Source organism: Lacerta agilis, chromosome 11 (genome assembly GCF_009819535.1).
Source record: "Lacerta agilis isolate rLacAgi1 chromosome 11, rLacAgi1.pri, whole genome shotgun sequence".
In the NCBI taxonomy this organism is placed as follows: Eukaryota; Metazoa; Chordata; class Lepidosauria; order Squamata; family Lacertidae; genus Lacerta; species Lacerta agilis.
In genome coordinates this window covers 45889942-46113751 of record NC_046322.1, presented here as the reverse complement: position 1 = coordinate 46113751, position 223810 = coordinate 45889942, and the positions used below count along the sequence as shown (strand labels likewise).

Sequence of the window (223810 nt, the reverse complement as noted above, 5' to 3'; positions counted from 1 at the left end):
GAGAAACTGACTGTGCATACAGTACCATGGTCAGTTCCCTGGTTAGAAACATATGTGCCCTAAAGGATATTACTTCTTTATTGAGGTGCTAATTATTCTTTCATGAAGCAATATTTTAAAGTGATACAAAAGTTAGCGTTTCAACTAGATGATTAAGACTGAAATACTGAAGCCTAACAGCCATAGCTCAATTTCATTTACATTTCCACAGCTGCAAACAATGAAGCTGCCTTTTACTGAGGGTACTATAGCCATATTGCCTACTCTAGCTAGCAGTGCTCCAAGGTCCCAGGTCAAGGGTTTTCCCCAGTCTGCTGCCCAAAATCATTTTAAGATACTAGAGGTGAAATCTGCCAACCATTGGCATGCAAAGTATATGTTCCATAACTGGCTATGAAACATGTGCTCTATATCCTCAGGCAATGTAGGTCCATAGGTCTCAAGTGCAAGCTGGATTTCGAAGGGGCAGAGGAACCAGAGACCAAATTGCAAACATGCGCTGGATTATGGAGAAAGCTAGAGAGTTCCAGAAAAACATCTACTTCTGCTTCATTGACTACGCAAAAGCATTTGACTGTGTCGACCACAGCAAACTATGGAAAGTTCTTAAAGAAATGGGAGTGCCTGATCACCTCATCCGTCTCCTGAGAAATCTGTATGTGGGACAAGAAGCTACAGTTAGAACTGGATATGGAATAACTGATTGGTTCAAAATTGGGAAAGGAGTACGACAAGGCTGTATATTGTCTCCCTGCTTATTTAACTTATATGCAGAATTCATCATGCGAAAGGCTGGGCTGGATGAATCCCAAACCGGAATTAAGATTGCCGGAAAAAATATCAACAACCTCAGATATGCTGATGATACAACCTTGATGGCAGAAAGTGAGGAGGAATTGAAGAACCTTTTAATGAGGGTGAAAGAGGAAAGTGCAAAATATGGTCTGAAGCTCAACATCAAAAAAACTAAGATCATGGCCACTGGTCCCATCACCTCCTGGCAAATAGAAGGGGAAGAAATGGAGGCAGTGAGAGATTTCACTTTCTTGGGTTCCATGATCACTGCAGATGGTGACAGCAGTCACGAAATTAGAAGACGCCTGCTTCTTGGGAGAAAAGCAATGACAAACCTAGACAGCATCTTAAAAAGCAAAGACATCACCTTGCCAACAAAGGTCCGTATAGTTAAAGCTATGGTTTTCCCAGTAGTAATGTACGGAAGTGAGAGCTGGACCATCAAGAAGGCTGATCGCCGAAGAATTGATGCTTTTGAATTATGGTGCTGGAGGAGACTCTTGAGAGTCCCATGGACTGCAAGAAGATCAAACCTATCCATTCTCAAAGAAATCAGCCCTGAGTACTCACTAGAAGGACAGATCCTGAAGTTGAGACTCCAGTACTTTGGCCACCTCATGAGAAGAGAAGAATCCCTAGAAAAAACCCTGATGTTGGGAAAGATGGAGGGCACAAGGAGAAGGGGACGACAGAGGATGAGATGGTTGGACAGTGTTCTTGAAGCTACTAACATGAGTTTGGCCAAACTGCGAGAGGCAGTGAAGGATAGGCGTGCCTGGCGTGCTCTGGTCCATGGGGTCACGAAGAGTCGGACACGACTGAACGACTGAACAACAACAGGTCTCAAGTATCCCTCACTATTAGAAGTATGTTGAATGTAGTTCAGCTTATGAAACTGTCCCATCTTACTTATTTCACTGGTTTTGCAAAGTCCTCATTTCTTACTAGTCATTTAAGCAGTTGTTTTCCTTACTGAATTCTTCTTCAAGTGGAAGGTCACTATTCACATTTTTTAGCTTGGACTACAAGGCATTGTTGTTGTGCAAACCATGTAAGAGAAAATGAGTTGGATCTTGTGTGTTTTTGTTGTTCAGTCATTCAGTTGTGTCCGATTCTTCGTGACCCCATGGACCAGAGCACACCAGGCACGCCTATCTTTCACTGCCTCCCGCAGTTTGGCCAAACTCATGCTAGTCGCTTCTAGAACACTGTCCAACCATCTCATCCTACCTTCCACAAATTGACTCCTTCCATTTGCAGAAGGAACTGAGGTCCAGCGGAGACTAGAGGAAGGGCAGAAGCTGACTTTGCTGCATACCATCTCCCACACTGTTTTGGAAGGCCTCCCCACCCTTCTTTTCATGGAGCGCAGGGAGCTGCAGTGGGAAGGAGAAATGGGCAAAATGGTCATTCTTTCAGGGGAACGTAAAGTCTAATCTCACGTTATCCAGAGTGAGAGCATAGGCAGCCATTTTCTCTATGCATCATCCTCTTTTTGGGTGGAGTGGCAGGGAAAACTGGGCCCACTGAGGGGAAGAAACACAGGATTCTGCCTTATACCATTTCAAGTCATTGCTCCATCTGGCTTACTATTGTCTATGTCTTGAGTCAACAGAAGTGTAGTGTCCAAATCAAGGGAAATAACAGTACTACTCTATTCTGCCTTGGTCAAACCACACCTTGAGTACTGTGTCCGTATCTGGGCAACACAATTTCAGAAGGATATTGATAAGCTGCAATGTGTGCAGAGGAAGGCGACCAAGGTGAACAAGGGTCTGGGAACCAAGCCTTCTGAGGAATGGTTGAAAGAACTGGGTATGTTTAGCCTGGAAAAGAGAAGAGAGGAGATATGATATCTATCTTCAAATATTTCAAGGACTGTCACATGGAAGAGGGAACAAGCCTGTTTTTGTCTCCTATGGAGGGTGGAACTCGAACCAATGTCTTCAAATTACAAGAAAGGAGATTCTGACTAAGCATCAGGGAAAAACTTTCTGGTCTCCCTTGGGAGGTTGTTGACTCTCCATCTTTGGAAGTTTATAAGCAGAAGTTGGGTGGCCATCTGTAATGAATGCTTCAGCTGAGATCCCTGCATTGCAGGGGGTTGGACCAGATGACCCTTGGGATCCCTTGCAACTCTAGAGTTCTATGATCCTATGAGTCTCCAATGTGACCCCCGTGGGCACCATGATGCCATCAGACACTTCCATGGTGTCATCCATTACTTCTAAGTGTGCAAGCCATGTGATCCACACTACTTCCCAGGTCACAATCTGAGCCTTCTGTTGAGGGATCTTCATGCCCATCAGGAAAAAGCTGGACATCCTTTTTTGTAACACGATTACGTCATCCCCTAGCTCCAAAAAGGTGTGAACTGTGAACTCCTGCCTTCATGCAACCCAATCCACTGGCTGTGCCAAGCAACCTACTAATCAAAGCTAACTTACCAACAAAGTTACAAAATCAATTTGTTTGTTTTCTTCTTTTCATGTATGAATTGCTCCTTTTGAAACATCTCAAGGTGATTTAACAGTAAGTATACGATGCTTAGGTTTTAGGGTAAATGGGATGTCCTGGGGGGGTGGGGGAGGAGTGTCAAGTAGGTTTCATTTATGTAAGCTATCTTGTACAGAAAACTGGAAACCAGGAGGTTTACTTCTTCTTACTGAACAATTGTGTAGAATAGTGCTGATAGAACACTCCTTTCAAGTAGAAGGTCCAGAAACCTAATTGTTGTTTTTAAATGGCTGAAATAAATACTGTAAAAGTGCATCAAGGAATAGCCTAGCCCCCTATATCCCCATTCGCTCCCCATTGTCACAGCAGTTTTGAAAACACAAAATGCTATATGGTGTGCAATCCACAATGGGCCACATCCAACAGCAACACTCCTGCAAATATTTTTCAATGAAATGGTCTTATAAGGAGCTGGCAAAGGTGAAGCACCCCCCTCCTGTTCTGTTCTCACCACTGTTTTGAGTCTCATTTCCTAATTAATGACAGTATAATTTATTCCTCATGTTATTAAAAGACAACACTTTTGAAGAAAATGACAATGTTTACCTTCCCTGGGAACACTGGTTGCTTAAGACATAAACACATTGCCAGGATGTTTATAAAGTAACTGCCAATTAGAACTTTGAATTAAAAAAGGTTTACCAGCCTGAATCTACAGATTCAGATTGGATGAAAAATATGAAATGAAGTAGTTTGCACTTCATCTCTTGCTTCAGTCTTATTTTATGGCTCTCTCTTCTCACAACAGTTGTGAATATAGACGGGATTTACAATAGTACTAAGCTTTCCTACCAAGAGACACATATAAAACTGTCATTGGGCAGCTCATGCTGTCTGAAGTTAGTGGATGTTGACAAAGAACATTGCTAAGACTTAGAAGGCACTGAATTTTCTTCCAACTCAGAGTGAGACAAGACTTGGGCCTGGGGGAAGGGAGTTATTGGCGAGTTTATTTAACTGTTCACTATAACCTCCTTGTCTCGACAAGCATCCAGGACTGGCAATCTTAAGAATGACTTTTTTCTCACTTGTCAACTTGATGGAAGGAAAGACCTTAAAAGAAGAGCTCTCTAAAAAGCTAATTTGCTAGAAGCCTGTGCATGTAATGGGTCCGATGTAATGATTAGAATGCTAATGTTTAAAAAAGCTTGAACATTTTGGAACGCAGTGGAATATGGACTTTATCAAGCTGATGTTTTAATGAGGAGAAAAATGCCACCAGTTGTCTTGCCAAGCCAAAATCTTTCTGCTTCTAAGAATACCATTGACATGTCCCTAGATACAATCAAAGAAACATCTGCACTGCTTCCAGGCTGCTATTGCTGCTGCTAGAAACCAGGGACGTATTCAGACATATGCAAAAATGGACTTTGGAGTAAATCATCAGCAGATAGATGTTTTAAAACTTGTATCTGAATCCCCAAAGCTTTAAGTTTTGAAGGGGGAAGAAGACATCTAAGACGTAACAGAACATTGACATTAATTCATCTAAGCAGATTTGGTAATATAGGTATGATTTCCTAACATTAAAACATCTCTGCAAAACCTTTAATTTGTTATAATTCATTGCTATATTTTGATATAATTCCTTGACTGAGAGGAAGAGACTTGAGAATTACAACCACATGAAGTCTAGCATGCTTTTAAATATATTTTGTCTTCAAGTAAAGCATGCTAGAACTCAAGTAGTTGTAGCCTATAAATCCCTTCCTCTCTAGCAATCGTAATGAAGCCAATGCACATAATTACAAAGTAAGTTGTTTATGGACTGAAACTGAAGCTTCATTCACTTCAAGCTGTATTAAATGTAGCTTTATATCTACGTGAAAGAGTAAAGCAAAAGGGAAGCTACATCATCTACTGTACCTCCTGAGTTCTTCATTGCACAGAAGATGTAAGCCAGTTGTAAATATCCTGTTTCTTACTGTATTTTAGTGCTTCATTTTAAAGCAACACAGGAACAAGTAACAGTAGTATAAAACATGGCTTGTAACAGTGCATAAAGAGTAAACATTTACAATGTTGGAAGGAATGTCGTACAGTAAATATAGACAAACCACAGTGTTTGGACATTAAAGGTTATTTGAATGGTGTGTCAAACATATGTAATCTTTAGAGCAGGGAGCCAGGTTTTTGTGCTCAGATTCAGGGCAATGGGAAGCACAGGTATTTGTGGCACATTTACAGTATTTTGTGGTTATTCTACTAACCAGTGATTTTGAGAAATTTACTACCTGATACACTTTGTGGGTTCTATCCAACGAAGTTGACCAGTTAGTGCAAAGACTTCTGTGTGCAACATATTGCAGATATTAATACTGTGCAGTTTGAAACAACTGGATGTATAAAAACTGACTCCTTTAGGAAACAAAGCAGCCCAATGAAGAGTGAGCCTGATCAGTGGTCACAGAATATAGAGTACTGGTGTGGCTGGATAGTGGTAGAAGGGGAATGAAATGGAGCAATCTGAAATAGGGCATATTTGGCTGGAATGCTAAACCGGAACAATAACATTTTGTTGTACGTCCCACTTTTGAATCCATCATTTGAACCTTTTAAAAAGAATGACTAAGTGAAACTTGGTCAATTTGTCCATTACAACATATTTAAAGTTTGCTTTTGCCTTTGCCTTCAAAGAACTTACTTACCATAAACTCCCTTACCCCCATGCACCAATTTGATTGTGATGATCTAAAATTCCTGGCAATGTTGCCTCTTCATAACATAAACGTAATCTTGCAATCCCCCCCCCCCCTAAGTGCATGTGTGGAGTTAGTGACATCAAATGGGTTTTGCCATCTTTACAGCCCCCCTTTTATGATTTATAAATTAATCTTATTCCAAAGATACTTTAACTATCAGCACTTACACTCTGCCAAAGTAAATTTAAAACAGATTCTACCATATTATATTTTAAAATAAAAAGGCAACTAAGGGGTTGCACCACTCATCTCATTTTTCAGGCCAAGGGAGCTGGCGTTTGTCCACAGACAGATTTCCGGGTCACGTGGCCAGCATGACTGAACTGCTTCTGGCGCAATGGGACACCATGATGGAAGCCAGAGTGCATGGAAACACCATTTACCTTCCCGCCACAGCGGTACCTATTTATCTATTTGCACTGGTGTGTTTTTGAACTGCTAGGTTGGCAGAAGCCAGGATGGCACAACAGGAGCTCACCCCGTTACAGGGATTCGAACCACCAACCTTCTGATCAGCAAGCCTCAGAGGCTCAGTGGTTTGGATGCGGTTGGCACTGCGGTCCTCCTTCCACTGAACTTCCCTAGAACACGCTGTCACTCCAAAGTTGCTCCATCTCAAGATGCCAGAACAGCCTTTGTTGACCTGCCACTTTCCAGATGTTTCGGACCACAACTCCCAACAGCCCCAACCTACAGCACCAAACCCCTGGAAGGCACCAGGCTGGTGAAGGCTGAACTATAGAGACTGAACACTATCTATCCCAGGTGCGCACCTTTGGCTTGTGCAGGGTTTCCCAAAACTTGGGTCACTGGCTGTTGTTTGGGGACTACAATTCCCAACACCCCAGTGACCCCTGGTCCTGCTAGCTAGGGATGATGGGAGTTGTAGTCCAAAAATACAAGTGCAGACCCAAATCCTGCTTTGAGGCGGAAAAGTTCAAAAGGACCAGACTTTTTCCAACTGTGCCACAGGACATGGGCGCAGCCAGGATTTGAGTTAGAGGCTGCATGCCTTCTGTTAGGGGATTGGGGGGGGGGCAGAACCTGTTTGCTATGTCTTTTGTGATTTTTATTTATGGGGGAGGTGGCAGCATGCCCCAGGAGCAGGGCTGGATTTAGGTTTGACGAGGCCCAAAGCTACTGAAGGTAATGCGGCCCTTTATATGTCCAGCTGTCCTTTGTCAACAACAAATTGTTGCTGTTTTCGGTGTTGAATATATGCTATATGGTAATTTATGGACCTAATAGATATCTAAAGCCATTTGCACATGTCGCCATGCAACCAATCCATGCAGAATGTAGGCACCCTATATATAGAAATGAGCAAACCAGTGATATTTTAGGGAACAGGCTAGCAGACTTACATCATAGGAGCCTACACAACACAAAACACTGTTGCTGTATGTAGATTTTTTTATCTTATATTTTGGAAATGTACTTCAAGTTGTTTTTCCCCCTTAAAATTTTTGCCCCCCCAACAGAGTGGGCCGCTAAGCTATAACTTGTTTAGCTTATACGTAAATCCGGCGCTGCCCATGAACAGTGATTTGAAGAACCAAGCGGCAGTGTGCCCAAACCCTTTTTTGTTTTATTTTGTTTTTGCAAAGTTCTGGGGAATTATTTTTTACCATTCGTGATTCATCTCTGGGGCCTGAAGAGGCGCAGGAGGAGGCCTACAGTTACCTCAGACGACACACCCAAACAAACAACGGGCCTTCAGGGCTGCAGCGCGTAGCGGAGGCCGCCTTCCCTTGTTGAGGCAGCTTCCCTCCCTGACAGAAAGCCCAACGAACTCGGGCCGTTTCCGAGTACGGAGCGGGCCGCTCAGCTCAGCTCCGCTTCCTCAGCCCTGAAACTACGCGTCTCCGGCTCGCCCCGCCTCCTGCCACGGTGTCCGTTATTGGGGTGGGGGGCTGCGGGGCCTACAGAGCCGAGACGCGCAGGCGCCGGGAGGGGGCAGCGCGCCTGGCTCTCAAGGCCGACCGCGGTTTTCAGTTTCGGCCGCTGAGGCGAAGAGGAGATGGGCCACCGCGGCGCCCTTTCTCCCTGGCTGGTCGCGGCCGCGTGCCTCCTCCTGCTGGCGTTCCTCTGGGGGGCCGAGGGCTTCAAGAAGAGAGGACCCGCCGTGACCGCCAAGGTGACTATGGCAGGGTGTCGTTCCCTCGCCGAGGGGGTCGTCCTCCTCCTGCCACCCCTCTCCCTTTCCCCCCAACCACACTTTCCTTGGCTTGAGGGTCAACGTCTTTCCACGCTGGCCTCCTCAGGGTTTCCCAAACTTTTCTCCCCAGCTGTTTTCTTTTTTTTTACTACAACTCCCGTCATCCCTTACCGCTGGTCTTGCTAGCTAGGCATGATGGGAGTTGTAGTCCAAAAAAAAACAGCTGGAGAGCCAAAGGGTTGCTGTGGCGCAAGGAGCCCTGCCAGAAAAATGCTGGCCACCACCTAGGCATGTAGGTGTGCTTGTAATAATGCCAGGGAATTGCTTTTCCTCTTCATTTTCTGGGTGCGTACTTGATGAATAACCAAGTTTTTTTTGGGGGGGGGTGGAGGTGAGTGAGGACGTATTGAATTTATATGCCCACAGGTCTCAGGACAGCTCACAGGATAAAATCAGATGCTCCCATGCTGGGTGAAATTTGTATTTTACATGCTTAATAGTTACTTCATATCGTATGAGAGCCACAGGCTGGACATGAGCCTATGACCATTCAGTAAACTTGCATCTTATGCGTGTTTAACTTGTGCACATTCAGCATTCAGGCCCATGTAATTTAGGTAACCACCCACCCACAGTAGACCGCTTTCCAAGGTGAATCTCTTGTTCCCTACACTTAATAATAATAATAATATTTACTTACTTACTTACTTACTTACTTACTTACTCATTCATTCATTCATTCATGCATACATACATACATACATACCCCACCCATCTGGCTGGGTTTCTCCAGCCACTCGGGGCGGCTTTCAACAAAATATTAAAATACAATAGTCTGTTAAACATTAAAAGCTTCCCTAAACAGGGCTGTCTTCAGATGTCTTCTAAAAGTCTGGTAGTTGTTTTTCTCTTTGACATCTTTGTTTAATCCACAGTGTGGCCGATATACAGTATTCTTCTTCAGTAGACTTTTGCTTGTACAACTCTTAAGGTAGAGCTAGGCATCAAAAAGAAACGGGGAGCTGTTGTAGCATTTTAATATTGAGATGGGATGTGGACTTTGTGGCCCTCCAGATGTTGCTGGATGGCAGCTCTGATCCACCCTGACTTGGCCTTGCTGGCTAGGGCTGAAGTGAGTTGGAGACCAACCACATCTGAATGGCCGCAGGTTCCTCATCCCTCTTCTATTGGATGCAACAGCTCTGTGATTTCCTCATTGCTGCTACTGATACCCAGTGAGGTGAGGTGGTGAAATGCACAGAGCAACTGTGTATTGTTGGTATAAGGACTTCAACTTGTGCAATGGGGATTCTTCCAATCCCCTCCATACCCTTCGCATCTCCAAAATTGTCGTGGGGTGGTGATATCGGGAGTGTCCCCAGAACAGCTTGCAGAGGGCAGAAATGGTGGGGGATCATGGTGAGGTTTTTGTTTTTTTGTTTTTTTAAGAAAATTCTGTAGATGTACCCGGTACATCTCTTGTAAGGCAGGGATGTGTACTTTAGGCAACTGGAATATGCGTTGGATTTTGTAGAAAAGTCCAGCTGCTCCTCGGTTAGAGAGCAAAAGAGAGCAAAAGCCAAGTGCATTCTAGCATTTGACAATCTACAGACCTTGGTGAGGGCTTTAATTCCTTCATAGAAGTAGTCATTACAAGATATGGCGAGTTTCAGCAGACATCCCGATCAGCACCAATTGATGAGGAACCCAGATTTTTGCTTTTAAATGTTTGTTTAAGAGGAAAGCAAGGAAAGATTAATGTGTATTTTTATGCTTTCTTCTAATATAACTTAATGTGTATGCCTGTTCGGCAGCATATGCAATCAATTTGGCAGTATTCAACCATCTGTGGTAGTGAGCTCAGGGGCCCCTACCTCTGACCCCCATTTTTGAAAGATGTTTTTCTCCTGAAAGCTGGATCATCTCACTGCTTTGCCACCTCTCCCTTGTGTTCTGTTTTCCTGACATGTTCTATTCTTGAAGAAGTGCATTAGAGAACAGGTACTATGACATCAGCCTAGTATAAATTGTGCCTTAAAAGCTGTAAAAGATTGACATTCTGGTATCAATTAACACAGATAATTCATCTCAATTTAATATTCCTCTGTGTTTTGCTTCCAAGGCAATAGTCATTGAAGCTTGAATCCAGATCTGTGCATCATTTTATAAGTAATAATAAAACATCCTTAGAAATGGATAAAATGGATTTGATAAATGGGTGGAGAACTTGTAGCCCTCCAGATGTTGGCATACAACTCCCATTACTTCTGACCATTGACTGTACTGACAATGAGCTGATGGGAATTGGAGTCCAGCAGTATCTGGAGAATCACAGGTTTCCATCCCTGGATGAGGCAAAAGGAAGAATTTGAGAACGAGTTGAATAGACCTCATGGGACACTCACAATACTCTTGAAACTGGTTGCTTCCCCCTCCCCTTTCATAATGAATGGCTGTCTCATTAAAATTTCTTTAATAATAGGATCAATAACACAGTGGGGGTCAGATAAACAGGAAAGAGAAGGAGATATGAAGACAACTGAACACAATAAAATGAATACAGTAAAACAATCTCTTTTGAACAGGCACTTAGGTCTTCTTCTTTTTACCTGTGTTGGGTTGGTTGAAAGGGCTTTAGGGCTAAACTTGGTATGATGCTAAATGCATCACTTGCTATTGTGTCTTTAATTTTTCCACCATTGCTAAAAGCAGTGCAAAATTCAGTAACTTGAAGAGCTTCTGCAGCCTATTGATAACACAAAAGAATACCCGGATTTTATTTATTTATTTTTAAATCTCATTGGTATTGTGTGTTTTCTTAAGCTTTTATCCCCTTCTGAAATATGACTCTTTATGCATTCTGTACGTTAAGTGAAAAATCACGTCCACCTGACCTAATATCACAATCACTCCCACTAATTGCAAACTGAGATGGTTGAGTGTTGAATCAACACTGGGACACTGGGAAGAGCTCAAAAAGGATTGACCATGCTCCAAATCCACAAAATGTTGAATGCTGGATGATAAAAAGATAAAACCATGGAGGGAGGAATGGCCTAATTGAGCTCCTTATAGCTTATCACAAAACTGGAAACCTGAATAGGGATATACTGCAACTCTTTGTTTAAGGTCCTACTTGTACACTTGTATTTCTGAATTCTCAATTCCATCTGACATTTCCTTTCACTTACCTCCTATGAGATTTGAATATCTCCATAACCAGCTGAATAAAATAAGTTTTCTGGATATAGCTTGACATTTCATACCTTAGCTGATGTTTCTTCTATATCCAGAGAAGGTTGAAAGGATTATATGGAAGAAAGCATCTGGCTTATATGTATAAATTGGGCCTTCTCTTCCTATTTGTCAGAATTGGTGCCACCAATGTAACAGGTTGCATTCTATTTGTTGAACTTTTAGAGGGAGATAAAGCTCCCAGGAATTGCCTGTCTGATAGTACTGTAGCTTTTTAAATGCAATATTGAAAATACCGAAAATGAAGAATTAATATGCAGAAATGTATTTTTTAAAAATGCTATGTACATTGTTCAATTGATTATACTAAGACCTTCGATCCAGCAGAGGCTCACGTGATCAGAATGGGGATCAGCATGGGAGGGGGACCAGAGGGCTATGGGGGCAAGGTGGAATTGGCAAAAAGTCCCTCCCCACTTCCCCTTCCATGCCCGAGAGCCTCCACTGCATCACAGGTCCTTGTGTGCACAGGCAGAACTCCTCCCATGAATGGAAGGGCACCTTTGGGTCCTACCAGACTTATTTGTTGCATTAATGATATTCTGTGGTTTTCAATGATTGCTTTTATTTTTTGGAAATTTGTAGGTATTCTTCGATATACAGATAGGCGGCAAAGATGCTGGCAGAATTGTAATTGGATTGTTTGGAAAAGTAGTACCAAAGACGGTGGAAAACTTTGTTAAACTAGCAACTGGAGAAGTAAGAACTTTAAAAAATGTTTTGTACATGCATTTTAGTGAAAAGACAAATGCATCGTGTTCTCTCTCTCTCTCTCTGTTGGGATCAGCAAGCCCAAGAGGCTCAGTGGTTAGACCACAGCGTGACCCATGTCCTTTACCTTTAACTTTTTGTTGTGTGACACATCCTCAATATAATAAATAATAAAATTAATAAATTTATTATTTATACTGTAGGGCAGGGGGTTATTGTTTTGGTTTGTTACGATGGTGTGTATTTTTGTGATTTTATATTGTAAACCACCCTGTGATCCTTGGATGAAGGGTGGTGTAGAAATTTAATAAGTAATAAAATAATAATAATTAATTGACACAGCCCCATCCGCCATCTCTTTTATCTCAAAAGTTCAGAGTGGCAGGCATCTTGTTGTTAATCTTTATTTGATCAATTGTTTATTTCATTATAGTGTATAGTATTTTGCTGAACTGAAATCGTGCCATTTTGAATTTTGTCTCGTAGAAAGGTTTTGGCTATAAAGGAAGCAAATTTCATCGTGTAATCAAAGATTTCATGATTCAAGGAGGTGACTTCACAGCTGGAGACGGCACTGGGGGTAAAGTTGCTTTCTTTTAAAATGAATTTTATACATAAATATAAAAGATAAAGAACTATGTTCTCCAACTGATGCCAATGACAAAGTCCAGGAATGATGTACAACAATCAAACAAATATAAAATATAAAATAGTTAATAATTTTCTCAAATTTAGAAAAACCAAAATAGGTACACCTTTGGCCAAACCAACTGCTGTTTACATAGTGAGTTCCATGTCACTGACTGATCAATAAACAACCTTCATGTGGCATATGTAAATAGATAATTTTATTGTGATATAAGCATGGTTAAGGTTAATTTACAGAAGAAAACACAATTGATCTGGGATTTAATATGAGAAAAAAATTCTATCTTGATGCAGCTTCAAAGAAGCAGTTCTCTTTTTCCTTCCCAAAACCATTTCCCCTGTAAATAGATAAGTTCAGCATTGGTACTTGGAATTAGGTCCCACTGTGTTCAATTCTCACCACACTTGAGTGGGAATAAATCCAATTGACTAGGTCTTACTGCTACTTACTGCAGATCTACAATCATTGCCTTAATGGTGTTGAATTTGAATGTAAAAATACAAAGTGAGGCAGAGAACTGTCATATTCTGATTCAGCAAATAAAGCTTTCAGAACACATTTAAAGACTAATTTAGTACAAGAAACAAGGATTAATTTCATTTGTCCTTTTCTTGCAGAGGTGACTTAAATGTAGAAGCAGGCATCTGCATACACATCTCCTGTTCAGATCTTGAAATGAGTGTCAAGTTGGGCAAGGGATCTTTTTGTGTGCTGTTGGATGGAACGAGAAATTAAGACACATTACACGTATATGTTTATTAAGAACTTGCATGACTAGCAATGTCAGGACAACTTGTACAGAAAATATAGGGATAGAATATACTACTTTACACTGTCCAAACTGAAAGCCACACTTTTTTTTGGCCAGAATCTTCTCTTCTTCACTACTATTTAAGGTAAAACCTTAAATAGTAAATATCTGTAAAGTACTCATTTTTTTGTGCCTGCTAATTATTGAACTAAGACAGATCCGTAAATGAATCATCGCTGCACTGTAGATATTAGATGACTAACTACTGTGGAGAAACTGCCACTGATATGGGATGTCAGTATAAGCAAGGGGCAAAGCATGCTTTATTTGGCTCCCTCCCCCCTTTTCATGTCTGAAGTGTCTGGGGAATTTTGGGCAGTTCAAGAATCTGCTGTAAAACCGCCTGCAGTTGTCTGTTGCACTGGTTTCCAGCACTTTTCCGAACCCGGTACTCAAGTGGATGTATGTAGTGCAGGAGAAGTTCTGGTAACGCTGGCCCAAGACATTTTGCCACTCAAGGCAAAGGAAAAAATGGTGCCTCATTCATTTACATGTACAAAAGCAAACTAAACTGCTAGTTGACCCTTATTCAACATTTGTGAGTCCTATGATGCATCTATGGACAGCAGCCTAGCATAGGGGGTGCAAGTTAGACAGTGTTTACTTCCCACCCCAGCTGTTGCTTCCTGGAGCAGCTGCCTTCCTCTGCCTAATGTTAGGGCCAGGCCTTGCTTCTGTCGGCTTTACCACTGCAAGTTACCTGTTTGGCAAGTATGGTGAATCCATTCCTGTTCTTTCCCATCTTATACATGATCAGCTATGCATCAGCTTGCAGATGCATATTCTTGGATCTTGGCCAGGGTGGTATTATATCACCTTAGGGAACAGCACCCTCCGCCCCTTGGAAAACCACTTTTATGGAAATGTCTAGAAAGGTATCATCAAAGAGATGCAAGCTGATTTCTCCTATTGCTATAGTACACAAGTTGCAGATTCAGTGAACTTTTTTAATTCGTTAGTGCTGGGGAAGGGGGAGGGTGCATTAACACCGTCAGTGCCTAATTACATTGCATGCTGGGATTGCTCTTACTGTTGCAGTTAGCATGATTCCGGGTAGCTGATTCAGCAGACTATCTAGAAAGTTCCATTTAGGTGCATTGGTGAGGTTGAGACAGTTGAAGGTGTTCTGGAGATTCAGGTATTGGCCTATATCTTAAACCCTTTTAGAAAAAAAGTCTTAAACAAAATATTGTTTCTTCTGAACCTGATGTCTTGTTTCCCAGGAAAGAGCATCTATGGAGAGACGTTTCCTGATGAAAACTTTAAACTGAAGCATTATGGTATTGGATGGGTCAGTATGGCTAATGCTGGCCCAGATACCAATGGTTCCCAGTTCTTCATTTCTGTGACAAGGCCTGGCTGGCTAGATGGAAAGCATGTAGTGTTTGGGAAAGTCATTGATGGAATGGTAGGTAAAAAAGAACTATACTAGCTTTGTTCATTAGTTGGTAGCAGTGGGTATAGCAGAGAGTGCCTAACCTGTGGCCTGTGGGACACACCCTCTCCCACAATAGGTTTTTTGTGCCCCCATTTATAATTATTATTTTTAAAATAAACATTTTTTAAAAATGATTGCTCCCATAGGTCCCCCACTGTGATGCCAAAAGGATTTTTTTTTGTGGCCCTGCAAGGACTCGTAAAACCAGTCCATTTGAAATGTTTCTAATTGACCGCTCCCATCGGTACCCTGTAGTGACTGTGTTGCCACAACATTTTTATGAGGTTCCCCAAAAACGTGTCCTTTAAATTTTTTTTAAATGGCCAGGCTCACTTTGACATGTGTCCTCCAGAGATTTAATCATGGGTCTATGTGACCCCTGGCCGGTTAGCCATCTGTGGGGTATGGATTACTGTTTGTTTTAAAAGCTTATCTAGAATTGTCTACATGAGTTCTGGTGTAGCCTCTGCTTTATAGGCCCTTAGCAATTATCTGACTATTCTTAATTATGATATATGTGTACACATCACTAAAATGGGGAATGATAATAATAATAATAATAATAATAATAATAATAATAATAATAATATCACCACCACCATCGATTTATTCAGTGATTTCCCCCCCTAAAAATAAGTTTAGGGGTACTCTCATTTTGACTCAAGAAAATCATCATGCTATAGTTCAAATCAGGTAAAAGAAATACAGTAAATGGAAAAAAGTACAAAGATTCACAAAATGTTTAGGGGTATGCATACCCCTGCATTCTCCCCCAGAAAAAAGCACTGGATTTATTAATCACCTTGTACACAACTGTCTCCAGGTGGTGCGCAGCAAGAACAATTAAAAACAAATTAAAAACAGCAAATACATTTGAAACAAAATTAAAATATTAATGCACACCAGGCAGCTGGCTACTGGTATTCATGTTTTGGTAATCTTCAGGACAGACTGCTGTAATTTGCTCTATGTGGAGCTGCCTTGTGAAGGACTGTTCAGAAGCTGAAACTGGTTCAAAACAGAGTTGCCGGGTTATTGGCTGCGGTCAGTTGCTGCAAACATCTTGCTGGTGTTTCACTGGCTGTGATCTGGCACAATTTAAAGTGCTAGTGCTTCCCTTTAAAGCCCTAGGAAGCACAGGGCTTGCATAGCAAAAGGAACACTTGCCCCCTTTTCAGCTTGCCTGTGCGTTGATGGAATTTTCGGGTTCCCCCTCTGTGGTGGCCTAGGTAGTGGAACTGCCTGGAAGCCCACATTATCTTTTTAGCACCTGGTGAAGGTGTTTCTGTTTCCAGCTTTTAAAGTTTAAATAATTGCTTTTAGATGCTGCTCCGGTTTATTATTGATTTTATTTTTTTTAAATGTAAAACTGAAAGCGTTGACATGTGGGACATAAATGCTTAAAACAGTTTCTAGGGGATGAGGCACAAATGCAGTGCCTGCAGGCTCATGGTGCCCACAGAGGTCTCCCCCAGTGCCAACAAGGGTTATATTTCCTGCCTTGCCTGAAATAAAGCCTGAAATATGGCTTTCTACTGTAGCCAATAGAAGGCTTTTTTCAAGCCTAATTGTGGTGTGTGGGGCACTTTGTGGGGTAGTGTCTACAACTATCTCCAGCTGTGACTTCCCATTTCAGAAACATCCCCATGCCACAATTAGGTTTCAAAGCAGCCTACTATTTTCTATCAGAAGCACAGAAGCAGACTGATTGTGACCTTAGTGGGGAGATACAGAGCAAAAAAATATATATATAAGCAGGAGTTAAGAGAAATCCCACAAAATGTAAACTCAGCAGTACATATCACATCTACAGTATGTTGTGTTTGACATCAGAGGTCAGTTTTTTCTTCTTCTTTTAGTTAGTGGTGCACGCCATAGAACTTCAGCCGGTAGATGACGACGACCGCCCTCTTCAAGACTGTGTGATTGTTAACAGTGGAAAAATAGACGTAAAAGAACCATTTGTGGTTGAAGTAGATGACTGGAGAAGTTGACGGCAACGTGAGCAAAGGAACTGCAGCAGCTTCTCCTCTGGCTAAACGCAGGCAGGGGTATCTGAAGATTATTTTGCAAGAGAACATGGTAACCTCACAGGTAGCATTGAAATATCTAGGTGCTAAATCCAGACAATTACTTGATTGCCTTTCCAGGAAGTAGTTTTATTGGGGGGGGGGATTAGGAATGTATTGACTTAAGTGGTTGAAGGCAGTAATTTTCCTGCTCTTTGATTATTCATATGCTACTTTTATTAACAGCTCGCCCTCATTCTTTGGTCATGCGAGTGTTCCACCTTATGGACAGATCTTCTTATAGGGTTTTATAAAATATCTCATCCTGCAAATACTAAAGCATTTAGTAGTTTGTGGTGAATGGAAAACACATTCCTTCAGCCTGCTGCTCTAAAACATGTTCTCTGCTTTAAGCACCTGACACAGTTCTCTCTTTTCATATAAAGAATATTTGGGACTCTTCTTTCCATTCCTTTTTATAACAGGGGTTTCCTGCATAAATGATGGACATGTGCAGGTCCTACGGCATGTATGATGAATTTTAAATTTGTTCAAATTCAATATATGCAGAATGTGAGTGTATTACTGTTGCAAATAAGTATATACCCACTGTTGTGTATTGATATTTTATACACACATTAAACTTCTGTTAAAAAGCTATTCTTGTTTTTTGAACATATTGCCCTGTTTGCCACGCATCAGTATAAAGATGTAAAAGTATTTTCATTTGCTGCATTTGTATGTACTGTAATGTTAAACCTTGATTAGCTACTTTGGGGATGAAGTAGAAGGGGTCTTGAGAAAAATGCTGGGCTTGTGTGGTGCTCCCCTTGCTCTGCAGAGCATTCGGACTCCTGATGCAGGGTTACTTTCACTTTCAAAGACGTGGTTTAGTATTAGTTATGAATCAGATAGTTTAAAATCTGGTTTGGTATACACTCTGGGGCATAATCCATGGTTTGAGGCTGTCCTGTTTAGAAACTGACCACAAGCTGTGATTCCTTCATAACTAACACAACCACCAGACTAATAGAACAGCAAGCATTGACAAAAGAATTCAACTGAGTAGGTTGCTATGAACAAACACTAGAATTAGACCGGAAATAGATGCACGTCAAACGCTAACGTATGCAATGTAATGCCAATGTTTTATTTTGGGTTCTGACATCTTGTGAAACATATGCATATGGTTCACTTAGACAATTGACTTCTGAGTATTTATTAGCTGATTATTTTTACCCATCATGTTCTGTCTGCTTCCTGTTACATAATGGTACAAGTTAATTAACATGGGAAAGTTATGCTCACCAAACAGAGTGTATTGGCTGGAAGCACAAGGTTTGTTGCCAGGGTCCTGAAGTAAATTTAAGTCATACTTAAGATAATATAGATATGATATAATCACATCTGAAATACTGATAATGATAAGCTAGGATTGCATTTCAAGTTTTGGCAGTAATTTTCTTAACATTTTTTTTGGTCTTGCCTTTGTTATAAGTTGCCCTATGTACCCACTGCCAGCAGTGGATACTACACTGAGACAAAAGGCTTAGTGTAGTAATTTATTATTTAAAAAAATCAATACATGATGAAAATTGTTAGTGTAATGTCAGCTTTTTAAACATTTGGAGTTGGGTAGACAGATTCAACAGTAGCGTTTTCTCCATTCATAATTTTTTAAGCAGCAATATTAGTGATACACTAAATTAATTTTAAAAGGGGAAATGTTCCATCATTGAATATCATCTCCACTGTGACCACATTCTGTTGTCTTACGAGTTTTACTAAAAATGTGTAGTTCCAGGAAGAGGACGAGTTTATTTCAGTTACTATCCATCCAAACCCATTTTCTACCTGGGCTGTAGATGAGGATAAAACAATCCGCGGAGAACACCTTCAATAACTACGTTTGGAAAGTCATCTGGAAAAAAAGGAAGGAAGAAAAACTGCTTTCTTACATATGTCAATACAATATAAATGTTTTTGTAGAACTTAACAAGGCAAGGCCCAGTGTAATTTAGGATATTGCATCACCACCATGTTTATCCATGCTCAGGATTGTGCTATTAGTAATGCTGTTTCAGCACTAAACCCACTTTAGTGTAGCACTGGGCATTGCCTGAATGCACTGCCAGATTTGTAGCTTATTGATTTAAAGGGATGTTCTAATACTTAATGCTGCTAGGCTCCAGCTCTTTATCTGAATCTTTTCTCACAAGGAAGATGGATTACACTGGCAATTCAATTTCTAACAAAATCTCAATACACTTGAAGGAATTTCAAGATTTCTACTGGGAATACTTCACAGCAGTTTTTCCATTGTAGTTTACAGCACTGTTTAGTCCAAGTTGACTGGAAGAGGCTGATGCCATCACATAAGCATCCTTAAAGCATCTAGTCATTGTAAAGGGACAGATTCTTGCAATAAGTTCCAAAGGAATAGTATTCCTAAAAACAAAGGATGCTAATCATCATAATAAGATAAGCTAACGTTAGGAGACTTGCAGAGAAGAAATGCATAGATGTGATTAAAGCACATTTATTCTACAAGTCCATAGCATTTTCTCCAGTTTACTCTAAGCAGACACAAACAAAGCATTGTGAAGAAACTAAATACAGTAAGACTTAAGTAAGTTATTTAACAAATGCTGATCCATTATTACAGTACAGGGGTTTTGACTGCTGTAAATGTTCAACATAAGCCAAACTTTTGTGGTGTTGTTGTTGTTGTTGTTGTTGTTGTACTACCCTTCATCTGTAGATCTCAGGGCAGTTCACAACATAAAATTACAATACTATTCATCAGTTTTTAAAATCAGCTCTTGAATTTCACAAACACTTGTCTGACCTGCAGAACTAGGGGCTGCCCCCTGCTTGCCAGCCCCCTTGCCATTAATCCCCACATTAACCGCTTAGAATTTATTCCCACACCATGAAACTGCTAAGATCACTTTTGAAACTGTTTCTGAAGCCTTTTCTTCTATTTGACAGCCCTGCTTTGCATTCGTTTTCACCTTCACTGCCATGTCCATACTTCCTCCTCTTGTGCAAACCCGCTGCACATAAACCACTTTCTGGGTACCGTAACTTCCTGCATTTTCCTTCTCCCATACATTGCACCTCTCCTACTCCTTTCATGTCCTTGCTTCCATCTTCACTCCCATTTCCATGCCTCCTATGCCTTCCCTTTTGGCACCCCCCTTTACACTTTCACACATTTTCCTACACCCCTCCTTACTTTTCTCAACCCTTGCAGACAGATCACCCCCATTTCCACTCCTTCCCCCACTCTTGCCTAATTCTGCAGCCCCCTTTGGGCACACACCCCATGGTGATATATGTTACTGCATATTTAAGATGACTACAGTTTTAAGAGCAAGCCTGTTAGCTTGTTCAGTTAGAGAAGGTAAAGTTCAGTGGTCAGATGTTGTATATAGATGGGTGTTTGCTTGTTAAAAAAGTATCTGTTCTAAATTACTACATTGAATCTGGAACTTCAGACAACACTTGGTTCCAGGAGTGAAATGCATTGTGTGAAGGTACTCTGGAATATTTGAGGGCTCCAAATCCTTTATCTCTCTCACACGAAGCAGCTGAGGAATGGGAGAGAGAGAAGCTTGAGTACAGCAAGAAGGGAGAAATGCTGAAAGGGAAAAAGTGGCTGTTTTAAATGACAGAGGTTTGAGTAAAACGGATGGAGAGACACTGAGAGGAAAGTGGTGGTTATAAACAAGAGCAGAAATCTGAGTAAAGGTGGTATGATGGAACACTTAAAAAGCACACCAATTTTAAGAAGGAGAAACAGCACAGATGGGCACAAAAGAAACTAACATCTAAAAGCTAACACAACTGACCTCCAAACTCTATTCCCGCTGCACTCACAGCTTGTTTTAAACTCTGACTCCCCCCACACCAAACCTGCCATCGTCTAAAAATGTCACGTTCTCAGTTTCCTCCATCTCTGCTTTACTCAAACATTGGCATTTTTTAAACCACCACTTTTCCTCTTTCAGTGTCTTTCCCGTCTCAATCCCATGTCAGGGGCACTGCTGTTGTGCCTTCACTTTTGCTCCTCTACTCTAACCTCACTGTTTACAAATCCAAGATTGTGATACGGTACTGCAAATCTAGTGGGGGCTATGTGGCAACATTCTTACATTATTATCAAACAGAAAGAAAACTGCTTAAGCTTATGAGTACCGAGGCCGCACCCAGCAGCAGTGCTCTGCACACCTACATTGCTACAGTGGTACCTCGTGTTACAGATGCTTCAGGTTACACACTCCACTAACCCAGAAATAGTACCTCGGGTTAAGAACTTTGCTTCAGGATGAGAACAGAAATCGTGCGGTGGCGGCGCAGTGGCAGCAGGAGGCCCCATTAGCTAAAGTGGTATCTCAGGTTAAGAACAGTTTCAGGTTAAGAACGGACCTCCAGAATGAATTAAGTTCTTAACCCGAGGTACCACTGTACTTTGAAGAGCTGTGGAGTAAGAACATAGGGACACCCCACTTTTCATTGACTATGGGGATTGGGGTATGTGGGTGAGGATTCAGACTCCCAGCTAACGAAGCTGGTAGGTAATTTGCATAACCATGTTAGCAGCACTGACCATTGGACCACCCTTGGGTTAGCAACAAAAACACAAGAGTTATCCATCACAGTTGAAGTGTAACATAGATTGAACCATTTTAAGAGTTAGCAAAACATTTGGGCTGTGTATAAATAGAGAAGCAAAACTGGAAGCAATTAGTTACAAAAGGCTGCTTCTGTGAAGAATTAGACATACGTTGACACTGACCTTTTCCAATACAGGATAGATGTACTTGATTTCTCCCAAGGAAAATTATGTTCTACTTCATACAATCTCACAAATTAGCTTCATCACAATGTGATACTAACGAGAAGTTGCTAAGAATTTCAGAGGATATAATCCAACCAACATCCTGCCTCACTAATATTGTCCCTGCCAAACAAAACCAGTGAATAACTATTGCAATTATATATATTTTTGCTTCATATATTAATTGCTCTTGGGTTGTTTGTGCTGATTCTATGCAGTCAGGATATAACGATATCGGATGCAGAAGTTCAGACAGTGGAACTGTTGGTATCTTTTCATTTTACAAAAAGCAAGAGCGACTGACTTGAACTTCCCCTCTCTCCCATGGTAGACCTCTTTTATTCCCATGCTGCAGCCCTGAACCAAGCTGTCTGCAAGCCCCTGCTCTCCAAAGCTGCTATTAGCCACAGAGAAGAAACTGCAAGGGGCTTAAGCCTCCACAAATAATAGCAGCTTTTGGAAGTGAAGTGACTAGGGATCAGTGTGAGCCTAAAGCAGAGGTGGAGAACATATGGTCCTCCAGATGTTGTTTGACGCCAACACCCTTCAACCCCAACAAGGCCAATGGCCAGGAATGATGGGAGCTGTGGTCCAATAATAACTGGGTGGCAATAGAATTCACATCCTTATAGAATACCCCCTTCTTCCAGATCATACTGTGATCCAGCTCAGGCTCAGCTGCATGTGATTTTTAATTTTTTTTTAATTCAAAGACTTCAGAATTTCCAGTCACAGAACTCTTTCATCAATTCCGAGCACAATTCAAAGTGTTGGCGCTGACCTTTAAAGCCCTAAACGGCTTTGGCCCTGCATATCTGAAGGAGTGTCTCCACCCGCATCGTTCAGCCCGGACACAGAGATCCACTCCGAGGGCCTTCTGGCGGTTCCCTCACTGTGAGAAGTGAGGTTACAGGGAACGAGGCAGAGGGCCTTCTCAGTAGTGGCACCTGCCCTCTGGAACACCTTCCCATCAGATGTCAAGGAAATAAACAACAATCTAACTTTTAGAAGACATCTGAAGGCAGCCCTGTTTAGGAAAGTTTTTAATGTTTGATGTCTTACTGTGTTTTAATTTGTTGGAACCCAGTCAGATGGATGCCATATATTACTACTACTACTACTACTACTACTACTACTACTACTACTTATTATTATTATTATTATTATTATTATTATTATTATTATTATTATTATATCATGCGTAGTTTGAGTCTACACATAATTAAGTCAGTCCAGCTACACTTCACATCCTTTGAACTAAGTAAGGCTTCCCTTCTGATGTTTTGGACTAGAAAGGTCTTGTACTCTGAAACATTTGGAAGGTATCAGGTTGGGAAATACTAATTCTTGGCATGATACCTACTGAAATATTATCATCTATTAAACATCACCTAACACATTAGAACACAGCAGTGCCTGGCGTGCTCTGGTCCATGGGGTCACGGAGATTCGGACACGACTAAATGACTAAACAACAACAACAACAACAACACATATTTCAAAATTGATGCAGGATATAACCTAGGATTAAGATGTTAGCATTTTAAAAATTAAATTCTCTCCTTTTCAGTTGCTAAGGGTGTTGTTTCTCTTTTCACAAAAGCCTTGGTTCCCAGCTATGATTTTAAATAGCTTTAAAACTGATATATTGCAAATTTATTAGAACTGGGGCTCAGCATGTATTAATAAGAATGTGGTTTGTGTGGTATAGGGTCAGATCAGTAAAGAGCTGTTAACAGATGACAGCTTTGATTACCATTGGCTGCAGGCAAGACATATGGATCCCTTAGGAACAACAGCACAGGCTGGTGGGACAGTTTGCTAGAAAGGTCAAGAACAGGAATGTCAGCATCAAGGGACAGTAAACTGAATGCACTACAAACTAGCTTTGATAAAGTGAGCTGATATACAGAGCTGGTTAGGTAGAATCTTTGCTTATACAAACCAATTTTATTGTAAAAGAAAAAAAAACATATTCAAGGAATAAAGCTCATTATAGATTAGGTCACATTTTACTCAATACTAAGCATATTTATTCAGAAGCAAATCAAACAGAGTTCAATGGGACTCACTCCCTAGCAATCGAACCTAGTAATCCTGTCCTAAAAAACACACATGCTGGAATGATCCAATTCTAAAGTGAGGAGTTGAATACTGTAGATGTCAACAACTCACAATGTCTTTTTATTTTTAACACTTAAGCATTAATTTGTTTTACCTGCTAGACTGCCTTTGAGTATTTGGTCAGTCTGAAATTGCATAATCACCTTGGACCAGTTAAAAGTTTTATTAATGCAAGAAACAGCAGATAACATGGTTTTTAAAACATGCTCAATTATTCTATTGATCTCACATTTTAAAATAGGAACAATATATTTCTCAATTGGAAACTGAAGTGGCAACAGCTTACCTTGATTCTTCAGATTCTATTTCTTCAAAAGAGCTGAAATATAATACATACAAAATAGGTTACGCCGGACACACCTGAAACTCCCAAGCATTACATTCTTAAGAAAAGATCCTCATTAAACAAAAGCAAAAGTAATAAACAAGGTAAATTAATTTTTTCTAGTCGGCTTGCATGCAACCAAGTTATACCCAGAGTAGAACCATTTAAAATAATGGTCCTATGTTGGTCAAACCCATTCATTTCAATGAATCTTCTTTGAGGGTACAAAGCAGTGCCATTATAATGTTAATGGTCTTTTATGCTATCTTAACAATAAAGCTCCCCGGCAGCTGGTTGTCCAAAATTCATTCCTTATTTTGTTGCATCCTGCTGCAGAGATCATGCACTCTGACTTGTGCAGTGGTCCCATTTTAAACAGCACATTACTCCTTCCACTTAAAACCTATTTTAATCAGGAGAGCTACATACTCGGGGGAAAACTCCTGTGCCTAGGACAAAACACTATTTGGGGTAATCCAAACTCTGATGTTAAGAGCTTCTTATTCTCTTCTATTAAGTCAAATGCTCTGCCGCAGGCAAGACAATAAACAAATACAAGTTTCACTTGTTTCCATGCTTCATCTATGAAACAGCCACTGGAATGCTGATTTTTTTTTAATCAAATGCAAGTGCAACCATAATATGAAACTCATTTTGTAAATTAGCAGTGACTATTTTCAGACAGTGGAGTTGTACCAGAGTGTAGAACTACTTCTACAGTGGGGACTTGTACGCTGTATTTTGAGATTTCTAAGAAAAAGCCTTACCCACAGCTTTCTGCTTTTGGGAGAGAAGGAAAATGACGGATGCTGAGGAAGTCAAGGAAAATTTTGGGAAGCTCTTCATTTTCTAAAATAATACTCTGTAATAAAGAAAATTCCGATCAAGATAATGCATACATTAAATAGAATCTTTCTATTACTTTCATAGAAATAAATATTGTTTTCTTCCTCCTTTGAAATGACACCTCCAAGAGCTACAGCCACTCGATTTCTAGGATCTCATCCATCATGGTAGCAGAGGAGAGGAAGTCTTCTGAGTGTCTGGAGGTCTAGCTGATTTCATTAATGAAAGATTTAGAGCATGTTAACAAGCTAAGGCAAGTGTTTGGTTTGACAGATCAGCTTACAATGCACTGGTTCATCAGTACAGTACAATGATCGTGACCTGGCAAAAGTTTTGTAATGGGGGGACACTGAGTGTGTGACACTCAAAAGTACTGGAGGAGAAATGCTTATTTTTTTTACCACAAACAACAATTCACTGAAGGAAGGATCTATAATTTATTAGAAAACTGTTAATTTTCAATAGATTTAATACAAAATAGGAAGCTTTTATTGGAGTACCCATCTATTAAAGTGTCCTACTATGAAAACGATACACAGTTCAGAGTCAGGAATCCTAATGATATAATCAGAAGTTAGTCTCTCCTTCCAATGTAAAACAAGCCATGGGGTGCCAACTTAAATAAAATATGGGGGGGCAGGTAAGCCACATCTAACCAATCACATGATGCGGTCCATGCATACCATTTGAATGGCAATGCCCATAAATTTAGGGGAAGGGGGCTGGTCCTCTCAAATATTTTATTTTATTTTATTAATCTAAGAAGCTGGCTCCTATGACAAGCCAAGAGAAAGGAGAAATAAATTGTAGTGGATTGAGGGCTAGATTTTGATCAGATAGACCTGAGTTCAAATCCTGATTGGTGAAGAAGCACACAAGGTGATCCCTTTTAGGGCTTTGGAGATAAAATGGAAAACTTCCGATAGTTTGTTGGAAGAAAGATAGTATAATACGCCTACTACTACCACCAACAGCATCCTAAATGCTTTAAAGCATCCATCACCCTAGAAGATGAGTTTCTTGTGTATTCTAGATAAGATTACACACAAACGCCTACACAATGAAAAGCATATTTCCACAGGAGAAAAGACCCAATCCTTGAAAGCATGCATGCATGCATAAATAAATAAATAAATAAATACCCAGTTAATCCCATTTATCCAAAGTAATGAAAAGGAAATCAGATTTTTTAAATAAAAAAAATCATATTAAAAAATGCTTCACAAAGGCATTGTCTAATATACTTAATGCGACTGCTCACAGAACGCAGAAGTGTCATCAGATCATTTGTTCCAACCCCACAGCAAATGAGCTTCTAACATCTGTTAATTTCTCCTGGCATTATTTAGTTCACAGTGAGCCACAATGGAAGAGGAGAAAGGTAAATCCAAGCTAAAATCCACACTACTGTAGTTTGATTTATGACCTCAGCCATCTCCTTTAAGCCCAGGATATTTCTACTATTCCAGGAGGAACAGATAATATCGAGCATGTGAGCATTTATTACATCAAGATGGCGGTAAGCGAAGGACATGGAAGCTATAGATGAGCATTCTTCAGGAACTCTACAATGGTTCACCACTTGACTGCCAACTGGACACTAAAGACACATGTCATAAAATAGAACCACCACTATGGGGACAATCTGGGGCTTTTAGCCACATGGAAGTCTGTCAGCAACCAACCACTGTGAAGGAGGCAGACAACACAGAAGTAGATCTCCATGGTTACATCAGTTTTTTTTTACAGATAAGACATAAACCTTGGAATTCTGGCAGGTGAGAAGCCTTCCAGTTCTTCTTTAAATGAGAATTCTGCATTAAATGTGTCTTTCATTTGCATTTTGTAAAATCAGCACTCTGCTGCTACAAAATTCATCTTGCTCAGCATGGGAGGAGAGGTGAAGGGAGATGCAAGTCAAAGGGTATGTGAACTGCATAACAATAAACGTTATCACAAAGAAAACAAACTGTTAATAGTCACTGATCTAGATACCAAGAGAAAGTATTGAGAAAGCTTTGCAGGCAACAAAATCCAATTTTTAATGCAGGCAAGTAAAGCTTAGTCTAGTTTAGACTCAGCCTACAGTATACTTTAATGGCCTACAGCAGCATTTCAAGCCAGTTGTGCTGCAGATGTTTTAGACTGTCAGTGTGGCCAGGGATGATGGGAGTTGTAGCTCCAGGTTGGGAAAACTGCTGTATGCCATTTAAGTCTGCTGGAACCCATGTGCGATACAAAGTTGATCCCATTGCTTTCTATAGACTCTAGACAAAGGTTCATCTTAACTATGGTTTAGGACGGGGAGCCAGTCTGAAGCCAGAGGTTAATTAGCTGAAATCAGAGATTAGTTGAAAACCAGGGCTGGTGCAAGATGTTGCAAAACTTGAGATTAGCTCAGCCTCTTCCTACCCTCTTCCTCCTCCCTCTCCCACCACTAGTTGTAAGGGAATCGTTTATACCTGAAAGAGCATCTCCACCCCCATCGTTCAGCCCGGACACTGAGGTCCAGCTCCGAGGGCCTTCTGGCGGTCCCCTCACTGCAAGAAGTGAGGTTACAGGCAGTGGCGTAGTGAGGGGTGGTGTAGGGGGCAGGGCGCCCCAGGTTCCAGAGGAGGGGGGTGACACTTGGGCCGGCCCCACCCCGCCGGCGGGCCCTGAGCAACCCACAGAGCGAGGCTGCCCTGCCCCTGGCCCGTCCAGGGCCCGCCCGCCAGCACCGCTATGGGCGGCTCATGGGCTGCCGCTCCCGTGGCAACTGTGAGAGCCGCCGATCGCTCAGCGGCTCACAAGGTCACTGCGGGATCGGCGACGGCCCGGCGACGGAGTGAGCCTGCGCCGGATTTGGCGCAGGCTCACTTCGTCCTAACGTTGCTTCGTGATGTCACGATGCAACGTCAGGACGCCCCACCCCCTGGGGGTGCCTCCGGTCACCACCCCGGGTAGCGAGGCTTCCTTCATGCCTGGTTACAGGGAAGCAGGCAGAAGGCCTTCTCGGTAGTGGCGCCTGCCCTGTGGAACGCCCTCTCATCAGATGTCAAGGAAATAAACAACTATCTGACTTTTAGAAGACATCTGAAGGCAGTCCTGTTTAGGGAAGTTTTTAGTGTTTGATGCTTTATCGTGTCTGTAATATTTTATTGGGAGCCGCCCAGAGTGGGAGGGGGCAGGAGTGAAGCAGCGGCAGTGGGCAAGCAGGAAGGAATGGCAGCAGTGAACAGGAGCAGTGGCCAACACTGCAGGTGGAAAATGGAAAGATGGGGCACAATCTACCACCCCTCCCTATCTGCCACCTGAACCACAGGGCTCATGATAGGGCCAGTCCAGTGGAAAGGGAAACAAACGTAGCTTTTCTTATGGCTCTGCTGAAAAAGAAGAGGAGTGAGCTCACAAACACAATACTTGCTTATAGTTTTGTGTTATGTGAATGAGATTTCCCCATAAATTCCAAATGGAGAAATCTGACATAATGCCAGGTGGTTAACCAGAATCTTAAACCAGGAACAAATAATAATTTAGGATGCTTTAGAAAGAGACTTCTTGCGTTTTCACCCTGCCCTCTGCCCAGTATGGACTCAAATATGGACAGTGCTTTCTGCCAGTGGTGCTTCTGGCCTGTCAGCTATAGCATAGGGCAGTGATGGCGAACCTTTTTGAGCCCGAGTGCCCAAACTGCAGCGGAAAACCAACTTTTTTATTTCAAAGTGCCAACACTGCAATTAAACCTGAATATCGAGGTTTTTAGTTAGAAAAAACTCCTACAGTTGTCCAGACATCTGCAATCTTAAAAGTAAAACACAATAACAAAGTTTTCAATGTTACAGTTTTTTATTTAAAAAAACATAAACTCTACATGTGCATGTATTTTAGACAAAGGGATACTCAACTTGTAATAATGATTATATGCCAGAACAACACCTGAAGGCTGACGTGTGGGGCTGGTATATACCAGGTTTCCCTGCCCCTCTGAGCCACTGGGAGTCAGGGAATCATTCACTCCAAGAATAGTATTGAAAATAGCAAATACAATCCTTCAAGGTGGTGGTGGTTTTTTTTTGGGGGGGGGGTTAATGCTCTCAAGCCACACTATTCTTTTAGAATCAAATTCTCTGCTTTCGGATGACTAAGCTCTGAATACAGCCTTGGGTGTATGTAACTTCTGTTTTAGATGCAAAAGTCAGAAGAGTTTTCAAAGGAAAAAAATCACTTGAAGCTTAAAAATAAAATGCCATGTTAATGACAGTATATTAAAACACACTTTTTTTAAAGCACCCTAGGTTCTTTAGGCTGCAATCCTTACCTGGGAGCAAGTCCCACTGATGTTAATGGGGCTTACTTTTGAGTAGAGCTGTATTGGCTTTCCCTGTTACTGTTGTTTTTAACACTTGCTTCCTTCTCCCTTGCCATTAAAGAAGAGAACAAGATCTCGGCAGTAGTGCCTAAGATTAATCGCACAAGTCAGGGGAAAGGGAGACCCACACAATACATTGGGGGGGGGGGCTTGCCTGCATGGGCTTCCTTTGCTTTTATTTTGAAATGGGGCCTGAGCCCAAACAGTGGCTGGAAATCCCTTTTCCTTGAACTGCAGCCACCCTTCTCTCTACCGAACAACCCCTCCTCAGCCATTAAAACAGACATATAGATGTTCTGTAGAGCGATCCCAGCACAATCACTGTTTTTTAAGGAACAACACGATTCTCAACACGATTCTCCTTTATGGGGTCTCCGTTTGCGCCATTCTTTGTGCAAAGCTCTCAGCAGCAGCTCCATACCCAAACAAGACCAAAATAGGGCGTTTGGGGAGAGAAAAAGAAATGTATGGCCATTGCATTAAAGGCATTTATTCTGTCGATTGCTCCTGCTCCCCCCCCCCCCCGGAGAAAACCTTAATCCTTGTCTCCCCTCAGGCTGTCAGCAAGGAATCAAGGAATCCCCGGGTTTTGGCTGTGAAAGGGAGCGCCCTGCACGCTTCTTGCAGGAGCCCTTGCCGGCTAGCCTCCCTCCTGATCCCTGTGCAAAAGCCGCTACGGTGAGGGGGTGGGGTGGAAGGAGAGTTTAGAAAGCGGCAGGCAAAAGCGACAAGTGGGCAGGCAGCTTCTTCCCAGGAGAGAAGCCAAGGAAACGCTCTTGCGGGGCCGGTCGGGGGCTTCTGGAGAGCGGAGCGCAGCAGCCGCCGGGCACAGTGTGTCCCGGGGCACAGCAGGTGAGGCTGGGGATGCCAAGCGCTCCCGTGGGCGAGACTAGTCCTCCTCCTCCTCCTCGCTTCAAGCACCGCTGCTGGGAAACCTCGTCGCTGCCGTTACCTCGTCCTCGTCGCTCGCATCGAATCCGCAGCAGCAGCCAGCAGCAGCAGCAGCCAAACACCACTGGGACAGGCGCCAAGGAGGGAAACTGCTGCTGTCTGCTGCTGCGCCTGCGCTGGCAGAAACGAGGCAGGATGCATGAGCACAGCAGCAGTGCCCTCAGCCTCCGGAGGGCGGGCCGCCGGCCAGCTGGAGAAGTGGACGGGCGCAGGCGGGCCACGGGCGCGGCACGGTGCAGCGCAGCGGCGCCCCCCACCATTTCCCCGCCCCTGGCGTGCCGGCAGAGAGAGCTCTGCGTGCCAGCTGTGGCACGCGTGCCACGGGTTCGCCATCACTGGCATAGGGTTTGGCAAGGAAATCTGGTGCATTCTTATTCCATTCCAAAGAATGATGTGTCTGTTTAGTTGAAGAAGAAGAAGAAGAAGAGGAAGAATTTGGATTTGGTACCCTGCTTTATCACTACCGGAAGGAGTCTCAAAGCGGCTAACATTCTCCTTTCCCTTCCTCCCCCACAACAAACACTCTGTGAGGTGAGTGGGGCTGAGAGACTTCAAAGAAGTATGACTAGCCCAAGGTCACCCAGCAGATGCATGTGGAGGAGCAGGGAAGCGAACCCGGTTCACCAGATTATGAGTCTACCGCTCTTAACCACTATACCACATTGCTGGGGAGGGGAAGTCCGTGCTGCATGGGCTTCCCCACTCTGATAAGCTTAGTGTGGCAGATTTATCCAACATGATGGCTTCTTTTTGGCACACTAGTGTAGAAACTACTGCAATGAGCCCTGTCCACCTGATGTTCTGAACTGCTTTTCCTGCCGCATGCAGTGTCTGAAATTGTATCCCCAAAATAACATCTAAATTCCACTTTCTGTAGTCGGAGTAAAGGGGTAAAATAACCCAGATAAAGTTTCGTGACATAGAAACGTTTCTTACATTACCTGGGGTACAGCTATAAAGTGATCCTAGGAGATCAAATTGTAGTTGAGCTGAAAATTTAAGTGCTATGTTTTCACCATCCATTTTAAAAGAGTGTACTAATCATTGCCACATTTCACTAACCATTTTGAAGGATATTTAAGAAGTTCTCTTCTAGAAATGTTTACCAGAAGTGGTTGGGGTTTTTTCTTTGTGTATTATGTAACAAAACCCCTAAAACGCCAGTTCTTCTACCTTCTCAGCCTCATAAAAAAAGCATTCTCCCAGAGGATGTTATTGGCTAGTTGCTCATGTTCTCTCGGTGACATCCCCAATTCTTAATTGTCAGTTATCTTCTCTCCTCTGGTAAGTAAAATATAGTCACAAAATTGCACAGGGACTTGTTCTGCCTTAACCTTAGGTAGATGCCATCACGCAGTAGAAAACAGTGCTAAAATATCACAGGATAATGCTTTCCAGGATGGGAGACATATAAACAGCATAATGATTTCCCATGAGTTTCCTTTTTAAAAAATTGTCACTAAAGCCAGCATAAATGGTGACACATCTTCACAGAGGACACTTTGAAATCGAACCCTGGCATTCTAGTTAGGTCCAGACCTACTCATCAGCCAATTATAACAGTAACTGAACAGCTTGCTAGAAACTTGGACAAGACCATTTCGCTAACCTTCCGAGAGCGCACTGGAGGACTGCATTGTTTTCAAAGATTGATTCTTCGCCCCCCTTTAACACACAAAACAGCTCTAAAAATTCAGGACAATCCCCACCCCGCAAACCAACAATCATCCAATCTAGTAGTTCTTCAAGACCACAACCATCTTCTGGCCAGAAGACACAGCATGGTATACGGTAAGAGGCTGTGTTCCTGTAGGTTTAAATCCTTTGTGCGAGATTTCAGTCTGAAATGCCCTATTGTTAGGGTGAAAAAGTTCATGACAGTTTTTCCTCTCTTCACAGGGAGAGATGCTTTGCAATATCTAATTCAGTGGTGCAGCTAAAAATGGGGGAAGCAAAAAAAAATTAAAATCAATAAATCCTAGCTACAGTAAGTAGACTGGAGCATCTGCCTCCACTGGGACTTAAACCCACGGTCTTTATAGAACACTTTGTAGTATATATTCCTCTGTTTGCCTTGTCTCCAACAGTTGCTTAAAGAGCACTAACAATGATAAAAAGTTGGCAAAAGAACATTATATACTGGTGGGGGACGGGGGGGGGGAAACTAAGAAGGTTCCCAAGTAGGTTCCAATGTTTTTTTTTTTTTTAAAGGAATAGAAAACCTATCTTCTTAATTCATATCTTATTCCCCCTCTACAACATTGTTACAGTAATGCAAAGTATGTGTTCAAAAACAGCATTAAAGGATGCTGTTAGGAGTCAACAGTAGTCACATTCAAACCTGCAAAGGTCACAATTTAGGAAGTGAGCCAGAATGCCCATGGGTTAATGAAATGCTTCCCAGCCAAAAAATGAATATAACAGATAAAAAACTACTACATTTAAATGCCAATGGTCAAATTGAATGGCACATGGAAAACCATGCAGAGTGAAGCTGAAAAGTTCAATTAGGATGTGCATGTTTCTCTGTGTCTTCTTCTCTTGGACCCGTTCAGCGGCTTGGATAGGAGAAAGCTTGTAAGAGAAAGGTCATGTGCTTCATTTATGATATGATCAGTCAATACACCAATCATATTTCTCATCTTACAGAAGTTAGCATGAGTCCAGCTTCTAACACAATGGGTTGCATCCAATGGTTGTGCAAGGAAACTGCAACCAGACTTCATTTATTATTTCCATTTATAGACCACTTTACGGTCCCAAAGATCATGAAGCTGTTTACATACACAAGGGCAATAAAACCATATCAAATGATTGTCAGGGACTGGCTGGATGAGGAAGAGTGGTGGAAGCAACCCACCCAAGAGCCCCTGTGGGACGGCACAGAAGAAGATGTCTTAGATCCTGGAGCCTGGTAGTGGGACACCAGCCACACCTCATAGGAGGTGACAAGCTGAGAGGTACTAGAAGCAGGTAGCTTGAGGGATCACGGAGAGGCAGAAGCAGGCAGGTGGCCCAGCACAGGCCAGGGTGTTGAGGTTACCAGTTTGGATGCAGGTACCAACAGAGATGACGGAGGGGAGCCAGAAACCGCAGCTCTCCCACAGATTCACTCTGACGGCTTCTCTGCAGATGGCTCTCTGGTCCCACTTACTACTAGAACATGAAAAATGTTACATGATGCCGATCAACAAGCCAGGCACAGAGGGAGGCCCCTGGGGCTCACCACAGCAGACGATGATCGCAGAGGGAGGGGCCCTGACTCAGAAGGCTAGAGAGCGCATGAGGGGCCGCATGCCAGTTCAAACAACTGCTTCGTTAGAGAAGTTTGCCTTTATGAGCATCCTTGTATTTTTTCTTTCCTTAATAAAGAAACCAACTGCAAGCGAGCCTTGCGTTCTCTCTTTCCCGGACCTGTGATTAACCTACTCTGCCCGTCAGCACCATGGCACTGATTCACGTAACAAAATACATAAGGAATTACACACACACACACACACACACACACACACACACACACTAGAGAAACTCACCTAGAGTATGGAGAAGGAATATTGAATCAACCAATGTGCAATCTATGTTAGAATTTAGATGGTTCCTGACTATAAGTCTGCTTTCAAATTACTTTTCTTTGGTTTGTGAAGATACTCCTTTTCACTTATGCCAAAGGAGCAAGAAGTGTAGCAAGCCACTTTGGATCTTTTATGAGATTTCAATTGATATACATTGTTTTATAGACTCCCCCCCCCCACCCACTGTATTACCACCTTGGGACCAGTTGGACAAGGGTGGGTTAGAAATTCCATAAATATTTATTTATGTTAAGTGTCACAAAAGGCAGATCTTGTATAATAATAATAATAATAATAATAATAATAATAATAATAATATTTATACCCTGCCCATCTGCCCATCTGGCTGGGTTTTCTCAGCCACTCCGGGCAGCTTCCAACAAAATATTAAAAATACAATAAAACATCAAACATTGAAAACTTCCCTAAAAAGGGCTGCCTTCAGATGTCTTCTAAAAGTCAGATAGTTGTCAGATAGCTTTCAAGTTCCACCTATGGACAGAGCCCCTTGTCTGAAGTCATTTTAAATTTCAGGATGAGTCCCCTCCCTTTTCGGAATGTTGTCTTGCAGTTGGATATGCATAATTCTGCTGACTGAAGAAACCTGGACATCCAACCAAAGCAAACAACTTGGGGTTGCCATTGTGTATTCGGCAGGAATACCTGCATTGTGCCATTTCCCCATGCTCTCACCTGATTCAATTTCCCCTGAGAATTCCACATATGCACTAACTTCTCATGTCACAGAGAAAATGAAGCTCCTCGACTATTTTAGAAGGGATGTCACAGCTTCAGCTAGGAGAATGTGTGTCCTTTAACATCTTCTGTAGTTGCTACGTGCTATGAAGCTCTTTAGTGATCCTTTGCAAGCACACCCACTTCTGCCTCCAGAGTCCTCAATAAACATTCCCAATGTCTTGTATTATGTCAAGAAGTGAAATACACCAAGCATTCTGAACAGTTTGTCAAACACAGAACTTCCATCTGCTTATATTGTACATTTTGCAAGGGTCAAATTAATGTCACGTTGATGTAGTTTTGCCAGCACTCCGCAGCTATTTGGAGAGATCTTTTCATTGTTTCTGCAATATCCTCTAGCGATCGCAGGGTTGACTTACAGGAAATATGTGATTTGCTGTTGGAGAAGCTGATTCCTCAAAACTTAGCATATTCCAACCCACCCTCAATGTCTTAAATGCATGGGGTGCCATTTCATTACTGATAAAAACACTCCTGTAGCAACAATAGTCCCTTAATTTGTCTTCAATGATAAGATAATTCCCAGTTTCAGAACTGATGTGCAGAATTCCAGTTGAGTACAGTGGAATTCCTTTTATGGTGCCGACCATATGAAATCGTATGATTCTGATTTGGGATTGGCTCTAAACGGCCTCAGTCCTGTTTACATGAAGGAGCGTCTCCAACCCCATCATTCAGCCTGGACACTGAGATCCAGGGCTGAGGGCCTTCTGGCGGTTCCCTCATTCGAGAAGTGAGGTTGCAGGGAACCAGGCACAGGGCCTTCTTGGTGGTGGTGGCGCCTGCCCTGTAGAATGCCTTCCCATCAGATGTCAAGGCAATAAGCAACTATCTTACTTTTAAAAGACATCTGAAGGCAGCCCTGTTTAGGGAAGTTTTTAATGTTTAATGCTATACAGTATTGTGTTTTTAAAATTCAGTTGGGAGCCGCCCAGAGTGGCTGGGGAAATCCAGCCAGATGGGTGGGGTATAAATAATAATAATAACAATTATTATTATTAATAATAATATTTTAAGATGCAGGGAGGGGATTTCTGTCAGGCAGTAGCAGTTTTAGCATGTATGTTGAACTGCACTAGCCCTTTCTGGGAGAGTTTGGAGAAGGTAAGTGCCAACAAAGTAAGTCAGATTGGACAGTCTGGAATCCTGAACACTATTCTCAAGAAATACCATTTTTTTCCATTCATGTAGTGTGTAATTACTAGCCTCGGAAATTTTGAGGTTTGGGGGGGAATCAACACAAGAGCCAGCCCTATTGTGAAGCTAAGTGAAACAAGAAGCTTAGGCATGGGATTTGACATTCCCCTCTTTTGTATATTTACTCCATTTCCCCCTGCTCCCACCAGTATATTAGGCTACAATGTATTATTTCCTTTTGTAAAATGAGTGCAGTTTTCTTCCCTTTTGCACCACACATGCAAAGGAGGGGGGTGGGGTGGGGTGGGGTGGGAATCAACACCACACCAAAACCCACCAGCAATGAGCATGCCTAGTTACGTGCTGCTCTGTAACTATAGGAGCAAATCAATAGCAGCTGAATGCCATCTGCTTCGGGCAGCAGAACAGCACCAAAAGTGTGAGCAATGCATCTTCCCTTATTGAAAGGTTATTTTATGCAAGTAAACAATTCATCGTCTTCTTGCACGCTTGATGCTCATTTACCACTCTTGATCAATAAAATATGCAAAACAACAAAAAAATTGAATCCTAAGAGTAGTTCTGATGCCAGTGTGATAGCTAATCAATATTCAGGTCTCCACTCTTACGAAGGCGAGTGGAGGGAACACTTGCCTTTATACAATATCCACAAATTTAAGGAAGTGCCTTTTGCTGTTTCTAAAAACAACCTCGCTTAGAAAACCAAAGCTTCTATTTATGCTAAACAGAGGGATTGATAATGAGGACCCACTGTTCCAACCGCACATTTCCCTGAATACAATAAAGTTTCAGGTAGATACAGTTTTTCTACTAAAAACCAAGCTGTGATGGGATTTTCCTTTACAATGCACTCTTCCAGTCAGACCACAAGCTGCCTTATTGCATTAGGCCTCCTGGCAATTGAGTCAAGTAAAATTATTTCTTGTCCCAGCAATGAAAACTATACTGCTTGATAGAGGTCTTGGAATAAAACTGCTTCCTCAAGTAAAGCTAGGGTTGATAGAACTTGTTTTCAAAGCAACCTTTCCTTGTCATACTCCAACACAGCTAGTATTATGTTCTCATGCTAAACTAAACTCCGTTAAGCATGAGCACCAGAAACCTAAATAAGTCTGCTTGGGGAGAAGTTCCCATTGATTTCAATGGCATTCAATTACAGTAAAGTGAGTTTATATCACGAAACAAATTATATTCATTATTATATTACGAAACAAAACAAAAAAGTTCAACCATCTACTAGAAGATATATGATCAATTTATAACGCGTGCTCCTAGATTTCCAATATTTCTTCGGACTTGCAGCACATATTTAAATATATACAAATGCCTACTGGGAAATGATATTAATTTAAGTATGCAGTACAGTAAATAAAAATCCCCTCGTGCTTTTACCAGTAATTATGTACCAATCTAAAAATGGCTAATTAACATAAATAAACATAAATCGCTTGTCAGACTAGGGCTTTTGCAGCGCTAACACTGATCAGCATTTGCATTTGTGTTCATTGCGTCTAAAGAGATTGTCCAAGTCTAGTCACAGCAAACTTCACAAAGGAGAATGTGTAACATGAGGCCGAACAATAAAAGGTCCACGTGATGTTCAGAGACAAAACTTATTGGAGTTAATGGCAGTTGTGTAGGTTGTTATTTTTTTGGGGGGGGGGTGTTGAATTCTATGATAGTAATACAAACCACACTTAGGAGGGTAAATTAACTTGTATAAAATCAAGGTGAACAGAGTTAATCATACTCTTTTTTCTTTATGGCTCAATGCACATTGCCCTACTTTTTAAACCCCTCAAACAAGCCTTCAACGAGGCTTTTGCACACCTGGTCTTGAAAATCCAATTCAGTCCAAAATAATATATAATATTTATACCTATAAATGTGCTGCTTGTGCACCATGTCTTCTGATGAAATCTACTTACTAGGAAACAGACTTCTTGAAATCTTTACTTTATTTACAGGAAATGTTGGTTAATAATCAGTTGCAATACTTCCACATGAATGTAGCCATTTGGGAACTACTCGTGCCTTACAAATGGCAGCATCCCGCTTTCATTTGATCGCATAAAACATGAACCTTAATCTAATGCTTTTTTTTTAAACTACAGGCCACCTCGTTTTAAATAGACTCAAGCGCAAGCTTCAGTTTAACCATACGATTTTGATCAAATGAATAATATAGAACATGGTCATGGAGAAGTGCGGTAGTAGCTTTGAGTCAATGATCCAACTAGCAGCAAGAGTATAATTTAAAGGCAGAAATTTCCAGTGCATGCACCGTTAGCCACAGTGAACCTGTTACTACTCTAAAGGGAATTGTTTGCCTCTTATTAGATTTTCTACAGCACAGCCATAAGTGATAAATGTACTGCTGTACTCACTGTCAAGTTAATCAATGCTGCCAAAGTTTTGTTGACCTAACAGTAATCCATAAAGTGAGCGGCATTTTCTCTATCCATATGACATCTCAGTCCACAGTGGGATAGGAATCCTACAGCAGCCTTGTAAAAAGAAAATCAGACTGAAATAAGGAAGGAGGGAGGGAAAAAAGAAAAGAAATGAGGACACTTTCAAAATTCTGCTGTTAAAGAAACAGGATTCTTTGCCTGCTCGAGGAAAAGAAACTCAGAAATAAGACTCAGTTTGAGGGTTTGAATGCTAGCAAATTGATAACTTCACAGATTATAGAACCTGGGTCTCTTCTTCTTCTTCTTCTTCTTCTTCTTCTTCTTCTTCTTCTTCTTCTTCTTTTTGTTTTGTTGGCTTTCTTGTGAAAGCTCCAGGCATCTCCAGCAGAATAGCTGTGCATGAAGTATTTTTGTCTAACAGTTCAGTGTTCCAGCTCAAACACCGGACAGTGAGCAAAAATAAGAAAGCTTGACTTCTGTTGTTACAGACTGGAGTAATTCAGTCCATGTGAAAGGAACGAACACTTCAAACACCAGACACAGAAAACTCCCCCACCGCCACCCCCACCTTGGTCATCAAACAGGAAACATCTAACAATGGAGAAGCCTTCGCCATAAAGAATTGCTGCTCTGCCTTCACTAGCAATTATAGCCATATGAAATATGAATTGCAATTGATTTTTCTCCTAGGGGTCACTTGGCTCCATGTTTTATGCGCTCTAGGCATTTATTTGGGTGGCAAACATGACACGTTTTTATAGAAGGAACTGAGCAATGTAATCCTTGCTCAATCAAAGGTGCTTCATTGTAGTGCCTGTTCCCTGACACTTGTCCCTCCCTAACTCACGTGTGTGGTACTTCTTAATAAAGGCAGGGAAAATGAAATTGGCAATTTAAAAGGCCAACACAAGGCAGACATTCAACACTTACTAACCCCTTTCTGCACTGATGACAAATAGTAGAAGCCTGACAACTGCATATTACAGAGACTTGCAGCTTTATTCTGACATCATTCCAGTCTTCATTATATAGCTGGCTGTGTGCGCTCAACAAAAGAAATGAAAGGAAACTGTGTATTTATATGCTTCATAAAATTGGTTGAGGAATTAACGATTAATTGAGTCAACCTCTTACATTAAAACTAGTTTCGCATACTGAATATTTTCTGCCTACAGATAAAAAGCAGTTGAAAAGTTGAAAACTAGACAGATTATACAGTCTTTTGCTCTTGCTCCATGGTTGGTATATGCTAAGCATACATGTGATCTGGAAACTTTCTTTTCCTATTTCACTGGAGTTGAAATTAGAAGGCCAATACTAGTTTTGTTCAGTAATTATGATTTATTGTTCTTCAATGTAACATTCATCTGGTTGCTAGCATGAGCAGTATTGAGGGATAATGAGCTCAGTCCAACAGCACCCGAAGGGCACCACTTTCTCTATCCCTCTGCCAAACCACAGTTTTGAGTTTTCAAACATGAAGCAGCAAACAGTGGTTTAGAACTGCTTGTCTGATTCCTTTTTCCATTATCTAAGCACTCAGCTCCATAAATTCACTCTGGTGTAGCAGATTCTGGAGGCATAGTGGATGGCCTAATCTCATCTTATGCCAAACCATAGTTAGCATAAACCATGGATTGCCAGTTCAAACCATGGTTTCTGATTAACTAGCTAACTGAAAACCATGGTCTGTTAATTCAGACATAATGATAAATCATATTTAAGCTTCCTTCACCATGGCTTTTAATGATTTGAGCTGAACTACTGTATCATGGCATAAAACTGAACAGGACATATTCATATCCCAAGACGGGAATACTTCAAAATCAATAGAATCTCACAGTTGATAATAACTATCACCACTATAATAACTATTACAACTATTACTGTTGTAAGCAGAAACTCAACAAATTCTGTTGAAAAGCAGGACAAATAGATACAGTTCAAAGCTAAGACTTTTAAGTAACCCAAGCCTTACTGTTTTATAAAGGCAAACAAAGGTGGGGGGAGAATCAGTTTCTTTTTTAAACCCAGCTACTAGTTTTTGGAGTTGTCTAATTTTAAGCATTTGTATGTCTATGAGTTTAACTCCTTGAACAGAATGCTTCACTAGCTAATTTGTATGATGTATGCTTCTAAAAACACAAAGAAAAATGCATGTAAAATCGGCAATAATATACTTTTTCTTTGTAGTACTTCACTGTACTATGTTGTCATTTGTTACCAGAAAATCTTGTAATCACGTTTTTTGTTTTGTTTTTTTCAAATTGCAGCTCAGAGTTCACTTGTTACTTTGGGAATATATAAATTAAGCATCCTGTTAATTTATTTGCTCCAAATGCCACGAAGCTACATCACTGGACAGTTTGTCCATAGTACATGGCTATCTGTAACACTCCATCATTCTAACTGCCGTTGATTACCTCAGATGTGGTCTAGCTTCCCACAGGCTGAATCCAAGTTCGTTGTTTCAGAACAGAACTTTGTTGGAAAGTCAGTTGGTGTTTTCACATTGTGCCTTTGAGCTGAAATAGGATGAGGAGTAACCACTAGATTCCAACAGTTTAACACCAGGCATGATAAAAACAGCCTCCTGTAGAACCATAATGTGTCAATATTGAGATTTCAATAAGCTTTTCACTTATTTAGAAAGCTGTGAAGCCACTGCTACTCAACTCACACTAGAAAAGAAATGTGAGATCACTGATTTGATTCAAGGCTCTGGACTTCATTCTCAGATTAGTTAGATGCTTTCTGTTGGCACTTATCTGCTGCATCATGTGCATGGAATTTGATCTCAAAGTCAGGACAGGAGATGAAATAATCGAGTAATATTTTTTCTGCCTTGGTATATCCAAGCTAGTTCACCTTCAACAATTGCACAAAGGGCTCTTTTAGTCTAGCGATATGATTTCAGCAATAGCCAGTCAGATGTTGCTGGCTGGGCACTCGAAAACAGAATGTAAAAGAGACAACCTCCCTCAGTTACTTTCCCCCAGCTTACGCTATGTAGATATCATGAGCATGGATGCTTTATTTAGGTATTACGGCCGATACTTATTCATGGACCTGTTCTGTACTCTATAGGTAAACGTAAAGGTACCCCTGACTGTTAGGTCCAGTCGCGGACGACTCTGGGGTTGCGCCGCTCATCTCGCTCTACAGGCCGAGGGAGCCGGCGTTTGTTCGCAGACAGCTTCCGGGTCATGTGGCCAGCATGACTAAGCCGCTTCTGGCGAACCAGAGCAGCGCATGGAAACACCTTCTGATCGGCAAGCCCTAGGCTCTGTGGTTTAGACCACAGCGCCACCCGCGCCCCTTACTGTACTCTATAATTCCATCCAATTAAACACACACATAAAAACACATCGTAATATATATGGTACCCAAAATAAATATTAGAGCTACATTGAATGCCCACACGTAACAGAGACGGAGAACCTGTAGCCCTCCAGATGTTGTTGGACTACAACTCCCCATCAGCCCTTGCCAGTATAGTCAGTGAATAAGAATGATAGGATTCATAGTCATAGGAGCCAACTCCTAGGGGCTGAGGGGTCCCTTCAACCCCCCCAATAAAATATTTGAGGGGGCCTCCCCCAAAGTCAATGAGCATTGCCATTCAAATGGGGTGTGTGCACCACACCTTGTGATCGATTATGTAGGGTGGAGCTGACCTCCTCCCCAAAAAATATTTTATACAAGTTGGTACCCCTGTTTGTAGTACAAAGACATCTGGAGTGCAACGAGTTCCCCAACCCTGACATATAATATACTAAAATCAGTGTGGCTCCCTATGCATATTGAAAAAGAAAGGGTGTGTGTGAGAGATGACCGTTAGTGATCTCTTGTCCGAGACATTCTTTTCAATTTTCTGTCAGCTTATCTAAATAACTCCTGTGATGTGTATGGTAAGGAGGACAACCTCCCCTAACCTGATGCCCTTCAGATGTTTTGAACTACAATTCCCATCAAGCGCATGGCCAGCATGGCCAATGGTCAGGGATGATAAGAATTGTCGTTCCAAACACCTGGAGGGCAGCAGGTGGGAAGAGGCTGTCCTATATTATCAAATCAAGCAGATAAAGGTTGAAATCCTCAAACTACCTCTGCTGTAATACTGCCACTGAAGACTGTTACTAAGTGGTCTGAGGATGGTCAACAAAGAGGTTTGCCTAGAGCTCGTGCAAAACACACACTGGAGAAGCAGAAAATTGAACCCAGGTCTCTCGAGTGTTTTGCTGACTAGGGTAATGAGATGGCAAGGGCTAAAATGCTTCTAATCCAAGAAATAATTTATTTTATGTCAAATTTGTAGGCATTGACAGCATTGGCTTTGTCTGACTTTTCTACTAAGCCTTGAATTAATTGCTCTCAATTAATCTGTTCCAGTCTTTGATAGCTTATTTATCAGACAGGGAAAGATAGATTTAATGGTGCTTGCTTGAAACAGATTCTTTAATTGGAAACACCAGAGTGTTTAGCTCACTTTGTGTTCTAGCAATTAAGGACAATTTGGAGAAGTGTTCCCCCCCCCCCACTACTATTGTCTCGTTGATTAGATTTCCAAAGCAGCAGACAAAACAAATGACAATACTACCTAGCAATATTGGTTCAAATAAAAGCCCAACAGCCAAATTACTTACTATGAGAAATGTGAGCCATCCCCATCAATTCCAGCATTGTCTTACATTTATTTCATTTTATCTTTGCCGCCTGTGCAAAGCAAGGGCTACATTCCTTGCAAAATGCATGTCTACCCCGTTCTTTTCCACAATTATGTGTCCCTCCAAATAAGCCAAATCAACAGGAGAAATTATTTTTCTTGATTAAGGGCCCACATTTCTCCTGGGATGAAACAAAAGGAACAATTAATCTTTCCTTATTTGTTCTCAGAAGGACCTGCATTCTTTATGTGTACAATAGCAAGGTACCTGTGGGCAGCCAGTCGGCAGCAATTAGGCTTGAGCTGAAAATGAATGGACTCTAGTCAGAGAGCCTAATCTGCTGAGAGTTTCTACTAGAGGGCAAGGTTATGCTGGGAAAATTCCCCTGTTGTGGAAATACTGTTAAAAATTACCTCTTGACTTCAGCATAATTAACAAGGCCTGGGAATTTATATGAACTAAGTAATTGGAAAGAATTAGCAAGAGATATATACATTAATCTTCAACAGTTACAAGGTGTTTAATGAAATTAAAGCGCCGGGTCTACTTCATGCTTGTTTTAGTTTATGCAAACTTTAGGAGTTTCACCTGTAGATGAAGAACCAGGTGCAAGGCAAAAGAGGCATTGGGGATTGGGCATGTAAAAGAGAAAGAAAAAGGGCAATGCTCTTTTTCCTGTTGCTATACTCCTGTCAAGAATAGGACCTGGGTGCATCAACACCCAGAACATAGTTTCAACAAGTGTGAAAGGGTTGGTCACAGCTTGGGACTGCGGATTCATAAATTAACAAATCTATGGTATACCTAGATCATTCTTAGAGAGCAAATGAGATTCACATAAACTTTCAGCAGACACTGGTCAGTCAAGAATGAGAAAACCCATGTCACATAAGACTTATCAAGGGAATCATTTTATTTTAAATTAGAACGACATTGCTTCTGCTTTTGAAATCTTAGGGCTTATTTCCCATCAAGTAGCTGTTTTACACTACTAAAATGTAAAGCTCATCATTCTCCAGCCCTAAGTGCTAACCGAATAAAACTTCTTATCTGGATCTGTTTCCAAACAGAAACCGCTTGGGTGTCCTGAGTGGACAACTTCTGCTAGGAAAAACACCGAAGGCATTTAACTGATGCTTTCCCTGGATATCTGAGCAGCTTTTGATTTCATCGGTGAAGTGAAATTGTTGATGGGGGCATCATTCTGCAGTGGTTTCATTTTCACTAGGCTGGTAGGTTGGAGACGGTGATGGGAAATAAAATAATTAATAATAATAATAATTTATTTATACCCCACCCATCTGGCTGGATTTCCCCAGCCACTCTGGGCGGCTTCCAACAGAACATTAAAATGCAATAATCTATTAAACATTAAAAGCCTCCCTAAGCAGGGCTGCCTTCAGATATCTTCTAAAAGTCTGGTAGTTGTTTTTCTCTTTGACATCTGGTGGGAGGGCGTTCCACAGGGCGGGTGCCACTATCGAGAAGGCCCTCTGCCTGGTTCCCTGTAACTTGGCTTCTCGTAGTGAGGGAACAAATTTCACACTGTGAAACTTGTTCTACAGTATTGCAGAGCTTCTGTTTTGTTTTCAGTGCTACTTAATATCTACATGAAACTGCTGGCATGTCATGGATTTGAACGAGTGATGCTATCACAATGGTACCAGAACCGTTCCCTTTATGTAAGAACCAGGTGTAGCAATGGAAGTGACAAACTGATGTTTCAGTTAGAACCACCACCACCATGAAACAATCTCACTCTTAAAGAGCAAATTCATAGCTTGGAGATGTTGTTCAGATCCAATGCTTTGGCGCAGCACCAGTTTCAGCAATGGCTATAGCTAGGGCCCCTTCCTGGACAAAGATAACCTTGACAGTATTCATGCCAATCTCCATGCTTTGGTAATATCACTCCTTCTAATGCTGGAATCAGTTTGAGCACGCTGGCAGCTCTGTAGCCAAAACAAAACCAGTAAGAAACAAGAGGGACGTAAGTGCATGTTCAGGTGAATCATATAGGGTTGAGGGAGGGGAGTGAACCTAAAACAACCCAATGAGGGCTGAGCATGCTCAGTAGTCACAGACCTTTGGCGAGCAGTCAAAAAAGCAAACTGGGGGGTGGGGTCTAAAACACAGGGGATGAATACTTGGCTGGAGAGACTGAATGCAAGAAGTTAAGAAGCCAACTGGCAAAACCAATACTTTTCTCCCACACTTCCCCGCTGTTTAGAATTTTTTCTTCATTTCCTCACTTCTCACTACCATGAACCTCTTTACCCAGACTTTGCTAGGCTTGGTGATGTATGGGAAACTGAAGGGTAGACAGCTGGCAGGCAGAAAGAAAGAAAGAAGAAGCTGGCTGAGAGAGAAGACAAGGTGGCATGTGGAAGTTGAGCTGTTATCTCTGTGCAATCTCTTCCTACATTGTCCTTTTTCAATCCTTCCTTTCCCTTCCTTCACTCAGTGGTTGCCGCAGAGAGAGATTGAGTAAAAAGCGATACAAGAAGAGACACACATAAAAAGTACAGAGAAGCCATCTCATTGTCAGATAGGACATTTCCTGTTTCATACATAGAATCTATTTTTAAATGTCCCCAGGGACTGACAGGAGAGCTGTCCATAGAAATCAATTGGGAAATCCAAAATTTAAATGTAGCTGTAACCCAACTCTCTCTCTCTCAAAAAAAGAGAATGTCTCCTGCTTTTTCTATGTCTTATTTATAACCCGCCCCCTAAATAAAAGGTAAAGGTAAAGGGACCCCTGACCATTAGGTCCAGTCGTGGCCGACTCTAGGGTTGTGGCACTCATCTCGCATTACTGGCCGAGGGAACCAGTGTACAGCTTCTGGGTCACGTGGCCAGCATGACTAAGCCGCTTCTGGTGAACCAGAGCAGCACATGGAAACAGCGTTTACCTTCCCGACGGAGCGGTACCTATTTATCTACTTGCACTTTGACGTGCTTTCAAACTGCTAGGTGGGCAAGAGCAGGGACAGAGCAACGGGAGCTCACCCTGTCGTGGGGATTCGAACTGGCCACCTTCTGATCAGCAAGCCCTAGGCTCTGTGGTTTAACCCACAGCGCCACCCGCATCCTACCCCCCCAAAGAGCCATGCAGTACTGCAGATTCCAAGGGGCATTTAATTGCCTCCTTAGTGCAAGTACATGTATCTATTCTATTTTGTTCCCACAAGCTCAGGAAACACACATTCCCTCAAAAGCTACTCCAGATGTTTTGGAGAGGGGCGGGGTCCTCTGGAAGAGAATGGGAGGTAACATTAGGGCTACAGAAGGAGAATTGGTGGGAAATCCACTTTTCTGCTTCTTCTAGCAGGGAGCTTCTATTCTGTTTTAGTCCTTTCCACTCGAGAATGGGCCCTTCCATTTCCAGAAGGACAAGTCTGCATCTAGCTGAGAACTTAGATATATCAGAAGGCTTTAGAAATATTGCATTAAAATGTTACAATAGTTTCTTAAAAAGTATATAGCAGTATGGGCTACAAATTGGACAATGCATGGAAATATCTGCAATCTGATAAACAGATTAAACTATGGATTAAAAAAAACCTGCAAGCAAAGGCTTGCCCCAGACTCTAAAATGTCTGTGCTGTGAGACAAATAACAATTATTGGTGTTTTCTATAATTAGTACAAGAGATTCTCCCATCTCTAGAAGACATAAAGTTAAATATACCAAATGCACTGGGACAGGGGAATAAACACTGGTAAAAACTTTTAATGATGCATTCTGTATCAAATACCAAAGAAATGTGCGCTCTCTCTACAGAATCTAAAAACAGTTGGTAGCAACAATGATGGATTTAAGTTATTAACAGATCAAAAAAAGATGGATGGTGTTCTGCTTTTCTTAATCTACATCATCATCTAGATCTATTTAAAGATATGTGGTGCACTAACAAACTTAGTTAAGGTTTCGATAAAATCAGTAGCATAATCTGCCCCGTTACATTGAGTCTGCATTGATCAATAAAATCACTTGTACTAGGAAAGTACTGTTAAACACTGACAATCCTAGCCATTAATATTATTTAACACACTGTTCACAATCTTTAATGAGGATAAAGAACATTTTGTCTCTTTACACTTATCATACTGCCCTTTCTAGAGATCCTTATAAACACAGCACAACAGTGATTATTCAAAACTAATCGGGGTTTCAAAGGACGAAGGATACTGAATAATTCCTTGTAGGTTTTCTGTTTGATTAATAGATGTTTTCAGTGGTTTGCTTTTAAAATAGATAAAAATGAAGTTAAATAAAATTTGCATTCATGCTTCCCAGGATGGATGTCCATTCATTTCTACCCCTCAAGAAATCTAGCTTCACAGTTCATGCACATTTACCTACTAATGTGATGAAACCACAAATTAAAATGCTTTTTACTACCACATGTTGTTTAGTCGTTTAGTCGTGTCCGACTCTTCGTGACCCCATGCACCAGAGAAACGTTTTACTACCACATATGGAGTGTAAAAACAAGGCAATTCTACCAGAAACAAAATCAGAAATCCAAACAGAAAGAAGTAGCAAGTCTTAACAAAAAATGAATTAATAAATAAATATAAAATTATGATTTCGAACAGATATTCCTAGATCCTGGATGCGGTGACATACCATGTTTAGCGAGTGCTATTGCTATTTGTTTACAAAGGACCCCTGACAGTTAAGTCCAGTCGCGAACAACTCTGGGGTTACAGCGCTCATCTTGCTTTACAGGCCAAGGGAGCCAGTGTTTGTCCGCTCTGCAGGCAGTTTTTCTGAGTCATGTAGCTAGCAAGACTAAGCCGCTTCTGGTTCAACGGAACATTGAAGCCAGAGCAGCGCATGGAAATGCCATTTACCTTCCTGCTGGAGTGCTACCTATTTATCTACTTGCCCTTTTTGGCATGCTTTTGAACTGCTAGGTTGGCAGGAGCTGGGACCGAGCAACGGGAGCTCACCCCGTCGCAGGGATTCGAACTGCCGACCTGATTGTACATGTTAAAAAACACAAAAATCATGGGGAGTTGGTTGATGGCAACTGAAGGAAAGGGCTGCCCCAACAGTTGATTACAACTACTTCTCTTAAACTTGCTAGAACTTAAAAGAGCTCTTTCTACTAAAGTGGATGAACAATATCTAGACAAATAAGAGGAAACACATGTCGGATCTCCTAAGCTTTGACAGTGACTGATGGGGTAACATTTCCCCCCATCAGCACAGGTATGGAGACTGGAAGGACTGTATCACCTGTCCTTATTTTTTGATAAACAAGTGGATGTAGTAACTAGGAGTTCTTTTTTATCAATTATTTTTATTGCATTTTTCTGTGCCATTTTTCTAAGAGCGGAGATCTACATATACACTGATATACTATTTTGCAACCTTTACACTTGTCTACTATAAACGCATTCCGTGGGGCTGCCCTTGACACTAACTTGGACGCTTCAGCTAATGCAAAAAGCTGCTGCACATCTTCTCAAGGATACTGGAAGGCACAATGAGACACAGCCTTGGGCGTTTGGCTCAGGGATGCCTATTTGCTAACTGCTATTCTTGGATTGAATGGGAATGTGGATGGCAAGCTAAGACAAGTTCTTTCACTAGCAGCTTTTTCAATGCTTCTGATGCATTTCATTGGCAATCTCCATATCCAGGTTATCTTCATATGTAAAATAACAGATATTTGACATTTCTTAATAATTATGGTAATCAAACTTCAAGTACATATAATGACATTTACTCATATTCTTCTCTTCCTATAATGCAATGTCTTTTTGTTTTGTAGCTGTGTGATTTGTGCTCATACTGTATTGTGATTTGTGCTCATACTGTATTGTGATGGCCACCAGCTATATACAATAAAATTTATTGAACTTGAACTCCCACTGTTTATTTTAGATTGTTAGAAGCTACTTGAGAACAGAGATTTGCCTATAGAACTCTACAATGAACGGTATTAACACCAATTATTTTTTATTCTAATATGGTTATACTTGAAAATGAAGACTGTTGATCATCAGTGTAGGTGAAACATGATTGAAACATGTTTAATCTTAACTGTGACAAGTTTTCAGGTGCTTCTTTGAAAGACTGTGGACCTAAGATCCATACAAGTAGCAAGCAGACCATTAGTATAAATAATACTTCAAAACGTAGTAGGAGAAATTTATAATCTGCATCTCTTTATTTACTTCTTAAAACTTAAAAATCTGTTTAGATTACAGAGCTTTAAACTCAGTTTGCACAGCATTAACTGCACCAATGAATTATTTCCCTGGGTGCAGCTATATTTTTGACATTTAATTCTTTCTTGCCTAAGTTAAGTAGGTCAATCAAGTCATACAAAGTTATTGTTGCAATACATACCAACAGGCACACTTTATTTTTTTTATTTTTTATTTATTCTATATGAGGAAGATGACTGAGAAGATATTGGAAGCCATCGTATTTTCTTCAAATCCAAAGACAACAGCTTTGACCAATAACATTCCTTCTGCGTAGACCACAGAAATCCTAAGTGTGTGCTCATTATGCCAATTAGTATCTAGAAGCTTAGTAGAGGCAAACTGTTTACTCCTACAGCAGACACTTTTTATTCCAAGCTAGTACTGTTTTATCACAGCCTGTGATAGCTACACCTTATCTTAACCAAGACAGAAACCATTAGCAATGAGATTCTTCTGCTGAAAGAATTGAGATATGATCTATTATGCCAGTACTCAGAATATCAACAGACTATACAACAAGCATTCAGAGAAACAAAACAACATGTTCACTTCACTATAGAACTACTGTGTTTCCTAGAACCCAAATTCCTAGAAGCCTGGCAACATGATAAAAGAATTTCATACATTTAAAAAGTTCCAATATACAAGTCATTTATATGCGACACAACTGCTTTGTAATTTATCTTGCATTGCCATCCTATAGGTGCTGCATTGCTAAATATTTCATGTTCAAGACACTATATACTTAGGGCTGAATCATATAAATTTTTCTATCAGCATAGTACTGCTTTAGGTCAATGGTGGTTTTTTGTTTTTTTACTGCTCAGACTATCACAACACGCTTTACACTATGGCTACAACACAGATATGAATGCATGAGCAGCAGAGAGAACTATTCTAATTGTTAAAGATTCATTACTATATAGTCTCACTTCATTACCACAAAAGTTAGTCAAATAACTGGTATTAGATTCATTTTCTCTCATTATATGGGTATATTGTTGGATACCAACAAAATGAGACCAGTTTTTAGTGCCATAAATGCATTTGCATACTTTATTCTAAGACAGGGGTGCCCAAACTTTTTTCAAAGAGGGCCAGATTTGATGAAGTGAACATGTGTGAGGGCCGACCAAAGTTGTTGAGCTTTTTTAGGGTTTAACTCCAAGCACATATACTGCCACAGGGGCCGGATTAAATGGACTGGCGGGCCAGATTAGGCCCCCCGAAATGGACTTTGGACATGCCTGTTCTAAGAGATATGTAATTTGATGAATATTTGACATGTATTTTGTGTGTTCAGAGTAAAGCAGTTACAGGTAGGTAGCCATGTTGGTCTGCCATAGTCAAAACAATATATAAAATCAAAAAATTATTCCCGTAGCACCTTAGAGATGAACTAAGTTTGTTCTTGGTATGAGCTTTCGTGTGCATGCACACTTCTTCAGATACCACACTTCTTCAGATACACTTCTTCAGAGTAAAGCAGAACCTTGTGAAGAGGTTCTATCTCTAACTTAACGTGACAAACCGTTAATTTTTTTTATGTCAAATGTAAGTGACAATCTTCAGAAATACTGTGTTATTGAAGGAGAGATTATTATAGTTCTTGCCTGCACTTCACTAGTAGATCTACGGGGGCTGAGGGGAGCAGTGTTACAACTTGTAAAAATACGATACAATTGAAGAAGAAGAGGAGGAGGAGGAGGAGGAGGAGGAGGAGGAGGAGGAGGAATAGTAATAGTTTGGATTTGATATCCTGCTTTATTACTACCCGAAGGAGTCTCAAAGCGGCTAACATTCTCCTTTCCCTTCCTCCCCCACAACAAACACTCTGTGAGGTGAGTGGGACTGAGAGACTTCAGAGAAGTGTGACTAGCCCAAGGTCACCCAGCAGCTGCATGTGGAGGAGCGGAGACGCGAACCCGGTTCACCAGATTACGAGTCTACCGCTTTTAACCACTACACCACACTGGCAACAATTATCAACAACCCCATCCATAAATCCAAAACAATAATCCAGGGAGGAACACTGGAGTTAAATTTTATCCTTCTGTTTAAGATTTTTCATATATACAGTATCTATCAGCCTGGTGAACAGCTGCAGAGAAGTTTTTTTTATTGTTTGTCTTCGCTGTAAGAATGATAATTTGCTGGTCTTGGTTGCAGTGTTATAAAAATGAACAGGCTACTGATGCAGAAAAGTAAAAGAAAAGTAAAATAACTTCAGATTTTTATTAACTAGTAAAAGGGATGACACAATTGGCTGAGATTAATTCAGTCTAAACCAGTAACCTGACTCACATTTAACACGAAAATCATGGCTAACTGAGAATGTTTGAGTGTGGCGGTACTCAAAGGGAAAACGGTGGTTGATTCACTGCTCCCCTGGTTGTCCTGCTGCCATGCTGCCTGGAGCTAAACCATGGTTTAGCTTACCATTACATATGAACTCGTGCTCATGATATGTCTGGAACCAGACAAACCACAAGCTGTAGCCAAGGTTTGGCTTGCCGTGGTTTACCTGGGGGACACAAACCACAAACCCAGGTTGGGGCATAATGCTAAGCAAATCCGTAGTTTAGCTTGGACACCACAACCAGGGTAGTGGTGAAGTTAACGGTGGTTTTTACTAGAGATACCCGCACATTAATGAGTTCTTGCCTAGCCATGATTTGGCTTAGCATTACATGAGAGCTGAGCCAATATGTAAATGATTTCCTGAGCAAAATGGTGAGGATGGTATATATGTTCTCCCATTCCATATATTCTTACAACACCTATTATTACTGTTTATTGTATTTATATCTTACTTTTCTTCCAAGGAGCTCAAGGCTCTCCCATACATGTATTTTAACTTCTCACCAGCAAGCTAGTTTAGTGTGAAAGATTGTGCCTGGAACCAGGTTACCCAGTGAGCTTGAGATTGAGCCAGAGTCTCCTCAGTCCCAGTCTGGCACTCTAATCATTACACTATGCTGGTTCTCGACTGCCCATCTTTGAATCAATTTGATTTGCATCGCAGAACTTTACCAAGCTCAAATATAGTGCAACAGCATTACAACTATATCCCAGATATAGAAGCAGTTAGCCACTATAAGACTAGTTTATAAATGACTTAAACAAATAAATATAGAAGAGATAAAATGGTTGCTAGAATACACAAGTTTGAAATAGCAAGTTGTTCACTGTGGCTGGGGAAACCCAGCCTGATGGACAGGGTATTATTAATTATTATTATTATTATTATTATTATTAATATTATTACTGGTGCTGTGGTTTAAACTACTGAGCCTCTTGGGCTTGCCGATCAGGAGGTTGGCAGTTCGAATCCCCGTGATGAGGTAAGCTCCCATTGCTCTGCCTCAGATCCTGCCAACCTAGCAGTTCGAAAGCACGCCAGTGCAAGTAGATAAATAAGTACTGCTGCAGCGGGACGGTAAATGATGTTTCCGTGCACTCTGGTTTCCATCATGATGTTTCGTTGCGCCAGAAGCGGTTTAGTCATGGTGGCCACATGACCCGGAAAGCTTTCTGTGGACAAACGCTGGTTCCCTTGGCCTGAAAGTGATATGAGCGTCGCAACCCCATAGTCACCTTTGACTGGACTTAACCGTCCAGGGATTCTTTACCTTTACCTTTACACCTTATTACTATGATTCTTCACTGTGTCAATATTCTGAAACAATGGATGAGCACTGATGGATTTCAGTGGGTCTGCTCAAACCATGACTAAGTTTGGATCCAACCCATAGTTTAAGGAAATAGGCAATGTTATAAGCAGCTCACCTGCAAATAAGCTTCCAAGCCTTGCCGACGCTGTTCCAGAACTTTGGGCACCCAGTTCCTTACATGCTTCGAAGGGATTTCTGGTGTTCTTATGCATTTCTTAAGCTACAAATATGAACAGACAAATACATTTCTCCCCAATAAAGTCCCTTTAGACATTAAAAGGAAAGCAATCAAAGAGAAGAGAAAACAGGGAATACAAAACTAGAAAGAAACAGGAAGGGGTTGGGGTTGGGGAGACAGAAAGACAGCAAAATGAATTTTGTTATCAAAAACCTGAACAGTCTACAAATAAACTGACTTTATTCCATTACAAATGTTATTGTATACAAGCTGGTGAAGTGAATTTGAAATAAATACTATTAACAGGCAACATGCTGGGCAATTTCTTAAAGCAAGAACTAAGCATTCTGTTATGTCAGCTAAATATTACTACGTGAACTGGCCAATCTACACACCTAATAAAATCTAAAGAATTTAGTTTAACACAGATTTTAGCTGCACTCTTGTGTATAAACAAACCTTTAAAACAGTATCACTTGCTCAAAATACAATTGACTTTAGTCCCTTTCCAGGATTAGGCATTTAGAAAACAACAAATAAGCCGTATAATACTGAACCACCCATATTTCACAGATATTTGAAGAAACAGAAAGCAAGGAACCAAGGGAATTCAATTGAAATCACAACGAAAAACACAACAGAAAAATGAAGTTCAGTAAATCTTAACTTGGATGTATATTGTGCTATATTAGTGACCTATTCCAGGCACCAGAAAATGGTTCCAATGGAATAAGTGTAACTGTACTTTCCTTGTGGTAGCTAAATTTATAGGATTGCATACATAGCTGTTTTTTTTAATTCTGTCTTCCTTCCAGCCCCCAAACCATCTTTTAAATTTGGAGGACTTTAAGAAGTGGTTGGGTAGGTAAAGTTGCTTGACAAGGACATACAAAACATGGGCTTGCACTATTATTTGAATATGCATTAACTGTCTTCTACTAACACATTCCATCAGTGCAAGGATTTTTGCTTGCACATCAATACTTTTTCTCCCCTCCCCCCACGCCCTCCCCAAATCTGCTCCAGGTGGTTGGGAAAACTCCTAGGCCATTATTTAGGGAGCCAACAAAGGTGGGGGAGAATGTTCTGTTGAATGAACAGAAATACTTGTGCTGATGAAACAATGGTCTTAGCACTGTGCTGGATTCCACGCAATGGATTGGAAGTCTTCCTTTGTAGGAATGGCACAAGCCACGCCTGTATAGGAAGAAAGGAAGAATCAGGGCTGCACTCTCCAGCGTGCTCCCAGTTCTTCATCTGAAATTGAGTCACCTGACGTTCTGTGACATCAGGTGATTTACCAAAATGAATTGTCAAGGATGGGAGAGCTCCGCATCTGGTCTGCTAGTTAGCCACCCTGTTTAATTTGTTGTGCTTATCTTCCATTGTGTTGCTTTTACGATATGCATATGGATTTTCTTTATGTTGCTTGCCACCCTTTGCATTATTTTATGATGGAAGGCCAGGATACATATGTCTTAAACAACTGCTGGGAGACATCAGTGTGGCCTTTATCAAGTCACCCTCTCTTATCCTTAGGTCTCTCTCCTGTGTAGTAACAACCACAACTCAGAACTGCTATAAAGATGAGCCAGAGAAATATTTGTAAAGCTGAATGAATGATTAACAAGGTTCCAAGCAGAAGCCCCTCTACAATTCAAAAGAGATATAGAGAAAGTGAAAAGCACTTAGAGTGGATTTCCTATATTTGATACAAAGCGACATAGGTATTCTCTCACCTCTAAATGAATGTGATGGATGTGTGTGCGGAACTGCAAAGACAGAAACTCAAAATTGACTCTGACGTGCACACCCAAAGGAGTTGAGAAATTTACATTTCATCTTTGAGCCGGAGGAGATGTCACCCTATTGAAAGCTGTGTCAACAAAAGTCTCTGCCGATAAAAAAGTTTGAACGTCCAAAACCATTGCTCAAGGAAGACTATACAATACAATGGCTCATACACCCACACAATTGTTGTATGAGAGGTCTTTAATAAGAAAACCAGTAAGGCAGAAAGGGAAAACCCAAAAATTCCACTGACCTCTCATAAGTGCTTTTTTTTTGGGGGGGGGTAGTATTTCTAGTTTGGGAGAATTAAGGCACACACCTTCTTCCTCTTACAACACATCCCCACTTCCTGATAAAATGCTATGTGAGTTGAGCACACTTTTTTTAAAAAGTATGGTTGCATCACAGAAACATTACTGCAGGGGTGAGGAGCCTCCAGACTAAATGTAGCCCTCTAGGTCCCCTCATTTGGCCTGGCAGACCATTTTCAGCAAGCCACATGGGTGAGAGGAGGATTTCAATGGAGCAATTGGGATCTTAAAGCTCCCCAGTTGTTCAATGGATCCAGCCAAGTACGCTACCCTCTGCCTATCCTCCATCAGCTGATGGACGGATCACAGTGCACCTTCAGCCCCCTTGAAGGTAGGGCCTTCAAAGGCATACTCCCATTCTCCATCAGCTCACGGGCAGATCAGAGCACACACCCTCTCCCACTTCTCCTTCAAACTGCTGATGTTTAAAAGAGAAACTGGGAGGAGAGGGGGGGGCAAGAAAACCCTTTGTAAACATCCCAGCCCTGCTCTGTGAATGTGTACAAAGGGCTTTAAAACAGCCCATCCTCACATCTGCTTCAAACAGGAGGTAAGATAAAGCAGAGGACATAGGACAAAGACATCATGACTTGTAGCCATTATCCACCATTCTTCTAATCCTGTTTTTAAGCCATCCAAGCTGGTGGCCATTACTACATGTTGTGGGAGTGAATTCTATTTTTTAATAATGCACGGTGTGCAGAACTACTCTCTTTCGCTTGTCTCAAATCTTCTGAAATTCAGCCTCATCAGATAACCCTGGGATTCTAGTATTATGCAAAAGGAAGAAAAACATCTCTAACTTTCTCCACCACACCATGTGCAAATTATGCCCCTCTATCTTTACTTGCCTTTCCCCCTGAACTAAAGAGCCCTAAATATTGTATCCTTTCCTCACAGACAAAAGAAATGAAACACAAAAGATTCAGAAACCAGAGAAATCACTTTGGAACAAGTGGAGGAAAAGTTCAAGGAGAATCACTTTAACAACTTACGTACAATATTTACCTTTTTATGAAGAGCATGAAATTCACTATACCGCTTTTCAACAAAGTGCTTTCTTCCATTCATTAGTACCTCTATCTTAAAGACCTGTAAAAACCAATTCAAGAGATTACTTTACCTGTTCAAAACCCCCGTTTGCTTTGTGATGTGCTTAAAGGAAAGAATTACTGGAGCTGATTCGTTCCCTCCCCCAAAACACAAAGACACTCAGGAGATACTGAGGTGTAGCCACTGATTAATGAGTATGCTGGCTAAATCCCCTGCTAACCAGTAGGCTCCACAAATACATCCGAGGACAATTAAGATTTGTGAGGCTTAAAAAACTTCCACTATACAATCAACCTAGTAGAAGTGCTTGTTTTTTTTTTAAGCAAAACATCTCAAGAATATCTGGGTCTTTCAGTGATGTGCTATATAGTACATCAACAACCTTATACACATACAGTTCAGTGATAGTGGTAGCATGTCTTGTGGAACACATAAAATATAAATGCAAAGACTATACTGCAGGTTAATTTCCACCTAACCTACATATTCATCTCTAGTCTCAGCTGGGCTTGCTCTATTGTTTACACTATTAAAAAAATGGTTTGGTCTCATTTTCTTTGCATGATGTGTATGACAGCTTTTGCTTCCTCCTGTGGAAGGTTGAAAGGCCAGCTGAAGATGTTCTGTAGTTCCACTAATTAGTAGCCACTAACATGACACTTTCTTGATTTTCAGGTCACTGGGTCAGATCTCAGGGCAGGTGACAAGAAGTATCTCAAAATGCTCATGAAAACATAACCTAGCAAAACCAAGGCCAGCAGAAAAGCATAATAATGAGAGGCCATCACTACTGTAACTGAATGTGCTTACTGTTAGGATTTGTTCTACTGTATTAGGAGATCCTTGGATTAGATAAAGCCAGGGCACCAATATTAGAACCCAATTCTAGACCAGCAACTACTGAATTTTTAAAATTAAATTGAGAAAGGATTTTGGATAGGAAACCTTGGCTTAGCTGCTGTGCTGTGCTAAACTAAAAGGGCAGAGGAGGAGCAAATTGGATGCAATTTGCCAGGTTTCTGGACATCGAAAGTTGGGATAGTGCTGTCACACTCAGATTTCTGGCTGCTCACTGTGAGAACAAGATACTGAACCAAACAGGCCTTCAGCCTGAACCAGCATGATTGCGACAAGCCGTGGTTTGGCTTAGCATTACATGTAAACGTGGCCAGTATGCCTGAAGACCCCTGAACCTGTTCTCTACATTGTCACGAGGATACTTTTATCACTCTACAGTGGTACCTCAAGTTACATACGCTTCAGGTTACAGACTCCGCTAACCCAGAAACAACGCTTCAAGGTTAAGAACTTTGCTTCCGGATAAGAACAGAAATTGTGCTCTGGTGGCGCAGCGGCAGCAGGAGGTCCCATTAGCTAAAGTGGTGCTTCAGGTTAAGAACAGCTTCAGGTTAAGAACGGACCTCCAGAATGAATTAAGTTCTTAACCCGAGGTACCACTGTAATGTAATCTGTTCACATTGCATGGAGAGGGGAGAGAGTTATAAGAGTCAGCATTTCAGATCATGTACTGGAATCTGTGTACACAGCACACTTTTGGTCACCTTCACCTTTTCTCTCCCTTTTCTTAACCTTATTCTGGAAGCTTAAGCCATTGGTGCCAACGGCTGTGAGTACTAATTCTTCAAATTAAATGCTCTGACACGCATGACAACAATGCTCCGTCGAGCCAGGGTTGCGGCGATCCAAAGGACTAGCAGCCAACGAGAATTGTAATGTCAGAAAGAGCTTATACTCACACATAGACGCACAGGCTCTTTCAGACATTATGCTGAAAGTGAATGGGGAAGCCAGTAGTAGAGAACTCCGTCTCTGCTCCTTCTACATTCAGAAAATATCTGAAGACTGCTATTCTTTTGGTTATGCATTCACATGTCAGCATGAGGAAGGGCATTTTGCACCCCTCAAAATAGCGTATTTATCATCCATATTAGTAATTTAATTTCAATTAGTCCTACTGTGATTATCTGATCACTATTTAGAATCTCAGCACGAGTACTATGGTCAGCCTAATGTGTAACACAGGTGTATTCTGAAGCAATATAGATCTGGGCATAAAAGAAAGGGAAACTGAGGTTTTATTAAATATGGACATGCATGTAGAAATTTTCATAATAAGCAGTAAAGGTTATCTATAAAAGATCTTACCAAGCAACAAGTAAAGAGTTTCTAGCAATTTAAACCCTAACTATTGTGTTTACATGACATGAACAATCCCCATATAAAATATTCATGCATTTACCATACCATATTCTTTCTTGGAGAGAATAATGGGACTTCCCATAAGGACTGGGAATCCCTGACAGCCTCCTGCCTCCTCAATATCTAACCATCCAAAAATATTCACATCCCATTCTGGGAAGAGGTTAACCATTGCCTTCCTTGCTACTGCTGAAGTAACATTTGGTCCTTCCACCATCCCTGCCCTAGGACAGAAGCAGCCATTGGAAAAAATGGCAGTTTCCCTTTCAAGGAAAATGACAGACTTTTGGGGAGCAAGTAGAGGGACAATTTTCACTAGGACGCGGGATTCAGAGTTAAGAACACTTCCTGCAAGCCATGGCCTCCGTTGTGAACAAATCCCTCTTTTGATTGGCTGTAACTTCTTAAGTAAACAGAAAACTCGTTAATAGGTTAAATGTGTGTTATTCATTTATCTGATTTGATCCTTTTAGCAACTGGCAAACATACAGTGCTATACATTGCCTTTTAACTGCATAATCAGTAAGCGCATTAAAAGATCTACAACGATTTCTCAGCCAAATAATCTTAATTTCTCACCATTACCGCAATAAAATCCATGCTCAACCCTTAGCAAGTATTTTTTTCTCCATGGAGCCAATACCTAATAGGGATAACAATTAGACATTTAAAATGTCTGCCAGAATTTAACTCAAATAAACCAAGAATAGGAGGAATAGCTTTTGGTTTGAAGTACGTGTGGAAACTCGTATTTTTTTCTCTGACCATCATGCCAAGTAGATGACATTTTATTTTATAACCATCAAAAGGCTGGAGAGGAAGAACTGGGGCCTATTAAATCAAAGTCCTGTTTTAAGCATTCTTTTTAGGAAGCCATAACAAAGTCTTTCAAGGTTCTTGGATCAATCTGCATAACAGCTGTCTTTATTTAAAATTATTTTTTTAACATAGAGCAGTAAGTCATCATCTGATTACCAATTGTAATAAAAATATGAAAGACAGTCGTAAGTTGGGGAGACTATCTCCCATCTTACTGTAGCAAAAAAGCATATCCATCCCAATTTCCAGAACCAGAACCATATTCCTTCTCTGTCTGCATTCCAGTTTTAAGCCTTGTGACTGAGAGACAGTGACATAATGGGAAGGGCTGTAGCTCAGTGTAGAATATATGCTTTGGATCAGGATCAGAAACTCATCAATATATAAGCTAATTGCCAAATGACACCCTAAACCTAGATTACGGTTGCAGAATGTCTAGGTGCCAATTTATTTTAAAATGAAATCATCGTCATCATCATTTCATTTCAATACAACTATCTATCTATCTATCTATCTATCTATATAAAAGCAGTTTACAGCACATTAAAACATCAAATAAAACAAATTCAAGCTTCAAGGAAAATGTTTCTGATCCTTCTCTAAGTGACGTTTCCCTTTCCCTATATTTATTTACCTTCTTAATTTAAATAGCTGCCCCATAGCAGCAGTACTCTAGGAAGTGAGTGTGGTGTAGTGGTTAGAGTGTTGGACTAGGACCTGGGAGATCCGGGTTTAAATTTTGAACGTTCCAGAAGTCGAATGTTTTGGTTTTCGAATTCAGAAAACCCAGAAGTAAATGCTTCAGTTTCTGAATGCGCCTCAGAAGTCAAACGGCTTCCGCTGAGGCCCCCCTCCCAATTTTCTCTATTGAATTTGCAGACTGCCCTTTGCGCTTAAGGTTTGTGAATGTTTCGGAACTCGAACAGTCTTCCGGAACGGATTACGTTCGAAAACCGAGGTACCACTGTACTCTTTGGAGAAAAAGGTGGGCGATAAATGCAATATATAAGCTCTGCTGCTTACCTGGTTCAGACAACTGGAGAGCGCTGCCAGATGGAGATGTCGGTCGCCAACCTGGCATCCAAAGATCTCCATGTGTTCGCGATTGGACCCGCGCCAGTTGCAAAGATTCCTGGCACCTGGGGAATTTCGAAAAATGCTTTGGATGCAGAATGTCCCAGGTTCAATCCAGGGCAGCTTTAGGTAGGGTTCAAAAAGATCTCTGCCCCAAACCCTGCAAAGCTTTTGGCTGGCAGTGCATATACAACAGTGAGCTGCAGGCAGTGGTGAAGCCAGGTGATTTTAGACTCTGCATTTAATGGTAACTTAGTCAGTTTCAAACTGAACATTCAATCCACTATAGCTCTGGTTTTCAAACTCTGTTCCCAAGACCCCTAGGATTCTCTGGAAGCTTGTGGAGGTTCCTCAGTGAAGAACAGAAAACACTCCACAGATGGCCGATTCTGTCAGAACAAGGAAGAGGTCCAAAATTTGGCCAGTCCATCCTTCAGAGGAAAGGTTTTTACAAAGAAAATGAAAGGTTCGTGAAAATAAGGTCTGATGTCTAAGTTGAGTTTGTCTCGTTCCAAATGCAAACAATTGCATTTGTTATTTTTCTCCTATGTTGGTTAAAGTTTAAAATTGTGCTTTCTCTTTTAAATACCCTAATCACTTCTCTCTCATCTGTTTACCTTTCAGGAAGCATTTGAATGTGACCCAGGAATGGTCTGCTTCAGCATGTAAAAAGTTTCTTTAAAAAAAGAAAAAAAAGAAAATAACTGCTTTCTGTTAATGACTCATATACTCAAGAATTGTAGTAAGAGCTTATGCACAGTAATATAATTCACTTCTAGTTCCTAAAAAATGACTTTGGATGAGTCAACAAACCATTCAAAAGAATGCTTTGGTTTTTAGAACTATTCTCTATAAAAATATATATGACACACATTTTAATGAAATAGCAATGATGTAATGGTTTTAAAGTAATTCCAACTAGAAGAAGAACATACTGAAATCTGGATACTGACTCTTTTAAGCTCCCCCAGTTTCACCTACTGGATGCAGGAAGTTTTCCTGGGAATTAAAAAAATAAAAGCTGCTAGGTCAGGATGGGTGCCTGTGCTGGAGGCATGATCCTACAAAGAATTTCGGGAATGCCTAAGTGTCAGGAAGTGAATCTTGAGAGGGAAAATCTATATAGATAATTCAAGGAATGACAACTGTTTTCTGACATGTGTCAATCAGCTCATCCTCACTCCATTTAATATGAACTTTCCTTACCTCTTTTTCAAAGCATCTTTTCAATCATTTCTGGAATCACTAGTGACAGCAAATACAGAGTGCATCTTCTGTAGCACTAGAATTTTAATAATAATATGATGCAATGAATGAAATGCATATTTATTATAGGTCCACGAATATACCCCTTAATGCATAATCTGATTAAACACAAACACAGCCTAACTAAAAACAACATAAGGAAATAAAAACATAAGAGGTCACCTGCTTGCGAACTAGCATTAGTCAACTTTACAAATCCTGGTTGAATGCTGATGAACCTAATCTGCATTTTTATTGGCCACCTGTATCCCTTGAACATCATCACAACTAATTCCACTCAGGTCAAGATTTCTCACAGGCAACCTAGAGAGCATTCAACCCATTTCAGAATCCATTTTACAAAACAGATGAAACAGATCTGAGTATAGTTCACTGACTAAAAGCAAGCTATTCCTTCTAAGTATGTTGAACGTAGCTATACAAGAACAAAAGGAAATAGCTGTTCTGACCATAAAGAACCAGATGCAACCGAGAGGGGAAATCTTATTGCTTATTTTTTTATTCTAATATGTGATTACTGGAACTCTTAAAGCATCAGAAGGATCCAGAAGGGATGCACACTGCACAGTCAAGTTATATTTTAATGGAAGTTATAAAAAGCAAGAAGCTTTAAGCTTTCTATAACATTCAAAGATATGCAGAACTCAATGTACTACTGAATCCATTATAATACAAATGAGGAAAGTTCAAAGGGCATGGAGGAATGGGAAAGGAAAAATTCTAACTGAGCATTGTCTTAGCTGACAGAACTCTAAAAGAACATTTTCTGATTCATCAATGATTTGGTACCAAAGGAAGACTAACAAAACAATTTAACAGGTTTCGTATTTTTAATGAAGTTCAAAGAAAGACAGAAGAACTTAGGGAAGTACAACAAAAACAGCAAAACCATAGTGGGATATGAATAGGCCAGCTCATACCACCCTTCAAGTTCTGAAAGACATTCACAGAATTTAAAGAGAACTTTAATTCTTATCTAGTCCAGCTTTCTGCAGGACATAACTGCAGTATCGCTGACAGTCTCAGTGGACCAAGAATCATGTTCGAGCAACAACAACAATAACTGGAATACTTTACACAATGGAATCAAGCCTTGACAAAGAGCTGGGAGGGGTGCTCCAAGGATGGTCTGAAATGGCTGGGCAAATCCGGGAAAAGGAACCTGAAACGGGAAAATTTACAATATCCAGACTCCGAGGTGGCAGCTCGGGGGCAAGGGACATGGAATTAAGATTTTTACAAGAAGAAGAACAAAAAGAAACGGAGGAGCCCAGAATGGAGATGATGAGCACCCTGAGGCTCGATGCGGGGTTTGTTGTGGATGCTGCCTGGATCTGTGGACACTCAGAGGAAGACAATTCGAGATTTGGTTCTGGAGAAAGACAGAAAAAGACAATGGACAGAGGGGGAGTGGGTTGAAGTATTAAGTGTATAATTTAAATGGTCTGCCATGGTATCCGAGATCGGAGTGTGAAGTCTGTTAATTACAAGTTTATTTTAAATAAGTAAGGAGATATTGAATTTTAAGTTAAAAGCAGCATGATAAAGGATAGAAGAAATAAGTTTAGCTATAAGAATATTTGGTTATGATTTAGGTTATAATGCAAAGATTAAGATAAGTATGTTTTCTTTTCGTTAAGTAAAGTTAAATTTTTTTTATATAGAGAAAAATGGTTAAGGAAATAGTATATTGATTTAAAACCGAAGGTGAATAGGCGGGGGAAGTCAAACGTCAAGATTTAGAACTAGAATTTTTTTTTTGTAAGGTATATAAATAAGAAGAAGAATCCTGACATTATGTGTAATTGTATTTGTTTTTGTATTTGTAGGTGTGGGGTTGGGTTTGTGTTATATTATGAAAATGCTAATAAATTTTGTTTAAAAAAAAATAACTGGAATACATCTCAAAATCAACCCTTGCAAGAACAATTTCATAGTAACATAACGAAGCAGCAATGTAATAACAAATGTTAACAACATACAGAACATTCAACATTTCAGTACTGTAAATATAACAAGTTTACACTAACAATGTGATACCTTCTGCCATTTGGAGCAATGGAGAACGAATCTGCTCCGTCTTCTGTACCCAGTAATTCCTATACTGCTCCTTCCATTCCCTTTGCGTGGACAGGCAGAGTCCCCCAAACCCCAGGTGACCCCTGAGCGGAATAATGACGCAAGACAATGTGCTATGGGATTAAAATTGGCCACAACTTTATTAAGATTCAGATGTAGGGAGGCCTTGGCTCAGGCATTGGGCATTTATCCTTCCCAGTCCCCAGCCGGGAATCTGGGAAACTTCAGGGTTATCCAGAATGTGTGGGGATTGGGCTGCCCAGAACGTTCAGTTTAAATTTAAGTAAAAGAAAGGGATCCTCTTCTAAAAGAGGATCCTGAAGCGTTTCTACCCCACCCACAGCCCAATAAGGCCATGTGGTGGTGGTGGTGGTGGTGGGGTAAGACTAAAGGCCCCAGGCCTACCTTGTCCGCTGACGAAGTCCAGGGATGTCCTCTCTGTAGAAGCTCTGGAATGCGACTGCCGCTTCCCAGGTAGGCTACACCTTCTATTGTGTGGGCTGGGTGGTCCTCCCCTTACCCCTTTTTAATCTGTGATATTTTAATGTATTTTAATATTTGTTGGAAGCCGCCCAGAGTGGCTGGGGGGACCCGGCCAGATGGGCGGGGTACAAATAATAAAATTATTATTATTATTATTACCTGGCCAATCCCCTGGCAATGCCTCCCCAGGCGAAATACTATGAAAGTGAAACAATCGCAGATGGGAATTTATCAATAGTCCACTTTGAGAAGGAAGGTGGTTGGGCCCTGGGCTGAATAAAAACTGAACTTCTTAATCAAATATTTCAAATGTTAGAGTGCTGTGTATGTTTCTTTTAAAATAGCCAGGTTAAAATTATAGTTGAATATATGCACGTTAAAACCATACATATAGACTCTTAAAAGTGAATCAATGGCTCACACATTGGTTTAGTGCAGGGATGGGAATCTAATTGGACTGGATCCTTATATTCCTTTACCCATCCCTGGGCCTAGTCTGGCAGGTGGGTGGGGTCAATTGTCTGATGTCACAAGGACACCAGGTGAGCCAGTTTCCTTCGCCTACAACATGGTCTGAAATCAGGCTGTAAGGGCAAAGGCACAATACTTTGCAAGCACTGGTGATTAGCTGATAAGTGGGGCTTGCAAAGCTCCACACTCATGAAGAAGAAGAAGAAGAGTTTGGATTTGATATCCCGCTTTTCACTACCCGAAGGAGTCTCAAAGCGGCTCACATTCTCCTTTCCCTTCCTCCCCCACAACAAACACTCTGTGAGGTGAGTGGGGCTGAGAGACTTCAGAGAAGTGTGACTAGCCCAAGGTCACCCAGCAGCTGCATGTGGAGGAGTGGAGACACGAACCCGGTTCACCAGATTACGAGTCTACCGCTCTTAACCACTACACCACATTGGCTCTGACTTTGCAAGCACTCACAAATTCCCATTCTCCCCAGTCACATCCTTCCCTGCAGCACGCATGATGTCATAGATGCATTCAGGTGTAAGACAAGTGGGCATGACTTTGCCAAAATGGCCTTGTGGAAGGTCTGGCAGACTGATGGTTCCCCACCACTGGATTAGTATTAGGGCAGTGTTTCCCAAACTTGGGTCACCAGCTGTTTTTGAACTACAACTCCCATCATCCCTAGCAAGCAGAACCAGTGGTCAGGGATGATGGGAACTGCAGTCCAAACACAGCTGGAGACCCAGGTTTGGGAAACACTGTATTAGGGAAACCTTAGGTTTGTGTGCTTTCCCCTCCTCTCTCCTCCAGTGCGGATACAAAGAGAAAATAGAAAGTTTTCAGTTCTATTTTAAGTGGCCACATTAGTTACTGGTAATTAATTTTCAGTCCCTCACAGGGCAAGGCTTCTTCGTTTGGGCTGCTGCAGCTGTTTCTCACAGCTTCTGGTTCCAGGTGCAAGAGGCCACAGGGAGAGGAAAGGTGTTTAGGAATAAATGAATTTGATCGGAGTTAATCTATTCTATTCATCAGACCCAAATAAAACACAAGAAGCTTAAAATGCCGAATCTCCCTGGCAGATCATGTGCCCTTATAAATAAAATAAAATTGTGCCTCTTTCAATAAATACTAAAATGAAATGAGTTTACACAGCAAGCAAACGATTAAAAGGATAAAACAAACTTTGCAAATTCTGAATCTCCCTGACAAGACACAGGAGTCTCTCTCAAGAATTCTCCCCTCTCATCAGCTACTGCAGATAGAAAACGTGCAGTCTTCACAGTTGCGTATTTATCTTGTCTGCCTAGCAGATAAATTACAGACTCGAGGTCAGACCTCTCTTCATTTCTCCCTAAAATTTGTCCCAAGTGTTGTTTTCCCAATGCATTATACAAAAGACAACATATAATAATATGCACAAGGTCCTCACAACACAGCTTAAATTACAAGGACAGATACATTCAGAATATGGCATGTTTTGGAAACTTGCTTTTAAATAAGCTGAGGGCATCAGATTTAACTGGGCTTTAGTAAAGACCATCCTATCTCTCAGTCTCTGCAAATTCTCAAAAGAACAAGGTAATACATGAGGAATGCAAGGGGAATTCTTATGCAGTCGTGCTATTTTAGAAACAGATACAGTTGCTCTGTCCATCTGAAAGGTCACATCAGTCAATCCCTGCTTCAAAAGCTTTTTCACAAACTCCACACCCAAACTCTTTGCATATAGTTAAAGAAAAAACCCAAATTCACTACCAGGGATGAAATGACCCCCTTTCAAGAGTGATTGTTCATTTCCTCAAAAGCTGCCATAAGAGGACAAAAAAGGAAGGTAAATTTTAGCCAAAAGTTTAACATCATTTTGTATACTACTGTTAGTATTGCTATATAGCCAGTTCAGCTCTGCATAAACCAGAAGTTACAGATTGGGGTGGGGGGTGGGGTGGGGAAGCAACAGTAATGATAACTGAAATTTATTTTGAACTATCTCCAAGGGGTGAGACGCGAGTGGTGCTGTGGGTTCGAAAGCACGAAGTGCAAGTAGATAAATAGGTACCGTTCCAGCGGGAAGGTAAACAGCATTTCCGTACACTGCTCTGGTTCGCCAGAAGTGGCTTTGTCATGCTGGCCACATGACCCGGAAGCTGTACGCCGGCTCCCTTGGCCAGTAAAGCGAGATGAGCGCCGCAACCCCAGAGTCGTCTGCGACTGGACTTAATGGTCAGGGGTCCCTTTACATTTACTATCTCCAAGGGACCTGGCCCCTGTACAGAAGCAGACAAATGAGTTTCCGACTACAGTGGTACCTTGGTTCTTGAACTTAATCTATTCCGGGAGTACGTTTTACTTCCGAAACCGTTGGAAAACCAAGGCACAGCTTCCAATTGGCCGCAGGAACTTCCTGCACTCAAGCGGAAGCCATGTCGGACATTCGGCTTCCGAAAAACGTTTGCAAACCAGAACACTCACTTCCGGGTTTGTGGCGTTCGGGAGCCGATTTGTTTGACAACTAAGCCGTTCGGGAACCAAAGTACCACTGTTTACAGCTCCAACACTGGTGTTACCAGATGTCCACACCTAGCTCTCCAAAAATGTAAAATACCCAATGTAATCTTCTCACTTCGTCCTTTGAGAACTCTACATGTTGCATCCAGTTTCCTCCCTGAGAATACAACACCACCAAATTCTGGGAGGAGGGGAAAGAAAGGTGTTCACAACTCTCCCACAGTCCTCAGACATAGTTGCCATTTAGGACAAAACAGTGAGTATGTATTCAGGAATTACACAACTCAGCATGATGACGTATACTTCAGAAGGCACTCTAGAGCCTGCATTAATACCACAAGCCTAGAAATGTCTCCTCAAAAGTAAATCCCATTTAGTTCACTGGGGCTTTCTCCCAGGTAAGCAGGTATTAGGACTGCACTCATGGCCCATTTGGTAACATTTCTGCTGTTTGCATAATACTACTGGTCTACAATGTACCTTTGCTTAGTTAGTACCAAGTCATAGCTAGCACAGCTAGTCAGGTACAAAAGGAGAGGCCAGCATGGATAGCTTTTTTAAAACTTTCAAACTGTATGTCACCTATGAGCCAAGTATTCAGATAAACTTCTTTGTACTATTGATATTTGCTACATTTTCCAATGAAACATTTTTTCCTTTCTAATTTAAAGATGGTTTCACTTCATTAGCAGAATAGCTCAGTTTCCTTGTTTTGTTACACGCCGAAAGAGAAAATTCAGTGCCCCTCCACCCCAAATTCAAAAGACATGCATTCAAATTGGAATTGCATTATCCTCTCAAGACAGCTATTTACATGAAATCTCTTATAGTTTCTCTGTCGGTATAAAATGTAGATGCCACTGCACATCAGGCCTCTGTTTGGCTCTTTGAACAGACAGTCCAAAACAGTTTTCCTGATCTGTTTCAACTTGAAATGTTGTCAATATATGGATTGTCTTGCTTTCTAATTCAGTGAAAAATCTAGTTTTCCATTAGTCTCTGCCTTTCTAATTTTCAATACAGCTTTACTAAATGTAATTATTAAAGGCAGATTCAAGAAAGCAATTACTGAGCTACTGGTTTGTATCTCTGAAGTCTTAATAAGCAGCGCGAAGTGGAAATGCCAGGAATGGTTAAAAATAATTAATAATAAAAATAATAATGTAAGTGATTGTAGAGATGACATGACACTTCACAGAACGACATCAAATAAAGGCTTAGGGCTGTGATCTAATTCAGGTATGTTTCACCTTTCCATCACCCAGCTACAGCTGATTGTTGTGTTGTGTTTAACAGTCTGCTTCTGAAACTCCCTCCTTTTTCAGGAGCGGTCTTGCTGGACAGCATGGCTTGCTACTTCAAGGGAAAGGGTGTGTGTGGGAGCCCTGCCATCCAGTCCTTTGGATTGGGGCTTTAATCTAGTCCTGTTTGCACATTGAAATGGTTGAGTTGTACATGTAGGTGGGAAGTCAGGTGTGCTGAGTACCTCCTTTCCCTGGAGTCACTCAAGAGTTCCAGATAATTTGGAAATCTGTACCCTCCCTTCTGATGTTTGTGCTGTACGTGAGGGGAAATCACCTGAAATTTGACAGAGAAATCTTGAACCGGAAGGAGTATAAGAGCTCCCTTGCACATGTGCAATGTGCAAGGGATCCAATCAGAAGCCAGGGTGGCTTCTATAATACTGGAATATGCTGCTCAAAGCGGAACAGTTGAGGGGTATGAAACTGGAATATACCAATAAAATTAGAGCTACGAAACAAATTAAATATCAGAAACAAAGATGGTCATTACAGCAAATAAACCAATGTATCCATCTTCAAAAGCCAGAATTTAAATATAATGTCTTCTCCTGAAAGCCATCTCTGGGTTGGGATGAGAATCTAAACTCTAGAAGTTTAATCCAGACAAGACAGATGTACCTGTTGGTGAAAGATTCCAGTGAACCAGAAATAGGTATACAAACTGTTCAGGGCAGCTTTATACTTGTTTCAAAGCAACAGGTTCATGATTTGGGTGTACTTCTGGATCTTATTTGAAAGCTGCAGTACTAATTTTGAAAATAAATAATAAATTAAAGAAAACGGAATAGCTCGATTAAACAGCCAGGATATCTCCTTCAACAATGGAATGGCTGAGAATGAGAATACCGGCAATACCAGTGATATATCAAAGCTGGGAACACCTTGAAAGATCAAACACCATTCCATGCTCATCTTTAGTGAGAGAACTGTTACATTCAAGCTTAAGCAAGCAGAGATTTTCACCTCCTCTACCATATGGGAGGTTGATGACATAAACCTGATGTAAAAATACCATTTAAAAGGTTTAAAAACTCCACTCATTCATTTTATAACAAGGTTAATTATTTAATAGAAGAGTTCTGCAGTGCTTTGTAAAAAGCATGACAGAATGGCCTAGAGGCACAGTGTATTGATCCATATGGTTAACTGTGCAGAAAGTAGTTTTAAGTATTCACCCTACTTTTCTAAATATTGGGAAGCAAACAGCATTCCTCAACTCTAGCTACATGGTTTATAAAGTTAAAAATAAGTAAGTGAGGTGCAGTCTTAGAAGAACAATAATTATAGAAGTACTTCCAATTAAACAGATGTTCCGTTTTCTATATATGCATGCCCTTGGCTTAGTGGAGATACGACGCTTTCAAATTTCTTAACCATTAAGCAACTGGGAGTAACCTTCAAGAGCACGTTGTTAAACATGGCATAGCTTCAAAGCACATTTTCAAACTCTGGTTTAAAGCTTACTATGGGCAGTATTAGATACAAGCTGATATTATGGCTGCCTTGGGATTAATTAAATCCTGCCTTAGCACATAGCTCCATCACTCCTCTCTGAACGGGAATGGGGAAACAATAACAATATATTATAATAATTTATTATTCATATCCCGCCCAACTGGCTGGGTTTCCCCAGCCACTCTGGGCGGCTTCCAACTAAATATAAAAATACAATAGTCTGTTAAACATTAAAAGCTTCCCTAAGTCAGAAAGTCAGAGTTAACCACAGTTTCTTGTTACACGCAAAGATGAAACTATGGCTAATGGTTGGACCAGAAGCCAGGATACAAAGTGGAAGTCTAAAGATGGCTTGTGAATCCTGGTTTGTTTGCAAGCTATTACGCATAACCTGGTTTATTAAGGCAGGATTTGATTGTGCAAACCAGGTCACAGGCAAACCATGGTGAATGCTGAAAACGGAAACGAGGAGAAACTTTGTGGAAGAGGGAAAGGAACCATGATTAAGCAATACCTGCAGGAAGCCTTATTGCTGTGGAAATATAACATATTGCAACTTTTTTTTTAAAAAGAAAACAACAACTGTATGAGCAACGCTCTGAGAGCTTTCCATGTCTTATTTTTATACTAGGCTAAATGCACCAAGTACTGTTACTGCATAATCTTTGATTTAACAAGGCTTGCACACAGGAAACTGTAGCATTTTTTTTAAAGTTCCATATGTGCAAAGCATTTCAGCTTGCCAGGTAGAATGATCCCCCCTCTCCTTTTCCCAGGAATTCTCTTGACCCCCTGAGCTGATTTTTTTTTTTAGGGGGGGTTGCAGGTAAAGGGGAAAGTTCCATTGCACAAGCAGAAGTCTTTATGCAGGGCTTGTTAGGTGAATCCTGCGCTATATCTTAAAATCCTGAATAATTCTCTGTGTATTAAAATCAATAGATTGCATCCAACAGAAGTCATATTCAGAGTACAGCCAATGAAATTAATGGGCATTACAAAACTTAGTTACATAAATTTTACTTGGTCTGTTCTGAGTAAAATTTTGCTGGATACAACCCAATATTTTTAAACTAGATACTTTTAATGAAAATATGAACGGTTTTGTTTCTTTGAAGTAGTTACCAAGATTTATCATATTCAGGGATGCATATTTTTGAAGTTTTTTGTATTCTGCAAAACTGGACCTAAAATTTGGGCTTCCATCAGTTAATGGTAATTTAGTGGCATGTTCACAGACAATAGAAAAGAAGTTGTGTGTGTAGCGATACCAAATAATTTATACACAGCAGATGTCAGCTGTCATCTTTGTCAATTCCACTAGTCTGCCCTCCCTTCTTCCTTCCCTCCTTAGTCTGGGTGAGCTGTCAAGTTTCTAGTTTCTGATGTGTATTTACATCACTCAATGATACTTGACAGTAGTGAAAGGCCACAGAAAACTGCTTATTGATCAGAGCAAAACTAGTTGATGGAACAGATGAGGTTGTATTACTGAATTGCGGCTACACTCAGGTGATGACATTTTGTTCCCCTGTATACAAGTGCTTAATGGAATACAACTTCATTATATCATGCCAATAGCGCTTAAAACATTGCACAGATTTCATGACTGCTTTTGTGTACGTAGTGATGAAGACAATCTATTTGCACTGGTATCAATGTGCTGCTCACCGTAAGTGCTCATAAACACTTGCAAACTACTAGCCAACTTGCCAAGATGAATATACCAGACAGGCATTGAAGTCGCAATCTTGCAAAATCCTAATTGAGCTGACCTTTTTTGTTTTTTAACCCAGTGTTACCATTTAGCAGGGAATAAAGGGATGCGGGTGGTGCTGTGGTCTAAACCACAGAGCCTAGGGCTTGCTGATCAGAAGGTTGGCGGTTCGAATCCCCGCGATAGGGTGAGCTCCCGTTGCTCGGTCCCAGCTCCTGCCCACCTAGCAGTTCGAAAGCACATCAAAGTGCAAGTAGATAGATAAGTACCGCTCTGGCGGGAAGGTAAACGGCGTTTCCGTGCGCTGCTCTGGTTCACCAGAAGCGGCTTAGTCATGCTGGCCACATGACCCGGAAGCTGTACGCTGGCTCCCTCGGCCAGTAAGGAGAGGTGTGTGCAGCAACCCCAGAGTGGTCCGTAACTGGACCTAACAATCAGGGGTCCTTTGCCTAATGGCTCGGGTTTCAACACTTAAAAAACTTTCCCACCTCTCAGTGTACATGCCTATATGGCTTTTTAAATGTTTGGAACGGATGACTTTGCCAGGGACAAAGATCTAAAAAGTCTCATAGAATCCTGAGTTAGGAGCTCAGATGGGAAGGTAGAGCTGGAGACCAGGCAAGTGGAAAGAGACATCATTAAAGGTATGGAAAAGAGGTGATTACAGGAAGGATATGGAAGATCAGATTGTCATATTTTCATGCACTGTCCAAAGCCTTCCACTATGTGATAGTTCCCTGAGTATTGATGTATGGAAGTGGAAGCTGGACCATAAAGAAGGCTGACTGCCGAAGAATTGATGCTTTTGAATTATGGTGCTGGAGGAGACTCTTGAGAGTCCCATGGACTGCAAGAAGATCAAACCTATCCATTCTGAAGGAAATAAGCCCTCAGTGCTCACTGGAAGGGCAGATCCTGAAGCTGAGGCTCCAATACTTTGGCCACCTCATGAGAAGAGAAGACTCCCTGGAAAAGACCCTGATGTTGGGAAAGATTGAGGGCACAAGGAGAAGGGGACGACAGAGGACAAGATGGTTGCATAGTGTTCTCGAAGCTACCAACGTGAGTCTGATCAAACTGCGGGAGGCAGTGGAAGACATGAGTGCCTGGCGTGCTCTGGTCCATGGGGTCACGAAGAGTCGGACACGACTAAACGACTAAACAACAACAACGTGTGAAATTCAGCTCTTAGAACAGGGGTCAGCAAACTTTTTCAGCAGGGGGCCAGTCCACTGTCCCTCAGACCTTGTGGGGGGGGCGGACTATACCTATTTTGGGGAAGAAAAAAAAAAAGAATGAATTTCTATGCCCCACCAATAACCCAGAGATGCATTTTAAATAAAAGGACACCTTCTACTCATGTAAAAACACGCTGAATCCCGGACTGTCCACGGGCCAGATTTAGAAGGCGATTGTGCCGGATCTGGCCCCCAGCCCTTTGTTTCCCTACCCATGTCTTAGAAGATGGAAACCATTTCTCCACTGCTGAGTTGAACAGCTGCCCTGCTTTGGGACCAAGATGAAAGCCAACTCCATCATCAATATCCTATCTTTTCCTCTTGATGGCTACTGTACAGAATTAGCACCACTAGGCAATGCACCTGATGCTGGAGTGAAACCAGAAAAGGCACAACCTCATTCACTTATTGAAACATACAAATTAAAGTGTTTTCAGTTTTGTGTGGTATTTATTTCTCCCCTTCCAAAAGAGGGACAGAAAGAAATGCATATACCCTGCATTGGTCCCTCTCTTTTATCATTTACTCCCCAAATGCCTATCAGTGCTGGGAACTCACATAACTTGGGAGGGCTGGCTAAGGTGAAGTAATGCACCACAACATAGTCTGTGCACACACACACACACACAAACACACATTCATGCAATGCAGAATTGCTCATGTTCGGCACAACAGAAAAGAGTAAGTGTTCAAAAGAAAATAAAAAGCTACAAAATAATCAATATTGACTACAGCACTGATAATTAGCTATTAAGCACAAAAAACTTGTAATGCTATCAAACCGCTTAAAAAAGATAACTAAATTGGGTAGGCTCTAGAATTAATGATGTGTTGAGTAGGCCCATTGGTTTCAATGGGATTATTCCAAGCGTGACTAATTTCTGGATCTAACCCATGAATAAAAGTTAATTCAATTGCTACTACAGACTAGAATACCCTACCCCCAGGATGTTGTTAACATAAATTTTAATCTTTTTTTTTACCATGCAGAGAGTGTAAGTGCACACCTGCTTTTAATAGAAAGGAGGGAAACCCACCTTCTTTATATTATTTCATTTGTCACATGGAAGGACTCATTTCATTCAAGGAAGACGTTTTTCCATGAGTAGAATCTCCTTCTGTTCATGGAACAGAACTTTTGGATCTAAACCCATTATTTGAAGAGACTCCGTGAAGCTGAAAGGCACTTTTGCTCATACAAGCTGGTGGGGGAACATTTCTGCCAATTCCTTTCCCCAGTTTCAGGAACCACATTACATTTCACAACTTTCCAGATGAAGTCTGTACCCTCAGAGAGCGCGAGAAGCTATGAGGGAAGGAACACATAAAACAAGCAATTGTGTAAGTGCAACCCCTCCCACAGTTCTTAGGATCCAAGTCACTTTTTGTTCATTTGCCAGGTTTTGAGCTAAAAAAGACATGTTCAGCACCCCCCCCCCCCAAGCTATGAGTACAAGCCCATTTTTAAAGTGCTGTGGTAGCTAAGCTACCATAGGTTTAATACTGGAGAAAAGTAAAATTCTGGACAGTTGAAAGTTTATCCTTATTTACACATGATACATGCAAGTATGTAGCCAAAGGTTTAAACGGTGAATATCCGGGGGGGGGGGGGGAATCATTTTTGTTCATTACTACACTATGTATTTTTTTGTGTAAGTGTGCTAATTATATTAATATATATCCTTAGTTGGTGAACTGTGATACAATGTGAACATTTAAACAGAAGCGAATACAGAATCCCTGGTCTAGTGAATACAGACAGATTACAGGGTGTTTTTTTCTCCATATTTTTAGATAACGGTCCATGTCCTGTTCTGAAAGCAGAATTTGTTCATGGGATACAGGCATCTAATTACTACTGTTGGGTTCAGCCAGGTGGTTAACAATTTAAAGCAACACCCTACAATATAAAAACCACAACACAATAAAAAAAGGAAGTAAAAGGGAGAGGAGGCAGGAACAATGGTCTACTTTTTTTAAAAAAGAAAGCTACATAATTTTGGGTTTTGATTTGTTGTTTTGAAATATCCTGTACACCACCCCAAGATTTTTTATAATGAAAGGCCATTTATAACGAAAGGCAGTATAAACACGCTTTTAATAAATTCTGAAATCACTATTCCCCGCCATACTTTTATTAACATTGCTAAATTTGCAACACTGCCTTCCATCACTAAAATCCAGATCCCTTGCCTGAAATGCCTACAGTATTGTCAAATGCACATATTTCTGCCTGACCTTATTTTTAACAAATCGAGAAATTGTTTTTATTGAAACCTTGAGGGATTTTTTGGGGGGTGGTGGGGAATCAGCCTGAGGCAAAGACCTGGTATGGAAATTCCCAATAGATGAAAGTTGGCAAAGCTATAAGTAATTAAAAATAACAGGAAATAACAGTTGTTAATAATAGCAGTTGTATCTTGAGATATAATGGATACACATATTTGCCAGTGTCAACATTTTAATTGCAGCCATTTTTAAAAAAGTTATGAGTGTGTGTTTACACAGGCTTATTTTACAATACACAGAGCTGGAAGAGATTGCAGAGATGAAAAATGGAAAAACGTGTTTAGCTCTTGCAGCTTTCCCAAGCACAAATGGATGAAAAGCTTAGACTAGGTTACAGCTGGGAAATGGTGGAACTGTCCAATGGAGAAATTAACAATGAGGCAAAAAATGTGTAAAAAAAAATACACCTGGTAAAAAAGACATGGTAAAAAATGCACACTTGAAAAAGTAAACTGTCAGGAAAAAAACTTTGATTTCCAAATGTCATATTCTAATTTCTAATGTCATATTGGGTAACAGCCAAGGTTAGTTAGATTAGACCCACTAAAATCAGTGTACTTAAGTCCATTGAATTGAATGTGTCTACTCAGAGTATGACCAACATTGAATACTGCCCAGTTAATTACCCCTTCCCATACCCTCTGGAGAACATTGCATAGAAATGCTCCACAAACTAGGGAAATATTTTATGGTATTTCCTGTACATAAGCTTCCATTCCCACAACTAACATATGCAAAATTTTAAATAACCAGATGTGACTTCTGCCAGAGCCTCACCTGTGAAGTATTATTATTTATCAAATTATTGATACAAGTCTCTATAGCCACTGGCTCTTTTCCCAACTACTCTAAGCAGCACATTATGTGGGAATGATACCTGGCACTCTCTATATACAGTGGTACCTTGGTTGCCGAATGTAATCTGTTCCAGAAGACCATTCGACTTCCAAAACGTTTGACAACCGGGGTGTAATGGGTGGTCGGCAAATTCCGTTGAGAAAATGGAAAAACGTGCCTCAGAAGCCGTTCAACTTCCGAGGCATGTTCAAAAACAGAAGCATTCACTTCCGGGTTTTCGACATTCGCAAACTGAAATGTTCGGCTTCCGAGACGCTCAAAAACTGAGGTTCCACTGTAGTCCCAATTACCCCAAATGCTAACAGTGAAATAAAAATGGGAAGTGTGTGCGTGAGAGAGAGACTGACAGAGAAAGAGAATTAACCCCCTGCACACCCACCTGGAATTTATGTGACTACAAAAGCACCTCACTACATATGATTAGGAGTGAAAGGCTTTTTCAACCTCTACTGAAAATCTTCTTCGAGGAAAATATAAATAGATATCTAGAAACATTTCGCAACCAAACCTTTCACCAGCTTGTTTGCTTTGTAAATGACATTTGACTTAATGGAAAAATATTAAGCCACTTCCCCCTGTACTCAGTATTTATAGAGAAAACAAGAAATTCTTAGCCGTTCTATATGTTTATAACTTAGCAACTTTGACACTCATAATGAAAACAGATAAGGATGATGAAGGGCAATGGGTTCTCATATGGCCTCGTTAAGTAAAAAAAAAAAGGGAAAGAAGCCAGAAAATGAATTAGTTGTTCCTTGATAGTAAAACTATGCATCCAAAGTGTAAGGCACTAAACTATGTACAACCAGGACCTGCCTCAAACTGAAAAAACAATGCCTTTAATTTCCAGGCACTTTCAGACACTTTAAAATCGTGCCTTTACCCAACGTCTTTCTGCGATAGAAAAGAAAGATTTGCTGCTGCATGCTCAGGTGCCTTATTCTGCTCTTGTCAATGAATTTGTAATTCTACCGAAATAAACACCATTGAAAGGTGACCCAAATGAGTTGCCTGCGTTTAGCGCCACCCCTGACTAGTTTTATAGCACTAATAAAAAATATTCATTTTGTTGGTGAGAAATAATTCTACAGCGTTTTGCAAGATGCTCACATCACTGTAAAAGGCTTCAAAAGGGCAGAAACTGACTCTTTGTGACAGGGATATGTGAACTGGGTAAATACCTGAGCCACCGCTCTAAGCATGCCTGCAGCAGTATCATTACTTATTTTTTTAAAAAAAGCACCGTAACTGGAGCAATGACTTTTTACTGTTTTTTTTTAGTTAAACTCAAAGGAATCAAAACAATATTTTCTTAAAGCAAACAACACTTTAAAAAATGATGTACTGCCTGGAAACGAGCACTTCCTAAACAGTGCAACAATCTGTTTTTAAATTGTTTTGTTTCTAAATGGTGCAAGAGCTGCCTGGAAGAAGTTTCTGCGCAGGATTTCAGTTCCACAAAGAGACGGAGCTCTTCCATTCATACAAATGGCAGCTCCGTATTCAACCCATTGACAAGTTGGTGGTATGATTTTACTTACAGGTCTGATTTGCATCTTTGCATTTTTCAGTGGCACCGTGCATTGCTTTATTGCCTCTTCTAGAAGCAAAACAAAAACCAATTCCCACCCCCACTCCCAAAAAATCAGATGTCAATATACACATTATGAAAATAGAGCTCACAGAAAATTATCTAGCTTTGATGTAAGCCTGGTTTCATTATTTAAAGAGAAGGTACACTGTACTGATTTTATTACTCCCACTATGCTTCAGGCAGGCTATTGAACAGTCTCATATGAAGGTTTCATAATCAATTCATAGCCAGAGTTAACCATCACTGAGTCTAAGAAAGCCACTGGGACCCTGTTCAGATAATGCTTCATGGAAGAAGTTTTCAAGCTTGTATAGCACATTTCCAATCCCCTAGAAAGCAATTATGGTGCTGGAGGAGACTCTTGAGAGTCCCATGGACTGCAAGAAGATCAAACCTATCCATTCTGAAGGAAATCACCCCTGAGTGCTCACTGGAAGGGCAGATCCTGAAGCTAGGCTCCAATACTTTGGCCACCTCATGAGAAGAGAAGACTCCCCGGAAAAGACCCTGATGCTGGGAAAGATTGAGGGCACAAGGAGAAGGGGACGACAGAAGACGAGGTGGTTGGACGGTGTTCTCAAGGCTACCAACATGAGTCTGACCAAACTGCAGGAGGCAGTGGAAGAGACAGGAGTGCCTGGCATGCTCTGGTCCATGGGGTCATGAAGAGTTGGACACGACTGAACGACTGAACAACAACAATACATGCAATGCTCGATCCATGGGTTCCGCTCATTTTGGATTTTCCAAGCTCCCCTCCCCCCAACACTATTTCTGGAATTAGAATTATCCGTTCCTGAGAAGTGAGGCATGCTAGCTTTATTCAGGGAGATAGATTATTCAAATAAGCAGCTGGTGAGAAATAGGATGCAAGACCAGATGGTTTGATCTGGAAGGTCTCTCCTTGTCTCCTTTTGTTGTATCCTCTCTTGATATTTCATGATAAGATTACATCATACAAATGGTCCAAGCCAGCAAAACAAACAAACAAACAAACAAACAAACAACAACAATAAAAAAGAGGCAGGCAGGAAACATGTCATTTAGTTGTGCTAGTGAGAGGTATTAGTTTACCAATAAACAGACATTAAATATAGTATCTACCCTAATACTTACAGTGCTGCTTGTATTGTGGCATTTACAGAGACTTGAGTTTACAAGCATCGCAATAAAAGATATGAACACTTTTTTCATTTTGACGCAGGCTGTCAAGGAGATTAATGCAACAGTGTCAAGAAAAGGGAAGATTTAAATTTTTCAACAGACAGTAACAAAAGAAGCCAGAAGACCCCGAGGAAAAAAGAGTGGAAAAACTATGATTCAGCTAAACTACTGAGAATCCACAATAGATGCAGAAACCACGCAGAGCATCAAGAGATACTAGTATGACACTTTAAGATACTTGTTAACTAATGTCAAGATCATCTGTAAAATGAGAACATCTGGTTAGACATGTCAGAGTTACAATTGTGTTCCTGTCAAAAAATTACCACTTGCCATTTGAAGGAAAACAAAATTAGGAAGCAAAGCATGAAGAGAGCAATCACCACACTGAAAACAAATATTACCAAGTGCACATCAAAATATTTCCAGAGCTAAAAGACACTGTCAGCATTGCATGAAGCATCGACTGCTTTGTCCTATCATTAGCATTTAGTTAAGGGGTTGGGGAAATACAGCTTTCTGTATTGTAGAATTTTGGCCTCTTTCATTCATTCGATGTATCCTCAGACCGATATCTCTGCATACTTAACGTATTCAATGGAAATCCACATTTCTTTAGAAATTCTCATTTTAGTAAGTCACTCATTATTCATGGAATCAGATGTAGGGCTCAAATGTTAACAAGGTCACCCGAGAAACACACTTAAAACAACTTTTATTCATTTCAGAACAGCGTGTGCACACCTAATTTTCTTCTTTTTCAAAAGAGAGGGTTGTTAGGGGGCAAGTTTATGTGTCTCCTCTCTTAAACTTTGCTTGGGCATGCAAGTCTTTTAAGATAATTTTCAGATGTCATGTCAAATTCAATGTACACAGTGACCCCTGCTGTTACTCAAGTTGGATATCCAAGGAAAAGCAATGACAGCCCAACCTGGTAAATGATTCATTGCCGTGCAAAACTTATGGGTACTGTACAGTCATTTGCCAACAATGTTTCTTAAGTCTCTGTTACAATATAACTAATTGTCTTTCCTTTATTTCTAGTCCATAGAACAGATCAGTAATTACCCAGCTCTTCCACTACACAGGTATAATGTTTTGACCAGTGTTGGAAGACAAACCTTTGGATACATATTATTATACAAAACTGTAACAGTTTGCTCATTCTAAAACTTTATTTCCAGATCTCCACTGTGATATCTGTACAAGATACAAAAGCACCAATACACTACTTTTTAGAATGCACTTTGTTGATGCACGGGAAAGGTAGATGCATGGACCCTAGAAAATAAGAGTTCTAGACAAAGGAGGGAGGTGGGCGGAGAGGCGGCATGCCGAGGGCGCCGAAGGATCGCCGCGGCACGGCGGCCGATCTCTCTAAGACAGCCCTGGTTGAACACAAGGCGGTAGTGGCTGAACACAGGAGCCTGAAAAGCAGGGTGCAGTCTTGTCACCTAGCTTCACGGATGGGCATAGACCCACTCACCCGATGGCCATTGCGCTTGCAAACCCAACTTACCTACAAGGCAAGAGGGGCTTGAGAATGCGCCATACTTCATGTTCTACAGTTCTGAACTTCTTGCTTTGCTCCCAAACTCCCAAACTGTGATTCCTGAGCACGTTGTCTGCTGCCGATATGTCCTGTTCTTTGCCTGACTAAAGATTTCTTGCTTACTACTTCCAAGTAAGAGTCTCTCTCTCTCTCTCTCTCTCTCTCTCTCTGTGTGTGTGTGTGTTGGGAAGGAACCAGGACACATGTGTCATGATAGTTTCCCTCGTGTTTTACAATCCACTCATACAATCTGCCCAAGGTTGGAATGAGCAAACATTAAAGTAAGAAGTATATTCTCAATGCTAAGGAACCGGTGAACCACCTTGAGGGTCAAAAAATATATATATATATATCTTTCCAGTAGCACCTTAGAGACCAACTAAGTTTGTTCTTGGTATGAGCTTTCGTGTGCATGCACACTTCTTCAGATACACTGATCCTCAGCCCAGCCAGGTGCGCCCCCTGCCTCTGCCTCAGCCCGGCCAGGTCCTATTTACTGTAAACAACAGCAAGTTTTCTGAGGTCGCCTCTGATTGGCGCCCATGCCAGCTGGCCCCGCCCCTTTAGCCGCACACGGGGCGCGCTCTCGCTCCCTGCTCCCTCCTCCCCCCGGAGCTGCTTCCTGCACCCCCAATTAGCGCAGGGTCTCGGCCGCACCATGTGACCCGCGTGCCGCCACCGGTGAAAGACGTTGCGCGAGCACAGGGTTAGGGAGCGTTTGGCCGACATGGCGGTGTCGGAGGAGGACAGGGGCTTTGGGGATGGGGAGCGGCTGGATTTCCTGAAGGAGTGGCAGTGCCCCCTACTCTATAAAAAGCTTTATTCAGGATAGAGGGGAAACAATTTGCTAGAAAAAGAGCTGTGGTAGCCAGTTGATGTGCAAAGACATTTCCTCTCACTTTCCTTTCCAAATAGTTTAGCCACAGATCCCAGTAATACAAAGAAGCGCAGAGAATCTGGAGCTTCTTTGTGTTTCAGGCCCATGTTAGTGTGGAATATTTTGTAGCCAAAACATAACTAGCAAGCCCAGCCTTAGTTAATGTATGAAAGGGGTCCATGGAGCTGTAGACTATTTGCTACAAGGCTGACTCAGACCATAGAAAAGTAACTGCTGGAGTCCTATGAGGGAGGAAGTAAAAGTTTGTTTTCTTCCTCTTCTCACTCTCTTCTCTTTGAACCATTGTAGAAGGGGACGACAGAGGATGAGATGGTTGGACAGTGGTGAGAGAACAGAAGCAGAGATTCAAAATTACATATTATGCAACAAAGTAAACATGGAAACACAGGCTGTGAGACATTTAAAATATACCCTTGTGAGTTCCAAAATTTCCGCTTCCCATACTGTAGACAGAGTTTACTTACAAACTCTCGAAGGTCAGATTCATGTGCTTTTCCATACAGCATTCAGAAAAAGTTGCACAGACACCTTCACTTTAATATTTTTGGTGTCTACTAATACATTTTTGTTTAGACAAGCCAGATGCTTAGAAAGTTGAGGTAAATTTTAATGTTTTAAAGTAGAGCTGTGAATTTTTCTCAGTGTTATTGATTTATCTTTTTGTAAACTGCTTTGAGGTGTTGTTTTTTTACAATCAAGTGGTGTATAAAATTTATAAAATAAATAAATAAATAAATAAAAGTCTTGTGACACTTAAATGTGAAGGCAATTGAGAGGTGCAGGTTCAGTTACTGATTTATCTGTTTCCAGAGTTTGACTGTAAATTATTTCTGTTGTGGTTCATGGTTCTTGAAAAAGATTTAAGAAGCTTGATGCAGAATACCCAATTCTGTACCGTAAATTCACCTGCAGCCACCTGCTCTCTCAAGACAAACATACAAACGCAGCAAAGGAGGAAGGAAAAATTAATGCCGCCAAGCAATGACAGCCAGTCTGAGTTTTAGCAGTAGAATTTCCCGGTCAAGGGACGCAGCTTTGAAAAAGTACTGAGTAGCCAGAAGAAGTATGTGTCACATCCACTCCTCTAGGGGTAACGTCTGCATTTATGACTTTGCTTCTGAGGGAGTGTTCACATTACCAGTTTAGAGATCAGTGAAATTGTTTAATCTGTGGATTCCACAGTGCTTTCCTCCCAGCTCTTCGCATCATCGTAGCTTCATTAGTGCCATATTCATTTCTGATTGTGTTCACGCCAAGGCATACCTGCCAAGTGTCCCAGAAAGAAACCAGGACATCCCAGGGTTTTTCGTGTGAGATTGCAGTGGTCATTTTTGGTGCTGCACTCTTGCCCCAAAAAAGTGCTTTATTTGGAGGAGAGTGAGGCGCTGGTCATGCGACTCACCAGGGAGTACATCCCAGTATTGGGTCTGAAAAAGTTGGATGGCATGCCAGGGGTCTTGGGGGTGGGAGAGATGTCTTTACCACATGGATGCTCAATGCTTATTCTGCATAGGGCTCACTCACACTTCCTCTCTTCCCACTCCCCCCCCCCGAAATCCGCTCTTTAGTGCTTAATTGGAGCAAATAGAAATTCAGATTTTCTCCACATTAACATTTGCTCCAATTTAGCACTAAATAGCGGGTTTTCCCCAGGAAAGGTGCAGAGCAAGTGGGAAACTGCTTGGACCCATTGTGACGTCGTTGAGTCATGGGCATCAGGTCACCCATAGGCAACCAATGCAGCCCCGCCCTGTTTGAGGGCATCCAACATGGTTGCCCTAGCAACGGCAGCACTTGCGGCGGTAACCAGGAGCAACGAGGTTCTGCTCGTAGCTGGGGGATTAAAGGTGGAGAGTGGCTTGGGATCTTGTGTCTCAACACTATTGCTCAGCATGCGACGTTGGCCTCGGTCTTCCAGGAGAATATTTCCTGAAATAGATGGACATGGTACCTTTGGGACCAGCTCATCCATTGCGCTCCGGGCATGGGGACCCCGGGAAGGCGGCAGATCCATAGCCGCCCAACTTATGCTGCTTGTGCGCAGGAATTATTATGTGAGTAAAAGTTCTGGTGTGCTCTGAGTTTGCCACCAAATGCCACAGTAAAGTAATGAATCTTGCTCTATAAGGATCTTGTAGATACATATTGCGATGAGATATTGTGTTAGAATGTTTTAATGTGAAATTTAGATTCCTTTATTTGATTTGGCATTAGTGGTGTAATTAAATTGAGTAAGGTTCAGGTGAAAGATGACTGAATCAGGCATTCATCTTTTCTTTTTAAAGCACCCTTTAAATAAATAAATAAAAAAAACCCACAGTGTTTCTGATTAAAGCATTTCTTCTAATGTTTTGGGTAGAATCATGGTTCTTTCAGTAATTCATTTGCTTTTCAACAAAATTTCAGAACAGCAAGATAGAAGCTGATCGGCTCAAGAAAGCTGAATTTATAAGAGAAGGGGAAGAGCTAAATAAACAGTAAGTATATATCTTCTGTTGTTGTAGGAAATGTAGTTTAACATTACAAAAGAAACAGTTATTTTTTGTCAGAAATTGTAACAGGGTAGTGCCCTGGAACTCATATAGATCAATATTCTTGTTTAATACAGATGGTTATAATAACTTTTAAAGGAAGTATAATCTTTGTTCATCTTTAAAAAGAAGACTTTTGGATCATTTTGATGATCCCACCTATAGAATTCCTATAGTACAAACATGTGCAGCCCAATCCTATGCATGTTTACCCAGAAATAAGTGCTACTCTATAACACACTAGTAAATGTGCATAGGATTGTAGCTATCTATTAGCAAAGCCCAATCAAATAAGAAAAAGTTCTTAAATCATAACATTTCCACTCAGTATGATTAGTTTAAAAGGAGCAAAATTTCCCTTTTATTATGTGCCTGCTGAATTTTATGTTATAAGAGACTTGTCGCAAAGATGACCCTTATGAAATTTGATTTGTAGTAAGGCTTTGATCAACATCCAATTTATTCTTAATTAGCATTCCTAAAGACATATGAAGACTACACTGGAGAGTATTGCCTTTGTGGTACTTTGTATTACGATGCAAGGCATTTGGCTTGAGCGGCATTTTAATCAGGAAAAGGGGCAGGATATGTGTATAAAATGCTACTTTTCAGGGGGTTATTTTAATGAAATAGTTTTCTTTAAGTGAACAGTCTTGATCACAGATCTCCTGGTCATGCCTAGTTTGCCCTTAAGTGAGGTGTGTTTTTGTGGAAATTATTATTTTATATTTTTCTGAAAGTGATGTGGTTTAAGACTATTTATTGATTCATTTTTTTACTTATTACTATAATAATTCACAGGTTCAAACTATAGACTAATTAAAAGCATTTATTGTATTTGCTTTGTTTGGGTTAATGCATTTTAACTGAAAAATATGAGTAGTGTATGTTTTGTATTGCATGGAGACTTAACTAGTCAAAACTTTTTATTTCTGATTTAGTTGGAACCAATTTATATTCTGTTACTTGTCAACTATGCATTTTAAACCAAACTTTGTCCCTAGACTTCGGAGCATTGAAAAGGAAAAAAACAAGAAGATTGGCTGGAGGGAATTGGAAGAATTTGAAGATAATCTGAGTAAGAACAGGAAAGCTGAAAGTAAGACATTGTTTTCATTATATATATATTTACAGTGGTACCATTAGTTGCAGACAGGATCCGTTCCGGGGTGCCGTTCGCACCCCGAAAAGTCTGCAACCATAGCGGCATTTCTGTGCCAGCGCAGTGCACAATAAGAGTGCTTCTGCGCATGTGCGAAGCGCGCATAGCGAAACCCAGAAGTATACAGTACGCTTCCGGGGTTTGCTGCGTTCGCAAGCCGAAAAGACGCAACATGAACCTAACGCAACACGAAGTATGACTGTATTCATTTCCCAGTTTGGTAATAACCAAAAACATTTCCTGCTACATTTTATGTCCCACAAACACCACAAAAGGTAAAGGTAGCTGTGTTGGACCATTAAAATTTCCAACATCTATATATGGGAATACCTTTATTAGGCTAACTAAAATCTCACAAAATAGTCTGCAAGCTTTAAGTTCTCCAGAATGCTGAATCAGAAACCAGTGAGGAAAAAAAGTATTTGATCCCCTGCTAAATTTGCCTCTCTGCCCTCTGACAAAATCCAGTCCAGGCCTCCAAAGTGGCATCCTAAAAGGCGTGAGGACTACCATCAGAATGAGTTTTTTGTTCCTCTCTGCCATGAGTTAGAGCAGTAATCTTCAACATTATCAGACCTAGAACCCACCTTTAACCCAAACACATGCATTTTGCAAGCTATTTATTATTGCCATGTGTTGTTATGTTGAGTGCTGCTGTTGTGACCCTCCCTGGATGAGTCTACGACCCAGTAGTGGGTCCTGCCCTACTAATCAAAGACCAGTGAGCTAGAAGCAATACTTTCTGCTCACTCACTTGCAGAGGAGGTGCAGGTTGGATCTCACATACCTGTATAATTAAACACTCTGGTTGTTGCTACCAATTGAGAATTTACTAATAAGTATGTATATAGAGGCATGCTAACAGAAGTCTGCATACTTTCTTGAAAGTAATCCTGTTGAACATGGAGGAACATTTGAGTAAATACGCATAGGATAGCCTGTATGATGGATAACATAATAACATTCTAACATTTTCTGTTGCGCTGGGGAAAATAACGCCGTGACGAGCAGGATGGTTTTCAATGGGAAGGCAACCCAAGCCACACCCAGAAGCTCCCTTTTATTGATCATTTTACATAGCTGTTAAAGATTAACCTTCAGGCACAGTCCCACGGACCAAAAAAGGAAAAACCTCCCTCTCAGGTTGGCTATTCACTCCATATATGGCAATACTCCTGCCCAGGGCTCCCAAGGTGACACCCCCAAACTCCTCCCAGGACATCTCCATTGTGTACGTGCTCTTACTCATGCCCCTCCTGCTGCTCCCCAGTACTTTTCCAGCCACCTTTGTTCTCCTGCTTTAGCTGAGCACATGTTTCCCAACCTGGTGCCCACCATCAGCATGGCTTGCCAGCGCTGTTTTCCAACCTTTGCCAATCTTTGCAGCATTGATGTGGCTTGCCAGCGCCAATGTGAACTATAACTCCCACAATTTTCTATTTTCACTTAAATGGAAGGGCACCTCTGCCAGCATGTCCTTGTTTGTGAATTGGAATACCTGCGCCCTTAAGGAATTGTTGAATTGGGGCAGCAAATATTATGCTAATAGAATGGACTGAAGATGTTTTGAAATGAAGGTGTAAGGTGATTTTTTTGCTTACTTTCACAGAAGCTAATATCCAACAAAAATTGAGCAGGATTTCCAATAATGTTAAAGGAATACAGCGACATTTAAAACGTTTTAAACCAACCCGAGAATGTAAGTCTTATTACTAATGTTTTTGCTAGGAAAAAGAAAATCCTTATAATTTCCTTGAAAAATTGTGTTGCAGATTGAGACTTTCCCTGTGTTTTAGCTCTGAAAGGGTTTTCATTGTGCACTTGGCTGATAATTGGATTACACTGAACACAGTTGCAGCCCAGTTTACAAAGTTTGCAGTCCTCTGCTCGCATACTAGAGACCTAATGTAATGGAAGTCCATGAGACTTACTGTATTTCTGAGGAAACCTTCATTATAGCATGCTGAAGGTCGCTTCTGTGTTGGCCTGCAACTTATAAGAGCAGGAATCTGCCAACCTGCTGTTATTCAATGAAGGTTAATTCCAGTTTAGCTGTGATAGGTGGAAGTGTCATTTCATTATGTGATCAAGCTCACTTTTTTGTGCTGCAGTAGTAGTATTAATAATAATAATAATAATAATAATAATAATATATTGTACCCCACCCATCTTACTAGAACTGGATTATTATAGATCTATTCCTGGCATAAATTGACTAGGTAGCTGTTGAAGGATGTTTGTATATGATGTTTGCTGAAGCAGAAATGTCCTGGTTTTATCTCATTTCCCGTTTCTTTAAATTTGGTTATTTTACAATGTCTTAGTATTTTTAAAGCCTCTGCTGTGAGCAACTTCTCTGTCTTAATATACTGTATAAACATAACTTTCTCTCTATTTTGTAGTTGCTGACGAACTCAGAGGAAGGGCAGAAGAAGTGGAAATGGCCATGAATGATTTTAAAAAAGAACAGCAACAAAAGTATTTTATTTTTATTTAAAGCATTAATATCCTGACTGTTTTTGATAGAGCTAAGGTGGTTAATAGCAAAGTTAAATCAGCATAACAACACTAGAAGCAGAACAGAGAATAAAAAGTAACTACTAAATCAGTTTCTAGCACTTAAAAGTTGTTCCGTTTAACATTTATGGGTTGAAAAGCAGTCCTTAAAAGGAAGATTTTAACAATTTAAGTCTTTTAAAAATGGTTTTAGCAAGCCACTTAAAAAGGGGCATGGTGTAAGTCTTTTTGGAGAGAGTTCCAGAGTCAGGGCACAGCTACCATGAAAGCCCTTTTATCTTCAACATCATATGCTCTGGTTTTAAATCTGATAGTTGTTACACTAGGAGAACCTTCCCCAACCTGGTGCCCTTCAGATGTTTTTGACTACATTTCTCATCAGCCTCAGCCAGCATGGCCAATGATGAAGTATTATGAGAACTTTACTCAAGAACAGGCATAGGCAAACTGCGGCCCTCCAGATGTTGGGGACTACCATTCCCATCATCCCTAATAGGACCAGTGGTCAGGGATGATAGGAATTCTTGTTCCAAACTTCTGGAGGGCCGGAGTTTGCCTATGCCTGCTCACGAACATCTGGCGGGCACCAGTTTGGAGAAAACCATGCTAGATTATATCAATAGCTTGCAGAATGTTATTTCTAAACCCCTAGGAGCTTTTATGTCTTGCAATATAATTTCCCCCAGAATTGGCATAGGAGCTAGCAATGCAATCATATGCATGTCTACTCAGTAGTAAGTTCCAATGATGACAATGTGCCCACTTCTAGGTAAGTGGTTATAGAATTCTAGCCTAAGAGTCTTTGGTTCATTTGTCATCTGTGCCATGGATGTGTAACTGATTCTGATAATTCTGACTTAACTGGTACCATCTTGTAAAGATTGAAATGTATATAGTTTTTTATTTTAATAACTGTTTGTTTATTATTTGGTTCCTTACGTAAGATTTTAAGGCTGCAGTCCTATACACACTTACCTGGGAGTAAGTCCGTTTGAACTCTGAGTACCGGTAGCTATGGATAGGATTGTATTGTTGGTGATTTTTAGAAGGTAAACTACCGATATGTCATTTCCTGATTTTCAGGAATGCACGCCGCCCTACATCTACATAGACAAGAGAGTGTTTATATGACCTTTTGGCATAAATACTGTCTGAAAACTTACTATTCCAACGTTTTGCTGCCTCTGTCAGGCTCCAAATGTTGAAGACATCCAAAAATGTAGGAATCCTCAGTGGGATTTTTGACTTTGATCAGCATGCCTTCCAAAACTACTTTTGCAAATCTACTCAGTTTCAAACATACTTTTCCAGGCAGGATGGGCAAGCATGGTTGGTACTAGTCACATAGTTATCTGGATCTTACTGTCTTTAGGATTGTTGGGTAATTATTTTGCTGATTGTTAATGTTTTATTAATTATTCTTTTATTTAAGATATGAGCAGCTTCTGAGAGAGGAGAAGGCAGTTATGACTGAGATTCTGGCATTAGAGAAAAAAATGGAGCTTTGGGCGATGGAAGATCAAAAAAAGGAGGTGAGTTTATAGGAGTGTTGGCTGTGAGGAGATTCCATACCCTTCTGTGTCCTGTGGAGCCATTGAACCTCACCTTGGTGCAGCTGCTGTTTCTGCTGTTGTCCTAGACTGCCTTTTCTGCAGTCTTCTCTGTTTCCTTTGCCCTCTTGCCTATTATAGGGGCTGCTGAGATAGCTGCTGTCACTGTGACTACCACTAAGCCATTTCCTGGCTTCTTTTGACTTAGCCCACCTTCCGGTTGTGGGTGCCCACTCCATAGCTACCACCACTCTGTTTTTCTGTTCTCTCCTTGGAACCCCTTGTCCTCAGCCCCTTCTCTCAGCCCCCTTTTCACCCCCTTTAATTTTCTTCCAAAAATATTTGCCACATACATAAAGCTGAATATGCACAGGTTAAATGCACATAGGTTGAAAGCTTACTATATTGCCATTTGATGCGGAGCGTTCAAAGCATTGTTAAGTGGTTTGTTGAGGAAAATCTCATAAGATTCTGTTAAGAAATGACTCCTACTTTTTCACTCTACATTAAAAATAGGCAAGTTCCTAATTGACATGAGTTTTTAATAAGTAAGGATTTTGAAATATATTGCCCATCTTTGTTAGCCCTCAGAAAGCTGGAACTAATGTGACAATATAATCTGTTTTAATTGGTCTGTTCTATCCCATTCAACAACAGACGACAAAAGAGCTGAAAGAGAAAGGAAAGAAGCAGCCAGAGAAAGGGAAGCAGCCAAAGGAAGGGATCGCAACAGCTGTCGTACAGCAGGCAAAAGCCCAAAGCAGTAAAATTGAAGAAGACAGGAGAAAACGATTGAAAGAATTTGAAATCTGGAAGAAAGAAAAATCGAGAGACTATAAAACGAGACAGGCTGGTAAGCAAGAAGAGAAGAAAATGGAGAAGGAACATCAGAAGCCAATTCGGATGAAGTTGATGTTTAGTAATAAAATCAGCCCTGCCAAGTGAGCCCGCTGCCGCTGCCGCTGCCTCAGCCCAGCCAGGTGCACCGCCTGCTCTGCCTCAGCCCTGCCAAGTGAGCCCGCTGCCGCTGCCGCTGCCTCAGCCCAGCCAGGTGCACCGCCTGCTCTGCCTCAGCCCTGCCAAGTGAGCCCGCTGCCGCTGCCGCTGCCTCAGCCCAGCCAGGTCCACCGCTTGCCTCTGCCTCAGCCCTGGCAAGTGAGCCCGCTGCCGCTGCCGCTGCCTCAGCCCTGCCAAGTGAGCCCGCTGCCGCTGCCGCTGCCCCAGCCCAGCCAGGTGCACCGCCTGCTCTGCCTCAGCCCTGCCAAGTGAGCTCGCTGCCGCTGCCGCTGCCTCAGCCCAGCCAGGTGCACCGCCTGCTCTGCCTCAGCCCTGCCAAGTGAGCCCGCTGCCGCTGCCGCTGCCTCAGCCCAGCCAGGTGCACCGCCTGCTCTGCCTCAGCCCTGCCAAGTGAGCCCGCTGCCGCTGCCGCTGCCTCAGCCCAGCCAGGTGCACCGCCTGCTCTGCCTCAGCCCTGCCAAGTGAGCCCGCTGCCGCTTGCCTCTGCCTCTGCCTTGAGGGTGGATTTTTTAAAAAAAACAACAACAATCAAGCGGTATATAAAGTTTATGAAATAAATAATAATAAATACTGAAAATACTGATTAAGCAGCTTATACAAGTTTCTAAATATTATTTTTTTAAAAAGAATGACAAAAATAGAATTATTTTACTTATCCTTTTTTTAAAAAAAAACAATCAGTAAGTTGCTTAGAGATTATTCATGCAAGCAACCATAACAATAAAAACAAGGATGAAATAAAGTAACTGTCCATGAACAGACGCCCTGAAGAAAAGTTCCTGTGTGGGCAAGTATATTCTCACTGCTTTCATCTAATAATTTTCCCATACCCTTAACAGCTGTTGCTAAATTCTCCCAGAGATCAGATAGGCAAACATGACTTAAGGTGAGCAGGGTGTACGTTCAGCATCTTACTGTGATAGGAAGTTCAGGGTCAGCCAGAGATTTATTATACTCCACTGACTTGACAATCCTGGATAAATTTTGGTGGAAGGACAAGAATAAACTAAGTAGCACAATACCTTTGTGATTTGGTTGTTGGTGCTGCTAAACTAGTGAGCAAGAACTCTTGGTGGGGTGAGGCAGAGAGGTGTTGCTGGTTATCTGAACTTACCAGCATTTTAAAGAGAGAGAGAACAACCACTACTTCTTCAAGCTCTGCTTACCTTGCTGCCAACTGGAAATCTGTGCACACAGGAAAAATCTAACCCAATTAGCTCTACTTAACACTTCCTCCATTCCATCTTAAAATGGGCAAGCTTCTGGCTTAAGCTTCTGATTATTTCCTGCAACATTCTTCCACCACTACCTTCCCCTTTTCTTTTTCTGCTTAACATCCAGCTTAAAGAACAGTTCTGGTGAAAGCTTGCTCACTATGCTTTCATAGGTCCCAATAAAGATATTAATCTGTTTGGATTCCCCCCCCCCAATAGGCCTAAATGACTAACTGTTTGGGATGCTATTACCTGCTTTGAAGAATAAATTAGGCTCTGTTACACAGACGGTAACGGGAAAACATGGCAGTACATCATTTACAGAAACAGGTGACAAGATAATGCATTTGACTTGGGTCATCCTTAAATAGTATTTTTTTTAAAGATTTCAAAAATATCTATGCTTAAACTTGTAGAGCAATGCTACAAAAGCCTTATAAAGCACAATGAAGACAAATATGTTCAGGTTTCGATATTTCTACATGAATCATAATCCTATATCTATAGAACAACTTACCTTGGAAGGTGGGGGACCCTGGATTTAACTGGCTACAGGTTCATCAATTTAAACATTTCCTGACAGATCAAAGTTGGCCAACACATACTACAGTCGTACCATGGCTCCCAAACACCTTGGTACTCAGATGTTTTGGCTCCCGAACATCGCAAACCCGGAAGTGAGTGTTCCAGTTTGCAAACGTTCTTTGGAACCCGAACGTCCGATGGGGCTTCCACAGCTTCCGATTGACTGCAGGAGCTTCCTGCAGCTAATCAGAAGCCGTGTTTGGTTTCCAAACGTTTTGGAAGTCGAATGGACTTCCGAAACGGATTCCATTCGACTTCCAAGGTACGACTTTACTGGACTTCTAACCAATTTCTAATGAACTGTCCAAAATCAAGAACACAGAAGTAGAGGCCTTGTATCAGCTGGTTGAACTAGATGACATTCAGGGTCCCTTTCATCTCTACAATTCTACGATTCTATACCATTAATCAGGACAAAGGGAAAGGATTGAAATATTTGTATAGAGGACATAGATGGGAAAGCAGCTTGGAATTCTAATATGTACAAATTGATATCTGCACACGTGAATGTTCCTTCAAAATTATAAACCGATCGCAGCTGTAGTCCACAACATCTCCACTGTCTCTAGGGCTTCAGGAGTCTTTCTCCAACCTTACCTGGAGATACTGAGGATTTGAGTTGGGAACTTTTGCTTGTTGCTCTGCCACTTAGCTCCAACCCCCACCCTATCCACAGAGCTCCAGCCCCTACTCCTGTCCACAGAGAAACATGTTCAGGAGTGGGTGGGGAGAGGATGAAATAGGGTGCTGAACTGCCCTCTCAGCTATGTTAATCAGCATTTTCTCACAGACTCACATAGACTGTAAATGCTGCAAATAATGGCTGGAAAATTCTTCTCCGGATAAAAAAAGGAAAAAAAAAAAAGCTAAACCAATGTGTGCATGTGTGTGTAGGGAAAAGAAACTGACAAGAGCTCAGACTAGCTTCAGGGATGCTCCGAGTTACTCTGCTGTCAGACATTCCCTAAGGAAAAGTCAAAAGAAATGGTCTGTGTCTGAACACATCTTGCGTGAATTCCATGGAGAGAAAATAATGAATGTTAATAGATACTTCTTAAAAACACTGAAATCTAAACATTGTTGTGTTTGTATTCCACACTTAATACAAAATAACAACTAGCTATTTTTCAAGAACTCAACTCATACTTCTCTAGACAAGTCCATGTTATTCAACAGTAGCTCCAAACAACAAGCTTGCTAGCTTTTAGCTACAGAGTTTTGAACGTTTCTTGGATGAAATCACCAACATTAACACCTTTACGGTAATCGATGAGTGTCAACAGACATCTAGAGAGCTATGCTGCAGGCTTTGATATCACAGAAGTGATCAATTAAAAGAGTCAGTTAAAAAAATGATGTAAAGATCAGAGTTGTCAATGGTAAAATAATCTCATCCAGTAGTGTCAAAATCAGAATAAAATATGCCATTTGTTTCATAACACTCCTGAATTATCTCAGACAACTAAACACTCACTTTCCTGAACAATTTCCCAATGTCCTAATTTTCTAACTATTAAATTACTGATTTTATCTTCGCAGTAGTTCAGAAAGTTAGAAGCACCTGCTCCATGCAGCACAGATCAGAAGATGAAAAAAAAATGACAATGATATATATCTGTTACACTAATAAGAGGAACTCAAATATGAAAACTCTGTTATTAAATGGCCAGTAACGTGAGTGGCGTTGTGGGTTAAACCACAGAGCCTAAGGCTTGCTGATCAGAAGGTCGGCGGTTCGAATCCCCACAACGGAGTGAGCTCCCGTTGCTCGGTCCCAGCTCCTGCCCACCTAGCAGTTCAAAAGCATGTCAAAGTGTAAGTAGATAAATAGGTACCGCTCTGGCGGGAAGGTAAATGGCGTTTCCGTGCGCTGCTCTGGTTCACCAGAAGCAGCTTTGTCATGCTGGCCACATGACCCGGAAGCTGTACACCGGGCTCCCTCGGCCAATAAAGCAAGATGAGCGCCGCAACCCCAGAGTCGGACACGACTGGACCTAATGGTCAGGGGTCCCTTTACCTTTTTACTTTATCCCAAAATGTTTGGTATTTCCCCCCCCCCCCTCAGTTAATAATATTATTGGTGCAACCCTATACATCTCTACTTAGAACTCCATTGTGTTCAGTGGGACATAAACTCAGGAAAGTGTTATAGGATTTAAAGGTATTTATCAACATACACAACTTAATGATTTGTAAGAAAAGAAACACTGTGCTTTTAAAAACAGGGGTAATGATTAAGCAGATTTTGAAATTTCCTTTGAAGATTTGTCAATGCAAGCTTTTAGCAAAAACCACACAAGACAGCCTCGTTTCCTCTGTAGTCCTTCTGACTGGGTATCACCAGCACGAGGTCGCCTCCCATGTTACACACTACAGAAAGAAGCACGAAATGACACAGGCTACAGCGCATTCTTTGCTCCCACAAGCAAACCATCAGAATCTATTAAAATTACCTTAAACTGATAGCACCAGAGACATGACAAATCACAGGCCAAGAGTCAGATACCAAGGAATGTGTATCAGGGCTTTGGGGCCAGGCCCATTTGCAAGCAAATGATATTGTGTAGAGCTGGCATGCTCAGTGCATGACAAACTGATGCAATTTCAGCACTGTCGGAGAAGCTGGGCGAGATTTCTCTGATGCTGGCCATGCTTAGCTTAGAGAATTGTGCAGAGTTCCCAGATTTGAATCACTAGGGGCCTGAAAGGGCGTCGCTTGACAAGTCACAAATAATTACACTGCACTCTTTCCATTGTACTCTATTATTTTGCCCCTCTTATCTCGAGACTTTGAACACTTGTGAACAAGCAAGGTCGCCTCTTATTTTGACCACAACACAGCAAAACACTGTTCTTTTCTGATATGATAAATAAAACAAGGACCAAGGGACTAACCATTTTATCAAATCTATTTTCTACTTTTATAAGCAAAAACAACTTTCCTGTTGAGCTCATTAGAAGAGTTGGGTTAGAAATACCAACAGAAGCAGGTTCATGAGCTCTTCTCTTAAGAGGGTTATGTAGTTATCTAGTTAACTGAGAAGAAGAGTGATTTTAGAAACAGGGCATTAAGTTCGCAGACCCTGACAGATAAAGTTATCTGTGGATTGTTTTAGAAGAGCCCTCTTTCCTTTCAAACGAGAGAGTTTTGACAATTTAGTCTACAACTAGCAGAAAGAAAGAAAAAAGGTTGAAGCCTCTTCTTCTTGCTAGTTTCTCTCAAGAAATAAGGAATATGTCCACTGGGCATTGTGAAACTTAAATTTCTCATAATTCATAGAGAAAGTGTGTCATGAACATGTAATCCTATTATATACGATTCACTCATTTCAAAAGGAAAAGAAAGAAAATGAACAAAGAGCCTGTTAACAGGAAGATGAATCTGTGGTTTTGAATCAATGCCTTTATTGTTTCGTCTCTTGTCTTCCCTACAGTCTATACAAGGAAAAATACAAATAAACAATTGTAGTGGGGGGAAAAAACCCAGCTCAGTTTGCATACACTATACTGAAATTAATAACACAGCAGGTGCTAAAATAAATTTTAGATTATTGTTCCAGCTCCAACTGATAGGAAAGGCTTAAACAAGCGTGATGAGAATCTAATTGCTCCTGTATTCTCTCACAAAATCAACCTACCTAAACTGTTCTTTTTCTCTATTATCCTACAGTGTACACACACACACACACACACAGAGAGAGAGAGAGAGAGAGAGAAAGAGAGAAAGAGAAAGAGAGGAGTGTGTGTGTGTGTGTGTGTAGTGGTACCTCTAGCTATGAACTTAATTCGTTCCGGAGGTCCGTTCTTAACCTGAAACTCTTCTTAACTAGAGGCGTGCTTTTGCTAATGGGGCCTCTTGCTGCCGCTGTGCTGCCAGCACACGATTTCTGTTCTCATCCTGGGGCAAAGTTCTTAACTCAAAGTAACTCTTCCAAGTTAGCGGAGTTTGTAAACTGAGGCGTTTGTAACTCGAAGTACCACTGTGTATAGGAATACATATATTCCTACAGTGTTGGATTTTTGTATCCACCACTGTAGGAATAGTGTCCCACTCATGCAACAGAACTTTCGTGCTCCCAAAATCTGCTTCAAAGGGTCTCCCAACCCTCCGGAGCAGATTTTAAGGGTGCACAAGAGGCTGCAGAGGTGAGGAGGTGGAATTCCTGCTGCACAAGTGCAAGTCTGCTGTGGAACTGGAATGGCAGAGTTGGATATAACCCATTGCATATGAATATGAAATCAGCCTCTCATTTCATGGGAAATCTTACATAAAATATTTCCTCACCCTATCACATTCTGTTTCCTGGTAATTGTTTTTGAAGCATTGCTTATTTTGGATCCACATAATGTATTCTGACTTATCCTTCGTGTGCCATATTTATTTTAAATTTGTTGGCTCCGCAGGAAGGTGATTATTTTTGTTCTCTTTTAAACCAAAATCAATATTTTTAAAGACCGGTGTATATTATTAAATCCAAGTCTTTGCTCAAAACAAATAAAGGAAAATGTTATCAACTAATATGTAAGCCTACACACATTGATAAAATACTAATTCACATAAGTCTCCTTAAAGACTGGTGCACATATATCATTATGGGATGTTTTAGTTTCATTTACTGTATGAATGGAACTGATTTAAGTATTAGATCAATAAGTATCTACAGTGGTACTTCGGGTTACGAACTTAATTCGTTCCGGAGGTCCGTTCTTAACCCAAAACTGTTCTTAACCTGAGGCGCACTTTCGCTAATGGGGCCTCCCACTGCCGCCGCGCGATTTCCGGTCTCATCCTGGGGCAAAGTTCTTAACCTGAGGTACTACTTCCAGGTCAGCGGAGTTTGTAACCCGAAGCGTTTGTAACCCAAGGTACCACTGTACTGTATTCGAGTGAACCTAGAACAAACAATGTATTCTTTCCATTGTGTCATTTTGAATAGAAGTGTTTTAGATTACAAAATAAATCAGGACTAGTGGTCTGTGTTGAGTTAAAACGACTTTGCATAGCCATATCTCAAGCAGCAGCTACCATAGCAAACCACTTCCAAAATGGATGAGTTCCTAAGCTATTTGTCATGTGACATGGAGATTCATGCTTATAAAGAACCAAAGGGGTTGCTGTCTGGACCCTGACCCACATTTGCAAGGCACACGCACACATTTTCATCTGGATAAAATGCAGGTTTGGAACCTGTATTAACTACAGAATTGCAACAGTTGGCCGCATATTTCAAACAAAATGTAATTTAAAATTTTGCTGTGTATACACAGAAATGTGATCACACTTTTGCTGGTAGGAGGCAGTAATAGGGACTTTTCTTGGCATTGCTTTGCCATTAAACCCTGAGAAGCAGTAATTAGTTGCCGGTAGTTAGTTGTGAGCTGTTGCTTGGAGTGTTGGCTGGTGCTTGGTGGTCATGGGCAGCTAGAAGAAGAAGACAGTAAAGGAAGAGGACCAGGAAGCAGGAAGGAAGGAGAGGAGACTTGAAAAGAAGCCAGAGTAGTTTGGTGGCCAAGTACTTGATGGGGTAGTCGAACCACTTGGCTTAGGGAAAAACCTGCCTACAGAGTTGAGTAGTAGTAGGGAGAGGCAGTTTGGAATATGGAATATCCCAGTTACCTGAGTTATTGGTAAATTAAGTGTGCTAACTTCTTTAAGTGACATCAAATGTTGGCAGTGGTACAGGTTAGGGAAAACCAATGGAGTAGAAGTTGGGCTTTGTTAATAAAATAAGTAATGAAATATCCCCCTGCCCTTTGGGATTTGTCTGCAAACATACCATGTCATAGCTACTTCCTATTTTTATTGTGTAACTACCCTAAGAATATTTATATTAAAGGGCAGTGGAGACATTTACAAATAACCTATAAATAGTAGTACAACATTTTACAAGGAAGAAGAATTGTTTTTCAATCAGCACTCTGGCCGTTCATACTTCCATTCATACTTAAGGTTAGTCACCTGTAACTAATGTTGTATGAGTAAGTTGAGTTATGAGTCCTCTGGAAGTAGAGGCAACAAAGTATGTTACAATTTCTATCCATACATTTTTTTTGGGGGGGGGGGTGGAGAAAGAGAACACACACACACACACACACACTTAAAGCAGTGTTAATTGTTTCATAAAGATATGTGAAATGTGTCTTAAGAGTGGAGATAGAATAATTCTGCAAACCATTCTGAGTGCATTGCATACAGTGGAACATAAATAAATGAACGACTGTCCTTTGAGGTATGCTTATATGATACAGAGTGCCACAGCTAAGAATGCCATACATAAGATGCTTGAACACTGTGCAAAGCTGTAGTGTTCCACATCTGGTGCTAGACAATGTTAAAAGCAAATTCCATTGATCTTAGTGCATTCTATTATGTGTGCTATTCTAGATCATATGAACTGTCATCTCAGTACTGCAGTTCATAGGATCGGGCCATAAGAGAAGGCAAGTCAGCTGAAATGAATCTGATTACTTTTTATAAAAGCAATTTTCCTAATCAATACATACTCGCTGCTACCCTATTGATTGTTTCACCACACAATCAAGATTCTTAATTTGTGTTTATGTAAGGGATTATGAGGTGATGTTGGATTCCATTATTCTCTTGTATGAAGACACTGCAGTGTATGATTCGCTTTGGTTTAAAAAAACTAAACTTATTTCAAACAAAAATGAAATGTGTTTCATTAAATTTTTATGTTAGAATTTTCATGGCACATTAAGGGAACAGCTTCCAAGATTCAAGAATCATGCCATTTTGTACTACAACATTTCATTATTCCCACCTACCCAAGTTCAAAGCAGGATAGACATGTCTGCTTATATGGCACTAACAATAAGTGAAACAGGACTTTAACAAGAATATTTAGTGTGGTCTAACTGAAGGAGACGAGACCAAGATATACATGCAACAGCTGCATATTTCAATATATTATCTGTCTCAACTCAACTTTGGGAATGCGTAACTTTTTTAAAAACATCCTTACAGCATGTGTATTCATTGTAGAATTCCAGCCTAATACTGGACTTAGTACACAATCACATATCTCCATCCTCAATATGTTTTAATAGAACTGTATTAAAGTTCTATTATCAAAATGCTGCAGCAATTCTTTAAACGTTATAGTTTTCACAGAACTATCAGAACTTGCCCTGTTGATGTAAAACATTCTGATCCCCTATCATTGACAGGGAACAGCATAGACAGCAAAGAGGAGCCAACACTGTTGAGTAGAGAAGGCCAAGTGAGGATTTTTTAAAAAAGAAAAGGGCACATGAACGAAATTTCACCACATAGTTGTTTAAATTGGACCAAGCAGTTGAAAAAGACAGAGCTCCATACTAAACCAAGGATCTAGGTTTCGGAACTGAAGTATTACCAAAGGTTGACGCCCAGCAGGACAAGGATCGAAAAAAGTCTGGCTACAAAAACCAGGCGTAGGATAAAGTATCACTAAAGCGGGGGTCAGCAACCTGCGGCTCCGGAGCCGCATGCGGCTCTCTGACAGGTCTCCCGCGGCTCCGGCATGCCCCCTTTCAATGCCCTTTCAATAATAATTAAATGGCTATCGGCAAAAAAAGGGGGGCCAAAAAAAACCATGAATAATCCGCATCAACGTTGAACAGCTGGGCGGTCTTTCTCAGCCCTCTCGGGGTTCCCGAGGACAGACCCAAGATTGATGTCCACCTTGACCACTCCCAGAGAGCGGAAGCGACTTCTTCACACCAATAAGCGTGTGGGGAGGGCTGAGCTTTTACCACCTCGGCGTGCCGATTGGCAGGACAGATCGCCCGCCTTGGCGCATAGGCTCAGAGCTGGGGCCTTACCGCCGAGGTAGCCACTGAGGATGAAGGCGGGAGGCGGGCACGGGAGAGCGACGCTTCGTCCGGCCAATCAGCCGCCTGGATGCCTGTTCCTGTTTGAGGGGAACGTGCCAATGAGGGTGGCGTTAGGGCGGGGAGAAGAAGGACCTGGGCTTTGCGAGTTACCGAGAGAGAGAGAAAAGAGTCGGGATAATAGAGGTGGTGGCGGCGATTGGAGCGGCCCCTGTTCTGAGCGGCCCCTGTCGGGCGGAATCCTTTTCAAAGTGGCCGCGCGGAGGGCGGAGCAGGCGGGCCAGGCGTCGCCGTGACGGGATGGTGGTGATGGTCGCCGACAGGATGAAGTAGATCTGCTATGGGGGGGCGGCGGCGAAAACGTCCGGGCTGCTTCTGAAACCTCCGCCAACCGGTGCTTCGCCAGCGCTCGCTGCGGGCGGTGTACATGCTCAACGACGGCCCCAAGGGCGGCTCGGGGGCCCGGAGCCCCGAGGCCGGCGCGCTGCAGTGCCTGGCGCGATTTCCCCCCCCCAAACCTGTTTTTTGCTTTTTGGCTTTTTGCCTTGCTCTCCCACTCCCCTCTCTTTTTCTTCCTCCCCTCCTTTCTTAATCCAAGGGGAGAAATCCCATTTTTAAAACAAACAAACAAACGAAAAACAAACAACCCCCCCCACAGCTGCTGCAGCCACTCTATTTGAATTTTTATTATTACCCTTTTCTCCCTCTATCCCCCCTTTTTCTTTTCTCTTCCCCTTTTGTTTTTGTGTTCAAAAAAAGGAAAAAGAAGAAAAAGATTTTCCCCCCTTTATTTTTATTTTTTAAACTACTACATATTTTTAATAGATATCCTCCCCACCCCACCCCACCCCACCCCCAATTTATATTTTTCCACCCCACTTTTCCATTCCCACCCCCCTTTTTCTTTCTTTATTAGTTCGCTTGCCAACCTATCTTAGAGGGGGAAGCCCTCTCTCCCACCCACCACCCCCCCCAAAACAACTTTGAGCTGAACCCCCAAAAACGGGGGTAGATCACTGCTGAAAGTAGATCACAGTTTCTTGGGAGTTGGCCACCCCTGGTATAAGACATGTAACTAGAATAAAAATTTTAAAAAAACCAAGCAAATAATTGTAATAACTACTGTAATAAAGCACTGCTATAATTATATAGAATTTCCCTAAAATTTTGGTTTCATTCGCCTTTCTGTGCTGAAATGTCACAACCTGAACGACCATGGCTTGCCCCCCCCCCCGTTTTGATCCTGGGTACGCCCCTGAGTCAATGCAAAAAAGTAAGAACTTATTCTTGTTGTTTTTACTAATTATACTTTGCATTGGCTCCTATACGTTATTTATTATTATTGCATTAAGGTAAGAAACAATATATGCAGCGTTATATTTGTTTTAAATGTCGCAATGGTTTTGCGGCTCCCAGTTGTTGTTTTTTCCTTTGGAAATGGGTCCAAGTGGCTCTTTGTGTCTTAAAGGTTGCAGACGCCTGCACTAAAGTATTTATTATTGATGCGCTTAAAAAATGAAGCAGGGATTATTAGCAGTCTTTTTAATGACTGAAACTTTCTAAGACTTCAAGAGCAAATTTTCCATTCAAGAAAGCGAGACGTGACCGGTATTCCAATTTATATTCTCCTGTTCAACTTCCCATCCAGCTGTCAGACAATTTTAAACCACAGTCCTACATACAGAGCAGCATTAAAGGACTTGGAATGAGAGCCTTAGAAATGGAGGAAGGACACGAATCATGTTTTCAGGGCTGCACTGCTTTCTACCTTAGGACACTGCATACTGTTGCTGCACAGGAAAACCAAGCATAAGGGTAAGGTAAGCAAAACTGACGTAGTTCTGTACTTGTACAGTACTGTATTTAAAGTCATTTTCTGGTAAAGCTGGGGAGAACTAGCTAGCTTGACGTCATCTGCTTATCATGGGATCAACAGATTTGGAATATTAGCACCAGGAAGTTACAGTGCTTCCTCCTGACTTGGAATAGGAGAATCCTTTCACTGCTATGGTGCACAATCCACAGCTAGTGCAGATTTAAAAGGAAGTAGGAAACTATATAAACTAATATAAAGAATAAATCTTTAATGATTTTATAGGCAAGAGAGTTATTAATAACTTAAAAACGAAAATATCTGACATCATATCCCAGCTCCATAATTCAACTACCTCAAAAAGCAATTAAGGGATAGCATTAAAAAAGTTAATTAAAAACAGTGCAAACATATCAGTCAAGTGTGCCCTTTGCACCTCGGTCCACTTAAACACATGTCACCTTGACCTGTAACATACCAATGCAACATTTTTGGTCAATATAAATCAAGTACACACTAATTTATTCGGCCAGTGTCCAAGCATCTGAATCAACATTAGAAATCTAACTAGTACTTGCTATTCTGTTATTGACAAAGAAGGCATATTTAAATGATAACAAGTGCTCATGGGCGTCATTTTGAAGTTAAATTGTTCCCCAAGGATGTCTTTACAAAACGTCTACATTTAAAGGTCATTCACTGCCAAATTATGAACAACTGTTGCATTTTTAAGTAGAGGTTCAATAGTTTGGAGACCCACTCATCAATTTAAAGTGGCAATAAAAAAGTTTAACTGTTGACTGGTATTAACTGAGGAAAACAAATATCACCAACATCTTGTCAAGCACAGTGTCAATTTGACTTGCTTAAAAGCAAAAACGTACAAGGCGATCCCACTGTCAAATGGTAAGCTATGGAAGTCATGTTGCTAGCTCCCAAGAGAAGGTCAAAATTGGTGCAGTATAACTGGGCACCAAGAAGGAGAGGTCCAGCTTAGGAACATGGGAAGCTGCCATTGGTCCATTTAACTTAGCACTATCTACACTGATAGGCTGCAGCTTTTCCAGAATTTCAACAATAGCCTTTTCTGGCTCTACATGGACACTGGAAATTGGAACTAGCACTATTTGCATACAAGTCTGCCACTGAGCTACAGCCCTAAATTTCACCTTCTCCCCTACATGCCAGTTTTGCATTTGGAGGGATTTTTCTTTCCTTATGGAGAAATATTCACTCATGTGAGTCTCCACCGAAGAGCAGTTCTAACCCCAATGGTTCTTAACATTTAATCCACTACTGCCCACCAAGTATACAATGTTAGCATCAAATGTCCGCTGAGCCCAAGACCCTTGTGGCTGATATTAAGTTTGGTATTAGTAGACCTGCAGTATTCAAGCAGCCATTTCTTGCTAAGCAGATGAGTGGATAGCTCAGCTGGTTAGAATGTGGTGCTTATAATGCCAAGGTTTGCAGGTTCGATCCCCATATGGGACAGCTGCATATTCCTGGTTGTGGACTACAACTCCCATCATCCCTAGCTGGCAGGAACAGTGGTCAGTGATGATGGGAACTGTAGTCCAAACACAGCTGGACACCCAACTTTGGGAAACACAGGAGTAGATGATCCTCAAGGTCCCTTCCAACTCTACAGTTCTATGATTCTATGACTATGCTAAAGGCACATTTCACTAAATATAATGAGCACAGCTGTCAACTTTCCCTTTTTTTGCAGGAAACTCCCTTATTCCAGGGCCGTTTCCCATTGCAAAAAAAGGGAAAGTTGACAGCTATGGCCGTTTCCCAATGCAAAAAAAGGAAGGTTGACAGCTCTGATAATGAGAGGAATAGCAGAAGCAGATTCTGTGCATGTACCTTTGCTTGAGGTGAGTATTTAGCATTTAACCCCCATTGTCATGTGCCACTTTATGTATATGGGGGATAGAGAGGTGTCTGGGATTTTATCCTCAGGGCAGGGGATGAGTAGTAGATCCAAACTTTCTTCTGCTGAATTTCAGATGGCATTTCAAGAGCAGTAAAGGAGCTGTAAAAAACAAACAAACCCCTAATGCTCACCTTTGCCTCCCCCAAAGCTCTAGATCCCCCCCACATTTGTAGATAGCAGCCGTACCCCCTCCAGGCAAGAACCGTTGGTTTACATCCAGCGGCAACTAGACCCCAGTGTCAGATCACAAATTATATGAAGCAATATGGAATACAGAAGCATAAGAAACTCTTGCTTCCTGCTATAATGTGTGAAATGGGAATTGAGCATGACACTTGTACTAAGGTCAACGGTCATTGGAAACTCAAGGAACTGACTATGAAAAATGCTTATCCTGGCTTTACAAGCGTCAGATGTGGTTTTGTTTTCTCTGCTATATCTTAGGCAGCACTTTTGGAAAATATGCTAGCTCTTCCTTAAAACTGTTTCTTTCTTGCTCACTGCAGTAGTCAATATCATTTTAGAATATTATTCCAGCTAAACCATTAAACAAATTATATCAGGCTTATTTTCTTGAGATAAAATAGGAGAAGGTCAGATAGTCAAACCATCTTTAAAATAAAATAATAATAACAAAATATTAGCATGCAATTGCCACCCCACCCCAGCAGCTTCACCTACAATTGACAAGGATCTCTGTGCAACTTAGTTGATGCCATCCTTCTTTGAAAACTCCGAACGTGAAAGCAGTCGGGAGAGCTCCGACACTTTTTTTTTGCAAGCTGAGAATCTGGTACTCAGAAGCCGTTGTATCGCAGCGAGTTTTTATCTCGCCTTACTTAAAAGAATTTAAACATGAGTTGAAAACCCACCCCAAGTCACAGAGGTATATTCTTCCCAAGCATGGAGCCACTGCCAACGGGGCCAATAAGCATTTTAGTTTAGCATACCTGGGCAGAAGCCCTCAACCTCACACAAGCCCTCTGCGTATGCTCAAGGGGACATTATCGTTTCTCAGAGGTCAGCCTTAGGGGCCAGAGTTTGGGCAAAGAAAAAGTGGCAACGCAACCAAGCCTAGGAAATGATCCCAGGTGCTTTGCTTCTGACCTGCCTGATGCCAATTCTACCAGTCTACAGAAATGGCCCGTCCATTAAATGTCCTGTTCCCTGAGAGCAAACTCCATTAACCAGGTTTTCCCAAACTTGGGTCTCCAGTTGTTAGGTGTTTTTTTTTGACTACAGCTCCCATCATCCCCCAGCTAGCAGGACCAGTGGCCAGGGATGATGGGAATTGTAGTTCCAAAACAGCCAGAGACTCAAGTTTGGGAAACCCTGCATGAAACGGTAGCCAACGCACCTGACTTGTTTTCTCTCTTACCAAACGGCATAGGGGGGAACCTCGTCACGAAGAGCTCTCTCGCCTTACTATTGCGGGGCTTTGTACCGCCCTGTAGCGCAAGACGCAAAACTGAGGGAATTTCGCTGGTGCTTAGAGGTGCGTCTCACAGCTTTTCTCGCACCACCCCCCCCCCTAGGGCGAATGGAACGCGCCATGAAAGCCTCATCGCGGCCCGAGCTGTACCAACCCGCTCCTTAAAAGGGGGAGGGGGCGGAGGGTAAAGGAAGAGAGGGGAGAGAGTTTAACCTCGCCTTTTCCCGCCCACCACCACTCACCGTATAGCCCCTCTCCAACTCGCTCTCCTCATAGCGGAACGACGGGATGAAAACCTCCATGGTGCGGCCGGTGGTGCGCAAGAGCGCAGGCTCCGGTTATGGAAGCGCCTCCGGGACGGGGGAATGGGAAAAGGGGGCGGGGCGTGCGCGGGAGAGCGCGCGGCCGCGGGAAAGGGGCGGGGCGGGGGGGAGCAGGAGACCCTCTGCGGCCCCGAGTAGCGCAAAGCCTGGCGGAAGGCGCCGTCGGCCAGCGCCAATCATGTGACTGGCAGGGACGGCCTTTTCCTATTTCTATGGGAACCGCCGATGCTCCCCACGTGATTCCTGGTGCAAGGTGGCCCGGGAAAAGGGAGGGGGGCCACGGGGAGAAAGAGGCAGCGGCCGCATCAGGAGGGTGATGATTTCCACACCCGAGGGGAGTTTCCCTTCAACAAAGTGTAGGATCATGGGGACGAAAATAATAGAGTTGGGGCATAACACAACTGAATGGTTCACTTTGAGAGCCACTGTTATCTACAATTGTTGCTCTCATATTATCATGGAGGAGCTGAATGATGTCCACAAATTTATCTGGGCAGCCAATTTTCAGGAGCACTGTCCACAGGCGCTACGATTTACAGTGTCAAAGGTCTTAGGTCAATAAACACCATATACAGAGATTTATTATTCAACATCAGCTTCGTTCGACTGGTCATGTTGTGCCTGATTATCATCTTCCAAAGCAACTACTCTATTCCAAACTTAAAAATGGAAAGCGTGATGCTGGTGGTCAACAAAAGAGGTTTAAAGAGTCTCAAGGCAAACCTTTAAAAATGTAGTATTAACACTGACAACTGGGAAACACTGGCCTGCGAGCGCTCCAGTTGGAGAACAGCCTTTACCACCAAAGGTGTCATGGGCTTTGAAGATGCTCAAACTCAGGAAGAAATGGAGAAACATGCTAAGAGGAAGGCACGCTTGGCAAACCCTCACAGAATTGGCCTCCACAGTCACGGAGTCACGGACTCACTGTTAAGACCATGTTTATGGAAGACAATCTTACTCGGCTATGAATACTTTTGGTATTTTAATAAAATAATTGTAAATAGGATTGTTATAATTTCAGTTCCTGGTTTGTTAATAAAGCCAAATTGAAGTGAATTCCCCCCCCCCCGGTGTTGTTAGGATATAGACAATTATGATCTCTGCAGACTGGAAAGAACATACAAGGGGTTGTATGCAAAGCTGACCACACCCCACAACAGATCAATTAAATTAATGGGCATTACTTAAAGTTTGGTGCATCGATTTCAATGGATCTATTCCAACAGGAACTCAGTTGGATAAAACCCAGCATTTTTTTCTCCAAAACAGGAAACATCATTTCCTGCTGAGTAGAGAAATCTTAACATCCTCAAACGTTACTTTACCAACAATTTGTTAGTTTAACTATGTTCCTGGGTTCTTTTGCAAGCCCACAATTCCTCCAGAACTGAAACTCTGTTACTAGAAGTTGGTTTGCAGGTTCTATTTTAGAATGAAATATGAAATGGTATGTAAAAAAATGATCAGCTTGGTATAGATTGCCTCAACAGAACTCTGCAGTATTGCCCCAGATACACAAATCACGTTGCATTCCCTATGTAGTCACAGGACTGCAATCGGTCACATGCAGGAATGTTTGGCTGAAAATTAAGTATTGAAGGTATGTTTCAAACTAACATTGAGCATTCATGTCATGACTTTTGGAATGAGGCAGAGGTTTTTAAAAACAAACAAACAAACCAGCAACTATGCCCATCTGTATCACAGATACTGGATTTATTCAAAGATGTGCCATGCCCTGTTGGAAACATTATTTTTTATTATTATTTCAAAGCAGTTAACATTTTTTCCCCCTTGGTGGATTTCCCCATTGCTAACTGTGATTACTTAGAATGAGTTGCTGGAGGTGCTCCTTCCATTCATGGAAGGATCTCCATTGCAATGGAGGTTCCTGCTGGGTGAAAGGGGAAGTTATTTTTGCTCAATTCCCCCAAGCAGTATCTCCCATACTGTTCTGGTGGGTCCCACGGTCCTCTGCAGCTGGTTTTCTGAGGGCACAAGAGAAATGGTAAAATATGCTTCTTCCCACTAGAAGACACATCCTTGTAAGAAGAGTTTGCTTATGGAAAGTCAAACTCTAAGCTGATTTCTGTGAGGGATGAAAAACAAGATCTTGAATTCTTACATCCTTCCCAATTTATATAGCAGTTTACCATTAGTAAGGGACACGCGAGCCTAGGGCTTGCTGATCAGAAGGTTGGCAGTTCGAATCCCCATGATGGGGTGAGCTCCCGTTGCTCGGTCCCTGTTCCTGCCAACCTAGCAGTTCAAAAGCACATCAAAGTGCAAGTAGATAAACAGGTACCGCTCCGGCGGGAAGGTAAATGGCGTTTCCGTGTGCTGCTCTGCTTCGCCAGAAGCGGCTTAGTCATGCTGGCCACATGACCCGGAAGCTGTACACCGGCTCCCTCGGCCAATAAAGCAAGATGAGCTTCGCAACCCCAGAGTCATCTGCAACTGGACCTAATGGTCAGGGGTCCCTTTACCTTTTACCTTACCATTAGTAAATTATATAGCAATTTACTAAAGACTAATGGAATACTTTGCATACCTCTCTAATATGACAAGTCCATGGGTTAGCAGTAAGATTTAATGAGTCTTTGGTATGCCACTTTCCTTAAAAAAAAGCTTCTATTCAAGTGCAGTTGTTTAAGAAATCCATTTTTAAAGAAGCTAGACCATGTAAAAAAGTGTTCCTTGTTAGGAAAACCAACCCAAATTCTTCTCAGCCTAAATATGTATAGCTGCTACAACTACTAAGTGCCAAACACACTTAAATGAGCTAGGAAATGATGAACAAAGTTAAGGATTAATGTTTCACAAGGTACATCCCTTTTATTACTGAAATCACAAAATCTTGATTATGTACAGGAATGTGTTATGTGAACATTAATAAATGCAATTTGTTTCATAAAGATCAGGTAGACAGAACATATAGTAAAGAACAAAAATAACTTTCTGGCCTTGCATCGCACATTTTAGTGCAAGTATTAAGACACAATAGTGTTCAATTCAGCAAGTATTGCAGAATGTCATGCCACAGTCCACTTCAAAGGAGGGTCATGACATGCAGCTGTTAATAAAACGCTGTAGTATATAAAAAGCCACATGTTAAATTCAAAATATATAGTGGTTTATTTGGATAATTTTAAAGTGATTTTCACTATGGAATTTAGCTCAGTTGGGACAAACATCCAAAGAGTCTTCATATTTTGGAAGTGTCTTCTTCTTCTTAGGCAATGGCTTTGGCTTCAGGTAGGAATGCCTCCCAGTATTTTATCAGCTTGGGAAAAGAGGAGAAAGGAGTAAACATTTCAATTACTTACAATTCAGATATCTTCCTATCATCCCCAGATGGTTTTCTGCATCTCAAATGGCAAGAAAGCCCTTCAATACTACAGTATCACTTTTGAAAGCTTAGACTCTTTTCTTTTCATGCAACTATTATGTAAACAAAAGTCTGAACTAGGCTGCTCCCTTCTTCACCTATAGAAAAATGAGTTCTTAAGGGTTATGGTACAAACAAATATGAAACCAAGTTTGCCTGTAAAATATACACGCCAGCTTTCATTTTAAGAGATACCCAATTTATGCATTACTCATATGACCCAAGCCTACTTTTTATCTAACTGTGCTGTGCTCCACTGACATTAGGAAAGATTATTAAAAAAAAAAGTCTTTCCTTCTAAAATAGAAATGCTATGACCAGCTTTATTGTTCAGAGTTGTAGAATATTTAAATTATGTATGCTTATTAAAGAAACAAAAGTGCAATGTGATATTTGCCTCTACAAAGTAAGTTACACAGAACACACTGGATTTCTCTGCCAGCTCCCTGCTGAATTAGTAATGTTTAATCAACCAAGTAAGACTAAAAGAGACAGACTTAAAGGAAAGCTCCCGAGCAGCAGGGTGTGTGTGTGTGAAGTGCTTTTAATTTATTCATCCAGAGTTAGGAATGAAAACCCCACCAAATGAATTACAAACACTGATATCAAGTTTACCTGTTGTTGTGTTTGCACTAATGATTCCAAATACTTGATTATAACAGTTTTGAAGTCTCTCACGCGGTCTTTCTGTTAGCACACAAAACATAATTACATACAGAACAAGTTAGCCAAATTTTTTGCTCCGTCATGATTTTATCAATGTCTACATTGTTTATTGATAATGTATACGTGCCTCAAATCTTCCTACTTCTTTGCGTATTGTCTTGGAGATTTGTTCAAAATCCCTTTCTCCTTGTAGAACTTTTGTTTCCCACTGAAAGAGAACACGCACAAACAAAGCTTAAATAAGAAGCATTCCAAACCTCCCTTTTTGATAACATTGGCCCAGCATTTTACAGCAGGGGGGGCTAACTTTCTTCTGCTCAAGGTTCACATGCCATCAATGGGTGTGCCTAATATATGCATTATACACACTCAGCAGACATGCAGGCACACAGCAGTCTCTCTCTCACTCATATTTCCACCTCTCCTGATACCAGCGCTGGATGCATTCGGAAATGCTGTATTTCCCTCTGTGCTCAAGATCCACTGTGTTCTGTGCAAAACAAGAGGTAGCATTTCTCCCCATCACCACTCCAATGTTGGGGTGGGCTGGGCGAAAATGCAGCCTTTTACTCTAAAAAGCAGGGAGAGGGCTTTATTATGGCCCTGTGGTTCTTAGCACTAAGATCAGGATAAAGGATCAGAGGATCTCTAAGGAGCAGGTAGAACCAACCAGGAGATTAACAACAACAACATCAAAATCTCTTAAGGACTGGCAGGCCACTTCCTGTGGTTTGGCAGGTCAGATGCAGGCTGTGTGTTAGCCACCCATCCTTTACAGGGTTTTTTTTTAAGGATTACCGATAATTACATATGAAGCACTTTTGTTCACCATTAAACATTTAATAAATGCCACAAGAGTCTACTGTAAGGATTGCCAACAGATAATATGCCCTTGAATGATAAATCCACTACAGTTCAATTGAGTCTGTAGACTATAACATGCAATGCATTGCTACTGAATATTCACCCCGTATTCTAAGCTCAAGACTAATAGTACCATTTGGTCCCAATCCTTGAAGTTCAGGATAAAAATGACAATACTAATTGAAGGAGACGTGTGTATGTACAGAACTGTAGTGTCTATAGGCTGGAGAAAGTTGGCCGCCTTTATAAAGCTCCTCTCATAATGCTCTTGGCTATTGTTAGAAGCTTTGGGTTTTAAGAACACTTAAAAGTGAACTGTAACAGGTTTTATTTTAAGACACTAACTGAAGCACAGGAATCAGCTGTCAGATCCAATTGCTCCCCTATGAAAACAAGCCAAGAGTACACAACAGAAGTTCAGAAATATCTATTACAGTGTGGGGAGCAAAGGAAAACTGTGCCTTTCTTCAAAGGTCCCTAGGAAAAGGCACCAATGAGCAGAAATAAGGTTACAGCACAAAATATGCCGAGCAGTAAATTACTAATGGAAATTAAAAGGGATTAATTGTGAAGCAACCAATAGTAACTTGGGCATACAGAGTTAACCCCAAAATGTAAGAAGATTTAACTTTCAAAACCCTGTCAGATCTAAGTTATACCAAGCACAAATGTCTAGTCACAGAAATAGAATTAATCTGGTGGCAGACACCTTCGGCCAGGGTTTGGCAAACTTGGGTCTCCAGCCATAGAAGGCAGCTCCTATGGGCCATGGGATCTACCCCCCCCCCGCAATAAAATATTGGAGGGGATTGCTCCCCCCAAGTTGATGGGCATGACCATTCAAATGGTGTTCATGCACCACTCCATGTGATCAAATATGTGACACAGGGCTTACCTGCCCCCCCATATTTTATTCAAGTTGGCACCCCTGTCTCCAGTTGCTTCTGGACTACAATTCCCACCATCCCTGACCACTGGCCCTCCTAGCTAGGGGTGATGGGAGTTGTAGTCCAAAAGACCCAAGTTTGGGAAACCCTTTCCTGGAACCTGCAATCCTCAGCCTGGTGCCTACAGCTCATATACTCTGAGCGTTGGCCATGCTGGCTGAGTCTGATGTGAATTGCCATTCAGAACTGCAAAAAGGCACCAGGTTGCAGGATGCTGTCCTAAGACGGAGGGCTCCCACAACCTGGTGCCCTTCAGATGTTTTGAATTGCAGCTCAGACTGGACACAGTTAGCTTAAGGTTTATGATGTATTAGTGGTTTCCATGAAGATGCCTTTTAATATTAAACATGCATATTTAATACTTCATTTTTTTCAGTTTACACACATATATATTTGGCAGTGGGCCACTTTGCGTGTAACAGTAAGGCAAACTATGGTTTAGTGCACACCAGCAAGCGTGTGGGCTACTGGAGAAAAGACTGGGCTGCTTTGCTTCTCCTCCTGACATTTTGCTGCTGCCAGTGTTCAAAACTCCCATTGTTCTGGGTGTATTTTGCGACAGGAAATTTCATTAGCACGAGCAGTTTCTGAGCTCTGGGCGCAGTACTGCGCCTAAGATTTCTGATTAAAAAAGCAGAGCAGAAGGAAAGGAGGACCTCTTCCTGCCTCCCCACTTCCAGCTTCTCTATGAAGACTGGAGAAGAGATCTTCTTAAGAATATTAGGGGGGGTGGGCAGGGGAAGGACTACTAGACCATGTGAAAAGTGAACATACTATTTTAACTGCAGTCCATTTTCAGCTCTGTATTCTTGTTACAAAAAAGCATGCCTAGGCATTCTGTTGTTGCGCCCCTAACCTAGGTTTAAGGTGCCATTTAGCTCCTAGCTTTCATCTCAGTTTCTAACACTGGCTGCTGCACTGCACTGCACTAACCCATGGTTCTACTCGCATGCTGTCCAAACTTGGGTGCATGGTTTAGTTCTCTAGATAGAAGCAAACTTAAAGCTGTAACCATGGTTTTCAGAGCTAAACCAAAAGCCTTGGTTCAGATGGCACACTAAGCCCAACTATAGCTAAGCAAAGTAGAACAATTTGAGGAGCAAAGCAGCCGTTAATTCCTCTCTGGGAGCCCACACATTCCCACTAAGCCATGATTCTTAGTTCATGTGCATTAAGACATGGGATTGTTTAGTGTTACATGCAGAAGAGGTCAACATCCACCCTACAAAGAGTAATTTTCAACAGAAAGAATTCCACCAGAAGAATAAAGATGGACTGAGCTATGTGGATATATTGCAATGAGCATGTCAAACTGGCCATACATACAAACTGGCCATACAATGAGCATGTCAAACTGGCCATACAAAGCTTCCATCACAAAAGCCATAATGGAAGGCTTTCCGAACACATGCAGGCAACAGCAGTGTGATAGCAACTTTATACAAGGAACTCACAACATGAATGCAACTTTTACCACCAAGACTCTTTAGAAGAGAACTTAACTGCGATCAGACTTAGCATTCTGATTCTGCACACTTAGAAATAATCTTTAGCATTAAAAAGGGGGGTTGGGCACCAATTCACATGTCAAGTTCACTTCAGGTTTAAGCTCATAGTGCTCCAAGCAGCAGTCATGTACAGAATCTGTTATGTAGGATTGCAATGGCATGCAACAAACTGCTAGTGCAAACAGCAGCCAGTATAAGAGTCCTTACCAAGAGTTCAAAGCTGCACTCTGCTCTCACCCTAGGTGGCTATAGGGTGCTTATATCCCAAATCTCCTTTTATGGGAACTGAGTCTAAATCTATGTAATGGAATTTTGTGGGCATTCGCCCTACTAAACAATCAGGAGTTTCTGCTCACTTCCTCATCCCTAGCTTAAATACGGCTACTGGAAGTGGCAGACTTTGGGCTCTCAAATTTCAGTGGTGCTCTGTGCAATGCTAAAATTTGTGTCCGTCCGTCCCCCCCAATACCTCTTGCACTGCATTCTAGAGCACTTTATGACACCCCCTGCAGCACTGCGCGCAGGGCAGCCAAACCGGTCACACTCCCATAAAACCACCTCTGGGGCCAATAAGCCGTGCTTGAATCCATGTAAGGCAGAAGTCCTGTGGGTGTTTCCTAGAACTGGGAACTTTGGCTGTTCTACACTGAGTTGCACTATCCTGAAAGGAGCAAGGACATAGCCTAGAAAGGGTCTTTAACTCCCCTTTGTCATTGGAGGCCCCAGTAACCCCAGTGGCTTGGACTGCCTTGTACCAGCTTCTGCTTAAACATCAGCTACAACCATTCCTTGACCTAGATAGCTTTGCCACTGCAACTTACGCACTGCTAACCTCAAGAATGGGCTGTTGTAATGTTATTTATGTGGGGCTGACCTTAAGGCTGGTCAGAAAGTTGCAGATAGCAACATGGCAGCTGCTATATTCTGCACTAACTGGAGCACACAATTAAACAAACATTACACCACTCTTAAAAAGAGCTGCCCTGGTTACCTGACCAGGTTTAAGGTTTAAGGTTTAAGTGTTCTGATCTACTAGCTGCTGTTTTATCTTGTACTGCATATTTTATTTTTATTTTCCTTATTATTTATCACCTTGCTATTTCAAATGAAAGGTACTATAGAAACTCGTAAATACTTTTAAAATATATATTAGTACTAACATCAAACCCTGTTAAACCATTGCCCCTGATTAACCATAACTATTTCAAACTCTCCCTTCAGCGGGAAAATCTGACAAGTCTTAACTGCCAAACTCTGTATCAACGTTATACTTAGTTGCAATTAAGATAGCAGAAAGCAAGCATGGTCAAAGAGCCCATTCTCAATTATGTAGCCATAGGTAAACAATCAGGAATGCTACAACTATCCTTGTCTATACAGCACTACTGTACTGCATTAGTTGGAAAAGCTACCATTCTGACCCATAGGACTCTCAGCTGAAGAGAATGAACTATTTTGCTGTTTCATAAACTGAGAAGTTGCATATTCTTATACGGTGATTAGTTGCATTCCTTATGCAACTTATGAAGCAGCCAGTATAGGAAAAAGCAGCATGGAAATAAGTTATCCTACCTCTTCGATTTCCTTAGTGAAGCATAACAGAAAAAGTGCAGAGATTATGATAACTTCAAAATGTTTTGACAGTTTTACTGAAGCTATACCATACATATATAAAAGGTATATATATACATATGGAAGGAAGTGTTCCATCAGTAACTAAAAACATTGACTATTCACCATGATTTTGCAGGTTTATCTGTTTTGGAAGTACGTACTTGACTGCATAGCAGAGAAGCAACTGACCTTTGTCTCAATATATATATATATATATATTTCAAATAAATGGAAGTCTCCCATTCACTTTGTAAAACATCAGAATGAAGGCATGTTTCAGAATCCATAGAAGTCTAACTTAAGCATGAAACTACTGAACCATTTGCGGCTCTGATAATGGAAAACACAAGCAATGATTAAAATTAATTAAAAAATAATGCACTCACAAGCCAATGAATGGAGGGGGAAACCACAGCCTTACATAGGAAAAGCACTGCATTCTAAAATTTACCTCTTTGATTTCATCTTTCGCTTGCTGCAACTTGTCAGGCTTGTTGGCGAGCTGAAGTTTAGCTTCAGCCTCTCGTTTTTTCTGTAACATGACCTGAGCATCCTGCCATTTCTGCCAGCATTTCATTCGATGATCAAACACTCCCTGTAAGCAATAGAGTTGACAATTAAAAACTGATGAGTCTTTGCAAAACCGAAGACTTACAGGTAAGTCAATATTAAACTGTGCTTTGGCCATCATCTACCTCTCATATTAAAGCCATCAATATGGCAAAAATCTCAAGAATCTCAACAGGTAAAAGTTTGATTCTGACCACATGCCACATTAGTTTTTAAACAGTATGAGACCATTCGATAAAAATCAGGTCTAAGAAACCAGGCAGAGGACCTTCTTGGTAGTGGCACCCACCCAATGGAATGCCCTCCCAATGGGTGTCAAGGAGATAAACAGCTGCATGACATTCAGAAGACATCTGATGACAGCCCTGTATAAGAAAGTTTTGAATGTTTGATGCTTGACTTTGCTTTTATATTTTGTTAGAAGCCGCCCAGGGTGGCTGGGGCAACCCAGTCCAATGGGCGGGGTACAAACAATAAAATTATTATTACCTTTACCTATTATTATTATTATTATTATAATTTGAACTTTGACCCATTTGTTTTGATGTCTACAAATGTTAAAATTTCGTTCATCTTGTATTCAAAGGACTGTAAAAAGCTGTAGTGCTGTTCCAATATAATGACAAATAGGGGATTTAGGATTATAGCCTTAGTTGAGGTCTCAGAAGATGTGAATTAATCCCCTATGTCAACAGCTGGGTGTGGTGTGGCATGTAGTATCTTCTCTCCACCAGCAGAGCAGAGTGCCACTGGCAGGGTTCTACCAGCAATAGCGATGATGAAATGCCCTGAAACAAGAAATGTGGCGATAGGATGCTGGAGACTTCAAATCCACTGCAGCCCAAGTCTCATGGAACCAATCATGGGGGCCACTTGGCTACATCAGCCTTGAGAGGGAAAAAAGAAAAATCCAACTTCTCATCTGGTAGCTGGAACTGGCAGGGCTTCAGATGCAGTAGGATCTGCAGGTCTGCGCTTCCCTGGTTTCTTGATAGGATTTGCTCTCTTAAACCCAGCACTTGAAGTATTTTACAATTAATATAACAAGATGAATGTTGAGGGGAAACTGTCCCTGAAGAACCAGCTTGGGTTCCATCATCCCTAGGCTAGCAAGACCAGTGGTCAGAAATGATGGGAACTGTAGTCCAAAAACAGCTGGAGACCCAAGTTTGGGAAACACAGGCTGAGAATGAGCACAACCTAGTCAAATCCATAGAACATTTCTAACTATGGATGGGAAACTTTTGACCTTCCAGATGTTGCTGGTCCATAGTTCTCATCAGTCTCAGCCGGTGTGCCCAACAATAAGGGATGTTAGAGTTGCAGTCCTGCATCATCTAGAACAGGCTTCCTCAACCTCGGCCCTCCAGATGTTTAGAGACTACAATTCCCATAATCCCTGACCACTGGTCCTGCTAGCTAGGGATCATGGGAGTTGTAGGACAAAAACATCTCGAGGGCAGTGACTGAGGAAGCCTGATCTAGAGGGCCATGGGTTACCCATTCCACCTACAGACATTACTTTGTTACAGCATGCCACCCTGCACACGTTTATACAGTACTGTGCAAACACTATAACCTTCAATGTAAATATTGTATTGCAAGGTCATTAAGTAGTTTTTAAACCAGGCTTACTTTTACTGCACCAATAAGGCGAACGTAGTCACTGAGCAACTCGGAGAACACATAGAAGTCAGCAAAAGCTTGTTCTTGATGCAGCTGATCAATTTTTTCTTCAACTTCAGCAAGCTGAGACAAAGCTCTTGATAAAGCAGTGTGGTCTTCTGAGTTCCCTAGCATGGCAGCACTTTTAGCAAAGGCAGCTGTGTTGGCTGAAAGTTCTGAAACAAGAATCCGTCTAGAGTTGATGCCAGCTGTCACAATGTGAGTCACAAAATGCAAGTCCTTTAAATGCTACTTTGCATACAATGGCATTTTGGTGTACAGAGATAGAACAATTGGCTTGAGGGAGAAAGCTCAACAGAGCAAAGAGAAAGCTTGCTTCAAAGTAATTCAGCTTAATAGAAATTAACATTCATAAACTTTGTTGTGTACTAGAAGATAGTTTTGACAAAAGAAAGGATTTCTGTTGCCAACAGTTGTTAAAGAAGTCGATTTTTTTTTAAACCTGCCTCTTTCTGTAAGTCTGTGACCTCATATAATTGGCATTGTGTAAAATTTCACAAAGGGACGCGGGTGGCGCTGTGGTCTAAACCACTGAGCCTAGGGCTTGCCGATCAGAAGGTTGGCGGTTCAAATCCCCGTGACGGGGTGAGCTCCTGTTGTTCGGTCCCAGTTCCTGCCCACCTAGCAGTTTGAAAGCACGTCAAAGTGCAAGTAGATAAATAGGTACCGCTCCGGCAGGAAGGTAAATGGCGTTTCTGTGCGCTGCTCTGCCTCACCAGAAGCGGCTTAGTCATGCTGGCCACATGACCAGGAAGCTGTCTGCGGACAAACGCCGGCTCCCTCGGCCTATAGAGTGAGATGAGCGCTGCAACCCCAGAGTCAGACACGACTGGACCTGATGTTCAGGGGTATCTTTACCTTTACTTTTAAAATTTCATAGTCTTTAAGAATAAGCATGCTTAAAACGCTACCTGACTTATACAAAAATTTAAAGTTACCACTTTGCCTAAAAAACAACAACAGGTTAACCTATTTCTCATTGCAAGAAGAAAGTGGGTAGAGATATCTTGCTAGAAATCAAACACTCGAGAAGTGACCTATTGTGTCATTTATATTGCAGCATGTAAAGACAACTTATACCTGCCAGACACCATGCACATTTAGTGCACAATCCAACTTGTGCTATGCAATTAAGTCTACTGACTTTAAGTTAGCCCAATGCTTAACTCTGATAGAAATCCATTTAGTTGCAAACTGGTATGTTTGTTTTATAAACCTATAGGGTTTATATCCAACCAAGTTATACTCAGATTTGACCCACTGAAATGTATGGACTTTGATTCAATGCACCTACTCTGATTGTGACTAACGTATCACCCATAAATGAGCATGCACTATTCAGGAAATGTGAATTAGGCAATGTAAAAAGCATAAATTGATGACACAAATAAGTTAGGACTCCAGTGTGTAAGCTTTCCTAAATCCCCTAAATTATGGTGTGTAAGCTTCCCTAAAACTTAGAGTGCCATTTTTTTAAGGTAAGCTGAGCATGGTTCCACATGTGTTATTTTGGAAGAAAACATTGTTAGGATTATGAGACTGGGAAACATATTTGCACTGGGCCTTTATATCATTTATTCCAGATAAGAAAACGGGTGGGCTGCAGTGGGAAAAGGAGGCTTGAGTGAAACAAGTTGAACAAGATGATACCGATGCATAAGTGAACCCAGAAGCAAGTAACCATACTTCCTAAAGTAACTAGCTCAGAATTGTGCCACCCTCCCAAATTATAATCCCTTCCCCTCTCGTCCCTATAATTCAGTTCCCTCTTGCCACATCACATCAGCCTCATATAGTCAATAGCCTTGTTTCTCCATCAAGTTCAGTTCAGCAGTTCAGTTTCGGCACACTAGAATAGATAGTGCCAGTTCATGGTCCTAGGGTTAGTATAGAAACCCTGGAACAGCATGAGACCGGCTCACGTGAGAAACCACCTTCCCTCATGTCTGCCTTCCTGATCTTTACAATTAGTCGGAGGTGACATTACGCATGTCTGCACCTTGGTTACTATTAAGCAAGCACCATTGGTATTTTGTTCCAGGTGCCTGCTTAAAACTCTTCAGTTTGCAGAGGCCAACAGCAAAACCTTTGGTTATTTTATATGTTGAACTATATGTTTATACTGGTTTATTAATGTGTTATTTATATTACCTAAATACTTTGCTTATTGTGCTGCATAAGCTGATAAATAAGTCACAAGCAAAGGAAAAAATGCTCCTTTTTAACCAGGCCTTTTGTTGATTTGATGGACATCCTATGCCCTTTTAAAATGGGGGGCGGGGGGGGGGTTATTGGGTTGTTTTTATTTTAATTATATATTTTGTGGTTTTATATTCTGATTTTGTTCTGTGAACTGCCCTGAGACATCCAGGTATATGGGGCGGTCTATAAATTCAATAAAAAAAGGAATACTACTACTTAGGATATCTGTACTACTAAAACACCAGTCTGAATAATATGGAGATTTTTTTTAAAAAAACAAGTATTTTGTACAGTTTCCTGCTTCAGTGCACTAAGAAGGGTTAGGTGTTCCTAAAATCTCTTTTCTTTTCGTAGTCCAACTGTTATTGTATGACATTACAAAGTAAAAATTCACATACAACGTTATCTTGTCTGTTTTTTGTCTTTTGTATCTTAATTAATCCCATTTCAACAAAAAGAGGAAGGGAAAAAGAGAGAGAGAGAGAGAAAAGAAAAAGAAAAAAAAGGGGGGTGGAAGGCGGGAAAAAGAAAAGGAAAAAGAAAAAGGAAAAAAACAAAAAAAACACCTTTATATATATAAACTTGCATATACACAAAAAATAGTTCCACGAATCCAACTTCCTGTTAAATCCCTTTGCATCTACCTCACTTAGTACAGAATGTGATCCAAACGATAAAACCTTCATATATAAATTTTCCAGTACATTCTTGAACATTATACATCCGAAATTTCCAGCACATATCTTTCATTTAACACTCAAAAGCTGGCATGGAAGCAAAGCTGTTGTTATATTTATATATATATATGAGATATGTCGCACATATCTCATATATATATATCCCATTTCCCCACAAATTTCTGCTTGGAATTTCTTCTTAGGCTGTTGGTTAATAAGGCCATCTCAGCGTATTCTTGTAATTTACTCTGCCATTCTGAAATTTTTGGGAGTTCCTGGTCTTTCCAACCTTTTGCTACCAATATTTGGGCCACTGCAATTGCATATAAAAACACTTCTTTTGACTTGGTTGGGATTTCTTGATCCACCATCCTTAATAAGAATATCTCTGGGTTTTTTTTGGTAAAGGATAAAGTGTTTTAGGTGTTCCTAAAATCTCAGGCAGATCAGCTGTAACCAGATATCATGCAGGAGTGCCTCATTGACTACGTATCTAGGTATACTAATCTGGCAACAAATTTCATTGAAAAGCCTTGTGTTGCTGTGCAAAACATACACGAGTTGGATGAGATACTTACTATATCTGGGGAGGAAGAAAATAACGTATGTGTTATTATGAATTCATACTACAGTACATGCAGACACAAAACAGTACTCTAGTCTGAAGTAACAAAACTTGGAACATCTGGTGTGATGCAAAGGGTACAATTGCCATGTTGTCCACTCCCCAATTTACATCTTTCTGCTTAAATCGTTGGGGGGGGGGAGTAAGCACCTGCTAAGTTCCCTCCTATTTTAAGAATATATATGCGCTGTTAGGATTATTGCTGAAAGACCCTATTATCTTTTGTATGAGAGGTATTGTACACTTTGTGTGACTCTGTATTAACTTCTGGTGCTGAAAATATTTATTATTAATCAGGAAATGTTTGACAAGAATCTGATTCGGCAAGGGCTCACTTTGTGAAAACCTGAATAAAACATCTACCTTTTCTATGGCAGACCAAGGCTTCTACGCTACCGTGAAGTTTCCGGAGCTGCTGATCCAAATTTTCAAACTGTTGCTGCTTTTCTTCAAACCACTGGCAAGAAGTGAAATTCAGCCATTACAAATTACGTTACCATTGCAAAATACACCCTCCCCCCCAAAAAAACACAACCCACCCCTCAGCAGGAAACAAATTAACTGGGTCCAAACATGGTAGCCAACTGATTCAGTTGAGAACCCAAGCCAATAAGTAAATTAATATCCCATTTTCTACTCCTACGGTCTTAAAATGCAACTGTTGAGGCTCATTAATTCATCTCATTATTCAAGTCGAAAAATCAGCTCTTACTGCATCCGATTCATTCATCTTGATCGTCATTTTGTTGACAGCGTCGGCAGCCTTGTTCACCATCCTCAATATTCCTGCTCCACTCAGAGCCTGAGTGTTAACTGCTCTCGGCAGCTGGAATTGAATGACAAATAAGGGCAAACAAACCGGTTAAAAGGCTGGAGGTTTAACTGGGCACCAAAGGGACTGAAAAGGATGTAGTGTTTTCTTCCCCCTCGTACATTTCAATATAGTGGAACCTAATTTCTTAAATTTACTACTTTTACATTCTCAGAGGAAAACTTAAAAAAATAGACTTTCAATTTGCTTTTCTCCTGCACCTTTACATTTAGATGGAACACAGAGACCATTTGTCAAAAGTTGTTACGATGCCACCAGGTGCCTTAACTGGTCACCTGTATACCAACCGCAGCAGCGGCTTTTAAGGGCGCTCTGCTGCTGTTTCCAAGTTACAGGTGCAGCAACAATCTGTCAGAATACTTCATATAAAACACTGCGTCTATCTTGCTATACAAATATAAAAGTTCCTCAAAGATAATGAACGGCTATCTATACTTTCCTGAAGACACATGCAAATATTAGCCATAGCATTCTTTTCACTAGCTGTTGTAGCCCAGAAATATGGCGAAGCAGATTTCTGTGCACGTTGCACTGCTTTCAAATCCCACCCCGCAAAGGTCGCTACATGACTACAAAGCTCCTCTGCCTATAGCTGCATTATCGAGTGAGTACCAATTCAAGGACTTATACCTGCTACTGGCAACCTTACAAAAACCTTTGCCACACATTGAGATTTAAGGGTTTAGCTATGCTCTTCTGCCAGTTATCTGTTTGTTGTGGATGCGGTGGTCAGTGAGTGGGTAAATTTTGGAAAGCTACAAGTGATTGATGCACTAGGGACATAGGAATTAACATGGTCCTACCTGTAGTATGCGAAAGCTGCAGCTTTTTAAATAGGTCAAATTTAAACTTGTTAGCCTTAATGCATGTCATCTCCCCAGGATATGCTCAAACTGTAGTTTTTAAAAGTAGTTGCGAAATTCTAACTTTTTACCAATATAAACAAACTGGCATGCAAAAAAAGGGTTATTGAAGTATCTGGTACAGTGTAACATTCTCAGAGTTGGGTGGATTTTAAGAGATTTCCACTTGCACATGAAAGGTGCCAGATTGACAGCACTGGTGACTGAAGTCCTCTATCCATGAACTAATTACTACATAGTGGACCGCAAAACTTTTATATGGTTGTGGTAGAAGGATCCAGTCTATTTACTGGTAGCTTCCAGTTCCCAAACTAGTGAGTTTTGAGATAATGCCCCTATTTTACAGAGAGATCAATCAAGTTAAATCTCATAAGCCAGAGCGAATTGATGCTCTCGCTTGCCTTGCACTACATCAAATGTCTGGCAACTTAATTTTTTTGTAGCTTGAAGTCATTCAATTCCTATTTTGAGGGCACAACTGAAATTTATGAACAGCAGGACCAGATTTCCATATATGATGAGAATGTTTCTTTTGTGCAAAGCATCATTGTAGGTTGAAAGAAAAATAGGATAATTTAAATACCTCAGAACTTTCCAAGAACTGCCTTAAATCAGGATCCTGTAACAAGGTTGGGTGTTTTACTGTTCGTTGTAGATACCTATGGTTTTAAAAATTAGATAACATTTAATGTTCCTGACAATACTGAAAAATGTTTGCCATGCACAGAAAGTATGCCGGCAGCAGTGCCATTCTTCAGCAGGCAGACAATGTGCTTTAAGTGTGCATTAAGATGGTTACCTCTAATGTTTAGAGGATAGTTCAGTCTCAATGCCCCTTCAATCCTTTGCCTCTCTGCGGAGACTACCAATTAAGGATGAGCATTTGCCTAAAATATCAAGTTTGCCAGCAAGCAATTAATAAGACGCAAAGAGCCTGCCTGCTTCCCACCCATCTGCCCCCCAGCAAAAGGTAAGAGCACTAAAGAGAAAAGAGAAGGATGATTTAAGCAATGTCATTTTCATAGTATTGTGTATCTATATGACTTGAAAAAGAACACTGTAAGCCAGGTTTGCGCAACACAGAATGCACAACAGGAGCATGCAAAATAGCTTTCCTCCTCTAAGTAGCATTATCTTTGAACATCAACTCTTAAGTCATCCAGCGTTCCTGGAAATGACATGAAAGGAGCTGCAACAGGGAGAATTCTGCCTTTTCAGAGTTAAAAGTGATTCATCTAGGCTTCCACAGAAGTCAGCTTCAGAAGACCCTCTCCATGCCATTCTTCATAAAGCACACCCTAAATATTAGGGTAGATTACCCTCGGTGCATCTATCTGCCATTCTTCTGGTTCATTTGCAGGAATATGAAGCGGCAATGTAAAATGCTTTTATAAATAAATAAGAGTGGGTAGTCAGAAAAAGGCTTTCTTATGAAAGAGCGTCTATATTTTTTGGCGAAAAATATTGATCCCCAGTCTCTGAAATCAGAGGATACCCCAAAAGTGAGGACATTAGCTCCGACCCCATTTCATTTAACCAACACAAGGCTGCTAACTTCCAAGGCAAACACCAAAATGGGCTGTAGACTTTCAGTGAGTTCTATGAGAGGGTGTTCCGCTCACCAGCACTAACTGATTTGTACATTGTACTGCTCAGGACTCTCAAGAGCTCGGGGGCAATTTAGGTTGGTTTGGGGGCAGGCTTCCTCAACCTCGGCCCTCCAGATGTTTCTGACCTACAACTCCCATGAGCCCTAGCTAGCAGGACCAGTGGTCAGGGATGATGGGAACTGTAGTCTCTAAACATCTGGAGGGCCGAGGTTGAGGAAGCCTGCTTTGGGGGAATGAAGGGTCACACATTCTTGCCAATTGAATTAAAACTCTTCTCACTAGCACAAACCAAAGCCACGCTCTCTGCTCGCATGAAAGCCAAGGACAGCCAGTCTAGTCTGTTCTGTCCAGGAAGCCTATACTGCCTCCTGCTACACTCAAGCCCACCTCCTTAAGCGGTCCTCAACAAGGAGCAAGACGCAGGAGTTTGGCTACCCCATCTCCCTTAGTGAATCTATGCTTGTCCCATCCACTAAATTATATTTTCATTTTCAAGAATGCATTAACCAATCTTTGGGCTGCAGCTTGTGGCTAGCAAGGAGAGAGCTTAAATGTGAAGCCTGGGCACAGCCACCATGCCACACCAAACCTTGGCTTAGCATGGGACAAAATGACTAAGGGAGGATCAAATGAGCTGTGGGGTCCTCTCCAGAAGCCCACACATTGGCTTACTGTATCATGCAAACCAGGCTATAACATCCTTTTTATGATAGTTCAGGCACACTGCCTATTATTTATACACAAGAGTACTATGCCATTGGTGCTTTGATATCTAGTAGCCTGTTTGGCTTTAATAGCTCCCACAGCAGCTCTGCATACTTTTCCTACTTAGATGATCAAGATTCTGAACACGACACAGGGGAATTTTTTTATCATTAAAAGAGGGAAATTGAACATTTGTTCAATCCCGCCCCATGCGCAAGTTGCATTTCACCATCCTTCTAGGTGACTGTTTAGGACATAAAAGATGCTTCCTGTGGCAGAACAGTCCAGTCAAGTAGATTTCTATGATTACAGAACTGTAGGATTGGAAGGTGCTGAAAATTATTCAGATTACCATCCCAACTATCAGTTGATTCCTTAATGGCAACTAAATCAGGGGACCATAAAATATAACATTTTTTTTTTTTTTTAAATCAATTTCTGCAATCAAAACGTGGTTCTTATTTTTATATGTAAGCCGCCTTGAGTCCTCTAAGGGGAAAGGGTAGGATATAAATAAAGATATATAAAATACATACATACATACATACCATGATTAATTTACATACTCTAGCTTAGAAGTGCAGTTTGCTTGTGAGAATGGTGAGAATAGTGATATTAAAAACCCATTTACAGAAAGCAAAAAAGGGAAAATTTTGATCAATGAATAAACATTGCAGCTCCTCACATAGCAGAATACATATGCAGGAAGACTCCAGCCATTGTGTTACAGGTATATTAATTGCAAAATGAGTGCTAGGTTTCAAATAGTTACGGCAAGTGTCCAAAAAGGAGCCCTATAGAGATAGCCTGGATTTCCAAATAGTAGGAAAGTTGCACCTTGGGGATTTTATTGGGGGTGGGGGTGGGGGTGGAAACAGGGATGGAGGTACAGTGCCACTGAACATTGATAGCTTTATTCTACAACAGCACCAGGTATGTGAGAATTCTTCAGATACAGAAGACTGCCGACCCGCTTCTTCCTTGGCAGGAAAAGGCCAAACTTTATGATCTTATGGGCTCCAAAAGCAAATTCCATAAGATGCATCACCACAGCAACACTAAACAATAACTTTTAATTGAGAATCCCAATAGAATTGCCTGCTATGGAGGATTAGACTTGAAACTATTGAAAAGCTGAATGGACATGTCTTCCTTAGGAGTAAAACAGTTACATTGGTGAACTCCCCATACTTAAAAAGGACAGTCCCAGCAATGCTAGATAAGCCTTGGAAGGCAAGAAACCACCATTAAACAATTGATACACAAGAAAATGTTTACATATTGCAATTTTTCATTCACTGCAGTGAAAAAAAATGATCTACTAGCATGAGGGAATGATGTACCAAGCTTTTTAAAAAAGTTATTGCATGTACCCATGGCCTACACTTGGAGCACTCCTGTGAAAAGTAGTTAGCGTACTTGAAGTCTATCCAATAAAATCTAAATCGAGATTTCTCTGGCTGCAGTGTCTATCACCTGAAGAATATTACATTTCTAAATGTTCATAGCAGCATTTAGAAGCTTTAATTTTAGCACGTGTCTCTTAAAATTTACATATACTCACCCATAGATTCCCACTTAATTTTGCCCCTATCTGTTACATAAACAGTACAGTTTCACAAACTGTTGTATGAAAAATAAACTTTTGTAGCTTCTGTTACACCTAATGTATTTTATAAAATTTGGTCTATGGAGACTTGAAACACCTAAGCTTAAGGCAATGCAGGACGAGGATCCCACTTTAGTATGTATTTGTTTATTAGCTGAAAGTATAAATTACCTTTCTAGTGCTGCTCTTCTTTTTTCTACGAATTCTGTAGATGACGAATCTTCCTTGCCTACTTTTACCTTAGTCATGCCTTTGAAGAAAGTGACAAAAGATTTTACACTTTGATGTAGCCCATAAGCTTAACTTCATGACTTATTTCTCAGTCACAAAAGGTAAATGAAACTATTAAAAGTTACCCCCCCAAAAAAATACATTTTAAAAGCTGCTGTGAGTTTGCAATCACAACAGAAAAACCCAGTCCACTGTTTACCATTTATCTATCTCATGTTAAAACCTTTACAGTTTTGCCCAAGTCCATTCCGCTGGCAGACAGTAAGTATCGGATGCCACCCTGCACCAGCAAATATATGCGGTTTTACATTTCCTAAAGAACGTGGCATATAGACTTCACTGGGGCAGTTCTTCAGATCACCTTCCAGATTAATCTTTATTGCATTAAAAAAAATGGAGGGGATTATGACTGAGGTTATAAAATGCAGTGAATATTTGTTTTGAGTTTGGCAAAGTCCAGGGCCATTCATAACATCACTAAAAGGTGCTTTTCTATTGTAGGCAAGAAGTAAGTCCTGAAACAAAATGCTGCGATAGATCTAACACTGTTAAGAGCGCCAGCCTTTCCTTTCCTCCCGGATACCGTCAGCTGTTAAGAGGCTCAAACAAGCCAATCTATTCTCCCTCCTTTGCTTTTCCTTTCCAACTGACACAGTAACTCTTGGTGAAGAATGAGCATGCTCAGTCATTGGGCTGTGTTGGGAAGCGTTAATGCTTTCAAATTTATTATTACTTTATTGTTTATTAAATTTGTATACCACCCGTTCACCCAAAGATCACAGGGTGGTTCACAACATAAACATACAAAAAAGAGAGAACATAATATACTAAATAAGTAAGCAAGTAAGTAAGTAAATACACCAGAACTAGATTCCTACATAAAGAAAAGACTACGTTGATGACAAGACGTGCTTAAGAAGACCTCTTAGTGATTGGAAGGACGTCTTAAAGAAATTTAGAAATGTAGCCAACAGGATACACACCAATTTATATCAGATACAAACACAATCTTCCTCCAATTACTCCTAGTACCTCTCTTTTGTTTCTTAGCAGCCTTGTTCAGAGCCCAGTAGCGCATAAGACTCTTAATCTCAGGGTCACGGGGTCAAGCCAGACGTTGGGCAAAAGATTCCTACATTGCAGGGGTTTGGACTCATTAACCCTTGTGGTCCTTTTCAATTCTACAATTCTGTCTGCAAACCACTGCTGTGGACTCAGAAGCACTAAGTTCACTATTAGATGGAACAATGCCCTTGATTTATGTTATTCATCAAGTTTAAATGGCAGGGGCTGTTTGGAGAACACTGGGCTAACAATTCCTGTACACAAAAAAATGGGTAGGTTTTCTGCAAGCTCAAAATCTAATTCAACCATCAGACAGAAGAGCAGTATATAAGCCCCCAAGACTCATTCAAGTATAAGCAACACATTCCCTGTGCCGCCCGCAAAATAACTACACCTGTACTTACCTACAATACTTTTTTCTGGAGCTGGAGGCACAATATACCCAACATGCAGATATTTGGATGTTAATTTGGCATGTAAGCCAAGAAAGTCACTGAATCTTCTTTTAACAGCGAATTCGTTTTTGTGAAACATGGAAAGAGATGTCTAAAAACACAGAAGAGGTAATTTTAAAACATTCGGCATTTATGCATTCCAAGACAGCCAAAATTCTGCACTGCTGCCATTACAACAGGTTACCTTTGTTGTTACTCTGTATGCCATATATGCATTCATACCATCGCCTGTAAAACAAACACACAAATCAGCCCTTCAGTATCTCTTTCAGCATTTCACTCTTTATGCGATGAACATTTATTCTAAGATGGGCTATGTAAAAAGTTGATTCAGTTTTTCTGCAATGTACTGTTTTCACTCACCAACTTTCTCTGGATCTGACACATTGATTTCAATATCAAACAAGTCGCCATTAGCTTCTTCTTCAATCTAGAAAGAAAGAAAAACAAGGTATTGTTCAAACTACTGTCTAGTCACAAACTCTGGAAGCCTAAACACTAATTTTCAAATTTATGGTTGAGCCAATAATAACCCAATGCTAGCTAGTAACCGTAGCTAGTTAGTATGCCATAAGAAAGCTATTAGGACAGTCAATACTATAGAAGAAAATTAAGCGTATTGCCATATATTCCAACAACAAAAAGGGGGGGGGGAGAAGAAATCACTATATTTGGAAGATTCATCTGAACAGTTATAATTGCTCAACACAGTTATTGCTCGTATGAACCTAAGCAAGTGTTGTAATTATGTCACTCAGTTCAAAAACACTTAAGTGGGGGGAGTTGAGGCGACTTTGATTTTGATATAAACATTGCAGCAACCCCTTCTATACCGAAGCACCATTGTGAGAGTTTAAGAGGTGTCTGCTTTCATTGTTCAAGCAAATAAATATTCCTAAAACTGCAAACAATTTGGACTGAACTATTCTGATTGGACTACACAGCAATGCAATCCTTTCCAACTTATAAATGCTTCTCCGTCCCAGACTTGTCCTGTGACCCTGATGTGGCTGTTCATTTTCCCTTGAGGCCTGGGGCTTAGATACACATGATTTAATAAGCCACCATCCTTTGTCTCATTGGCAGACCATAGTTAGCGGACGGTCTTCAGAAGAAACGGGAGTTTCAATTAACGTAACTGCAGTGCACACAATGTGAAGGTGGAGAGAAGGAATGATGGAAGAACAGAGCACATGAGCACAAGGCTTGTTAAATGCAAGAATCATTTTGACAGCTGGAGCTGCCTTAATTGGCAAGAACTATTTCTACTTGTAACAGTAGTTACCAATACAGTGGTACCTCGGGTTAAGAACTTAATTCGTTCTGGAGGTCCATTCTTAACCTGAAACTGTTCTTAACCTGAAGCACCACTTTAGCTAATGGGGCCTCCAGCTGCCGCAGCACAATTTCTGTTCTTATCCTGAAACTAAGTTCTTAACCTGAAGCGTATGCAACCTGAAGCGTATGTAACCTGAGGTACCACTGTATCAGTTAAGCCAGTTACAAATTATATTTTATATAATACACTCATCGGAGATAAATATATAGAGGGGGGGAGCGCTGTGTACTGCCCTTCACCCAAAGATTTCAGGGCGGTTTGCAACATAAAAATACATAATAAAAACGGAAATACAATATAAAACAGGAAGCAAAACAAACAAACAAACAAACAAACAAACAAAAAGAACCCCCCCCCCACGTTTTAAAGGACACAGAATGTTAATCAGCTTAATAGAAATGTTTCACTAAGTTATTCAATACCTCTTCCCTGGATCTATCAAAGTCCACAGGAGCCACCACTATTTTTGACTCCATTCTGGGTGTTATTAGTGTGGTTGGTGTAACAGGTGTAACAGCTGGAGTAGAATCGGATGAAAGTATCGGTTCTCTTTCCGGACTGTCCAGAGAAACTTCCTCCGTGGCTTCTGGATAAAAAAAAAGAATGAGAAATATTCATGCATATCAGGAGCACAAACCCCAGAGAATTTTGAGGCTGTTGTGGTCAGCAAGAGAGATTCACAATCCCCTTCATTTATTCATTGCACCATCTCTCGCATTTATGCTATGCTGTGTAACACCTGATCTCAATGCAGTATTAGGCAAAAATATATATTTTCCAGAGAACATCAGGGTTGTAGTAGTGTCAAAGTCCCTTTAGGAATTTGCCTGAATGTGTTTGGGATAGAAGTAGGGCACAGGAGGTTGCTGCACATAAGCCCCACCCACAATGCCCCCACACCTGCCAGCTCTGGTTTAGGCCTATAGATGTTGAAGGGGAATTCTAAGTTGTTTTGGAGTAAGTTGATGACACACAACTCCAATTCTCCTTTACATCTGCTGGTGGGGCAGCGGATGTGCTGGACCATTGTGTTGCCCAGGTAACGGACTGGATGACAGTCAGCAAACTGAAGCTCAACCCAGATAAGACCGAGCGGGTGCTTCTGGATTAACTGCTGTTGCTTGGGCTCAGGTGGTCTCAGTGGCACGGAGTGCCTCCCATCAGCTTCGGCTGGTGGCCCAGCTGCATTCCTATCTGGACAGGGGTAGCCTAACTTCTGTTGTCTATGCTCTGGTAATCTCTAGGTCAGATTACTGTGATGCATTATGTGTGGGGCTGTCCCTGAAGGTGGTTTGGAAACGTCAGCTGGTGAAGCGGTCGGGTTGCTCACCGGGGCAAGATGGTTTGAGAATATAACACCAATCCTAGCCTGACTGCAGTGGCTGCACAGCTCTGCCCCCTCCCTCCTTTCAGCCAACACATATTCAGGCAAATGCTTGACTAGGAACTCCATTAAATGTTTCCATTAGTTAAAAGAAATTTACAAGTTTTCCACTAGTGCTAATTCTGGCCAGTTACAACCTGTACTTTGGATACCACTAACATCAAGGAGGTAACAGCCATTAAAGCAAGGGTTAGTTCATTTCTTAATGTGATGCACTATCAAACTGTAGTGGGCAAACGTACCAAGTACTTTTACGTACCATGCAGCCTCTTCCGGCTGTTAAGCTAAGTGACTGAACATTATGTTTCATGGGGATTGTGGGAAGAGGCCACAAACTTCTTCCCAATTAAAATGTAATTATGAATTTTAACTCCTTTAGGAATAACAACAGTTTTCTCATGTTATAGAGTATCTGAAACACTAGTTCTACCAAGCTGGATTACTGGCAATTCAGTCAATTAACCACTTACCCAAAAGCTTTCTAACACAAAAATGACAGGGAGTTATGCAGAATAGCACAATGATAAAGTGAACAGGGATAGCAAGAAACTACTTCAAATCCTTAAAACAAAAGTTATTCAAAACAAACATAACTTTTTCATACATCTGAGTACCTGAGCTTTTAAAGTTTTACTTAAGTTTGTCCTAGAAACAAAGTTTAGCTAAATTTGTGGTTGTGTGTGTGTGTGTACACACATGTATTAAGAAGTGTGAATTCTTGTGTTTTGCGTTGACCAAGATGAATGACAAACTCCCCCAGCCAGCAACTGAAGAGGAAATTATTCAATCAAGATGTATTTGTTATTGGCCAAGCACATATGTTATGATGGGCTGCATCTTTGCTTTAAGGGCTCCAGACTTTAAGGCAGAAGTAAATCTAGAGAGGAAGGCACATAGCAGAGCATTTGTTCCTGGCTATAACTGTTGCTGGAGCACTCATAGTGCAATGCTCTTGGGCATTTGGCTGCATTTTCTCCCTCATTAGTTTAGCACAGAGAGAAAAATGAAAACTAAACTAGCAACATAGCTGTGAAGAAGCAGGTCTGCTCCCTCTCCCTCCCTCTCCATGTCTTCAAGCTTTAAGTGGGGTGGAAGGAGTGTCTAAAGCAGGTGATCATCCCATAAAATGTAATTTGTATCATTGACTATGTGCTAGTAAAGCTCATTTAACCGACTAGCTCAGTTTAATTAACCTACAGTTTCAGGTAGGCCAGCACAGGACATTTCAGATTGAAATATTTATAGAGTAAAACTATGAGCTAGACATAATAAACCATGGTTTGCCATTTTGAAGAGCAGTTTGCATGAGGAGAACTATGCTCATGCACATCCTCTCACCACTTCTTCAGTTATGACAAGATATCAGAAGCTTCAATTTTCACTTCTGAAAGTGTGTCTGAACTCAGAACAAACCAAGATCCAACTGTGGTTCCCATGGTTTGGACAAAACAGTGGATAGTTCAAAGAGGTAAGCAAATGCTTTCAATACCCACTTTGTACACATAAAGGACTCCCTAAAGCAAACAAGCCTGAGGCTCAAGTAGACTCAATCTTGTAGAGAAAAACCATGATTTGTTGTTGTGCATGAACCAAGCCTGCCAAAATCTACTGTTACCCTTCAAGGCTATACAACTCTCTCCTGAATGTTATCTGCTTGTTAGCTGATGTTCATCATGTTAGAATATATATTGAGATCAAACTGATTTCAAGGGTTTCAATCCCTTCTTTTGCTCGAAGGCAATAATGCAACTGTTCACAAGCCTGAGTCTTTGATTCAAGGCAGTTCTAAAAATGTAATTCAATTACTTTCTCTTCCTATGACAAAGCTCCAACTCCCCGTTCTCTAGAAATTGTACATTGTAATGACTTTCTAAATTATGTTTTCCATTAAAAGTTATCTGAAAAATCCTTTTTAAATAAAAGAAAATGTGAGGGAGAACATTACCAGCAAAAAGGTCTTCCCTGTCATCATCTAGTATGATTTCTGCAGGCTTTGGGCCATTAGAATTTGTACTGATGTCTTCTGCAGGAAGACTGGCTGGCTCTGGAGATGAAGGGCTTGACTGTTGAAAGGAGCAAACAGTTGGGAAGAACAGCATCAGTACTTATGAAACAATCACAGCAAATGCTATCATTTGCAAGCACATAACACGAAAAAACAGCATGCAGAAGCAACTATGTCAGCAATTTCCATTTCCTAGCAGTTATAGGATAACAATGTACCAAGGAAACATTAACCTTTCAGGGGATATCTTAACAACTGTTTCCTCTTCACGATGACCCCATGTTAAATACGATTAGAACATAAATATTCACTTACTGTTTTCAATGTAACTTAAGTTTACTAATATTCCTAAAATGACTGTTTTCTGAAAGCTTCTCCTTGGGCCCAATTCCCAAGGAGCAAAATACCCCAACTTTAGAACTAGCACGTCCTGGCATAAAGTCTTTCAAGGCAGTAATTATATGAAGACTTATTTGGAGAAATCATCATAGAAAGAGTACAACCTCCAAGTATATCAACACATATCTGGCTGCAAACTGTCCCTCTATTAAGCTACTGCTAATTACAAAAAGCTTGCAAGCTTCAAAATATTCCAAAGCAAGGTTCAAAGTGACCCTACAGGTTTTCAAACCATTTTACAAATGTGAGGACCCTGTTGTATGGCTAATGTCTCAGGGAACCAGAAGAGGGCCTTCTTGGTGGTGGCGCCTGTCCTGTGGAATGCCCTCTCAGCAGATGTCAAGGCAATAAGCAACTATTTTACTTTTAAAAGACAACTGAAGGCGGCCCTGTTTAGGGAAGTTTTTATGCTTGATGCTGTATTGTTTTTAATATTCGGTTGGAAACCGCCCAGAGTGGCTGGGGAAACCCAGCCAGATGGGCGGGTATAAATAAATTATTATTATTATTATTATTATTATTACAGATACCACTACTATTACTACTACTACTACTACTTTGTAGTCTAACATTTTAAGTTGTCTCAAATGGATCAAGACCCATGTTCATTAAGTTCAGCATCCTATTTCCAACAGTGGCAAGCCTGATGCCTACAAAAGCAGCACACAACACCAGACATATTACATCTGACCCACCCTCCAAAGACATGCTACACCTGAAAACAGAGGTTCCATATAGCTATCATTTATTTACAGTCCAATTTTTCAAAACTGCCAGAAAATTAATATGGAGCAGAAATAGGTCAAAACAGAGAAGTGGAAGGGCTTCTACTTATTCATTCCCATTTGGAGTGGTTGGCTGTTGCTAGAGACTAAGGAGGAACAGGCTAGTCAGACAGGTTGGTGGCAATAGACAAAGGGCATAACCAGGATTTTTGTCAGAGGGTGAGGCTTTTGTTAGGGGGACCAGAACCTCAGATTTGTATTGATTGTTATTTAGTTAGGAGGAGGAGCTGCCCCCCTGCCCCCCTTGGCTACACCCATCCAACAGACCCATCTGCAATGACTTTGCCTATCAATGACTAATCCCATTTTCAAGCTATTGATCATCTATTGTGGAAACAAACACTATCAGTATGCACTGCCTGAAGTGGTATTCCAATCTGTCCATCAGTTTTATTGGGTTACCCCAAGTTCTAGCACTGAGATGGAATCTTTCTGGCCATGTTGAGAGATGCCACATGTACTCAATAGAATCACAGAGTTGGAAGGGACCACAAGAGTGTACATCAGATTTCAAGAGGCCCAGCACAGAATGAACAGGACAGAATGCATGGGGTGAAGCAGGAAGCAACACATTATTCTAGCTAGCGTGCAGGACATTTTGCACACTTGCCAAGCTAAAGAGAGGCCCTATCATTAACCTCCAGGTAAACTGCATAAGAACAAAAAATGTTTCATTGCTAACTCTTAAATAGCAGGCTCTAGAGCACCCAGAAGAGGCAATGCACATGTGGAGCAGTTAGTAAGTTAAGTGTGCAAGACAAAAGATGAGTTAAGTAGAAGTGTATAATTTATTCAGGAAGGCAAGGCATGTGGGTACCAGATTCACAATTAGCGTTTGCATTAAAAGGCCACCACAAGACTTATGACAACTGTAAACAAGTAACAGAAGCAACACATTACTGTGCCATTTCTCTGGAGTAGCTACTGTTGACCCAAGTCATATAAAAGGCACTTCATATAAGTAGTTAAGTGTGCATCTTGGTGCCCACACAATTCAGCCTCCCAGGGAGAAAAATCACACCACCAGCATGATGAATGAACTGTTCCCGGGAGGTTTTTTTCTTCGTAGAAAATGTTTGCACAGTGATTAGTCACTGGAGTAGGCAGTGTTGTGTCTGTAAACTGTTCATGAAGAAATTGGTCAGTACCAGTAAGTGACTTTGTACCAGTAAGGTACTTTGAAAGAAATCCTAAAGTGGCTCTGTAGACGAGAAAGACAGAACTCCATGTACCATCACAAGCCATGCCTTTTTGCACACAAACATGTAAACATGCAAAGCACAGCTACTCCTGATGAACTCCTCACAGAAACATTATCCGGGATCGAGTCTCACATAACAAAGTGCCAACTTTTTATACAAAGCAAAAGAGAAGCTGGCATTTATCATTCAATTTTTTTTTAATTTCCATTATTTCAGTAATCCTAAGTACTTGCACGACCAAGTCAACACTGCACAGCGCTATTTAGTCTTTGGCACAGCAGAATTCCAAGGCCTAGTATGTGAGATGGTGGCAGTAATTGTATAGGTGACCTGGGCCCCTCAGCTATATATCTTAGCAACAACAACATCACCTCTCCCAGCAATAAGCATCAGGGCATAAGTTAGTTCCAAAATCAAGACTGCCAGATATGAAATCGACCGCATATTAATAGTACTTTCATCTTAATGCCCTCCAAGTCAGAGCCTTTTATCAGCACCAGGAGTGCATTGATTTTATTCCATTGCAGAGATCAACATTAGCCTCAATTCCTGCTGTTGTTTCACTCTCAGTTTGTAGCGTTGCTCCAATAAAAAGCTACTGTAAAAATAAAAAGCTACCATGATTCATCTAGAAAAAGAGGGAAGGTTCCAAAGGCAGAACTTCCATGCATGTGGAAATGTGCACATTTACTCTTTCAGACAACTAGCACTAGCTATCAAAATGGTTTCTGGTTTTGCTGCCTTTCATGTTTCAGTGTTTATTTAACAAAATTTATACACCACTTAGTTTTAGTAAAATCTCTAAGCGGTTTACAAGAGATATTAAAATTAGCAATAAGGACAATTTAAAACTTTTTTAAAAAAATCATTCAAATCAACAGAAAAAAGATTAAAACACAATTGCATGTTTGGATAGGCTTGCCTAAACAAAAATGTTTTAAGCGAAACAGTACAGGCAAGGTGCCACCATACTAAGAGATCAATTGCTAACAACTACAGAATGAGTATTATGTGACACCTGTAACAGTGCCAGTTCTGCAGATAAGAGTGGTCAAGTGGGCACATGTGGGGTAAGGTGTTCCAGCAAGTAAACTGGCCCCAATTTATTAAGGGCTTTATATGCCCATACTAATGGAACTTGGCCTGGTAACAAATTGGAAACCGCTGCAGATTTCTGAAGGTGTAATATGTTGAAAGGGACTTACTCATGTCAGCAGCCATGCTGTAGCATCTCTCACTATCTGCCATTTCCAGGTCAAGAGCAAGAGAAGTTCACGGGAGTAATCCAATACTGTACTGAAGTTACCAGTGCCTGAACTGCTGTGGTTTATGGTTGGGGGTTTTTTTTGCTACAGAGAACTCTTTTTAACTGCTGTGGGAAGCACTGAGTAACTGAGGCGCAGATGAAAACGGTTCACAAATAATTAGTTTTGAAAACTATTTCTCCCATACTACACTTAAAAGCATTCAGTCACTCTCTAAAAGCAGCCTCTCTGCTATTTCTTTTTTTTAAAAAAAAAAAACTCACAGTATATCACTGACACAGCAGGATAAGCTGGAAACAAACTTACTGTCCCTGGCCTTCTTAGTTTAAAGTTCAGGGACAGGAAGCATTGTCCAACAAAACAGCAACGCTTCATTTTGTGACAGATTGTTCCCTGTATGTTTTTCACCAAGTGCAAAGTGGAAACAGGGCCAGGACTGGAATGAGAAATCCCTTACTGCTGAGAAATCAAAGGAAGCACGTTGCTTTACAAACATTAACAAGCTAAACTGTACCTATGCAAAGGTTTCAACTCCCGAGGAATATTAGCTACAGACTTCATAGGCTAGTTATCAAAATAAAGGTGCTCTTTAGACAGAAGTAAAGTGTGCTACACACATTTATGCACGAGACAAGAGTAAAAGAGGCAGGATGCCAGTTAAATAAAATAAGGCTACAGGCTTATAAGCATACTGTATATGGTACTCACCATCTACTAGCTATTGTGTACCAACATGGTCTTTCTGTACAGTCCTATAAATGTCTACTCAGAAGGAAGCGCCATTGAAGTCAGTGGGACCCCAGTTAAGTGTGGGCAGGATTGCAGCCTCAGGCATTCAGACTTTGCAAAGTCCATTCACAGTGCTATTTTTCTAGAAAAAGAGGCGCTAGAACTAGAACTCACTCCCTCATTCTCTTAGAATGGCAATGGCGCCCACTTGACAGGTGCCCGATGTTGCTGCGAGTTCTGGCAGGGGGGAAAAAAGCCCTGCCCATATATACCACCCAACAACGCTATTAAAACCAGTGAAAAGAAAGCTTCTGGGAGGAAGAGTTACGGCCACATTTAAAGTCTTGGGAAAGAGTGATTTCAGTCTAGCTGGGTTTTCCAAACTTGGGTTTGTTTTGGGGACTACCATCATCCTTGCCACCTGGGGGTCCTGCAAAGCTGGGGAATGATGGGAGTCGCAGCCCAAACAGCAGCTGGAAACACAAGTTTTGGGAAACCCTGGTCCAGAAGCTTGCCTTTATAGAGAAGAAAATGCAGGGGGGGGGGGAGGAGAGAACGCAGCCTTCAGAGCTGACGTGACAAGACTTCACTGGGCACAGAAAGAGGAAGGTGCGGGTGACTCTGGAGGGCCAGAAACGCAAGGGCCAGATGGGGAAGGGAAGCGGCCCGCACAGCGTCAAGCGCAGGTGGAGAGGAAGCATCCTGGCGCCTGGGGGGGGGGGGGAGGCCAGGTGGGCGGAAGCGCCTCGCTCGCGAGGGACCCGGGTCAAGGTGGCCTTTGGGGCCGCTGCACCTGTGCTGAGGGGACGGAGCGGGAGGGCGAGGAAGGCGCAGAGGGGCTGGGCAGCGATAGCAATGCCTACCCGGCTGGCCGAGGGCGAGGAAGCGGCCGCCGCCAGCTCCCTCCGAAGGGCGCGCCTTACCTCCAGGGTGGAGACGGTGCTGGTGAAGAGGTCCTCGCCGTCCTCCAGCTCCTCGAACTCGGTCTGCCGGCCGTCCCCGAGAGGAGGGGGCTCCCTTTCCGCCGCCATCTTTGCCCACCCCCCCCTGTCCCCGCCGCCCCGTGCGAGCAGAGGCGCGAGATTTCCGGCAGCTGCCGACGGTCACGTGAACGCCTGCCTTCCCCGCCCCTTTATCCTGTCCTCCCTTCCCTCATTCTCCCCGCCCGGTGTCACGTGACGGCAAAGAAACAAGGCGGTCCTTCCGTCGCTCTCCCCTCCCCGTGGGCGGAGTCAGGGGGTGGTGGGCGGGGAGAGAGGCGGAGGAGCGGCGGAGAAGGGGAGGGAGGGGAAGAGAGGAGGAGGACGGGAGGAGAGGGGGGATGGAGGACGGGGGAGAGATGGGGCAACTGCAAGGGGTAGAGAGAAGGGATGGGGAAGGGAGATGAGAAGGGAGGCATAGCTGTCAACTTTTCCCTTTTCTTGCGAGGAATCCTATTCTTAATAAGGGAATTTCCCTTAAAAAAGGAAAAAGTTGACAGCTATGAAGGGAGGAGAGGGAGAGAGAAGGGGAGAGAAGTGTTGATCTGCTTTTACTTTACAGTACTTTATTGCTCTTTTTTAATGTTTCAAATAGTTGCTGTTATTGTTAATTTTATTGCTTCATTCTCTTTGTAAACCGTGTGGAGGTTCTTATTTTCTTTTTAAAATTAGAATGGTGTGTATGCTTATTATGAAATAATAAAAAATAGGAGTGGGGATATAAGTCTGTTTAGGATGGCAATGTGATAAATCTTACCCATAGTTATGTGTTGTCACTCCCTCCCTCCAACTTCTCCCTGAAAGGCAAAGAGACCCATTGTGAACTGTTATAACAGGAGTTGGGAGGTTCTGTGACAAATACTCCATTTCCCCGAAATATTTTTCCTATGCAAAATAAATAAATAAATAAATAAAAGACTGTGTGTGATTTTCTTCTGTTTTATGGATAGAGGGAGATTAACTTCTCTGAAATTTTCAGGAGGTGATTGCCATTTCTCAATGGGAAGTGTTGCCAGCAGGAAGCTGTGGAGAGACTTTTGTTAAAGTTTTTTTTAAAAAAAACAACAACAGGCAAACCATGGCCATCTAATGAGGTTAAGTGCATCTTTTTATTTATTTATGACCATATCCATACTGTTTTGTATATAAAATATCTCCAAGCAGTGTGCAGCAAACTAAAAACACAAAGATACAATAAAATCATCAATACAGCGCTAATGATATTGTACTTCTTGTGTGGTGTAGTGGTTAAAGAGCAGGAGACTCGTAATCTGGTGAACCAGGTTCGCATCTCCGCTCCTCCACATGCAGCTGCTGGGTGATCTTGGGCTAGTCACACTTCTTTGAAGTCTCTCAGCCCCACTCACCTCACAGAGTGTTTGTTGTGGGGGAGGAAGGGAAAGGAGAATGTTAGCCACTTTAAGATTCCTTCGGGTAGTGATAAAGTGGGATATCAAATAAAAACTCCTCCTCCTCCTCCTCTTCTTCTTCATCATACACTACCCCAGTCCATGTTTCTCAGCTTCCTAGCTCTTGCTGAGGAGTCCACCCTGGCTTTCGAACAGGGCCCAAGCAAACTCCCAGGTCACCGCAAAATCTCCCACAAGAAAGAACCAAAAATTTCACCCATGCTTTCTGCAACACCATGCTCACAAAACGGGAGTGTTATATATTTTCAGAAATTGCTATTGAGGGCCAAGGCTAAACAATGCACAGGACTCTGATAGACAGCAGGGTGCTAATTAACAAATTTTAGTGCAGGACATGTGTGACACTTTCAGGTCTGGCGAAGTGTTTCTTTTCTTTCTAAAATCTCATCTTTCTGATCTTGCTCATTTCAGAGGAAGTTTACCAGGCCTCAGGCTGGTCCCAGTGGAAGTGCAGAGGGCTGTAGTAATTTCTTAATCAATTGTAGCACATGCTTTATGTAAGGGGGTGAGTTGTTAGAAGATTTTTTTTTTTGACAGTACATCAATGAATCACACATTTGTTTTCGCTACTTTCTTGCTTGTTAAAATGCTGAATTAAATTACTGCAGATTGTAAAAATGGTCTGTCTAGGTAAAGATTTACAGGTTCTGCGGTGGTCTCAAAATTTGTGCCGTCACAGTTTATTGCATTTCAACATTTTACATCAGATTCTATATAGCTCGTTTCTTTCAACTGAAGAGATGGCAAAGCCATTTACTGTGAAGACAGGAAGGGCAGTCGAGTTGGTATTCCAGACATTAAAAAACCCAAACCCCTTCTAGTTCTTCCCACCCCCAAAGCAGCTTTAAAGGTGCCTAGCACAAACATCCCTGGACCTGTTTATCTGCAATTTGATCGGCTTCTTATCCAGGGGCGCCACTCTCCTGTCTGCAGCATTCAGACCAATTGCCCACAAAACCCTGAGCCATGACCTCTTCCCTTGACTGTGATTAGAAGTCCAGGAAGAATTGGGAGCAGTGAGGCAGGACCAGAAAGGAAACAGATTCTGAGCTTATGCTTCCTGCTAGGATGTGAAGGCAGATAAGACTCTGGACTCAGCTACGTTAGTCAAAAAACAACGTTTTGCATTTATTGTAAACATGCAAAACCAGATGGCACCAGAGAGCAAAGAAATGTTCTAAGCAATTTTTACATAGCCTCCTCCCCCCTTTTGTTATATGAACCTACCTGAACCCTGAGATCATCTTCTGAGACTTTCCTCCATGTGCCTCCTCCTTGATAGGTCTGTATGTGGCAACATGAGAACAGGGCCTTTTCTGCACTGGCTCCTCATCTGTGGAATGCTCTCCCAAGGAATGTTTGCCTGGTGCCTTCATTATACACTTTTAGGCACCAGGCAAAAACGTATCTTACAGTATTGCCATGTCTTTTTATATCTTGAAACCACTGCGGCTTGGCTCAGGCTGAAACTGGCTCAAAATTGGAATATGTCTGTGTGCTCGACTTTTTTTTAGTGGAACAGGATCTGCTCCTTTAACAACTGTGTGGCGCTGTGGGTTAAACCACAGAGTCTAGGGCTTGCTGATCAGAAGGTCGGCGGTTTGAATCCCTTCCACAGGGTGAGCTCCTGTTGCTCGGTCCCAGCTCCTGCCCACCTAGCAGTTCGAAAGCACGTCAAAGTGCAAGTAGATAAATAGGGACCGCTCCAGCGGGAAGGTAAACGGCGTTTCCGTGTGCTGCTCTGGTTCACCAGAAGCAGCTTTGTCATGCTGGCCACATGACCCGGAAGCTGTCTCTGGACAAACGCCAGCTCCCTTGGCCTATAGAGCGTGATGAGCGCCGCAACCCCAGAGTCGGACACGACTGGACCTGATGGTCAGGGGTCCCTTTACCTTTACCAGCCAGATATCAAACAGCCAAGCTTTTTGCTGCATTGAGATGCAGTGAAAGGAAATCTGGACTTGTTCATAGAAAGGGGGCTTTGTGGTGGTTTTGGAAGTTTCAGGGAGGAAGATGGCAGCATCTTCGTTCCACTGCGCCGTCAGGGAAGGTTTATTTGCAAGAAGTCACCCAACCAGAATTAGGAATCTGTGCCTGAAGAGGAAATAGTGGTAACGATTGGAGATAAATGCACCATTGACCACATATCCTCCCATCTTCCAAAACTTGGCTCAGAGCAAGTGCTTCCATGCCATTGTGCACCCCACCCAGGCACCAGCTTTTAGAGGTGGGGGGGAGGAGGGAAGAAAGCAGGTGGAGAAAGAAGGGGTTGCACAGGTAGATGAGTGAGAAAAGAGGTGGTTCCATCCAGTGTTTTTTTTCTGGGGGGTACGCAGGGGTACTCACACCCCTAAACATTTTGTGACTCTAACAGGAAAAGAAACTAAAAAAAATAATTTCTTCTCCAGCACCGTGAATCATTGGTTCCGTTGAATAGCATGGTGAATCGTCAGTTCAGTTGCTACCACCGATGGTAGCCTTATTTCCTTTCCCCGGTGTTTCCTGAGTCTCAGATGGAAGCAAGCGTTTAATGTGTGAAGTAGGAGTTGGAATCCAGCATGATGATTGGTCAGTTTCGTTGTTACCACCTCCAATGGCGGCTTTCTTTCCTTTCCCGGTGTTTCCTGAGTCTCAGACAGAAGCGAGCGTTTAATGTGTGAAGCAGTGTGGAACGTGAATGTGTGGTGTTTTACTGATGAAAGTTTGGCCTCATTGAGGGGCAGGATTTCAATCTGAGTAATGCATGTTCTTTGTACTTTTGTCCATTTACTGTATTTATTTCCCCTGATTTGAACTATTAAATTGTGGTTTTCTTGAGTCAAAATGAGAGCACCCCCTAAACATTTTTTTAAGAAGAAGAAAAAAGCACTGGTTCCACCTATCACTGGTTCCAGCACTAACCCCCAATTTCTGTGGTCCCCAATTTGGTTATCCTGTGTATCAGCCCTTCACAAAAACATGGTTCCACCCGTGGATTGAAGAAGAGAAATACGCAGGAGGAATTCTCTTTCCATTACCATACCTTCAAAACTAGTCTCCTTCCAGTACCTCTAAAATTTGTTACCACATTAATAATTGTATGCTGCTCTAATCCAACAGATTAGATTTTAATTTTTTTAAAAAATGTAAACGATGTGCCTTCCCCAGTCAAAGCTAGTCCTCTCATGAAGTAGGTGAAGTGGCTCACTTCAGATATCATCGTAGGCAATGTCCAAATTGTGCAAAAATACTTTAAAGCAAGCAAGGGAAAAGCCCAAACAAAAATAAAATACATTTTCATAAAGTACTGGATGCGTGAGAGGAGGTACAATTTGTGCTTTGTTTTAGGTAGCACAATGCCCTATGGGCTGGTACTTCCTCTAGATGTTCCAGCTACAGGAATCTTGTGCTAGTAGGATCAATTTCTATCTTGGAATAACATCAAAATATCAATAAGCAAGTGCAGCCAAAAATGTTACTTTTTTTTTTTTTAATGTATTTATTGATCCATTTTTTTCTCTCTCTTTACATAACAAAAGAATCGGAATAACCAATGTAAAAAACAGGAAAGAAGATGTATCACGCAACCTGAGACTGTTGGCCAGGGGCGGAGCAAGGGGGTGGGGTGGCCCGCCCTGGGTACTGCCCTGGGGGATGACACTCTGGGGGTGGGCCCTGCCCCTGCGATCGGTGCTGGCGGCGCAGAAACTTTTAAAAGGCTGCAATGCGCAAACAGCAGCACAGTGTCTATGCTGCTGTTCACCCGCTGCAGCCTTAAAACTTGGCGCGGCGCAGCGCAGGTTGGAAGGGGTGTCGGCCGCTCACGCCCACCACCTTGGGTGGATTGTGCATGTCCACACATGTGCAGGCCACCCAGGAGGCTGGGCACGCATCGTGACGTCAGGGCACGCATGCTAGGGAGTGGCGCCCCGCCCCCAGGGGGGTGCCCTTGAGATTGCCGCCCCGGGCGGCAAAGCGGCTCCCTACGCTGCTGCTGTTGGCATGAACTCTATAAAAGAACTCTAAAATCCAAATATTATCAACATTTGCTGTATTCTAATAACACTAATATCCATGTCAAGCTTTCACAGCAGCTTTTGTTAATGCCAATAATATATTTGCTTCAACTTAGTAAACTCCCTGCAGTTGTAAGTTTGGTCCCTGTTCTGTCGGATGCTTTGAATGTACGTAATAGGTTTATTTGACTATAGATAACGATAACAAAAAGAAACATTTCAGATACCTCTGCTTCCTTTGTTCCAGCCTGTTATTCCAATACTTTCCTTTCCCTTTCCATTCCTCTCATACCATCATTCAGTCAGGCTTCCTTCTTCGTTATTTTCTTTCCCAAGAACCTTGCATGTTTTCCCCCTGCTAAAATGTCTGCTTTGCGCTTTTAGGAATTGTACACTTTGTTTCACACTTTAACAGCCACTTTCCTCCAAAAGGTTGTGTGGAGGGGAGGCGGCTTCTAGAGTGATATATGGACTCCGCTATACAGCTGCAAATAAAACGTTTTAAGTGTGTTTTAAGTGCAATATACAATGTGACACTAGACGGCGATGGTGAGGCTTATGGAAAATTCAATGCATTTTTTAAAATGCTTAAAAAAGCATGTTCAGAACATTCTTTTTTAAAATATGTGTGTAGATTCCACCCAAGTGTCTTTCAATCAGTACACAGGCCAGTTTCCAGTAGTAGTATCCAAGTAAATCTATTTTCTGCTTTAAAAGAGAGCAGGTTTTCCTCTGAGTTCTGTCTAGGGCTGTGTACATACAAAACCAATGGAGCAAAAAAATGTAGTTTTTCTCAACCTGGAATCATTCATGTTCACCCTCCAACATGCTGCTTTCAAATTAGATTTTTTTTTCTAGATCCTGCCCCCTACAAAGATGGGTGTGGCTACTTGATACCATTTGAAAACCCCTTCCTGTAATTAAATTATCCACCCATTTTCCTCCCTGCACACATGAAGAAGGAAGTGGTAATTGTGATCTTGGTAAATTCACACCCACAATGCCATTAGGATACACACCCTCCTTACCAGAATTTCCTGCATCTGTTTTAATCTGCTTTCAAATGTACTCAGTCTGTAATGAGCTTTTCTTTTTTTGGAAGGAAACCAGTTTTTCAAGAAGCACTTTTCAGGGCCAAAAAAAATGTGGTAGATCTAGATCATGGATAGGCAAACTAATGCCCAGGGGCCGGATCCGGCCCAATCGTCTTCTCAATCCGGCCCACAGACGGTCCGGGAATCAGCATGCTTTTACATGAGTAGATTGTGTCCTATTATTTAAATTGCATCTCTGGGTTATTTGTGGGGCATAAGAATTCGTTCATTCCCCCCCCCAAAAAATATAGTCCGGCCCCCCACAATTCTGAGGGACAGTGGACCCGTCCCCTGCTGAAAAAGTTTGCTGACCCCTGGTCTAGATTGTGTGTAGACTACATAGGGAAAAGCAAATATTCATTCTTCATTGATTATAGAATAAAATGTGTGTACACAGCCTAAGGGAAAGGACCATATATGTAAGAATGCTCTTATGATGAACTCATAATTAGGGATGTCACTCAGTAGACATGGTAACACATTTTATATATAGAATATATACTCCCCGTTTCACTCTCTTTTAAAAATTCAAATATAAAAACCCCACAAAAACCCATAACATTATTTCAATCTTAAATTCACTTCACCACATTTTCACATCAGTTCACTGATTTTTTTGTCATCATGAAAATTCATCAGCAAGTATTAACCACTCTCAACCGTAACCTGATAACTGCCATTTGTCCAGATTTTAATTTTTCAGAATTAATTTTGTATTTTAATTAATTGATGTCTGTTTCTATGTATACTGTATTATTTATATGATGTTAGCCACTCTGAGCCTGGTTCTGGCCAGGGAGGGCGGGGTACAAATAAAATTTATTACTGTATTGTTATTATTTTAGTGCAAATTTCTCATAATACAGATATTTTTGTATCTGCAACATTTTTCTTTTCTTTTTTTACTACCAAGCAATAAATTTTATGAAATAAATAATTTTGCCTAATGTGAACATTTTTACAAAGAAATTTGTCTACACACACACACACACACACACACACACACTTTATCCTAGTATATGAATCTTACCTTAGTATTTGAATTTTGATATACATTATTTGACCAAAGAATTGCATTGCAAAATTCAGAGACGTACGAATTTTGGAGCATGCCTGTGTTTCACTTTGCACATTGTTTTGGAAAATGTGGATTTGGTGGGTTTACCTTTAAATGAGCACTGAGCGGAAAATCTCCCCCATTTCCCAGTGTTGAACTTTTCAGAGAGTAAACCCAGGTTGAATGCAATGGAAGAATTAAGGAGCCAAGTTACGGATTGGTTACAGTATCACCAACTATGTATGTTTAAACTAGATAAGAAAAACGGGTTTTCGGACCAAAGTTCGCAATTTGAAAGAGAGTTATTACAGAATAAGGGAAAAAACACTGTCTAAAATGTATAAATTACTATTGGAATGGGAAACAAAGGATGAACTGGTTAAAGCTTCAATGACACACTGGGCAATGGACAAAGGGCACAATATAGAATTGAACCTTTGGGAGAAACTTTGGAAGAATGACTTGAAATTCACTGCCTGCTACACACTGAAAGAGAATTACATGAAAATGATTCATAGATGGTATTCAACCCCGAGTAGATTGGCTAAAATGTATAAAGTAGAATCAGATCTGTGTTGGAAATGTAAAGAATTGGAAGGAACTTTTTCATATGTGGTGGGCATGTAAAAAGTTTGAATAATATTGGGAATGATTTATGATGAGATGAAAAAATGTTTAAAACAACCTTCCCAAAAAGACCAGAAGTATTTCTCTTAGTAATTGTTCAGACAGAGATCCCCAGGTGCCAGAAAAACTTATTTATGTACGCAACAACGGCAGCTCAGCTTTTGTTAGCTCAAAAATGGAAAGTGAGAGAGGTCCCAGGTAAGGAGGATTGGCAATTTAAGATGATAAACTATGCAGAACTAGCTAGTCTAATGCACAGAATAAGAGAGCAAGAAGAACATGTGGAAGAGGAGTGGAAAACGTTCGCTGAGTATATGGTAAATAATTGTGTGCAGAGCTGAAAATGCTGGCAGCATTAATGTAAATCAACAGTATAATAAATATTAGAGTGATGTAAGATAGGATAACTGAATTATATGCTTATAGCAAAATATGCAGGAATGGTGGATAAACTACACTAGTGGCCAAAATTGTGCAAACCTTTAGGGAAAAGTGTATTTCTGAGGTTTGAGGGCTCATAACACCACCTTTTTTGGAGTAATACCATAAAATTATATATCAGTGAAGAATGTAAAGCAACAAAGTTTGTTCAATTATCTATATTCTATCAAAAGTAATAGCCAAATAACCAGAAAAAGGAAGCACAACTTGCTTAGGCTGATATGCAGCAGCTTTCCATCATTTGAATGTAGCCAGTGAGCAGGAGTGTTCAGAGAGCCAATCAAGTGTTAAGAGCCATCAAACCTTGGAATACACCTTTTCCAAAAGGTTTCCACAATTTTGGCCACTAGTGTAAATGAACCATGGAAGGGGAAGGAGGGAAGTGACTGAATGTATGTATGGTGTAATGAAAGATGTTTATTTTGAGATGTAAAATTGAAAACTTAAGAAAAAGAAAAAGAAAATCTGCCCCATCCCCAGCTATAAATAACCACACCCAGCTTCAATGTAGGGATCAATGGAGGTTGGTCCTTTTGTGTAAATATACCAGTGTCCCACCAGTCTTGGTTTGCCCTTTGTCATCGTCCCCCCACCATTCCTGCTTCCCTTATTATTTACATCCAGCCCAGTACACTGGCTGTCAGTTTCCCCCTCAGTCTCAGTGTTGTAGTATTCGGTAGTTTGACAATGACCATGCACCGCAACACTCAAGGGAAAATGGGCTGGGGACCTTTTTTGTGGAAAGGATCTGCACAAATATTGTGTAGGGGTGGGTGGGAGTATGTGGCCCTTACATATCTGTGTTCTCCTGTGCTTATATTTCCTATCTGGTTATGCCCTAAAGCAGATGGACCTTCATCATTCTTAATCAGCAAGGCTCCTTAGGAGTGTTCATCTACATCTTACAGAAAAAGCTAGGAGGGATTACTAGAAGCAGCCGCCTGTTTTACTCCTCTCCATGCTCTCAACAGCACCCTTCATGTATTTGATTACATGTTAGCAATTAGTGGGGATGGAATTATTTTTCAGCTTGCCTGTCTGAGGGAGGACGACTGCATCGTTACAACTCCTTTTTTATTTTTGTTTTTAATGATGCTCAGGAACTTGCAGGATTTAACATCTCACCCTTTGGGAATTGAAAAAGTCAAAATATTTAATCGTATTGCGGCTAAATATTTCTGGCTGCATCTCTCAACGACCTTTAAAGAACAAGAAGAGCAGGCATTAGCAACTTGGCACATTCCAGATGTTTCAGACTACAGATCCCAGAAGTAGAGCTGACTTGGGCTGATGGGAGTTACGTCCCAAGGGCACCAGGTTGGGGAAAGCTGAAATAGGGAAACACTGGACAACCTCCCAGAGACATTTGCTGCTTCAACATCCGGCCTGCAGTGGCCACCAGGATGCATTTTCCATCAGACAGAAGTAAGCAGGAACCTTTTCACACATTATTGTGGGCTTCGAACAAATCCCAATAGGGAATATTTTTTATGAGAGGTTAGTTTATAGACTTCTGAGCAATGCGTGACTGAGTGACCAAAAGGAGGAGTGCCAACACCATGACTAAAATCTAAAAAAAAATGTAGTATAAACATCGACAACTGGGAAACATTGGTCGGCCAGCACTCCAGTTGTCGTGGGCTTTGAAGACACTCAAACTCAGAACGAAAAGGAGAAACAAGCTGAGATGAAGGCACGTTTGGCAAACCCTCACTGTGATCAACTCCTGCCCGGAAACCTATGTCCCCACTGTGGAATGATGTGTGGATCCAGAATTGGCCTCCACAGTCACTTACGGACTCACTGTTAAGACCGTTTTTATGGAAGACAATCTTACTTGGCTATGAGTGATTGACAATGAAGTAGATAATGAAACAGATAAATAAATCTTTCTGGGGTCCACTCCAGATTCAAACTACAGTCTCTAAATGGTACCATTACAATCCCTTATGTAGTACATAGACCTCTTATTCAGTTGAGGAATTTCCCCTAATTAGTCTTTATAAAATCCATAGAAATAAGTCTATGCTAGTCTGAAAGCAGATAAGAAGTTGAGCTTTCTGACCTAAAGTACCTGGAGTCACGGCAGAGTGAAATAAATTGCCAGGTCATTGCCTGCTGCCTGTTTCGGTCTGCCTTCATGTGCAATAAATGATGTGTGATTATAGTAAGCAGTTAGAATTTGGGGAGTTGGTGTTGGCAAGCAGGGTCTCTGCCCCTGCCCACACACCCCTTTCTCTTCTGAACATGAGTGCAATGGCTTTGAGCCAGGTAAGGCATTCTCTTGTTTTCTATGCACTGGGAACAGAATAAACCTGGTTGAAAGTAGCCATGTCTGGAATGTACCTTGTCACAGCACAGTAATTACGTGAGAGGTAGCATCAGCTAGTTGCACCATTTAATTTGCACGAGGACCTCATGTTGCCATCTTTTCTGGACAGAAAAAGCAGGCGCGAGAACAAACAAGCAATACTGAATGCCGACTGGCAAGCGTTGCTCCTGGGCAACCTCCATTTTCTTCAAGAGGGATTGCATGAGATCCCAAGTCCCACTGAAAACATGGGAGACTACGTAGACTTGTCATGGACAAATTTAATGATATTTTGAATTCATTTTTTAAAATACCATTTTATGTTAAGGTCTGGTTAACTTCAATAACAACCTTGTTTTTTGTGATGTACACAATATCTTTTGTTGTTGTTCTACATGGGTACTATTTCTTGTTATCTTACTCTGTGCACTTGTAATTTTGTACTTTTTATTTTTTAACAAAGAATATACAGTGGTACCTCAGGTTACATACACTTCAGTTTACAGACTCCGTTAACCCAGAAATAACACTTCAGTTTAAGAACTTTGCTTCAGGATAAGAACAGAAATCGTGCTCTGGCGGTGTGGCGGCAGCTGGAGGCCCTATTAGCTAAAGTGGTGCTTCAGGTTTAAGAACAGTTTCAGGTTAAGAACGGACCTCCGGAACGAATTAAGTACTTAACCAGAGGTACCACTGTAATATAATATAAAATAAAATGGATATTGGGCACCAACAATCTCTTGGTATTCACATCCTTTATTTGCTTCTGATTTTACAACAGGGTGATGACCATGGGTTGGTTCCTTATTTGTTCTTGGAGAAGTTCCATGATGTTCCACTAGAAGCAGAGGAGATGGTTTTTCCCAGTTTCTCCCCGCAATGCCCTTTCTATAGATGCTTTGGAGAGGTGAGAAGACAGCTGGAGATGGGAGTGGAACTCAATGGAACTCCTCATTATTATCCAGAGTTACCCTTTTAAGTTACCTCTTGCCTCCTCAAAACCCTATAATGACTCTTAAATTTTTCTTTTATGGCTGGAACAAATGGAAGACCAATTTTATATTTCCTCACCTGTTACTGAACTTCTCTCATGAGAAAGGACTGATGCTGGATTACTGCTGGACTACCCTGAACAGATAACCACACCCCAAATTTTGTAGCAACGCAACATAAAAGAAAGAGGGGTTCCTTACACTGATGGAAGATGGGGAGGATATCCACAGGTGTTTTTATTTAAGTTTATTTCTACAGGCGTGCTGGCATCCACATAACAAATCCATGTGCTTACTTCATTGTTGGTCATAAGGAGGCAGTCGTGGTCTTGCCTTAATTTTGATATTAGCAGTGACATCTTATACATATCTACTCAACTCAGACCCACACAATACATTTAAAGCACCCTTATACCTCTTTAACAGTCATAAAGGTAAAGGTAAAGGGACCCCTGACCATTAGGTTCAGTCATGGACGACTCTGGGGTTGCGGCTCTCATCTTGCTTTACTGGCCAAGGGAGCCGGCGTACAGATTCCGGGTCATGTGGCCAGCATGACTAAGCTGCTTCTGACGAACCAGAGCAGCGCACGGAAATGCCGTTTACCTTCCCGCTGGAGTGGTACCTATTTATCTACTTGCACATGGATGTGCTTTTGAACTGCTAGGTTGGCAGGAGCTGGGACTGAACAACAGGAGCTCAAACAGTCACGGGGATTCGAACCGCTGACCTTCTGATCGGCAAGCCCTAGGCTCTGTGGTTTAACCCACAGTGCCACCCGCGTCCCTTTTAACAGTCATAACTTCCCCCCCAAAATCCCAGGAACTGTAGTTAACAAACTACAGTTGTTAAAGTGGTATAATCGTGCTTTAAGTGTTTCGTGTGGCTATAAACCTCAAGTTCAAAGAATAATAGAATCAGTTGTAGAGGTGGAAGGGACCAGGGGGCTTATTCCCAGGAAGTGAGTAATGGACTGTGGTTGAACTAGAACCTAACTAGTGCCGCTCTGATGCAATGGCCGATTAATTCACCGAGCAAGTGAGTTCAAGTGAAGAAAATCCAAGCAATTGAGCTCTTCAGTCCAGGGCTAGTTATATGGCTAGATTCCGTGCAATGTTGTGGAGGCTTGTCTCATCTCATCGTGTGAGCGTGACATCACAAATGCAACATGCATGATGTCACGCACACCAGGAGCAGGCCTGCCACCATCATAGGTAGACTAACTCTATAGGTAGACTAACCATCATAGGTAGGCCCGACAACGCCCTTGGCCACTGCGGGAAGGCCCAGGCCCTCAAGACTGAGGGGGGCTTAGCCCTGTCCCCACATATTTGGGGGGTGGCCAGCCTCATAACATGTGTGCCCATGGTTCCATCAGTGCAAGCATTTCCATCTGTGCAACAGAACTTCCTCTACTCTCCCCATGTGTCCACCCCACTGTTCCGGAGGGTTGAGAGTAAATCTAGAAATGAACTGAGGGGAGAGGCAGTATGGGGAGAGGAGAGGGAGGTGACATACTTCTGCACAGCCAGAAATACTTGTGTTAACTGAACTACTTCCTTGGAAAGCAGCTCAGGACTGCAACATTATTACTACTTTAGTCACTAGGGTCACATGGCGACTATCCCTACGTTACTCAAGTAGGCTTTAGTTGACACAAATGCGAGTCTAAGTGTACCTTAAAGTGCAAGTCTTGCAGACTCCTGAAGCCCTCACATGGAAGGCGCAGGGAAGAATGAGCCAATTCCATGACAGTTGTTTAAGGAGATTCCACTTAGTGGGATTCTACGAAGGGGATGGCACAGCATGCAATAGTAGGAACTTCACCACTCTGATGCTTATCCTTTTAAATAACAATAATAACAATAATAAGCATCACCCTCAGCTACAGCTGACTATTAGCATTTCTTTAGTTCTTATATTCAGGAGGAAACACCCCACCACCACCACAAAAAAGCTATCCACAGTAGCACTATCTGGTGAATTCTGAGAATGGTATCTGTATTTATTGAATTTTTTCTTTCCTGTCAAGGAGAAGCTGACACCATTATCACCCCCTTTCCATGCAGGTAGATGGTGCTGATACAATTAAAACCCTTTATGAAAGAATCCACACGATGGATGATATGAGAGTCCTGGCAGAAGGCTTCTGCCTGCCTGTGGTGAATAGCTTCAAGTTAGAATTCAATGCTTCAGAGTCTGTGACAACCCAGAAATGGCTCATTACTGAGGGGCTGATTCTGATGCTGAGCTGTTCCTTGTTCTGACAACAGGGGATAAACTCAGCAGTATCTTAATAAGCTCTGCTGCATACCTGATGGCCACCTATTGTGAGGAACGCCGTGTGGCAGCCTACTTGCTGAAGGCTGAAGGCATGAAAAGGCACTTATTTGAGTTACATTTCGTCTTGCCAAAGCAACAGCAGGTGATGTGAACGAAGAAGGGAAGAATAACAGGGTGTCTAACAAGACCACCTTTATTTCTCAGATGCAGATTAAAACCTATACAACACCAATCAATGTGGTTGCTGAACTGAAGGATTTGCTGTACAGAACAAAACTCCCTTCAGAAATGGCTTGATATGATGGCAATTGGTGGCAAAACACTATGAAACCTGCATGCAGCCGAGGCCTGGTTTTGTTGAAGTTAAAATTCTTCTAGGACACCACATGGGTGTGATGTTACTTTGAGAACTGCCCCCCAAATCTCTGGCTAAAGAATTTGGGTACGAGATTGGTCCGAACTTTGAATGTTCGAATAGTTGGCTCATTGAAGAGTCTCTCCGCTTTGAACGTACGTTGATAGCTCAAGTGGTTAGAGTGTGGTGCTGACGATGCCAAGGTTGCAGGTTCGATCCCCATAAGGGACAGCTGCATATTCCTGCATTCCAGGGGGTTGGACTAGTTGATGCTCAGGGTCCCTTCCAACTCTGTGATTCTATGACATATCATATGCCTGCCCCGAAAGGACTTTGGGCCAGGCCAAGCTAACATTTTGCTAGATCCAGGGTAATATAAAGGTACCAAAATTACCCTATCCCACTATTTGACCCAGCCTAGAGAGCCCAAATTCAAAGGAATGGCCATGAGTCAGAATGGCTTTACTGTATGCTACTCTCAGGATCAGAGGCAGCTTAAATCTGAATGTCAGTCTCTGGGATGAGAACATTTTGGTCCCAGAGTTGAACTATAAAATGGCGACCCCTCCCAGGAAAGAAGGGATTGTTGATCTACCTAGGAAACAAGGGTGGGGTGGGGGAGACCGGCAATGCCTCTTATTTGCCAAGAGCAGGCACCCCCAAACTCGGCCCTCCAGATGTTTTGGGACTACAACTCCCATCATCCCTAGCTAACAGGACCAGTGGTCAGGGATGATGGGAATTGTAGCCCCAAAACATCTGGAGGGCCGCGTTTGGGGGTGCCTGGCCAAGAAGCTGCTGTAGAGGAGGCATTGGTGGCAATTAAAATGGCATTTTCTCTATTTAAATTACAAAGCAAGAAGTCATTTGGGGTTTTAAAATTTTGAGCGTGTTTGACACCATAATGAAATATCAGCACAGTATGAAGAGAGGAGAATGGGGATAAACTTGATGATTTCTCTTGGTTTTTAAACGATTAGCACTCGTCTATTTATTTATTTATAGTTATCTTTCCAGCTGTTCTGAGCAACCATAACTCGGATGACTTGTCTTCTCCTCCCTGGGTGAAAAATGAAGTTTGAAAGACCGTTCATTACCTTCTTGGTATGTGTTGACTCTGCTGATTCTTCATCTGCCAAAGTGGATACCCTGGCTTCTGTCTCATCCACAGACTTCTGGTAAGAAAAGTAATTGATCAAATTAGCTGGTCTATAATCCCACACAGACTGCTTGCCACCACAGCTTGTTAACTTTCTACACAGTTTATTTAGCTTTCAGAATGACATCATGAAAATCACCTCCAATACATCAAATGGATATGAAAAGAAACCCAGATTCAATCTGCCTCAAAGCTATGCTATTTTAAAGATTAAAATTTAGGTTTTCCATTCATAGTTAGTTAGCTTAGTGTACATTTTCTACTCTGCTTTTTGTTTGCTAGTAATACTTTATTCCCTACAGTTTTGAAAAACACAACCTCTCAAATTCAACCTCCCAAACACCAACCAAAGGTGGTAGTCTAGACAACATTAAGCGTTCAACCGACCCTTTTATGGCCTAACATCGATCTTTTTGTTTGGAGGAAGCTGGGTCTTAATTATTTGGGGTGACTCTGGTGTGTTTCCATTTAATGGTGACAGAGAATTTCACCATTATGTGTACGTACCTCTTCTGGTTTCATGTGAAGCAGAAGGTCAGGTGACATCTCCCTTAAGGGCCAAAAATGCATTCTTCCATTGTAGGGCAAAAATAAGAATTTTTGTTTGAAATTGTTTGCCTTTTCTTGCAAGAAGCAAAGCAAGGGAATGTGTGCCTTACTCACACATTCTGTATCATCATTTTGGGTACATTTCTAAGCTGCTCTAAAACTTCTCTAACAGGAACATCTACCTGTTTATTATGCATTTTGTGGGCCAACAGATCTCAACTTTTTTTTTTAAGTTGCTGCTTTGGGTCTATAACTGAAAACAACTGTTTTCATTGGAAATATAATTACAGTGCTCTTGTTCTGACCTTTTTATCTTTGGCTTAACAGTTGTTTCTGTTAAGTGTCAGAGAGAACATCACTGTTGAAAAGCACCACAGGTTTATCAGCTATAAAAATAGCTAATCACCACAGTCGGGTAGAAATTCCCAAAGTTAAAAGCTCTCAGCCCAAAAGTGATTAGTTTTTTATTATTTTAAAAGGGGTGAATGAGAAGCCTTAACCAACTGCAGTTTATGGATATGTTTGTGCCAGCTGATATGATCACACCAATTGATCTTGTGCTGTGGCTCATGAATGTGGTTAGCGACATTGGCTTTAGATAGTGCTTAACTACAAAATGGTGCCATAGGATCACAACCACAACCACAACCACAACCACATATGCTCTGCTCTGAGCTTCAGCCAAATTAGCTTCTTGTATAGATGACATTATATACCTCAGCACCTTCCTCTTTCAACAAGTCTTTTAATTTTATTTTTAAAAATTATTTGGTTTTACATATTTGAATTTACAATCATACCACTACACATCCAAAGTTCAAAGATTCCCATGGATCTCTGGACTTCCTACCTTCTCCTCCATGGGTTCTGTTGTTAAACCTTTTCTACTGCATCTTTGTTTTAATAATCCAAGATTTTAATAACTCCATTGTATCCATAGTTCTCGTTACATTACAAGTGTTACTGCAATCCTGCTAACATTTTCAACTGCTTACAGTGGTCTTCAAGGTAAATTATAATTTCCCCCCATTCCTTATTAAAGTTTTGGTCTTCCTGGTTCCTGATCTTTCCAGTCAATTTTGCCATTCTGGCATCGTCCATCAACTTAATTTGCCATTCTTCTCTGGTAGGGACTTTGTCTTCTTTCCTTCTCTGGGCTAACAACATCTGTACAGCTGTCGTCACATACATAAAAAAGTCTTTTCTGCTCCCTTGGAATATCAGCACCTACAATTCCTAATAGAAAAGCCTCTTTTTTTTGGTAAAAGTTATTTTAAACATTTTTTCCAGTTCATTATATATCATTTCCCAGAATGCTTTTATTACCTTACATGTCCACCACATATGATAAAAGGTGCCTTCTTTTTCTTTACATTTCCAACAGATATTTGTACCCATCTTATACATTTTTGCTAACTTACTAAGGGTTAAATACCAACGGTACATCATTTTCATTCAACAAGCCTTTTAAGTTGAGATCTTTCCCAGTTTGCATCTGTACAGTGGTACCTCGAGTTACCAACACTTTGGGTTACAGACTCCGCTAACCTGGAAGTAGTACCTCAGGTTAAGAACTTTACCTCAGGATGAGAACAGAAATTGTGCAGCGGCGGCCCCATTAGCTAAAGTGGTACCTCAGGTTAAGAACGATTTCAGGTTAAGAACGAACCTCCAGAACAAATTAAGTTCATAACCAGAGGTACCACTGTATTGGAATTGTTTAAAATATTTTTAAATTCTTTTGTGTTTTATCACTTTCAGTTTTTGGGCAAGATACCGTCCCACAATCTGAGACCTCAGCAGATGCCTGGCCATCCAGCCTTGACACCAGCTTTAATCCTAGGTATATCTACTGAAAAGTAAGTCCCACTGACTTTAATTGGACTTCTTCCCTGATAAGTGTGCACTCAGGATTTCAGCTTTAAGCTTGTTCAGTGCATACAAATAATGAACTGGCCAGAAATTGAGGTTCCCCTGAAGAACAATCATACGTGATTCAAATTGCACCTCCGGCACCTCAGCCATTGAGTGCTTTATACATGAGAAGCACCCACATAAATTTCACCAGAAAAGAAAGAAAGGCCATAAATGCAGCCAATGCAAAATCTATACAGAACACAGGAAAAATAGTCCAACCCAGAATTAAATAGGATTTAAGTGTGATTTCGTTCTGTTGATGTCACTGGTGCTCATGTGAAGTTCAAATGTTTCTAGAATGTTTAAACCTCCAATAGATATTTCTTCCCTTTGCCTAATTATAGAATATACAAGTGGATTGTTCCTGAACTTTATTCTCCTCTGAACACTATGTAAGTGCCCTCCACCTTATTGTTGTGCTTAAACGGTAAATGTATAACCCAAAACCAAATGCTGTGAGTTCATATAATTCACCATTCTTTACCTGGCTTTAAATCCACCATAGCTTGATCCAAGCACTAATATCCTCAAAGAAATTCTTCCTAAAATTAAAAATGAGGCAACACAGACTTCTCCGTTTTCAACAGTAGGCTGTTTTATGCATTCTTGCAGTTAATAACTTATTCCAGGTATTAAATCTGTCACATTCCTTTTACTTAGACCAGTGGTGAAGAATTTATAGCAGGAGACCCAGATGTGACCCAGCAATTTGAAAACATATCAGAGATATGAATCCAATTAGTTCCTGTCCAAATGCTGACATATATACTCTGTATCAATATGTGACATCTGAACAAGTAATATTTAATACCAAACTCAAAGTGATGGCAAAAATGAAAACATGGGCATTACTTAACACTCACTTTCTGATCGCAGTTCACTCTTGGGGGGAAAAAAGTATGTTGACATGCCCTGCTTGACTTAGATGCCAAGAGATAATATTATTTGAAATTTTCGACCAGAGAACAGAAATTTTGCTTCCCCCTTTCCATTCTGACCCGCTGCCCCCAACATATTGCACCTACAGATTTAATAATAACAAAAGCAGATAACTTTCACACACATCAACAGCTATCATGCAGTACAATGGGGGAAAGGTGATATATTTCTGCCCATTAAAAAGCCAGTGAAAAGAGCATTTCTGACATAAGCACATTTTGTTAAAAAAATTCATAGATGCTTATTTTATTTTAATCTGCAAAATCTACCAGCATTTACTGAAATTTTGTAATAATGGAGGCAAAAATCACTTTCCAGCAGAAAAGCAACTAACGACAGCATATAACAAAATTTCAACAAATGCTGATAGACTTTGCAGATTTTTTTTTAAATAAAAGGAGCATCAATAAAAACTGATTTTTTAAAAAATAAAATGTGCTTATGTCAGAAATGGTTTTATCATTGGCATTTTTTAATGGGCAGAAATATATCTGTCCCCCCCCTTGTACTGCATGATAGCTGTTGATGTCTGCAAGTTACAGGATGTGGCTTAGCACTGAAGGGTCTTAAAAACTGGGGCGGATGAGGGTCAACAATCCTAGCCACTGTGCTGGGAATCAGGTGGAGGCAGGGACAACTGCAAAAAGTAGAAAGGCACAGTCTATATGATTCAAGGGCAGACACAGTTATCCGATAATATCAGAAGAGGAAAGAGAGATTGTTGAGAATTGTGCTTAATTTTTTGGTACTCTATTATGAAATCACTTTGAGTTGCTTCATAGGAAGCAATTCACAAGTGAAATACATAATCATTTACAAGTGCTACTTAATTTTCTTTCTGAACTTGCAAGAAAGCGAGCCTTTAGTGTGGCAGTACCCATCAATTACAGTCGTACCTTGGTTCTCGATCAGAATCCCCTCCGGAAGTCCGTTTGGCTTCTGAAAACGTTTGAAAACCAAGACACGGCTTCTGATTGGCTGCAGGAGCTTCCTGCACTCAATCGGAAGCCACAGAAGCAGCGCCAGACATTCGGGTTCCAAAGAACGTTCGCAAACTGAAACATTGACTTCCGGGTTTGCGGTGTTTGGGAGCCAAAACGTTCGAGTCGCAAGGCGTTCGGCAACCAAAGTAGGACTGTACAGTCTTCCACCCAACACACACAGATAGAAGTTCTTGCTTGGAAGCAAGAAAGATCTTTATTCAGACAAGTACAGGCTCAGCAGCAAACACAGTGCTTGGGGGGGGGGTTATGATTCAGGAGCAGGGCATGAGGTTCAGAACTGGACAGAAGTCACGAACATGTCCCAACAAGTTCTCCCACCCTCTGGCCATGTTTTTAAAGACAACGCACCACCATGTTTACTCAAGAGATTCTCTCACCTTGTGAGAATATCAAGATTGCAAACACATGCTCTGTTGGGGAGGCTGGGTCTTCTTCCATCTGTGATGGTGACGCCTGGTTCTAGGGAACAAAACTGCACCCTCCTGCTCAGGCTGCTTTCCCGTCACTGCCACTGCCTATTCAGCCAAATCCTTTGCCAGCTTCCACTGAGGCTCTCTGCTTCGCAGTAAAATCAGAGTGGGGAGCCAGCATCCTTGTTTCCTTTTCCAAAGTGACTGAAGTCCGGATGGACCCTTGTAGCAATTTCATCAGAATAAATTCAGGCATATAAGCATTATACACATGATGGTAGACTTGATTGTTCCTCTGGTCAACCGAAAGCAGTCAGTGTCAAAACCCCCCCCCCCAAACTCCCTCTTTTAGTGTTCTATGTACTGAGGCTCTGAAAATGTTTCTTTGTGTTCCTGGAGGAACAAGAACATTTTATTATTTTCCAGCCGTAGTCAAATGCCTCAGCCTAGAGGTTGCAGCTTTGACTTTTGATTTTTAAGAGGACAGCAGCATGCTTTTTGACAGCAAGGTAAACCATAATAAGATATTGTCCTCGCTATCATCAAAGGGGAAAAATTACAAGCTTCCAAAAAGGGGAGGGAGAAAGCAGTATTGCGGGCAAAACAGCAATAGAGGAAAAACCTGCTGTGAAGTATTTCATTTTTGTGATTCTTTTAACAATTTACAGAAGAAATAGCACATAATGGAAGTTTGGTTTTCTTATGGGAGCCATAAATAAAATAGTGGTATAATCAAAAGGACAGAAGAAGAAAGACACTTCTGATATTTAATTCTTATTTACGTTCACCTCCATAATTTATGGCTTGCAGGGAAACGTGGAAGGTTACAAAATACAATAACTCAGCCTCCTGTGTGTTTTCCTGCTGCACCCTGCCTGTTAAAGCTTTGCAAAGCTTGAACCTTCTGCTTTAATTTACTGCTTTCTACCCAGTGATTAGAGTGGGGTTTGAAAAGGTCTTCAGAAAAAGTGGTGAGCTTTCCGTAGGATTTGTTACTGGAGCTTGTTCATCTCTCTGATCAATAGCGCGCTGCAAGTCTAGGTCTCTTGCATGGTCTCCTGGGGATGCTCACTTCAGCTCAGGGAACTTTCCAATGATTTCATCTCAAAGAGAGAGGTTTTCATGTAAAGGAGAAAGAGCAAGAGAGAGAGAGAGAATGTTTGTGTGTTGCAGTGTGTGTGTGTGTGTGTGTGTATTCCTAGACACAGCTCTCTGCAGTTCACTAAACAAAGCAATCTTCCTCCAAGCCACATATTTAGTACATTGAAGTCACACTTAAATTAAATATTTCAAGTGGAATGTGCGCATATTTAAGAACACAGGAAGCTGCCTTGTACCTAATCAGGCCATTGGTACATCTAGCCCAGTATTGCAGACACTGGGGTGAACATCTGAAACATCTCAAAGGTTTTCTGGAAGTGATTGCTCTTCCCAGAGATCCATACAATCTGTCCCTGTTGGGTAGGGAGAGAGAAGGGGGTATCAGAAAGAGACAAAATGAAAAGGGGGTGACATAAAGGAAATCAGAGAAAGAAAAGGTGGCATCTGCTGCTGCTGCTGCTGCTGGAGTCAGCACCCAGCATGCTGTTCTCAACACATGGTCCCAGCTGGAATGTGATCCTCAATTGGAGGAAAAAGATCCCCTGCTCCTGGTCTACACTAGGGCTGGGCAAAATCTGGTTTTCAACATCTCAATATATCACCAGCTAAACATAACAATATACTGATATATCACAGTGTCTAAAATAAGGATGGAATTATGTAGAGGCATTGACTAGCTTCATGGTTTTTTCCCACATTGTGATTTTTGCATAGCGCACACACACACACACACACACACACACACACACACACACATTATGAGTCACAATATATTGCCAGGTCAAAAATGATGAAGCCAATACAATGATAAGGACTTGAAGCCAGTTTTGGACAATATACCTCCCAGCCCTAACATACATCATGATTCGCAGTACATTGCCAGGTCAAAAACTATGAAACCAATATCATGATATAGACTTCAAACCGGTTTTGGACAATATATTGATATATTGCCAAGCCCTAGTCTACACTGACTGGCAGCAGCTCCCAAGATTTTGGGGTGATATGGGGGCAGGGAGAGAGTTTTTTCATGCAAAATATGTGGCTTACTACTAACCTATAAACCTGCATTCACAATAAAAACAGATGAATTTCAGGGATGTCCAAATACATATATTTCCTGTTTGGGAAGTCTTACACCAATGAATGCTGACAATCCCATTTGGATGACTGTCAACATTCACTAGTGTATTGCTGAGCTCTCAGGTCCTTGTGAAGTTCAGCTGGGAAGATGGTCAATATTCACCAGATTTTGGACATTAGCTGTAACATCTAAAATTACTGAACCATATAAAGAGTGAAAGGATGATCCATAGGGAGGATTAAGCTATGTCTCACCTTTCAGAATGATTGCCTACTGTAGTAGATTATAGATTATAAAGCTGTAGCCTAAAGCATAAAATGGAGAACATGAATGGAGTTTGATTTTGTGTGTATGGCAGATAAAGGAAACAATAAACTATACTCTACCAACGTACTCCTTCCAATAATGAAATATCGACAACCATGACTGCATAAATTAAGATTATTATTATTATTTGCCTAATACTCCTATAACAAATGTTAGATCTTGGCTGTATAATTTTGATTTTTCTTTCACAGAATTTAAGGCAACTGTATACTCATGCAAAGTGCCTGGCTAGTTCCAAGTGTTTGTGCACAAAAAAATTCTCACTATCAGTTGAAGCACTTATATAGATTTACTTCCAAACAGTATAGGATTTATACAATAGAATGATTGCCACTGATCTGCTCCAGTGGCAGAAGATTCTAACAGAGCATGGCACTGAGAATATTTACAATCCCATTATATCCCATTGCCAATCTCATTGGGGTTTCTGAAATAAAGATACTACAATGCAGTTGGGAAGAAAAAGCTAAATCATTATTTTAAACCCCTCCCTTATGTTTCAGTATGATGTCAACATTTTCGAGTGGGGAACCCCCCCAAAAAAGTTTCCTTTGTACAAGGCAGTGAAAGGAATTTACTTGCTGATATGGCTTCAGCCCAGTGTATCTTTCTGAGGCCCACCCTATTTGCTATTTTTCTCTTCCATGTAGAATTATTTGTGTTGATTTTCCTTTTGGTAGCTCATTCACCCAATGAATCATTCCAAAGCCAGAGAAAGATCATAAGATGCACCTGTTTTGACGAGAGCTGTCTCTCTTCGTTATAAGTTCCAGAGAAATCAATAAATATAACACTGATAGCAGCAATCATTTACATTTACCTCAGGAACTTTCCCTTTTAATCCAAATAGATTTCTTTCAAGTTTGCCAGGGAAGCTATCATAAGCAGATAAGCTTAACCCTTCACAAGGAGAGCGAAGGAGGAGATTGTAAGTAACTGATGTCATTTGGCGTAAGACACTAGAATTTAAACTTGGCAATATCGTGTGTACACCCTATAGGCATTTATGAGCACCATCTATAGGCATTTACTGCACCATTGCACTGTAAATTCAGGACTGGTGCTAGGGCTTCTTGCGCCCTAGGCTGGACCACCTTCTGGCGCCCCCCACCCCCCGCCAAAGCCTGCTTTAGCGGGAGGTGGTGGTGGTGGAGAGGCAAGCAGCAGTTTCTCTGCTGTAGCAGAGAAGCTGCTTCTTGCCCGTCCTGCCCCCCGCGCCCCGCCAAAGCCTGCTTTAGCGGGAGCCGGGGGTGGTGTAGGGGGCAAGCAGCACCTCTCCGCTACAGCGGAGAAGCTGCTGCTAGCCCATCCCGCCCAAGCCTGGCCAGCACCCCCTCCATTTGGGCGCCCTAGGCAATTGCCTAGTTTGCTTTAATGGATGCGCTGGCCCTGTGTAAATTGACCACCTCACAAAGATGCATGTTTTGCGAAGATTGTGATATTGTAAGGGGCAGCCATTTTGTTGCACATTCAATGGCCACTTGTGCATAAAACTACACAGAACGCAATGTGTGGCCCCGAGCCATTTTAAAAGCATTTATACCCTGCATGGTAGAGATGCTGTTAAAACAAGAAAAATAAAGAAAGCAGAGAAAACAAGCCTTCAGTTCACTTTGTGTCAGGGACTGACAGGACTCTGATGAGTGTGTGTCTGAGGCACGGGGGCCGGGGACTGACCAGTGATTTATGGGGTTTGGCGCCACTCATGAGGCAGGAGCCAGGGAGGGGTTAAGAGGACTAGTCAGTGCAGCCAGAGGCAGACGTGGGGGGCACAGGATGCATCAGAGGCAGAAGGAAAGGCTATTCCGGCAAGGGATGGAGCAGTCAAATCCCTGCTCTACTTTCTCTTAGAACCAGAAGTACCCCATCAGATGAGGGCACATAAGATGAGGAGAGGGGCATGGTCCCATTGTTGCTGCAACTGTTCTGTAGGGCATGGACCCAGGAACAGCTGCTTAGACTCTAGAAACGTGTGTGCATGTGTACTGAGGGCACCTTAGGAGCTGCTGTAAGTGTGCGCTTTTGACAATAAAGAATTACTATCAGACCAAGATCTAACGAGTGTTGGAAATGTAAAGAAAAGGAAAGTATCTTTTACCATATGTGGTAAAGGCTTTCTGGGAAATGATATAAAACGAGTTAAAGAAAATGTTTAAAAACACTTTTGTTAAAAACAAACAAACCAGAAGCCTTTTTATTGGGTATAGTAGGCGAAGAGATTAAAAAGAAGAAGAAGATAAAAGACTGTTCATGTATGCAACAACAGTGGCAACAATCCTTTTAGCCCAAAAATGGAAACAACAAGAGGTACCAACGAAAGAAGAGTGGCAGATGAAGATGATGGACTTTGCGGAAATGGCGAAGCTGACAGGAAAATTCCGAAACCAGCAGATCAAGTGTTCCAAAAAGACTGGAGTAAATTTATACAATATTTGAAAGATCACTGTAAGCAATTAACAACACTAGCAGCGTTATCTGAAGACTTGTAATGAGATTTTTTTTTTTTTTTTACTTTTCTACATTTATTACATTTTGAGGTATTTTGTAATGAGTTATAGTAGAATTGGAAAATATATAAAATGCTGTGATATAAAGGTTACTTTTGAAAGCCAAGAGGTGGAAGGGAAGGAAGTCAACAGGCTGTAAAGAGCCAAAGAAGTGGATAATAATGATGTGATTATATATGTTTAAATGGAAAATTAATAAAAATTATATAATAATAATAATAATAATAATAATAATAATAATAATAATAATAGAATTACTATCAGACATGTGCCTTCCTTAGTTATGGGGTGCTCAGGATACTTCGTAAATACAATGAATGAACCAGCCCTCAATTTTTTTTTGTAACTCTGCAGGCTAAATGGCAGATCGATGGTTTGTTCCAAGGACTGGTTCAATGAGGCAAATGAGGGTTCTCAGCAAAAACAGGACTGGAAGGAACTTCTCTGATATCCCTAACCCAGCTGGAAAGGATGGTGGTGACAATCCAATGTGGGTTTCAGACCTTGGCCTGGTGAACACTGGGATTTCATGGAAACTGATAATGGGTTTCTTCAGTGAAACGAAAAGTAATGGCGGACAAGTTTATCTGATAACTTGCCTACCCCTAATGAGGGAAGTGTTGGATGCAATCAGTTGGGCACAGTGAGGCAGCTGATTTGGGGTGTCATGAAAAGTCAGCAAATTTGTATTTATTCATTTGTAGTTTCATTACATGCAGGGAGAGAGGCATTTGTGGAATTTCCTTTCTCAGACTTAAAAAGAACGTGTGTAGCCTTCTATATTATGCCTCTCGATCGGGCATGAGAAGGTGACATTTCTTTCTGCCTCAGGCAGCAAAATATTTTGGGCCAGTCCTGGATGTGACCTAAACGTGACTCCCAGTTTGTGAGGAGAACAGCACCCAGCATGAACATTCTCTAGAAACTTCTGCAATGCATAGATTTCTTATTTGCAGTCATGCAGGACTTCTTTGACAGATGTTGATTTGGAAAAGGTTCTCTCGAGCTAGAGAGCCAGAAAACAAATGGGCTAGAATGCATTCAAGGTGTGTAACTTACTATGTATGAATGAGAAAATGGTCTGCAATAAACATACCTTTACCACAATGTGTTCTGCAGGTTAAATTCTTGGTTTTTGTAATCCATTAACACAAATTAAAGAAGTAACGTTGGTGTGAAAAGAATGTGCAACTTGTTTAAACAAAATGGTAGCCATGAGTGGGATGGAATAGAAGATAAATAGGTGTGGGAAGTTGTAGTAAAGGAATTACCACGCAGTGTAGCTCTGCTTGTTTTGCTCTCCAGGGCTGAGAATGGATGACACACAGTCCTATTTATTTACATTTATTTTCTGTTTTGAAAGACAGGCAGAGAAGCAAAATAATATGAGAGCCTACTCAAATGCCTGCTAAATTTCCCCTTAAATTGAATTTCTCATTTTATCAGAGAGCAATACTTGCACTGATGTTAGACAGGCAGCTAAAAGGTCAACAAGTTCCCTTGGTTGCCTTTTGTCAAGGGTTTTTGACTTGTCTGTGAATAAAGATCTCCCAGGAGGGAGGCAGACCTGAATTTCCTGTCATCCTGAAGACAGCAATGAATTTGAAAATGTTACAAAAAGCATAAGGGACTTCCAGCACACCTTCAAATGCTCTGTCGATGCCAATAGCCTCTCATGTAAACATGTACACAGAGTTGTTTTGGATTTGTTCTGTCAACTTTTGGTTGTGAAACAAATTGTTGTACAGCTGCTCACCATGAATGAGAATGAGCCTCGGATGTTTTTCATTACTGCACTGAGATTAATAAGAACACAGAAGCGACGGCACATCGAGCTCAGAATCCTCTCGCTGACAGTTCGCAGGACTGAAGCTTTGAAAGAGAGAATATTGTGAGACCTGGGACACTGACAGAGCAGGTTGGTTCCTAGGGACCATTGCTAGTTCCAATCTGCCTAAGGCCACTCTTTGCAAGACATAGTTCTTGCTTTCCGTATTCCTAACATTTTCAAAGACATAGTACTGGCCCGCATTATGTGCATATTATGCACAGCTTGTACCTTATTTTGAGAAAGCTTTGCTTGTTTTCCAGCTACAGGACCATCCTTATGATGAGGCAGAGGGAGGAAGGAAATGCTGAGGTTGTGGGGAATGGCCAGAGCTGCAAGTGCCATGTGACCTACTCTGTACCCCCCTACCCTAGCCTGCTGTCTTCAAAGGCAGTGGAAGAGACTGTGCTTTTGCCAGTATTGGAGCAAGATTCAACCACCAATCCAATTGGCTTCTGTGTGTGCCTTAAGGGAGGGCGCCATCTTGTTCCTTGCCTAAGGCAGCAAAATGTCTTGAGCTGGATCTGTGCAGCTGTTAGTACCTTGCGCCTTTGTAGCTTAACACGGATCTGGGGTGAATGTGGATTTAACACGAGCCACCCATGAACTGAGCTGCCTGCTCAGCGAGTCTCCACACGCTGCGCTAAACTGGCACAGCACGGTGTGGGGACTTGCTTTCGCGGAGCCAGAAATTGCGTCTGCACAGACACAGACACCGGAAATCACGGGCATGCACAGTCACGCGCACCTGCAATCCAGCCCACGGAGGGGGCTCCGCGGCAGTGAACCGGTCCAGGCAAGGTAAGCCTTGCTGACCACTGGTCTACACAGACACAGAGTAAGGCAAACACATGGAGACCCAAGCAGGAATGCGGTGGCACTACCCTAATGCCCCATCGCAAGTTGACTGTAATGAGATTGCTGAGAATGGGGCTAAAACATATAATTCAGCAAGCACCACCGTATTCATTCATGCTGATTAATTATATCTACTCTGCCTATCCTGGCATTACCAATGTAATGAACAGACAATGTGAAGTTGCAGGTGATGGGTTGTACTAATGTTAGCCATACTTGGTGTAGACTCAGTGAAATTAATGGACACGACTAAGTTAGGTCCATTAATTTAAATGGGTCTATTCTGAAGGTAACTTAGTTGGATGCAACCTATTACAGAGATTGATGGCCACTGAGTCCATGCCACGGTAGAGCCTCCATATAGGATGCTTTACAAAACATGATCTGTACCTGTCCATTTTCTGTCAAAGCATCCTCCTCTGACTGCTGGGCTGCTCATGCTTTCTGCTCAGCGGCTGCCACTGTACTTATTAACTGCATTGGTAGTTAGCTTAAAACAGCCTCAGATCAGGAATCAAGACAAAAAGAAAAAGCCGTTTCATCCATGCGGTGTGTTAATCTTTCCAAGCAGATCATGAATTACATTCCCGAAAAGAGCGACATGGCAAGAGTTATCGTTTTCTTTCGGGCCTGGAGGAAGTTCTATCTTTCTGAGAGACAACCCAGGGAAGGCTTGCTAATCATTCATTTTGGTTTCAAAATTCACCGTTGTCAATATCATTAATTAGGTGCATTATACAGAAGTCAGGTAGCTTATGGAGAAGTACGAGCATTCGCAGTAGAGGAAGAAAATGCGTGAGGACAAGAGTCTGCCTCTGCTCTCTACCACAATAAGGTTCGAAATCGTTTCAAGTTACCTCAGAAATGCCAACATCACATTGACTTTTAGGTTGGCTAATATTTATCTACATTTAAACATGGGGATGAGGGGGGAGCATCTGCCTTCTCTAGTGATATGTCAAGAATCTTGGAAATGAGAGATCCATATCCTGATTCGAAAAGATTGTCCATATTTTACAAGCGGAATTTCCAGCACATACTGGAAATGAAAGTAGATCAAAGTAAATCACAGTAGCCCTAGCACACTAAATCCACTATTTAAAAACACACACATGGACTGTTACATTGCTGTTAGCAATGTAACAGGGAAATGCACTGTAATGTGTGGGATGAATGAAAGATTAACATGGAGGAGATGTACAAAATAAGTCCCGTTGCTTTCGGTGGGAATTCAAGGATGTGTTCTGCTGCCAAGGAGATGTCTTTACATCAATCCTCACCAACCTGGTGTCCTATAGCTGTTTTGAACTACAACTCCCATCAGCCCCTGCCAGCAGCACTGCTTAACATATTAAAACATAAAGTTAAACTTAATCTTACAACTCACCAGGAAAACTAATCTTCAGGGGAAGTCATGGATTCCTTATGTAGCTAGTTAACTTTCCATTGACTTCGTTCTATACCGATAATAGGCAGCAGTTGAGGCAAGAAAGGGAACTGGGCTTTGCATATCAAATCTCACTGAATTTTACTTACAAATGAAGTACAGAATTATAGGCATGGATGGGATTTAAGCCACTCAAGAACAGAAATACTTTAACATCCGGACTTGACAAGTGCAATACTATTATACTGGAATCTAGGTTATTAGCAAATTTTGAATCGTTTAGCTCTGCAATTTCCAGATAATGTATCTTTATATGTGTAACACCACACGTATTTTTGTCTTCTGCAATAGTTTGCTCATCAGCATAGTCTCTGCTTTATCAAAACAATATCTATAAGCCAGTAGGGTGTATCCTGAATTTCACAAATTAACAAAACATGCAAAACTGTGTAATTATTTGAGAATGTTCTTGTTTTCCCCAAAGGGCCCTATATTTGAATCAATCAGTATATACCGGCTCAGGAGGAATGAAATTGTTCTACTCTCTTTCTCCTGGCAATCAGGATGCAGCAGCAGAATGTTTACTCTTTGTGGTATCATTGTTAATATGTGTAATAAAATGAAGTTTTAAAATATGAACCTCAGCAGAAACATTTGCAAAGCAAATGTACACAGCTTGCTTTGCATTGAGCGTACCCCAAGAACAGTCACAAACTGCAGTATATGCAATAGTTACTTCTCATTATATGTTATGGGGCAGGAGTTATTTCTTCAGTAGTTGTTTGCAGAATATGTGCAAATGGGATTTTCTGCTCATTCTGGGAGCACAGCACGATGAGCATTGGGTCTTCTGTATCCAATGCCAGCCTTTTTTCTATCAAAGGGGCCTGTACTACACCAGCTGGATGCATTTTGGGTGGCAGTAGAGTTAATAGTGGATCTATTAGGACAGATGGGGCACTGCCCCACCAAACATTTTCTGCTCTGAGTCAGCTTCCCCTTCCTGCCTATTACAACCACCCTAGGGGGGGTGCACCTCCTTAATGGATCACTGCCTTGTCGCGGCATCTGCTTCTTGAGAGAAACCTAGACAGCATCTTAAAAAAGCAGAGACATCACCTTGCTGACAAAGGTCCGTATAGTTAAAGCTATGGTTTCCCCAGGAGTGATGTATGGAAGTGAGAGCTGGACCATAAAGAAGGCTGATCGCCGAAGAATTGATGCTTTTGAATTAAGGTGTTGGAGGAGACTCTTGAGAGTCCCGTGGACTGCAACAAGATCAAACCTATCCATTCTGAAATAAATCAGCCTGAGTGCTCACTGGAAGGACAGATCCTGAAGCTGAGGCTCCAATACTTTGGCCATCTCATGAGAAGAAAAGACTCCCTGGAAAAGACCCTGATGTTGGGAAAGATTGAGGGCACAAGGAGAAGGGGACGACAGAGGACGAGATGGTTGGACAGTGTTCTCGAAGCTACAAACATGAGTTTGACCAAACTGCGGGAGGCAGGTAGGTAGCCGTGTTTCGACTGTGGGAGGCAGTGGAAAACAGGAGTGCCTGGCGTGCTCTGGTCCATGGGGTCACGAAGAGTCGGACATGACTACTGTAAATGACTAAACAATAACAACAAAGGGGGTACACCTGGCTGTCAGTTTCCTCCTCCTCAGTCTCACTGTTGCCCTTGCAGAACTCAGCAGGGAGAAGGATGGGGACGAAACTGAAATTAGTTGGCTCTGCCCGTCGTTGGCTCTGTCTCCAATTCCCATTGTTCTATCTGCCTTCTGCCCTGCCTGTTTCAATGGGCACCAGCCACCACTGTGTGGTGGATAAAACCTAAATTAAGAAAGTAGCTATCACCTCCTTTGATGCAATGCCAGTTCATATGTTGTTTCTGTTCATCCACAGGGCTGATCCACTAAGGATTTTGCAGCATATGATAACCACTTCTTTTTAGTACAAGTTATGCTATGTACTCTTCACAGTAGAACTTATTTGCAGAGATGGCAAAACTGACGGGACTGATAAGAGGCACAAATTTAGAATTCTTTAAAGAAGACTGGAAACCCTTTCTAGTCTATTTTATAAGTTATTTCCCATATGTGAAGACCGCAGAGGGGATTTGAAGTATAAGAAAATAGCAGAATATATTAAGAAGCATGTTAAAGGGGATGAAATTGTACTATAAAGTATCTTCTGATGTGTCTATGTAAAATAACGCTGAGTTTCTGGGATTGGCTGCCTCTTAGAACCACTTGCTTGCATGTTCCACAGGCCTGCTAGACAAGATGGTGACAGCAGACAATATTTTCAGCTGGAGCGGGGAATGAAAGAATGAATCTTTATTTGCGTCAGCCATCGGCCATAGCAACAAAAGAACATTGCAGAATACACAGAACAAAATAAAAAGTCGATTGTCAACTCAGGGCAGGTGGAGGATTCAGTCTTGTAGTGTGCATGCCAATAGGTTCATGTTCTCTGTCCACCCCAGAAATGGCCCAAGTTATATGTGATGAGTGTATCACTTTCAATAGAAAAGGCACTTTGATTTTCATCTAAATGCACATTGCTTTGAAACTGATGTGGTACAAACAGATCACCATAAATATATATTAGATCTGTACCTGTACACAAAAAGTGACCCCCCAAGTTATCCATGTGTAAGCACTTAATTTTAGCTATGAGCCAAATATATATATATTTTTTGCCCCAAATATATCATTTGTTCCTAAATGTATATATCTACTTGAGCTACCTGAAAATTTCAGGACAATTTCAGGTTCGTCGTAAGTCAAAGTGACTCATATTGCATTTAAGGCCCTCCATCATGACAGAAATGTTTCTAGAAAGGAACATTTCTTTTCTGTTGATTTTATTCCACACACGTTCAGTAGCTGTATCTACAACAACAGAGCCGAACAAACTTCTGAAAATTGTCCTGCAATTTTTGCAACCAAATAAAAAGAAAATAAGATTTTATCCAGCCTGCTATTTGATATTGCAGGTACTAGATTTATTGTATTAATATGTACCTCGACTTTTAAAAATTGTGATCTCTTGTAATCTAACCAGACTCGATTTTATCAGCATTTTGTTGTAAGGCAAAGTAAAATGTGACTCTGAAAAATGCTCTGATCTTGTTCAATCAGAAGCCCACATAGCAGAGATGTTTATCAGGCAGGAGATGGACACAAACATTAGTTATATGGCTCTTTCTTTTCTTTTCTTTTTTTTAAGCCATAAAGCAGCACTAAACTGTGCTTATCTTTCAAGAGGTAGAGTGCATGTTTCATTGTCCCTTTACCAGTCCTGCTGTTTTTGTTATAGAGCTGAGCTCTACCTGTTATAACAGTGGGGTCATTCCTAGAGTATCAGAAACATATTGTACATCTAGCTTAAACAACAGGCTTTTCAAGCTGGTGGGCACAACTACCAGTGAAATAAACAGGGAAGGGCAGCAGCTGCTACAGCAGTATAATATGACAGCTCTGTTAGCCTAAGCAAGGTATGGCCATAAATATATTGTTGGATTTCAGCTCCGGCAAGCAAGGTCAATGATCTTGGCAGTTGTAGGCCAACAACCTCCGGAAAGACCATGGTTTCCTCAACCCTGGCCTTAGTGCTGAACAAGCTAGAGGTCACAATTAAAAGATGAGCAAGAACTTGCTTTGGTCATTTATTTCCCCCTTTGTCTTGGTTGTACCTGCTTACGCTCTTGCGGTTATGTCAAGTCCTAGGATTTAATTGCAGGTCCATTCCAAAGAGAATGCAGTACACGTAATTGAAATGTTCTTAAATTTTGCCATGTTACATAGGATTATTATTATTAAATTTAAATAAGAATAATAATTATTCATGTCTATGTAAGGTTGCAACATTTAAGAAAATGTCAGCTCCACGTACTGCATTCTCTTTGCAGTATAAGGACATTCTCTATAGAATATAAAGGTCGTTTTAATATACCATATTAAAGATGCGTTGTTTGAGTCTCTTTAAAGTTACAAATAAATCCTGCCTGCTCAATATATGATGGCTTAGGGAAAGGAGCAAATAAATTTACAAGAAGCAGCTAGGTGAGGGCTCAGCCCACATGTTTCATTTCTGCACTGTTACAAACCCTTCCTAAAATTATGGAATGATTACTATTATTGCATAAAATTGATACCTTTTCTTTCCCCTTTCCCCTTTTATTAACCAAGATACCTTTTTAAGGTGTAAAAATATGTTTTATTCAACATTTCCAATTTCAGGGCCATAGATACATTTGAAATGATATAAAAGATAATTTAGAAACCTGTTGGATAATAGAACAGAGCATATTCCCTGCACATTATAAAAGTGCTTGTAGACTAGAAGTCAATTAGACAATTTGGGCACCACACGTACAGTGCCTTGGGTTACATGACAGAAGAAAAGTAGGGTATAAATATCTCTTTGTTTTGGGGAATGAGAAGATAAGAGTTTTGTGCAAAACACATTAGTGGAAAAGCCATAATAATTTTTGATTGAAATTTATACTTCTAAGTAAAACAAAGGAGAGTGGGGGGATAAGTCTGATCACCACCACCACCACCATTAATGGGCGGATAATGTTTTTATGTTCCTGCCATTACAAGACATTTCCCACAGATTAATGCACCTGCTACCAGTGGCTGTAAAAATTTGATAATGTACATAAAATTAACTGAAAATGAAAGACTCTATTGCTTTGCATGAGGAAACTGTTTCTTTATTATTGCTACCAAGTAGCATACTAATTGTACATTCTTCCTATAAAAATTACTTCACAAATACCCATCTCTCCCTGGTTTACTTACAGTTACACTATCTTTTTTCTCTTTATTATATTCTTGGTTGGCTACATGAGCATCACACAGGTTTAAAATGCCTCTGCGGAAAAGGTCACTCTTTTTTCCTTTCAGAACATTTCTTTGCTGTTCTTGTTCCCAGAGGCAAACCTAGAATCAACAATCAATAAAAGAACATCACATAACACTTTGACTTACCTTTGAGGAATATCCATTAGGTCAACGCATTTTACCAGAGCAAAGAATGCTTTTTTTTTTAATATTATTATTTTTACAGTCAATTGGTTTAGATATAATGGCATTTCCTAATTACTGGATGGAAATTTCTTTAAATGGCCACGAGCCGGTTCTGTCATATATCCGCATCCATCTTTTATGGTTCCTTCGAAAGGTAATGAAAGGATTTCATTGTGATAAATTTCCTTTTTCTTTCTTACTGCTGTTTTTTTACGGACTGAAGTGCTCCCTTGTTATAACTCTGTCTCCAAAATGGATAAGGGCTTGGAATCCTAAAGGAAGGGCTAATAAGTACACAGACTAGCATGTAACAAGTAGGACAGCAGCGGCAAAGTATCAAAGGTAATCATCTTTGTGCCGCAACCTGTCTATTCTAAAATTTGTGGGCTGCAGGATAGCATGATGAATTGATGTGCGCAAACGGTGCGCCCGTGTCTGGGTGGATGTGCGTGAGTGAGTGCGGGCAAAGCAGAGGGGAATATGAGAGAGGAGTGTTCCCCTCACTTTTATCTTTGGTCCCACCTACCACTTGTTCCAGGCCCTAAACTTCAATAAGTCTCTGCACACTTGCTGCAACACCAGACTTGAAGCACAGTGGTACCTCTGGTTACGAATTTAATTCGTTCCGGAGGTCTGTTCTTAACCTGAAACCTGAGGTACCACTTTAGCTAATGGGGCCTCCTGCTGCCGCTGTGTTGCCGGCACGCGGTTTCTGTTCTCATCCTGAGGTAAAGTTCTTAACCCGAGGTACTACTTCCGGGTTAGTGGAGTGTGTAATCCGAAGTATTTGTAACATGAGGTGTTTGTAAACCGAGGTACCACTGTAACTGAAAGTAACCTTACAGTGACCAACAGGTGACCAACTATGTGGGGCTGTGGGGCCCAAGCCCCAGCATTTTTCACTGAGGGCACCAGGCCCCCTCAATATTCCACAGCTGGACGGGCCCCAATGGGTCCCTGTCAGACCTTCAGAGGGTGCGACAGGCCCCGTTAGGCCTCCTCTCACCGTTTGACATCAGATGTGCCATAGCAAATACAGTTGTACCTTGGTTCTCGAACAGAATGCGTTCTGGGAGTCCATTTGACTTCCAGAACTGTTCGGAAACCAAGTTGTGGCTTCCGATTGGCTGCAGGAGCATCCTGCAGCCAATCGGAAGCTGTGGAAGCCATGCTGGACATTCAGCTTCCGAAAATGGTTTGAAAACTGGAACACTCAATTCCGGTTTTTGATTGTCCGGGATCCTAAATGTACGAGTTCAAAGGCCTTTGGCAACCAAAGTATGACTGTATGTGTAAGACATTACTTCAATCATGATTCTTCTTTTTTTTAAGGACTGTGGCATAGATTGCTTAGTGAGAGTCAATGGAAGGTGATGTATAATTTCTAAGAGAAAAGACATGGCCCACAACCTGCCTCTGAGCCATATATTCTGCACTTCTGCCCCTTCCTATCAGCCTCGGATGTGCAAAAGTGGGTTGCGAATTATCATACGGTACGAAAGCAGCACACAGTTGGAGGCAAGCCTTATTTCATTATCACTTCGCTTAAAAAATCCATCCCGATCAGGCTTTCCTTTAAGACTTGTACATAAGGATAGTAAATTGACAGCATCAGAGTTTGGGGTGAGGTGGTGTGGGGGGAAAGAGAGAGAGAGAGAGAGAGAGAGAGAGAGAGAGAGAGAGAGAGAGAGAGAGAGAGAGAGATGTCTTCAACTTGATTTCAACCTTTAAAGAAGGGCAGAATTGTATTTTGTGTATTGCACCTTGTGGAATTAGAGCAACCGTAAAGAAAACTGGCCCAACATCTGTCTTGTTTCAAGTGGATTGTCAACAAGGAAGAGGGGAGGAGGGAAAGGTTTGCAAGGGATGTTTTAAACCCTCAAGATAAACTGTCGCTTAGAACCTTGACAGACAAGAGCTTGACACACGGCTGCTCCCCAGAGGCCCTCACCTCCATGCTTGGCAAGCTGATCACGGTTGCTGAGCTGTGACGCCACAGTTGCTTGCCTGACCTGACATAATGGGCAGCTATTTACTGCAAACAAGGTAGATGGAAGAACATAGACATAAATGATGCTCTGGTGTAAGAACGAATCCACTAGAGGCCTGGACAAGCTTCTCAATCAGCAGGGCTTCCCCCACTCCCCAACCCCTTGGCTAAGGTTGTTTATTTGAGTCCCTTTGGACAGTGACCAAATCCTAGCCACAAAACACCCACTTCAGTTCAATAGAGTGGTTAAAGTAGCAATTGTATGGCTATGTCCCTTCCTAAGTCTAGATAACCACAGCATCAGACTTTGTGTTCAGAGCTCGTTTTGTCCATCTATTACTATGCAAAGTAAAACCATTGGCCCCAAGAGAACCCGGGAGTGTGCTGTCAGTCTCACACAAACATGTAATCACAATCAAGCTTGATCTGAGAAGGCAAAGTGTCAAGAGCTGTTGCAGGGGATCACGTGAGCACTGGTGTGCCCATAATATTTATGAAGCCAGCTGAGCTGTGCACTAAATGACCTCAAAGGGTGCATTGTTCTGCAAGTTGTGCTCTTTTCCATTCACCAATGGGGATGTATGGAAATGAAGGCACTTATGATATTTCTTCTATACAAAGATCATCTGTGTGCAGAAGGAAATACTGTAGTGTCATCATGTGCACTAATATGGGTATTTGAAGGAAAACAGATACATTTCCCTTCCTTGAGCTGTGTTCACATTCCCATTTATTGTGCATTCGCCACATTTTTTCCAGTGCTGGTCTCAAATTCATATTTGCACGATATAATTCAAAATGCATCTGTACCCAGTACTTTAGTATAAGATGCTGCTGCTTGATGCTTCGTTTTTCAAACCAGCTTCACAACAATCAGAGTCTTGGAGCCATTCCTAGTTTGTCTTCAGCCAACATGTGCACCTTGGCAAAGACATTCCTGCCTGTCAATGGCTCCGAGTGTACAAACAGAAACTAATGGAAGCCGTGCTCATGTGAACAGCTGGGAGGGAGAGCTGTGAAATACAATGGGGAGGGAACAACTTCATTGCCCTCTAAGGCGGTAATGTGATCGGCACCCTTAAAAAGCTGTATGTCTACTAGAAAGGCTTTGTTGGGTCATTTCCTACTGGTATTATATTAGAGCAGGCATAGGCAAACTTGGCCCTCCAGATGTTTTGAGACTACAATTCCCATCATCCTTGACCACTGGTCCTGTTAGCTAGGGATGATGGGAGTTGTAGTCCCAAAACATCTGGAGGGCCGAGTTTGCCTATGCCTGTATTAGAGGACTTTAGGCTAGCCAAGCTTTCCCAACCTGGTAGCCTAGAGATGTTTTGGGCTACAACTCCCATCATCACTGATCATTGGTGATGCTGGTGGGGAATGAGGGGAACTGTAGTCTAAAACATCTGGACTGAGGAAGGCTGTGCTAGCTTCAAGATCGCTGATATAAAACCAGCAGGAACTGCCCAACAAAGCTTTTCTACTAGACGCATGCAAAGGGAATGATAGAAAAAGCTTTTCCAACTTTTGATGGGCCCAAAGTTGCCTGCAGGTTGCTACTGGTTACCCCCACCTGGCCTTTCAAGAGATGGATGTTTCCAACAAAGTGCTTCCCCCAAGTCTGGGGTCCCTGCTGAGTGAGACAGGTCCTTTGGATTCTTTGTAGAGGCAGCTAAGTTTTAATGGGATGCCATCCCCCCCCCCCAGTGACATGAAAGAACCCTGTGCTCACACGCTATCTCCTCCAATGAATATTTTCACATGCTTAATTCTAGGGCAGCTGGACCAATCATTGCCAGAAGCCTTGTTATCTGCCTTGAACGTGTTGAAGGGAGGCAAGCAAGATAAAAATTATAGCAATTTCCTCCCATAGAATGCTCTAAAGTGTTGAATGCAGTAAGCTAGGGGAGGCTAACCCACCAGCCTGCCCCTCAAAGCATTTTTTACTACCCCTCTCGACCAGCTGAATTTTTGCAACAGTGGCAAAAAGAAGCACCCCAGCTGTGGGGTGGATAGGGAAGTTTACACCCTGGGCAGCTCTGGGCAGGTTCCAACAAAATATAAAGGAGCACAACAAAATGTCAAATGCTTCCCAAAACAGGGCTGCCTTCACATGTCTATTAAAAAGCCACACTGTATTGTAATTGTTTATCTCTTTGACATCAAGAGAGAGGGCGTTACAGAAGGTGGCTGCAACTACTGCGCAAGTCTTTTTCCTGTAACTGGACGATGAAGATAGATTCAGTATAAGGTATTGTAAGCTACTTCTAGATTGTTCTTGTTTTCATAATACTCTACACAGTACAAAGTGTTTTACAGGCTTTGCGTTTATTATAGCATAAAACGACTCATGATTAGGACTCCAGCATCGTACCTAATAAGATTTTGTTAGGCAAGTATCAAGTTTGTGAATGACTCTCAGAGGGTTCCAGTGGAGCTAAGTCTGCAGACAGTATTGTGTTAATAGTAGATAATCAATCACAACTGAGATAACACATTCCACGTGTGGGGCGAGTGTGACACCAGATTATTTATATCAATACCCTTGTGGGATATTTTCAAGTTACTACTTTTGAATATACACTCTGGGATAACTTGACTAATATAAGAAAAGCTCCATAAGATATCACATGTACCAATCTGATTCTTAATGTAAACCTAATCAGCCATTAAAACACATTTTCCCCACATTACATTCTCCATTACCCATATAAAAGAAATCATAACAAATGTTCATTCTAAAACGAAGTTAGTGTTTAGCTAGAAAATGAAACATAAGGGAAAGGGAGGGGGGGTCCTTCTGATTTTCAAGGGATCAGAACCTGTAATGTTCGTAAGGATGGCAATATTATTTTACCTCATTTTTAGTGGTTTCACTGGTTAAGGGATCATAAAATTTGGTTCAATGTAGCTGTGGTTGGGTGAGATAAAGGATCAACATGAATGTGCAGTTAATCACTTGCCAATATCATGGAAACGACCACTACAAATGTAACAGCACAACTTAACCAATGTTTTAAATTTTATTGTTATTTATTCATTTATACCCTACTTTTTGAGAAGTATTGTTCACAGAGAGGCATCCATTGTTTTTACAAACATTGCAATGTATAAAATAAGAAAAACAACACATTCCATAAATTAATCCAATGAATAAAAGAGCAGGGCAGCTTTTCAAATCCAAGGAACCACAGCATAAATCCTCACTATGAAGAAGAAGAAGAAGAAGAGTTTGGATTTGATATCCCGCTTTTCACTACCCGAAGGAGTCTCAAAGCGGCTAACATTCTCCTTTCCCTTCCTCCCCCACAACAAACACTCTGTGAGGTGAGTGGGGCTGAGAGACTTCAAAGAAGTGTGACTAGCCCAAGGTCACCCAGCAGCTGCATGGGGAGGAGCGGAGACACGAACCCGGTTCCCCAGATTACGAGTCTACCGCTCCTAACCACTACACCACTACCCACTAAAAGCTACAGAAAATAGATTATTATTTATTGAATGTATATACCGCACTATACCCAGAGGTCTCAGAACAAAATCAAAATATAAAACCATAGAATATATAATCAAAATAAAAACAACAACCCAATAACCCCCCCCCCAAACCCACTACAGTTTAAAAGAACATAGGATATCTATCAAATAAACCACAGGCCTGGTTAAAAAGGAATGTTTGATCCTCAAAGTTCTCATAAACATCACAATGGATGAGTCCTGCAGGGTCCCCAGAGGCACAGAGTTTCACAACTGTGGGGCACATATGCACCATATTTTCCTCTGCTATTCTTGCTAAGTTAACACATTAAAGTAGGGATGGAGACCCTCTGGCCTTCCAGGTGTTCTTGGACTCCAGCTCCCATCAGTCCAAGTCAACACTGGCAGTAATTATGGATGATTTGACTGGCAGTCTGGGAACATCTAGAAGGTCACAGGCTTCCCACCTGTTTCTGAGCTTTGTAGAACGTTTTGGAGCCCTTTTTAAGGACCCCCCCCCCCAAAGTGATTTGGAAATGCTCTTGTGAACACACAAAATGAAAACAAAACAGGAAATGTGGCAACATCTGGAAGGCCAAACTTCTTCATCCTTGCATTGCATGATTGTTCTGGGAATTCTTTTAACACAGGACGCCATTTCCCTTCCTTCCTTTCTTTGAACAAGTCCAAGGAATGTCTTTTACTATCTTTTTTGCTTGGCATCATGAATGCAGTAGCAACCAAATTTGCCTGATTCACCTGAAGGATGATTCTCAGGATAGCCCCCAAAGTAGCAAGACCTCATGGTTTCAGAAACCAGGGTGGGACTTAATGCAGTCCATCCTTCATATTATGACACTTGGGACTACCACAAACTCTTCTTCATGACCAGAGCTGTGCTTGCACTCTCTATACCCCTTCTTCATTTGCTCACCCTCATCCTCCAGTAGAAGGCCCTCCAAGTTTTATGGTTCTTCAGTCTTCTATAAATGAGGCAGAGACGTCTCATTGGATACAATTCAGCCACCAACTAAGTGTTTATGGAAATAGGCCAGGGAAACAATGGGTGGATAATGTTAGGGGAAGAGTTGAAAGAGGAAGATCAGAGGTCAAGATCACCACTAATACATTTTCTAGACTCTACCTTCAGTAGTGTGTAGTACAGTCTTAAACCTGTTTATTCATAAGTTAGTATTCATTGGCTGGATCCAGACTTTGACTCAGAGACTTTTGATCCTGTAGAGCAGTGGCTTTCTACCAGTGTGCTATAGCACCCTGGGGCACCTTGAATGATGGTCAGGGGTGCTGTGAGCAACACTGGCCTCTGTCCCTCTTTCCTTCTCTCCCTCTTCTGATGCCCTCTTGCGTCTCTGCCTCCCAAAGGCTTGCACAGCTATTTGTTGCAGCAGACACACTGTCAAGGCAGGGCTTGTGATGAAGCTGCTAAGTCTGACTCCTGTGGTTGCTCCATGGTGGGGCATCTGCTAGTTTCCCTGTTTTCATCACCACTCCTCCTAATCTAGCTAGTCCCTGACACTGCAGACCCTAGTGTTACCTTCCACACTGTTGGGGGGTGAGTGGGTTTCCCCAACACTTTGGAATGGTGTAGGAGCTGATGCTGGAGCCCTTGGCAAAAGCATCCTCCCCCACCCCCGAGCACAATTCTGCTCAAGGGATGTCAGGCTTTGGGGAATCAGTTTCCTCAGGGGCGTTTCTAGCCCCCTGGCTGCCAGGGGCGGCAAGCCAAGAGGCACCCTTGGGGGCGGGGCATTGCGGCATGTGCATGCGTCATGACGTCATGACGCACGTGCACAGCGCGATGCCACGCCCCTGGGGATGCCCCCGCAGGGGAAAAAAGGAAAGCAAAGCGGGCGCTTGAACGCGCCAGCTTTGCTTCCTTTTCTCTCCCTTTTGGCGCCCAAAGGGGCGGCCGAAAGGGGGGGGGAGAAGCAAACAGGCGCGTTTAAGCGGCCGTTTGCTCCCCCCCCTTTCCCTTTTGGACGCTTCTTTCGGCGCTGGCTGGGCTGCGCCTCTGCAGCCCAGCCGGCACCGAAAGAAGCGACCGAAAGGGGAGAAAAGCGCCCGTTTGCTTCCCCCCCCTTTTCATTTTCGGACGCTTCTTTCGGTGCTGGCTGGGCTGCGGCTCTGCAGCCCAGCCAGCATTGAAATAAGCGTCCGAAAGGGGAGAAAAGCGCCCGTTTGCTTTCCCCCCCTTTTCACTTTCGGACGAAAGTGAAAAGGGGGGGGGGAAAGCAAACGGGCGCTTTTCTCCCCTTTCGGTCGCTTCTTTCGGTGCCGGCTGGGCTGCAGAGGCGCAGCCCAGCCAGCGCCGAAAGAAGCGTCCAAAAGGGAAAGGGGGGGGGGGAAGCAAACGGGCGCTTTTCTCCCCTTTCGGCTGCTTAAACGCGCCTGTTTGCTTCTCCCCCCCCTTTCGGCCGCCCCTTTCGGCTCCGCAGCCCAGCCAGCGCTGAAAGGGGCGGCCGAAAGGGGGGGGGAGAAGCAAAGCTGGCGCGTTTAAGCAGCCGAAAGGGGAGAAAAGCGCCCGTTTGCTCCCCCCTTTCCCTTTTGCCGCCGTTCGTTCCGTCGCCCCAGGAGCAGCAGCACCACACACACTGTGCGCTGCTGCTCCCACGGCGACGGAGCGAGCGGCGGTGAGCAGGGTGAGCAGCGGCGGGTGGGGGTGTCAAGCGGCGGCCCCTCCCACCACTCCCCACGCACCACCGGTCACCCCGGGAGGAGCAGCGCTGCACGGACGGGGTGCTCGCTCGGCCGAGCGAGCACCCCGTCCGTGTAGCGCTGCTGCTCCCGGGGTGACGGAGGGAGCGGCGGCGCGTGGGAGTGACGGGAGGGGCCGCCGCTTGACACCCCCACCCGCCGCTGCTCACCCTGTCACTGGGGGCGTACCGCCCCTACCGCCCCTCCCCAGCGACGCCCCTGAGTTTCCTCCCCCATGGCAGCAAATAATAAGATCAAATGAAAGGCATGTCTTACCAGTTAGATTCTTTAATAATCACAGAACACGTCTCCCTAGAAATGGCGGTGCTCCCAATTAAGGCTCACTCCCCACTTTCCATCCCTATTAATCTACATCAATCCTACATTTTGTAACCTGAGCTTGTACCCTCTGTGCTTTCTGTTTTGACACTTTCTGAGCTTTTTGTGTCTTTGGGGACGGGGGTGGGGTGGGGTGGATGCTGTCCAGAGATTGTGAATCTGTTAACTCTCTCTCTTCTAGTGTTTTTTCTGCTAGCTGTTCCCCACCCAGTATTTCCCAGCTTCTGCCTTTTGAACTATGTCCCTCTGTAAACCACTGTTTCAAATCTATACTGTCTTCCCGCTCCTGGGAAGATTCAGGATCAGGATCAGGACCAGGGGGTAGAGGTGGATCCCACCATTCTTCCTCAGTGCAGCCCTCCTCAGCACGATCCCTGACAAGGGATGCTCCTATGAGCATGAGCAAGCTCTGACTCCAACCTTTGAATTCAGTGGGACTCCCATGTGTTTGCGAGTGCTGTTTTACATTGCAATCCTGTGGTGACTTACAGGGGAGTAAAAGCTCTATGCAACTCCGTGGGCCTTAGTTCCTCAGAAATGTGTTTCAAAATTCTGTCTTCATTCTTCCTTGGCCTCGGTTCTTCCTGAATACATTTCCCATACTTGCACATAACTAGAGTTTATGTTAATGCTGAGCTATCATCCCCCAGCCTTATATTTTTTTATATAAAAAGGGTGTAGTGATCAGTATCCATCATCTTTCCAACTGCCTTGTCACTACATCAATTAATACAATTGAGCAAAAAATGTCACAGGCCCGGCGGAAAAACCTTTCCGCAGCCTTTCAGGGGGAAGTTTAGTTCCAGCTTTTTCGCCTTGCATTAGCTCCTGTCATCCACAAAACAACAGAACCCAGTGGTGTCAATTATATTTGATTGACTGAGTAAAGCACACACACAAATAAGCGAAAACAATGGACACAAAAATCTATATATGACTCCCCTTGTCAGCGCGAATGCTTGTCTTCTCCATTTTCATGCTGCACGGTGTCCTGCTGCTATGGGCTTAAATGTTTCCTTCAGCCCCCAAACTATCACCAATTAAGTTAGCAGGGTCTTCAGAGGTGTCAAACGACTCCCTGGGCAATTGGCTGTAACTGCTGTTCAATAAATGAGGTCTAATTTATCAGTTTAACTTCACTTTTAAAAACCTAATGTCTCACGGTACCATGTGCTATTTGCCCAGAAAGTGAAGGGATGCCTGCCATGGTGTGTTTTGAAAGTTAGAAGAAGCTCTTGTTAACAGCGCTACATTTTTTTTGGTCTGTCACGCCTTTTCTCCTCTTGTTGAACGATGGATCTGAATAAAATATACTCATGCAGCTCATAGTTATACATCATTGGGTCCTACAGAAGCCTTCAGGCAGAAAGCGGATAAATAAAAAACAAATGTGAATTACTGCAGGCTTGTGCTGTCTTTGGAGCACATGATTTTAACGGCACTGGGCTCGAGCAGTGTTTGTTTGTGTGTGGATATTTGCATCGAGATTTAGCCTAAACTCTGTTATCAGTGCCATCAGTCCATTCATTGTATATGCTAAATAAAATTATGGAAGTCCTGAACTTTTCCCTGGGTGGAATGAAAGACCAGATGCAGCCTAATGAGCTGGTGCTTGATTCAGACAAGATGAACAGTCTGATGGTCATCAGACAAACTAAACTCGGATTGAGAGTATAGCCTGTGCTGGAGAGGAACCAGGCTAATAGCCTGGCACTGCTTTTGGACCCAGCATTGGTCCTGGAGGGCCAAATGTGGCCAGGAATGCTTTTGCCCAGCTTGGACTATTGTACCTGCTACACCACTTCCTGGAGAAGGCAGATCTGGCCACTATGAGCCATGCCTTATCATTTAGACTACTGCGGTACACTCTCTGTGTGGCTGCCCTTGAGCAGCAAACTGGTGCACAATGCGGCAGCCAGAGTGTTTTCTGATGTGTGCTTTTTTCCTCTTTGTTGAAACCAAATAAAACACCGATCATAGGAAGATTCCTTATGTGGAGTCAGATCATTGGCCCATCTTGCTCACCATTGTCTATACTTATGGGCAATGACTCTCCAGGGTTTCAGGTAGGAGTGATTTGCTCCAGCCCTACCTGGATATGCTGGGGATTGAATAAATAAATACTGAATTACAAGTGGTGGTGGTTGGTGGGACAGGAGGGAAAGACTACAGGTGAATATTAATTTCATCATCATCATCATCATCATCATGTGAATTTGTATACCACCCTTTACCCATGGAGCCCAGGGTGGTTCACATAGTGCAATATTTACAACTCTTATCACATTGATGAAAAGACTCGTCTGGTCAACAATATGATAACAATAGTTTACAAGAACCCTGTCTACACTTCATGGTTCGGCAGTACAAGTGATACACATAACTAGATATAATGACAAAACGAGAAGTTCAGTGAAGTACAATTGTCACTATCCTACATAGTTCAATCATTATGAGAGATGGCCAAATCTTTTGATTTTGGTTACTTTCAGTTTCTATTTCCCCTCCTCCCCCCCAAAGAAAAATTCAGTTCACCACATTTCTGAATCAGTTTACAATTTTGTAAAAAGTGTCACTGAAAATTTGTCAGAATATCTTTGTTTGCAAACAATTTTATCCAATATGCATTTGTGTAAGTTATTTTCACTAACCTATGAATTTTCATGCACACTTTCGCCTAATAAAAACATATTTGTATAGATTTATTGATTAGAAAGAACTGCATTGCAAAGTTCAGAGAAGTGTGAATTTCAAAAGAAACCTGTGTCTTGGCTGATGCTTTCTCAGAAATTGCAAATTAAGTAGGTTTGCATTAAAAAGTGACCCGCATCAAATTTCTCCCCCCTTCCTATTTTTTTTTCTTCACCTGCTTTTCTGTTCTCTCTACTCTTCCTTGTTCTTAAAACATTTTATTTACTTGATCTGCCTTTGATTCCTTCCCCCCCCCACCTTCTTCAATCCTTCCTCGCCTTTCCTGGCCTTTAAGACCTTCAATTCTGGACTGCATTCCCTCTCCTTTCAAATGGAAAATAACTTTAACAATTAATAATTACCCTCAATAACTAAACCAATCCAGCTGCATTCGTGATTTCACTTTGGCCTACATCTGATCCCCTTTGAACAAACCCACACTCTATTTAAATTATTTGAATTTAAATTATCCAAATTATTACCCATCTGCCACATTGATGTGCTGGGATTCCAAAGTCCCTCTTAATGTGTGCAGATGCATCTTAAAATACCACTGGAAATAAACAGTAGATACTTTTTCACAAAACCTTTTGGGCCCTTTGTCCTGTTGTGGGCTACTGCCCCCTAGAGCCCCGAGACAAGGTTGCTTATTCAAAAGCAAAGCTCATTTCCTTCCTCTGAATTTGAGAGTACTTTTCTGCTTGCAGAGAAAACCAGAGCTCCTGGCGCTCTTCCAACCCTTTCTCCACCTACTTTGATCCTATAAATGAGCAGGGATCCCACCCCCACCCTTCAACATAGATTGCCCTTCTTTAGCCCTCTATAGAACAAACACTGGAGTCCTTTAAGTCTAACACAGCAATTTCTGCACTGGGACTGAGCCAGAAATGGAGCTAATCTCAGTCCATTACTCTGCTAATGCTTATCTTGACCTTAGGACTATTTCAAATACTCCGAGAAGTCATTAGCACTTATGGGCATCAGTGCTTTCTCATTCCCACATTCTTCTATTAATTGTTCTTCCAATTCAAGTGAGGAACTGCAGGTACAAAATATTTCTGCAGTAGGCATTAGCGAGTAAATGAAAAAAAAGAGAGAGAAAGAAATAAAGACTATGGAGGCATGCGTTTAGCATAAAGCGAGAGCCGGAGTGGGGGGAAACGGCACACATGTCAAGTTAAAAACATCGCAACAGAACAAGGTGAAATAAAGCAGAATACATGAGTGGAATGTGTAAGCAAACACACCAGAAAAACACTCCAGCAATACAAAACAGAATTTAATTTGCATGAGGATAATGACTGTCTCCTCTGATTTAGGAAATAGCACAAGCCATGGAATAAATAATGGTCTTTTATTATTTAGGAAAAGGCACAAGTGGTCATTCATTCCCCCCCCCGACAGAGTGCACTCCAAATGGGATAAGCTAATATAAATGCATATTACAGGGCTTCCTCTATTTATTTTTATAAAGATTTATAGACTGCTCTTCATACCAAATGCCAGGGTGGTATACCACATGCTCCACAAACACGGAAAGCATAAAACATCATTAAAGCAATACAGAATAATCATAAAAATGACTCGCACATCTAAAAATGTTTAAGTAGCTGAATAGGTCTGTTGGAATAAAAAAAAAAAGTCTATAACAGATGCCTGAAAATTAACAGCGGGGATCCCTCTCTGCTCTGCTGGAAGAATGCTCTATATCACGTGACCTGCAACAATAAATGCCCAACTTTTAGTGGGGGCTGCTCAGGGGTTACAGTGATTGGGCTGGAATATATGGACTCTGCCAGGCCCAAGTTTTTCAGGGCTTTGTAATGTCAATGTAGCCTTGACCGTAGATTGTACAGTCACTCCATATTCAGATGCTATGGAGCAAGAGATGCATGTCATAGAATAATACAATCATAGAGCTGGAAGGGACCCCAAGGGCAATCTAGTCCAACCCCCAGCAGTGCAGGAATCTCAGCTAAAGCATCCATGACAGATGGCCACTCAACCTCTGCTTTAAAACCTCCAAGGAAGGAGAGTCCGCCACCTCCCGAGGGAGATTGCTCCACTTTTGAACAGCTCTTACCATTAGAAGGTTCTTCCTGATGTTTAGTAGGAATCTCCTTCTTTGTAACTTGAAGCCATTGGTTCAAAGTCCTGCCCTCCAGAGCAGGAGTAAACAAGCTCGCTCTGTTAGAATCACAAAATGTCTGCTTCAAAATCAATTGCTTCAGATCAGTTAGAAGCAATGAGAAACTTTCTGTGTTTAATAGGAGGACATTCTTGTTGTTGTTGTTGTTCAGTCGTTCAGTCGTGTCCGACTCTTCGTGACCCCATGGACCAGAGCACGCCAGGCACGCCTATCCTTCACTGCCTCTCGCAGTTTGGCCAAACTCATGTTAGTAGCTTCAAGAACACTGTCCAACCATCTCATCCTCTGTCGTCCCCTTCTCCTTGTGCCCTCCATCTTTCCCAACATCAGGGTCTTTTCTAGGGATTCTTCTCTTCTCATGAGGTGGCCAAAGTACTGGAGCCTCAACTTCAGGATCTGTCCTTCTAGTGAGTACTCAGGGCTGATTTCTTTGAGAATGGATAGGTTTGATCTTCTTGCAGTCCACGGGACTCTCAAGAGTCTCCTCCAGCACCATAATTCAAAAGCATCAATTCTACGGCGATCAGCCTTCTTTATGGTCCAGCTCTCACTTCCGTACATTACTACTGGGAAAACCATAGCTTTAACTATACGGACTTTTGTCGGCAAGGTGATGTCTTTGCTTTTTAAGATGCTGTCTAGGTTTGTCATTGCTTTTCTCCCAAGAAGCAGGCGTCTTCTAATTTCGTGACTGCTGTCACCATCTGCAGTGATCATGGAACCCAAGAAAGTGAAATCTCTCACTGCCTCCATTTCTTCCCCTTCTATTTGCCAGGAGGTGATGGGACCAGTGGCCATGATCTTAGTTTTTTTGATGTTGAGCTTCAGACCATATTTTGCGCTCTCTTCTTTCACCCTCATTAAAAGGTTCTTCAATTCTTCCTCACTTTCTGCCATTCTTACCAGAGGGAAAAGACCACCTCTGGGAGAAGCTGCATCTCCCAGGGAGAACATCATGGCAAGAGGAAGACCAACCTGGATCTATCTATCAACCATCTTCCATGTAACAACCCTTGAGATATTTGAAGGTGGCTATCATAGCTCCTCTCAGTCTCCTCTTTTCTAGGCTAAACATACTCAGCTCCCTCCTTATAAGGCTCGGTTTCTAGACCCCTGATCGTCTTGGTTGCCCCCCTTTGCACACGTTCCAGCTTGATATCCAAAAGGATTTTGGATATCACACACACACACACACACTGCAACCAACTGAGCACAACCAACCAAGCTCTGGAGCCTCTAACCCCTTGCAATGTTAATAAAGATAAATATATAAAGAACCCATTAGGCTGGGAATTAGGCTGAAGGGAAGCAAGTAACTTGCATCTGATCCCAGTTCCTTGTTTTCCTTCTTTAATCTGGGAGTGTAACTTCTTCCTTTCAACCAGCTGTTTAATCCCAGAAAATGTCTGAGATCCAGATAAACTTAATTTTGTCTTAAGTATAGACTGTTCCTAAAGTACAACCTTTTTTTAAAAAAACTTGTTCAACAATGTTATGAGATAGACAAATAGTTGTGACATTAAAGAATCACCCCAACTGGAAAACCAGAAAAATGACTATGTTACAAGACCATTAAATCCAATACCTTTTATTTTATGTAGCACACCAATACAAAATATAACAGCATAAAAATGTCACAGGACAGTCAAAACACAATATATCAATATGATGGAAATATAAAGAGGGGAAAATCAAACTTATGGCAGCGTCCTAATTGGTAAATATCACAATCCACCGGCAATGATCCTTCAGTGCTGCTGGCAAAGTCCAATCAAAGAGTAAATTGATTCAAATGCTTAGACATAGACTGTAGATACAACAAATGGGTATAAGGCTCCCAGAGCTGAGAGATTTACTGTTTATTTGGGATTTAAGCATTTGCAGAGAGATTCTGCCTCAAAAATAGTAGCTCTAAACTCTCAATACAATGTAAAGCATGGAATGCGGTTGGCTAAATAAACAGACCGTATACTTGTAAAACAAACTGTATACTGTATATGAGAATATTTGCAAATATGGAGAAAGACTAACTCATAATTATTAGGTAGTTCAGATATAATATTACTGGCTAGCAAAGCCATAGCTGGCTTGTTAAAACAGTTTATTGACCAGAATCTTAAATCACATTCAGACTATATCTTAAAGTCCTGGTAGGTGAACCACCATTAAACCACAGTTCCATGTTTTCATATACAACAAGAAACTGCGGTTTAAGTTTACCAGGATTGGTGCACAGAAGCTGGCATGTGAATGGAGGAGACAATGGCAGATGTACGGGCCTGATGCATGCTCCCGGTTTGCTAAACTATAGTTTAATTATCCACAAGTTAATAAACCACAGCTTGGCATTATGTGCAAACTAGGCCAAAGTAATTTGGGTATTGCTCCCAGGGCAGACTTAAGCATAAGCAGCGCCGGGGTGCAAAGATCTTCCTGCCCCCCCCCCAGGTTGCCCAGAATTGTCAACCTTTTTTAGGGGGGACCCAGCAGAGCTGGCCTGGCCGGCCACCTCAGCAACAACAGAGGAGCCCAAGGTGGTGGCAGCAGCAGCAGACCAAGGCTGGGGCTGGGTGCCGGGGGGTGGCAAGCAGAGCCCAGTGCAACAACAGTCGAGCTGCCAGCTCTTCCCAATCCCTGGACTCAAATCTCGGCTCCAGACTCTCAATCTGGCACCCCTGAGAGTCCGGTGCCGGGGTGCCCCGCGCCCCTAGCGTCTATGGGTAATACGGCCCTGAGTTCTCCTTCTCAGTCCTGCCTTGTTTGTGTCGACTGTGATCAGCAAGTTAGTCAAGAGAGGGTGCTACTAAGTGAAAGGTATTATTTAGAGAAGGGGTCAGGCTGGGTGGTTTTCTGGTCCATAAGAGTCTTCTAAATCTATGATCATGGAACCAGAGGGCTGTAAGGTTCTTCCTATACTAAAACAGGGAATCTTTGAACTGATACTCTTCCCAAGGGTAAAATATTCCAACTGCATTTGTTACTTTGTGTAGTATGTAATTCAAATCCTAGCCTGGACTTCGTGGAGTGGTGGTACCATTGCTGTATCTCAGACCTTCCAAGTCCCTATTTTCCAGGGACAGTCCTATATTTACAGAAGCCGTTTTCTGATTTGACCCTGGAATGTCCCACTTTTCCTTAGGACGTCCCTATTTTCATCTGAGAATTGTTGGAGGGTATGGTAGAAAGTCCCTATTTTCATTGGAGGAATATTGTAGGGTAGGGAGTTATGTGACCCCCGAGCCAAGGGGATAAGCAACTATACAACCTTTAGAAGACAACTGAAGGCAGCGCTGAATAGGGAAGTTTTTTTTTTAATGTTTAAAGTTTCATTATGTTTTTATATACTATATGTTGGAAGCTGCTCAGAGTGACTGGGGCAACCCAATCAGATGGGTTGGGTATAAAATCAACATCATCATCAGCTGCAGCATGGAATAGAACATGCCTATTTTCATTGGAGAAATGTTGGAGGGGTATGGTATCTGCAGTCTTGCCATTTATGTAAGCTGGGGCAGAAGATGGGGACGACGACATTCTGTCCCAGCCTAGAGCTACCACAGTGGTCAGGCCCAGATTGGGCCCTATCCCATCATGTGAAGGCAGTGGGGTTGGCTTCTAATGCAGGGAATTCTGCGCTAACTGAGGACTTCCGTGCCCCCCAGAATGCCTTCCACCTGGAGGTTTCATGGGCAGAATAGGGAGCTCCATGCCAGCAAAGTGCCACCAGATTCACCCCATAGGCAAAAGTTGGCAGTGACATATCTTCATCCAACCCAAGCTCCCCTCCATGCTTGGGGTTGGAGGGGGTTGGATTGCAGTGTTGTGCTGTAATCCTATACAAACTTACTTAAGACAAAATAAAAAATAAAAAAATTCCTTCCAGCAGCACCTTGGAGACCAACTAAGTTTGTTCTTGGTGTGAGCTTTCGTGTGCATTTTGTTTTGACTATGGCAGACCAATACGGCTACCTACCTGTAACCAACACTTACTTAAGAGGAAGCCCTGGGAATGAATCACACATTTTAATTTGCCCTTCACTGAATGCTCTGCTAAGCTTCATGGAAAAATCACAAATTGCAGCATTTATTTCATCCCCCAACATACCTCAGTAAATATAAGAATGATCACCTATAATGTAGCTGAACTACTGTATGCATTGAACACAGATCAGGAGGGAGTAAATGCCAGGAATGTTTTAATTGCAAAAGAGAGGGGGTTTTTTGTAATCATTTCCCAACTGCAGATTCTGCAGATGCTTTTTACTAGTGTTCTCCAGTTCCTATAGCTTGCGCACAAAACACCAATGCTTCTGAGGGTCTATATGGATATTTATGCTCGAAATGTTCTTACACATTCTGCTGTGTTTTTCAGCATAACATCTCCCCAGTCCCGGAGGTTTTCCTTATGAGGGATTCTTTGCTAAATGGTTCTGCATGAAGAACTAACCTACGGGATCTTAATTTAGTTATTGTGATAGCACTACACACTTTCATTTCTTTAAAAAAAAAAGAATGAAATTTATGCATTCTATCTTTTGCATGCAACATCTAAATGAGAAAGAGAACAGGGAATATTTGTAGACTTACTGGCAAAAGTCTTATCTGAGGGAGCTGAAATACCAATCAATGGCTTATTGCGTTTTGTGTTTTTATGTATTAAAAAAAAATTCAAAGTGAATGCTTTAATCTCCAATGCCTTTAGGGAAGTGGGAAAAAATGAAATCTTTGTCTCCCAGTCCATAGTGTGGAGAAATAAATTAGTATAATGATTTATGTTTACGGTTTTAGTCAATTCTGATAGAGATTATAGAGACAAAATGACAAACTGCCTTTGCAGTAAACTTAAATCATGTCAGCCAATCTTTAGTTTTTCCTTACTCTAATTGCTCCTCCTGTTCATTTATCTTCCTAGGCAATCTTTAGAAGAAATACTAGTTCAATCAGTGCATGTGCAAACCACCAGAGATAAAAAGTTTAGCCTAATTTGTCTCACTAAATTGTAATGCCTCTAGTAAACAAATCGTAGCTTGAAAAGGACCGAGAAAATCTAAATGAAGGGAGGGGAAAAGATACAAAACGTTTTGCCCTCTATTGCCGGACACTTTTTTTAAAAAAGTAAATTTTGCACTAAATTTTCTCGCTGTAATGATACAACAATTTGTTATTCCAGGAGAGTGGCATATCACTTGCAAAATGAGAGCACAGTATTCATTCTAGTTAAGAACAGCTAAATGCTATAGATTAACGGTGCAGTCCTAAACAGGGTTTGTATTCAGTGCTGCATGTACAGAAGTTCACTCACACGACGGGACTTCTCCTTCCCAAGCACCCTCAAAATCTGATCCAGAAGGTGTGGGTCTGGGGGCTGCAGGGGGGAGGAGAAGAAAAGACAGTTTCACTGCACAAGTAGAAGCCTGCTGTGTGAGCAGAATAGCAAAACAGCAGCATTGGATTCAACCCTATGTGCACTTGCAAATAAGTCCTATTGAATTCAGTGGGGATTAGTCCCAAGTAAAATGGGTTATAATAATATATAATATTTTTTATAATTTTTTATTTGATTTTAAAAAGCGTAAACATACAACAAAAGACAAATTCATAATCCAGATATTGTGTGCTCTAAATCACCTGACTTCCCCCCATCCCTTCCATGGGTCCTAATGGTAATATTTACAACTGCATATCAAAACTATCCAAGTTTTATCCTTCCAAATTATCCATAATTTCCGTAAATTTACATGTGTGGTAAAAATCCTGCCAATGTTTTAACCTGCTTACAATGTTCTCGGAAATAGATTGTAACCTTTCCCCATTCTTTTTGAAAGTTCCTGTCTTCCTGATTTCTAAGCTTCCCATTTATTTTTGCCATAGCAGCATAGTCCATCAACTTGGTTTGCCATTCTTCTCTGGTCGGGGTTATTTCTTCCTGCCATCTCAATAATATATAATATTATTGTCTGGGCTATCTAGTAATGGTACCCAACTTCTGTTCACTTCAATGGGGCTTTGGTGGACTTTTGATTAAAATATATGTATGTTAAAGGTAAAGGTAAAGGTAAAGGTACTCCTGACCATTAGGTCCAGTCGTGTCCGACTCTGGGGTTGCGGTGCTCATCTCGCTCTATAGGCCGAGGGAGCTGGCATTTGTCCACAGACAGTTTTTCTGGGTCATGTGGCCAACATGACTAAGCCGCTTCTGATGAACCAGAGCAGCGCACGGAAATGGCGTTTACCTTCCCACCAGAGTGGTACCTATTTATCTACTTGCACTTTCGAACTGCTAGGTGGGCAGGAGCTGGGACCGAGCAATGGGTGCTCAACCCATCACAGGGATTCAAACCGCCAACCTTCTAATCGGTAAGCCCTAGGCTCTGTGGTTTAGACCATAGCGCCACCCGTGTCCCTACATATGTTGCAGAATAGCAATTCTTGGTGGATTGCTTCTTTCAGAAAATATAGAATGAAGGATAAAGGGGGTTTGGCTGGATGACCTTTGGGTTCACCTCCCACCCTATGAATCTATGGAAATTTAGAGCACAATATACTTAAGGCTGCATCCTGTGTACAGATTTGTCAGACAGTGGGTTCCATTAAATCCAGTGGAAATTATTTCTCAGCAAAGATATGTGTGCATTACACAGATGCTGCTACACCACGTTTCTGATGTGTAATTGTCATCCAGGATTTGAAGGTACAGCTGTACCTTGGTTCTCGAACAGAAAGCGACTCCCGGAACCGTTCGGAAACCAAGGCGTGGCTTCCAATTGGCTGCAGGAGCGTCCTGCAGCCAATCGGAAGCCACAGAAGCCGTGCCAGAAACTTGGCTTCTGAAAATCATTTGAAAACCGGAACACTCACTTCTGGGTTTCGATCATTCAGGAGCCAATTTGTTTGGGAGCCAAGACATTTGAGATCCAAGTTATGACTGTAATAATAATAATAATAATAATAATAATAATAATAATAATAATAATAATAATAATAATAATAATAATTTATTTGTACCCCGCCCATCTGGCTGGGTCTCCCCAGCCACTCTGGGTGGCTTCCACCAAACATTAAAATACATTTAAAATTTCACAGTTTAAAAACTTCCCTAAACAGGGCTGCCTTCAGGAATTTTCTGAATGTCAGGTAGTTGTTTATTTCTATATTTCTCCTGCTCTTCACCTACCATGAACCTTTTTCAGCCAGTGGCTGCTTCCGCTTTCTTGAAAAAGAAACACACTTTTAACAGCGACTTACCGTCATTTTAAGATTGTAACTTAGGTTTAGTTCTTGGGTGACAATTAGAGGAGCTCTTTGGCAAATGCATATGCAGAGAGCAGAAAATATGCTTTCTTTGTAATTAAGAAATTAGAGAGGGGAGATAAAAGTGTGAGCATCCTCACTCCCGAACGACAGGCACATAACTCATGCCAGGTGCCGGAATTCTTATCACTTGCTCATTATGCACATCTATCACGGCCATTCATCTACTTATCAGGTCTGCATGATGGCTCAAACATCAAAAGGAACCAATGGCCGCAAGACCTCTCAGAAGGAATGACTTTGTGGCTGACCTTTCGAAAGGTTTCAGAATGCAACCATGCTCCTTCGGTCGTCCTGCGCATGATTAAAATGATACAAATTAAAGGCAGCAGCAGAACGTGGAAAGGAACCAGGGTCAGATCCACACCATACATTTGAAGGACATGCAACACACATTTAAAGCACGTGATGTCCCTCACACAATCATGGGAACTGTAGTTTGCCCCTTAGAGAGCTATGCATTCCCAGCACCCTTAACAAACTGCATTGCTGCTGATGGTCCCCACTGATTTCTGCAGTCTTAGAAGTCAAATGCAAAACTCACCACGGTTCATTCTGATGACTTATAATCAGTGCCAGAGCTTAAGCCTAGATTAGAACATGTAGCTCCACAATTCTGATGTGCTTTGAGCAAGGCACTCTTTCTGGGTTCACTACAAACTGAAAACGGCAGCACTTGGGACTTCCTTTGCCGGTCTTGGGGGCCTGACTAACGCTTAATTTTCACACCCTCTGAAACTAGTCTTCTTCAAAGAAGACAATTGCCATGATCATGCGCAGAGTGCATTCCCTTTATATTTGGTTAAAGCAGGTGTGGGGAACCTGTGTCTCTCAGGTGCTGCTGGACTACAAATCCCATTATCCATGACCATTAGTCATGCTGGCTGCTGCTGAGCGGACCTCGATTCCAGCAACATGGGGAAAACAATAGGTGCCCCCTCTCTCGATGAAAATAAAAGGCTCAAAGAACAGCGCACAACTTCCAGGCACACAGTTTATGCTTGGGGTATCTACTACTTCGAAATTAATTTGAATTCAACACAATCTCATTATGCTTTTGCATTGGTGCATATCAATTTAAGACTAAAATGAGGCAAGTTAATGGACACATTAGGAAACCACAAGGACACCGTAGGGAAGGACACATTCCTAACTTTGGGAGAGGCAAGACTCTTCATAAGAGACTAGGGTGGAATCTGGACACATATAAAAATGCTGTGAAGATGCCTTAAAAAAAAACATTTAAAAAAGTATATTGAATTTGCCATAAGTTCACCATCGCCACCTAGTGTCACATTTGTATAATACACTTAAAACACACTTAGAATGTTGTATTTGCAGCTGTATAGCTGAGTCCTAGGAGAAATACACGCAGGCAGGGGCGCCAGTTCCAGGGTGTCGAGCCCTTTTGGCCCCCTCCTTATTTTGGGGATAGGGGCTGAGCCCCCCTCTTCCATGACCCGACCGTGCTGTGGTGCCAGCGGTCGGCTCATTTCCCTCCTCTTCCTGCTGTGGAGGGGAAGGACGGTTGAAGCAGTCTCCCTCTGGTGGCAGTACGAGGAGGCGGCAGAGGAGGGGCCACTGGCCATTTGATGGACCCAGTATGAGATAGATTTCTATGGTCCCATGGACATATTTCTGACACAGCCAAGATCAGGCTATATGAATGGTAACTCTTACAATATGGTGCGGGTTTGGAAGGAAAGAGTACATCTGGCCATTTTAAAAAGATCTCATTATAAAACACATGGATAGTATAAAGTGAAAGGTCTATCATTAAAGACCATGACATCACAAAAACCTACTAAACTTTGTGTTTATTTCCAGTCATCTGAAGCCTGTAGAATTTTTGCCAAGGAAAACCCATGTAAATAATAAAATCAAATTAGACAGCCGCAGTCATCTGAAGACAGGTGAAGACAGTTGGATGCTAGCGAACTGAAACTGCAAACCTGCAGCTTTGAATCCACTAGACATCTTATGGCAGTGGAAACAAATTAAAACAATAGCAATAATAATAATAATAATAATCCTTCCTGTAGCACCTTAGAGACCAACTAAGTTTGTTCTTGGTATGAGCTTTCGTGTGCATGCACACTTCTTCAGATACACAGTAATTATACATTAAACTGCACTGCTTTATTTCGTTAAGCGTAGATAGATGGGGGGTTATTGGGTTGTCTTTGTTCTTTGTTCTTACTTTTATTTTTATTGTAATTTTATGTTGTGAACTGCCCTGAGATCTATGGATATAGGGCAGTACACAAATTGTAGCAGCAGCAGCAGCAGCAGCAGCAGCAGCTACAACAACAACAACAACAACAACAAACAATAGATGTTTAAATGCCCTGATTCTTCTCTCCCCCCCCCATAACTGTATGAAACAATGAGGCAACCATGAGGCCCAAAACAAACCCCAACAAAAAAAGACATCCAAACTCTTGACTTAGGCTGTGTACACAATTCTGTGTACTCTGCATCCTGTGTGCTCCCAGTGTTGGTTTGGGAAGCACTGTAGATGCAACATTAGCTACAATCCATATCCTTTCCTGTATCTGTCTTGCCATTTCCTGTGAAATGCCGTGTTTCGATGCATCTGCCCGCAAAACAGCTCTGATCCAAACTCAGAAAAAGAATGACCCAGCTGCGTTTCAAGCTAGTAATGTGTACACAGCCTCAGTTATTGTATTACGGTAATAGATTTTCCTTTCCTTTCCTTTTTTTTTTTAACTTACCCTGTTAAGAGAACACTATCCACAGTCTATTGCTTCTCACAGAAAACATCTTGAGCAGTTTAATGTAAAACCTCAATAAACTGCACAGATCCTGGCCAGAAGAGGCTTAATGAAGAAAAGTATGCTTTAAAGTTTAATTCACTGCCATTTTTCAAAGCAAGACTTCTGCTCCCCAAAGCCTCTAAATGGATTTCTCATGACCCAGAAAGGAGGATGCAAAGCAGTGTAAAAGGATTACCAGGCTAGCAGGGCTGTATTAATAAAAATTTCAAGCCAAACCATCCTTGAGAAGAAAACCTAATTTCTGTAATTCCATTATTGCCGCATTTGTAACACCCACACATTGTAACAAATACATTGTAAAACATTTCTTTTATTAAAGATGCTTAGATTTCCAAAATCATTAATGAAAAGAAGCTGGAACTAATATCAGCTTTATTTACAGCAGCTAGGCTTGTCATTGCTACTAACTGGGAGTCGTCTAAATCACTGGATTTAGTAGTATACAAAAACCGGGGGAAAGCTTTCTTAACTCAACTTACATACTACAAAAGAGATAAAGAGGCGGGAAGCACCTAATAAGTTTATCAAAAGGTTGACCCTGCTTATTGAACATTTTTTTTATACATATTGAAGATTCCACCCAGTCTTATATCTTGCTGAATGAATGAATTAAAGAAATCTTTTTTCTTACATTCTATTGAAATAGAATTTTACATTCAATTGAAATTGAAATTCTATTGAAAGAATTGATGCTTTTGAATTATGGTGCTGGAGGAGACTCTTGAGAGTCCCATGGACTGCAAGAAGATCAAACCTATCCATCCTTAAAGAAATCAGCCCTGAGTGCTCACTGGAAGGACAGATCCTGAAGTTGAGGCTCCAGTACTTTGGCCACCTCATGAGAAGAGAAGACTCCCTGGAAAAGACCCTGATGTTGGGAAAGATGGAGGGCTCAAGGAGAAGGGGACGACAGAGGACGAGATGGTTGGACAGTGTTCTCGAAGCTACTAACATGAGTTTGGCCAAACTGCGGGAGGCAGTGAAGGATAGGTGTGCCTGGCGTGCTCTGGTCCATGGGGTCACGAAGAGTCGGACACGACTGAATGACTGAACAACAACAAATTGAAATTTCCCTGGTATATATGAATTGTATAAAGACCATCTGAAGATACCTAGCTCTTCTTTTTAATTAAAAAAAAAAACCCTATTTGCTTTTTCTTCAGCATTTTCTATACTATTTTTTTCCTTTAATGTTAGTTTTATTTTAACCTTAAGGGTGTGGCAAGTTAATTCAACACTGTGGCAAGCTAATTGTGCCAGAATTTAGTTATGCATCGTAACGGCTGAAGGATATATTGCTTCTATTGTCATTTGGAACATAATCTTAAAAGAAAAAAAGATTCATGGACTTCCGAAAGCTTAATTCAAAGTGTAATTAAATTTTTATACATTATGCAGTTTATTAGTATTTGTTTTGACTGATTTCAGCACTGTATTCCTGCCCTGGGACCTTATGGCAATTGACAGGTAAGAAATGATAATAATAAGTAACGAGAATGGTAGAAAATATTCACTTACACAAACCATCTCTTTAGCAATATACCATGCTGGAGGGACAGGTGCATGAATGCTGCGATTCTATGTTTACTTACCTGGAAGAAAGGGGCTCATTAAACCTTATACACCAAAAACATAGCCTGGGGCTGTTGCTCCATTTTTAAAGAAAAGTAACTTCGGGGGGGGGGGGGAGGATTTATGGTAGAGAAGCAGCAAGGGAAGGATATGCTTAACCTTTTCCCAACCCACCAAATCATTTCGTCCAGTGGTTTCCTCTCTACAACATTGCAAATATATATTTATTGGGGAAGCGCATGTGTGAACCTTGCAGTTATCTCCCTCGTGATTGGTCACCTCCTCCCAGGTGACCTCCTCTCGCCCTCCTTTTGGAGATTCCAACCCAAGTCTCTTCCATGTAAAAGGGGGTGGAACAAACTTGCCCCTGCTAATGGCTGGACCCGCCATTTTTGAAGTGGAGAAATGGAGGCTAGGGAAACGTTTAAGCACCCTCTCTTTGTTGCTTCTGTACCCTTTACTATAACTATGTTTCTGAAAATAGAAACAGCAACAAGTTTACCTGGGGCTTTGTTACATGCATTTGTGATTGAATACTATACATCTAGGCATTTCGGCTTGGAAAGAAGTCCCACTAATATGAATGGGATTGCTCTCGAGCTTGTGTGTTTAGGACTGCAGCAGAAGAAGAAGAAGAAGAAGAAGAAGAAGAAGAAGAAGAAGAGTTTGGATTTGATATCCCGCTTTATCACTACCCGAAGGAGTCTCAAAGCGGCTAACATTCTCCTTTCCCTTCCTCCCCCACAACAAACACTCTGTGAGGTGAGTGGGGCTGAGAGACTTCAGAGAAGTGTGACTAGCCCAAGGTCACCCAGCAGCTGCATGGGGAGGAGCGGAGACGCGAACCCGGTTCCCCAGATTACGAGTCTACCGCTCTTAACCACTACACCGCACTGACTCTCTAACAGCACAATTCTACACTTGTCTTCTCAGAAATAAACCCCAGTGAATTCAGTTGGACTTCCTTCCAGGTACCGAAATAGAGGTTCCAGCCTAGCAGTGCAATCTTATAGATGTCTACTCAGAAGTAAGTTCCAACGTATTCATAGGCAGGCTTTATAGGGTTGCATGCTGAGTGCATAGAATAACCAAGTTAAAAAATAAACTTGATAAATATACAACGGTTGTAATCCTTTGAGCTGATAGCACGCCCCCTCCACTCCTTTCATTGGGACTTGTGTAGGGTTTGGTGCAGAAGCCCCACTAAAATTACCTCAAGTTGTACCATCACAGCAGGGCTTAGTGTTCCAAATTGTTTGAAAATGTGTAAGATAAAATCCACTCCTTCAAAGCAAAATGTCTTCAGGTATGAAATTTTAAATACATGACATTCATGCCTGAAGATTGTTTCAGGAATATATATATATATATATATAAGAGACAAGGAAATTAAAAATAAATGCTATTTTGGCCAGTGACGGAAACCCTCCGTTGTTAGAAGGAGCAAAATGGCATCTCCGGTATAGACAAAGCATGATAGGACAATAGATCACAGTAATAACATTTACAATAAACAATAACAGAACAAAGCAGACATCCATAAAAATCCCACGAGGAATTTGCCTTATCCATAATTTTTCTTTACATTTGAAGAACTGTGTCAGGAAAGGCCATTATGTTCAATGGCGCCAATTAATTTCTGCAACTTTTAACGACATCTTCCTGAGTAAAAACCTCACCAAATACCCCAAGCGCATGATTGATAGCAGCTTATGTTTGATTTCTACTGGATTCCTGATTTTTTAAAGTATTTTTAAAGAGTCCCACTGCAGCCAATCAAGCAATCAACATGAAATACTCAGATCCTTTCCTGGAAAACAGAGACAAACCAAACAACGGCATGGGCTTTCTTAGCTGCACTGACAAAGTATTGGTGATTTTGTTTAAGTAGTTTTCTGGAAGATGGATTACATGAATTTTTATTCCAAGGGAGAATGATAGCCAAGTGGATGAGCTCCATGTACTTTCCAGTCCAGGATACTGTAATATTCTTAAAATAGCTGTTTAAACACAGAAGATATAAATATATAGATTCTGTAATACATAATAATCTGTTAGTTCTAACATTTGATTTTCTATTGCAGCAAACATCCCTCCTGCACAAAAGAAAGCTATTTGACCTCTGGTTCATTTAAAAACCTACAAAAAAAATCAACAATTAAAATTAGTTGTGTACAACAGAAAGAGCTCAGGAAAAGAAAGAATCAGTTGTAAGAGTGATCATTGCATGCCAATATTAAATTGTTTTAATTTTGAGCACTGTTCCAAGACAAAATCCATTTCCACTCCTGATGATGGCATTTATTCTGTGGTCTCAAGAATATCTGTTTATTCAGGAAGTGTATATCCTGCCTTTCACCGAAAATGGTTATCTAGGAGGCTTACAAAAATTCACACCCAAAGCATAAACACAATAACTTAACCATATGAAAATCAATGAAACAGTTACAGTAGTATTAATGTGTGTGTGTGTGTGTATGCACATGATACTAATTGCATTGCTCACAATCAAGTCGTGGTCTCTGAAATTCAGTTATAGAGGTAATTTTAGCTGGAAACACATTGAAGCAATAGTTGAGGGCTAACCTTTCCAACGTCACACACAATCACAATCACAATGAAAACTCAACCCCACACCATGCTGCATTTGGGCTCAGAAAAGCCTTGAAACAGCTTTCGTTGTGTGAAAGTTGTTGTGCTGGCTGATGGGAGCTGCAGTCCAAACCACCTGCAAGGTTGATGAAGTCAACGCTACATATGAGAACGGGACTTTTCTGGGTGGCAATATGAGAACGGGACTTTTCTGCAGTTGCTCTCTGCTTATGGAATGCTCTCCCCGGAGAGGCTTGCCTGGCTCCTTCATTACACACCTATAATGTGTGCCAAGCGAAAACGTTGCTTGATAACCAGGCCTTTGGCTGATAGACATCTAATGCCCTTTTCAATATATTGTGGAAGAGGGGATTATTGGGTTGTCTTTGTCTTTGTTTTTATTGTGCATTTTGTGTATTTTTTTATATTGTAATTTTATGTTGTGAACCACCCTGAGATCTATGGCGGGATACCAGTTTTAAAAATGAATAAATATCCTTTAATGAGGACTTTAAATGGGGCGGTTTTCTCTGTCTTGCTTCTTGTGGTGTTCTGCTGCCTAGAGACAACCAGGAATGATGTGCCTGTGAAGATGAAGAGGCGCTTTCTTGGCTTTCTTGAGTGGGCAATCTCTTTCCACTGTGGGATGATGAGCTTTCCAAAGTGGCTGGTTTTAGCATGTCTTCTGTTTGGAGCTAGGTTTGGGATGTCACTGGGTCTCATCTGGATAAAAGTTAGGGCTTTTTGTTAGACACCTTGCCTGTGTTTATTGTGATATAGTGTTCTTGGGCGGGGGCTACAGGAATAGCTGCCCTCTCCTGGGTTCTGGGGAATTTCAAAGAAGCCTGACAAGATTAGGAGACACTCCCTTCACAGAGACATGCTATCTGCTACCTACTGATGTCTTCTTGGGTGTCTTATCATATTCTGTTCATAAGGAGTCTGAAGGCATATTTTGATGTCAACTGAGTGGTTATGGAGACCACAGAGCAGAAGGCTCAGGCTCCACGAGAGGTGTCTTCTTTCTCAAAGAAGTATTGTATCAGTTTGAGGAAGGCCAGTATGAACAGGGGACCACTTATGGGGTTTCTCAGCAGTTTGAAAAGATGCTATACTAGAGGGTGGGGAAAACATCAGACTTGTGTGAACTACTTTGTGTACTCGGATTTGTATCTTTTACTGGAACCCAGGATCTACCAGCCAGAGCCAGGTGTCAAAGTCGTTCAGTTAGAATGATAGAACATGGTGCCTCTGAGCACTCTTTGAGCCTAGGGATTTGTCTTCAGTGCCATGCAAAAGTCCATTCCTGGTTAGAATTTCTTATTTCAGCTATCTAATTTACCTGGGGTGGGGGAGGGGAAGTCATTTTGTGTTTGCTATTGTTAAACAATCAGGAGTCACAAACTGTGGCTGATCTACTGCAGTTCACCCAGAGATCTACCAGTGGATCCTAGTGTATTTTCTGTTATATATTGTAGCAACCCCCTCCTCATCTGAATAAGGTCAGAATGTTTCCTTAGGGCAGTCATTTTCCTGGACATTACCAAGATTTCATACGTCCAGGGGGAATTTCTGAAAGGCAATGCTTTGTTCTGGATCTTAAGCAAGTCAATTGAAAAATCCTGGGGTGTTTTTTTTGTTAAAAAAAAAGCTCAACAACTTTCATGGTGTCCTGGTTTTTACTTGAAATATGGCAACCCTAGTTTCCTGCGATGCTGAAAGCTGCTCCCAGATAATTACACAGGAGAGATCCCAATTTGTCCGCAGTCATGCTTTGTCGCATGCTTATTCTAGTAGCAAATTAAGCTGCTGTGAAATTTTTTATTTCACTAACCTTTAAAATGATTTTTATTTGATTAATCAATTTTGGGAGCATCAACGTAAACATCATCTGTCCCAGATGTTATCTACCTATGGCTGCCTGGTGACAATAATGTTAAATTGGTTTACGCTCTCTTCTGCTCGTGTTCTTCCATTTATGCAGCAGAATGATTATGTTACTTTATTCCCACAACATTTGTTCAGCTGAAAAGCAAATATGAATACTAATGAACTATTTTCTTAAAGATTTTCTTCTGGCAGGCTGTGAAAATATGTAAACAGTGAGACTGATACATTTGACATAACCATCTGCAGAGTTTAGACTGTTCAAATCTGTCTGACGACTGGCAGCTGAAAGATTTTCCCCACATTAGATGGAGCAGAGCATGTGTTTGATGGCTGCGGACTGTCCCTTAAGTGTTCATGGGGCAATTTTTCACATTGTGAACCATTGCTTCCTTTCCCCATAAATATGCCATGCCCATCTACCTTTTCCAAGAGGGCTTATGAGAATGGAGTATCACCAGGGTTTGGCCTCTCCCTTCCCCTCTCAGGGCCCAAACAAGCAAACTGGTGAGAGTCTTACACCAGGAGGGTGGAGGACAATGGGTGGAAGGGGGCTCAGATATGGGGGTGAGTGTTGACTCATCCACAAGCATGCATGGGAGTTGTATAGGGAGCCCTGTGTAGTGGTTTTTAGTGTTTGATGTTTTACTGTGCTTAATGTCTAAATTCGTTAGAAGCTGCACAAAGTAGCTGGGGAAACCCATCTATAATAATTCCTGGGGTGGCCGACAGATAGGTAGAAGTGGTAGGATTTGGGGGGTATCCGAGGCTAGCAGGAGCCCTAGACTCTTAGCTTTCATTTTTAAAATGAATATATTTGTATCTTGCACTTTTACCCAGGAGCGTAAAGTTGTATATGTTACCCTCTCTGCCCCTTTAATATTTTCAACAGCCCTGGGAGGTAGGCTAGGTTTTATGTGTACATAAACAGCAGTTCTTTTCTGGCCAATAGATTGTGGGCTGGGCGAGATCCACTGACAGATCCATTGGGAATTCTGCCACATTGTGGTAATGACCCAGTCCATATACCATGCCGAGGAAATCTTGTTGGCATCCCTGGTTGTTCCGCAAAGTTATGCCCTTTGAGGAGGCATTGGACAAGGCCATCATGAAAGGTGCTCACCCTGATCATGTTCCAGGAGGTTGTGTGTGGCACTGGCATAAAGGTAAAGGTAAAGGGACCCCTGACCATTAGGTCCAGTCGTGTCCGACTCTGGGGTTGCAGCGCTCATCTCGCGTTACTGGCCGAGGGAGCCGGCGTACAGCTTCCGGGTCATGTGGCCACCATGACAAGCCACTTCTGGTGAACCAGAGCAGTGCACGGAAACACTGTTTACCTTCCCGCTGGAGCGGTACCTATTTATCTACCTGCACTTTGAGGTGCTTTCGAACTGCTAGGTGGGCAGGAGCTGGGACCAAGCAATGGGAGCTCACCCCATGGCAGGGATTCGAACCGCCGACCTTCTGATCAGCAAGCCCTAGGCTCTGTGGTTTAACCCACAGCGCCACCTGGGTCCCTTGGCACTGGCATAGACTCCCTGAAAAGTGGCCCTTTGGAATGGGGCAGGGAACCAGGGTAGTGGGCACCTGAGTGTTGTGTGATGGGGCTCCTAAAAGTGCCCTACATTCTCCCCACTCATGTCTTCCTACACCCCCACTCCCACCCTAATAGCTCCTGCTTAGGAAATGGATGATGACCAAGGGACCTACCTGTTCCCATGGAGAAGCAGATGCCCATAGAGGGTGCCAGAGGTGTTGTCATGCAAGCAGAGGACACTGATCAGTAGAGTGGTCTCAAACACGTGTGTGTCATGCAAATACGCTCAGTGCCTTACCACAGCTATGGAGCTTCCTTTGCAGAGAAATGTGTCTTATCTTCTAGAAGCACCACAAACCTTTTTTGCTTCACCAGCCAGACTTAAAACAATTGAATGTTGCTGCTGTTTTCATGTGAAGTATTTTATATTTTAAAGGTCATTTCATTTGGATGCTTTTATTTAGCATTCTTAGCTGCACGCACAGATCTCAACTTGTGATGCAGCAGGCGAGAAATCTAATGCGCGAGCCCATTAATTTCAGACCTGTTAGGAACGAAATGGCAATGGAAAATGCAATGGTAAGTACAATGCGGACTGAGTTCACCATGTCTCCATCTTCTAGGTCTGCTCTGCTTGGGCTTCTCAGAATCCTGATAAGCTGAGGCAAGGCAAGAATATCAGGGAGACAGGAGGGAGTGTCGGCCCCAGCAGCTACCTCCTCCTTTCTCCCTTGTGGTTTTAAGAAACTGTTGGGAAACTCCAAAATTTCATACAAGGTTATTACAGCACAACAGATGCCTTTTGTAAGCATGAGTCTGTCTTCCGAAAGATACGTGGTTTTGTCCTGGGGTCTATTTGAATAGATTTATCGTCTACAATTACTGTGCTTTGATCACACCAGAATAGGTGGTGTACTGCATAGGGTTCAGCTGTCCTCTTCCAATTCACTCTCCTTATCAGGATACATGTCTGTTGATTTGTGGGAAGCTGGCTGTTTTTCGTTCCTGACAAACTCCAGTGATTAAAATGTAGTGGCTTGCTCTTGTTCCCCTGATAAAGGTGACAGCTGCAGACTGTCCATTGTTAGTGGATATGGCCCATGCAGATTGCTTTTTAATGAAAGCAATACATTATCTTACCTATAGACCTTACAGCCTTACCTTGTTAATGTATTCGTGCTTGGCACTACATTCATCTGGAAATTAGTTATATTAAACATGCTTTTTGCTATTTAGCCCAGGTTTAAGCAGTTTGAGAAAACAACAGACATTTAACTTTTCCCTACCTTAGGTCCACAGAGAAATGCCCTGTAACTCACAGTAGCCTGGGTTTCTGACGAATATAGCAATACTGTAACTTCACAGATACTTCCTTGGTTGATCCTTCTAATATAGCTATTTAAATATGCCTTGGTATCCTAAATTTTGAATGATGCAGCACAGGCTTAGGTGAAAAGAGGTCTTTGGGTTATATTCAGAGCAAAAGTATGTAAACCAAATGTAATTATTCCAGTTGTTTCTAGAAGGGTTTATTCTGGAACACACACAATATAATGCAGACCCTTCAAGTGTCCCAATTTTCCAGGGACAGTCCTGGATTTACAGAAGCCGTCCCAGTTTCTGATTTGATCCCGGAATGTCTTGCTTTTCCTTAGGATGTCCCCGTTTTCATCAGAGAAATGCTGGAGGGTGTGGAGTTATGCAACCTCCGAGCCAAGGAGATACAACCTTTAGAAGACATCTAAAGGGAGCCCTGTATAGGGAAGTTTTTAAAAAAACGTTTACCGCTTTGTTATGTTTTTTATATATGTTGGAAGCCTCCCAGAGTAGCTGGGGCAATCTAGTCAGATGGGTGGGGTATTATTATTATTATTATTATTATTATTATTAAGGACGTCCCTATTTCCATCAGAGAAGTGTTGGAAGGTATGTTATTTTATATTCATCCATCCATCCATCCATCCATCCATCCATTCATTCATTCAGTATCACATTTATATCGTGTGTATAATTGATTTCAGCAGCATAGGGCATGTAAGATGACCTGGATTGAAAGAAATGCACAACCTGTTTTGCATGGCCAAGGAATCCTTGACAGCAAACTTCTGGCAAACTTCTTTTAAAACCAAGTGAAGTTCCCTAAGTGACTTGTGATGTGGCCAGCATAGCTGTTACTGAAAAAGATAAAGTAAGCATTCTGCTGGGTATATAGGTGTCCTTGGACATCTCTAGCTGTTTCTTGGAGTCCAGACCATAGCCTTGTCCAATCTGGGCCCTTCAGATGTTTTTATTATTGCTTGCTTGCTTGAATTTATATACCGCCTTATACCCAGGGGTCTCAGGGTGGTTGACAGTTTTGGACTACAACTACCTCTGTGTGGGCCTGTGTAGAGTTCTAAAAATGATGGACATGACTCAGTTCAAGAAAGTTTCCATCTGTTCTGAAAGGTTCTCTTTTCTCTGAAGCAGATCCCACCTTAGTAGGATGTTCCATTCAAGCCGGTATTGAAAAAAAGAAAGAGGAACCATGCCACTGAGCCTCTTGGGCTTGCCGATCGGAAGGTCGGTGGTTCAAATCCCTGCAACGGAGTGAGCTCACGTTGCTCTGTCCCAGCTCCTGCCAGCCTAGCAGCTCGAAAGCACGCCAGTGCAAGTAGATAAATAGGTACTGCTGTGGCAGGAAGGTAAATGGCATTTTCGTGCGCTCTGATTTCCGTCACGGTGTCCTGTTATACCAGAAGCGGTTTAGTCCTGCTGGCCACATGACCCAGAAAGCTGCCTGCAAACAAACAGTGGCTCCCTTGGCCTGAAAGTGATATGAGAGCCGCAACCCCAGAGTCGCCTTTGACTGGACTTAACCGTCATGGGATCCTTTACCTTTACCTTTTACCTTACCTGCAGATTCATGTGCTTGTGGCATTGCTTGTTTGTGTTTTCTAGCCTCTCTGCGTATGTACATGTGCAGTATGTTCAGATAGTAAATATAATGGTAGCCACAATTTTATTAAAATTGTCCACTTTCAATCAAACGGTGAAGCAGATCATTCTGGCAATTTGGATGGGCAGCTTCCACTCTATATAATACAGGATGGTTGTTTTGCCAAGTCTCAGTGTGGGGCTAGTTTGTGTTTAGGCTTGAAAGGCCTAAAAGATTCCTGGCCGAGAAAGAGTTTGTGGGTATCAGGATCCCTGCTGTTGCTTTGGAAGTGCTGTTGTTATCTAACACGGTCTGCCCGGGTGTTCTCGGCTCCTATGTCTCCAAAATACCTGCTCATTCTGTACATTTGTAAATAAGCAGATTATTACAAAAGCACAAGAAGTCTCCCTTGCTCCCGTCTCCTTTCCAAGGAAACTGACCCTCTGAAGGGCTATCCAGAAACTCCTGCTGCTTTGAGGAGTTTGATACAAAATATAAAATAAAAATATTTAAACTGGAGAAAGTCAACCAGCTCCGCAATCTCAAAACACCCGTTAATTAACTACAAATGGGAAAGAAGAACTTCGTGTAATGTAGAAGGATGTATATTTTGGGTCCGTTGCTTAACAACTGAAAAGGGAAGATGAAAACCAAAACATATTTTGACCATTACTGGTGCTTTGAATAGGTTTGCTCTTGGATATGACAGAACTCTGCTTAATTGGAACATCTGCATTGGGCCTGTGCTTGTATCTTTGTTTCCGGAGAACAGAGAAGTAAGGATTACTAAAGGATTAGAATGAAGACTTTGATTTATATTGACTAAGAATACCAGCGCACCAGTGGCTTCTTTCTCTTTCTTTTTAACTTTCGACTCTTTCACAAATATAAAATGCTAGGCCTGTTGATTCTACCTCACTCAGCTAGTGTTTGTCATGATCTGGGGCATGGGTGGCAACAGTCCAGAAATGACAAACTAGGACTGGGGTATAGGCAGTTGTACTGGTAGCAGTTCAACTGGTGGGTCCATAGTCCAGTGGATGCTGGATAACTGGAACACAGGAAGCAAAGTGGGAACAGGATGAAACCACATTGCTGTGGCAAAGCCAAAGTCTTAAACATAGGCCTTATATAGGCCTCCTGAGCTTGCCTCCAGGTGCACAACATCACCTCATCTGACCATGCCTGCTGGCCTGCACCTAGTTCCCCCAAGGCAAGCATGACCAGGGCCTGGTCCCTGCAAATCCTCACAGCACTCAGGGCCTGGCTCCTGCAAACACTCACGATGCTCATTACAGTGCTCTTTTAAACAGGGGTTAACAACCTTTCTTCTGTTAAGGCCTGCGTTCCATAGTGGATCATATGTCTGAGATCCTATACCAGAAGTGAGTGGAGCCAGGATTGATGATGGGCAGAGCCAGAGAGAAAAGTTCTGGATTAAATAACCCAGACTAAAGACTACCTTGTTTCAGTTTTCATCACGACTACCTCAGAGCAAAATCCTACTCAAAAGTAGGTTCCACTGTGTTTGATGGGGTTACTCTCAAATAAGTATACAACAGGCCAGTATATCTCCTAACAATTTGTTCTGAAACGACTAAGAAGGGTCATAGCTCAATGACAATGCAACTGCTTTGCACCTCAAAAATCTCGTGTTCAGTCCCCAACTTCTCCAGGGAGGGTTGGAACAGAACCCCTCCTGAAATTCTGGAGAGCTGCTGCCCATCAGTGTAGCCCATACTGAGTTAGAGGGACAAATGATCTGGCTCAGGAGCTTCCTCTGGCTGATGCTCAACTAAACTTTACTCAGAGCTAACCTGTTGTGGGTTAAACCACAGAGCCTAGGGCTTGCTGATCAGAAGGTCGGCGGTTCGAATCCCCGCGACGGGGTGAGCTTCCGTTGCTCGGTCCCAGCTCCTGCCCACCTAGCAGTTTGAAAGCACGCCAAAGTGCAAGTAGACAAATAGGTACCACTCTGGCGGGAAGGTAAACAGTGTTTCCGTGCGCTGCTCTGGTTTGCCAGAAGCGGCTTTGTCATGCTGGCCACATGACCCGGAAGCTGTACACCGGCTACCTCAGCCAGTAACGCGAGATGAGCGCTGCAACCCCGCAACCCCAGTGTTGGAAATGACTAGACCTAATGGTCAGGGGTCCCTTTACCTTTACCTTTAACCTGTTGAAATGAATGACCATTACTAAGGCCTATAAGTCTACTCTGAGTAATGTTTAGCTGAATACCATCCTGCCTTCCTAACTGGAAGAAGGGGAATCCTTTCCAGGAGAAAGGTTTTTAACCCTCCTCTCCTAATGAAATCCCACCCCTGTTCCTTCCAGCAGCAGATACCAAGTGGCACAGCACCAGCACTCTTTCTACTGAACTCCTCACCTTCTGCCTTTTCCCTCTCTTGCCACATGGCCTGTCCGGAATCCCTGCTAATGGCCCGCTGGAATGGACATTATCCTCAAAATGGTCACCCACGGTTATGGGGACAAGCTGGCACTCCTGCTGGCCTCTAATGAGAGTCCAAAAATTTCTGGAGGACCATAGATTACCCATCACCACTTCAAATGTTTAATATTACAAACCTAACTGTAGCTTTCCATGTCTTTGGGGGTAAGGTGATTTTTTTTTTAAAAAAAACTAGCTTGCTAAAACAATTTAGAATATTATTTTTGAACTTTTTTAATGGGTTACATTTTTTTAATGGGTTAACATTCCCCCCCCACCCCGTGAGCCATGAATGATGGTCCACTGTGCTAACTGAAATATTTTAAATCAGCTGAATAGTACAGTTTATGTTTCTTCCTCTGTTCTGTTTTTTTAATATTATTATTATTACTATTAGTAGTAGTAGTAGTAATATGCAACAGTTTCACTTTTATAGATTATTTCTCATACAGAACAGTAAGTCTCAACTGGAAATCACTAATACCATAGAAAAACAGAAATCTAAATTGTCGCAATGATGATGATTATGATGATTCCAAGTGTTGGACCTAAATGCTTTCTAAGAATAGTTTATCACTGCAAAAAGAAAAAAAAGGGAAAAAGAAAAAGAAGCATTTGCTAATTCCGCTTCAGATGGAGAATTAAAAGAAGACAAAACCTTTTCTGAGTGCATGACAACAGCTCCCTCTACTGCTTTTTTAAGGCTAAGTACATACAAGGGTTTTTCATTGTGCAAAAAAGCCAAGGCATTCTGGATAGTCAGAGAGTCCTTCATTTGAAACTTGATCTATGTGATTGAATGGATAAGTAAACAAAAGCTTGGATTAACTTAATTTCTTAAGACTTGTTTATTTAGGCCGATGAACACTGCATTTTAGCCTTTGTGAGCTAGTCCTACAAGATCTGATTAAAGGAAAATGTTACCCCAATCAAAAAGAATTTGTTGTAATTTTGCTGCAAGGGATTTCTTCCCCAGAACAATGGAACTTCTCTGTTGGTCCCATTACTGTTGACCTTTCATGGAAGACAATCTTACTCGGCTACGAATGATAGCCAAAGAAGAAGAAGACCGTTGACCTCCAGCTAGGCTTTTGTTGTTGTTGTTCAGTCATTCAGTCGTGTCTGACTCTTCGTGACCCCATGGACCAGAGCACGCCAGGCACTCCTGTCTTCCACTGCCCCCCGCAATTTGGTCAAACTCATGTTAGTAGCTTTAAGAACACTGTCTAACCATCTCATCCTCTGTCGTCCCCTTCTCCTTGTGCCCTCCATCTTTCCCAACATCAGGGTCTTTTCCAGGGAGTCTTCTCTTCTCATGAGATGGCCAAAGTACTGGAGCCTCAAATTCAGGATCTGTCCTTCTAGTGAGCACTCAGGGCTGATTTCCTTGAGAATGGAAATATGGCTAGAATATGGATAATAAGACACTTCAGTGCCTGAGAGGGGTAGTGTTCTGTATGCAAAAAGGGAATATGCAACAGGGGGCTAAAATAGAATCAAGACCGAATTTGCCTTCCAATCCAGATATAATAATAATAATAATAATAATAATAATAATAATAATAATAATAATAGATTTTTTTATACCCCTCCCATCTGGCTGGGTTTCCCCAGCCACTCTGGGTGGCTTCCAACAAAATATTAAAAATGCAATAAAACATCAGACATTAAAAACTTCCCTAGACACGACTGCCTTCAGATGTCCTCTAAAAGTCAGGTAGTTGTTTATTTCCTTGACATCTGATGGGAGGACATTCCATAGGGCGGGCGCCACTACTGAGACGGCCCTCTGCCTGGCATCTTATTTTAGGAAATAGAAATTGGGTTAGGTCACCATCACTTCAAAATGCAGACTGAATTCAATCTCTCCCCAAACTTTGAACAAAAATGTATATAAGAATGTGTCTGTTTTGTGAGGAAATGTATGCAAAACCAATGTGAATTTTCAGGCAGTTGTTGTTCTTTAAAGCTTTTTATGAACTGCCATAGTAGTGCAGTAATTGTTCCTTGATAATTTGTCACCCCCTCCATTATGGAACATGGGGCGGACCGCCCACTACGCCCCCCTTGCTACGCCCCTGTGCCCACCCTTCACTTGTCTTAAGCACAGGTCTGAGCGGTTTTCCATTTGCCCTGGGAAAACCTACTCTTTACCATGGAATTCGAGCAAACTTCCGTCTGTATTGGAAGACAGATCATGCCTATATTGCTTTATATGCATGCTTCAGAACATAACATTAGTGCTTTGAAGGCTGAAGGAGGAGAAGAAAAGCACCCGGAATATTGTAAGGGGCGCAGGTGCCCATAGGGATTGCATATCCCCATCCATTTCAATGGGATTCGAATCAAGAGAAATGTATGCCCCCTCTTGCTTAATGAGTACAAATTAGTAATTATCCCAGTAGTAATTTAAGATGATTATTTGTAACTTATATGTAGGGAAATGCTGATGTTATATCAAATGCAGAAACCCTTATTTGCCAAACTCTTTCCTTTTTTGGCATTCTGAGTCCTCCGTTTTGGACAATGAGCATTATTTTTGCCAGCATATAAATATGAACAGGTTTTCTGTATAAATTATATATTCTCTTTGGCAACCAGTCCTTGGCAGTTCCTAACAATTAGAAATATTAGTCATGACTGCATAGAGGGAAGAGAACAGAGTCTGGGGCTTACGAATCTCCTCAGGGTCCAGAAATTTCTCTTGGCAGACTGAGCTGTAAGCCATTTCTTATCCACTCACATTATTCTGGTTTTCAAAACTGTCTGCATGAGTCAATGGGGCGTGCTTTGCTTCATGTGGGAAGGGACTGCGTGGATGATTTGTACAATTCAGACTTTCCGTTCTCCTCAGTAAGCTCTGCTGTGGGTTTTATTTTAAAAGGGTAGTAGTCGAAGTTGTGCAGGACGCTTTACGAAAAACCCCCGAGAACCCATGTTCGGCCATTTTGAAGCCTTGGGCTCCAATGCTTCATTTCAACAATGCTATAGGATGGATATCCTGGATGCTAACATTTCAGTACTATTATAATAATGGCTGCTGTGGTCTGATGTAAATCCTGATCACACTAGATAAACGTGCTTCCATCTTCTGTGAGGGGGAAACTACAGTTCCCATCATTCTTTGAGGACAGTCATACGCTTTAAATGTGAATTTGATGTGCTTCAAATGCATGGCGAGAGAAGTCCAACTTCTCCTGATCTTTTGCCTCCGCACTGTGTAAAGATAACAAAATGTAACTCATCGTCTTGACAGACTCGCATTTGAACATGCCTCATTTCAGACCCTCCAAGTGTCCCTATTTTCAAGGAACAGTCCCGGATTTACAGAAGGTGTCCTGGTTTCTGATTCTTAGGACATCCCTATTTTCAACAGAGAAATGTTGGAATTTATGGAGTTATGTGACCTCCCCGCCCACCCCCCCACCCCCAAGCCAAGGAGATAAGTAACTATACAACCTTTAGAAGACACATGAAGTCAGCCCTGTTTAGGGAAGTTTTAAAAAGTTTAATGATTTATCATGTTTTTATATGTGTTGGAAGCCGCCCAGAGTGCCTGGGGCTACCTAGTCAGATGGGCAGGCTAATAATAATGATGATGATAATGATAATAATAATTACTACTACTACTACAACTACTATTGAATAAGACGTCCCTATTTTCATCAGAGAAATGTTGGAAGGTATGTTATTTTATATTCATTCATTCATTCATTCAGTATCACATTTATACTGCCACCTTCCCTCCAAGGAGCTCAAGGCGGTGTAAATTTTCCTCCTCCTCCCAGTTTTATCGCCAGAAATTCTTCCATGGCTAGCATCCATCCTCTGCAATGTCTGTGTTTGGGAGTGTTCTACTGATTTATTATAATACATTTTATTCTAGATTAAGCAATCCATGACTATTGTAATTATGGAGCCCTCCTTTTATTATTCTTTAGCATTAAACAGAGCGTCCACTTAAGAGAACAACAAAGGGCTCAGCTTGTTGGAAGAAGTAACTAATCCATACTAAATGATTTTTGTGAATGCCTCTTATTTCCAAATCAATTTTACCACAGTACTTGCAATGTATTGTGCCGTAAGGGTTGCCGGATTCTGGGTGTCATAAAGCAACATAAAATGACTTGGTGTATTGAAACATTGTGGGGTTTTTTTTCCTGCACTGTTCCCAAGTAATCTAATGGCCAAATTCCAGTCAGAACTATTATTCTTGAATTTCCTTTGCTGTGAAAACAGGATGTGACAGTCTTCTCTTGTTATTAAGCTAATCTTTGAGTTGCTCATTGCTCTGGCATTACATATTGCAACGCTCCACCTAATTAGCTGATTGTAGTCAGAGGTTGGAGACCAAGAAACTAGTCCCTAAGGTAGCCAGGTGTTAAATAGCACATATTAGAGCCAACGCGTTGATTGCTTCTGAAGAGAGATGGGGAAACAATGCCGTTTGTGGAACACAGTTGTAATTTGTTCAGTCTTCTCCATCAAGCAAGTGGACTGCCTCAGAGCTCAGCTGCAGTCCTGAAAAGATCTCTTTCCAAATGGAGAGTACTATTGCAAGGAAAAACCGGTCTGATTTTAGTTAACTTAGATGCAAACAAGTGGAACCATTTATCATATCCTCTGGGGAAATGGAAAGAAATAGAAAATAAGGGATTGCCTTTCAGACACAGGTTGCTGGCTCTCAACCTCATCCAGGCATCGGTATTATTAATAAGATTTTCTTTCTAGATGGTAAGATGGTTTGGTCAGAGTGGATATACCCCGCTGCTGTTGTGCAGCGTGAAGCCAGTTCTGTACTCCAAGATGCAAAGGGGAGAGACAGACAGAGGAAGGCACTCTAAGCAATCCAGTCTCTGTTTCTTTGACATAATATATAGGGACTTTATATACAAAAGAGTTTGTGAGTGCTTGGGAGAGTGCATAACACCAATTCTGAAAGGGGAAACCAGCTGTTTATATGGAAGTGCTTCCCCCCTTCCTTCAAGTATGGTATCTTCTGCTAGGAGGCTTGAATTATGGGTTGCCGTTGTGATAAACAACACCTCCTAATGCAGTTGTAACCCCTTAAGGCAGGGATAGCCAACATGGTGCCTTCCAGATGTTATGTACTATAACTCCCATGATCCATGGCCAATGACAATGGTTGCTGAGGCTGATGGGAGTTGCAGTCCAAAGCATCTGGAGGGCACCATATTGGCTATCCTTGCCTTACTTCAGGAGGAAGGGTGCAGTACAAACTGCATTGGCAATTGCTCGTGATGGAGCAGTGTTGTCTGTCATATTTAAAGGAAGCAGGCTAGATTTGGGGGTACAGGGCAGAGGACATGACACACACAGCTCCATCGCTCAGCGGCAGAACATCTTCAGAAGGTCCCAGATTCAATCCCTGACATTTCCCAGTAGGGCTGGGAGAGAGTTCTGTCTGAAATCTGGAAAGCTGCTGATAGCGTAGAATAGACAATATCAAGCCAGATGGACCATTCCTCTGCTTCAGTACAAGGCAGAGCCCCATGTTCCTCTCACATCTTGGAACTTCTCCCTTACTCCTCAGTGTCTGCTGCCTGAGGTGGTCACCTCACACTGCCCAACAGTAGGGCTGCCCCTGTTTAATCCCTATTGCTAGGAATTGCCAAGCTGCCTGTTCAATAACGCTGATCCATGGCTGCAGGTTTTGAGGCAAAGGGGATGGAGAGATTTGCTGGAGTCTCCAAAGACAAAGCTAGGGTGGAGAAGAGCAGCTCTTTCTCACCAGTTCCAGCATATGGCACTGAAAGTCCAGATAAATGCACTCGGCAACATGCATGTACCAACCTGCACAATGCCCTCAATTTCCCCACTTTTGAAAAATTGTTGGAAGACCCTGGAAGGTAGTTGCCAACCAGTGGTGACAATACTGAGATAGATAGACCTCAGCCCACCTCAGTTTATGAGTCATTACACATATGCTCAGCATCATCCCTACTGACTCATAGTTGCTCTCCAGGCTTCCAGACAGGATCTCTCTCTCAACCCTACCTGGAGAAATTGGGGATTGAACCCAGGCTGTATCGAGAACCCTGGTAGTGCTGATATTTAGGGAGAGCTGATCCAGACCCTGAGAGAGCTACAGCATCAAGAAGAACATCCACAGGGTTGCCCATATCTACACTAACCCACAAAAGCTAGTGCCATATTGAATTCCTTATTTGTTCAAGTGTCTGCAAGTCTCTTTCTTATATCTGTAAAAAAATACCAAGAAAGCAAAACCCCACCACATTGCATCTTCTGGTGTCACTGTAGCGTTGTGATGAGGAAAACTGCATCCCCTCACAGAAGGAATTTTATTTTCTGTGCAACACTTATAGAAATCCTCTCTGGGTCTGGAGCTGGAAATTTTTATGAGATTCTCCACCGCAGCATTGCAGTTCAAGGGTCATTGCTGCCCTGATATTTAGCCTTGTGCAATTCCCATCTCCTGATTAAATTAAATGGATTGGATGGAATTGGTTTTGTCGTTTAATCATATTTAGCCTGTTTCATGAAAAGACTGAGCATGTTCTCTTCTAGTGTTTACTAATGCAAAGAACAACCGGAATGCTTCCTCACCCCATCAGAGTGTTATTAACATCTGTCTATCTGACACCTGTCTATCTGTATACAGAAGCAGTAGCCAATTTTCCATCATAGTCTAAAATCATAGTCTGGAAAACAGAAGCAAATAACAGCCAGCCTGAGCTTCAGTGACTGGAATCGCTAGAGCCACACACCATGTCTATTATAGCATTTTGCTGGTTACTAGATGTTAGATGACACATTACATTATTCATGTGCATATTATGGGAGAAGATCAACTGTGCCTATCCTCGCTTATGATGCAAACCCTTGCTATTTGCTTTACAAGGCACTGTATGTGTTGACCGGTCCTTTATAAATAAGGGACGCTAGCAGTCTGGAATACAGCTAATGACCCAATGGGCCTTTGATGCAGCAGCACTTTAGAGGAGTGGGCAGCAGGAGAGCCAGCTTGGTCCCACGACCATGGGTGCCCAGGGCTGTGGGTGCCATGCAGCATGCATGGCCCTGGCACCGAAATCTGTGGGTGCCCGGCCACTTCATTGGGAATTTTGTGGGTGGTCGGGCACCCAAGGCCCCAGGGAGTTGGCACCTATGGTGGGCAGTGAGATGCTGGCATCTGTGGTAATGGAGTGGCCCATATCCATGCATTGGCCCTGGAAGTCTGCTTGTATAGGATGGAGGCAGATCAGGGAGAGGGTTACCCTTTCTTACCAATGCAGAGCTAAATATTATTTTTGTTCTGCAGATGATATGTTGCACCCTGATCATCCAGACTAGGGGACAGTACCTCATTTCAAAGGAACGAGCTACATTATCATTATCATTATTATTTATTCTGTGTCCAAGGCAGCTGTTTACCAGCTCCATCTGGTACGCAGGCTGAGACCCTATCTGCTCGCAGACTGTCTCGCTAGAGTGGTGCATGCTCTAGTTATCTCTCGCTTGGACTACTGCAATGCGTTCTATGTGGGGCTACCTTTGAAGGTGACCCGGAAACTACAACTAATCCAGAATAGGGCAGCTAGACTGGTGACTGGGAGCGGCCGCCGAGACCACATAACACCTGTCTTGAAAGACCTTCATTGGGTCCCAGTACGTTTCTGAGCACAATTCAAAGTGTTGCTGCTGACCTTTAAAGCCCTAAACGGTCTCGGTCCAGTATACCTGAAGGAGCGTCTCCACCCCAATTGTTCTGCCCGGACACTGAGGTCCAGTGCCGAGGGCCTTCTGGCGGTTCCCTCACTGCGAGAAGCCAAGTTACAAGGAACCAGGGAGAGGGCCTTCTCATTAGTGGCACCCGCCCTGTGGAACGCCCTCCCACCAGATGTCAAAGAGAAAAACAACTACCAGACTTTTAGAAGACATCTGAAAGCAGCCCTATTTAGGGAAGCTTTTAATGTTTGAAGGACTATTGTATTTTAATATTCTGTTGGAAGCCACCCAGAGTGGCTGGGGAAACCCAGCCAGATGGGCGGGGTATAAATAATTTGTTTGTTATTATTCTGCCATTTTGAAATCATTGTGGTAATATTTTAGTTTCCTATTAATTATGTTGCCTTGAATGTCTACTTGACTTTCTTCAGTAATGTTTTACTTGATGTTTTAATGTTGGTTGCTAGCCACTTTGAGACCCCCCCCCTTAAAAATATAAAGTGGTTTGGAAATGAAATGAAAAAAGAATAACCTGCGTACTGTGACTAAAGGTAAAAGGTAAAGGACATCTGGACGGTTAAGTCCAGTCAAAGGTGACTATGGGGTTGCAGTGCTCATCTCGCTTTCAGGCCGAGGGAGCTGGCGTTTGTCCACAGACAGCTTTCCGGGTCATGTGGCCAGCAGGACTAAACCGCTTCTGGTGTAACAGGACACCATGACGGAAACCACAGTGAACGGAAATGCTGTTTACCTTCCTGCCACAGCGGTACCTATTTATCTACTTACACTGGCATGCTTTTGAACTGCTAGGGTGGCAAGAGCTGGGACAGAGCAACAGGAGCTCACTCCATCATGGGGATTTGAACTGCCGACCTTCTGATAGGCAAGCCCAAGAGGCTCAATGGCTTCGACCACAGCGCCAGGATATCAATCAGCTAGAAGAGCTGGTTGAAGAGGAATGTTTTTGCCTGGAGCATAAAGGTGTATAATGAAGGCACCGGGTGAGCCTCTCAGAGGAGAGCATTCCACAAATGGGAAGCCACTGTAAAAAAGGCCCATTCTCATGTTGCCAACCTCCAGATCTCTTGTAGAGGAGACACATGAAGAAGGGCTTCAGAGGATGATCTTGGGGTCCAGTTAGGTTCATTTGGAGAGAGTCAGTCCTCTTGATAACTTTGCGCTATATGTGCAATATAGACTTGGATGCTTTGCTAGGTGCAACACCGGTGCAAAATGAACTATTATCTTCCCCACTGCAGTGAAAGCACAGTCAGACCGTATGATTCACTGAGAAACCCTCTTAAATCTGCAGGGAACTCTCAATATGGGTTCCCATCGCCTCTCAGTGGCTTATTAAACTAGATACAAACCTCCTGGAGACAAGTTGTGGGCATGTCTTTTATTACAAGCCACAAGGGATTTGCTCAGGGGAGTCTGACATTTTCCAGAATGTTTGATACTTGCAAGACAAGCACACATTTTAATTACAAACAATTTCTTCCTTGGCACCGTACCATCTGTTTGAGTGACTCTTATTCCCCCTCTCGCGGTAACGAGGAAGTATTTGCGTGCTTTATTAGCCTCTTATTAAAGCTTCACTAAACACCGGCTTGCTTGCTTGCTTACTTGCTTGAGAAATATAAAGGCCTCATTTACCTTTTACAGAAACAAAAACTGAAATTATTGATTACCTGTTTCCTCCGGGACGCATTGTTAAACTGCTTCACTTCCAAGCCAGAGAAACTGCACAAAGCAGAAAATCCCCCAGAAAATGTAAAAAGGTCAATGGTGCATTTGATGACATGTGTGCTTATGAAGCCACATAATTCATCATTTGTTACGACAGAGCTTTCTCCTGAGGGGCTGTGCGTTTGCCAATAAATATACCATATGCTTGATTCTGCATGGAGATTTTTAAAAGTTACCTTCCCTAATCATTAAAGAAATCTCACGAGAACTATGAGCAAAATGCACCAAACCCACCAGGATTCTCTGGACCTGTAGTACAGGCGGGTTAGAGGGTGAAGTCATGTCTTTGTCAGAGCTCAGTTGTTCAGTAAAATGTGTACAATTAAATATTTCACTTGCACTCTTTGAGTCCAGCCAACATCTTGAGGAAGTTGGAGAGAAGACATTACTCTTCCAAATGTATCTGAAGAATGTCCCTTAGGAGTCCCTATTTTCATCAGAGAAATGTTGGAGGGTATGGAGTTCTTTGACCATCCCGCCGAGTCATCTGAAGGCAGCCCTCTATAGGGAAGATTTTTAAAAATTGTTTAATGTTTTATTATGTTTTTATATATGTTGGAAGCTACCCAGAGTGGCTGGGGCAACCCAGTCAGATGGGCAGGGTATGATAATAAACATTATCATTATGGGTGGGATGCAGCTATGGAAACCCACCAGCAGAGGCACTTATAGATGTGCAAAGGGCTACCCCCCCCCTGCACAACCCCAAATCGGTACAGGGGGATTGGAAGACTCCCCAGAACACTGTGCAGGGACAGAAGAGGGTAGATAGTTCCATTTTTGTTGTTTAGTTGTTTGGTTGTTTAGTCGTGTCCGACTCTTCGTGACCCCATGGACCAGAGCACGCCAGGCACTCTCGTCTTCCACTGCCTCCCACAGTTTGGTCAAACTCATGTTAGTAGCTTCAAAGAACACTGTCCAACCATCTCACCCTCTCTCGTTCCCTTCTCCTTGTGCCCTCAATCTTTCCCAACATCAGGGTCTTTTCCAGGGAGTCTGCTCTTCTCATGAGGTGGCCAAAGTATTGGCGCCTCAGCTTCAGGATCTGTCCTTCCAGTGAGCACTCAGGGCTGATTTCCTTCAGAATGGATAGGTTCGATCTTCTTGCAGTCCATGGGACTCTCAAGAGTCTCCTCCAGCACCATAATTCAAAAGCATCAATTCTTCGGCGATCAGCCTTCTTTATGGTCCGGCTCTCACTTCCATGCATCACTACTGGGAAAGCCATAGCTTTAACTATACGGACCTTTGTCGGCAAGGTGATGTCTCTGCTTTTTAAGATGTTGTCTCGGTTTGTCATTGCTTTTCTCCCAAGAAGCAGGCGTCTTTTAAATTCATGACTGCAGTCACCATCTGCAGTGATCATGGAGACCGAATTATCTGCTTAGTGCTACATTGAATTCCTTCTCTTTTCTCAGAATTAGCATTTGAATCACATTCAGGCTCAAACTCCACATTATACTAAGCACATTATTCTAAAATCATTCTTAGTGCTTGCCACATTGTCTCCTACCAAAAGTCACCCCTCCCCACTGCTTCTAATTTTCCTGAAAACCTTTCCTGTATGTCATGGTCCCATTCTAGAAGCATTTTCAATAAACAAACAACAACAACAACAAATGTGACAGTTAAACCCCCCCCCACAGTTTGACTTCATTAATGATTTTATTTGGACAATTTAGATACCACTTATATATTTAAACACATATTTATGTGGTTTACATCATAGGTTAAAACATTTTAAATAAAAGGCGTACTACTAATGTAAACATTACAATCAGCTACAAACATACAAGAAAAATTGCACATTGTAAGGCATAGCAAGGTGTTTTTAAACAAGGCTTGTTTTCAAATATGAAAACATAGCAGCATTAAAAACAGCAAAAGCAGGGGAAAACCTTTAAACAGCAGAAATCAAGGATTGAACACCTTCTGGAATATTTAAAAATGAGTTTCGACTTCCATCTAAACACAAAGAGCTGGTCTGATCTCCCTGAAGGAAGCATTCTATACCGCAAATAAGGCCTTGGATGTGGAAATACCAACAAAATCTTTGCTAGAGATGGGCCAGAGAGCAAAGCCTCCCATCAGGCAGTTTCATATGGCTGTACTTAAGATAAATTTTAAAGTCCTAATTGGCTGATTTCCGTGATAAGACAGCTGAGGGACAAAGCATGTTTTGATGAGCTTCCACATTTCAAGCTGAGCTTCAGAGTGCCTAAGGGTAAAAAAGAACCTCTCAGGAATCTGGTTGACCCCATTGGAAGGCAGAGGGTTGCCATTTCCAGCTTAAGCTCCCTCATTAATTGTGCTAATGAGCTGTAATTCTGCAGCTCCTCAAGGGCCTGAGGCCTCCTCCACACCAGGACCAAGCAACCTGCAGTGTGATCTGTCCTCTAACTCAGATGCAGCTGAGGAGAATTATACTTCCACTATTAAAAGCAATGGGTTGCATTGAACTAAATTTTACTCAGAACAGACCGACTGAAATTAAGGGTTCTAAATGAGTCATCCCTATTCTTCAACATCATTGTACTGGTCATTTTGTTCAGATGCCTAATTACCGTCTTCCAAAACAACTACTCTCTTCCGAACTTAAAAATGGAAAGCGTAATGATGGTGGTCAACGAGAAAGGTTTAAAGACTGTCTCAAGGCAAATCTTGAAAAATGTAGTATAAACACTGACAACTGGGAAACACTGGCCTGCGAGCGCTCCAATTGGAGAACAGCCTTTAGCAAAGGTATCATGGACTTTGAAGATGCTCAAACTCAGGATGAAAGGGAGAAACATGTTAAGAGGAAGGCACGCTTGGCAAACCCTCACCGTAATCAACTCCTGCCCAGAAACCAATGTCCCCACTGTGGAAGGACGTGTGGATCCAGAATTGGCCTTCACAGTCACTTACGGACTCACTGTTAAAACTGTGTTTATGGAAGATAATCTTACTTGGCTACGAGCAATCACCAAAGAAGAAGAAGAGGAATTCATTTCAATGGGTCTAACTCAAAGGAGTAAGGTAAAGGTAAAGGGACCCCTGACCATTAGGTCCAGTTGTGAACGACTTTGGGGTTGTGGCGCTAATCTCAGTTTACTGGCCAAGGGAGCCGGCGTACAGTTTCCGGGTCATGTGGCCAGCATGACTAAGCCACTTCTGGCGAACCAGAGCAGCGCACGGAAATGCTGTTTACCTTCCTGCAGGAGCGGTACCTATTTATCTACTTGCACTTTGACGTGCTTTCAAACTGCTATGTTGGCAGGAGCAGGGACCGAGTACTCAGAGGAGTACTTACATTTAATGCAACCCATGTCAGAAGGTTTAAAACAAAAAATTAAAAGCGAACGCATTGAAGAATATGGTGGATATGATAAACCACCATCTGGGAGAAGTTGCAGCAAGGCTGGCACAAGAGTAAAGGGAGGTGGTTCCAACACAAAAACTTAATGAGCCCTGCAGGTTGATAACATGGTTCTGCATGAAAAACCCTCAGACTTGGAGAAACACTCTTGCCAAAAGAATATACAAATGGTTGGGCTATCGGAGAGCTGAGAAATCGGGTTCTTCCTGAGTAAGAGCACGTGTTGCGGTCGGGGCCTGGCAAGACACTAAATTGACCTGTAGGGAGTGGTTGGACGCTGGCCTTAGTCGGGATTGGTCAGGCAGAGTTACTGGGCAAAGTGAGATGTAGCAATTTGTGATGTACAGGTCAGCGTCCTTTATAATCCTCTGCACGCAGGGTGATCCCTCTCTTGGCTTCGAGCTTCGGATCACCCACCCGCCCCCCCTGTTTTCTTAGGCCTCTGCTTTGACCTTGCAACTGCCTGTCATGGGGTCGTCTGCTTTGTAGCAGGGGCCCAGTAGGAATTTTTCAATCTGGCTGATTTGTTGTTGCCTTATGGTTTTCGCCTACTGCAGTAGCAACTTGTCACAACTTGTAAGGTTGGCGGTTAGGCATTGGTTATGTTTTGGATTGCTCGGATGGTGAGGCCCCACCTCCGCAATCATGTTTATGTTTGGTACAGGGAATTCCGTTAAAGGAATCCGGCGGCTCTTATGCTTTGTCCGAACCCCTGGTCGGGGCTAGGGCCATAGTCAGAGCCCCCGGGACCGCTGGTGAGGGGGAGGTTTCGTCCCCAGCCTCCTTAACTCTCCCCAGCTGCATTCTCCCGACGCTGACTGAAGGTCAGCAGCTGTCCCGTTTGGACAGATAGTCTGAACCAATGCCTACGCAACCACTCACCAAATTTGTATTTTAATAAAGTTGTGGCCTAAATTATTGCCAAAAACCCAAACAAAAAATTTATATCTCTGTGTTTAATTCTTGGGGGGTGGCTTGAGGACCTCGACACGCAAAATGGGTACCCCACAACTTTTGTTGTCTTTTTAATTGCATGGAATTTTTGATTTACTTCCTGATTATGAATTAAACTTCCAAAGGTCTCATGAATCTCCTATCCCACCACCATGGGAAGGAGGCCACCCTTGTACATTTCTTGTAAAATTCATCTAGTTCCCCACCAAGGAACATACTCTCAGACATGACACAAGAGAGAAGGAAATATTTCGGTGGAAGTTCTGGTGTCCCCTAACCACCCAAAAGAGGTTGGTGCTTTTAGAAACACACCAGATGGTGAGAGACAAACAACAACAACAAACCACACAATTTTATACCCCCAGCAATATTTTGTTTGTTTAAACATGTGGGCTGCACAAGGACCTTCTGTGATACAACATTAGCTAAGGATTTCCTGACAATATTAGCTTCACTATGACTGCACCCAGGTAAACAGTGATGGGACTGGATGCTGTGTCTGCACAGACTTGAGACATTACTCTCCTTTTGCCTGGAATTCCCCTGCTTACTTTTTCCTCTCCCCGCGCCACCATATCTCAACTCCTTTTTCAGTTCCTCCCATTTGCTTTTAATATATGAATTAGGAGTGGGAGGCTGTTGTTCAGATGGCAGGCATTTATACTCCACCCTTTAGCTAAAAAGGCTATAGTGCACCTTACAAAAATCAGTAATAATCTGTATTATTTGTGTTTCATAATCTCCCTTTTCCCTTTCTTCAGACCACCATTCGCATTCTTTTATTTTTTGTACAACAGACTAGGTTATGACCCTCTTTCATAATTCCTCCCTTGCTTTGTCCCACTTTGGCCCCACTATTTTCTTCCAGATCCATGCCAATTTAAAATGGAAGTGATGATTGTCACACACTGGGTCTTTCCATGAAGATTTTTATAATGCTAAACTGAAATAATGCAGTAATAATAATAATTTATTACTTACATCCCGCCCATCTGGCTGGCTCTCCCTAGCCACTCTGGGTGTCTCCCAACAGAATATTAAAAACATGATAAAACATCAAACATTAAAAACTTCCCTAAACAGGGCTGCCTTCAGATGTCTTCTAAAAGTCAGATAATTGTTTATTTCCTTGACATCAGATGGGAGGGCGTTCCACATGGCCACTACTGAGAAGGCCCTCTGCCTGGTTCCCTGCAACCACACTTCTCACAGGGAGGGAACCACCAGAAGGCCCTCGGAGCTGGACCTCAGTGTTCGGGCTGAACGATGGGGGTGGAGACGCTTCTTCAGGTCTACTGGGCCAAGCTCGTTTAGGGCTTTAAAAGTCAGCACCAACACTTTGAATTGTGCTCGGAAACGTACTGGGAGCCAGTTTGACTTCCAAAACATTCAGAAACCAAGGTGCGGCTTGTGATTGGCTGCAAGAAGCTCCTTCAGCCAATCGGAAGCCATGGGTGCCCCATCGGACATTCAGCTTCCAAAAACGCTCACAAACCGAACACTCACTTCTGGATTTGCAGCGTT

The 223810-nt window shown here is 41.8% G+C and overlaps 3 protein-coding genes and 2 long non-coding RNA genes across 9 annotated transcripts; 2 read left to right on the top strand and 3 right to left on the bottom strand.

The window, feature by feature from the left end:
* The first annotated feature begins 7996 nt into the window (after nucleotides 1-7996).
* On the top strand, nucleotides 7997-17705 carry PPIC (peptidylprolyl isomerase C). Its single transcript, XM_033163941.1, has 5 exons — nucleotides 7997-8151; nucleotides 12013-12126; nucleotides 12625-12718; nucleotides 14822-15006; nucleotides 16896-17705. The coding sequence occupies exons 1-5, from the start codon at nucleotides 8035-8037 to the stop codon at nucleotides 17028-17030; spliced, it is 645 nt and encodes a 214-aa protein (XP_033019832.1). The 5' UTR covers nucleotides 7997-8034; the 3' UTR covers nucleotides 17031-17705.
* A 951-nt stretch (nucleotides 17706-18656) lies between these two features.
* On the bottom strand, nucleotides 18657-105226 carry SNX24 (sorting nexin 24). Its single transcript, XM_033163942.1, has 7 exons — nucleotides 105105-105226; nucleotides 56248-56331; nucleotides 53075-53179; nucleotides 25105-25199; nucleotides 24299-24331; nucleotides 23645-23709; nucleotides 18657-18966 (listed from the first exon to the last, which is right to left on the bottom strand). The coding sequence occupies exons 1-7, from the start codon at nucleotides 105162-105164 to the stop codon at nucleotides 18896-18898; spliced, it is 513 nt and encodes a 170-aa protein (XP_033019833.1). The 5' UTR covers nucleotides 105165-105226; the 3' UTR covers nucleotides 18657-18895.
* A 2782-nt stretch (nucleotides 105227-108008) lies between these two features.
* On the bottom strand, nucleotides 108009-137516 carry SNX2 (sorting nexin 2). Of its 4 annotated transcripts, XM_033163939.1 has the most exons (16): nucleotides 137337-137514; nucleotides 131974-132091; nucleotides 129067-129230; nucleotides 127669-127735; nucleotides 127490-127533; nucleotides 127255-127396; nucleotides 125726-125804; nucleotides 122214-122289; nucleotides 120648-120761; nucleotides 120299-120392; nucleotides 116381-116586; nucleotides 114627-114770; nucleotides 114134-114145; nucleotides 109370-109450; nucleotides 109192-109263; nucleotides 108009-108471 (listed from the first exon to the last, which is right to left on the bottom strand). In XM_033163939.1, the coding sequence occupies exons 1-16, from the start codon at nucleotides 137442-137444 to the stop codon at nucleotides 108421-108423; spliced, it is 1572 nt and encodes a 523-aa protein (XP_033019830.1). In that variant the 5' UTR covers nucleotides 137445-137514; the 3' UTR covers nucleotides 108009-108420. The 4 variants fall into 4 exon arrangements, with proteins under 4 accessions (XP_033019830.1, XP_033019831.1, XP_033019828.1 ...); XM_033163940.1 differs by lacking the exon at nucleotides 114134-114145 and having other exon boundaries at nucleotides 137337-137512; XM_033163937.1 differs by lacking the exon at nucleotides 108009-108471 and having other exon boundaries at nucleotides 109111-109263; nucleotides 137337-137516.
* A 14504-nt stretch (nucleotides 137517-152020) lies between these two features.
* On the top strand, nucleotides 152021-166451 carry LOC117055019. The gene is made up of 3 exons (XR_004427565.1): nucleotides 152021-152065; nucleotides 152984-153156; nucleotides 166233-166451. It is a non-coding gene; the product is annotated as an uncharacterized LOC117055019 (long non-coding RNA).
* LOC117055018 lies at nucleotides 153001-173985 on the bottom strand. 2 transcript variants are annotated; one of them, XR_004427564.1, is made up of 3 exons: nucleotides 173855-173985; nucleotides 171864-172004; nucleotides 153001-153153 (listed from the first exon to the last, which is right to left on the bottom strand). It is a non-coding gene; the product is annotated as an uncharacterized LOC117055018 (long non-coding RNA). The 2 variants fall into 2 exon arrangements; XR_004427563.1 differs by lacking the exon at nucleotides 153001-153153 and adding an exon at nucleotides 169275-169325.
* Nucleotides 173986-223810: the final 49825 nt, after the last annotated feature.

What these genes read in the sequence shown, in the direction of transcription:
- SNX2 (XM_033163937.1), bottom strand. Translation starts at nt 137,444, where the DNA reads ATGGCGGCGGAAAGGGAGCCCCCTCCTCTCGGGGACGGCCGGCAGACC. An exon ending in TTGATAGATCCAGGGAAGAG is followed by an intron (nt 127,736 to 129,066) that starts GTATTGAATAAC and finishes CTTTCTTTCTAG; the next exon opens with ATTGAAGAAGAAGCTAATGG. An exon ending in TCCAGAAAAAAGTATTGTAG is followed by an intron (nt 125,805 to 127,254) that starts GTAAGTACAGGT and finishes CTTTCTTCAAAG; the next exon opens with GCATGACTAAGGTAAAAGTA.
- PPIC (XM_033163941.1), top strand. Translation starts at nt 8,035, where the DNA reads ATGGGCCACCGCGGCGCCCTTTCTCCCTGGCTGGTCGCGGCCGCGTGC. An exon ending in GACCCGCCGTGACCGCCAAG is followed by an intron (nt 8,152 to 12,012) that starts GTGACTATGGCA and finishes GGAAATTTGTAG; the next exon opens with GTATTCTTCGATATACAGAT. An exon ending in AGCTGGAGACGGCACTGGGG is followed by an intron (nt 12,719 to 14,821) that starts GTAAAGTTGCTT and finishes CTTGTTTCCCAG; the next exon opens with GAAAGAGCATCTATGGAGAG.
- SNX24 (XM_033163942.1), bottom strand. Translation starts at nt 105,164, where the DNA reads ATGGAGGTTTTCATCCCGTCGTTCCGCTATGAGGAGAGCGAGTTGGAG. An exon ending in AGTTGGAGAGGGGCTATACG is followed by an intron (nt 56,332 to 105,104) that starts GTGAGTGGTGGT and finishes TGGTTTTTACAG; the next exon opens with GTCTTTAAGATAGAGGTACT. An exon ending in GCTTGGAAGCTTATTTGCAG is followed by an intron (nt 25,200 to 53,074) that starts GTGAGCTGCTTA and finishes TCTTTATTACAG; the next exon opens with AGTATTATTTTAGAAAATGA.